Genomic DNA, 268,486 nt, shown 5'->3' on the forward strand with positions numbered 1-268,486 from the left:
GAGCCACTGTGCCCGGCCAAAAAAATAATTTTTAATTAGCCAAGTGTGGTAGTGCATGCCTGTAGTTCCAGCTACTCAAGAGGCTGAGGTGGGAGAATCCCTTGAGCCCAGGAGTTTGAGAACAGCCTGGGCAATATTGTGAGACCCCATCGCTAAAAAAAAAGAAAGAAAAAAGAAAAAGAAAATTTGATTAGCCAAGTGTGGTGGCGCGTGCCTGTAGTAATTCCAGCTACTCAAGAGGCTGAGGTGGGAGGATTGCTTGAACCCAGGAGGTCGAGGCAGCAGTGAGCCATGATCGCATCTCTGCACTCCGGCCTGGGCAAAAGAGCAAGATTCAGTCTCAAAAAAAAAGAATATGAACAACTCTGTACACGGTACCTTGAGTCTAGCAAGTGCTCTGTACTCAGTAATTGTAATCATTGTTCCTCTGGGCTTTGAATGGTCCACAGATCTGAAAATGGGGCCTTCTGTGCCCCTACTTAGGTGGCTCCTGTCACCAGCATGTCTTCCACCTGAGCCTTCTATCCTTCCTCCTCCTTCCCCTGAGAGGATCCCCAGCCCCATCCCGTGTCTCACTTTTCTTATTCACCAATTCCCCCTCTCTGCTGACGCCAAAGGGCAAAGACCTCTGTTTTTCCAGAATATCCTTTGTATCTCTTCACTGTTTCTCTCCTTCCACTTACTGACTGTGTAAACTTGGTCATGTTTCTTAATGTGTGCAAGCCCCCACGTGCTTCTCTATAAAATGGGGCAATAACAGTCCCTTTCACCTAACTGGGTGGTTGGGAGGAGTCAATGATGTCATGCAGGTAATGCGCCTGGCAGGCAGCCTGGCATGTCTCAACTGCACAATAAGTACAAGTTATTGTTATTCTTTTGGCGCCCCACCCCCTTGACTGAGGATGCTACCTCCTGGGCCCAGACCATTCTCTCCCAGTGTGTCTGTCCCCACCAGTGGCCTGCAGTGGTTTTCCCTGCACGAGTCCTCCTGCCAGTAGCCAGCACAAACTTTGCAACCCAGCAAAGCGTAGTTTGTCCCCATTACCTGCCCTCTTACAGCTGATCAGCCTGAAATCTCCAGCTCAACCCACCCTGTGCATCAGACACTCCGACTTCTTCAGCAAAGTAACAAGAAAAGACAAGCCCCTCCCGCCTCCCTGTCCATCCCTCCTTAGGGAGCCCAGGGGACCACAATGAGACAGCGTAGTGTATCGAGTTTATTCACAAATCCCAGTACAACCCCCTTCGGGGACTCCAGAAACCTGTCCCCCACCCCCAACCCCTCTAGGTCATGTCAGCTGATGTGACAATGGCGACATTAGTCTCCCAGCAAGGCCGGGTGCCAGTTTAGGGCATAATGTTGGCGACACTCTGGAAGAGAGAAGGAGAGCAGGGGTGAATGCAGGGTCCACAGTCATGACAGGACCCAAGACCTCAGCCCCACCCCTCAGGAGAAGCACAAGGGGCACTGGCGGCTCTGGCCCCGGAGTTATGTTCTGGGGAAGTTTCAGGAAGGTAGCATCTAAACTTAAGAACACGAGGAAGCCAGTCCCCGCAGGCAGAGGGACTGGGGCCTCTGCAGGAACCAAAAAGCCTCGTGTGTTTAGCCTCAGAGGATGCTCGGCGGCCCCCATAGCCCGGGATACACAAGGGTGGGCCTTCCTCCTCCGTGACACACCCTCACCCTGGCCTGCACCAGGTCTCAGGCAGCAGATATAATAAGTGCAAAAAGAGGCTGGGTGCAGTGGCTTACACCTGTAATCCCAGCACTTTGGGAGGCCGAGGAAGGGGGATCACTTGAGATCAGGAGTTCGAGACCAGCCTGGCCAATATGGTGAAACCCCTGTCTCTACTAAAAATACAAAAATTAGCTGGGCATGTTGGCGCACACCTGTAATCCCAGCTACTCGGGAGGCTGAGATAGGAGAATCACTTGAACCCAGAAGACAGAGGTTGCAGCAAGCTGAGATCGCCACTGCACTCCAGCCTGGGAGATACAGTGAGACTCCGTCTCAATAAATTAAAATAAAGAAAGAGAGTCAGAAGGTTACTTTGAGTCCCAACTGGGAACCAGGATTCCACAGGAGCCTCTGCACTGGGGTGACCTTGCACCAGGGAGAAGACAAAGACACAGGCTCCCCCTCCCAGCATGAAGCAAAGGCATTTGCAGCAGGGTGGGGACAGGAGGGAAGCCAGTCAGCAAATGGGAATCGAGGAATGAGGACAAGGAGAGAGAGGGAATGAGAACAGTCAGCAGCCCCTCCTCCCTCCCTGGCTCCCAGGGGCACCAGGGCCCGGGAGGTCTTTTCTGCCAGCTTGTGTTTGCCTTGGTGGAAATGAAAGGCACCCAAAAGATGAGGGCAGAGGGCAAAGGGGAGGGAGCGGGTGGAGAGAGGGAAGCCCAGGACTAGATATCAGGTTGGAGGGTCTCTGCAGAGGCTGCAGGTCTGCCCGCCTGGGGAGCTGTCCAAACAGACACCGGGAAGGGGTCGGGGTGAGCGTATCTATCGGGACGCAGAGCAGAAAAGAGACGCCTGTGGGGCACTCACCCTCCACAGGGCGGGAAGGTTGATGAAAGGCGTGTTGACCGAGGCCTGCAATTCAAGGACAAGAAGGTCAGTCTCCAGTGTCCGACCCACAGCCATGCTAGGGAACTCCCAGGGGCCTCCTCTCCCCTACCCCGGAGTCCGCACGTACCCCAGAGGCTAACGGCGTGGTTGTGGCCCCTCCTTGATGGCCGGAAGATCCGCCTTGATGGTTGCCCTGTGGACAAAGCCCAGACTCTTGTTACAACCCCTCACCGCGGGGGGTCTCCCAGTTCCTTTTCCCCAGGGACCTGGTCCCCTCCAGGGTGACTGGGGCTGGGGTGGGAGGCACAGCTTAACCCACTGCCTCCTCACTGTCCAGAAGAAAACCCAAAGCCTGCGCTCGCGTGGGCATTCTGCCTTCTGCTGCCTTTTCCTCCCCAAAACCCCTTTTAATTTCCTTAATGAAGTGCCCTCAGTCACGGAGGAGGGGCTGGTGGAAAGGGAAGGTAGAGGACCCATGACAATATCAGGACCTAGTTTAACCTCAGCCCTGACCTCAAATCTACCCTTCTATGCCCTGTCTAGCCACATCCCTAACTCCGCTGATCCTTGTCCTTAACCCAGCCCCAGACACTCAGCCATGCACCCCAGCAGTGCCCCCAACCCCGGAAGCTGTTGCCAGCCCCAAATCCCACAGTGCACCATCCTCTGCTCACGGTACCCTGCAGCCTGCCGCGCCCACTCCTCTGCTGCACCATTCCTCCCCACCCACCCATCCCTGGCTCTGTCTGGCGGCAGATGTGGCTCTGGGCTTCGACGTCTGAGCCAGTCACGTCTTGCAGATCCCAAGACCCCTCATGGAGCCTGGAGAGTGAGGGCGCACAGGACTCCACCCTCTCCTGCTCCCCACGCTCCCTCCTTGGTGCCTGTTCTGTTGTGAGTGGTGCTATTTGCCTGCCTCCAGTCTCTGTTTCCTCTACATATTTTATTTTATTTTATTTTTTTGAGACAGTCTCACTCTGTTGCCCAGGCTGGAGTGCAATGGTGCAATCTCGGCTCACTGCAACCTCCGCTTCCCAGGTTCAAGGGATTCTCCTGCCTCAGGCTTCTGAGTAGCTGGGATTAGAGGTGCCCGCCACCACATCCGGCTAATTTTTGTATTTTTAGTAGACATGGGGTTTCACCATGTTGGTCAGGTGACCAACAAACCAAAGAACTGGCCAACTAACCAAAGAACCCTTGAGCTCAAGTGATCTGCCTGCCTCGGCCTCCCAAAGTGCTGAGGTTAATAGGCATGAGCCACTGAACCCGGCCTCTGTTCCCTCTACATAAATGGGTGAGAGAAACCTACGAGAAAACCTCTCCTTGCTGGGCAGTGTAGGGGAAGAGAACCCTGGCCTGCCCTCCGCCAAAGCTGGGCACTAGCCACAGGACCTTGGCATGTCCCCTAACCTCTCTGAGCCTTTGTTTCCTTATCTGAGAATCAGGGCGTCAGCAGCCTCATCTTGACCACATCAGAGGGCAGTTACAAAGATTACACAGGCTAAGGCTCACCTCCAAAAGCTATTTCTCATGCTCACTCTCCTAACCAGGTTTTCTCAACACTCAATCCCTTTGCACTATACTAGATCTTGATCTCAGGAACTGTTTCCCGTTCCCCAGGAGGGGCTTCATGGTCCCCACTCGCCCCCTTAACCAGGAGGGCAGCTCCCTGAAGGTGGGAGAGGGTGCCCGCCACCCTGTCTGATACGTGCTTTGCAGACAAGGTGGCTCACCCCATCTGACCAGCTGCCACCGGCTCCTTTGTAAGGGAGATGGGGAAGGGGGAGGAGCACAGTGATATAGCTGCCCAAGCTTCTTTCACCATACGAAGGCTATATGGACCTCCCCAAATGTTCCAGGGGTTTAACCTTTCCCTCCCCCAACCCCCCATCCCCCATTTCCCCATCCCTGTTCACCTACATTCAGCAGCTGGTTGGCCTCCTTGCTGGCTTGGTTGACCCCATTATGAGCATTCTGCGGCTCCTTCCCGGCCTGGCCAGCAGCATGGTGGGCACCTTGGCCAAGCTTCTCCACTTCCTTTCCAGCCTGGTCAGCAGCATGGTTGACCCCTTGGCCAAGTTTCTCTGCTTCCTTCCCAGCCTGGTGGACCCCAGTGTGGAACCCTTGGACCGCTTTGTCTGCTTCCTTTCCGGCCTGTACAAGGGTATGGTGAACTCCCTGGCCAAACTGCCCTGCCTCCTTCCCAGCCTCGTGGACCCCAGGTTGGACACCATGAACTGCCATGTCTCTCTCTTTCCCAGCCTGCCCTGCTGTGTAGTGAATGTCATGGCCAAACTGCCCCGCCTCCCTTTCAGCCTGACTAACGCCATGATGGAGGCCTTGGACCACTCTGTCTCCCTCCTTCCCCACCTGCGAGGCAGCATGGTGGACTCCCTGGCCAAATTTCTCTGCTTCCTTCCAGGCCTCATTAACCCCATGGTGGACCCCATGGCCGAGCTTCTCTGTTTCCTTCCCAAACTGACCGGCAGCATGGTGGACCCCCTGGCCAAACTTCTCTGCCTCCTTCCCAGCCTGACCGGCAGCATGGTGGATACCCTGGCCAAATCTCCCTGCCTCATTTCCGGCCTGCCCCGCAGCATGGTGGATACCCTGGCCAAATCTCCCTGCCTCATTTCCGGCCTGCCCCGCAGCATGGTGGATACCCTGGCCAAATCTCCCTGCCTCATTTCCGGCCTGCCCCGCAGCGTGGTGGGCCCCCTGGCCAAACTTCTCTGTCTCCTTCCCAACCTGACCGGCAGCATGGTGGATCCCCTGGCCAAACTTCTCTGTCTCCTTCCAGCCCTCACTGAGACCATGGTGGGCCCCCTGGCCAAACCTCCCAGCCTCATTTCCGGCCTGCCCTGCAGCATGGTGGACTCCCTGGCCAAACCTCCCTGCCTCACTTCCCGCCTGGTTGGCCCCGTGATGGATCAGTTTGTCTGCCTCCTTCCCAACCTGTCCAGCAGCGTTGTTGACCCCATGGCCAAACTTCTCTGCTTCCTTTCCTGCTTGTCCAATACCATGGTTGATTTCATGGGCTACCTTGTCCATGCCGTGGTTGAGCCCCTGGGCGCCTTTGTCCAACTCCTTGCCGGTGTGGCTCCCCATATTGCTAAGTCCGTTGAAAACCTTCTCCACTTCCCTTCCGGCGTGCGTGATTCCACTGTTGATGCCATCCAGGGCCTTGCCCACCTCTCTCTCTGCATTGCTCAGCCCTCTGTTGATCCCTTCAATGACCTTCTCAATGGGGTCATCGTTGGCTGTCCATCCAGGCAGGGCCCCCAATAGCAGAAGGAGGGAGCAGGAGCTGACCAGACGTAAAAGATGCATATTGCTGGGAAGGTTGGGGAGGATGCAGAGAGGAGCCAGGGAAGCCACGCTGCTATTTATCCTCTCTCCCTCTCACCCTCTTCTCCACCCCTCATGACTCAATTACCCCTGTGAGGCACTGACTTGGTCCTCAGTCAAGGAGGTGCTTCCCAGGGAGATTTGGAGTTGAGCAATGGAGAGGAGGAGGAAGAGAGGGTGAGTCATGGATGGAGAAGAACTCTGGCATCTTTGCTCCTTGCCCTCCACCCCAGAGATGGGTGTCTGCCCTTCCAACCACCTCCTCTTTTCATTCCTCACCCACTGTCCAGGCCCCCTCTCTCTCAAACCCACCTTCCACCACTCTCCATCCCTGGGATGCAGGCAATTCTTCAACACCTCACTCCTCTCAGGCATCTAAGCCTCCAGCTCCCCAGGCAGTGAGGGGCTAGAATGATCGGAGGCACCGTCTGGAGAGGGGAGAACACTAGGCGGGTTGAAGGAGTCATCAGACCTCGTTCTTGTGGGCTGGCCCCTGCCCTCACTCATTCCATTCCAGCCACACAGGCCTTCTCCCTGTTCCACAAACACACCAAGCTCATTCCTGCTGCAGGGCCTTTGCACATGCTCCTCTCTCTGCCTGGAATGCAGAACCCAGATCTTCACATGGCTGGCTCCTTCTCATCCGTACTTGACTTAAATGCCAACTTCGCAAGAAAACCTCTCCTGACCATAACATGGCATTAATTATACTCTGTAGTATCACCCTTTTGTTTTCACAGAAAAAAAATCTGAAATTACCTTTATTTTTTATTGCCTGTCTCACCTACTAGGAATGTAAATTGGTCGTGCTGGTCACTGCTGTATTCCTAGCTTCTTGAACACTGCCTGAGGTTCAGTAAATATTTATTGACTGGACAAATGGATGGATTCGAAGAGGCCGAGGGAAGAGACTCCGAGCCCGAGTCTGGGTCTCACAGGGTGCTGGAGGGAAGGGCACCTGGGTCGCCCGGGCAGCATAGGGTCCCTTGGGGAGTGTCGCAGATTTTGGAGGCAGGATCCCATTCCTGTCGCAGAACCCAGACCTCCTGCCTCCCAGCCCTTGGGCAAGGGCAGGGGGCTGATTGCCATGAGCTGGAACAGGACGCAGTGTCTCCTGAAAAGCCGGTTGAGGCAGCCACGGGGAGGAGCCAAAGACCCAGGGCAGCAGGAGCCTGTGAGCCAGAACCTGGGCTGGGGCCAGGCACTCATCCTTCCTGCCCTCCCCACATGGGGCCTCGTAAGCCCCAACCTGAAGCCCCAAGTGTTGACATATTGGCTCGGGTTGGAGGGGAAACAGCTGAGAGTCTGGCCTCAGGCATGAAAAGGGCATCAGAAGGAAGGGCAGGTGGTGGTGGGCAGGCTTGGGGCAGCAGATGGATCTAGAAGCCAGTTTGGAGGGAGGCTAAGACCAGAACAAGAGCCAGTGGGTGGGTACAGTGGGTGCAGGGATGAAAGATATTTGGGTTTTGGTGCCAAGGGGAGAGACTGAGAGAGGGGTGGAGGTGGGATTGCTGGTGGGAAGGCCAGGCAGGAAGGAATGTGCAGGGTGTGAGCAGCTGGAGGTGGCAGAGCTATGTGTGTGGGTGCCCAGGTGTGGCGAGAATCTGCACGTGTTTTCAGGCTTTGCTCAAACAAGGGCGCCAAGGCCCACTCCCCTCAGAGGACCCGGGGTTCCTCTCCAGCTCCTGGACACTTGACTCCACCCAAAGACAGGCATCCCAGGACAGATATCCAGAAGCTCCTGCCTTCTCTGGGCTCTGCCTATAGAGGGTGACTAAGTGTGCCACCTCTCCAAGCTTGAGCTCATCAAATCTGTTTCCCGGTTTCACACTCCAGGGACAAAGCCAAATTCCTGGGCAAACTCAGGTGTGGTTTTTCTGCCCTGGTCCAGGGCCGAAATGATGGAGTTTCCCATACCAGGAGGTGGCTGGGCAGAGAAGAGTGGGTGATGAGTGTCAAATCCTAACCCACCCAGAGGTCAAGAGGTGGGGTTTCTCCCACTTTGAACTGTGTTCCATCTTCTTTTTGCTTTTTTGGAGGGAGAGTCTCGCTCTGTCCCCTAGGCTGGCATGCTGTGGTGTGATCTCGGCTCACTGCAACCTCCGCCTCCTGGGTTCAAGTGACTCTCCTGCCTCAGCCTCCTGAGTAGCTGGGATTAGCCGGGCACCTGCCATGATGCCCGGCTAATTTTTGTACTTTCAGTAGAGACGGGGTTTCACCATGTTGGCCAGGCTGGTCTCGAACTCCTGACCTCAGGTGATCCGCCTGCCTCGGCCTCCCCAAGTGCAGGGATTACAGGTGTGAGCCATTGTTCCTGGCCTGAACTGTGTTCCATCTTCTCTATCCTTCTCCACCCCATCCTTTCATTTTCTGCCAGCCTCAGTCCCTCTTCTCTGTCTGTCTATTCCTTTGTGGCATGATTCGATTCAGGACTTCAGCATCTGTCTCCATAACTGAGAATGGCCTGGAGTTGTCCTTTTTTTTTTTTTTTTTTTTTATGAATTCTCACTCTGATGCCCAGGCTGGAGTGCAGTGGCAATCTCGGCTCACTGCAGCCTCCGCCTCCCAGGTTCAAGTGATTCTCCTGCCTCAGCCTCCTGAGTAGCTAGGATTACAGATGCACACCACCACAGCCAGCTAATTTTTGTATTTTTAGTGGAGATGGAGTTTCACCATGTTGGCCAGGCTGGTCTCAAACTCCTGACCTCAGGTGTTCTACCTGCCTCGGCCTCCCAAAGTGCTGGGATTACAAGTGTGAGCCACTGCACACAGCCAAAATCAGCCCCTTTTTAATCCTGGTTTTGTTGATGTTATATTTTTCACCTCCTTGATTGTACACCAAAATGTAGCTCCCTTTATTTAATTAATCATCTGTGTTTTGGTCTCGGTTCATTAAAACCTCCTCACCTGTACACCCAGTTTACTTTCTTCTCCCAGGCCATCAAAGCAGGAGAGACTCACCCTGCCCTGGTCCCATGGCAGGTGCTTGGCAAATGAATTTCTCATGGATGTTGGCGGAAGGAAGAGGTTATGTCATTCTGCCTCTTCTTGCATCCATCCCTCTCTGGGATGGTGACTACTTCCTGGTGCAAACCCCCACTCCCCCTGAACCTTGGTCACAGCTGCGTGTCAACCTGCTCTGCAGGTGAGGGTGCCTGCCTGTGAGTCACTGAGATGCAAGCAAACCCCTACCCTGGGACTGCAGGGGAGGGAGATGTTTGTCCACTTGTTCTTTGTCAGACATTTATTGAAAACCTGCTTTGTGGCCAGGCGCGGTGGCTCACGCTTGTAATCCCAGCACTTTGGGAGGCCGAGGCGGGCGGATCACGAGGTCAGGAGATCGAGACAACGGTGAAACCCTGTCTCTACTAAAAATACAAAAAATTAGCCGGGCGTGGTGGCGGGCGCCTGTAGTCCCAGCTACTCGGAGAGGCTGAGGCAGGAGAATGGCGTGAACCCGAGGGGCGGAGCTTGCGGTGAGCCGCAAGTGAGGCTGCACTCCAGCCTGGGCGATAGAGCGAGACTCCATCTCAAAAAAAAAAAAAAAAAGAAAAGAAAACCTGCTTTGTATTGTTCTAAGTGCTGGAGGCACAGTCATGAACAAACAAACAAGAACACAAGCCCTGTGAGGGGCTTAGAGCCCAAGGGGGAGACATCGAACAAATAAACCAATCAAGAGATCATGACAAACTACATGAAAAGCTACAAGGAAAAGAATGGGTGCTGTGAGAAGATATAACGTTCAATAAGATTGGCGATCAGGGCCGGGTGAGGTGGCTCACGCCTGTAATCCCAGCACTTTGGGAGGCTGAGGCAGACGGATCGCCTGAGGTCAGGAGTTTGAGATCAGCCTGGCCAACATGGTGAAACCCTGTCTCTACTAAAAATACAAAAAAAAAATTAGCCAGGTATAGTGGCACACGCCTATAGCCCCAGCTACTCAGGAGGCTGAGGTGGGAGAATCGCTTGAACCCAGGAGGCAGAGGTTGCAGTGAGCTGAGATGGTACCACTGCACTCCAGCCTAGGCAACAAGAGCGAAACTCTGTCTCAGAAATAAAAAGAAAGAAAAGATTAGCGATCAGATGAAACCTGAGGAATTGACATTTATTCATTCAGGTATAGTTTATTGGGCTAACGCCTTTTTCTGTTTTTCAGACAGGGTCTTGCTCTGTCGCCCGGCTGGAGTGCAGTGACACAATCATAGCTCACTGCAGCCTTGACCTACTAGGCTCAAGTGATCCTCCCACCTCAGCCTCCCTAATAACTGGGACAACAGGCGTGCACCACCACACCTGGCTACTTTTTTTATTTTTTGTAGATACGGGGTTTTGCCACGTTGCCCATGTTGGTCTCAAACTCCTGGGCTCAAGTGATCCTCCCGCCTTAGCCTCCCAAAGTGTTGGGATTACAGGCATGAGCCACTGCGTCTGGCCCACAAACACCTTTTAAGTGCCAAACACTTTTCCTGTCAATGGGATATAGAAGTGATATAGATGACATCCCTGTCCTCTCAGAGCTTACAGTCTGGTGGGCAGAGACAGTTGACAAGAAAACAATCTTTAGAGAGACATGTGCTCTAAGGAAAATAAAAACATAGACAGTGTAGCCCTAGAGAAATTTTGCACATTGGAACATAACCCAGAAGGGAGAAGTCAGACAAGGCTTCCTGGAAGATGGGCAGAAATTGGGGGGAAGGGGGTGACGGCTGACAGTGACAGAGAAAGGGGGGAACTTAGACGCGGAGTGTAAAACCCTCTCTTAAAGGGTGGGAAACCAAGAGGCAGCAAGGTGGACTCTTGCTGCCTCCCTATGCCTGGGTGGGCTTTCCAGGCATAGGGAGGCAGCAAGAGTCACTCCGCGGGAGAAGCCAAGGAACAGCATGGAGCCTGTGTGCTTCAAGAGACAGAGAGGAGGAAAGGGCTGTCAGGAACAGTGTAAAAGGTGGGATTCCAGGCCAGGTGTGGTGGCTCGCTCCTGTAATCCCAGCATTTTGGAAGGCGGAGGTGGGAGGATCGCTTGAGCCCAAGGGTTCTAGACCAGCCTGAGCAAAAGAGTGAGACCCTCTCTCTACAAAAAAATAAAAAATAAAAATAGTCTGCTGTGGTGACTGCACATGTAGTCCCAGCTACTCAGGAGGCCAAGGCGGGAGGATTGCTTGAGCCCAGGAGTTCGAGGCTGCAGTGAGCCATGATTGCACCACTGCACTCCAGCCTAGGAGAAAGAGTGACACCCTGTCTCAAAATAAATCAACAAATGACAATTTTAAAAAGTGGGATTCCATTCCAGAGGGCAGTGCGTGGCCATAGAACGGTGGTGCATAGCGCGCTGATGTCCCATGCCTCTATGGGGATGGGATGCGGTGGTCTCAGGCCTCTGGCTTGGGCGCCACCCCTCGGTGACGTCACTGGGTACTGTGACGTCACTTGGTACTGTGACGTCACGGCAATTAGCCACTGACCCACCAGCCCTGGCGCTCCGCACGCACCTCAGTAACATCACGGCAGGTCCCGGCGCAGCCAGGCCAATGATAACTTTATAAGAGGCCATGTCGAAGCGCGACATCGTCCTCACCAATGTCACCGTTGTCCAGTTGCTGCGACAGCCGTGCCCGGGTGAGGGAGGCAGCGGAGGGCGCCGGGGAAGGGTGGAAAGGGTAGTGGGGAGCGTCTGCACCCTCACACCTGTGCCGCATCCCGACCGCCCTTCCTGGCGTGTGCACCATCTAGGGACCAGGGGATCGTCCGCTCTCCCTCCCTCCACACCCGCCAGTGTGCTGGCAGAGTGGGGTTTACCGCGAGGCTGGGAGACCGGGCCTCCGCCCCCAGGGCTGGGTGGGCTTCACGCTGCTATCACGCGGTAGAAAGAGCAGCAACGAGGGCGCATCGGAGGCTGCAGCCTGAAAGTGGCGGGAAGTGGGCGGGCTTAGGAGGGGCTTATGGAGAACCCAGGGGTGCTGGGCTTCCATGTAAAAGTGATGTTCATGGCGCTTCGCGTGAGGTGGGCTTTGCCCTCCCTGTGATGCACAAAACAAGAACACTTGCAACCTTGCCGGGGACGTGCTGACCACTTCACAGGCGAGAGCTCAGGGAAGCCTCACCACCACCTGAGAAGGCCATTGTGTGCCCGCAGTTTACAGAACGGCCAACAGAGGTTAAGAGAGGGCAAACTACTTCCTGAGTCTCTCAACAAGGGTGGCGCGCGCGCGCACACACACACATTCACTCACTCTAGCCAGAGGAACCAGGTCTTCCGGTGGGCTGCCCCCATTCCCATGCTGTTCCCTCACTTCCCACGGGCGGGGGCCGCAGGGGTAGATGGGGCCCCCGCTTGGGTCCAGGAGACCCTGGAAGACACAGCAGCAGACAGGCTTATCAGCCTCATGAGACTTGAACCCCTGCCCTGCGCATCACTGCTCCGTGGCCTCGGGCTTCATTTTCCCCTCTGTAAAGTGGGTTTATAGCGCATGCCTCTCGGGATTCAGTGGGAGGACGCAGTGAGGAGCTCGGCGCAGCACCCAGCTAGCCCCCAGGCTTTTCTCCAACCCAGGGACCCCACCCCGACAGTGGAGGCGAAGAGAGTGCAAGGCGGGGGGCGCTGGGAGAGGAGGACCATCTGAGTTTTCTTCGGAAAGGTCACCCATTGGGCTCAGATTCCCACCCTGAACCAGGTGGACAAATCCCCTTTCTCCGATAGCAGAAACAACCCCCAGGGATGCAAACATCCTCAAGTTCACCAATAAACACTAACACCTTCATGAACTTGGACAGCCACTGGAAACACCTATAGTCCAGCCTCAGCCCACAAGGTCTGTGGCAGCAGGGAGAGGTCAGGGAGACAGACAGGCCAGCTGGCCCCCAGCTCCCAGCCCCACCACCTCCCAGGTGCCTTTGATTTGGTGCCAAAAACTTGGGACTCCCACTATCCCCTTCCAGCACTTCTCCACTCCCTGCTGTCTCCGTTTCCTCAGGAATCTGCGTAGGAGCAGACTTCCCTTCTCTATTAAAATCAGCTCCTATGTGTGGGCCTCGAGATCTCATTGAGCCCTCACAGCAGCCCCTAGGTGGGGGATCAGCCCCGAGAGGTTCATTACCTTGCTCAAGTCCACAGAGCAGCAGCTCTGTGTGGACTGAGCCAGGCTTGACTTTCCAGCTTGAAACTCTCTGCCACCAGGTCCCCTGAGTCTCCACTTCTCCCGTCTTCTCAAGCCCTCCTCTGTAGCTCAGGCGCAGGTGTCTTTAAGTGCAGTCTGGGAGCTGGAGTGTGTGTGGAGAGGTGGGAGCCAATGTGAACTTCCATGGGTTTCACAGAGTATGACACATGGTACTCTCTAAGCTTCCCTGAGGATAAGAAATACCTGGAGTGCTTATTTTATTTTTTAATTTTTTTTTGTGAGATGGAGTTTCGCTCTTGTTGCCCAGGCTGGAGTGCAATGGTGCAAATCTCGGCTCACCGCAACCTCCGCCTCCTGGGTTCAAGCGATTCTCCTGCTTCAGCCTCCCAAGTAGCTGGGATTACAGGCACGCGCCACCACACCTGGCTAATTTTTTTGTATTTTTAGTAGAGACAGGGTTTCTGCATGTTGGTCAGGCTGGTCTCAAACTCCCGACCTCAGGTGATCCGCCTGCCTCGGCCTCCCAAAGTGCTGGGATTACAGGCGTGAGCCACCGCTCCCGGCCTGGAGTGCTTATTAAAAACAGGATTTCTGGGCCTCCATACAGACCTACTGAGTTCGATTTCTCTAGGAAGAGCCCCCCTCAGGTGATTTTTTTTTTTTTTTTTTTTTTTTGAGACAGAGTCTCGCTCTGTCGCCCAGGCTGGAGTGCAGTGGTGCAATCTCGGCTCACTGCAACCTCCGCCTCCCAAGTGCAAGAGATTCTCTTGCCTCAGCCCCCCGAGGAGCTGGGATTACACTATTTTTAGTAGAGAACAGGTTTCTCCATGTCGGCCAGGCTGGTCTTGAACTCCTGACCTCAAGTGATCCACCCACCTTGGCCTCCCAAAGTGCCAGGATTACAGGCGTGAGCCACCACGCCTGGCCACTCCGATGATTCCTATCATGGAACAGTTTGGGGACCATTGGGCTAAATCAATTATCGGACAAATTCGGGGAACAATCTACAAAATACTAATGCATGTCAAACGTTTCCTCGGCTTGGTCATAAGCACTCCATGTATTACCTGATTTAATCCTCACAACAACCCTCCAAGAAAAGTACTATTATCTCCCCTTACAGAGGAGGAAATTGAGGCACAGAGAATGTCACCCCAAGCGATCTATGTTGAAAGTACATACCCCGGCCAGGTGCAGTGGCTCACGCCTGTAATCCCAGCACTTTGGGAGGCCGAGGCGGGTGGATCACCTAAGGTCAGGAGTTCGAGACCAGCCTGGCCAACATGGTGAAACCCCATCTCTACTAAAAATACAAAAATTAGCCAGGCGCCGTGGCGGGTGCCTATAATCCCAGCTACTCGGGAGGCTGAGGCAGGAAAATCACTTGAACCCAGGAGGCAGAGGCTGCAGTGAGCCAAGATCAGGCCACTGCACTCCAGCCTGGGTGACAGAGCAATACTCTGTCTCGGGAAAAAAAAAAAAAAAGTACATACCCCGTGAATTAGAATCTCCAGGAAAGAGCCCTTGGGATTGATATTTTAAACAAGTTCATTCTGTAGAGAAAGTGGATTTGGGAAACACTGGGCTAAATGGTTGGTCACTAGGGGCCAGGAGCCGGCAACAGATTCTAGGCAGCAAAGACAGTTTGTTCTCTTTCACTTTGGTGGCATGCAACCCATTCCCTCCCTTCCCCCACACAGTGACCAGAGCACCGCCCCCACCTGAGCCTAAGGCTGAAGTAGAGCCCCAGCCACAACCACAGCCCACACCAGTCAGGGAGGAAATAAAGCCACCACCGCCGCCACCGCCACCTCCTCGCCCTGCTACTCCTCCTCCTAAGATGGTGTCTGTGGCCCGGGAGCTGACTGTGGGCATCAATGGGTGAGTCTACTCCAGCCCCTAATCAGTCTGAAGCCTTAGAGCTCAGCCCCTCCTCTGGCTGCTAACCGGGGGCACCTCCACATTTCCCCCCATCAATGCTTTCATTCCAACAACCCTGGAGAAATAGCCCAGAGTAAGGCAGACAGGGCCCCATGCTCAGCAGCATTCTGGTGGGGAAGACAGTAATCCAATAAAGATACAAGATTGTTCAGTAGAGTGTGCTGGGAACAGTGTAGAACCCAGTGGAAAAGTCAGGCTGGAGAGGGCAGCCTTTGCCAGTGATCAGGGAAGGCTTTGGGGAGAAGGTGTCATTGGAGTGGGACCAGAGTGATGAGACGCAGCCAGCTCCCAGGGCACCTTGCTGGGGAAGGAGTCTTCCAGGCAGCAGGACAAGCAATGATTCTGGGGCAGAGGCGAGCTCAGTGTGTTCAGGGACAGCCAGGAAGTCAGAGTGGCTGGTGTCCACCAAGCAAAGGGAAAAGGAGAGAGGCCGATGTGAAGCCCAGAGGGGGCTGCTACACCACGGTAAGAAGTGTGGATCTTGTTTTACTGATGGACAGTCGTGGATGTTTTCATGCCAAGAGACGTAATCTGTCTTGAAGTTTTAAAAGATCCATCCAGGCTCACACCTGTAAACCCAGCACTTTGGGAGGCCGAGGCAGGAGAATCCTTTGAGACCAGGAGTTTGAGACCAGCGTGGGCAACATAGCGAGACTCTGTCTCTACAAAAAAAAATTTTTTTAATTGTTTAACAAAAAAATAAAAGATCCATCCAGATACAAAGTTAAGAATCGGGGTTAGGAGCCAGGCACGGTGGCTCACGCCTGTGATCCCAGCACTTTGGGAGACCAAAGAGGGTCTATCAACTTGAGGTTAGGAGTTCAAGACCAGCCTGGACAACATGGTGAAACCCCATCTCTATTAAAAATACAAAAATTAGCCAGGTGTGGTGGTACGCACCTGTAGTCCCAGCTACTCGGGAGGCTGAGGCAGGAGAATCACTTGAACCCAGGAGGCAGAGGTTGCAATGAGCCCAGATAGCGCCACTGTACTCCAGCCTGGGCAAAAGAGCTAGACTCCATCTAAAAAAAAAAAAAATTATATATATATATATATATATATGGGTTAGGGAACGGATTGGGAGAGGGAGCTAAAAAAGCAGTTAAAGGGTCATCTTGGCAAGAGATGATCATGGCTGGCACAGAGGTTGTTGCCTTCTTCCCCTGGATTAAGGATTCCCAACCAGGCTCCTTGAGGGAGCCTCCTCTCCATTACCCCCTTCTCTCCCATTCCTTCCTGTCTGTCCCTGGCCAGATTTGGACGCATCGGTCGCCTGGTCCTGCGCGCCTGCATGGAGAAGGGTGTTAAGGTGGTGGCTGTGAATGATCCATTCATTGACCCGGAATACATGGTCAGTAGCTGGCAGAGGGCAGGAACAGCAGGGTGCGACTGGGGTGGGAAACAGACTCAGGGAAGCTGTATGGAAGGCTGTCAGCTGTAATGTGAGACCTTCACCAAAGAGGGGACTCTCTAGGGATCCTCGCCCTGCCACCCCAAGACTAGAAGCCATTCCATCCCCCACAGGTGTACATGTTTAAGTATGACTCCACCCACGGCCGATACAAGGGAAGTGTGGAATTCAGGAATGGACAGCTGGTCGTGGACAACCATGAGATCTCTGTCTACCAGTGGTAAGGAGAGCATCTGTCTGATGCACGGCTGTGACATATTGAGGCAGGGGATGTGGAGGTGGCTAAAACATGGGGTTCTGAAACCACCCCCAAAATTGCGTGTGCATGCCTCTAGGTACTAATTTGAAGAGGGGAGTCTCAGGTCCTTCACCCCTAAAATGATTAAGAAGCACTAATCCAAAAAGATGCCTCACTGTACTCAAGAATGCTTTTTATTTTTTTTTAGGGACCGGGTATCACTCTCTTGCCCAGTCTGGAGTGCAGTGGTGTAATCATAGCTCACCGCAGCCTGGACCTCCTGGGCTCAAGTGATCCTCCCACCTTGGCCTCCTGAGTAGTTGACACAAGCTACCACACCTGGCAAATTTTTTGTAGAGACGAGGTCTTGCCATTTGGCCCAGGCTGGTCTCAAACTCCTGGCCCCAAGTAATCCTCCCACCTTGGCCTCCCAGAGTGCTGGGATTACAGGCAGGAGCCATCGCATTTTGCTTTAACGCACATTTGTATGTTTTCTCGTGGGCATAGCAACATGTCCAGAACTCAACTCTTGATTCCCCTTCAGCCCCACACCTATTCAGCTCCCATTGACCACTGCTGGTCAACTGTGCCTGAATTCCAAAGGGAGGAAGGTATAATGAGGCTTGTGCGAACATCCGAACATCCGTTCCCATCATGGCCTGAACCAGTGTTTCAGGTTTACTTTAGAATGCCGTGGGCCGAGAGAAGGGCTACGTTCAGTTAGGTGGGGGAGCTTAGAATTTTATTTTTGGCTGACATTCACCTTTCTAATGTAAACTATTAGCCACTCCTGGCTCTGTGGCTGCCTGGGGCTTTTACACACACACACACACACACACACACACAGGCCCACACACATGCACATACACACAGGCACACTAGTGAACCCTCTCCGAGCCCAGGCAGGGTCTGCAGCCTCCCCAGCGCCCCTCCCCAGAGATCTAATCTCAGCCCTTCTCCTTGTACTTACTGGGGGTAGGGTGAGTGATAAAGGGGCAGGGATGGGTGCAGGAAGTTTGTGGGCAGGGGGCAGAGACTGGAGAGTCAGTGAAAATGGAAGAAAGCTGCTTAACCCAAGTTTGAAATCATGACACCAGAAACAACTCCAGCACCATAGTTGTCACGCAGACTTCAACGTGGCCACCACCATTCCTGCCACTTGGAGTCATCCCTCTTCCCCACCTGGCTGCCTCCTCTGTCCACGGCCCCGACTCAGGTGTTGCCTTCTCTGGTCACTTGTGCAATGCGGTTCCCCGCCCCTCCAGTCCCCTCTCCATCCCCTCACTGTTGGGCTGCACAAGCCAGGCTGTGTGCCTGCACTCTGCCCTGCACCACCGCTAGCTAGCTGGGTGACCTTGGGCAAGGAACCAAACTTGCCTGAGCCTCAGTTCCCTGTTGTATCTGATGGGAATGATGAGCAAACCCACCACAGCAGTAGCTGGGTGCACGAATGGAGTGAACACGTGTTTGCAGACACTTAAACGGGCACTTCCCACAAGGCCATGGCCTTGCAGGGAGGGCTCTGTCAACTGGTACCACCACTGTTGTTCTGGCATTAACAGGTACAGGCCCTGGTAGACATTCAGAACTTCCTTTGAATGAATGAATGGAATCCTCAAAACAGCCCGGTGGGCAGGAGGCTGGGGCCCATGACAGCCTCGGGGAGGGCCTGGGGTCTTCTGGGGCACGGTCTTTGCCTCAGGCCAACTCAGCAATTGCTGCAGAGGAATTGCAAGTGTCCCTAATTTGGAAGGCAGGAAGTGGGGGGTATCTGAGAAGAGCTAGTTGGGCCAGATGATGGAAAGTGGACTGACAGAGCAGGAGACAGGAAGAGGATAACCATGTGCTATGGCCTTGCGGGGCAGCCCATTCATTCACTCACTCAGGCAGTGGAAACAGGAGTGCAGACCCAAGGTGGGGCCAGCCACCTGCACTCCAGCAGGCTCTCCCTCTCACGCCCCTCCCCTCTGCCCTGACAGCAGTAAAAAAATGCAAAAAATGACAGCGGTAGCACTTCTTCATTGGGTTGTGAAGGTTACATGAGTTTAATACAGGTAAGGCACTTAGAATATGGGCACAGGACAGGTGCTCAGTAAACATGTATAAAGTGGCTAACTAAAAACAAAAAAAAACAAAAACACGAGGCCAGGCACGGTGGCTCACACCTGTAATCCCAGCACTGTGGGAGGCCAAGGATCACTTGAGCCCAGGGGTTCTAAAGCACCCTGGGCAACAAAAGTGAGACCCCATCTCTACAAAAAATTTTAAAAATTAGCTGGGCATGGTGATGTGCGCCTGTAGTCCCAGCTACTCGGGAGGCCAAGGCAGGAGGATGGCTGGAGCCAGGAAGATCAAGGCTGCAGTGAGCTCTGATTGCACCACTGCACTCCAGCCTGGGTGACAGAGGAAGACCCTGTCTCAAAACAAACAAACCCTACAAACATTGATTGAACCCCCCATTGAGGAGAGCAGGCTCAATGGCCAAGGAAATAGACCGACACTGGCCAAGAATTGCAGAAGCAAAGCACCCGGTTACTCATGATAAACCTGGGAAGGAAGAAAGTGGAATACAGTTTATTCACTTAATGCTTGTTTGCTAAAGCCAAGTAGAAAATGGCAATACTAGGTGTTTAACGTGTTTCAAATACAAATGTTTGTCAAAATACCAAGTAAAAACATAAATTTATAAAACAGGAAACCAGAAACCTCCCTTACCTTTCCAGTGTAAACCATGAGCCACTGCTGCCCCAAGGCTGCCTCAGGCTTCAGGAGTCCTCCAGGAGCTTTTTCTTTAATGCAGTGTCTGTTTTCAGGGACTCTCCTGGCCCTTGGCAGTCAGCTTCCTGTTGCAGGAGCTGAGGGTCTAGGAAGGTTCGTGGCAAGGTTTTCAGGGCTGGGAAGCAGAAAGCAGCCAGGCAGGCCTCACAGTCACAGAGTCCACGTCCCAGGCAGCATATGGAGAAAGGGTCTGGGCTGGCTGACAGCAGTCAGCGTTGGTGCCTCCGAGGAGGTTGAGGGCTGAGTTGGGGAGGTCACCACCTGTACCCAGGCATAGCAGGGGTGGTGCAATCAGCAAAGAGAAAGTGGTCTGAAGTGGGGCAGTGGTGAAAAGCTAGGCCAGCGGGGTGGAGCCCATCTGGAGCAAGTAGGTGTGTGGGGTAGGGGACGCAGGTGGTTGCAGGTGGGCCGGCACCTGCTCAGCTTGTCAAATGGTGAAAGCCATGGACTATGAAGGTGGGGCTCAAGCAGGGGAGACTGACTCAGCCCTGCCACTTCCCCACAGCAAGGAGCCCAAACAGATCCCCTGGAGAGCTGTCGGGAGCCCCTACGTGGTGGAGTCCACAGGCGTGTACCTCTCCATAGAGGCAGCTTCGGTAAGCCGGGAAGAGGTGTCCAGGGCTAGCTGGGGGGGATGATGGCGCCAGAAGCCCCTGACACCTGCGCTTCCTCCCCAGGACCACATCTCAGCAGGTGCTCAACGTGTGGTCATCTCTGCGCCCTCACCGGACGCACCAACGTTCGTCATGGGTGTGAATGAAAATGACTATAACCCTGGCTCCATGAACATTGTGAGGTAATGTGGGCAGTGACATCCTGCAATGTGTGGAAGGCAGGGTAGACTCATCCTCCCTACCCTCAGCCCCACTGGATTCCTGGGCGCTTGGCTTCTGCTTCTCCTTCCCGAAACTATCTGCTAAAAACGCATGACTTCCGAAGGACAAGCTTGGAGAGCCTTCCCAGCTGCACCTCAGTGCCTCCTTCCGTCTGACAGTGTCCCCACAGATCCCTCTCACTCTCATCCTGACGTTTCATAAAACCAAGTCTGCGTGCATACCCCAAGAGGGGTAAGGGTGGAGGGGTGGCTCTGCGACTCACCTCACAGTGCCCGTGCACACCTTGGCTGTTTCAGCAACGCGTCCTGCACCACCAACTGTTTGGCTCCCCTCGCCAAAGTCATCCACGAGCGATTTGGGATCGTGGAAGGGTTGATGGTGAGTTGAGGATGAGGGGCTGGGGCAGGAAGGGTGGCAGGGAAACCCAACCTCTTCTTCCCGGGCCTTGCTTACTGTATGGAGTTAAGAGGGAGAGACTGGTTTCGGGAGGAGGGGCCCACCAGTGCAGAAGTCTTTTAAAACACTGTACAACCCTCAGGCAAGGCTGGACCCTGGCCTGCACACGTCCCCTCCTGTGGTCTGTGGTGGTGGCCCCACCAGCCTCCACACCTAGGCCACCACCTTAGTCCTGGAAAAAAGAGGCATGGGAGCTTAGGAGCATGAAGGCCTCATCTTGGTCCTTCTCTTCTCCAAGACCACAGTCCATTCCTACACGGCCACCCAGAAGACGGTGGACGGGCCATCAAGGAAGTCCTGGCGAGATGGGCGGGGTGCCCACCAGAACATCATCCCAGCCTCCACTGGGGCTGCGAAAGCCGTGACCAAAGTCATCCCAGAGCTCAAAGGGTATGAGGACAAGAAGCTGCAACCAGGGTTGGGGGTATACCCCGGGAGGACTGGCCCGGCCCTCAGTCCTTAAGAGGAAAGCAGGGGCCTGGCCCAGCCACAGGGCAAGGGGGAATGGAGGGCAACGTCCCTAAGTTCTGACTCCTGTTTCTCATGGGGGATTCTCCAGGAAGCTGACAGGGATGGCGTTCCGGGTACCAACCCCGGATGTGTCTGTCGTGGACCTGACCTGCCGCCTCGCCCAGCCTGCCCCCTACTCAGCCATCAAGGAGGCTGTAAAAGCAGCAGCCAAGGGGCCCATGGCTGGCATCCTTGCCTACACCGAGGATGAGGTAGGGGCTGAGGAGAGGAGACCCTGGAAGGAGCCCTCTGGGAAGGGACATGATTTCCACTTGCCAGGGAGCTGCTCTCAATGTGCCAAGACAGAAACTGCAGGGCGGGAAGGGAGATCTCCCTGCCTCAGGGCCTTTGCACTTGCTGTTCCTTTGGTCTGGAATGCTTCCCTTGCCAGGTGACCATACAGTCTGTCCTTACTTCCTCCAAGTCTCTACTTCAACCTCCCTCTTCAGCAAGGCACCCCCTCAAAAGATGTTCTTTTTGTGGCCCTATTCCTCACCTGAAATTTCATTTCATAGTCACTGATGGCCCCAGTGGTGTGTGCATTCCAGGAAAACAAGGATTTAGGGGCTGCGTTTTCACTTTTGTGGCTCCAACCTGGCATACAGCAGGTGACTAATATGTGCTTAGTGAACAAAAGACAACAGCTTCCATTTTTTTCAATACTCGCTGAGGGCCAGGCCATGGCCAGGTGCCTTCTCTGTGAGGAGTGGATGCCATGGTCATGGTGGACCCCTGTACGTCCACCTTGGTGCTGTCTCCCTGCATTAACTCCTGCAGGTCCACTTTCCCACAGTCACTGGGATCTTTTGTTTTAATGGAATCACATTGCATCACCCGTTTTCAGGATTGAAAACACTCCTGTGGCCTTTCATGACACTAGGGCTAAAACCCTCAGGTCCTCCGTTCCTGCAGCTCCTTTCACCTCAGACACTATGCTGAGGGCCCCAGCCGGTCAGATCTTTCTAGTCATCTAGACCCAGGCTCATGGCCACCCCTCAGAGAGGCCCTCCATGCTGGCCCACTCCAAATGCTTGCATTATTCCTAGGAAAGGGATGTACTGGTACAGCATGAGGGTGTTTGTGACCTGTGCTCTTTGACCAGACCCCGCCACAGTGCCTTGGTCACACCCTGCACTTGGTCATACCCTCCAGTCCAGAGACTGCACACAGTAGGGCTACATCAAATATTATAGATGAATGCATGGATGGGCGATAGAGCTCCTGGAGGTCCTTGCTCTGCCCGACACACTTATCTTTGAAATTCTGACTTCCAGGTCGTCTCTACGGACTTCCTCGGTGATACCCACTCGTCCATCTTCGATGCTAAGGCCGGCATTGCGCTCAATGACAATTTCGTGAAGCTCATTTCATGGTAAGGGGGAAGGAGCTGGAGACTTAGAGGGAGGAGAACTAAGGGGTGGTCGGAAGGAAACCCCTTGAACCTCCCGACCCCTCCTCCACAGGTACGACAACGAATATGGCTACAGTCACCGGGTGGTCGACCTCCTCCGCTACATGTTCAGCCGAGACAAGTGAAACGGGAAGGTCCTTTCTTTCCTTGCCAGGGGCCAGGGCCGGAACATGTGCCTCCCGTTCCAGCATCTGGCTGCCCGGGGGAGGAAGGGCACCCGGGGCGGGCGCCCCACGCCGACGGGTCCACGGTGAAATAAAAAACAGTGCTCACGGCTGCGTCCCGTATCTCTGCGCCGGTCAGGGCGGGTTCTGATCCGGGTTTGAGGCCCGCCCCACCCTTACTCGATCGCCTGCGCCCACGGGCGAGGGGTCGCGCGCGACTCCAAGCCGGGTTCCACTTCAGGAGACAGGGACCGCGATGACAGCGGGAGAGGCCCCGCATGGCCAGAAGTCACTGCCCACAGCGCTGGGCGGGCAGCGGTGGGAACCAGGACCGGCCACAGGCGCTCTGACGTCACTGGGCGCGACGCCCCGCGCCGGGACTACTGCTCCCAGAAGGTCGCGCGCCGGCCCCCGCCAGTCAGGTGGGCGCCAGGCCCTGGCCGTGGCGAAAGTGCCGGCGGAGCCGGAGACCCGCTGCCAGAGACGCCGCCTCGCGATCACCGCGCGGGCGGGACCGGGCGGTCGGCGTCATGACCCTGTTTCACTTCGGGAACTGCTTCGCTCTTGCCTACTTCCCCTACTTCATCACCTACAAGTGCAGCGGCCTGTGAGTGCGGGAAGGGCGCGGGGCGGAGAGGGTGCCGGGCCCGGGCCGACCCTCACCTCCTGCTTCTCCAGGTCCGAGTACAACGCCTTCTGGAAATGCGTCCAGGCTGGAGTCACCTACCTCTTTGTCCAACTCTGCAAGGTGAGGGCCACCGGGACCCCACGTGTTCTGGCCCCCAGGCTCTGCAGACCCAGGGACCCGCCCCCGTTGCCTATCCCCCACCCCCAGCCCCACGGTGGGACCGCCCTCGGGACTCCGTATTGGGAGGCGTCAGGATACCTAGAGAGGATGGACTTTAAAGAGGGCACGACCTGAGAAGAGACCTAGAAGCAACTTTTGCGTGGCACTTAGTAAAACTGAGAAAACCTCAGTAGTGTGGTTGGCTAAGAGGTTTTTTTTGGTGCGGTTAAGAGTGATCACCGATTCCCTACGTGCTGCTAACACTGCCCAAGGAGCAGCACCTTCAGACCTGACTCAGGTGCCCTGTGATCACCCAGAACTCAAACTTCCAGCCCCGTCGGGGACCCGGGGACCTATCCTCTATCTCCCCGATTCCTGTAATTTTGTCACGATCTGGTGGTTCCTCTTCCAGATGGGCCCCCAGAACCTGTCCTGCCCTCCTCATACCCACGAACTTCCCACAAATCCCACGTGGTTTATTTTGATCCCCTCACCTTGAAGTGACCTCTTTCTGCTTTCTGTTCTCAGATGCTGTTCTTGGCCACTTTCTTTCCCACCTGGGAAGGCGGCATCTATGACTTCATTGGGGTGAGAGGGGCCAGGGAAGGGCAGGGAGTTCAGGAGTGGGGCTCCCTGTCCCCCTGTGCTTACTTAAGCCTCAACCTGACCCGCAGGAGTTCATGAAGGCCAGCGTGGATGTGGCAGACCTGATAGGTCTAAACCTTGTCATGTCCCGGAATGCCGGCAAGGGGGAGTACAAGATCATGGTTGCTGCCCTGGGCTGGGCCACCGCCGAGCTTATTATGTCCCGGTGCGTGCAACAGCCTGGAGCCCAGACCCCTGCGAAGGGACACCTGGGTTCCACGGGGGTGCTGGAGGGCAGGGGCTCAAAGCCTGGTGCTGAAGGTGTCTAGGTACTGGAGAATCCCATCCTTTGCCTTCCTCAGCTGCATTCCCCTGTGGGTCGGAGCCCGGGGCATTGAGTTTGACTGGAAGTACATCCAGATGAGCATAGACTCCAACATCAGTCTGGTAGGCAGTCCTGCTCTCCCACATACACATTTCTGCTGGCAGCCATACTCCTCCCTGAGTCCTGGCCCCAACTTTCTGCCTCCCTCCAGGTCCATTACATCGTCGCGTCTGCTCAGGTCTGGATGATAACACGCTATGATCTGTACCACACCTTCCGGCCAGCTGTCCTCCTGCTGATGTTCCTCAGTGTCTACAAGGCCTTCGTTATGGAGTGAGTTGGGTGGGGTTTAGGGCTGGGTCCAAAGTGGGGTGGGTTATCTAGTCTCCCTCCCTTATTGTGACATTTTCCTGCAGGACCTTCGTCCACCTCTGCTCGCTGGGCAGCTGGACAGCCCTACTGGCCCGAGCAGTGGTAACGGGGCTGCTGGCCCTCAGCACTTTGGCCCTGTATGTCGCCGTTGTCAATGTGCACTGCTAGGCTTGGTGTCTCAGATGTTGATGTACCTTTTCCCTGCCTCGCTCCAGGTTTTAGTGAAGTAAACAGTATTTGGAAAGTTGCTGCTGCCTCCATTTCTCTCTCGGGAACTGTCTCCCAATACCGTGTCCACCTGGGTCCTAGAGGCCCTGGTTCTGTCCCAGGAGCCAGGTAGACAAGCTGGAAGCTAGCCAGTCACTGACTTGTCCCATGTCCTGTTCCTCAGGCTCCTTGTTTGCCAGGAGTAGACAGAAGGTTTGGATGATCTTTGAGCAGTGGCAGAGGCCAGGACCCTCAGGGAACAGGTGATAGAGGGGAGCTAGAATCCAAGAGAATGCCCTTGGGGGGCTCTTCCTCTCCTCACAGCCCCAACCTGGGCCTCCTCACATGGGCCCTTCCCGGGCTGGTTGCCTCCGAGGCTCCTGGCCCCAGCGTCCCCCTCCAATCCGTCCTCTGTATGGCAGCCAGGGGATCTATCTGAAACCCATCTAACCAGGTCATCCTCCCACTTGGAGCCGCTTGCGGCCCCTTGTTACACAGTGGACAGTCCAATTGCTTGGCCTTTGGTTTTACCCAACCAGCAAAACCAGCTTTTCTGAAACTGCTCCCTAGAATAATTTGTCGAGCCAGATTCTTAACATCGTTCAAGCCATGGGGTCAGCATGGGGCTGAGGGGAGAGTTGTGACTGTGAGCTCCTCAGTTCTGTGGCCCTCAGATCAGATCCCAGCCTGAGCCTTCTCAGGGTGGAGAGACAGCTGCAGCCAAGGAGCAGAGCAGTGGGGCCCCCAGCTTGGACATTGTCCTGGATGCCCCCCTCCACCCTCAGCCTTCCTTGGTCCACTGAAGCCAGCTCCCCGCCTCTCTCTGAGGGGGATGTGTCAGAAGTTTTGAATGTCATGTTTAAGCTCCACTTTGATGCACACCCTCCCCACTCAGGAAGATGCTCCCCATCCTTGGTGTTCCCAGTGGGGTACCCCAGGGAGTAGGATAGCGCCGTTGCCCCTCCTCCTCCACCAGGCTGTTGAGGTTCCACATGATTTTTTTTAAGCTTAGGCCTAGGAAAGCTCACTATGACCGTCTTGGTGTTTCCAGAGGGAGCATTTGCCCTCAGACAGCAGCTGCCATCTAGGCCACTCTTCCTCATTGTTTGGAGTAAAGACAGGGTCCATGGGTCTCTTGGGAGCTGGAAATGATTGATCGCCTTGACTTTGATGTGGAAAGGAAGTAGATGGGGCAGTCTATCTGGGTGGACTTGTGACAAGGTCACTTTCTCCCACACTTCCATGCCCCACATGGCTCTTCACACATATTGAGACAAGTGTAGGTTGCAAAATTATCAACTGGAATAATCCCAGCTTACATGGTGTTCAGGGAGAGAGACTGGAGTGGCTGGGGCTGAGCTGGCAGAGGATGGTGAAGCCTGAGCAGTTGGACTGTGGGGAGCCAGGCTTCAGGTGATCGGGGTTATGATGGGAAAACCCCGGGTTATGGGGACCCAGAGGAGCCGCCTGGCCTGCCGTGGAAGCAGTGTGGGCTCCCCTGAGCAGAGGACATGTGAGCTGAGACCTAAAGAATGAGTGATTGGGGCAAGGCAGAGGTAATGGTCTTGAGGTCAGAGAGGGGCCTGTTTTTCCCAAGGGGATATAACTGGTTGGAATGAGTTCAAGGGGACTTGTAAGACTACAGAAGCTGGCAGGGGTCAGATCACAGAAGGCTTTAGGAACCATGGAGAGCTCTAGGCAAAGGAAGGACAGGGTCAAATTTGGCTTTAGGAAGCTCTGCATGGCTGTTGTCTGAAATAGTAAAGCTAAGGCCACGAGGCCAGGGCTGGACCAGGGCAGGGCTTGGTGGGGTTAGGGGAGTGACTAAGAAGCTAAGCCCAGGTGTTGGTGATCAGTGGGCTGTGTGTATTTATTTACCGGCAGGGGGCGCTAACAGGTAAGGGAGGAGCAAAGAGTTCCAAGATAACTGGAGTTTGGGGCTTGTAAGCCCGAGGGCTCACCACGTTTCCAAGGGAGAAGGGACTACACTGATGGGACAGTGGGACTATCAGATTGGGTCACTGCATGGGTACAGGTATGGGGGATGATGAAGAGGCCAGTGTAGGTCACCTCCAACACTGGGGGAAGCTGGGGACACATGTGGGTCTCACTGCAGAAATAACTGAAGCCATGGGGGACTGGAGGGCCGTGGTCACAAGGAAGGAGAAGCCCAGGCCCTAGCCAGAGAAAGCCACATAAGAAAGAGGAAGAGAGGTGAACAGAGGGGCTGAGAAAGGAGCGGCAGAGAAGGGAGGTAGGGGGATGGGGTTAACCTTTCAGGTGAGGGGTGTGAGGAGGGGACCTCCAGGAGTTGTTCAGGAACTGGCCATTGCCGGGACAGAGGAGTAAGCAGGTAGGCTCAGAAAGGAGACACCGGTGGGGGGTGGGGGATGCTTGATGTGGAAATGACTTGGGCCCCCTTGTGTCTAGGAGCCTCCAGGAGGGAGAAGGGTGCTGAGAACAGAGAAAGCCCAGAGGTGGTAGGGGGTGCCTATGGTCACGGCCCAGCTTGCCTTTAGATGCCATGACCCTGGGCAAAGGAATAGGAATCATTTCCCCAAGGCAGGTTTATTGAGCACCTACTATGTGCCAGGCTGTGTCCTAGGCACTGGAGGTGCAGCCCTGAATAAACAGCCCCCATGTGTAGGACTGTGGGAGATCACAAGCACTAATGAGAGACACTGAGGACAGTGCCTGACACCGGATACAGCACAGTCAGCATGAGCTGGTTTTATTACCATCGCCCAGGACACAAGCGTGTCTTTAACGAAGGGCCCTCAGGCAGCCCTCCTGCCTGGACTGGAGTCCTAAGGACAGAAACACCCTCCAGAAGCGGCCGGCTGTACTCCCTGTCAGAGCCCCACCGCCACCGCAGGTGGGGGCTTTCCCGAGGCCAGCTCAGAGGACTGCCCAGGTGCTGCTGCTCCAGGAGGTGCGAACCTTGGGAATGGGGGAGGGGAGTGGGCAGGTCCCTCCAAGTTTGGGGTGCCCTGGGCTGCAGAAGCAGATACTGGTGGGGCTGGGACTCTTGGTTGCTCAGATATCTTGGTGGCTGTCCAGAGGGTCCCACGAGCCCTGCTCCCACCTGCTGTGGCAGTTGCAGGGATGCTTGAAGGCAGTCGTCCCTCTAATAGTAGAGTTCCTGGTCCCACCAGCCTGGGAGAGAGAGGGAGAAAGGAGACTCAGTGCTGGGGGTGCCACTTAGGCAGAGCCAGGGGCTCAGAGGTCAGTGCTGGTTGCTATGGAGGGTCAAGGGCTTAGAGGCCAAGTGTTGAGGATCAAAGGTGGGTGCAGCTGCTCAAACGTTTCAGTCCCCTGCCCCCAGGCCCCCAGTCTCCACACTCACTCCCTGGGCAACAGCGAACTCCAAGCTTCCGGATCTCATCATAGACGAAGATGAGGATGCCGTAGGGCAGGGGGACCAGCCACCACTGGAACCTGAAGGCACATGGCAAGGTGAAGGCCATCCCAGGCCTGTGCCCTACAGCCCCCTCCCTGTCCTTGCCCCTCACAGCCTCTCACCGAATGGGCATGAAGTTGAAGATGTTGGGCATGCCAGGGCAGTAGCACAGGAAGCAGCCGATGCAGACCTGGAACACGATGGCGATCACCAGGATCTTATTCCTGGGGGTGGGCAGGATGGGACAGGCCATTAGGAATTGGGGACGTGATGGAAATCAGGATACTGTGGGTCAAAGTAGGTCAGATGTCAGCAGCAGCAGGGAGGTGTTCTACACACTGAACACTGGAGTGGCCCGGGCCTCTCAGCACCACCCCTTTAGTGAAATGTGGAGGGGGCCATGGGGGGAGCTATTGGTCAGTTAGAAAAGTTTTTTGGCATGTCAGCATCTGGCACCGGCACCCGCTGGCATTTGCCGGCTGTTCTAAACCACAGTCAGGATCTGATGGGAGTTGGGACCAGGGGTTGGAGGGCAGGAACAGGGCCAGCCAGGGACACCTGAAGAAGCCTTGCTGGAAGGCAGAGAGGCGGCGCGTCTTGCGGATGAGGACGTCGGCGATCTGGCACACCTCGATGCTGATGAAGAACACAGTGTAGCAGGTGTACTGCTGGTACAGGCGCTGCCCAAATGTCTGCAGGCCAGGGGCAAACGGAAACAGCCTGAGTCCAGCCTGAGTCCCGGCGGAGAGCCTCTGCAGCCCACAGGGCATAGGGTCCCAGGGCCGTGAACCCCTAAATGCTCTCTCTGCCTTGCGTCAGAGCATGGGGGTTGGGGGAAGGAGAGAGGCAGGGTCTGCCAGGTGTGCAGGACCCCAGACCTTGGGGCCCAGAAACCTCAGCCTAGCAGAGCTTGGATGACAGTGGCCGGGAAAACTGTAGGCTGGGCCGACTGCTTTCATAGTGAAGCGGGGAGGCACCCAAAAGAAAGGGCCTGGGAAAGGGGGATTGAAATCCTCAGATGAGATTTGCAAAGTCCAGTGACTCCAGGGGCCAGGCGGATGGCAAAAATAGGTGAGGCAGGTACCGCGGGCCTTTGGGAACAGAGGGCACATGCCCCATTTAAGGGGGGCAGCCACTATGCAGCCCATTTCTTCAACACAGCTACTTCTTTTTTTTTTTTTTTGAGATGGAATCTCGCTCTGTCACCCAGGCTGGAGTGCAGTGGTGCGATCTCAGCTCACTGCAACTTCCAAATCCCGGGTTCAGGAGATTCTCCTGCCTTAGCCTCCCAAGTAGCTGGAATTACAAGCATGTGCCACCATGCCTGGCAACACAACTCCTAAAACCAGCTAACTGTGGGGATTGCTGACTGCTCCAGGTGCCGAGTGTTGCACGGGCATTAGCTCATTTAATCCTCTGGGTGACCCTAGGAGGTAGATCAGTGGTGCTGGAACTTGAACATGCATGAGAATCCCAGCAAGGGCTCCCAGAGGGCTGGGATAGAGCCTGAGAATTTGCATTTCAAACATGTTCCCAGGAGATGCTGATGCTGCTGGTCTGGGAGCAAACTGAAAACCACTGAGGTAGACATTGATATTCTCTCCACTTTGCAGGTGAGAAAACAGGCACAGAGAGCAACCTGCCCAGGGTTACACAGAAAACAGGCATAGAAAGCAACCTGCCCAGGGTTACACAGCTTGTGAGAAGCAGTACCAGACCATAAGTCCAGGCAGTCTAGCTTCAATGTCTACCTTAACCATGACAGTAAATGTTTAAGGGAAATATTCTTGTCTGTATGTAACTCTACAGGTGAACTAAACACATCTGCTGGCCAGATCTAGCCTCACTGTGCTCCAAACCTTCATTAAAATAGGCCACATGTGCAAATACTCTGTGGGAGTGATGCTGTAGGGAAAATAGCAGAATAGGGGCCTGGTTCCACATCTGAGATAATGCATTAGTGTCAGGGCAGAGACACCCATCTGCAGTTGCGATCATCAGAAGCAGGAGTTTGGAGCTGGAGATGGTGGGAAAGGCCCTTGCCCCCAGAACTGGCAGGGAGTCTGGGTGTCCGGGATGCTCTGGCTGAACTCAGTCACATGTGGAGGAACAAGTGGGCCACACACAAGGCAAGTGGCCCGGGGAAGGAGGGAGCCCAGGGATGGGATGGGGCGGGGCAGGGCTCACCCACTCCTGGCCGTAGCTGTCCTGCAGATCTTGTAGGTGGTGGTCCTCCCACTGTGCCCGCAGCCCCACGCATAGCAGTGGGAACCAGCCCTCCTGGGCCATGGCCGTGAAGTAGTCAGTGAAGCCAGCAAAGGACTGAATGGCACCTGGAGAGAGGCAAGGGGACACAGGGAGACAGAGATGGACACAGAGACAGGGACATGGGAAGAGAGGGACATGAAGAGACAGGGACACAGATACACAAAGGTCAAGGACACACAGAGACAGGGAAGGGACACAGATACACAAAGGTCAAGGACACACAGAGACAGGGACACGGGAAGAGAGGGACATGGAGAGACAGGGACACAGATACACAAAGAAGGTCAAGGACACACAGAGCCAGGGATGCAGAAACAGTGACAGAGACACAGAGGCAGAGAGAGAAGCAGGGACAGAGAGACAGAGACAAGGACAGAGGGAAAAAGACATATCCAGGACCCAAAAAGACAGAAATAGGCAATGACTCAGAGACAGGGTCATGGAGAGCAAGGTCAGAGAGAGAGCAGGGACACAGCGGAACCAGAGAGACTGTCACAAACAGAGAGGGACATGGAGGACAACGGAGACCCAGGACCAAATGCAGACACTGAGGTCCAGAACCAGCCAGAGCCCAAGGCAGGGCCTGAGGCAGGCGAGCAGCCCGGAGCAGAGCCCCCCACCTCCAGGCTCCTCGGCCCATGGGCACCCACCAATCTGGAAGTACGAGTAGGCAGCCAGGGGCTCGTTGACCAATCTGTCGCGCTTTGGGTTGCGTGGACGCAGGTGCATGATGTCGCTCTCAGCCTTTTCATAGGCCAGGGACACAGATGGGAACTGGCCAGGAGTGGAAGGAACTGGGACTGAGGGTTTGGCTGGGCCCCTGTCCCCTCCACTCCGGGTCCCCCTTCCCCCACTTATGAGCAGGAACAGGACTGAGGTTACCCGGCAGGACCTGCAGGGATGGCACAGCCACACCAGCCTGGACAGCCTGGGCCCCATTGGCCCCTGGGTGTTGGCATCCTGGTGCCCATCTTCATAAGAACATCTGCTTTTATCTTCTCCTTGTCTCCCCCTCTTTCTCTGTTCCTCACTCTGTTTCTCTGTCCCTGTCTCCGGTGTAATTCTCTGTGACTGTATCTGCTTTTGTGCATTTCTGCATCACTCCCTATCTGTGTGTATCTTCAGTCTCTTGGTGTCACCGTACCCCTTCATCTGCTTGTGCCTAGAGTGGCAGCAAAGCATACTGACCACAACCACAGGCTCTGCGACCTGTGACTGCCCGAGCTCAAGTCACAGCCAGGCCACTTATTTGCCCAGTGACCTGGGACAAGCCACTCTACCTGTCTATGCCTCGATGAGCTCATCAGTAAAGTAGGGGTGATAGTAACAAAACTCATCTCATAGCGTGGTTATGAGTACAAAATTAAGGAAATGACCATGTGTTTTCCCAGAGAAAGCACTATATAAATGTTACCGAATAAATACCTGTCAACACAGCCACGCCTCTGGCTGCATTCGTGACTGTATCTGTGGTTCTTTTCCGTCTGTCTGCCATGGGGTCTATCTGAGGGCATTTATTTGTCCGTGTCTGTTTAGGGGCACGTGTCTGTGATTCAAGTTTGGCCAGATACCTGTTCTGTTTCCATCTCTGTCTGAGTATCTGTATCTGAGTCCCTGTGTGTGCATGGGTTGGCCCGGGCCTACCTGAGTGTCCGCCTGTGTGTGCATGGCTGTAAGTCTGTCCATTTAGGTCTGTCCACCTGCTTGCCACCGGTGTGTCCTGCACTGGCTGTCACTGCACACACAGGTCTTGTCTGTTACTCTGTGCCCAAGAGTGTCTGTGGTGGTCTCTGTCCCTCCTGTCCATCTGCGGACAAGTGTCTCTGAGCACCCTGTGGATGGGTACCCTGGGCTGTGGACTTACAATGTCAGTGCAGAGTTCGATGAAGAGGATGGTGATGCACCCGAGGGGCAGGGGCACGCTGACGGTGATGTAGATGAGGTAGGGTGTCAGCTCCGGGATGTTCTTGGTCAACGTGTAGGCAATAGACTTCTTCAGGTTGTCGAAGATCAGTCGACCTGTGGGGTAGGGCGGGCACTTCAGCCTCCTCACAGCCCTCTCCCTCCTGTGCCCACACTGCCTGCCCTCTCCCGGGCCTGGCTCGGACCCTGCTCCACGCCTGTCACAATGGAGGCAAAGTTGTCATCCAGCAGGATCATGTCAGCTGCATTTTTGGCAGCATCCGAGCCAGCGATGCCCATGGCTACTCCGATGTCTGCCTTCTTCAGAGCTGGGGAGTCATTCACACCATCCCCCGTGACGGCCACAATCGCACCCTGCAGGCAGTGGGTGCAGGTGGGTGGGTGGGTGGCCAGTGAGAGGCGGGTCCAAGACCAGCCCCACCTGTCTGCTTGCCTGCCCACCCTCATCAGCAGGGCTCACCAGCCGCTGGCAGCTCTCCACGATCACCAGCTTCTGCTGGGGGCTGGTGCGTGCAAACACCATCTCGGGGTGGGTGCGCAGGGCCTCGACCAGCTCCGATGGGTCCATGTCCTTCAACTGCATGCCATTGATCACACAGGCACGGGCATCCCTGGGGAGGAGAGGGGAGGACCTCGCTGGGACCTTGGTCTGTGCCAGATGTGGGGAGAACCCCGGGGAGGTCTGGGGGGGGGCTTACTTGCGATTAACCTGGTCTACGGGCACACGGAGGCGGGCAGCGATGTCCTCCACTGTCTCGCTGCCTTCCGAGATGATGCCCACACTGGCTGCGATGGCCTTGGCAGTGATGGGGTGGTCACCCGTTACCATGATCACCTGTGGGGGAACCAGTGGATCAGTGACCCCTTCAGATCAGCCCAATCTCCCTGTCCTCCCTGGGAGACATCTGCTGATACACGTGTTCATTTACTTGACCAAGCATGACCACCTGCTACATGCCTGGGATATAGCAGAGACAAAAGAGACAAAAATCCCTGTCCTTGAGGAGCTGACATTCTAGTGAGGGTGACAGAAAATAAACAAATTATATAGTATGTTAGAAGGTGGAAAAAAACATATTAAGCTTGGTGGAGGAAATGGTGACTCGATTTTAAGTGTACCCAGGGAAGGGCTTCTTGAGAAGGTGATATCTGAGCAGAGACCTGTAAGAGGTGACAGAGTCAGCCACATGGAAAGCTGGGGAAAGAGTGCTCCTGGCAGAGGGAACAGCAGGTGCAAAGGCGCTGAGGTGAGGGCAGGCCTGAACTGTCGGAGGAACAGCAGGGAGGACAGCATAACCGCAGAGGAGTGAACAAGGAAAGAGGGCTAAGGAACAAGCTTAGAAAGGTAACAAGGCCCTGATCTAACAGGGCCGTAGAGACACGGGAAGGGCTTGGGCATTGCCTGCCTGGCTTTGGCTTTCCCCCCCTTGTTTTGTGTTTGGGGAACCACTCCTCTCCCCTAGACCATCAGTTGCAGTGAGGTCCCTGGCTAAGATTGGGTAAGTAAGCCCAGACCTGGCCAATCAAGGTCTTCCATCCCCCAGCCACAGTGACTGGCTCAGGGATGAATGAGTGACCCAATCTGGTGCTACTGCAAAAGAGGCACTCTTTTTTTGTGGGGTGGCTAAGCAGGTGGGAGTTAAGTTTGAACTGCTGGAGCAGGGGTGTGTGTGTCCCCAAGTGAAGGGAGTGCCTGCAAATAAAGCCAGCAGAGAGAAGAGCAGAGCTGAGACATGGAGAAAGGAAAATTCCTCATGACACTGAGCTCCTGGATCTGGCTAGACCTGAAGCTTAATTCCCCAGAATTTTTCAGTATCACAAACCAATGCATTTTGGTTCAAGCCAGTTTCAGGTGGGTTTGTCGTGGGGTTCTTCAATCCAAATCCTACTGCCATCCTGTCCCCACCCCACTTGTTCCTCCCTGCAGTGGCATACCCGGATGCCTGCAGTGCGACACTTGAGCACAGCATCAGGGACGGTGGCCCGGGGTGGGTCAATCATGGATACAAGTCCCGCAAAGCAGAGGCCGCTAGATGGAAAGTTCATGGCCTCTACGTCGAAGGCATAGCCAGGCAGGTAGTCCTTCTCATTCAGGTAGAGCTGGCAGAAGCCTGACCGGAAAAGGAGAAGTCAGGGAGGAGCCCTGGGCAGACCCTTTCTTAGCAGGGCAGGAAATGGGTAAAATTACCAGGCCCCTTGCACCAAACACTTATGGATGCCTGACCCTGTGCTGACCCCTTCACTCACATTATATGAATCTACCCTCACAACCACCCTGTGAGGCCCATTCTCGTCTTACAGATGAGGAAACTGAGGCTCAGAGAGGGGACATTTCTTGCCAGAGGTCACACAGCAAGTAAAAGGCCCAGAATTGGACCACAGATCTGCTTTTTAGGGTAGAGGCAGCGAAGTTTAAGGCGTCAGGACAAAAATTGGGAGAGGTCAGAGGTCAGGATACGGATGAAAAGTCCAGGTGAGGACTGGGATCAAGGTAGAAAGTGAGGACAGACAGGGGTCAGGACTGGTACAGGGGAAGTCAAGGGTGAGGATGTGGACTGGGACAGATCAGCCAGCAGCCAGGGATGAGCACGGGACAGGGCTGGGCTGGGAGGGGTGGGCAGGTTCTGTGCTAGCTCCTCCTCGCACCTGGAGTCTCCTCCCCTGCCCAGGGGTCTCACCGAGCACGCGTTCGCCCAGGCCTCCCAGGCTGAGGTAGGCGGTCTGGAAGGCCTCGCGCCACTGCTCGTCCAGCGGCAGCTCCTGGCCCTTGATAAGGATGGAGCTGCAGCGCTCCAACACGCGCTCGGGGGCGCCCTTCATCACCAGCAGGTGTCGCGGGTCCCGCGGGTCCTCCAGCGTGTGGATGGACAGCTGTGGGCGGGGAGGGGCGGGGCTGTGGACGAGGGAACGGGGCAGGGCTGAGGAGAGGGGCGGGGCCGAGAGCTCGGTGAGGGGTCTGAGAGCTGCGGGGAAGGGTGAAGATGGAAGATGGAGGCCTTGTGTGGAGGGGTCCTTAGTAGAAGGTGAGCGTTAAGGCGGGGCTAGGTGCAGATCTGGGGTCCCGGACGCAGGGAATGAACAGAATTAGGGTGCAGAGTTGGGCTGGGGGCGGGATTTGGAGAGCGAGGTGCTCCCCATGGACAGTCCCGCCAAGGAGAAGCTGTGGGCGGGGCTGGATGGTGGGCGGGACCTTGCCTCTGGTGGACGGGGCCATAGGCGGAGCGGGAGATGGGGTGGGGTTTGGCTTCGGAGAGAAGGGGCAGGGAGCGAAGCCCCTCGTGGCCAGCTGATGTGGGTGTGGCCTGGGGGCGGGGCCCGAGGTGGGCGGGCCCAGGTCGTGGGCGGGGCCGGCTGCGCACCTGGAACTTGTTGGTGGAGTTGAAGGGGATCTCGCAGACTTTTGGGAAGCGGTCGCGGTAGCCCATGGCGTTGCCCAGCGTCAGCTCCGAGAACTTGAGCAGCGCCGTCTCCGACGCGTCTCCAATCACGATGCGCTGGGAGCGGGGACCGTTGTCAGGGGAGAAGCCGGCTACACCAGGCTCCCGGGATTCCCTGGAGGCCCCCTGGCTCTCACCTTGGGCACAGGCACTGCATCCTGGCCGGACTTGAAGGCGGCGCGGTTGCACAGGGTGAGCACCCGGCACAGCGCCCGCCACGTCTCCGAGGACTGGTCAAACGTCTGCCCTGCAGACCAGGCGTCCAGGCTGGATCCCGCACGGCTGCTCTCCCGGACCAGAACAGAGCCCCCTCCTCCTAGGCTCATATCGCGGGCTCCCTCCCCAGACCTGGGTGGGATTGGGTTCCACCCAACCCTGATGGACCCAAACCCCGGATGACCCTTCCCTCTAGACCCAGTAGCGAGTCTCCTTTGAGACCTGGAGCCGAGCCGCCCCTCTTCGTACAAAGCCCTCCCTACCTCCCTAGCCCCCTTCAGGTCTCCACCATCCACCAGATCCTGCCCTGGCACCTGTGCCCTCCCTCCCCCACACCTGACTGGTCTTCCGTGGTGTCAGCTGTGTGGATGTGGTTGTCAAACCACAGATGGGACACAGTCATGCGGTTCTGAGTGAGAGTCCCTGTCTTGTCTGAGCAGATCACTGAGGTGGAGCCCAGTGTCTCCACCGCCTCCAGGTTCTTGACCACGCAGTTCTTACTGGCCAGGCGCTTGGCTGTCAGGGACAGGCAGACCTGGGGAAGGGGTGAGCACCGCAGGCTGGGGACCCACCCTTGCTTCCAGTCCTCTTCCCCGCCTCACAGAACCGGGAAGGCTTTACCCTAGCCGCAGGGCTGCGTGTGCAACGTGCTTCTGCAAAAACCAGGTGTTTTCTTGGCCCCAGCTTTTGTTCAGCCAGTGCTTTGTTTGGGACTCCTTCCCCAGTCTGCCCAGATACAGTAGCGAGGCCTCTCTCTGAGCTGTCCCAGCCGGGGTTCTGAAAATTCTCTTCACACAGTCAAAATGAGAAGAGGAACCGTCCCTGCGCCTCCCTGGGGACTGGTCTGGAGCTGGGTGCTGACTGTGGAAGGCCTGGTGACATGCTGGCTGCCTGCACAGGACCTCAGCCTCTTCCGGTCAAGGACCAGGCCTCGTCATCTCTGCACCCTCAATGTGTGGCACAGGACTTGGCCCAGGGTTGCCTCGGGAAGGACTTGCTGAATGAGTGGATGATGGGAAGGTGGGAGAATGGATGGGAGCCGAGTGGACAGTTAGACAGGCAGGGAGGTGATGGGGGAAGTGTGGAGGAAAGAACAGATGGTTGAGCAGGCCCCTCAGCTCCCTGCATCCCCGCCTGCCCCCACTCACTGTGACAGTGGCCAGCAGCCCCTCAGGCACATAGGCCACCACGATGGCCATGAAGAAGACCATGGCCCGCAGGAAGGTGTAGCCAATGCACATGGCCACGATAAAAAATGTGGCACCGAAGAGAATGGCCAGGCCCGCAATGATGTCCACAAAATGCTCGATCTCGATAGCGATGGGTGTCTTCTCGTTTTCCACCCCCGACGCCAGCGATGCGATGCGCCCAATGATGGTGCGGTCGCCCGTGTTCACCACCAGGCCCTGCGCGGTGCCTACAGGGGGACCAAGGCGTGACTCAGGGATAGGGGGCGGCAGTGGGGTGTGCACTGCCATGTGAGCTGAAGGATAGCCAGTCACCGCCAGTGGAGGATGTGACCTGGGAGAAGGTAGTGACAGTGGGAGACAGAGAAGCAGTGTGCCCCGGGGAGTTGGCAGTCATGCAGGGGAGAGACAGGGAGGCAGAATCCCCCTGTCCTAGAATGTAGCAGGAGAGAGGCCAGTGGAGGCAGCGGTTACTGGGCAGGCAGGCGAGGGCTTCACAGACCCTCAAGGCACATGGTGGAGAAGAAGGCGATGTTGCGGGTCTCCAGAGGGCTCTCGTGGGTGCACTCGGGTGAGCGGGTCTGCGGCTCGGACTCCCCCGTCAGCGAGGAGTTGTCCACCTTGCAGCCCTGGGCCGCCAGGATGCGGATGTCGGCGGGCACCCTGTCCCCGCCTTTCATCTCCACCAGGTCGCCCACCACCAGCTGGTCGGCGTTGATCTGGAATTTGTCTCCATCGCGGATGACAGTGGCTTGCTGCAGGGCAGGGGCACCAAAGTTGAGGTGGACGGGGGTAGGGGTAGGAGCTGCTGCATGTGGGGAGGTAAAGGATGAGGAGAACTGGGACCCATGGGGAGAGATGGAGGCCACGGATGAGGGACAGGTTGGGCCTGATGGAAGGAGGCTACGGGAGCAGTTTGGAGTCTCTGGGATCTGGAGTGGCTGGGTGCTGGGGAACCCACCTGTGGCACAAGGTTCTTAAAGCTGGCAATGATGTTGGTGCTCTTGAATTCCTGGTAGTAGCCAAAGCAGCCGGTGACGACAACCACAGCAATGAGAGCGATTGCCAGGTACAGCTGAGGACAGGGACGGGGCTGGGGTTATTCAGAGGGGCTGGAAGCTGCCTGCCTGAGGCCACCTGCCTGCTTCCTGGTGCCCTGGTGTTCTTGGTTTTCCCCATGCTTTTCCCCACCTACTAGGAAGCTCCATGCACCATTCCCTGTAGCCTTTAGCCCCCTCCCATGTCCCTCATATCCCACACTTGCCTGCCCTGTCTTCTCAGTGTTTTGTGTTTCTGTGTATATTTCATATCCTCTGGCCCTGAATCCTCAATCTTCCATGTCCCCATATCTATGTCTTGTGCCCCAAATCACTGTGTGCCTTGGTCTGATGCGTTCCCTTCTCCTGTGTCCCAAGCCTTGCATTCCCCATGTCCACTGTCCCATGTCTCCTCCTGTCCCCATGGCCTGTATTCCCTGTGTCTCCAGTTTCACATCCTGGGTTTTCCATAATCTGCTGCCACCCTCTGTGTCCCCTGGGCCCCCTTGTCCCTGCATCCTCACATCCCCATCCCTGCATGTGCTGTGGACCTTGTGCGTCATGGTCTGTGTCCTCCGTGGCCACAGCCCCCATGTTGCAGCTCCCCAGTCACTGTGTCTCATGTCTCCCATGTCTGCGTATCTCCGAGTTCCCATCCTGTGTCCCGTGGCCATGACTTTTTGAGCCTCTGTCCGATGTCACATGTCCTTGAGTCCCCATGTCCCTTGCCCTCATCTCTGCCATGTGTCCAATGTCCCTTGCCCTGTACCTCCATTTCCTCTCTGTCTCTGTGCTTCTATGTCTCGTGTTTTGTGTCTATGTGCTGTGTCCTGAGGCTTGTGTCCCTGCCCTGGTGTCCCATGTCTGAGTCCCAAGGTCTCCTGTTCCCCGTGCCCCAGTCTGTCCTGTGTCTGCACTGCATGTCCTCTGCTTCCAAGTCCCATCTCTTTTTTTTTTTTTTTAGATGCAGTCTCGCTCTGTCGCCCAGGCTGGAGTGCAGTGGCACGGTCTTGGCTCACTGCAACCTCCACCTCCTGGGTTCAAATGATTCTCCTGCCTCAGCCTCCCGAGTAACTGGGATTACAGGTGCCCGCCACCACGCCTAGCTACTTTTTGTAATTTTAGTAGAGATGGGGTTTTGCCATGTTGGCCAGGCTGGTCTTGAACTCCTGACCTCAGGTGATCTGCCCGCCTCGGCCTCCCAAAGTGCTGGGATTACAGGCATGGGATTACGCACCCAGCCTCCAAGTCCCATCTCTTGCGTATCGCATTGCCATTCTCTTTATGCCCCCACCTATGTCCCCATACCCGAGACTCACCCCAGTGTCCCTGTGTCCTGTGTCCTTGGGTCTGCCCCATCCATATCCCAATGTCCTCCACCCCCTATGACCCCTGTCTTGAGACTGCCTTTCGTATTCCTCTATCCCCATCCTCCTCTGCCCCTCTTGTCCCAAGTCCCATGCTCAGTTTCTTCCATCCCCAGGTCCCCGTGTCCCAAGCCTGTCCCCACAACATGGCTCACATTGTCGTCAGTGGTGAGGTCCCCCTCACTGGCCTGGATGGCAAAGGCAATGAGGCAGATGGCAGCGGCAACCCACATGAGGCACTGCAGGCCCCCGGCCAGCTGCCTTGCAAACTTGACGTACTCTGGGGTGCCCCGTGGTGGCCGCAGTGCATTGGGCCCGTCCCGCAACAGCAGCTCGGCAGCCAGGCTCGCAGACAGGCCCTGGGACAGAGGGGCAGGGCGAGGCAGTGCTGGGGGCTTTCCTCCACATGCACACCCCGCAGGAAGCCCCCTGCCTCAGTTTCCCTTCCCCAGCTCCGTCCGTCCTGCTCCTTCTCATCTCTTTGTCTCTTGGTTCCTGCCCCTACCCTGTCTCTCCCTCCCTCCTTCATCTCTCCCTTTGTCTCTCTCCCCTCGCTCACCTTTCTGTGTGTCTCTCCTGCTGCTCCCTCGGTATTTGTCTCTGCCTTCTCTGTCTTGCTGTCTCTTTTCATCTACTCCTCTCTCCATCTCTGTGTCTAGCCCTTTCTAATGCTTTCTCCCTTCTCTCCCTCTCCTTCTCCCTCTCTCTCCCTCTCTCCATCTCCCTCCCTGTCTCTTTGCCTCTCTCCCTCTCTCTCTCCCTCTTTCCTCACTCCCTCTCTTCCTTTCTTCCCTCTCCATCTCCCTCCCTCTCTCCTTCCCTCCCTCCCTCTTTCCCTCTCCCTCCCTCCCTCTCTCCATCTCTCCATATCTTCCTCTCTTCATCTCTCCCTTTCCCTCTCTCTCTCCTCTCTCCATCTCCCTCCTTCCATCTGCCTGTCCCTCTCTCTCTCCCTCTCTCCATCTCCTTCTCTCTCCCTCTCTCTCTCCTCTCTCCTCTCTCCATCTCCCTCCTTCCATCTCCCTGTCTTTCTCTCTCCCTCTCCCCATCTCCCTCTCTCTCCCTCCCTCTCTCTCTCTCCATCTCCCTGTCCCTCTCTCTCTCCCTCTCTCCATCTCCCTCTCTCTCCCTCCCTCTCTCTCTCTCCATCTCCCTCCTTCCATCTCCCTCTCCCTCTCTCTCTCCCTCTCCCTCTCTCTCCGTCCCTCTCTCTCCATCTCTCCCTTTCTCTCTCCCTGTCTCCATCTCCCTCCTTCCATCTCCTTCTCCCTCTCTCTTTCCCTCTCTCCATCTCCCTCCTTCCATCTCCCTCTCCCTCCCTCTCTCCCCCTCCCCTCTCTGTACCCTCCCAGTCTCCAGCTCACCTTGGTAGCACTGGTCTGGTATTTCTGTTCCAGCTCCGCCACTGACAGCTGGTGGTCGTTCTGTGTGGTGGGGTGGGGGCAGGGTGCTTGCTCTGGGCTCTCCTGGCCCCCTCACCGCCCACTGCCTGGTTCCCAGCCCACCCTCCAGCTCCTGCCCCTCCCCAGCCGGAGCTCACAATCTCCATCTCCTTCTTCATGTTCTCCAGCTTCTCCTTCCTCTTGCCACCCCCGCCACCCGCCTTCTTCTTCTTGCTCATCTTGGCAGCCATGTCCCCGCCAGGGCCAGGACCCAGCTCCACCGAGTAGAGCTCGTAGTTCTCCTGAGGATGCATGGGATGGAGGGAGGGAGAACTCAGATTCCACTGCAACCCCCGTCCCCACCGCACCCCGGACCCCTGGGCCCCACTCACGGCCTTCCCCATGGTGCCCGGTGCCTGTGCTCCCACCCGACAGAGCCTGGGTCTAGACCAGTCCTGATATACCCGGGGAGGGCAGGGGGTGGAGCAGAACCGCCCGACCACAGCTGATTACAGGGCTCCTTGGGGTGACCTCTAGGCCTGGGTGCCTCAGGCATTCCCTCCTGGGCTGGCCCCCCCTGCCCAGATCCCCCCATGTCAACCTGCCCTGAGATCAGGGAGCCCCTGGGAACCGCCCCAGCAACAAGAAGAACAAACATAAGGTGCTCATTATGTGCTAGGCATTGTGCTGACGGCTTCCATGTGCTAACTTATTTAACCTTCCAATAACCCTTTGAGGGGACAAGACCCCTTACAGATGGGGAAACTGAGGCATGGAGGGGTTGAGTCATTCTCCTATGGCTCCATCACAGGCTAGGACGTAACAGAGTGAGAACCAGATCGGCTGGCTGCAGAGTGTCCTCTTTCAGTCTAAATAGCACGTGCCTGATCAACTGAAGAGGAGGGTACTCCCACACTCTTTTTTTTTTTTTGAGATGGAGTCTCACTCTGTCACCCAGGCTGGCGTGCAGTGGTGCAATCTCAGCTCACTGCAACCTCTGCCTCCTGGGTTCAAGCAATTCTCCTGCCTCAGCCTCCTGAGTAGCTGAGACTACAGGCACATACCACCACACCCAGCTAATTTTTGTACTTTTAGTAGAGACGGGGTTTCACCATGTTGGCCAGGCTGGTCTCGAACTCCTGACCTCAGGTGATCCACCCGCCTTGGCCTCCCAAAGTGCTGGGATTACAGGCGTGAGCCACCACACCCTGCCATGCTTACAACACTCTCTATGGTGGCTGAATGTTTACTGAACTCTGACTATTCACTATGGGCTGGGTGTGCTCTGTGTGTCACTCGAATGGTTTCCTTAGCATCTAACAGCAGCCCTGTAAAGTGATATTCTCTTCTTAGCCCCTATCAGGGACTTTGCAGAAGATTTCAACGTCTAAGAATTAGGGACAGGGTTCCAGCCCGGGCTTGACACCAGAGCCTGGCTCTTCTATGGCACCACCAATGGAAAAACCCAAACTTCACCGCAGCAGCACCCCACACGTGCCAGGCTCTGCACGTGTGACCTCACGGGTCTTTGCAAAAAACCCTGTGCAGGCAGCACTATCATTCCTGTTGTGCAGAGGGGGAAACTGAGGCTCACAGGGACTCACATATCCAGCTAGAGACTTTACAGCTCTCAACCATTCCCCATCCCTACCCTAGATGGGGAAACCAAGGTGTAACATGGGGAAAGGATGGGTCCAAGGGTCTTGGCTTGATCTTGGTGTTTGGTGACGGATGCCAGGAGGCCTGGGGACTCCCTCCTCATCCCTCAGGTAGGGACCTCCATGGGCAGCAGCAGCGAGGGGCTGGGCCAGTGGAATGGTGGGGACCTTGGTATGTTATGGGGTGAGCGTGTCTCCAGGAGCAGGTGAGCGTGCGCCTGATAAGATAACTGCCCTGGCAATGTCCTTCTCTGCTGGGGCAGGTCACCTGGGAAACTCAAAGCTGTTGGGCAGCTGGAGCTCCTCCCCACACCCACATGGCTGATCATCTCCAGCCTGCTAGAAGAAACCTCCAAAGAAGAGGCAGCGTGGGGCCGCACACTGTCCTTGCAGTGAATTTACCCACTCACTGGGTGCCTGTCAGCTCTGAGCCATGTGTGTCAAACAGCTTGTGTCACCCCTCTGCTTACAACCCTCCAAAGCCTTCCCTTCCCACTCAGAATAAACTCTGCACTCCTTCCTGCAACATCTGGCCCTGGTCACCTATCCTGCCTCTGTCGCCACTAGGTTTCCAGGGGCACTGGCCTCTCTGCTGCACTTTGCACAGACCAAGGTCGTTCCTGCTTCAGGACCTCGGCACTTACAGCTCCTTCTGCCTGGGCCCCCTTCCTTAGATGTCTGCACTGGCTTTCTCATCTCCTTCAGGTCTCAGCTCAAATGTCACCTCTTCAGACAGTCCACTCTGTAATACTGCACACTGTGTTCTGTTCCTTTACCCCACTGTATTTACACCTCTTACTGCAACCTGACACTGTGTTTTCTTTTTATTTGTTTGGTGTTCATTAGAAAGAGGACTGGGCTGGGCACTGTGACTCACATCTGTAATCCTAGCACTCTGGAAGGCTGAGGTGGATGGATCATGAGGTCAAGAGTTCGAGACCAGCCTGGCCAACACGGTGAAACCCTGTCTCTACTAAAAATACAAAAATTAGCTGGATGTGGTGGTGTGTGCCTGTAATCCCAGCTACCCGGGAGGCCGAGGCGGGAGAATCACTTGAACCTGGGAGGTGGAAGTTGCAGTGAGCCGAGATCATGCCACTGCACTCCAGCCTGGGTGACAGAGTGAGACTCTGTCTCAAAAAAAAGAGAGAAAAATAGATAGATAATAGATGTTAGACAGGTAGATGGATATATAAATGATAGATGATTGATAGATTTTATTTTTTTGAGACGGAGTCTTTCTCTATCGCCCAGGCTGTAGTGAAGTGGCATAATCTCGGCTCATTGCAACCTCTGTCTTCTGGATTCAAGCGATTCTTGTGCCTCAGCCTCCCAAGCAGCTGGGGTTACAGGCACCCACCACTGTGCCCAGCTAATTTCTGTATTCTCAGTAGAGACAGGGTTTCACCATGTTGGCCAGGATGGTCTCGAACTCCTGGTCTCAAGTGATCCACCCACCTCGGCCTCCCAAAGTGCTGGGATTACAGGCATGAGCCACCACACCTGGCCAGAATTTTTTAAATTTTTGGCAGAATCATTTGAGAGCAAGTTGGAGACAGGATCCCCTTTATCCATACTTAGGCATGTGTCTTCTATGAATAAGGACATTTTCTTACCTAATCACAGTCTAATGATCAAATTCAGGAAATTAACATTAATAAAACACTAGTAAATAATCTAGAGCAAGCTTGTCCAACCCATGGCCTGCAGGCCACACGTGGCCCAGGACTGCTTTGAATGCTGCCCAATACAATTCGTAAACTTTCTTAAAACATTATGAGATTTGTTTGTAATTTTTTTTTTTTTTTAGCTCATCAGCTATTGATAGTGTTAATGTATTTTATGTGTGACCCACGACAATTCTTCTTCCAATGTGGCCCAGGGAGGCCAAAAGATTGGACACCCATGATTTAGAGGATTTATTTGAATTTCCCCAGTTTTCCCACTAATGTCCTTTTCCTAGTCCAGGATCCAGTCCGGGACCACACCTCACATTTTGTTGCCGTGTCTCCTTGGCTTCCTCCATTGCATGACAATTCCTCCGTCTTTCCTTGTCTTTCACGACCTTGGCGTTTTGGAAGAGTATGCGTCAGTGATTTTGTAGACTTCGCTCAGTGTGGGTTTGCTGCTGGTTCTTCATGATTAGGTTCGGGTTGTGTGCTTTTGGCAGGAACACAGAAGGGATGTGTGTCCCCCTGTCCCCCGCCCCAGAGCATCATCGTGTCAGGCCATGCCCCATTTTTGAGTCTGTAACTTGTCTAGAGCAGGGTGGACATGGTGGGGAGTGGTCTCAAGAACCTTAGGGAGTGATCAGGAAACCATTCTATGCCCTCTTTACTTTTTACTCAAAACAGTGCCACAGCCAGGGCTGGCACCCAGCTGCCCTAGTGGTTAAAGTAATTGAAATACAGCCACTGCCTGAGCCCCCAGCACTTCCCCTAAGATTCCAGACCTCCCACACCCAACCCCTTAAAGTGGATGCCTGTGCCAGCCCCAAGGCCTTGTCCTTTTTTTTTTTTTTTTTTGAGATGGAGTCTGGCTCTGTTACCCAGGCTGAAGTGCAGTGGCATGATCTTGGCTCACTGCAACCTCCACCTCCTGGGTTCAAGCGATTCTCCTGCCTCAGCCTCCCAAGTAGCTGGGACTACAGGCGCGTACCACCATGCCCAGCTAATTTTTGTATTTTTAGTAGAGACGGGGTTTGCCATGTTGGCCAGGCTGGTCTCAAACTCCTTACCTCAAGTAATCCACCCACTTCAGCCTCCCAAAATGCTGGGATAACAGTTGTGAGCCACTACGCCCAGCCACCCTTGTCCATTCTGACCGTCCCCTGCTCAGCTAGGTTCATGGGTAAATACTTTTACCTACTCCCCTGATTTTGCAGTCTTCAGATGGTACGCAAGTTGTGTGTTTTTGTGGGGAAGATCTTTGCTTGGGCCATTTATTATTTCACCGTGTGTCTAAGCAATACTAACCCCTGTCTCTGGGAGGTGAACACAGAGGCCTTAGTCCACAGGCAGGATCTGGATAAGTTGGGAAGTGTTCCAAGTCTTTGGCACCCTGGAATGCAGCCTGGGTGGACTGCACAATGCCATTTCAGGCGGACGGACAACACCTAGCACAACTCAGGGGCAAAGAAACTTCTCACAAGAATGTTGCAAGCATGACATGGTCCACAGTAGTGCAAGTTTGTCTGAGCCTGGGGTGCACAGAACATTGGAAACTTTTTTGAGAATAATTAGTGGTCAGAATTGAAAAAAATTTTCTTTTCTTGAGAAAGAGGGGGCAGAGGACAGACTATTAAATGGATGGTGGTCCAGGAGCGGTGGCTCATGCCTGTAATCCCAGCACTGGGAGGCCAAGGCGGGCATATCACTGGAGGTCAGGAGTTCGAGACCAGCCTGGCCAGCATGGTGAAACCCTGTCTCTACTAAAAATACAAAACTCTGGCCGGGCGCAGTGGCTCACGCCTGTAATCCCAGCACTTTGGGAGGCCAAGGCGGGTGGATCACAAGGTCAGGAGTTTAAGACCAGCCTGACCAACAGGGTGAAACCCTGTCTTTACTAAAAATACAAAAATCAGCTGGGCATGGTGGCGCATGCCTGTAATCCCAGCTACTCAGGAGGCTGAGGCAGGAGAATCGCTTGAACCTGGGAGGTGGAGGTTGCAGTGAGCCAAGACTGCACCATTGTACTCCAGCCTGGGTGACAGAGCAAGACTGCGTCTCAAAAAAAAACAAAAAAAAAAATTTGCCGAGTGCAGTGGCGGGTGCCTGTAGTCCCAGCAACTCGGGAGGCTGAGGCAGGAGAATCTCTTGAATCTGGGTGGCGCAGGTTGCAGTGAGCCGAGATTGCACCACTGCACACTGCACTCCAGCCTGGGCAACAGAACAAAACTCCGTCTCAAAAAAAAAAAAAAAAAAGGTGGATGATGAACATTACTTGGGTTTGAAGGGGAATTTGAACAATAATGTCCTAGAATTGTGGCCATACACCCTGTTAGGAACCCAGCGCCCTGTACACTTTGATGGGATCAGACCCCTGGCTATTCCTCCTCCTTCCCATGTTCTACTTTTCCCTTTCATGCTTTGGGATCCTGCCCACCCAGGCCTTCTGCTTTTCCAAATGATCATTTCAAAACCTCAGCACATGCAATTTCCTCTGTCTGAAGTGTGCACCCCACCTCCTCCCCATATTTAACCACTCCTCACCTTTCCTGTTAAGCACAGACGATCCTTCCTCCAGGAAGCCTCGGGCTACCCACCAGGCTGGGTCAGGCACCTCCCTGGGCTTCCACAGACCCCTGGGCTCCCCATCACAGCCCCCACCTCTCTGCCTGTGCTTCCCCCATCCCAGTCCTGACGACTCTGACCCTGTAATTCCTCCATCACAGCCCTGACCACTCTGGGCTGTCATGCTTTGGTGACATTTCATCTCCCCCTCCAGATCCATGAGGGCAGGACCTAGGATGTCTCAGTCACCACTGTGTGCCCTGCATTGCCTGGCCCAGGCTGGCCTTGGGGAGTGTTTGCCGAGTGACAGGAGTCATTGTGACTGTGACTTTGGGTGCAGTGTTTGCGTCTCCCTGATAAGATAATGGGCCCAGCAATGCCCTTCACCTCCTGAGCAGGTCACCCCGCCCCCTCGACCCTGGGAGGATGAAAGCAAGGGGCTGGGCATGCAGGGACCTTGCTTCTCCCTCCTCTCCAGGCCAGGTGCAGGGGCAGGTAGTCAGAACTGAAAGAATTGTCAAGGAGTCAAGGAGTTGGCCCCTAGCACAGCTAAGCTGGCAGCCAGGCCCCTGCATTCTGTTCCTCTCCCATCTTGGTGCAGATTGGAAAGGTTAGCCATCTTGGGCTGGGTGCAGAGCCCTTCACTTCTTCAGGAAATTTCCAGGCTGTCCTTGCTTTGGGATCTTAAAAAATCATATTCAGGGCCGGGCGCGGTGGCTCACACCTGTAATCCCAGCACTTTGGGAGGCCAAGGTGGGCGGATCACCTGAGGTCAGGAGTTCGAGACTAGTCTGGCCAACACGGTGAAACCTCGTCTCTACTAAAAATATAAAAATTAGTTGAGCATGGTGGTGGGTGCCTGTAATCCCAGCTACTCAGGAGGCTGAGGCAGAAGAATCGCTTGAACCCAGGAGGTGGAGGTTGCAGTGAGCCGAGATCGCGCCATGGCACTCCAGCCTGGACAACAAGGGTGAGACTCTGTCTCAAAAAAAAAAAAAAAAATCATATCCAGAATCCAACCATCTCTCCCTTCTCCTCTGCCCCCACCCTGGTCCAGCCTTCGTGCATTCCTGCCTGGGTTCTCCCAGCTCCTGCTTGCCCCCTGTCCCTGCCCCCACACTCAGCCACAGGAGCCAATGAACACCTGAGTCAGGGCAGGGCCCTCCCTCAGCTCCACCTTCCTCCAGATAAAGCAGAGTCCTTACTTTGGCCCAAATGATCAGGGCCCTGCTGCCCACCTGAGCTCCCCTCCTCCCCTGGTCCATTTCACTCCAGGCACACCGACCTCCCTGCTGCTTCTCAGATGCCTCAAGCCCTTTGCGTTTCTTGTTTCCTCTTCCTGGAATGTTCTTCCTCCAGATACCTGCATGGCCTCCAGTGTCCCGTCATCAGCTCTTTACTCATGTTGCCTTCCCCATGAGCCTCCTTGACTAGCCTAATTAAAATCTTAACCCGCAGTCACCCTCCAGCCCTCTGCATCTCCATGACCTTCTCCATTTCCCCCCATAGCACCTGTCACCTTCGAACAGGCTTTCTTATTTGCTGAGTTTTCTCATTGATTTTCTTGTGTGTTTCCTGAAGACCCCTGATAGAATGTGAGCTCCACGAGGGCACGGACGTGCCTGTTTTACCTGGGGTTTTTTTGTTTATTTGTTTTGTTTTTTTAAAACTGATATATCCCTAGTGCCTAGAGCAGCATACAGTAGGTGCTCAGTAAACTTGTATGTATGTATGTATGTATTTGTTTATTAAAGATAAGGTCTCACCCTGTCACCCAGGCTGGAGTTCACTGGTACAGTCATGGTTCACTGCAGCCTCAAATTCCTGGGCTCAAGCAGTCCTCCCACTTCAGTCTCCCGAGTAGCTGGGACCACTACACCCTTCTAATTTTTTTTTTTTTAAGAGACAGAGTCTTGCTATGTTGCCCAGGCTGGTCTCAGCTGGTCTCAAACTCCTGGCCTCAAGAAATCCTCCCACCTCGGGCTCCCAAAGCGCTGGGATTGCAGGTGTGAGCCACTGTGCCCAGCCTTCAAGAAACATTTGTTGAATGAATAAATCTCAGTGTCCCTGGGACATTCACTCAACAGCAGTAGCTGTCATAGCCACAAATACGGACACAGACACATGGTCCTGCCTTGGGATGACATTCATTGCCCACTAAAAAGGTAGAACCCCAACATAAAACACAGGGATAGGCTGGGTGCAGTGGCTCATGCCTGTAATCCCAGCACTTTGGGAGGCCGAGGCGGGTGGACCACCTAAGGTCAGGAGTTCGAGACCAGCCTGGCCAACATGGTGAAACCCCGTCTCTACTAAAAATACAAAGATGAGCTGGGTGTGGTGGTGGGCACCTGTAATTCTAGCTACTCAGGAGGCTGAGGCAGGAGAATCACTTGAACCTGGGAGGCAGAGGTTGCAGTGAGCTGAGATTGCACCACTGCACTCTAGCCTGGGCGATAGAGTGAGACTCCATCTCAAAAAAAAAAAAAAAGCCACAGAGGGACAGAGACAGACACACACAGAAACCCATGATAACAGGTGACACTCCCTGAGAGCTTGCTGTGCTCATCTCTGTCTCGAGGATTTCTGTGTGTGAGACCACACATCCTCACAGTAACTTTATGAGGAAGGTACTGTCTTCATTCCTATTTTACTATGAGGAAAGTGAGGCACAAAGGGGTGAAATGACTTGCCTGGCTATCACACAGTGAGTATATGGCAGAACCAGGATTTGACCCTAGGCAGCCTGGGTGGAGAGTTCCTCATGGATCTGTGGCTACCCAGAACCATGGCAGACACCACGTGACCAAGAGGATGCCCATGAAAACCATCCTCCATTTAATCAGTTACCAGATATTTATTGAGCATCTACTATTGCCAAGCTTCTTGTTGAGTGCTGAGATCTGAAGTGAATCACGGTCCCCACCCACGGTGCTTGCACTCTAGGAGGAGAGGCAGGTGGTGCTAAGACAAACAAATATTTGACTGCAAATTATGAGAAGTACAGGAAGGAAAAGTATGGGGGGACTTTAGGAGAGAGGAAGAGAGGAGGAACTAGAATTAGATTGGGGTATCGGAGAAGGCTGTCTGAGGAAATGACATTTGAGACGAGGCTTAAAAGATGAGGAGGCAGCCAGGAATGACATAGGTGGAAGAACAGCAGGAGGAAAGGCCCTGAAGTGAGAATGGGGGAGGCGTGCCTGAAGCTGGGCAGGGAGGCTGGCCTTGAAGCTGAAATGAGGTTCGTGAGGGTGGCAGAAGCTGAGCGCAGGGGTCCATCCACATGGGGTCTTGTAGGCCAGGGTGAGCAGTGAGCATTTCGTTAAAAAAAAATTTTTTTTTTTTTTTTGAGACAGAGTTTTACTCTGTCGCCCAGGCTGTAGTGCAGTAGCGCGATCTTGGCTCACTGCAAACTCCGCCTACCAGGTTCAAGCGATTCTCCTTCTTCAGCCTCCTAAGTAGCTCAGATTATAGGCGCCTACCACCTCACCCAGCTAATTTTTGTATTTTTAGTAGAGAGAGGGTTTCCCCATGTTGAATAACCACCGCACCTGGCTAAAAAATAAAAAAAAAAATTGAGACAGGGTCTCACTCTGTTGCCCAGGCTAGATTGCAATGGCACAGTCACAGCTCACTGAAGCCTCCCTAAGCTCAGGCAATCCTCCCGCCTCAGCCTCCTGAGTAGCTAGGACTACAGGCACGCACCACCACACCAGGCTAATTTTTCTATTTTTTGTAGAGATGGGGTTTCACTATGTCACCCAGGCTGGTCTCAAACTACCGGACTCAAGCAATCCTCCATCTCTCAGCTTCCCAAAGTGCTGGGATTTCAGGTGTGAGCCACCACACCTGGCCTCTCACAGGTAATTCTATGGCTCTGTATTTCTCTGCTTTAAAGCCACAGCCCAGATGTCACCTTCTAAGAGAGGCTTTTCCTGAACACATTATTATATGCATCTCCTCCCACCTCCCAACCTCTCCATTTCATTTTCTTTGTGCCATTTATGATGGTCTGAAGTAACCTTGTTAATGTACATTTTCTTTGCTTTTTTTCCTGCTCTGTCACCCAGGCTGGAGTGCGGTGGTGCGATCTCAGCTCACTGCAACCTCCACCTCTCGGGTTCAAGCCATTCTCCTGCCTCAGCCTCCCAAGTAGCTGGGACTACAGGCATACACCACCACGCCCAGCTAATTTTTGTATTTTTAGTAGAGATGGAGTTTCACCATGTTGGCCAAGCTGGTCTCGAACTCCTGACCTCAAGTGATCTGCCCACCTTGGCCTCCCAAAGTGCTGGGATTACAGGTGTGAGCCACCGTGCCTGGCCAATGTACATTTTCTTATTTATGTTCTGGCTCCTCTCATAATAACATAATATTCTGTGAGTCAGTGGCTTTATCGGCCCTGTTCAGACTGAATCCTTAGGCCCTGACCAATGCCCAGCACATAGAAAGTGTAAAGTAATGGCTGTGGAATGAACGAATGCATGAAGCCTCCAGGATATTTATCAAGCAGCACGCAGGGAATGTAAGTGCACAGCCCACTGCTATGGCTTCAATGTATGTGTTTCTTCAAAATTCATATGGTGGGACTATCGCCCCAAGGTGATGATATTAAGAGGTGAGGCTCTGGGGAGGTGATTAGGTCATGAGGGTTCTGCCTTCACGGATGGGATTAGTGCCCTTATAAAGGGCTTGAGGGGGCTGGGCGCGGTGGCTCATGCCTGTACAAATCCCAGCACTATGGGAGGCCAAGGCGGGCAGATCATGAGGTCAGGAGTTCAAGACCAGCCTGGCCAACATGGTGAAACCCCGTCTCTACTAAAAATACAAAAAAATTAGCTGGGCATGGTGGTGCATGCCTGTAATCCCAGCTACTCGGGAGACTGAGGCAGGAGAATTGCTTGAACCGGGACCCGGGAGGCGGAGGTTTCAGTGAGCCAAGATCACGCCATTGCACTCCAACCTGGGTAACAAGAGCAAAACTCCGTCTCAAAAAAAAAATATATATATATATAGATAGATAGATAGATAGATATACATATATATAGATATATATATGTATATCTATCTATCTATATATAGATATAGATATAGATATAAAATAAAGGGCTTGAGGGGGTGAGCTCATCCCTCTTTTTGTCTTTCCATCTCATCCCTCCACCATATGAGGCACAGCATTCGTCCCTTCCCCCTTCCTCCATGTAAGGACACAGTCACAGTACACCATCTTTGTGAAGATGAGAACGAGCCTTCACCAGCTATTGAATCTGTTGGTGCCTTGATCTTGGACTTCCCAGTTTCCAGAACCATGAGAAATAAATTTTGTTGTTTATCAATTACCTAGTCTCAGGGATTTTATCATAGCAGCCCAAATGAAGACATCCACCCACACAAACACAAATACACAATCATGCAGAAGGCATTGTGTGTGTTGCTCTCACAAATGCTGGTAGGACAGCCTGGCAACATAACGAGACCCCCGTCTCTACAAAAAGACCACAAAAACTAGCTGGGTATGGTGGCTGGTGCCTGTAATCCTAGCTACTTGGGAGGCTGAGACAGAAGGACTGGTTAAGCCAGGAGGTGGAGACTACAGTGAGCTATGATGGCACCATGGTACTGCAGCCTAGGTAACAGGGCAAGACCCTGTCAAAAAAAAAAAAAAAAAAAAAAAAAAAATTCCTTGTGGGCCAGGCGCGGTGGCTCATGCCTGTAATCCCAGCACTTTGTGAGGCCGAGGTGGGCAGATCACCTGATGTCAGGAGTTTGAGACCAGCCTGGCCAATATGGTGAAACCCCGTCTCTACTAAAAATACAAAAATTAGCCAGGCACAGTGGCAGGCGCCTGTAATCCCAGCTACTGGGAGGCTGAGGCAGGAGAATCACTGGAACCTGGGAGGCAGAGGTGGCAGTGAGCCGAGATTGTGCCACTACACTCCACCCTGGGCGACAGAGTGAGACTCCAGCTCAAAAAAAAAAAAAAAGTACTGGTGGAGAGAATTCCTCCATGGGATGGGGCAAGGGCAGGGCGCTGATGTCCAAATCCAAGCTCAAAAGTTCCCAGGGGAGCAAGGAGGCCTTGTGGTGCCTAGAACTGTGAAGGGTACAGGGCGATTGCAAGAGGGCTTCTGGCTCATGGGTCTCCTGCTTCTGGGCTGTCTGCTGTCACAAGAACGTGCAGGATCATTAACAAGCTCAGAACGATGGTCCTGATGCTGAAGCCCAAAGCTAGCCTGGAATTTCTCTTTGTGCTGACCTCGTTTTCCAAACGGCTTACTATCCATGCCTATGGAGATGAAGACAGGCTGATGGGGGTGTTTTTCTAAGAAGGAGTGAAATTGCAGAAGGGCCACCTGGAGTGAAACTGAAGGCCATGATCAGGGTTGCGGGAGGGAGGATTCGGCAGAGGAGAGAAGGAGGCAATGCAGGAAGACAGTGCGGGGGTCCTGGGCACGCCCAGGTAAGAGGGCATGCTGAGAGATCTTGGGAAGAAGTGGGGTTGGCAGGACTTCGAACAAAGTAGAGACAAATCCCAGGGCAGCAGGAAGGGTGGGATGGAGAAGGGGTTGGGGCTGCTAACTAGAGAAGAGGGGAAGCTTCCAAGGCACCCATGGAAAGGGGTATAAGGTGGGGCAGGGGATGTTTCACCATGGGGGACGGAGGGTCAGTCCCCACCCACCAAGCAGAATGGCACAATGGCAAGTATTCCTAGCAGGAAGAAACAAAAGACGAAAAAGATGCAGAGAGGCAGGCAGTCATTCACAGGAACACTTAAGGGCATTTTGTAGATGGTCATCTCCATGACCTTGACCTCTGGGCTCCGGAGGTCAGTCACACAGGCATGAACCCCGGTGGAGGGAGGGGCAGGGTCTGCAGAAGGACTGAGAAGGATCAGCAGACGCCAAGGAATGGGGACCAACAGAATCAACCCCATCAACAGGAATGTGCTGGGAACACTCAACCCACAGTGAACTTGGCCTTTGTTGTGGGAAAAGAACCCTGCAATGCCGCCTCTGACCCCTATAATACCCTTGCTGGCCCTATAACACCCTGAAAGTATCCTGTTGGCTGCTTTTTTTTTTTTTTTTTTGAGATGGAGTCTCGCTCTGTCACCCAGGCTGGAGTGCAGTGGTGTGATCTCAGCTCACAGCAACCTCCACCTCCCAAGTTGGGATCCTCCCACCTCAGCCTCTTGAGTAGCTGGGATTACAAGCATGCACCACCATGCCCAGCTAATTTTTGTATTATTTATTTATTTATTTATTTATTTATTTATTTATTTATTTGAGACCGAGTCTCACTCTGTCGCCTAGGCTGAAGTGCAGTGGTGCGATCTCGGCTCACTGCAAGCTCCACCTCCCAGGTTCACGCCATTCTCCTGCCTCAGCCTCCTGAGTAGCTGGGACTACAGGCGCCCACTACCATACCCAGCTAATTTTTTGTATTTTCAGTGGAGATGGGGTTTCACCATTTTAGCCAGGGTGGTCTCGATCTCCTGACCTTGTGATCCACCTGCCTCGGCCTCCCGGAGTACTGGGATTACAGGTGTGAGCCACCACGCCCGGCCTAATTTTTGTATTTTTAAAAGAGACAGGGTTTCACCATGTTGGCTAGGCTGGTCTTAAACTCCTGACCTCAAGTAAATCACCCACCTTGGTCTCCCAAAGTGCTGGGATTACAGGCATGAGCCACCACGCCCAACCCCTCTTGTCTTCTTCTGTCTCCCTAAACCCATCCCTGTTCTCCAGTAAGCACTACCTCTTGGTTTGCCAGTGCTTCCAGTTAGGTCTGGTCCTAACAAGTTATTCTGAACTCCCCTTTCAGTCTAAAAAATGCTCAGTTTGGATTTTAAATCCAGTCACTCATTGCTTTAATCCAGCCACTCAATGGGGATAAGTTCTGAGAAATCCAGTCACTCAGTGGGGATAAGTTCTGAGAAATGCATTGTTAGGTGATGTCGTCATTGTTTGAACATCATAGCATGTACTTACACAAACCTAAATGGAGAGCCTACTGCACAACTAGGTTATATGGGATAGCCTGTTGCTCCTAGGCTACAAACCTGCACAGCACCTTACTGTACTGAATACTGTAGGCAATTGGTAACACAATGGTAAGTATTTGTATGTCTAAACATATCTGAACATAGAAAAGGTACAGTAAAAGTACAGTATAAAAGATAAAAGTGGTATACATCTGATATGGTTTGGCTGTGTCCCCACCCAAATCTCATCTTGAATTGTACCTCATCTGCCTGAATCAGTGCTGAACCACTAAGGCTTAAAACAGTGCCTGGCACTGTTACCCAATAAATGTTCACTGAATATATGAGAGTCCTATGGTGCCTGGCAATGTGGGCACACATACATGCATGCAACAGATGAATCAGAAAGTGGAAACCTCCTCATAAACTTTACTGCTCTTGAAAATGCTGGTGGAGGGGGGACTTCCTCCAGCACAGGCAGTTACTGATGTCCTAGTTCAAACGCTCCAGGGGGAACAGTCCATTACTCACTGGGGGAGGCAGAATTTCATATTTTCTGTTTCAAGCTTTTGATTACAATAGAGCAAATGATCACAATGCAGCCCACCAGGATGCTGGCGATGCTGAAACCCAAAAGTAGTCTGGAATTGATCCATGCTTTTCTCTGATTCCCAAGGAAGTTGGCTTCCTGGGTCTGTGGGGGTAAAGGCAAGCTGGTATGAATGTTTCCAAGACAGGGAGGGGGAGGAAAATCCCTGGGGAGAGGTGAAGAGGGCAAGATCAGGATGGTGGCATGACAGAGGTCAGGGCAGGGCTGTCTCCAAGGGGAAAAAGGAAGAAACCAGGGAGCCAGGATGAGGGAGTAGATCTGCGCAGAATACAGAGGGAGGAGCAGAGAGGTGGCCCTGGAGAGGTGCAAGGGCAAGCAGATGGTGAAGAGGGAGGAGGCAAATCCCCGAGAAACACGAAGAGGTCCCTGGGGAGAAGCAGGGCATTGGCAGGAAAGAGAAAGAAGATCTGGGGACAGAGAGTTTGTGGTAGCTGGGTGGTGCCCACCCTGAGGCAGAACACCAGAGGGGGGATTGCCAGCAGGACACAGAAAAAGGGTACGACGGCGAGCAGCAAATAATCACTTTCTGGAGGATGCAAGGGCATCAGGGTGACTGGTTGCATTGGGGCGAGCAGCTGCACCAGGATGAAGGGCTGCATGGGGATGAGCGGCTGCATCAGGGTGACCAGGGACTTCAAGTCCCTGGGGCTCATCACAGTAGCCATGGGCCTTGGCCTGAGAAGGAGATGCTGGGTGAGTGGAATCTGCAGACAGGGGTCATGGGGTCCGGGAAGGGGACATCTGAGTCCCCAAGTAATTGAGACCACCCAAACCAACCCCTCTGGCTGGAAAGGTACTGAAAGTTGACACTGCCCCAAGCCAGGGGACAGCGCCCCAAGCCAAAACCCACCACAGCCCCATGCTCCTGTAGAGTAGCCTTGCTGGCTCCGGAACACCCATGCCGCCCTCCTCTAGCATCTCACAACCCCTGCTCCCCTCTGGCTGTTGCACTTTCCTCCTCTAAACTCTCCCTACCCCTCCTTGTCCCCCAAACTCACACACCGCCACTGTTTTCTGATAACCCATCATAAACCTAATCAATGTCCCTAGGGCTTCCCTTCACTGAGGCAGCTTTGGTGATTTCGGTCACAGAGCGTGGCCTCTATGGGCCACCCCTTCATTATTATTTGCTACTCCTTTATAGGCGTGTCTCCAATGCTTCAATCTGGCTTCTGATTGGTTCCATGTGTGTAAAGGGGCGTGGCCCAGTCACTTCCCTTTCTCCCTGCCCTTGGTATTGATTCAATGAATAAAGGGACTGGGTTGTAGTGACTTGTCCTTTTTAAATTTTTTTCTCGCTTTTCTGTTTTTTTCTTTTTTCCCTTAGAGACAGGGTCTCACTCTGTCATCCAGGTTGGAATGCAGTGGTGCAATCATAGCTCACTGCAGCCTCAACCTCCTGGGCTCAAATGATCCTCCTGCCTCAGTAACTAGGACCACAGGCATGTGCCACCACACCTGGATAATTATTATTATTTTTTTTTTTTTTGTAGAGGTCTCACTATGTTGCCCAGTCTGGTCTTGAACTCCTAGCCTCAAGCAATCCTCCTGCCTTGGCCTCCCAAAATGTTGGGACTACAGGCTTGAATCACTGTGTCCGGCCACTCCTCTATTTGTTGTTGTTGCCAGTTTGAATGCCTGATGGGTTCAATATATAGTGTGTGGGTCTCACATCCAGATTGAATATAAGTGTAATGGGCAGATTTATCATTATTAGGAGGCTACTGTACATTAGATCCAGGCTGGCCCCTGAGGGCCACATGGTAACTAAGGCAGACAAGACCACAGCTATCCTGGAATTCTAGGGAGAGAAAGAAGAAAAACATCTAAATAATGGAAATAATTATTATATGATATGATTATAATTATATTTTATTACTTATATTATATTATATTATAATAATTATTATTGAGATAGGGTCTTGCTCTGTCACCCAGGCTGGAGTGCAGCAGCATGATCTTGGCCCACTGCAGCCTCCACCTCCTGGGCTCAAGTGATCCTGCCTCAGCCTCCCAAGTAGCTGGGATCACAGGTGCACACCACCACACCCAGCTAGTTTTCATATTTTTTGTAGAGACAGGGTTATAAAAGAAATTATTTCAGAACCAAGAGCTATGGAGGAAATAACTAAAATGAGGAGGGAGAAGGACTCTGGAAGATCACAAGGAACCGGGGGATGAGGCTGAATAAACAGGAAAGGCCCCTCTGAAAAGAGAACATCTGAGCTGATACTTGAAGTAAAAAGGGAGCCAGCCACCAGGGGATCCTGGGGGAAAAGAGTTCCAGGCAGGGAGAACAGCAAATGCAAAGGCCCTGAGGTGGGAAGGAAGTTGTTGAGAACAGGAACAGAAGCAAGGGCAGTGCAGCTGGACTCAATAATTGTTCAAGATGCATGGGCAGCACACACCACTGCATGTATTCAAACACACATGCAATCTGCAAGCCAGCAAGTGCCCCCCTTAGAATTATTTCATTTGGAATGTTTTTAACATTTTCTTTATTTTGTATTAACAGCCCCATGTGTGGTGCTGGAGAAGACCCTGAGCAACTGAGTGGAGTATCTGTGCTCCTCCCCTTGAAGAATTAGGTTGAATGCTGAAGGGTCTATCTGCTGGTGGTTCCTTGGCTAGGGGTTTCTTCAGTCAAGTGTTTCCCTTGGCTTTGCCAGGCCATCAGAAAAAGGTGAAAGTCTGTCAAATGAGGAGGAAAGCACTCAAGATTTTGGAAATACTCACCCAAGTGGTCCGTACTGGAAACTTCTCAGCTGTAACCACTTTGTTTGTTTGTTTGTTTGTTATCTTTTCCCAGTATTTGGACATGGAAAGGAGATGTGCCTTTATGATGTCGGCTCTGGGAGGCCACTGGTGATGGGAATACTGGGGCCAAGATTAGCTGTGTGTGGTGGTGCGTGCCTGTGGTCCCAGGTATTTGGGAGGCTGAGGTGGGAGGATCGCTTGAGCCTGGGAGGTCAAGGCTGCAGCGAGCCAGGATCGCACCACTGCACCCCTGCCTAGGTGATAGAGCAAGAGTTTGTCTCAAAAAAAAAAAAAAAAATTGAACAACTGGAGCTAAAAGTTAAAATTTTCCCGCTCCAGCGCATGAAGTTTGAGGCTGCAGGCATTAGGTAAGGCACTGGACAGGACAGTGCGAAGGCTTGGGGACTGACCAGCCTTGATGGAGAAAGCCAGGAGTTGGGGAAGAATCAAACCCAATCATGGTTTTCAAAGTGTTTTCCAGAGACTGGCAGTGTCAAAATCACCTGGGAATCTATTAGAAATACAAATTCTTGAGCCCCACCCCAGATCTACTGAATATGAAATTATAGTGGTGACGCCCAGCGATCTGTGTTTTAACAAACCCTCCACAGAATTCTGATGCAAGTTAAAGAACAACTGTAATTTGGGCTAGGGGAATGAATGAGAAAGAGCAAAGTGGCAAGTTCCCTCTAAGAGCCTCACTCTAACCTTTGGGCTTTGTCTTTAGGAGGTGTCCTGCATTATGAAGGTACAGAGGCTCAGCTTGGTCCCGCACGGAGCTTGATGTCCACTTTCTTCCCAGAAACCAAGATGGCAAAGTTCTAAGCTGCGATGTTCTGAGCCCAAATAAGAGAACCCCTAAATCTCCACATTTTCACCTGGCAACAGGAAACTTTCTGTGGCCTGGGCAGTTACCATGGTGAAGCAAAGCCTCTCCTGCTCATCTTCCAACTGGCCCTAAGCTCTAAGATCCAAAGCCCTTGAAAGTCCCCCCCTCCATTCAGCAAATCCTAATCCTATTCTTTCCTTGAGTTTGTTTTTTTTTGTTTAATTTTTTTCTTTCCATAGGTTTTTGGGAACAGGTGGTGTTTGGTTACATAAGTAAGTTCTTTGGTGGTGATTTGTGAAATTTTGGTGCACCCATTACCTGAGCAGTATACACTGCATCCAATTTGCTTCCCACCCTTCCCCGAGTCCCCAAAATCCACTGTGTCATTCTTATGCCTTTGCATCCTCATAACTTAGCCCCTACTTAAAAGTGAGAACATACAATGTTTGGTTTTCCATTCCTGAGTTACTATTATAACTCAGATAGAATAATAGTCTCCAATCCCATCCAGGTTGCTGTGAATGCCATTAATTCATTCCTTTTTATGGCTGAGCAGTATTCCATCATATATATATATATATCACAGTTTCTTTATCCACTCATTGATTGATGGGCATTTGGGTTGGCTCCACATTTTTGCAATTGCAAATTGTGCTGCTATAAACATGTGTGTACATTTGTGCTGCTATAAACATGTGTGTACAAGTAGCTTTTTCATATAATGACTTCTTTTCCTTTGAGTAGATCCCAGTAGTGGGATTGCTGGATCAAATGGTAGTTCTACTTTTAGTTCTTTAAGGAATCTCCACACTGTTTTCCATAGTTGTTGTACTAGTTTACCTTCCCACCAGCAATCAGGGAAATGCAAATCAAAACCACAATGCGATACCACCTTATTCCTGCAAGAATGGCCATAATCAAAAAAATAAAAAATAAATAGATATTGGCATGGATGGAGTGAAAAGGGAACACTTTCCTTGGGTTTTAACTCCAGACTGGCTCCTTAGCTGTTTTTCTGGCGGGGCTCTTACCACATTTCCCACGGCCATTGGCTGTGTGCTCCTGCATACTTGGATGCTCCTCTCCTGCCTGGGCCCCACCAGGACCCCTGAGATCCAGGAGCTGTGGCTTTTGGGGGCTGATAGAGAAGAAACAGGGAGCTATGAGAAGGCCAATGGCAGAAACCAAGAGAGTTTCAAGAAAGCAAGAAAGAGAAACCAGCTCTGAAAGCAGCAAAAGGAACAATGGGAAAAAATAAAATAGTTTCACGTAACCTAAAAACACATGTTGAGTCTTCTAATCAAATTGAAAGCACTTGCTAGTGTCAGAGGCATGTGAACCAGAGCAACTCCATCTTGAATGGGGCTGAGTAAAATGAGGCTGACATCTACTGGGCTGCATTCCCAGACAGTTAAGGCATTCTAAGTCACACGATGAGATAGGAGGTTGGCACAAAGTACAGATCATAAAGACCTTGCTGATAAAACAGGTTACAGTAAAGAAGCCAGCTAAAACCCATCAAAAACAAAATGGTGATGAGAGTAACCTCTGGTCATCCCCACTGCTCATTATACACTAATTAGAATGTATTAGCATGCTAAGAGACACTCCCACCAGCGCCATGACAGCTTACAAATGCCATAGCAACATCAGGAAGTTACCCCATATGGTCTAAAAAGAGAAGACATGAATAAGCCACCCCTTGTTTAGCATACCATCAAGAAATAACCATAAAAATGAGCAACCAGCAGCCCTCGGGACTGCTCTGTCTATGGAGTAGCCATTCGTTTGTTCCTTTAGTTTCCTAATAAACTTGCTTTTGCTTCACACTGTGGAGTCATCCTAAATTCTTTCTTGCATGAGATCCAAGAACCCTCTCTTGGGGTCTAGATCGAAACCCCTTTCCTGTAACACTAGGAATTTATAGGTATGCACAATAAATCTATACATATTGTTGTCAAAATTGTTAATTCCAAAGATAAGGACAAAGTTTCATAAGCTTGTGAACTGAACAAACAAGTTTATTTATATGGAGAGAGAATTAAACAATCTATAGACTATTAAGAGAAATGCAAGGAATTTAATAACACAGTAGACATTTTAAATGATTAAAGAAGGGGAAAAATGAATACAGCCTGAGCAGGAATGTCTATAGTACTATCAGGAAAATTAGACTCTAAGACAAAAACTGTTACTTGAGATAATCAGAATATTTTATAATGCTAAACAGTCAATTCATTGGGAAGATATAACAACTAGAAACAAATATGCACCTGGCCCCAAAATACAAGAAGCAAAAACTGACAGAATTAAAGACAGAACCAGCCAAACAACAATAATAGTTGGAGACTTCCATATTCCTTTCTCAATAATGGATAAAACAACTAGACAAAATCTACAAAGTCTGGGTTTTTAACTCCAGACTGGCTCCTTAGCTGTTTTTCTGGCGGGGCTCTTGCCACATTTCCCACGGCCATTGGCTGTGTGCTCCTGCATACTTGGATGCTCCTCTCCTGCCTGGGCCCTACCAGGACCCCTGAGATCCAGGAGCTGTGGCTTTTGGGGGCTGGTAGAGAAGAAACAGGGAGCTATGAGAAGGCCAATGGCAGAAACCAAGAGAGTTTCAAGAAAGCAAGAAAGAGAAGCCAGCTCTGAAAACTTAACACTATAAACCAATTAAAGCTAATTGACATCTTTAGAATGCCCCACCCAATAGCAATACAATACACATTGTTCATGAGCACACATGGAACATTCTCCAAGATAGACAGTGTGCCTGGCCATAAAACTAGTATCAGGCCAGGCACGGTGGCTCACTCCTGTAATCCCAGCACTTTGAGAGGCCGAGGCGGGCAGATCACCTGAGGTCGGGAGTTCAAGACCAGCCTGACCAACATGGTGAAACCCTGTCTTTACTAAAAATACAAAATTAGCTGGGCATGGTGGCACATGCCTGTCATCCCAGCTACTCAGGAGGCTGAGGCAGGAGTATCTCTTGAACCCAGGAGGCAGAGGTTGCAGTGAGCTAAGATTGCCTCATTGCACTCCAGCCTAGGCCACAAGAGTGAAACTCCGTCTCAAAAAAAAAAAAAAAGTATCAATAAATTTTAAAAGATTGAAAGTATACAGTTATAATTTCCAAGCACAATGGAATAGAATTTGGAACAACAATAGAAATAAATTGTTGCCTCATCTCTAGAAAAAAATTTTAGAAATTAGCTGAGCGTGGTGGCACGCACCTCTAGTCCCAGCTACTTGGGAGGCTGAGGTGGGAGCAGGACCTCTTGAGCCTGGGAGGTCAAGGCTGCGGTGAGCCAGGATCCTGTCACTGCACTCCAACCTGAGCAACAGAGCAAGACCTTGCCTAAAAAAAAAAAGAAAAGAAAAAAAAGAAAAAGAAAAGAAATTTGGGAAATGTGCAAATAAAAAGTCACAATGAAGATTAGAAAATGTTTAGAGATGAATGAAAATGAAATCACATTATACAAACATGTATGAGACGCAGCTGAAACTGTGTTTAAATCAAAATTTATAGCTGTGAGCACCTATAGTAAAAAATAGAGCAACCTCAAATCAACAACCTAACTTTCCACCTGGAAAATATCAAAAAAGAAGATCAAACTAAACCCAAAACAAGCAGAAGGAATTAATAATGATTAGATGGGAAGTAAATGAAACAGAAAGCACACAGAAGGGAAACCCAGTGAAAACAAAAGTTGGTTCTTTGAAAAGGTCCACCAAATTGACAAACCTTAGCTAGACTTACCAAGAAAAAATACATAAAATTTCAAAATCAAGAATGGAAAACAGGACATCACTACACACTTTACAAAAACTAAAAAGATTAAAGAGAAATATGGCCGGGCGTAGTGGCTCATGCCTGTAATCCCAGCACTTTGGAAGACAGAGGCAGGCAGATAGGTCACCTGAGGTCAGGAGTTCCAGACCAGCCTGGGCAACATGGTGAAACCCTGTCTCTACTAAAAATACGAAAAATTAACTGGGCATGGTGGCACGCACCTGTAATCCCAGCTACTCGGAAGGCTGAGGCAGAAGAATCTCTTAAACCTGGAAGGCGGAGGTTGCAGTGAGCCAAGATTGTGCCACTGCACTCCAGCCTAGGCAACAGAGCGAGACTCCATCTCGAAAATTTAAAAATAAATAAATAAAGGGGAATATCACGAACAACGTATGGCAATAAATTAGACAGCTTAGATGACAGGTAAAAATTCTTAGAAAGACAAATTACCAAAACCAACTCAAGAAGAAATAGAAAATCTGAATAGATGTATAACAAATAAAAAGAGATTTGTAATTTAAAACACTCCCGCAAAGAAAAGCTCAGGCCTAGATGGTTTCATTGGTGAATTTCACAAAACATTAAAGCATAAATAATATTAATTCTTCACAATCTGTTCCAAAATATGGAGAAAGGGAGCACTTCCAAGCTTATTATATGAGGTCAGTATTACCCTAATATCAAAGCCAGACAGTGGCAACTCAAGACAACTAGAGACCAATCTCTTTCATAAATATAGATATAAAAGTCATTAGTAAAATATCAGTAAGCCCAATACAGCAATATATAAAAAGGATTATACACCATGATCAAGTGGGATTTACCCCAGAAATGCAAGATTGGTTTAACTTCTGAAAATCAATTAATGTAACACACCATAGTAAAAGAATAAATTTTATTCATTTATTTTAAAGATGGGGTCTCACTCTATCACCCAGGTGAGATCGTAGCTCACTGCAGCCTCAAACTCCTGGGCTCAAGCAATCCTCCTGCCTTGGCTTCCCAGAGTGTTGGGATTACAGATGTGAGCTGTTGCACCTGCCCCTGTAAAAGAAGACACTTTTTTTTTTTTTTTTGAGATGGAGTCTCACTCTGTCGCCCAGGCTGGAGTGAAAGACTAATTTCCGGCCGGGCGCGGTGGCTCACGCCTGTAATCCCAGCACTTTGGGAGGCCGAGGCAGGCGGATCACGAGGTCAGGAGATCGAGACCATCCTGGATAACACGGTGAAACCCTGTCTCTACTAAAAAATACAAAAAAATCAGCCGGGCGTGGTGGCGGGCACCTGTAGTCCCAGCTACTCGGGAGGCTGGGGCAGGAGAATGGCGTGAACCTGGGAGGTGGAGCTTGCAGTGAGCCGAGATCATGCCACTGCACTCCAGCCTGGGTGACAGAGCAAGACTCTGTCTCAAAAAAAAAAAAAGAAAAAGAAAAAGAAAAGAAATACTAAATTCTTCCTGGCTAAGATAGGGAACCAAACAAGAATGTTCATTCTCACCACTTCTATTCAACGGTATAGTGGAGGTCCTAGCCAGTACAATTAGTCAATGAAAAGAAATAAAAGGCATCCAGGTTGGAAAGGAAGAAGAAAAAAAACTGCTTTGATCCACAGCTGACTTAAATTGCATGTAGAAAATTCTAATGAATCCACAAATAACTACTAGAAGAAATGAGTCCAGCAATGTTTCACAAGAAAATATCAATATCCAAAAATCAATTGTATGTCAATAAGCTAGCAATGAACAATCAAAAAATGAAATTAATAAAATGAATTCATTCCCAATAGGATCAAAAAGAATAATAAATTCGGGCTGGGTGCGGTGACTTATGTCTGTAATCCCAGCACTTTGTTAGGCCGAGGCGGGCGGATCATCTGAAGTCAGGACTTCAAGACGAGTTTGGGCAACATGGTGAAACCCTGTCTCTACTAAAAAAATACAAAAATCAGCTGGGCATGGTGGCGGGTGCCTGAAATCACAGCTACTTGGGAGACTGAGGCAGGAGAATTGCTAGAACCTGGGAAGTGAAGGTTGCAGTGAGCCACAATCGTGCCACCGCAGCTTGGGTAACAGAGAGAGACTCCATCTCAAAAAAAAAAAAAAAAGAAGAAGAAATTGAATTTAAAAAAAGTAATAAATTTAACAAAAATACAAGAGTTGTACAATAAAAACTATAAATCTTGGCTAGGCACGGTGGCTCACGCCTGTAATCCTAGCACTTTGAGAGGCTGAGGTGGGCGGACCATGAGGTCAGGAGATCGAGACCATCCTGGCTAACACGGTGAAACCCCGTCTCTACTAAAAATACAAAAAATTAGCCGGGCGTGGTGGCAGGCACCTGTAGTCCCAGCTACTCGGGAGGCTGATGCAGGAGAATGGCGTGAACCTAGGAGGCGGAGCTTGCAGTGAACCGAGGTCGAGCCACTGCACTCCAGCCTGGGTGTCAGAGCAAGACTCCGCCTCAAAAAGACAAACAAACAAACTAGAAATCATTCCTTTAAAAATTTAAAGATCTAAATAAATGGAGTGGCATCCCATGTTCATGGTTTGGAAAACTCAATATTAGCAAAATGGCAGTACTCCCCTAATTGACCTAAAGAGGCAATGCAATCTTTATCGAAACCTCAACTGGCTTGTTTTTTTGCAGAATTTGACAAGTTGATCCTAAAAGTCATGTGGAAATGCAAAGGATGCAGAATAACCTAGCAATGTTGAAAAAGTAAAATAAAGTTGGAGGACTTCCAATTACCAATTTCAAAATTTATTCCTGATTACAAAGCTATAGGAATAAAGACAGGGTGATACTGGCATAAGGATGGACATATAGCTCAATGAAGCAAAATTGAGAGTCCAGAAATAACTTTCATATTTATGGTCAAATGATTTTTGACAAAAGTGGCAAACCATTCAATGTGAAAAGGAGATCCAACAAATGGTGCTAGGACAATTATTGGATCTCTCCTTTTTTTGGACAGCACCTCGCTCTGTCACCCAGGCTGGAGTGCAGTGGCATGATCTCAGCTCACTGCAACCTCTGCCTCCCGGGCTCAAGCGATTCTCCTGCCTCAGCTTCCCAAGTAGCTTAGGGCTACAGGTACCCACCACCGCGCCCAGCTAATTTTTGTATTTTTAGTAGAGACAGGTTTCACCATGTTGGCCAGGCCAATCTTGAACTCCTGGCCATTATTTTCAAATGATTCTCACATGCTCTGAACCCCACTCATTCATCATTATTATCTTTTTTTTTTTCTTGAGACAGGGTCTCCCTCTGTTGCCCAGGCTGGAGTGGAGGAGTGCGACCATGGCCCACCATGGTCTCAAATTCCTGAGCAAAAGCAATCCTCCTATCACACCCTCCCATGCAGCTGAGAATACAGAAGCCTGCCCTCAGAGCCAGATATATATATATATATATACACATACATATATATACATATATATATGTGTATATATATGTGTGTGTATATATATATATGTGTGTGTATATATATATTTTTTTGTTTGTTTGTTTGTTTGTTTTTCTAGGGATGTGGTCCCACTGTATTGATCGGGCTAGGTTTCAAACTCCTGGTCTCATGCGATCCTCTCCCCTCAGCCATCATCACCTTATAGAGTGCACATTTTGTGCCACGCACTGTTCAAAACCACTTACATACATTAATTTAATCCTCACAATGAAATGAGAGAGAAATAATTATTATTCCCATTTTAAAGATGAGAAAACTGGTACACAGAGAGGTTTTGATTGCACAAGGTGATATTGCTAGTTAGTGGCATGGCGGGGATCCAAACCTAGGTAGTATAGTTCCAAGGTGTGTTTATTCAGCCCATGTTTACTGAGCACCTATTACTATGTGTTGGGCTCTGCTCTAGGTGTTAGAGCTATAGACAGTACAAATGAACTACCTCACCCCCATTAAGACATCTCTCCTGGCTGGGCATGGTGGCTCATTCCCGTAATTCTAGCACTTTGGGAGGCCAAGGTGGGTGGATCACTTGAGGTCAGGAGTTCGACACCAGCCTGGCCAACATGGTGAAACCCCATCTCTACTAAAAATACACAAATAAGCCAGGCATGGTGGTGGGCACCTGTAATCCCAGCTACTCGGGAGGCTCAGGCAGGAAAATCACTTAGAACCCGGGAGGTGGAGGTTTCAGTGAGCCAAGATTGCACCATTGCACTCCACCCTGGGCAATAAGAGCAAAACTCCATCTCAAAAAAAAAAAAAAAAAAAAAGACATCTCTCCCATATCTCTCTCTTATTGAGACATGGTCTCTCTCACCTTTCCCACCAAATTTTTTCTTTAAAGAAACAAAATCCTTTGATCACTCAGCCCCCTCAAGTTGTGAATCTGGTTTTCGGTTTTTAATTCCAGAGACAACAAAGGGGGCAGAACATAGACCCATGCTACCATCTTGACAGAGTCTCCATTTCAGTTCCATATGCTCAAGTCTCTCCTATCTTTAAAACAAACAAGCAAAATCATCATTCTCACCCTTTTGCATCTACCCTAGTCCTGCCTTTCTTGGCTCTTCATAGGCAAACTTTTTTTTTTTTTTAATGAAGTCTCACTCTGCCACCCCAGCCTGGAGTGCACTGGCACGATCTTGGCTCACTCCAAACTCCACCTCCCGGGTTCAAGCAATTTTCTGCCTCAGCTTCCCGAGTAGCTGGGATTACAGGCACCCGCCACCACACCTGGCTCCTTGTCTGGCTAAATTTTGTATTTTTAGTAAAGACGGGGTTTCACCATCTTGGCCAGGCTTATCTTGAACTCCTGACCTGGTGATCCACCCAACTCAGCCTCCCAAAGTGCTGAGATTACAGGCATGAGCCACCGCACCCAGCCATAGGCAAAATTCTTGAAGCAAATGTGTACACTGTCTCCAATTCCACACCTCACACTCAATCCATGGCTCTCTGAAACCAGGTGTTGGCTTACAACATTCCAGAAACTGGAACCCGTGTTCTTCTCAGCTGTGGCACTGCTCTCCTTACTCTTTTGCCTCCAAGCTCTTGGAAGAAATGTCTACATTGTCTATACTACCCCTTTCTTGATCACTGCCTGGATCCCTGCACTACGGCCACTGCTTCTGCTGATCCTCTGATACTGCCCTTACCAAAGGAGCTAATTCATTCCCGCCTTCAGAGCTGGAGTACATGTCTCAGGGCTTGACACACTTGTCCATGTGCTCGTTTCTAAGCCTGTCGTAGTTTGTTTGTTCCACCATCCAAGGGACTTGCCAGCAACCAATACACATGCTTCATCTCACCCAACATTCACTTCTGTCTTCCCCCACCTCGGCGCCCCATGTTCTGTTGTCCTGAAATATCCACTTGGCCCTTTGAAAGGCTCTGAATCCATTTCCTCCGTGAAGAATATCCTGACTTCTGGATTGCATGTGTTGTCACTGTTCTTCTAACTACTTCTAGGTCCAGGACTGGTCTTACATACACAGGTTGTGTCTTGGACAAGCCATACTGAGGTCTACATTTGTGGACTGCACAGTGTCACCTCCCACCCCCTCCCAACTTCCTGAAAAGTGGCTCCTCAAACCCTCTACTCCACTAGAACCACCAGCTAAAGGAAGCATCAGCTAAAACCCCACAGTATTAGCATTCATTAAAAGCTCCTACCTGAATCAGCAATTACTATGGTATTTGAAAATGTTTTCTAATGGTGCATAAGAAATTCCCACACAGGTATTAACTCACAGTTCTGTAGGTCAGAATGGCTGCTTCTCTGCTCAGAATCTACCAAAGCTAAAATTAAGGTGTCAGCTGGGCTGGGTTCTCATGTGGAGTTCAGGATCCTCTTCCAAATGAATGTGATTACGGCAGGATTCACATCCTTGCTGTTGCAGTACTAAGGACTCCGTTTCCTTGCTGGCTGTCAGCTGGGAGCCATTCTCAGCCAGAGGCTGCCTGGATTCCTCCCTGCGTGGCCCCGGTGACATCTTCATGCCAGCAATGGAGACCTTTGCTTGCCTCCAATCTCTCACACCTGAAACCTCTGTTGCCAGGAAGACTCAGTCCCTTTCAAGAACTCACCTCATTAGGTGAGGCCCACAGAGGATATTCTCCCTAACTTAAAGTTAACTGATTTCAGACCCTACCTACGTCTGCAAGACGCCTTCCCAGCAGCATACAGGCTAGTACTTGACTGAGTGACTGGAGAAGGAGTGTGTACACCAGGGAGCAGGAATCTTGGGGTCATCTCAGAGTTCTGCCTACCACATTGGGGATTTCCTGTTCCATCGTTCCATTAGGTTGTGTTCTACTTTAAGAAAGATCTTCCCCCTTTTCCCCTTCTTTCTCTATTCTTTCCTTTTTTCTTTCTGTCAGCATAAACCAAGGAATTTTTTTTTTTTTTTTGTCTTTTTTCTTGAGATGGAGTCTCACTCTGTCACCCAGGCTGGAGTGTGCAGTGTGATCTCGGCTCACTGCAACCTCCGCTTCCCAGGTTCAAATGATTCTCCTGCCTCAGCCTCCCTAGTAGCTGGGATTACTGGCGCCCGCCACCACACCCGGTTAATTTTTGTATTTTTAGTAGAGACGGGGTTTCACCACGTTGGTCAGGCTAGTCTCGAACTCCTGACTGCAGGTAATCCACCCGCCTCGGCCTCCCAAAGTGTTGGGATTACAGGCATAAGCCACCGGGCCCAGCCGGAATTCATTTTTAATTCAAGACTTTACAATCCACTTCTGACACTACTCATTTTCCTCCCCTCAGTAAATCTCTTATTCTTACTGGGCGTGTCTAGTTTCTCTCTTCCGCAACTCCTGGGAGACCCTCCTGACATCGCCCATCCGCGCAGCCTGCAGAGAGAGATCAGTGGGAGGAGGAGGAGCCGAGAGCCACCACTTAGGCTTCCAACCGATCCCTACCAGGGTGGGCGCAGCCCACTTCCTGATTGGCTGCACTCTCTGCGTCTTGGGGTGGGAGAGAACGGCGGGGCCACGCCCCCTAACTAGGCAGCCAATCAGGACGTGGGGTGCTGGTTTCTCCATTGTGAAGCTTCAGCCTTTGATGGTTTGAGTCCTGGGAGTCTGGTTAGTACAAGGCGAAGCCTACTGGGTCTGGCGCTCCGTTTTCAAGACACTCAGAGTCCGTCTTTGTCTGAGGGGAAAGGTCATGGCCCTGAAACCACCTCCTGCCACCCAGCCTGCTCCCAACGCGCCAGCTACCCCAGGCGCCCCCACTACCACAGGTGATCCAGGTGCTTCAGCTGCCCTAGGTGCTCCCCTTACCACAGGTGGTCCAGGTGCCCCAGCTGAGGTGCCCAAAGAGCCGCAAGAGCCTACACAGACACCAGAGGAACTAGCATTTTACGCCCCAAACTACCTATGTTTGACCATCTTTGCTATACTTTTATTCCCTCCATTTGGATTGGCAGCTTTGTACTTCTCTTACCAGGTAAAATAATGCCCACGTCATAGCCCCTTTCCTTTTTTTTTTTTTTTCTTTTTGAGACCCAGTCTCACTCTGTCTCCCAGGCTGGAGTGCAGTGGTGCAATCTCGGCTCACTGCAATCTCTGCCTTCCTGGTTCCAGCGATTCTCCTGCCTCAGCCTCCTGAGTAGCTGGGATTACAGACACGGGCCACAGCGCCCGGCTCATTTTTGTATTTTTAGTAGAGACGGGTTTTGCCATGTTGGCCAGGCTGGTCTCGAACTTCTGACCTCAGGTGATCCACCCACCTCGGCCTCCCAAAGTCCTGAGATTACAGGCATGAGCCAAGCCACTGCGCCCAGCCTACCCTGTCCTCCATTTGGCCCCTGCATCTGCTCCTGTCCCGGGACCTGCATAGGGGCTTTCCCTCAGTGACTGCCGGTCTCCAACCGTTCTCCCTGGGGTTCCTGGACACAGAAACCCACATCTATGCTTCCACCCCTACAGACTATGAAGGCCAACCAGAACAGCGAATGGGAAGAGGCTTACATCAACTCAGGCCGAACTGGTTGGTTCGGTGCATTCGCGGTAATGATCGGCTTAGGTATCATTTATGGCTTGGTCCTATATTAATGAAGGCTAGGCATAGCAACCCAGGGGTCCGCTCCCCAACCGAGCCACTCACCAAAACACTAACCAGCCAAGTCAGCCATCAGGCAAGAAACTCAACTGCTGAGACATCTAGCCAAGAAATCCTCCAACCAAAGAACTCAACATTCAAGAAACCCACCAACCCAGGAACACCCAGACCACCTGCCTGTGCTACTTCAACTCACTCAGCTCCAGGGCTGTCTTCATCTACCCTAGGGGTCCACACTTCATGCCCCAGATCCCTTTAGCTCCTTGACACTGGGCTGTTCTTTCAGAGGAATCTTTAAACCAAAAAACTGGAATGGAATGTTCTGGTTTCCTGTGGTGTGTGTGTACGTGTGTGTGTCAACATGCCCATGATTGTTTTCTGGGTCAGTGGTCAGTATCTGTGTTTCCCTGGAGCTGTTTCCTAGACTGTGAAAATCAGAATGTCCCAGTGGGGGAGCCCACAGACATAGAATTCAGGCAGATGTCAGTTAAAAACTTACCTCTGACACTGAAAAACTGTATAGCCCTGAACAGATAACTTTTTCTTGAGCATAGTTCCTTTGCCTGTAAAGCAGGCATAATTGCCAAGGTGGGGATGATATTTAGAAATCTGAATTGATGTTTATTCTCTAGGAGTCTTCTAATTTGAGCTGGGATTGGAGATGTCTAGTGTCTCAGAGCAGCAATAAGAAAACAGAAACCTCTTCCAGCTTCTGACATCCAAATGTCAAGCTCTTAGGGGAAGAATGGAAAGTCCTCAAGAAATGCAAATAGCTTTGGCAGAATAGCTGATGAAGACCACCTCTCCCCCCTCCAGAAAAGCATTGGTTCCCCATTCATGGAAAAGGGAATGTGGAGAGAGATTAGATAATAGTACATCCATGAGGTTCCTGGAACCCGCATCTGAGGAAGAGCGGTGTCAGAGACCCCAGCTGTTATCTGTATTCCCTCCTCACAGATAAGGTCTAGAAAGGCTCCAAGTTCTCAAAGAAGATATGCTACATGGTGTAGACATTTACAAAGAAATGACCTCAGACAGCCAAGGAGGATACCCCATGGCCCAGCCTAGTGAGAAGAAGGTGGGTTCCATAGGAATCTCAAATGCCAGGTGGAGAGAGAACTATAGAGGAAAACTAGGGATAAACAGGGAGCCATCCTGCATGAATCAAAACAGAGATCTAGACTGACACTATGGGCCACAGACACCCAGGGCTGCTTCTGATGCCCAAGCTTCATGGACAACCCCAAGTTCAGAACCAGATTAATATTTAGCACAATATTTAGCAGAACTAAGTTCCCACCACCATGGAGAATGGAGATTCTCAGTAGAAATTCAATGGAGCTGCTGGGGAAGAGACTGCTCACTGTCCCCCGGAGTCCATCACCTCTTTGTCCTGGGAACATTGCCTGGCCACATCTCAGAGGTTCCCCTCTGCAGCCATGAAATGTGCTTTGGTCCTGTGGAATGTGAGCAGAACTGACATGTACCACAAACAAACCTGGCTTTTCAATGTCTCCTGGGACACTCCTCTAAACTCCTCCTCCCCTGGCCAACGGGGCAAGTGGTACCCATGTGATGATTTAGAAGGCCACATGTTGTAGACGTGGCAAAGCCCCCATTAGCCTGGGTCCCTGAATCATTCTAGGAACAGTTTCCCTTCCCCCAAATGCCTCATGTGGTCAGGCAGAAAATAGACTACCATGCTGACAAATGACATGCTTGGCCTGTTTCCATAGCCCAATCCACCCGAACCAGTGCAGATGCAGGAGAATAGAGTTCTATTTCTTGCACATCTGGGATTACAGCTTCAAGTTCATACCCAACAGAGACATCCATCTTGTTGGGTGGTTTATAGGAAATAATAATAGAAGGAAACAACGAAGGCCCTAGTCCACCTTAACTGTAACTGTTGTGATGCTGTTTGTCTCCTCTGTGGGCTTGGGTATCTGGGCAGATCCCATGTGTTTGTGGGACAATGCTCTGGGTTATGGGGATGCCTGGAGATGGGATGATGCCTAATTGTCATGTTAATGGATCTAGAGGGTTAGCCATCCCTGTCCCTCTCCAGATCCAGCCCAGGCTGGGCCTGTCACATTCAGCTGCAAAGCCATGTCAGGTTATGATGGCCCATGTCAACATCAGCAGGCAGACCCAAGTGTCATCTTCTGCTACAGGCCTTGGAAAGCCAGCCAGCCTCCTCTACTTCAGCTCCCAGACATCATCCAACTTGAATTTCACTCTCGGGCATCCAACCGGTATTTAGCACCAGGCAAACAGAAAACGAGGCCAGGCACAGTGGCTCGTGCCTGTAATTTCAATGCTTTAGGAGGCTGAGAGAGGAGGATGGCTTGAGCCCAGGACTTTGAGACCAGCCTGGGCAGCAAGTTGATAACTCTTTTCTACAAAATTTTTCAAAATTAGCCAGGCATGGTGGCACATGCCTGTAGTCTCAGTTACTCAGGAGGGTGAGGTGGGAGGATCACTTGGGCCCAGGATTTTGAGGCTGCAGTGAGTCATGATGATGCTACTGCACTTCAGCCTGGGGGACACAGCTAGACTTTGTCTCTAAAATAAATAAATGTAAAAAATAAGGCCGGGTGCAGTGGCTCACACTTGTAATCCTAGCACTTTGGGAGACCGAGGCGGGAGGATCACCTGAGGCCAGGAGTTTGAGACCAGCCTGGCCAACATGGTGAAACCCTGTCTCTATAAAAATACAAAAATTAGCTGCTGTGGTGGTGCATGCCTGTAATCCCAGCTACTCGGGAGGCTGAGACAGGATAATCTCTTGAACCCGGGGGTGGAGGTTGCAGTGAGCAGAGATTGCACCACTTCACTCCAGCCTGGGTGAATGAGTGAGACTCCACCTCAAAAAAAAACTCTTATCTGACTTTGATTGCATTACAATCAATTTAGTTATCAGTTTTGGGAGATTTAACATCTTTATGATAAGCCTTCCTATTCATAAATATGACATATCAAATAGGACTTGTACATCTTTAGCTTTATTTTATGTATTATAAGCAATCCTTTTTTCCATTACATAATCTAAAGTATTATTGGGGTAGAAGAAAGGTATTGAGTTTCCCAATGTTGATATCTTGTGTGGCGAACTTACTGAACTTTCTTGGTGTAATAATTCATCATTTCACACACTTAGATTGTCTATGCTAAATCTGAATTATTTCTTAACAATTTTAATACCTCATTATATACATATTTTTTTTAGTCCCTAGGCTAAACCTTTCAGCAAAATATGAATTAGCATCATAATCTTGTTTCCATCCTTGTATGGGTTAGTTCTATTGTTTTACTATTAAGTCAGGCAGTTGATGTAGATTTCTGATAAAAACTTCATCTTTTTTTTTTTTCTGAAGCAAACTCTGGCTCTGTCACCCAGGCTGGAGTGCAGCGGCACAATCTCAGCTCACTGCAATCTCTGCCTCCCAGGTTCAAGCGATTCTAGTGCCTCAGCCTCTATAGTAGCTGGGACTGCAGGCACGCACAACCACTCGGGGCTAATTTTTTGTATTTTTAGTAGAGATGGGATTTCTCTATGTTGGCCAGGATGGTCTTCAACTCCTGGCCTTAAATTATCTGCCTGCCTCGGCCTCCCAAAGTGGTGAAATTATATGCATGAGCCACCGTGACCAGCCAAAATTTCATCAATTTTGTTATGTTTTCTTCTATTCCTGGCTTGCCAAGATTTTTTAAATTAGAATTTTATATTGAGGCTAGGCACAGTGGCTCATGCCTGTATTTCCAGTACTTTGGGAGGCCAAGGCAGGAGAATCATTTGAGGCCAGGAATTTGAGACCAGCCTGGGCAACATAGCTAGATCTCGTCTCTACTGAAAAAAGAAAAAAAAATTAGCCAGTCATGGTACCTGTATTCTCAGCTACTCAGGAGGCTGAGATGGGAGGATCACTTGAACCCAGGAGTTAGAGGCAGCAGTGAGCCATAATCACACCCTTGCACTCCAGCCTGGGCAACACAGCGAGACCCTGTCTCAAAAAAAATTTGTGTTGAATCATACTAAATACTTTTCAGCATCTATTAACATGATCATATGACATTTTAATTCAATCCTTTAACAAAGTTATTCACAATGAACCATTCTTATACTCTTGGGAAAACCTTACTGGGTCACAATCTATTATCCTTTTTTTTTTTTTTTTTTTTAGAGACAGAGTCTTGCTCTGTCGCCCAGGCTGGAGTGCAGTGGCACGATCTTGGCTCACTGCAAGCTCCGCCTCCCGGGTTCACGCCATTCTGCTGCCTTAGCTTCCCGAGTAGCTGGGACTACAGGTGCCCATCACCACACTCAGCTAATTTTTTGCATTTTTAGTAGAGACGGGGTTTCATCGTGTTAGCCAGATGGTCTCGATCTCCTGACCTCGTGATCCGCCTGCCTCAGCCTCCCAAAGTACTGGGATTATAGGCGTGAGCCACCAAGCCCGGCCTCTATTATTCTTTTAATATGTGATGGACAGGGTTTGCTTATGCCTTATTTGGGTCCTATATAGTTTTCATTTGGCGGCTGTTCTCAGTCCTTTGCATTGGGGCAGTGCTGGCAATGCAGAATGGGTTGAGAAGCATTCCATGTGTTTCTGTGTTCTGGAAACATTTCTATGTCATGGGAATAAGCTGCTTCTTAAAAATTGGAGTGGGCCGGGCATGGTGCCTCATGCCTGTAATCCTAGTACTTTGGGAGGCTGAGGCGGGTGGATCACCTGAGGTCAGGAGTTCGAGACCAGCCTGGTCAATATGGTGAAACCCCATCTCTACTAATAATACAAAATTAGCCGGGCATGGTGGCACACAACTGTAATCCCAGCTGCTCGGGAGGCTGAGGCAGGAGAATCACTTGAACCCGGGAAGTGGAGGTTGCAGTAAGCCAAGATCACGCCATTGCACTGCAGCCTGGATAACAAGAGTGAAACTCCATCCCCAAAAAAAAAAAAAGTTGGAATGAACATGCCTGCAAAATCTCCGGGCCTGTAATCTTTTTCGTGTAGCAGATTTTGAGTACTTTGTCTTCACTATGATGGTGAAAGCAGGAACTCTTCGGAGTCAAGTGCAAGCCACTGTTATGAGTACATTCAGAGTACTGATTCTTTGGTCTCCACACTAACCCTATAGCCTGCATCCTTACAGACTGAGGATAAAGCACAGGGAGCTGGAAAGACACAGTGCAGGTCTCACAGCGAATTCACTGAGGGGCGAGGATTGGGAACCAGGAAATCTGTCACCAAAAGCCGTGTTCTTAAGCACTGGGTGGACAACACTGCCTCCCATTGACCATTAGTAGCAATTCAATCTTTTTACCTGCTGGAGTCACTTGTTAATCATTTACCTTTCTCTTAACAAATCATTTTCATTTTCGACATAGAAGCTAACTCGAAGGAGCGCCCACTGGCCCAGAGTGGTACAACTTGAGCATCAAAAATATTAATAATGGCCAGGCGCAGTGGCTCACTCCTGTAATCCCAGGACTTTGGGAGGCTGAGGCGGGTAAATCAGTTGAGGTCAGGAGTTTGAGACCAGCCCGGCCAACATGGTGAAACCTCGTCTCTACTAAAAATATAAAAATTAGCCAGGCATCGTGACAGGCACCTGTAATCCCAGCTACTCGGGAGGCTGATGCAGGAGAATCGCTTAGAACCCGGGAGTCGTAGGTTGTAGTGAGCCGAGATGGCGCCATTGCACTCCAGCCTGGGCAACAAGAGCAAAACTCCGTCTCAAATAATAATAATAATAGTAACAACAATAATAGATTTAAACACACCAAATATATATCATATTTAATGATGAAGGATGGAATACTTTCCCTATAAGATCAACAACAAGGAAAGGATGTCTGCCCTTGACACTCCTATTTGACATAGTGCTGGAAGTTCTAGTCACTGCAAGAAAAAAAGGCAAACAGGGCCCGGCGCAGTGGCTCATGCCTGTAATCCTAACACTTTGGGAGGCAGGAGGATCACTTGAGACTAGGAGGTCAAGACCAGCCTGGGCAACACAGCATGACCCCATCTCTACAAAAAAATATTAAAAAATTAGCCAAGCTTGGTGGCACATGCTTGTAGTCCTACCTACTCAGGGGGCTGAGGCAGGGAGGACACTTGAGCCCAGGACTTTGAGACTGCAGTGAGCTATGATCACACCAACACTGCACTCCAGCCTGAGGAATAGAGTGAGACTCTGTCTCAAAAAAGAAAAAAGGCATGTAGATTGGAAAGGAAGAAATAAAACTATATCTTCAGGTGACATGAGATATGGGTGTGTGTGTGTGTGTGTGTGTGTGTGTATGTGTAGTTGATGCAAAAATAATTGCGGTTTTTGCCATTAAAAGGAATGACTGCTGGGCATGGTGGCTCACGCCTGTAATCCCAGCACTTTGGGAGGGATTTTTTTTTTTTTTTTTTTTTGAGATGGAGTCTCACTCTGTCACCCAGGCTGGAGTGCAGTGGCGTGGTCTCGGCTCACTGCCAGCTCCGCCTCCCGGGTTCATGCCATTCTCCTGTCTCAGCCTCCCGAGTAGCTGGGACTACAGGCACCCACCACCATGCCCAGCTAATTTTCTGTATTTTTAGTAGAGACGGGGTTTCACCTTGTTAGCCAGGATGGTCTCTATCTGACCTCGTGATCCACCCTCCTCAACCTCCCAAAGTGCTGGGATTACAAGCATGAGCCACCGCACCTGGCCTTTTTCTTCTCTTTTCTTTTCTTTTGAGGGGGGGTGGGGGATAGAGTCTCACTCTGTCACCCAGGCTGGAGTGCAGTGGTGTGATCTTGGCTCACTGCAACTTCCGCCTCCTGGGTTCAAGCAATTCTCCTGCCTCAGTCTCCCTAGTAGCTGGGATTACAGGCACCCACCACCATGCCCAGCTAATTTTTGTATTTTTAGTAGAGACTGGGTTTCACCATGTTGGCCAGGCTGGTCTTGAACTCCTGACCTTAGGTGATCCACCTACCTTGGCCTCTCAAAGTGCTGGGATTACAGGCGTGAGCCACAGCCCTGGACGGATGTATTTTCAATGCATGTCTTTATAATGCATGTGAAAGCTAACGCATACATGCGAGACAGTGAAGGGACCAATATGGTGGAAGTTTTCCATATTCCACTTGAAGTTGCAAAATATTCAATCTAGGTAGACTACAAAATGTTTAAGTGTGTTTACCATAATCCCTAGAGCAATCACTTAAAACTTGCAAAGATATATAGTGAAAATCACAATAAATAAATTAAAATGGAGTACTTAAATAGTATTCAAATAATCCAAAAGAAAGAAGGAAGAGGGAAAACAAGGAACAAAACACAGAAAAGGGGAAATAAAAAACAAATAATAGTAGACCTAAAGCAAAACACACCAATAATCATATTTAAGGCACATGATCTAAACACACAAGTTATAAACTATTTTTGTAATGCACTTAAAAAAAAATAGCCAGAGCCGGGCGTGGTGGCTCACACCTGTAATCCCAGCACTTTGGGAGGCCAAGGCGGGCAGATCACGAGGTCAGGAGACCATTGCGGCCAACATGGTGAAACCCTGTCTCTACTAAAAATACAAAAATTAGCTGGGCGTGGTGGCACATGCCTGCAATCCCAGCTACTCGGGAGGCTGAGGCAGGAGAATCGCTTGAACCAGGGAGTCAGAGGTTGCAGTGAGCCAAGGTTGCAGTGAGCAAAGATCGCACCACTGCACTCCAGCCTGGTGACAGAGGGAGACTCCATCTCAAAAAAACAAAACAAAAAAAATAGCCAGGTTCAAAGGCTCATGCCTGTAATACCAGGACTTTGGGAAGCTGAGGTGGGCGAATCACTTGAGCCCAGGAGTTTGAGACTAGCCTGGAAAACGTGGTGAAACTCTGTCTCTACTAAAAATACAAAAATTAGCCGGGGTGGTGGTGCACGCCTGTCATCCCAGCTACTCGGGAGGCTGAGGCAGAAGAATTGCTTAAACCTGGGAGGTAGAGGTTGCAGTGAGCCGAGATTGCACCACCGCACTCCAGCCTGGGCAACAGAACAAGGCTCTGTCTAAAAAAAAAAAAAAAAAAAAAATGTAGATAGCCAACAGGTTAAAAACAGTTTCTTAGGAAAACTGATCTTATGTTTCTGCCAAAGCTTACTAACATGCTGGTAATGAACCAAAAAAGTAACAAAAGTATGCCAGTTCATAAAGTGTATGGAAAAGAAGAGCTCATATCCTTTAAAAGTAGAATGCTTACGTAGCCAGTTTCTTTTCTTTGTTTTGCTTTTTTTTTTTTTTTCTTTTCTTCGAGACTGAGTCTCACTCTGTTGCCCAGGCTGGGGTGCAGTGGCGCGATCTTGGCTCACTGCAACCTCTGCCTCCCGGGTTCAAGCGATTCTCATGCCTCAGCCTTCCAAGTAGCTGTGATTACAGGTGCCCGCCACCATACCCAGCTAATTTTTGTATTTTTAATAGAGACAGGGTTTCACCATGTTGGCCGGGCTGGTCTCCAACTCCTGACCTCAAGTAATCCACCTGCCTCGGCCTCCCAAAGTGCTGGGATTACAGGCATGAGCCACTGCGCCGGCCTGCTTTTTTTTGTTTTTTGTTTTTTTTTCCTGCTTTGTTTTTTGAGACAAGGTCTTGCTGTGTCACCCAGGCTGGAGTGCAGTGGCATAATCACAGCTCACTGCAGCCTCAAACTTCTGCGCTCAAGCCATCCTCCCGCCTCAGCCTCCCGAGAACCTGGGACTACAGGCGGACACCACCATGCCTGGCTAATTTCTTTTTCTTGTGTAAAGATGGGGTCTCGCTATATTGCCCAGGCTGGTCTCAAACTCCTGAGCTCAAACAATCCTCCCACCCAGGTCTCCCAAAGTGCTGGAATTATAGGTGTGAGCCACTGTGGCCAGTCAATTATTGTTGTTTTAAGAGTTATTTATGTATTTTGGATATTCCTTTATAAGTGTTTTGCAAGTATTTTCTCCTAGTCTGTGACTCATCTTTTCATTCTCTGTTTTTTTTTTTTAGACAGGGTCTTGCTCTGTTGCCCAGGCTGGAGTGCAGTGGCACATCCTAGCTCACTGTAGCCTCCGAACTCCTTGACTCAAGCGGTCTGCCCGCATCAGCCTCAGCCTCCCAAGTAACTGGGACCACTAGCACATGCCACCACACCCACCTAACTTAAAAAAATATTTTTTTTTTGGAGATGGGGTCTCTCTATGTTGCCCAGGCTGGTTTCAAACTCCTAGGCTCAAGCAATCCTCCTGCCTCAGCCTGCCAAAGTGCTGGGATTATAGGCACAGGCCACTACACTCGACCTCATTCTCTTAATATGTTTTAAAGGTCTCAAAAATGTTCAGAGCCCCCTGAAAAGCTCATAGACCCATGAGAGATGTGGTGTCTAACTGATTTTTTTAATAGCAAAAAAATCTCTACACAGGCAGAAGAATGGGCATATTTGGGGGAAATGGCAGCTGTTGAGAAACCAGACATCCAGAAGTCACAGCTGGCAATCCTTCCTCCAGGAAGCCCACCTGGATCGCATCAGCCCATGGCACTGTCTTCTGCCTCTCAATCCTCGAGAGGTGTCTGAAGCTGGCTTCAGCTTCTCCTGCAAACCTGTCTCAGTGGTGATCATCGTCCCCTAGGTCAGAGACCTGAGCTGCCCCATGGATGTCTCCCTGGCTCCTCACACTCCCGAGACTCCACACGGTCCTCAGCATCTCTCCCAAAACAGCTCTTCCTCACAGGTCCCTGTTTCAAAGTCCACCCCATCCAATCCCCAGGCCAGAGTCCTGAGCGTCACCCTGAATCCCCTCCCTCCCTGCAGTTCCTCAAACTTATGAGCCATTTACTCGGCCTCCTCCTCCCTGCCCCACAGCCCCACTCTGGCCCAGCACTGTCCTCACCCTCCACCCCTCATCCTGCTCCATCCTCCTCCCTGGGTACCCAGCTCTAGTCTCACCCCACCATCTTTCCCCTACTTGCTGACTCAAAAACTGTTTATTTATTTATTTATTTATTTATTTATTTTTGAGACAGAGTCTTGCTCTGTCACCCAGGCTGGAATGCAGTGGCATGACCTCAGCTCACTGCAACCTCTACCTCCTGGGTTCAAGCAATTCTCCTGCCTCAGCCTCCTGAGTAGCTGGGACTATAGGCGCAAGCCACCATGCCCAGCTAATTTTTGTATTTTTAGTAGACACAGGGTTTCACCATGTTGGCCAGGCTGGTCTTGAACCCCTGACCTCAAATGATTCGTCCACCTCAGCCTCCCAAGTGCTGGGATTACAGGCGTAAGCCACCATGCCCGGCTTAATTCAACAACTATTTCGAAAGCCAGGCTCTGAACCAGACACCAAGGACAAAGTGGTGGCCTAGGTAAACACATTGAGTGAAAGGTCCCTAAATGCTGCCATTCCTCAGGGCCTGTCTTCCTCTCCTCTGGGTCTCATACTGACGCCCACAGCGCATCCAGCTCTCTGTCCTGGCCCAGTGGGCTCTCCAGAACTCCAGCCCTACTGCTTTCTGGGGCATCCCGCAAACCTCTCACACCTGCTGTGTCCCAAATTGACCCACCTCTGCTGCTTATTTTTACCACCCCTACCTGGTGGTGTGTCTGTCTCCCCACTCAACTATGAGCTCCGTACAATAGGGACCAGGGCTGTCGTGGTCACCATGGTGTCCCCAGCATCACCCAGCACAGGGTCAGCTCCGTCAGTGTACGGAATGGTAAGCACGAATGAATGGGAAAATGCATGCCTGGGAAATGTTAGGGTCATGCTCTCTGCCCCTATCCTCCACTCAGACATGGGACACCTGTTTCTGAAATCAAAGAGCAGTAAGTCCAGGATCTCATTGCCTGGTTCCAGTCCTCCTAGGACGCAAGTCCCATTTTGTCAAGAAAATAAAGAGGGTGGGCGCGGTGGCTCACGCCTGTAATCCCAACACTTTGGGAGGCCGAGGCGGGAGGATCGCTTGAGCCCAGGAGTTCAAGAGCCCAAAAGCTGAGACTAGCCTGGGCAACATGTGAGATCCCATCTCTATTAAAATAAAAAATGTTTAACTAAAACAAGAAAAAGAAAATAAAGGGAAGCATCAAGGACTGTTTTGCCCCTTTCGGGTTAGCTGGTAGTGAGCGGGAGAACGAGGGAAGGCGGGCGGGACCGCCGTCTCTCCACGCCCTTTTCATTTCCACTCAAGGAGACCCACGTCGGAAGAGTCAGCGCTGCAAGACCCAGCCTGACCGCGCTAAGATTACTATGCAGCGCCCGAGCCCGCTGTCTGCCTGGCAACAGATGACGTCACCGTTGGCGCGCCCGTGACGTCAGAGGCGGGCGCCACACTTGACGTGGCTGAGGCAGGCGGTGGCGCCGCCGCGGCGCTGTCATGGAGCTAGCTCAGGAAGCGCGGGAACTGGGTTGCTGGGCGGTCGAAGAGATGGGGGTGCCCGTAGCGGCCCGGGCCCCGGAATCGGTGCTGCGCAGGTGAGGACCGCTCCTGGAGTGAGGACTCCCCACCCTGGAGATTGAGTCTCCGGGAGTGAGAACTCCACCCCTCATTGAGGACTCAACCCCCCCCCCATTCCCCATCGAGAGTGACCCTAGTTACTGAGGGCTCCCTACCCTGGGAGGCACCCCAGAGTGAGGTCCCTAGCACTGGTGAGGATCCTCCACGAGTTAGCGAAGACCTCTCCTTATGGAAATAGGATCTCCAGGGTGAGGCTGTCCCCGCAGCACCTCCCCTCCCCACCCTTACCCTAACCAAGAAGGACACTCAGGAGTTAGCCGTAGCCACCCCATCGGGGATTGAATCTGTAGGAGTGATGCCCCACATCTGGTCATGAGATGGCACTTACTGGCAGTACATCCCCCACCACCACCTCTGGATGTGACTGGATAACCCTCTCCCAGGAGAAAGGGTGCACCCGCCCCTCCCGCGCTCCCCAACCACTCGCCTTCCCAGGGAATGAGAATAACACCACACTTAGTGCAAACATCCAGTCCCTAGAAAAAAAATGTTTTACCAATTAGCCGGGTGTAGTGGTGCCTGCCTGTAGTCCTAGCTACTCTGGAGGCTGAGGTGGGAGGATCGCATGAGCCCAGGAGGTTGAGGCTGCAGGGAGCTATGATCGTACCACTGCACGCCAGCCTGGGCGACAGAGCAAGACTGTCTCTTAAAAAAAAAAGCAAAACAAAAGTTTGGGCCTTCCCTCCCCAAGAAGTGAGAACTCCCTAGTAAAGACTTCCTACCACCATCACCCTGGGAATGAGGATCCCACACCCTGTGTGCTGCCCCAGGCATTTGCCTACACACTGTCCCCACAGGTTGTGTCTGGGCCAGGGGGCTGACATCTGGGCCTACATCTTGCAGCATGTGCACAGTCAGAGGTAAGCTGGGCTAGATCAGGGGAGGGGGCACAGGTGAGGCCCATAGTAACTCCTCTTTCTGCCTCTGCACTGTAGGACTGTCAAGAAGATCCGGGGAAACCTACTCTGGTAACTGCTTCTTAAAGCTATCCCCTCCTATCTTCCCCACTCCCATCTAGCCCTGTCCCCACCACAGCATCACACCTGTTGCCCTCCCCTCTGGAAGCCCCACTCATCCGCTGACTCTGGCCTCATTTTCCTAGGTATGGCCACCAGGACAGTCCACAGGTGAGAAGCATATGCTACAAGATTCTCTTTCATCTGAAAAATGACTTGTAGATCTTCTGCTCTAAGCCCAACCATGTGCTGGGTGATGCTGGGGACAATGGATCACAAGACAGCCCTGATCCCCATCCTCATAGGACTTAAAGTCCAGTGGAGATATAGCATTAGCTCCGCCAGGCGCAGTGGCTCACACCTGTAATCCCAGCACTTTGGGAGGCTCACCTGAGGGCTCCGGGAAGAGATCAGTACTGGGACAAAGATGTGGTTTGGGAGGCGGATCACCTGAGGTCAGGAGTTGGTCAGCCTGGCCAACATGGTGAAGCCCTGTCTCTAATAAAAATAAAAAATTAGCCAGGCGTGGTGGCACACGCCTGTAATCCTAGCTACTTGGGAGGCTGAGGCAGGAGAATCGCTTGAACCTGGGAGGCAGAGGTTGCAGTGAGCCGAGATCGCACCACTGCACTCCAGCCTGGGCAATAGAGCAAGACTCTGTCTCAAAAAAAGAAAAAAAAATAAAAAGCATTAATTAGCTGGGGGCGGAGAGGTGGGACATGGATATGTGGCATCAAAGCTGGTGAGAAGAGATGAAGGGACAGGTATGGGAGAGATGCTGAGGCCAGTGTGGGACCCATTGAGTGCAAGGGGCTCATATGACACCTAAAGGGAGGCCTTGGGACTTCTAGATGCAGGGCTCCAGGGAAGAGATCAGTACTGGGACGAAGATGTGGTTGTCACCAGCACAAACAGGAAACAGGCTGGAAGTGTGAGTAAGACAATCCTAGGAGGAAGGAGGGAGCCAGTACCCTAATGCTTCTGTGTCAGACACAGAAACTGCTGAGCAAAAACCCTCTGCCACCAGTTGAGGAGCCTGGTACCCCCAAAAGACAGGCCAGCCTGAGCCCCGATCAGACCATGCATCTGACCCTGAATCTGATCCTCCCAGGTCCGTCGGAAGTTAGAGCTGGAAGCTGCTGTGACCCGCCTGCGGGCAGAAATCCAGGAGCTCGACCAGAGCCTGGAGCTGATGGAGCGAGACACTGAGGCTCAAGGTAAGCCATGGGACCAGAAGATGGGCACCAGAATGTGGGGCGGGAAAGGTGCTGATGGCCACCCCTGTTCCTCCCACAGACATGGCCATGGAGCAGGCACTTCAGCACACTCAAGACACCCAGCGTCGAGCTCTCCTCCTCCAGGCCCAAGCTGGGGCCATGCGAAGACAGCAGCATAGGCTCCGAGATCCCATGCAGCGGCTGCAGAATCAACTGAGGCGCCTGCAGGACATGGAGAGGTGGGCCTCAGGGACCCACCCTCACCAGGCTGGGCGGCCAGACATTCTCTTAGAGACCTCAGGGCTCTGCCCTGATCCCTTCTTGGGTTCCAGAATTCTGGAACCATTAGAATGGAAGGTCCATGAGGCCAGGAGGTTTTGTCATCTCAGTCACCTGTATTTTCAGTGCCTAGAATGATACCACCTGTATACCTAGAACACCAGCCCTGGGGAAACAGCCACAAACAGAGAACAAGTCCCTGCCCTCCTGGAGCTTACGCTGTGACACAGAGAAGACAGATAGTAAAGTAGGAACCAAACAGACCCTATCATTTCTGGTAGAGATGAGTGCTGTGAAGAAAAGCCTATCATAGATGGGAGAGGGAGATGCTGCCCTAGCGAGGGTGGTCAGCGAAGGCCTCTGAGGAGGTGACATTGAGTTGGAAGAGGAATTTCTGTGGAGAAGGAATAGCAAGAGCAGAGGCGGTGTGCTCAGCATGCAGGAAGAGCAGCCAGGGGGCCAATGTCAGCTCAAGTTTCTCAGGCAAGACCGAGAACCTGAGGAGGTGAGGTTGGAGGAGTGGACAGAGAACTGTGGATGATGCGTTGCAATTTTACCCTGACACTGGTTCATGTCCTGGCTTGGCCACTTAAAATTGGGTGACCTTAGGCTGGGCATGGTGGCTCACACCTGTAATTCTAGCACTTTGGGAGGCCGAGGCAGGCAGCTCACTTGAGATCAGGAGTTCGAGACCAGCCTGGCCAACATAGTGAAACCCCGTCCCTACTAAAAAATACAAAAATTAGTCGAGTGTGGTGGCACATGCCTGTAGTCCCAGCCACTCGGGAAGTTGAGGCAGGAGAATCACTTGAACCTGGGAAAAGGAGGTTGCAGTGAGTCGAGATTGCACCACTGCACTCCAGCCTGGGTGACAAGAGCAAAACTCTGTTTAAAAAAAAAAAAAAAATTGGGTGACATTGGGCAAGGTATTTAACTTCTTTCTATGTGCCTCAGATTCTAAGATCTATGGAATGGGGATAATATTAATACCAAGCTTATAGGGTAGGCATGATCATTAGGTAGAATAAATCATATAAAGTACTTAGAAAAGTGCCTGTTAACCATTGTTATTATTCTGGGTTTTGTTTTGTTTTGTTTTGTTTTGTTTTGTTTTGTTTTGTTTTGTTTTTTTGAGACAGAGTCTGGCTCTGTTGCCCAGGCTGGAGTGCAGTGGCATGATCTCAGCTCACTGCAACCTCTGCCTCTGGGGTTCAAGTGATTCCCCTGCCTCAGCCTCCCCAATAGCTGGGATTATAGGCGCATGCCACTGTGCTCGACTAATTTTTGTATTTTTGGTAGAGATAGGGTTTCACCGTGTTATCCAGGCTGGCCTTGAACTCCTGACCTCAAGTGATCCACCCACCTCGGCCTCCCAAAGCGTTGGGGTACAGGCTTGAGCCACCACACTGGGCCCATTGTTATTCTGAATGCGCTGGGGAAACATCACATTATTTTGGAGGGATCTGAGCAGGGACATGATCTTCCTCCAGTTTTAACAGAATCACTGACTCCTGGGTGGTTAACAGTCTCGTGGGGCAAGAGCAGTGGGGAGGCTAATGCAATATTCCAGCTGGGAGGTGACAGTGGCCTAATCTGGAGACAGCTCCTGGGATCTAGGCTTAGTGATTCCTCTGACTGGCCTTGCTGGCAGTGAGAGGAGATGGGGCACAGACATTTGTTCTCCCAGGGACCCCAGCCCCAGCTGACTTCTCTCTCCAGGAAAGCCAAAGTAGATGTGACCTTTGGATCTCTGACATCAGCAGCTCTGGGCCTGGAGCCTGTGGTCCTGGTAAGCGTCCCCAGTCATGGGAGAAGGGGCAGGGAGCCTGGAGTCAGGCAGATGCCAGGGTCCCCCTCAGGTCCCTTCCTCTTCTCCCTAGCGTGATGTCCGAACAGCCTGCACCCTCCGGGCCCAGTTCCTGCAGAACCTCCTGCTTCCCCAGGCCAAGAGGGGCAGCCTACCGTGAGTGTCCCTAGCCCCCAGAGACCCTGCAAAGAACCTGGGTTTTAAGCGAGTGTCTCTTATTTATTAATTCCTCAGACACTGAGCTTCTGGGCTACGTTCTGTAGAAGGGGACTTCCAGGCTGGGAATAGAAGGAGACAGACTCATCACAAAGAGTGACAGCCAGGTGGTCAGGGCTGTTGGGGGAGTGAGGAGGCCTGAGAGGCTCTGGGCACCCAGAGGCAGTGCCTTTCCCAGCTAAGAAGGCAGGGAGGGGAGAGGTTCTCTGGTGAGGAGGCTTAGCTGGGGTGAAGGGTCCAGAGAGTGTCCCAGATGAACAACCCATGTAAAGGCCCCAAGGCCAGCAGGTTGGTATAATTAGGGAACTCAAGTCTAACAGGCACAGGGATGATGACAGCCCCTACCTTATAGGGTGGTGGTGATAACTAGAGGACAACTGACATGTCTTGTAACATTCTCTGTCCCCTCACCCAACCCTACAGAACCCCTCATGATGACCACTTTGGCACTTCCTACCAGCAGTGGCTGAGCTCCGTGGAGGTGAGAGGGCAGGGCTCTCAGGAAAGCCATACCCTCCCACCCCATGATCAAAACTTAGGGTGCCAGGACCTAACTCTTGATGACAGCCCTATTCCCCTGGGGTCTCAGCTCACAGCCCTGCCCCGATCCTGCCCTGACTTCACCCTCCCTCCCGCTAGACGCTGCTGACAAACCACCCCCCGGGCCACGTCCTGGCTGCCTTGGAGCACCTGGCTGCAGAACGGGAGGCAGAGATTCGGTCCCTGTGCAGTGGAGATGGGCTTGGTGATACAGAGATATCCAGGTGTGGGGCAGGGTATTCCTACAGTTGGGGAAGGCCGCTGGGACACCCTCAGGACCTGGCCCAGCCACCTGCTGATGGTGTAGAACCGAAACCCACTGCCTGGTGGGGTGGTAGGACTGATACTGGCCACCCTCGAGTACCAAGGCAAGGCCACAGCACGGCTCTCTCAGCAGCTCTTTCCCCACCCCAGACCCCAGGCCCCGGACCAGTCAGACTCCAGCCAGACCCTGCCGTCCATGGTTCATCTCATCCAGGTGACCCCAGGGCTCGCCTCCCCACCACATTCCAACACTTCCTCAATCGCCTCACCCATGGATCATGCCCTGGGTGTACCCTGATCCTGTACCCCCCTTGCAGGAGGGCTGGCGGACTGTGGGTGTGCTGGTCTCCCAGCGGAGCACCCTCCTGAAGGAGCGGCAAGTCTTGACCCAGTGCCTCCAGGGCCTGGTGGAGGAGGTGGAGAGACGCGTCCTGGGATCCAGTGAGAGGTGGGGGGGCTCCCTGAGCAGAGGCCTCTAGGCTGTCTCGCTTCTGAGTGTCTCAGACCATTGGACTTTTTCAGCCCCTGTGGCTCCTATCTCTGCCTCCTCTCCCTGCAGTTTCTCTCCCTGGTTTATGGTCCCTTGTGTGGCTCAGTCGCCCTTCTCTCCTTTGCTCTCCTCCACTTGCCCTGCAGGCAGGTGCTGATACTAGGGCTTCGGCGCTGTGGCCTGTGGGCGGAGCTCAAGGCCCTGCGCGCTCAGAACCAGGAGCTGGAGGATGCAGCTGGGCATCGGCAGCTCCTGCTGAGGGAGCTACAGGCCAAACAGCAGCGGATCCTGCACTGGCGCCAGCTGGTGGTGAGAGGCTAGGCCCAGGGAGAGGTGGCAGGGCCTTGTGGAGGGCCAGAGGGGAGGCTTGAAAACTATGGCTAAAAACTGGGCCTGAGCCCAGCGTGGTAGCACATGCCTGTGGTTCCAGCACTTTGGGAGGCTGAGGTGGGAGGATCTCCTGAGCCCAGGAGTTCAAGGCTGAACTGAGGTATGATCACACCACTGCACTCCAGCCTGGATGACAGAGCAAGATGCTGTCACTTAAAAGAATGCTGTCACTTAAAAATTAAGAACTGGGCCTCCTAGGCAAGAGCCCAGGTGAGACTCCCAGGCAGAAGCAGGACCTAAGCAGAGAGGTGCACTGAGGCTGGGAGCTGGGAGGAGTGAGTCTCAGGGTATCCTGGTTCCTCAGGAGGAGACCCAGGAACAGGTCCGCCTGCTCATCAAGGGAAACTCGGCCAGCAAGACCCGCCTGTGCCGGAGCCCAGGGGAGGTGAGATGGAAGTTGGGGTGAGGTCTGGGTAGGGCTGGATCTGCCAGGATGGGGCTGGGTGGACTTGGGATGCCCCACCCATCCCTCCCCTTCCCCACAGGTGCTAGCTCTGGTCCAGCGAAAGGTGGTCCCTACATCTGAGGCAGTGGCACCGCAGAGCCGGGAGCTGCTGCGCTGTCTGGAGGAGGAAGTCCGGCATTTGCCCCACATTCTGTTGGGCACGCTGCTGAGGCACAGCCCCGGACAGTGAGACTGGGGCCGCCCCACCCCTGCCCTGCATCCCCTGCCATGGGTGACTGTCACTCCCTGAACCTCCTCAAAAAAGATAACCCCAGACCCCCAGTGTTCCCAGGCTGCCAGACCTCACCCTTGGGTCAGCAGCCCCGGTCTTGGCATCCTAGTCCCCAGACCCACCTTGAAGTTCCTGGGCCCCCAGAGCCTCCAGAACCCAAGGCCTCCTCTCAGTCCCCACCCAACCCAGACTTCTCCCCACCCCTAGGTTGAAGCCCCTGCCCACGGTCCTCCCATCCATCCACCAGCTGCACCCCGCATCCCCAAGGGGCTCCAGCTTTATAGCGCTGAGCCACAAGCTGGGACTGCCCCCAGGGAAGGTGAGTGCCCATCTCCTGTGACTTGTCTCCCCAACCCCGCCCCAGGTGACTGTCCTTCCCTCCTCCTCCAGGCGTCGGAGCTGCTCCTGCCGGCAGCTGCCTCTCTTCGCCAGGACCTTCTGTTCCTGCAGGACCAGCAGAGCCTCTGGTGCTGGGATCTACTCCACATGAAGACCAGCCTGCCGCCAGGCCCTCCCACCCAGGGTAGGCCTGCCCTGCCACCCCATCCAGCCTCCCCGCCCATTCCCACTACCAGCAGCCTCCACGAGTCCTTACCAGCAACCCCGTTGCTTATGCAGTATCCACTGTGTGCTAAGGGCTTTAAACATTCTCCCTTGGCCGGGCGCGGTGGATCACGAGGTCAGGAGATCGAGACCACGGTGAAACCCCGTCTCTACTAAAAATACAAAAAAATTAGCCGGGCGTGGTGGCGGGTGCCTGTAGTCCCAGCTACTTGGAGAGGCTGAGGCAGGAGAATGGTGTGAACCCGGGAGGCGGAGCTTGCAGTGAGCAGAGATTGCGCCACTGCACTCCAGACTGGGCGACAGAGCGAGACTCCGTCTCAAAAAAAAAAAAAAAAAAAATTCTCCCTTGTTTCATCTGCACAGCAGTCCCATGAGGTAAGTGCTGCTGTTCTCTCCATTCTACAGAGAAGGGAACTGAGACGCAGAGGTTAGTAGGTTGCCCAAATGGCAAAGCTGGAATTTGAATCCAGGTGGTCTGAAATGGGTCTGTGCTCCCAACCATTAAGCTACACTGCCCATCGACTTTCCACGTGTTCATTCATCACCGTCACATAGTATACCTCAGCAGTTCAAAGCCTGGGAATCCTCTCCGCCCTGTCTTTTCCTAGCTATGTGGCCTCCCCGTGCCTTAGCTTCCTCCTCAGTGGAGTAAGCATAAAGCAATGTCTTACCAAGGTGCTGGGCAGATTCAGGCAGGGGACCCACACAGGGCACTGAACACTGCCTGCTATGCAGTAAGCACCCTGCATCTCCAATGTGATTAGCATCATTGTCTGTGTACACACACAGTCTCTTGGAGTCATGACGATGAGGAAAGGGACTTTTAAGACCCCCAGTTTACAGATGAGGAAACTGAAGGTCAGAGAAGTCATTCATTCCTGGATTCACTCACCAAATACTCACTGGGTGTCTACCAGGTGCTAGCCCAGATGGCTTGATGGGGAGTGAGGAGAAAGGTCCCCACCCCAGGGGTTTCCCCAGATGGAAGTAAAGAGTAAAGAATGAAAGGATAAATACATGGAAGAGGAGAATTGATGAGAAATGAACTGGCAGTGCCAGCAGCACTGGAGGAAGAGACTGTGTTCAAGCCTCTGAGTTTGGGGCTCCCTGCCCTCCACTTCTCCACGAGGGGAGGAAGCAGGGTGCAGGAGCAATGAGAGCAGCCCCAGACCCCGCACGGCCTCTGCCCACCTCAGCCTCTGCCTACCACACCCTCTACCCACCGTGCCCTCTGCCCACTTCATGTGTTTTTTATTTTTGCTTTTGTTTTTTTGAGACAAGGTCTCATTCTGTCACTCAGGCTGGAGTGCAGTGGTGCCATCCCGGCTTACTGCAGCCTCAACCTGCTGGGCTCAAGCCATCCTCCTGCCTCAGCCTCCCGAGTAGCTGGGACCACAGGCATGCACCACCAAGCCCAGCTAATTTTATATTTCTTGTAATCATGGGCATCTTGAACTTTACACATTTATCATGGAACTCCTGGTTCTGTCTACTCCAAAAAATTTTGTTCCTCCTCCTCTTGGTTTCCTCCGTTGTTAAATTATCTCACCCTCCTCATCCAAGTGCTGCACACAGAAACCCAGGAGTCATCCTGAATTTCTCCATCTCCCCAATCCCCCCACCCTCACCAGCTTCAACCTCTCAACAAGCCCTAAGAGTCCCATCCCCAGAGTTCTCCCATTGGCCCCCTGCCCCAGTAAGTCCACCTGACAGCATATGGAGCTGAACAAAGAGCCAGTGTCGTGATCAAGGTCACAGGGCAGGGATGGGATGAGGTCAGGATTCAGGCCCAGCTTGTCTGATCACGCTGCTCATCTGCACTTGCTGAGCTGGGCCTGTCCTGCGCACATGGAGAGGTAGGCCCAGTCCCAGTCCCAGAGGAAAGCACCGCTAGGGTGAAGCTAGAGCAGGCGGAGGAGGAAGCCTTGGGGCGAGGAGTGTTGGAGGGGCCTCCAGGAGGAAAGATGCTCTCTACTGTGGGCCCTGGGAATCTGCCAGGCTTTGCCACATCATGAAACTCAAGTACCTGCTGCAGAGCTTGGACTCTGCCTTGGGGGCACTGGAGAATCTTGGAGGGTTCTAGACAGAAGGGAGAGCATCAAATTTAGGCTTCAGGAAGATCACTGTGGTGTAGTGCAGAGGATGAACCAGAGCAGGAGACCAAGGCCTGGAGCAGAGGAGAGGAAGAAATGCTCAGGAGACTGAGTGGACAGGCCATGGAGATTGATGGGCTCTCAGGGGGAGGGAGGAAGGCATCCAGAAGGAGGCCTGGGCAGGGCCGGCAGGGTGATGGACTGCCCTTGAGATGAGGACCTGGGAGGACGGACAGGTCCTCATCTCAAGGGCAGTCCCTCTGAAGGGGACTTCCAGGCTGGGAAGAGAAGGAGACAGACTCATCATTGGTTTATGGGAGCTGCTGAGGTCAAGACTAGGGGACTGGAGACTTGGGGACCCATTGCTGTAAGGTACCAGCGAGCCAGAGGATTCAAAGCTGCCTCCCGGCTTTCTCACCCTCAGAGCTGCTGCAGATCCAGGCATCCCAGGAAAAACAGCAGAAAGAGAACCTGGGGAAGGCTCTGAAGAGGCTGGAGAAGCTGCTGAAACAGGCGCTGGAGCGAATCCCTGAGCTGCAGGGGATCGTGGGGGACTGGTGAGAGGGGAACGTGCTGCGGGTGGGAAACAGAAAAGTTAGGACTCAAGCCGAGGGCCTGGTGAGAAGGAGCAGGCCATGGTTTTGGGGGGAGGGTCTGGAGGGTCAGTCCTTTCCTCTGACGCCATGCCCTTCCCCAGGTGGGAGCAGCCGGGCCAGGCCGCCCTCTCTGAGGAGCTCTGCCAGGGCCTGTCCCTGCCCCAGTGGCGGCTGCGCTGGGTTCAGGCCCAGGGGGCCCTGCAGAAGCTGTGCAGCTAAAGAGAGGGTTCAAACGGAAGCTGAGAACTTGACACTGTTCACCCCAACACCTCACCTCCCCCAAGACATTTGGAAGAAAGCAGCACCAGGATTCCTCGGCAGTCGTCCCCACCTGCACCTGCAGTCCCCTCACGTGCTGTTCTGCTGCCCCCCCCTCAGCTCCTGGCCCCTGTCCTTTCATCCCGCTAAAGCACCCCCTGAAACCCCTTCATCACTTTCATTCTCAGCAAAAAGTAATTGAGCACCTCCTCTAGCTGCTGGGGAGCCCACACTGAACAAAAGAGAAAACCTGTCTTCCAGCAGTTGAATTCTAGGGCAGGTAGACAGAGTTTACAAGATAAGGAAAATATATGTGTAGTATGCTGCAAGTTAACCGCTGTGTGGGAAATCCAGCAGGGGGTGGGATGTGTGATTTGAATTGAGGGCCACACTGCCCAGGTCGCACTCCATCAAGGGGTGAGCAGGAGCAACGGGGGTGGCTGAGGAAGGGCTTGCAGCTCGAGGCAACAGCACATGCAAAGGCCCTGAGCCAGGATGTGCTGGAATAAGGGCCACTGAGGGGGACAGTATAGGTTGGGGGTGAGGAATGTATTAAAAGATGAGATTGCCTTCTAGTTTGTATAGTTTCTTTTTTTACATGTAAATCAGCCATTTGGAATTTATCCTAGCACATGGATCCAATTTCGTCTTATTTTACATATATCCTAGTAGCACTTACTGAAATTCCCAGTCAGAGTGGCAGTTGCCTCTGAGGGAAGGTGGGTGGCAGGGATCAACTGAGGAGGAGACACAGAAATGTCCTAGCTGATGGGAGTGTGCTGTGTTGAGAGCAGCGGCGGTGACGCAAGTGTAGAGATTTGTCAGAGCTCATCTAGCTGTAGTCTTTAAGGCCTGTGCATTTCACTGCGTGGGTTACTCAATTTATAAAGCAAAGCCTTACACTTTTGAGATGCCACCTTTTTATGCACTAAATTTCCATGTTTAATTGGGTTATATCTGGCTTCTCTCCAGACCTGCTTTGTATTTAACTCTCCATGTGTCATTCCCACAGTAGCTTAATAGAAAGGCTTGTGATACATTGTCATATCTGTTTTTTTCTTTTTTTTTTTTTCTGAGACGGAGTCTCACTCTGTTGCCCAAGTTGGAGTGCAGTGGCATGATCTCAGCTCACTGCAACCTCCACCTCCCAGGTTCAAGCCATTCTCATGCCTCAGCCTCCCCAGTAGCTAGGATTACAGGCACGCACCACCACGCCGTGCTCATTTTTATACTTTTAGTAGGGACGGAGTTTCATCATCTTGGCCAGACTGGTCTAGAACTCCCGACCTCAAGTGATCTGCCTGCCTCGGCCTCCAAAAGTGCTGGGATTACAGGCATGAGCCACCATGCCCAACCACATTGTCATATCTGAAATGGCTGGATGCTCTTAGGTGCTTTTTCTTTTTCTTTCTTTTTTTTTTTTTTGAGACAGAATCTGGCTCTGTTCCCAGGCTGAAGTGCAGTGGCACGAACTCAGCTCACTGCAACCTCTGCCTCCTGGATTCAAACAATTCTCATGTCTCAGCCTCCTGAATAGCTGGGATTACAGGCACCCACCACCATGTCTGGCTAGTATTTGTATTTTTTGTAGAGTCGGAGCTTTACCATGTTGGCCAGGCTGCTCTCCAACTCCTGGCCTCAAGTGATTCTATCGCCTCTGCCTCCCAAATCTTCACCTGCTGGGATTACAGTTTCCCCTGTCTCGGTAATTTTTTTTCCCAAATTAAGTGAACATTAGATTTAATTTGCCTGGCCCCAGAAGAAAAACATGCACAGATGGTAGTTTTACTGGTGTTGCAGTAAGTTTTCAAATTTGGAAGTTTGGCAGCTTTATGATCTTGAACCTTGCTGTCCATCTCTCACACAACTCCTCTCTTGGCCTCCAGAGCCCCTTTACCCTCCCAGCTTTCCTCCTGCCCCTGGCTGCTGTTTCCCAGCCTTTCCACATTGGCTTTCCCATGCAGTCCTTAGTGTACCCGCTCCTCCTGTCTCTCCTCATCACAGTTCCCAGTCCCCACCTTCAACTGAACTCAACAAAATCTTCAACTTCATACAGTAGTCACATTGTTAGTAATAACACTGGCATTTTTATTTTGATAAAATAGACCATTTAAATTTTTGAGAGTCTACCTTATATTTTTTGAATTATATACTAAAGCAAATAAGTAGTGATGTAATGTCATTGGGGACCAAGGTTTTTAGTGTAAATGAAAAAAGATAACATATAGACTCAAAGAAGTAAACACCCTGTAGTCTTTCATATGAATTGGAAATATCAGAATAAAGTCATGATTTTTCTCTTTCTAAAAAATATGTATTTCCCTAGTTAAGTCCCCTGAAAAGGTCTAAATATGACACCCCAGTAACACTGAGCAGCACTAGTGTACAGACTGTGGTCTCTAAGTGCCATTTCTGACTAAGAACCAGGGACTCATGAAAACAGCTGATTCCAGGTCTGGGGCAAGAAATGTGCAAAATGTGTCCAGGATATTTTGTGCCAGGAAGCAAAGAAGTCCTCCAAGACTACTGTGGCCAAGTCAAAGGAACTCAGGAGCCAGTCTGAAGGGCTCTCACTGGCCAAAGGTGGGACATGTTGAGCAGCAAAAAGAACCACAGTGGTTTGAAGCACATCAAATACGCCCGAATGTGTAAGTTCATATTAATACTTATATACCTCATTGAAATCACCTTTGAAGAGTACTAGGAACCCACTATTTTGAAATTTTTTAATATATAAAATAAAAGAATCAAGCATGTTCTCTATTTTTCTTACATGTGAACAAGTAACCAATTTTTTTTTTTTTTTTTTTTTTTTTAAGACGGGGTCTCATGCTGTCGCCCAGGCTGGAGTGCAATGGTGAGATTTTGGCTCACTGCAACCTCCGCCTCCCCGATTCAAGTGATTCTCTTGCTTCAGCCTCCTGAGTAGCTGGGATTACAGGTGCACGCCACCATGCCCGGCTAATTTTTGTATTTTTACTAGAGACGGGGTTTTGCCATGTTGGCCAGCTTGGTCTCGAACTTCTGACTTCAGGTAATCTGCCTGCCTCAGCCTCCCAAAGTGCTGGGATTATAGGTGTGAGCCACTGTGCCCGGCCTAAGTAACCAAATTTCTGATGAAGAGGTTATTTGTGGAAGAATCACAACTAATAACTTCAGAGAAAATACTAGAATTCAAAAACCACTATTTGCCATTAATTAATTAAGTGATGGATACAGGTAATGATGATCAAGGGCTACTAAAACTATTAGGGGAAAGGTTGATTGGGCTTCTTAAAATAGGTAGACCAGGATGACACCACTGATCAATCCTGACACCAAAGGAAGGCAACCAGACATCTTGTGCTTCTGATGGGATCCAATAGGATACAAGGGATATGATACCATACAATATTATCTATGAAGTGTGCTTTTACCAAATTAAACCTAAATCTCATCTAGCCTTAGCTCTCACTACAAGCATATGGGAAAGGGGCAGGAGGCAGTCAGAAACAAGTGAAACAAAAAGGATGTAATTAGTTAAATTCAAAATGTGTGACACCCTATAGGACAAATGATCCAGTTTCTTCAATAAAGAGAAGGCAAAAGGGGGAATGGAGAAAGAAAGAAGAAAGAGAGGGAGGGAAGAAGGGAGGAAGGAAGGAAAGAAAGCAAGCAGGCAGGTATTCATTTGTACTGATTCATACTGCAGCTTCAAGAAACCAAGGCAGCCAATAAAATTAAATTTTTTTCTTTTTCTTTTTTTTTTGACACTGAGTCTCGCACTGTCACCGGGGCTGGGGTGCAGTGGTGCAATCTTGGCTCACTGCAACCTCCACCTCCTGGGTTCAAGCGATTCTCCTGCCTCAGCCTCCCAAGTAGCTCAGATTACAGGCACTCGCCACCTATAATGTTTGTATTTTTAGTAGAGACAGGGTTTCACCATGTTGGCCAGGCTGGTCTTGAACTCCTGACCTCGTGATTCACCCGCCTCGGCCTCCCAAAGTGCTGGGATTACAGGTGTAAGCCACCTCGCCTGGCCTCTAAGTTTTTCTTGTTGGTAAACACCTGAGCAAGCAAAAATTTAAGTCTTGACAGGAAAAAAAAAGACAATGAAATGCAATATTTGGACCTTGTTTTGATCCTGATTCTACTATTGTATAAAGACATTTTTGAGACAAGGAAAACTGAACATGGCCTGGGTGTTAGATGATATTAAGAAATTAATTTAATGATATTCATAATGTTATAGTTAATGGTATTTTTTTTTCTTGACACTGAGTTTCACTCTATCGCCCAGGCTGGAGTGCAGTGACGCGATCTCGGCTCACTGCAACCTCTGTCTCCCGGGTTCAAGCAATTCTCCTGCCTCAGCCTCCCGAGTAGCTGGAACCACAGGCGCACGCCACCACGGCCGGCTAATTTTTGTATTTTTAGTAGAGACAGGGTTTCACCATGTTGGCCAGGCTGGTCTCGAATCCCTGACCTCAGGTGATCCGCCCACCTCGACCTCCCAGAGTGCTGGGATTACAGGTGTGAGCCACTGAGCCCAACGTTAATGGTATTTTTTAAAAATAGTTCTTATCGGCCGGGCGCGGTGGCTCACGCCTGTAATCCCAGCACTTTGGGAGGCCGAGGCGGGCGGATCACAAGGTCAGGAGATGGAGACCATCCTGGCTAACACGGTGAAACCCCGTCTCTACTAAAAATACAAAAAATTAGCCAGGCGTGGTAGCGGGCGCCTGTAGTCCCACCTGCTTGGGAGGCTGAGGCAGGAGAATGGCGTGAATCCAGGAGGTGGAGCTTGCAGTGAGCCGAGATCGCGCCACTGCACTCCAGCCTGGGCCACAGAGCAAGACTCCGTCTCAAAAAAAAAAAAAAAATAGTTCTTATCAGTTAAGGAGACATAATGGCGCATTTATGACTGAGTTGATGTCTGGAATTTGCTTTAACATACTCCAGCAAAAAAATATAAAAATAAGAAAAGTATAAGGCCATGCGCAGTGGCTCATGCCTGTAATCCCAGCACTCTGGGAGGCCGAGGCGAGTGGATCACTTGAGATCAGAAGTTTGCGACCAGCCTGGCCAACATGGTGAAACCCCGCCTCTACTAAAAATACAAAAATTAGCCGGGTGTGATAATACACACCTGTAATCCCAGCTACTAGGGAAGCTGAGGCAGGAGAATCCCTTGAGTCCAGGAGGTGGAGGTTGAAGCGAGCCAAGATCACACTACTGCAATCCAGCCTGGGCGACAGAGCGAGACTCCGTCTCAAAAAAAAAAAAAAAAAAAGAAGGAACTTTGTAACATTCTCCCCGCCCTTGAGAATGTACTTTGTAGGCCTATCCCAAACCTGTAAGAACTAATGATAATCCCACCACCCTTTGCTGACTCCTTTTTCGGACTCAGCCCGCCTGCACCCAGGTGAAATAAACAGCCTTGTTGCTCACACAAAACCTGCTTGGTGGTCTCTTCACACGGACGCGCGTGACAAGTACAGATCAAGTGAAATCCAGAAGTGTTGAATATTGGTAGCGTTTGAGATGTACTTAAGAGTGCGTTATGCTATTCCCCTTAATGTACATGTTTGAAAATATTCAGACTAAAACACTTGTGAAGGCTACGGGAAAAAAAAAAAAAGGGTCAGCTGTGGCCCAAGAAAAGACAGGGACCAAGCCCACGGACGTGCTCCTCTTAGTTGCACTAGTCTCTGGGTCTTGGTTCCCACCCTGAACAGCTCTCCTCATCTTTAAATGTCTTCAGCTGTCCTCCTCCAGGAAGCCGGATCAGGCGCTTCCTCCCAGGCGTCTCCGGTCTTCGTGGGAACTACAAGTCGGGTGTCAACCCACTCCAGGATAGAGGCCCCCAGGCGCCAGCCAGGCATCCCAGCCTTGCCCAACCCTGGGGTTGACAAGGACTTTAGCGTCTTTTTAAACTTCCGGCGCGGGCTCCGCGGTGGCACAGGAGGGCCCTCCGAACTTTCCTGCGATCTCAAAGGTCCAGATTCCACATTGGGGATGGGCCCAACTGACTTTGCTTCGCTCTCATTAGCCCGTGGTCCTCCAGGAAGGCGGGGCCGCCTCTCCGCTGTGCTCTCATAAGCCCAGGTTCTTACGTTCGTTTGTCCTTCTCTCACTCTGATTGGCCTACATTCCCCTGAGGGTGTGGCCAAATCTCATTGGCTCTCGCGCCCGAATATATGACGTCATGCGCCAGCGGCCGTCGCTTTTGCTGGACGTCATACTCGGGAGCCCACCCGGACGAAGGCGGAGAGTAGACAGCAGAACCAGCGGCGGCGGCTAAGCTGAGACAGTAGTAGTTGGCAACAGCGACGACGGCAGCGATGGCTGGGGCGGGGCCGGCCCCGGGACTCCCGGGTGCAGGAGGACCCGTGGTCCCGGGTCCTGGCACTGGCATCCCGGGCAAGAGCGGCGAGGAACGCTTGAAGGAAATGGAGGCGGAGATGGCCCTGTAAGGCCCGCGACAGGGAGTGATAAAAGTCGTCCCAGAGCCAGAGCCAGCGAATCTCGGAGCCTCCAGGCCTCGATAGGCCGGAGATACGGCTCTAACATGGGGAAGTGGGGCCTTCGGGATTGTGGGGGCGAGGATAGGGGAGAGGTTGGCAGGGGTGAGGGTCCTCTCGCGATATACCCAGAGTTCCAAAATTGGTACGAGGTCCTGAGCGCTGATGTCTGTTCTACTCCTCCAGGTTTGAGCAGGAAGTTCTGGGGGCTCCAGTACCTGGAATCCCAACTGCTGTGCCTGCGGTGCCCACGGTCCCCACGGTCCCCACGGTAGAAGCGATGCAGGTCCCAGCGGCTCCTGTGATCCGCCCAATTATCGCGACCAACACATACCAGCAGGTACGGCTGAGCTAAGGCATGTAAGTTAGGGAACACAATGCCTCGAACACAGTAGGTGTTTGTGTACAGAGAGCTGTTGACGTTTTGGCTTGTTGACTAATTAGCATGACAAATATTTTATATGCCAGGCACTGAGAACACAGTAATGACTGAGAGAGACATTTCTGCCCTGTGGGAGGTTATATTCTAGAGTATGTTGTCCAGTAGAGCTTTCTGCAATGATGAGAATGTTCTGATATATTTAAAATTTATATTTAATAGTTCGTTATTCTCATTAGTCACATTTCAAGTGCTCAGTAGCCAACTATATATGACTAGTAGAGAAAGAGAGAGAAATTATTAAGATGAAAATAGGCTGGGCGCCGGGCGCAGTGGCTCACACCTGTAATCCCAGCACTTTGGGAGGCCGAGGCGGGCAGATCACAAGGTCAAGAGATCGAGTCCATCCTGGCCAACATGGTGAAACCCCGTTTCTACTAAAATTACAAAAATTAGCTGGGTGTGGTGGCATGCGCCTGTAGTCCCAGCTACTTGGGAGGCTGAGGCAGGAGAATCGCTTGAACCTGGGAAGCGGAGGTTGCAGTGAGCTGAGATTGCGCCACTGCACTGGAGCCTGGTGACAGAGCGAGACTCTCTCTCTCAAAAAAAAAAAAAAGCCCTGAGGCAGCTGCATACCTGTTGTGTTCAAGGAACAGCAAGGAGACCAGTGACAGTGGAGTGAGCAAAGAGGAAAGTGGGAGGAGATAAGGACAGAGAGGCGAGGCCAAATCTTGTAGAGCCTTACGGCCATTTTAAGAACCCTGGCGGCCAGGCATAGTTGCTCAGGCCTGTTATCCCAGCCCTTTGGGAGGCCAAGGCAGGTAGATCACGAGGTCAGGAGTTCAAGACCAGCCTGGCCAACATGGCGAAACCCCATCTCTACTAAAAATAGAAAAATTAGCCGGGCGTGTTGGCGGGCGCCTGTAATCCCAGCTACTCAGGAGGCTGAGGCAGGAAAATCACTTGAACCTGGGAGGTAGAGGTTGCAGTGAGCCACGCTTGTGCCACTGCACTCCAGCCTGGGCAACAGAGCCAGACTCCATCTCAAAAAAAAAAAAAAAAAAAAGACTGTAAGGGACAAGGGCAGAAGCCAGGAGATGGAGGAAGGGGCTAGTACAGTAATCTAGACAGGAGTTAATGGTGGCTTGGATGGAGGTTGTGCATGGGAGGTGGGGAGGACAGGCTGGACACAGTTTCAGTTGGTGCTAAGTGCTGTGGGGAAGATGAAATAAGGTGGTGAGAGAAGTTGCTGCTCAGAGAGCCCTAGTGTGATCCCAAAAGCCTCCCCGAGAAGTGGCATTTTAGTTAAAAACTGAGATAGCCAGCCACGTACAGAGCACAAAGCATGACGCTCTTGGTCTCTTGGGGTGAGCTGGCCGCAGCACATGGGGAATGCTGTCAGACCCCTCACCCTGACCTCTTCCCCAACAGGTCCAGCAGACTCTGGAGGCCCGAGCAGCTGCTGCAGCCACAGTAGTTCCTCCCATGGTGGGTGGCCCTCCTTTTGTAGGCCCTGGTAAGTAAAGAATGGCAAGGTGAGGGGGTTGGGCAATCAGGCAGGGTGGTAAAAAGGCGTGCCCAGGACTCTCCTCCCACCATCCTTGCCTCTCCCCTCCCAACAGTTGGCTTTGGCCCTGGTGATCGGAGTCACCTGGACAGTCCAGAGGCTCGAGAAGCCATGTTCCTGCGGCGAGCAGGTGAGTCTGGGGCCAGGGACCCCCACATTTAATCAGGCACTCTTGTTTACATGACTTCAGCCTCTTGCCTAAATCCTTGCTCTAAATTACCCTTTGCATTTGATCCCAACTTGATGTTGTCACCCTAAAGCACAAACCTGATCATGTCCTTTCTGATGATGTCAAGTCAATTTTGTTTTAACCTGATCATTGCAAACCAACCCTCCTGCTGTCAGTCCTAATTCCAAATTGCCACAGCACTTAACACCTCATAACAAGCTATATCATTTCTTATTTACTATGGCTATCATCTTTTGCATCCTCTTAAAATATAAGCTCCATGAGGGGCAGAAGTCTCAGTATCTGCCACATAGGAAGCATTATGTACTGTCTGTTGATGGGATGAACACACTGTCAAGACAAGCGCCAGGCTTTTCCCCTGGCAGTCACAACCCTACATGACCTTGCTGCTTGCAGGGAGAGATCCCCAGCAGCCCAAACATTTCTGGGATGTGCCAGCAGTGCTTTTGTTAAGGTCCCTTCTCTCCCTGCTCACTGTCACCCAGCTGTAATCTTCCAGCCATCCTCCCCGCAGGCCATTTTCTACATTCCACTTTTTGTTCTTCAGGTAATCTTTACTCACACTGTCAATTTGTAGGACATTACTTGCTTATATGTATGAGAAGGATGAGTGTTTTTATTTGGATGTAAAATTCTGGTATAATCTCTGTTAAACCAAACATGCTACTTATGTTACCTAAATCCTGTTATACTTGTTAATCTGATGATCTCTGAGAAGTTGTAATGTCTCTTACTTTTTAGTATGGTTTTGATCAAAATGCAAATCTGACCTACTCCCCCTGCCCAGCTTCCAACCCTGCTGTGGCTCCCAGTGCCCTCAGGAGGACACCCATGGCTCAGCCAAGAATGCTGTGCTTTAAAAACAAAAAAGCTCTACTTGGGTGCCTGCTGGCTGCTCAGCCCTTCTCATGACACTCTCTAAGCCCCGCTGCTTCTATTACAGTTACACTAAACTGAAAAGGGAAAAGTTTTGCTTATAAATACTCTCCCTGCCAATAATATTCCCACTCACCCTTTGCCTAACACTTCATTGCCCCTCGGGTCTGAGCTCACAGGTCCCTTTCTCCAGGAAGCCTTCACTAGACCTGGCTGGGTCAGAGGGCTCCCCTCTCTTAGCACTGATCCCGCTGCCTGGGCTTCCCTGCTTCCAGCCCTGGTCCCCATTGGCTCTCCTTCTCTAGTGATGTCTCCATTCCCTCCTCCTCTGGACCAGGAGCTCCCTGAAAACCCTGGGTCTGTTGGTGTGTCCCCAGCATTGCCTGCCACAGGGCTGAGCCAGAGGAGCTTCTCAGTGGTAAATGTTCATGGAATGAACCAGGGGAGAGGCCCCCACATCTCCAGGAGGGCTCCCCAGACTCTTCTCCGGGATTTCTTGGATGCTGAGAGTATACACACACACACACACACACACACACACACACACACACACGCATGCACACCTTGTCCCAAGTGCCCCTGTCCCCCATGACACACACCCCCATCTCTCTCTCCCACAGCCGTGGCCCCCCAGAGGGCCCCTGTCCTGCGTCCAGCCTTCGTCCCCCACGTGCTACAGAGAGCAGGTGAGGGGCCAGGGTCATCATCCCTGCCACATAACTCCCCCCAGGCCCTGGAACTCCCCACTAACACCCTGACAGATTCCACTCTCTCCTCTGCAGCAGCCGGCCCCCGCCCTATGGCCCTACGGCCCCCTCACCAGGCCCTCGTGGGCCCCCCTCTGCCTGGGCCCCCTGGACCACCCATGATGTTGCCACCAATGGCTCGGGCACCAGGGCCCCCGCTGGGCTCGATGGCTGCACTGAGGCCCCCTCTGGTGAGTGTGGACAGGGAACTAATGGTCAGACGTGCGGTGGACGGGGAGACCATCCATCCTGGCCCAATGGGCTATGTCTGAGTTGGCCTCTCCCCTGACTTTCTGTTTCTCTACCTTCTCACTCTGCCTTCGTCTCTGTCTCTTTCTGCATCTTTCTGTGGCAAAATCTGTTCTCTCCTTTTGTGAAGGGAGTACAGAGAGAAACACATGCTATTGGAATATTTCTCTTTTGATTGTTCCTGATGTTCTTGTCTGTGGCTGTTTGTCTCTCTCTGCCTATATTTCTCCTTCTCTGTGTTTGTCTGGCTGGAGACTGTCTGCCTGGGTGTCTCTTGGCTGCTCTCTGGCCCCCAGGCCCTTGCTTTGTTGGATGGAATGGGGATGAGAGTAAGGTCTGAGCCTGTGAGCCGGCCCCCCTCATGCTCTCTTCTTACCCACAGGAAGAGCCAGCAGCACCCCGAGAGCTGGGCCTAGGCCTGGGGTTGGGCCTGAAAGAGAAGGAAGAGGCAGTGGTGGCGGCGGCAGCTGGGCTGGAGGAGGCTAGTGCGGCTGTGGCCGTGGGGGCAGGAGGTGCCCCAGCTGGCCCTGCAGTCATTGGGCCCAGCCTGCCGCTGGCCCTGGCCATGCCATTGCCCGAGCCTGAGCCCCTGCCCCTCCCGCTGGAGGTCGTCCGCGGCCTCCTGCCCCCACTGCGCATTCCTGAACTCCTGTCCCTGCGTCCTCGGCCCCGGCCCCCTCGGCCAGAGCCACCCCCAGGCCTCATGGCTCTTGAGGTAAGCAGGGAGCCTAGCGGTGAGGGGACAGAGGGGACGGGGGGTGCAGACAGGGGCCCAGGAACTTCCACACAGACAGACCGGGCAGCAGGAGGACCCGGGGGAGGGAGGCGGACACATGTGCCCCACATCCAGAAGCACATCCAGCCCTTACTGTGGTGGCAGGAGGGTCGGGGACCAAAGGACAGTGGGAGACCCCAGTACCAAGCCCTTTGCACCCCTCCCCTTTCTTCTGCAGGTCCCAGAGCCCCTGGGTGAAGACAAGAAGAAGGGGAAGCCAGAGAAATTGAAACGGTGCATTCGCACAGCGGCAGGGAGCAGCTGGGAGGACCCCAGCCTGCTGGAGTGGGATGCAGGTAAGCTGCTGAAGCTCGAGGTCAGGCGTGGCTCGGCCAAGGTCAGACCAGGCTGCTGTCCTTGGGCTGCAGACTGGGAGGGTGAACCCTCTCAGTAGGGTGGGCGCTGTTGTTAGCCCACCTTGGGGAGGGGGAGGCTATGGCTCAGGGGCTGGTTCCTCACCTAGCCATGGGCCGGAGCTTGGTGGAGATGACGGGGACATGGGGCTTTGTAGCCCATTTTACTCATGAGGTGCCTGGCTTCAGAGAGCATTCTTTTTTTTCCCAACTCTTAGGAAAAAAAATTTTTTTCTTTTTTTTTTGAGATGGAGTCTCACTCTGTCGCCCAGGCTGGAGTGCAGTGGCACGATCTTGGCTCACTGCAGCCTCCGCCCCCCAGGTTCAAGTGATTCTCCTGCCTCAGCCTCCCAAAGTGCTGGGATTACAGGCATGAGCCACTGCGCCCGGCCGGGAAAAATTTTAAACACAGAATGGCACAGTAAACAGCCGTCTACCCACCACCTAGATTCTGCAATTAACATTTTGCTGTGTTTACTTTTTTCCTCTTTGTGTATGTATGTGGTTTCTTTGTTTTTAGCTCAGTCATTTGAAGCAAGTTATAAGTGAAGTAATCACTTATAAATATCTCGGTATTTATCTCCTAAGAAAAGAGATATTTTGACCAGGCATGGTGGCTTACACCTGTAATCCCAGCACTTTGGGAGGCGGAGGCAGGCGGATCACTTGAGGTCAGGAGTTCAAGACCAGCCTGGCCAACATGGTGAAACCCCGTCTCTACTAAAAATACAAAAAATTTAGCCAGGCGTGGTGGGAGGCACCTATAATCCCAGCTACTCGGTTGGCTGAGACAGGAGTATCGCCTGAACCTGGGAGACAGAGGTTGCAGTGAGCCAAGATCAGGCCACTGCACTCCAGCCTGGCAACAATGAGACTCCATCTCAAAAAAAAAAAAAAAAGAAAAAAAGAGAGAGACTTTTTGCATATCATAATACTATTATCAACTCTAAGAACATTAACTAATTCGGTATCTTCTTCTCAGTTTATATTCGTATTTCCCTAGGTGTCCCAAAACTCTGTTAGAACTATTAATGTTTTTGCCCTGAACCAGCATGCATGCAGTTTTATGTCCCTCAATTATATGTTTTTGTTTGTTTGTTTGTTTTTTGTTTTTTTTTTTTTTGAGATGGAGTTTCGCTCCGTCGCCCAGGCTGGAGTGCAGTGGTGCAATCTCAGCGGCTCACTGCAACCTCCACCTGCCGGGGTCAAGTAGTTCTCCTGCCCCAGCCTCCCAAGTAGCTGGGACTACAGGCGTGCACCACCATGCTTGGCTAATTTTTTGTATTTTTAGTAGAGACGGGGTTTCACCATGCTGGCCAGGCTGGTCTCAAACTCCTGACCTCGTGATCCGCCCGCCTCAGCCTTCCAAAGTGCTGGGGTTACAGGCATGAGCCACCACGCCCAGCCTCGATTATATCTTAATAAGAACGGTCTCTTTCCTACCTCTTTGTTTTGTATATATTTTTTGAAGTGTCCAGGGCAGTTGTCATGTATGCGGTCCCACCTTCTGAGTTTGTCCGGTTGTTTGCTCCTGGCATCGCCTAACTTGTTCTTAGAGTGTCCCATATCACAGACGCCATGGGGCAGCCGTGCAATGGCTGAAGAAGGAGATGGGCCCCTCCTGCCTCAGTGTTTGACTTCCGCCCCCTCTCCTGGGACTGTCTACCTGGCCCAGAGAAGACCCTAGCTCTGTGACCTTGGGCAAGTCACTTAGCCTGGTTTTGTTTTGTTTCTTCTTTTTTTTTTTTTTCCTTTTTTTTGAGACAGAGTCTCGCACTGTCACCCAGGTTGGAGTGCAGTGGTATAATCTTGGCTCACTGCAGCCTCCGCCTTCTGGGTTGAAGCAATTCTCCCACCTCAGCCTTCCGAGTAGCTGGGATTACAGGCACCCACCACCACACCCAGCTAATTTTTGTATTTTTTAGTAGAGATGGAGTTTCACCATGTTGGTCAGGCTGGTCTTGAACTCTTGAGCTCAAGTCATCCACCTGCCTCAGCCTCCCAAAGTGCTGGGATCACAGGCGTGAGCCACCGTGCTTGGCTCACTTAGCTTTTTAAGCCTCATCTTCCTCCTCCCCTCCCTTGTGGGGACAGGGATTCACGGGACAGAGCATGTTCAGTGGAAGCCCAGGCCCAACTCAGAGGCAGCATGAGAATGTCAGCTGGGTGCAGCCATGGCGGAGGAGCAGGCAGCATGTCTAGGTCTCAAGGGGGAGTTAGGGCAGGCTTTGTAGGGAAGCAGGGCTGAGGAAAGATGAAGCCCATGTTCCTGAGGTGCCATGACGGGCAGCCAGTGGGTGACGGGTCCAGGGGACCAAGGGACACCAAGGCTCAGAGGAAAGGCCAAGGCTAGGGCAGAGTTAGTGGTGTTACCACGGGAATGAGCGAGGTGGCCCTGGGGTGAGGAGGGCAGTGCAGTTCAAGGTTAAAAGTAAGGACTCGAGCCAGATGCCTGAGCTCGTCTTAGCTCTGCCACTTCCTGCTTGTGTCACTTTGGGCAGTGACTTCACCTCTCTGTGCCTCAGTGTAAAAGCATGGTTGGGAATGCCAGAAATGGAAACACCCCTCCAGGTGCCCAGCAGAGCTCCTGGCGCAGGGTCAGTAGGTGTTGACCATTATTACTAAGAGGTCCCTAGGCAGAGACTAGATACCTCTGAAAAGGTGGGGTCGTTCAGACAAGGTAGACACCGGGCAAGGCCTTTGCATCCTCTGATGTCATCTCTCCCCCATCCCCAGATGACTTCCGGATCTTCTGTGGAGATCTGGGCAATGAGGTGAACGATGACATCTTGGCACGCGCCTTCAGCCGCTTCCCATCCTTCCTTAAGGCCAAGGTGATCCGTGACAAGCGCACAGGCAAGACCAAGGGCTACGGCTTCGTCAGCTTCAAGGACCCCAGCGACTACGTGCGCGCTATGCGTGAGATGAATGGTGGGTGCAGCCTCCCCTGGGAACTGCAGGCGCGGCAGGTGCTGGCCTAAGCCTGACCTGAGCCTACCTTGAACCCTCTGTCTCCACAGGGAAGTATGTGGGCTCGCGCCCCATCAAGCTTCGCAAGAGCATGTGGAAGGACCGGAATCTGGACGTGGTCCGCAAGAAGCAGAAGGAAAAGAAGAAGCTGGGCCTGAGATAGGGTCTGTGGCCAGGCACCCGCTCCCACCTGGCCGGGCGCTGGCTCCTCCCTCAGTTCTCTTTGGAACACCCCCAGCTGTCCACCCATCCCCTGCCCCAAAACCAGTTTCAATAAATTTACGTTCATTTCCACCCCTGGCTGGGCATGGAAGCACGCTGTGGGGAGCAGGGCTTGGCTTCCCCATACCTGGAAATGGCGGGGAGCCTTGAGAGTTTACCCAGACAAACACCCAGGCGGGGGCGTCTGAGCCCTTCCTGCGCACCCATTCCCTCTTCAAACCTCTTCCACACATGCTGAGTGCTGCTTATTCCAGAGGAGAAAGGGGGGCCAATGGCAAGGGTGAAGCCAAGCTGAGGCCCACCCCCATGTCCTGGCTACTTCCTGTGTTCTCAGCACCAAGGTAGGAGATCTAGGCCTTTCCCTTCTGGAGCTCACAGCCTTCTAGGCCCTCTTCCATCCAGTAGACTCTCACCAAGGGTCTGAACAGTGCTTGGGGACACAATGGTGACTAAAAGTCCTGGGCCCTGCACCCTTAGAGCTCAAGGTCCAGTGGCAGAAAATAGGCCCAGTGCCCTGACAGTAAGAGTGGTCAGGGCAGGATGGGGGCACCCAGGGTGCTGACCTGTGGGTAAGGGGCTCTTCCTGAAGGAACTGTCCACCCCCAAGTCTCCTCTGGGGCTTTCCAGCTTCTCCAGTCTGCCACACCCAGCCAGCTCACCGTGCTGTCTCGGTGGGCACCTCTATCTCTGTCTCTGTGGGTACCCCTCCATTTCTTGTCTCTAAGCTTCTATATCCCTGTTGGTCTCTGTTCTCTCCCTTGGAGGTGGGAAATGAAAACAGGAGAGACCCACAGATGGAGAGAGAGAAGAGACTCGGGGTATGTTCCCCTCTTTTCCCAGCTCCAAGCTGGCCTCTGCATGTCTGAAGAGGTGTCTGTGCAGGGCCTTGAATGCCAGGCTGAGAGCTTAAGCTTTACGCAGAAGGCAGCAGCAAGCCCCAAAAAGCTGAGAAAATTCAAGCAGCAGCAAGGTCCTGGGCAGCACAGATGTGTGCTGTAGAAAGGGCCCTGCGACTGGCTGGGCGCAGTGGCACACGCCTGTAATCCCAGCACTTGGGGAGGCAGGTGGATCACTTGAGGTCACGAGTTCGAGACCAGCCTGGCCAACATAGTAAAAGCCTGTCCCTACTGAAAAATACAAAAATTAGTTGGGCCTGGTGGCGGGCACATGTAGTCCCAGCTACTTGGGAGGGCTGAGGCAGGAGCATCGCTTGAACCTGGTAAAAGGAGGTTGCAGTGAGCTGAGATCGCGCCACTGCACTACAGCCTTAGCGACAGAGTGAGATTCTGTCTCAAAAAAAAAAAAAAACGCCCTGCGACCACCACTGTGGCTGGAAGAAGGCTGGGGTAGGGACCGGGCCAGAGGAGGGAGATGGCAGGGTTTGAGTATGGGGAGGAGTGGAGGGTCTCCCAGGGACACAGCCATCAGAACCCTCCATTAGGAGGGAGCAGGTTGGGCAGGACTTTGTGGGGCATAAGTCGGGGATGGACAATACCAAGGCCTCTCTGGGACCGAGGTACCCCAGGAGAGGTGTCGAATTTCTCCTGTTCCTGTCTTCCCCGCCTTACTGCCCCCTCTCTGACGTCACATTTTCCAGTCTGATCAGAGGGTGAGAGCCTCCCTCCCTGGCAGGAAGTGCCCTTTAGCCCCCTGCCACCTGGGCCAGACCACCCAGCCCCAGGATCCTCAAAGCCCCTTCCCCCCATCACTAGTCTTTTCTACCCCTGACCCCCCTTGTGCTGACAGCAAGCATAGGGGCACGGGAGGAGATGGGAAGAGAGGATGGCTCCAGAAAGGACGCTTCCAAATGCATGTGATTCTCACTTCCAAGTGGGAGCAGAACAGTAGGTACAGGAGGACATGCAGAGTGGGGTAACAGGCACTGCAGACTCCAAAAGGCGGGAGCGTGGGGGAAGCTGAACAGTTACCAGTTGGGTACGTTGCTCACTATTCAGATGCACTAAAGGCCCAGGCCTCACCGTGACATATATCCAGTAAGGAATCTGCAATTGTACCCCGTAAATGTTTTATCTTTTTTTTTTAATGCACACAAGTCTTCCTGAGAACAAGAAGAGACACACACAGAATGTGGCAGGCAGAGGTAGAGATGGCGCTGTGAGCAGGAGGCTCTGAGGCAGAGATGAGAACCATCAGAGACTGCAGTGGGAAGGGAGACAGGGAGAAAACCAAGAGACAGATGGAGACAGACAAGGAGATGAGATAGGAACACTCAAAGACAGATGGGGAGGGCCAGAGATGTCAGAAGAGACTGGATGACAAAGCCTCACTGGAGTCAGGCCCATGGCAACAGAGACCCAGCTTTAGAGATGCCAACCTGAAGAAAGAGGGCAGAGAGACATGGAGAGACAGACAAGAGGCCAGCTTCAAGCACGGGAAGCCAGGACTACCTTCAGGCCCCCGCGCTGGACGGATAGAGGGACCAGTGATGCTCCAGGGCTCTGTGGCTCACCCCACACTGATTCCAATCCCAGTCCCACTCCCACCCCATGGGACCCTGATAAACTCCCTCAAGGAGCCCGGTTTACTTTCTGTAAAATGGAAGGAGGAGCAGTGCCACCCGCTCTCCAGAACGGCAAGTAGTTAATGATCAAGAGGCTGGGTTGGGGATTGGAAGATGCCTATATGCAAAAGTTATTTTTAATGGTAAATATTATATACTTATTAAAATACAGCAGGATGGGCTGGGCGCAGTGGCTCATGCTTCTAATTCCAGCACTAAGGTTAAGGCAGGTGAATAGCTTGAGGCCAGGAGTTTGAGACCAGCCTGGCCAACATGGCAAAACCCCATCTCTACTAAAAGTGCAAAAATTAGCCTAGGCATGGTGGCTCACGCCTGTAATCCCAGCACTTTGGGAGGCTGAGGCAAGTGGATCACTTGAGGTCAGGAGTTCGAGACCAGCCTGGCCAACATAGCAAAACCCCGTCTCTACTAAAAATGCAAAAAATTAGCTGGGCATGGTGGTGCTTGCCTGTAATCCCAGCTACTTGGAAGGCTGAGGCAGGAGAATTGCTTGAACCTGGGAGGCAGAGGTTGCAGTGAGCTGAGATCGCACCACTGCACTCCAGCCTGGGCGACAGAGTGAGACTCCATCTTAAAAAATATTTTATATATTTATAGGCCGGGCGCGGTGGCTCACGCTTGTAATCCCAGCACTTTGGGAGGCCGAGGCGGGCGGATCACGAGGTCAGGAGATCGAGACCACGGTGAAACCCTGTCTCTACTAAAAATACAAAAAAAATTAGCCGGGCGTGGTGGCGGGCGCCTGTAGTCCCAGCTACTCGGAGAGGCTGAGGCAGGAGAATGGCGTGAACCCGGGAGGCGGAGGTTGCAGTGAGCCGAGATCGCGCCACTGCACTCCAGCCTGGGAAAAAAAAAAAAAAAAAAAAAAAAAAAAAATATATATATATATATATATAGGACACCCAGTTACTGAATTTTACATGAACAATTTCATAGTTTAGGTATGTCCTAAATATTTCATGTATGTATATGTTACATGTATAGCTGTTTTTGTTGTTGTTTTTTGCTGAATTATTTGAGCAAGTTACAGACTTTTTTGTTTGTTTGTTTTTTTGAGATGAAGTTTCGCTCTTGTTCCCCAGGCTGGAGTGCAATGGCATGATCTTGGCTCACTGCAACCTCCATCTCCCAGGTTCAAGCAATTCTCCTGCCTCAGCCTCCGGAGTAGCTGGAATTACAAGCACCTGCCACCACGCCCGGCTAATTTTTTGTATTTTTAGTAGAGACTAGGTTTCACCATGTTGGACAGGCTGATCTAGAACTCCTGACCTCACATGATCCACCCGCCTCAGCCTCCCAAATTGCTGGGATTACAGGCATGAGTCACCGCACCCAACCACAAGTTACAGACATTATAACATTTCATCTCTGAGTTCATTTCCTAAATGATATCTTTCATCCTGAATACCATTATCAAATCTAAGAAAAGAATTCTATGATATTTCATATTCAGTTCATACTCCATTTTCCCCAATTGTCCTAAACTGTTACAGCACGGAAGGGCATGGGGTCTGGAGAAGGAGAGCAGTGGGAGGATACCTGCCTTACCTTCCCCCTTCATCAAATGAGAGTATGTATTGTACTTGCCTTACAGAAGGATTCAATGAAGGCGTATGGCACAGTTGGTTTCACACAATGAGCCCTCATTTAATGTTGGCTGTTATTGCTATTATTGTTATTGTTGAAATTGTTGATGTCAATATTGTTATGATTGGCACTCCTGGGAAGCAGCCCCAGGACGCCCTCCCTACTGGGCCTGGTGGGGGATTGGGTCGGCCTTCACTCCTGCTCCACGCCCCCGCAGTTACTCTGCCGATTGTGACGTCAGCTGACGCTGGGGGCGGGTGGGGGAATCTGGCCGGAAATCCCTCTTCCTGTTGCAGATAAGCCCAGCTCAGCCCAGCTGACCCCAGACCCTCTCCCCTGACTCCCCCCATGTCGCAGGATCAAGACCCTGAGGCAGACAGCCTGTTCACCAAGCCCCTCGCCCCGCCCCCATCACCCCGTAAACTTCTCCCAGCCTCCGCCCCGCCCTCACCCAGCCCGCTGTTCCCCAAGCCCCGCTCCAAGCCCACGCCACCCCTGCAGCAGGGCAGCCCCAGAGGCCAGCACCTATCCCCAAGGCTGAGGTCGAGGCTCGGCCCCGCCCCTGCCCCTGCAACTTGAGCCTGGCTGCGACCCCTGCTCTGACGTCTCGGAAAATTCCCCCTTGCCCAGGCCCTTGGGGGAGGGGGTGCATGGTATGAAATGGGGCTGAGACCCCCGGCTGGGGGCAGAGGAACCCGCCAGAGGTGAGCCATGAACTGAGGACTAGATGCCTGGGTGTCTGGGTTAGGAAGGACCTGGGGGACTAGACTCCCAAGAAGCCAGGGGCCTGGACTCCTGGGTCTGAGAGAGGAAGAGAGCTAGGGTCCCTCATTCCTGGGACCAAGATTCTAGGCTCCTGGGGAAGGAGGGAGCGGAGGCCTGGACTCCTGGCTCTGAGGGAAGCTCGGGCTGGGGCCCAGACTCCAGGGCCTCCAAGTGTCACCAGCTCACCCATTGCCATCTGGACTTTTCCCTACCCAGAATATTCAGAAGGCCTTCATCGCATCCATGGACGTGTGGAACTGGGATGAGGCATCCCCACAGGAAGTGCCTCCAGGGAACAAGCTGGCAGGGCTTGGTAGGCTGCCGAGGCTGCCACAACGTGTGTGGGGAGGGTGTCCAAGTGGGGCCTCTGCTGACCCTAACCCCTTATCCCCTGCAGAAGGAGCCGAATTAGGCTTCTATTTCCCTGATCCGGCACTCCAAGGGGACACGCCGATAGCGACAGCAGAGACATGCTGGAAAGGTGGCTGCGGGCTGGGACCCCTGAGTGCTGGAAAAGAACAGGGGAGGCTGGGATCCTAGGGCAAAGGGAGGAGGGGGGCGTGCCTAGGCTCCTGGGACTGCGGGTGGGGGGGCGCGTGCTTGACCCCCTGAGGGTGAAGGAAAAGGGGGCGCGGGGTGCTGAAATAGGGGCTGGGGGGTCATAACTCCCAGTCCCTGACAAGTAAAGACTAGAGAGTGGGTAGTTAAGGGGTCTCTGTCATTGCTCACACTCCTCCCCAAACTCAGGTACAAGCTCATCCCTGGCAAGCTTCCCACAGCTGGACTGGGGCTCCGCGTTACTGCACCCAGAAGTTCCATGGGGGGAGGGTGAGTGTGGGGAGAGGCGGTGGGAGGTGGGGACTGGGGTCCCGAGGCACCGGGGCCGGAGGTGTAGACTCCCTGATCTTTGAGGACTGAGAACACCAGCGCCCTCAAGGTGGCATGACCTGGATACGGGACAGCCGGCCCCCAAGTGCCAGGGCTGACAGCTGAGACCCCTAGAGTTTTTGAGGGGGCACCTGGGCTGCCCTCACTCGGGATCCATTACTCCTCACAGAGCCCGACCCTCAGGCTCTTCCGTGGTCGGGAGACTGGACAGACGTGGCATGCACAGCCTGGGACTCTTGGAGCGGAGCCTCGCAGACCCTGGGCCCCGCCCCTCCCGGCCCGGGCCCCATCCCCGCCGCCGGCTCCGAAGGCGCCGCGGGCCAGAACTGTGTCCCCGCGGCGGGAGGGGCCACCTCATGGTCGCGCGCCCAGACCGCCGGGAGTAACACCAGCTGGGACTGTTCTGTGGGCCGCGACGGCGTCACCTACTGGGGCAGTGGCCTGGGCTGGGAGCCGCGCACGGACTGTACCATTTCGTGGGGCGGGCCCGCGGGCCCGGACTGTACCACCTCCTGGAACCCGGGGCTGCGTGCGGATGGCACCATCCCTCTGAAGGGGTACCAGAGCTCAGCTCTCACCGTTTCCTCCGAACCGAACCCGCAGTCGGACCGTGCCAGTTTGGTTCGATGCCCCAAAACTAACCACCGAGGTGAGAGGGCCGCAAAGACTGCGGGGAGGGCAAAGCTGGAGTCTTGAGCCGGCACCCAGGCACCTAAGGGGGCGGGGCTCGGGAGACTGACAGTGAGGGGGCGGGGTTTAGGGACCAGGGGCTCGAGGAAGGTGGGGCCGGTGGCCCGCACTCCAGGTCCTTGGGGAGGAGAGGGCTAAGGCACTGGTAGTCTTATAGGGACAAAGGGGATGAGGACCCAGGCTCCTGGATTATATAAAACGAAAGCGATGAAGGCCTAGATTCCTGGGTCTCCGAGATGGGTAGGCCAAACTCCTAAATCTCTGAGACTGGGCCCTTGGACGCTTGAGTCTCCAAGGCTGACTGTTGGGTCCCCTATATGGAGGGATCTGAACTCGTGGATCTCAGAGAAGGGGGGGATCCGGACTCCTGGGTCCCGAGTTGGGAGGACCCGGACCTCTAGATCATTGAAGTGGTGTGATCCAGGGCCGGGAAGACTGAGTGTGCCCCTCCCTTCATCCCGCAGGTCCCATTCAGCTGTGGCAGTTCCTCCTGGAGCTGCTCCACGACGGGGCGCGTAGCAGCTGCATCCGTTGGACTGGCAACAGCCGCGAGTTCCAGCTATGCGACCCCAAAGAGGTGGGGCAGCTCCCCTGCCCAGCCAAATCCTGCCCCGTCTCTTCTGGTTCTATTTAGCCCCGCCCAAGGGCTAGGTTCAATCGCCTAGCCCTCGGCCCCGCCCCTCCCCGGCCCACTCGAGGCCCCGCCCAACCCTTCTCAAACCCAGTCTCCCGCCTTAACCAACCCAGTCTCCACCCGGCTCTGCGAGGCCTCGTCCAGGTCTGCACTGCACACCGCCCCCAGGCCCGCCCCGCCCCACTATCGCCAAGCCCCGCCCCTTCCCACTCCGACCGAGCCCGACCTCTGTCCTAGGTGGCTCGGCTGTGGGGCGAGCGCAAGAGAAAGCCGGGCATGAATTACGAGAAGCTGAGCCGAGGCCTGCGCTACTACTATCGCCGCGACATCGTGCGCAAGAGCGGGGGGCGCAAGTACACGTACCGCTTCGGGGGCTGCGTGCCCAGCCTAGCCTATCTGGACTGTGCAGGGGGCGGACGGGGAGCAGAGACACAATAAAAATTCCCGGTCAAACCTCTTCGCGCGTGCTCCTCTGCTGCATTCTTCTCGCTGATACTGACTACACCAGCTAGGGAGCCTAAGTGTGCAGCTCCACATGTTGGAATTTGGCTTCCCCACCTCGGAGACCCAGGCGTCTGGGCCTTCATCTCTTTCCTCTCACATGATCCAGAGGCCTGGATCCTTGCTCCCTAAAAGACTGCAGTGTCTTAGTCCTCTCCTCCCCGAAGACCCTGAAGTGCGGGCCACCAGCCCCAAGTCTCTTAAGCGCCCAGGTCCCTAAGCCCCGCCCCTCGCCGTCAGTTTCCCGGGTCCCGCCCCCTTAGGCCCCGTCTCTCGACCCCGCCTTCATTCCCTCCGCAGTCTTCGCGGACCTCCCGCCTCGGTGGTTAGTTTTGGGATAAGGAACCACTCACCTCCAGTGCTGGGCAATGACCAAAGGAGACCCAGACTCAGGGAGCCTGCCATGTGCCCGCCCTGTGATGAGACAGGCAAAGAAACTAAACCCAAAGCCCATAGGGCCTACTGTGTCCCTGCCCTGTGTCGGGATTTGTAAAGGAATCAGACCCAATCATGAGAGTATATCTGCTGTGTCCCCTTGAAGAGAAGACTCAGACCCTGAAAAGGGCTTACTGTGCTGTGTGTCCTCCCAGTGCAAGGGATCGTCAAAGAATTAAAACCAGTGCTTGCACCCCAACACCACTCACTCTTTCCCCACTCCAAGCTGGAGGACACAGGACTCAGACCTACACTGTAAAGAGAGCCTACGCCATTCTGAGAGCCACTGAGCCCCTAAAGAGAGCCTGCTGTGTGGTCGTCCTGTGAGCGATGCTGGGGATACAGCAGGGACCAAGACAGCCCTGGACCCTCCCCTTAAGGAGCTCACAGTCCAGTGGGAAGACAGACCCATCACCAGAGTGTTTTGAGCTGGGATGAGAAGACTCCAGGGGATTGAGGGAGGGCCAAAAGGAGAGACCTGATCTAGCCCAGGAGGAGAAGGGTCAGGGGAGACTCCCTGGAGGAGACAGCTGATTTGAGAAATCAGGTGGGCAAAGAATGTTTCAGGCAGAAGGAACAAGATCAAAGGCCCAGAGGTGGACGATCTCATACCACTGCTCAAAAGTATCAATGTGGGCCAGGCATAGTGGCTCACACATGTAATCTCAGCACTTTGGGAGGCTGAGGCAGGAGGATGGCTTGAGGCCAGGAGTTCCAGACCAGCCTGAGCAACATAGGAGAGACCCCCATCTCTATTTAAAAAATTAAAAATAAACGTGGCTACAGCAGCAACAGGGACCAATTCATAAGGATCTGTGGGCCGCGGTGAGGAGCCTGGACTGTCTCCAGGGCTCCTGGGGAGCCATCAAGGGTTTTGTTTTTTGAGATGGAGTCTCGCTCTGTCACTCTGGCTGGAGTGCAGTGATGCAATTTCAGCTCACTGCAACCTCCGACTCCCAGGTTCAAGCAATTCTCCTGCCTCAGCCTCCCAAATAGCTGGGATTACAGGTGCGCACCACCACGCACAGCTAATTTTTGTATTTTTAGTAAAGATGGGGTTGCGCCATGTTGGTCAGGCTGGTCTTGAACCCTTGGCCTCAGGTGATCCACCTGTCTTGGCCTCCCAAGGTGCTGAGATTATAGGAGTGAGCCACCGTGCCTGGCCCCCATCAAAGGGTTTTAAGCAGGGAAAGGGATTTCGATTTTAGGAAGATGTCATTGCAGGGGATGAATACATGCATGTAAACAGGTAATTCCACAAATAATCACAATGTTGATGGACACAGAATGTGTAAGAAGAGGTTCCTGACCCAGTTCCGTCTGGACACTGCACCCCAGTTGGTATGTGAGAAGCTTTAAAGGCCAGATAGGAGAGGAAGGAAAGCAGTTCTCTTTCATAGCTCCCTCTCCTAGTCCCCAGATGCCTCCTTCATTTCCACAAGAAATTCTTGCATTCAGCAAATATTTATAGAGCACTTCCTGTGTGCCAGGCACTGCTTTAGATACAATGGTGAATGAATAAGGCAGACAAAAATTCTTCCTTTATGATGATTATTTTCTATTGAGGGAGGCAAAAAGAGGTAAACATAATTTAAAAGAACAGACATAGCCGGGTGCAATGGCTCACGCCTGTAATCCCAGCACTTTGGAAGGCCAAGGCAGGCAGATCACCTGAGGTCAAAAGTTCAAGACCAGCCTGACCAACATAGAGAAACCGCATCTCTACTAAAATTACAAAATTAGCCAGGTGTGATGGCGCATGCCTGTAATCCCAGCTACTCGGGAGGCTGAGGCAGAAGAATCACTCTAGCCCGGGAGGTGGAGGTTGCAGTGAGCCGAGATCGCACCACTGCACTCCAGCCTGGGCAACAAGAGCGAAACTCTGTCTAAAATAAAAAATAAAATAAAATAAAAAAGGCCAAATTGGCCAGGTAGGGCAGCTCACGCCTGTAATCTCAGCATTTTGGGAGGCCGAGGTGGGCAGATCACCTGAGGTCAGGAGTTCAAGACCAACCTGACCAACATAGTGAAATCCCCTCTCTACCAAAAATACAAAAATTAGCCGGGAGTGGTGGCGTGCGCTTGTAATCGCACCTACTCAGGAGGCTGAGGCGCTTGAACCCAGTAGGCGGAGGTTGCAGCGAGCCAAGATCGTGCCACTGCACTCCAGCCTGGGCAACAGAGCAAGACTCAGTTTAAAAAAAAAAAAAAAAGAAAGAAAAGGGCCAAATTGTGTAGATCATTTATAAGGACATTGGCTTTAGACTAAAAGTCAGACCAGTGTTCCTCTGGCTAGGTGGACACATTGCAGAGGGCAGCTGGAAGTCAGGAGACCAGGGAGTGGGCTACTGCAATAGCCCAGTCTGAAGGTGATGATGGCTTAAACCAAATGTGCTAGAGGACGATTATGGATATATTTACAGGCAGAACCAACAGGATTTCTTGATAGGTCAGCTATCGGGTGTGAGAGAAAGATTAGAGACAAGGACAACTCTGTGGCTAGGACAGAGTTAGCCATTTTCCCAAATGGAATCCTGTCTGCCAGACCCTTCACAGATCCAAGCTTTAACTCCTAACCCCACCTGCCTGGGATGCAAGACAGGTTCTTGAGCCTTTGGCCACTCAAATCTTTGTTAATCTGTGCTTTCTGAGGTTTGGGAAAAAATGGTAACGAGCAGGGAGGTAAAATCCGGGCATTCCTCATACCCTGACGAGTGACACCTGGGGAGAGACTGGTTTGTTTTCAATCCCCTAACAACTAGCGCTGTAATTATTTAATATTATAAGGGTAGGGATTTTTGTGTTCTGTGCAGCATGCTTTCTCAACCCGTAAAGTGCCTGATGGTCGGATACGGTGGGTCACGCCGGTAATCCTAACGCTTTGGAAGGCCGAGGCGGGAGGATTGCTTAGAGACCAGGAATTCGAGTCCAGCCTGGGTAACACAGCAAGACCCCATCTCTACAAAATGCATATATATATATATATCTCTCTCCAGGAGTAGCGGTGCGCATCTGTAATGCCAGCTACTCGGGAGGATGAGGCATGAGAATCGCTTGAACCCAGGAGGCGGAGGTTGCAGTGAGCCGAGAACGCGCTACTGCACTCCAGCTTGGGCCATAGAGTAAGACCCTGTCTCAAAAATTTAAAAAGAAAAAAAATTTTTTAAAGAAAAGAAATACCTGATACAGAAAAAGCGTTCAATAAATATTTCTTGCATTAATAAAAGTACTTTCGCTGGGACATTTTTCCCCACACCTACCCTCCAGCCAGCCCCGGGATCTATAACGCTCTCTCCGAGTGAAGATACGAAAGTGATGAGACCGGGTAACCACAGGCGCCCGAGCCCCAGCCGCGCAAGCTCACGATTGGGCCAGAAGTGATGATGAACAAGCATTTAGCCCAGTAGAAAGTCGTAGTTCTCTTGCTGGGCGTGGCTTGAATGACTTCGGTGGACTCCCGGGAGGGAGCTGAAGCCGCTCGGAAGACTCCCCTAGTCCCCACCTCTCTCAGCTTCCGGCTGGTCGTAGTTCCGCTTCCTGTCCGACTGTGGTGTCTGCTGAGGGTCACATTGAGCTGCAGGTTGCATCCGGGGTGCCTTTAGGTGAGTGTGGAGGGTTCTGTAACCTGGGACCCCAGTCTAGCGGGCTGAGGAGCCGGACCCCAGCTTCCCTGAGAACGGGTTGAGGCTTCCGGCTGGCGGCGTCCGGCCTCCCTGGACCCCGGGGCCCTGTTGTTCTGTTCTTCGTAAGAGCTAACAATGATAAGGTTGTTCCTTGATGCCGGGCAACATCCCAAACAACTTCAATTAATTCATTTAACTCTCCCACCAGCCCTATGAGATATGGCCCGGGATTATCCCCTTTTGTCAGTAAACAGGCTCAGATACCAAGCGACCTAGCTGAGCCTACACAGCGACCAGGATTTGGCCCAGGAGTTTGTCCTCCAGGGCTTTTCTTGGCTAATTCACAGGCGTGGCCTCTCGCGTCTTGCCTGGGCCGCAGCCTGGCTCCCAGGTGTCCAGTCCATCTTCCCTTTTGGACGTTGGAGGGGCCGCAGCGTCATCTCCGATGCACCCTCATCCTCAGATACCGGGTCGAGATCTCGCCGGTAACGATCCTTCCTACTGCGTCTGTGTCCCAGCAGCTGGTGTTTTACCCCACCTGCCCACCTAAAGACTGTTTTAATGCTCCAGACCCCCCACCACTACCTTGCGTCGCTGGAATTTGACACTGCTCTGCAAGTCTTTGTATAGCCTCACGACTCCTAGGATTCCCTGGAATATAGACACTTCTCTCTCAGGTTTCCGATGAACACTGTCACTTCTTCAGAGACATTATATTAAAGGTTTTTAACCCTGGGTCCGCAGAGTTGGTAGAATTCAAAGAATGCTAGTACTTGAGTTGGGGTTGGGGGGTGGAATTACATCTGTGTTTTTACTAACCTTTTGAGGCAACAACCTCGGTAGTACTAGCAGCAGCTGTGATTTTGTTAGCAATGAAAATCATAGACATTCTTTTTTTTTTTTTTCTCCTTTTTTAAGACAGGGTCTCTGTGTCACCCAGGCTGGTGTGCAGTGGAGAAATCTTGACTCACTGCAACCTCTGTTTCCCTGCGCAAGCGATCCTGCCTTAGTAGCTGGGACCACAGGCACGCGCCACCACACCTGGCTAATTTTAATTTTTTTTTTTTTTTTGTGAGACAAGATCTTACTCTATCGCCCAGGCTAGAGTACAATGGCACAATCTCGGCTCACTGCAACCTCCGCCTCCTGGGTTCAAGTGATTCTCCTGCCCCAGCCTCCTGAGTAGCTGGGATTACAGGTGCACGCCACCATGCCCAGCTAATTTTTTGTATTTTTAGTAGAGATGGGGTTGCGCCATATTGGCCAAGGTGGTCTCGAACTCCTGACCTCAGGTGATCCATCCACCTGGGCCTCCCAGAGTGCTGGGATTACAGGTGTGAGCCACCGCTTCCGGCCAATTTTAATATTTTTTTTGTAGAGATGAGATGGGGTTTCACCATGTTGCCCAGGCTGGTCTTGAACTCCTGGGCTCAAGTGATCCTCCCACCTCAGCGTCCCAAAGTGCTGGGATTACAGGTGTGAGCCACCGTGCCCCACCCAAAATCACAGATATTCTTATATCACATTATAACTGCAAATGTCACAAAATACTATATTCACTCATGATTACTTCAAAATTGTATTTTTTTTTTTTTTTTTTGAGACAGTGTTTTTGCTCTGTTGTCCAGGTTGGAGTGCACTGGCATAATCTCGGCTCACTGCAACCTCTGCCTCCTGGGTTCACGTGATTCTCTTGCCTCAACATCCAGAGTATGTGGGATTATAGGCACCTGCTACCACGCTCAGCTAATTTTTTATTTTTAGTAGAGCCAAGGTTTCACCATGTTGGCCAGGCTGGTCTTGAACTCCTGACCTCAGGTGATCCACCCCCCCCCCCACCCCCACTAGGATTACAGGTGTGAGCCACCGCACCTGGCAAATATTGTATTCCTTAATGAATCCTCAGCTTGATATAACTGGTTTTCTTTGTGATGCTGTGCAGGTTTTTTTCACTTCATGTACTCATGGAACCTATGCAATTTTTAAATACATTTAAACATATTCAGGCTGGGTTTGGTGCTCCCTCCTGTAATCTCAACGTTTTGGGAGGCCAAGCCGGGCAGATCATCTGAGGTCAGGAGTTGGAGACCAGTCTGACCAACATGGTAAAACCTCGTCTCTACTAAAAATACAAAAAAATTAGCAGGGCGTGGTGGCGGGTGCCTGTAATCTCAACTATTCAGGAGGCTGAGGCAACAGAATTGCTTGAACCTGGGAGGTGGAGGTTGCAGTGAGCCTAGATCGTACCACTGCACTCCAGCCTGGTTGACAGAGCAAGACTCTGTCTCAAAAAAAGAAAAAAAAAAATTCAGCGAGAGGTTTATGGGATTCATCAGACTGCGGAGGAGTTTGTGGCACCAAAAAGATTAAGAATCTTTGCAGTGTAGATTATGCCAACAATGGAGGCAGCCCACCATTTATTTTTATGCCATTTAAGCTTAGGAAGTCACTTAGACACCCTGTGCCTTCCTCGTCTGGGCAATGGTGATAGTAATAATTCCTACCTTTTAGAGTGGCTGTAGGAGTAAAGTGTGTAGAACAGCGCCTGGCATGTAGTAAGCACTCAGTGAGTGTTAACTCATGTTATCTGGGGACCAGGCTTGATTTTGCTGAGGAGTTGTACCCCAACCTTGCTGTGACCTCCACACTCAGATGTGTGGATTCGCCCTGCCCCTCATCTCTGTGTATGTTGAGAGGCAGGAACTTGTTCACACCCAGCCCATTGTTCTGTGCCTGCCCTCTTCCATTGATCCTGGGTAGTCTGGCTTGCTCAGGGCCCCTGGGGCCCCTGCCGACATGCACTCCTTTCGCCTCCAGGATTCAGCACCATGGCGGAAGACATTGAGACCAAAATCAAGAACTACAAGACTGCCCCTTTTGACAGCCGCTTCCCCAACCAGAACCAGACCAGAAACTGCTGGCAGAACTACCTGGGTAAGCAGGACCTTTCCCTGGCCACATACCTCTAGTCACTCACCGCTTGCCTCTTCCTAGGGGACCCATCCACCCCAGCCTCCTCCCTTTTATTCTGAACATCCTTACTCTGGAAGGCGCATGCCTCTCATCACCTGCTGTTCAGGTCCAGGCTAGGGTTACAAACTTTAGTTTCTGCAATGATTTTTTTTTTTAATTTAAATTTTTTTATTATTATTATGGTTTTGTTTTTTTTCTTTTTTTCTTTTTTTTTTTTTGAGACGGAGTCTCGCTCTATCGCCCAGGCTGGAGTGCAGTGGCACAATCTCGGCTCACTGGCTCACTGCAAGCTCCGCCTCCCGGGTTCACGCCATTCTCCTGCCTCAGCCTCTCCGAGTAGCTGGGACTACAGGCGCCCGCCACCACGCCCGGCTAATTTTTTGGTATTTTTAGTAGAGACGGGGTTTCACTGTGGTCTCGATCTCCTGACCTCGTGATCCGCCCGCCTCGGCCTCCCAAAGTGCTGGGATTACAAGCGTGAGCCACCGCGCCCGGCTTGTTTTTTTTCTTTCCAGAGACGGGGTCTCACTCTGTCACCTAGGCTGGAGTGCAGTGGTGCAATCATAGCTCACTGCAGCCTCAACCTCCTGGGCTCAAGAGGTCCCCCTACCTCAGCCTCTCGAGTAGCTGGGACCACAGGCCCACACTACTGCACTTGACTAATTTTTTTGTAGAGAAGAGGTCTCAGTTTGTTGCCCAGGCTGGTCTCAAACTCTTGGCTTCATGCGATCTTCCTGCCTCAGCTTCCCAAAGTGTTGGGATTATAGGTGTGAGCCACTGCGCCTGGCCCCTACAATGATTTTTTTAAGCTGTACGTGTGTGCGTAATGCAACATGCACAGAAAGCACATAACAAACATGTACAGCTAAATGAATAATTCTAAAGTGAACCCCTTGTGCAACCATAACCTGGATAGAAAAGCAGACATTGCCCACATTCTCATCTCCCCGCCTTCTTTTTTTTTGGAGACGGAGTTTCACTCTTGTTGCCCAGGCTGGAGTGCAATGGCACGATCTCAGCTCACTGCAGCCTCTGCCTCCCAGGTTCAAGCGATTCTCCTGCCTCAGCCTCCCTAGTAGCTGGGATTACAGGCATGTGTCACCATGCCCGGCTAATTTTGTATTGTTAGTAGAGAGGGGGTTTCTCCGTGTTGGTCACTCTGGTCTCGAACTCCCGACCTCAGGTGATCCGCCCACCTCGGCCTCCCAAAGTGCTGGAATTACAGGCATGAACCACCGTGCCTGGCCTCCCTGCCTTCTTTATATCCTGTCTGGAACACAACACCCTGCTCTCCCCAGTAGAGCAGTGACCCCACTAACTGGGGGTGATCACATCTTTGTTTTGTTTGTTTTTTGTTTGTTTGTTTTGTTTTTAGACTGAGTTTTTTGCTCTTGTTGCCCAGGCTGGAGTGCAATGTCACGATCTCGGCTCACTGCAACCTCCACCTCCTGGGTTCAAGTGATTCTCCTGTCTCAGCCTCACGAGTAGCTGGGATTACAGGCACCCGCCACCATGCTGAGCTAATTTTTTGTTTGTTTGTTTGTTTTTTTAGTAAAGACGAGGTTTCACCATGTTGATCAGGCTGGTCTTGAACTCCTGACCTCAGGTGATCCACCCGCCTTGGCCTCCCAAAGTGCTGGAATTATAGGCATGAGCCACTGCACCTGGCCTTACAGCTTTGTTTTTTTTGTTTTGTTTTGTTTTTTTGTTTTTTGGTTTTTGGTTTTTTTTTTTTTTTTTTGAGACGGAGTCTTTCTCTGTCCCCCAGGCTGGAGTGCGGTGGCGCGATCTCGGCTCACCGCAACCTCCACCTCCTGGGTTCATGCCATTCTCCTGCCTCAGCCTCCCGAGTAGCTGGGAATACAGGCGCCCACCAACACGCCCGGCTAATTTTTTGTGTTTTTAGTAGAGACGGGGTTTCACCGTGTTAGCCAGGATGGTCTCGATCTCCTGACCTCGTGATCCGCCCGCCTCAGCCTCCCAAAGTGCTGGGATTACAGGCTTGAGCCACCGCGCCCGGCTTTGTTTTTTGTTTTTTGAGACGGAGTCTTTCTCTGTCCCCCAGGCTGGAGTGCAGTGGCTCGATCTCGGCTCACTGCAAGCTCCGCCTCCCGGGTTCACGCCATTCTCCTGCCTCAGCCTCCCGAGTAGCTGGGACTACAGGCGCCCGCCAACACACCCAGCTAATTTTTTTGTATTTTTAGTAGAGACGGGGTTTCACCGTGTTAGCCAGGATGGTCTCGATCTCCTGACCTCATGATCCGCCCCCCTCGGCCTCCCAAAGTGCTGGGATTACAGGCTTGAGCCACCGCACCCGGCACAGCTTTGTTTTTTAACACCGTGTTTATTATTTTATTTTATATATGTTATGTGTGATGTTATATTGTTATGTTATTGATGGAGTTTCTTTCTTGTTGCCCAAGTTGGAGTGCAGTGGCATGATCTCGGCTCTCTGCAACCTCTGCCTCGCAGGTTCAAGTGATTCTCCTGCCTCAACCTCCGGAGTAGCTGGGATTACAGGCGCCCGCCACCACACCCAGCTAATTTTCTTTTTTTTTTTTGAGACAGAGTCTTGCTTTGTTGCCCAAGTTGGAGTGCAGTGGTGCAATGTCGGCTCACTGCAACCTCCACCTCCTAGCTTCAAGCAATTCTCTGCCTCAGCCTCCCTAGTAGCTGGGATTACAGGCACCCGCCACCACGCCCAGCTAATTTTTTTTTTTTTTTTTGTATTTTTAGTAGAGTGGGATTTTACCATCTTGGCCAGGCTGATCTTAAACTCCTGACCTCGTGATCCAGCCACCTCAGCCTCCCAAAGTGCTGAGATTATAGGTGTGAGCCACCGTGCCTGGCCAATTTTTTTTTTTTTTTGAGACAGAGTCTCGCTCTGTCGCCCAGGCTGGAGTTCAGTGGCGCAATCTCGGCTCACTGCAAGCTCTGCCTCCCGGGTTCACGCCATTCTCCTGCCTCAGCCTCCTGAGTAGCTGGGACTACAGGCACGTGCCACCACACCCAGCTAATTTTTTGTGTTTTTAGTAGAGATGGTATTTCACCATGTTGGCCAGGCTGGTCTCCATCTCCTGACCTCGTGATCCGCCTGCTTTGGCCTCCCAGAGTGCTGAGATTATAGGCGTGAGCCACCGTGCCTGGCCAATTTTTTTGTATTTTTAATAGAGACAGGGCTTCACCATGTTGTCCAGGCTGGTCTCGAACTCCTAACCTCAAGTGATCCACCTGCCTCGGCTTCCCAAAGTGCTGGGATTACAGGCGTGAGCCACCATGCCCGGCTACCACCGTGTTTAGATTCACCTCTTTGTGAACTTTATAAATACTGTGTGTATTCTTTTGTGTTTGGATTTTTTCATTCAGTACCTTCTCAGATCCATACATGCTGTGGCATATAGCTTGCTCATTTTCATTGCTGTCCAGTTATGCCTGGACACTTGGGTGATTTCCATTTTGGAGTTCTTACAAATGGTGTGGCTGTGAACATCTTTATAAATGTAATTTTGCTGGGCATGGTGGCTCACGCCTATAATCCTAGCACTTTGGGAGGCTGAGGCGGGCAGATCAAGACCAGCCTGGCCAACATGGCGAAACCCTGTCTCTACTAAAAATACAAAAATTAGCTGGGCGTGGTGTCAGGCGCCTGTAATCCCAGCTACTCGAGAGGCTGAGGCAGGAGAATCACTTGAACCCAGGAGGAGGTAGAGGTTGCAGTGAGCTGAGATTGCACCATTGCACTCCAGCCTGAGTGACAGATCGAGACCCTGCCTCAAAAAAAAAAAAAAAAAAAAAAAAATGTGTTCCAACTCTTGATCTGGGCTGACTTGAACCCCTTTCTTCACAGACTTCCACCGCTGTCAGAAGGCAATGACCGCTAAAGGAGGCGATATCTCTGTGTGTGAATGGTACCAGCGTGTGTACCAGTCCCTCTGCCCCACATCCTGGGTATGTGCCTCCTGCCGGGGCCCTTGGGATGCTGGGGTGGGGTCTTAGCAGAGGGGAGTGTGGTGGCTTGGTGGGAGCTCATCTGTGAGGGGCAGAGGGAGGACAGGGCACCACACTGTCCCAGGACTCAATGCCTTTCCTCCCGCCTAGAATTGCCTCCCTTTCTCCTTCTGCTGATGCCTCTCAACCAGTCAGTGCTCTCAGCTGAGGCGACCAGGGCACTTTGCTAGATGTAGGTCACTCATGCACTCTCCAAATACACACTCAGCACTGGGTTCCCATCCCTGTGTAGCTCACAATTCTGTGCAGTTCTGTCCTTTTTTATTAGGAACATTTTCTTTTCTGTCTTTTTTTTTTTAGACAAGAGTCTTGCTCTGTCGCCAGGCTGGAGTGCAGTGGCAGTGGCGCGATCTTGCCTCACTGCAACCTCCGCCTCCCGGGTTCAAGCGATTCCCCTGCCTCAGCCTCCCAAGTAGCTGGGACTACAGGTGTGCACCACCATGCCCAGCTAGTTTTTTGTATTTTAATAGAAACGGGGTTTCACCATGTTAGCCAGGATGGTCTCAATCTCCTGACCTCGTGATCCACCTGCCTCGGCCTCCTAGAGTTCTGGGATTACAGGCGTGAGCCACCACGCCCAGCCCTATTATGAACATTTTCAAAGTAGAGAGAATAATTCATTGACCTCAAATACATCCATCACCCAAAGTGAATAGTTATCAAGATTTATCCACAGTTTCTTCATCTACCCCTTTTCTTTTTCTTCTTTCCTTTGCTGAAGTATTCTAAAGCAAGTCCCAGACACGTAATTTCACCCCTGCCTACTTCAGTGTGGACTTCTAAATAATGACACAGTAAGACAGTCCTTTCAGCCCTGATCTGACCAAATCTGTCGTCAATATTTAATAGCTCTTTGCTATGCCCCTGCCCTTTGTTTAAAAAAAAAAAAACGTTTTTAAAGACAAGGTCTCATGATGTTGCCCAGGCTGGACACGAACTCCTGGGCTCAAGTGTTCCTCCTGCCTCAGCCTCCTGAGTAGCTCGGACTACAGACATGTGCCACTGTGCCTGTCTCTCTCTCTCTGTCTCTCTCTCTCACTCTCACTCTCTCTCTCTTTCTCTCGCTCGCTCTCTCTCGCTCTTTCTCACTGTTTCTCTCTTTCCTTTGTTTCTTTTCTTTCTTGAGCCTTGCTCTGTTGCCCAGACTGGAGTGCAGCAGCATGATCTCGGCTCACTTTAGCCTCAGCCTCCTGAATAGCTGGGACTACAGGCATGAGCCACCACACCTGGCCCAATTTTTGTATTTTTTTGTAGAAATGGGGTTTCACCATGTTGCCTAGACTGGTCTCGAACTCCTGAGCTCAAAGCAGTCTGCCTGCCTCAGCCTCCCAAAGTGCTGGGATTATAGGCATGAGCTACCGCACCCAGCTGAATCTTTCAAAATAAAAAAAATTACCCTTTAACTTGGCAATTCCACATCTAGGGATGCTACAAAAATCTTCATGTACAAAGATGCCCATTGCAGAGTTGTTTGTAATGGAGAATATTTGGAAATAACCCAAGTTAAAACATTTATCTTGATAGTCTTTATGGAGACTGTGGTGATCTACATGCTGGCACACAGAAAGAATGCTAAGACACAGGAAAAGCAAGTTGCAGAACAATCTGTATAGTAGGAGTCAATCTGCAAGGATGGAGTTTTTATGGTGTGGTGTGTGTATGTAAATAAAGTAGGCACACACCACTGGCATTTATTATGGGCCAGCTATATTGTTAGCCCTTTTTTTTTTTTTTTGAGATGGAGTCTTGCTCTGTCTCCCAGGCTGGAGTGCAGTGGTGCAATCTCAGCTCACTGCAACCTCCGCCTTCTGGGTTCAGGCGATTCCCCTGCCTCAGCCTTCCGAGTATCTGGGATTACAGGCGCCTGCCACCATGCCCAGCTAATCTTTGTATTTTTAGTAGAGACAGAGTTTCACCATGTTGGCCAGGCTGGTCTCAAACTCCTGACCTCAGATGATGCACCTGCTTCGGCCTCCCAAAGTGCTGGGATTACAGGCGTGAGCCACCACGCCTGGCCATGTTAGCACTTTACATCACATAAGGTCAACATGCTAAAACAACCGTATGAGGTAGGTACTATTATTAGTATCCTCATTTTACAAAATTGGAAACTGAGGCCCAGAAAGGTTGAGTAACTTGCCCAAAGTCACACAGCTAGGAAGTGATGGAGCAGGGATTCAGATTCAGCCTCTCTGTTGTCCATGCTTTCATCCACTGTTCGTTCTTGCACCAGTGGTCCTCACCCTTTTTGGCACCAGGGATGAGTTTCATGGAAGACAGTTTTTCCACAGGCAGGGTTGGGGATGGTGTAAGGATGAGTCCAGCATATTACATTTATTATCCACTTTATTTCTGTTATTATTACATTATATAATAAAATAATTATACAACTCACCATACTATAGAATCAGTGGGAGCCCTGAGCTTGTTTTCCTGCAACTAGATGGTCCCATCTGGGGGTGATGGGAGATAGTGACAGATCATCAGGCATTAGATTCTCATAAGGATCGTGCAGCCTAGATCCCTCGCATGCGCAGTTCACAATAGGGTTCGCACTCGTATGAGAATCTGATGCTGCTGCTGATCTGACAGGAGGTGGAACTCAGGCAGTAATGCGAGCATTAGGGAGTGCTTGTAAATATAGTTGAAGCTTCTCTCGCTCACCTGCCACTCACTTCCAGCTGTGGGGCCCAGTTCCTAACAGGCCATAGACCAGTACCTGGTAGGTATAGGTTGGGGCTCGGGGACCCCTGCCTTACAGCATAAAATGTGAGCGTGTATGTATGTAAAAACGTTTATGCTTGTAACTGCCTGTGAGGTCCACAAAGAGTAGAGTGTTACTTTCAGGGAGTGTTAACTTGACATAGGCCTTACATGGGCCTTTTCATATTTTTTTATTTATTTTTTATTTTTTTTAGGGACAGTCTTACTCTGTCACTCAGGCTGGAGTGCGGTGTGCAGTGGTAGTATCATAGCTCACTGGAGCCTCGAACTCCTGGGTTCAAGCAGTCCTCCTACCTCAGCCTCCCTAGTAGCTGTGACTACAGGTGCATGCCACCATGCCCCTAGCTAAGTTTTGTATTTTTTGTAGAGACAGGGTTTTGCCACGTTCGCCAGACTGGTCTCAAACTCCTGGGCTCAAGCGATCCTCCCACCTTTGCCTACCAAAGTGCTGGAATTATAGGCATGAGCCACCATGCCCGGCTTATTTTTTATTTTTTGTAGAGATGGGGGTCTTGCTGTGTTGTCCAGGTTGGTCTCAAACTCCTGAGCTCAAGCAGTCCTCCCACATTGGCCCCGCAAAGTGCTGGGATGACAGGCATGAGTCACCACACCCAGCCTCCATCATTGTTTATACTAAACATCGCCTGTGGTCAGTGGTGGGATTGCACTGTGTATTTTGTTTGGCACCTTTTTTGCACTTGACTATGTATCTTGAAGATCCATCCATTCATGCCAGAAGATAAATCAGCCTCGTTTTTTTTTTTTCACAGCTGCCTGCTATTCCATCTCCCCTATTTGGACAAACAGCATAGTGTTGACTTGAGGTTTTCAAAGTAGGGCCCACCCTTGGAGCTCTGTACAGTGACAGATCTCCCCATCGACAGCTCTGCAGTGGGCCTGGGGTTTTCCTGCCCATTACTCTCCTCCCAGCATGTCAGCTTGTTCAGAACAGCGATTTCTGTCTTTTGGGGTCACTGCTGATTCCCCAGCCCCTGGAATAGAGGTTGGCACACAGCAGGTACCTATGGATATTGGTTGAACAAACAGGTGGGCAAAGTGAGGAAGATAAGAAGTCCATCCATTCCGTTTCCCCACTGCGGAGGGAATAACACTGTCTTTCCACAGGTCACAGACTGGGATGAGCAACGGGCTGAAGGCACGTTTCCCGGGAAGATCTGAACTGGCTGCATCTCCCTTTCCCTGTCCTCCGTCCTTCTTCCAGGATGGTGAAGGGGGACCTAGTACCCAGTGATCCCCACCCCGGGATCCTAAATCATGACTTACCTGCTAATAAAAACTCAGTGGAAAAGTGAGACTGTGTGTGTGAACGGGCTAGGCAGTGGCAAGAAGCTGGGCTAGAATCAGTGCCCTGACCAGGGAGAGGCTTGAGTATTTTTTCTGTTTTGTTTTTAGTTTTTGTTTTAATTTAATTTAATTTTTTGTTTGTTTGTTTATCATGGAGTCTTGTTCTGTCACGCAGGCTGGAGTGCAGTGGCACGATCTCTGCTCACTGCAACCTCCACCTCCGGTGTTCAAGCAATTCTCCTGCCTCAGCCTCCCAACTAGCTGGGACTACAGGCACACCCCACCACACCCGGCTAATTTTTGTATTTTTAGTAGAGATGGGGTTTTACCATGTCGGCCAGGCTGGTCTCGAACTCCTGACCTCAGGTGATCCACCTGCCTCGAACTCCCAAAGTGCTGGGATTACAGGCATGAGCCACCATGCTTAGCATTTTTTAACTTAATTTTATTGAACCTTGACCACCCTCTCTTTGCCAGTCAATGAGTCAAATAGTTGATTATACAGAATAACCTAAGTTTCTATGTGTGCACCCACCCTACATAATTTTAAAGCAAATTATATAGATTATAATATAAAATATATAAAGATTATATTTTATCCAGAAATAAGGAACTATATGTATCTCTTAGAGATACAAATTTTATTTTATTTTGTTTTATTTATTTTATTTTTTTTTTTTGAGACAGGGTCTCAATCTGTTGCCCAGGCCGTAGTGCAGTGTTGTCATCTCAGCTCTCTGCAACCTCTGCCTTCTGGGTTCAAACTGTTCTGCCTAGAGATACCTATTTTTTTTAACATAATTATTTACACCTAAGAAATTAGTTCTTAATGGCCCGGTGCAGTGGCTCACACCTGTAATCCCAGCACTCTGGGAGGCTGAGGTGGGCGGATCACATGAGGTCAGGAGTTCGAGATCAGCCTGGGCAACATGGCGAAACCCCGTCCCTACTAAAAATACAAAATCAGCCGGGCTTGGTGGCACATGCCTGTAATCCCAGCTACTCCAGAGTCTGAGGCAGGAGAATCGCTTGAACCTGGGAGGCAGAGGATGTGGTGAGCCGAGATCATGCCACCATTGCACTCGAGCCTGGGCAACAGGAGTAAATCTCCGTCTCACCAAAAAAAAAAAAAAAGTTCTTAATATCGAATAAGCAATCTCCTGCACAATGTGTAACTTCTCCCTGTGTTGGGACCTGCTCTTTCATGCTGATCATGATGGTAGTTGGAAGTCATTTAAGTAGGCCAAGTTGAGAGCTGTTCTTCATGGTGCCCCCAAAAGAACTGCCACACAATAACAGCCCAGAATATCCCCAACAGACTCGTCAACAGGGACCTAGCCAGCATGACCAGCTGGAACACTCTCGTGGCTGAACTGGTGTGTCCTGAAAGCCTTTCAAATGGCCGGGGCGTGGTGGCTCACGCCTGTAACCCTAGCACTTTGGGAGGCCCAGGCTAGTGGGTCACGAGGTCAGGGATTCAAGACCAGCCTGGCCAAGCTGGTGAAACCTCATCTCTTTTAAAAATACAAAAAAATAATAAAAATAAAAATACAAAAATTAGGTGCGGGAGTACGTGCCTGTAATCCCAGCTACTGGGGAGGCTGAGGCAGGAGAATCATTTGAACCTGGGAGGTGGAGGTTGCAGTGAGGTGACATCACACCACTGTACTCCAGCCTGGGCGACAGAGCGAGACTCCATCCCAAAAAAACAAAAACAAAAAACTTCAAATGGTGACAAACTTGTCTGATGCGTTCACATGAGCAGAGATGATTCTTGTATGGAGAAAAATGGCCCCAGAGATAGATCTTGTGAAATAGCTGCTCATGAAGAAAAGTGGCTGAAGGGGCCGGGTGCAGTGGCTCACGCCTGTAATGCCAAGACTTTGGGAGACCGAGGCGGGTGGATAACCTGAGGTCGAGAGTTCAAGAAGCCTGACCAACATGGAGAAACCCTGTCTCTACTAAAAATACAAAATTAGGCGTGGTGGTGCATGCCTGTAATCCCAGCTATTCTGGATGCTGAGGCAGGAGAATCGCTTGAACTCAGGAGGCGGAGGTTGCTGTGACCCGAGATTGTGCCATTGTACTCTAGCCTAGGCAACAAGAGCCAAACTCCGTCTGAAAAAAAAAAAAAGAAATGGCTGTAAACAGGATCTTAGTGCACACACAGGGACCTTGAGGGATCGTGGGAGGTTATGGCGTGGGTTGGAAGTAGCAAAGAAAAATTGAAATGAAAAAAAATTTTTTTTTTGAGACGGAGTCGTTCTGTTGTCCAGACTGGAGTGCAGTGATGTGATCTCTGCTCACTGCAACCTCCACCTCCTGGTTCAAGCAATTCTCCCTCCTGCCTGAGCCTCCCAAGAAGCTGGGATTATAGGCGCCTGCCATCACACCCAGATAATTTTTTGTATTTTTAGTAGAGATTTAGAGAGTAGTTTCACCATGTTGGCCAGGCTGGTCTTGAACTCCTGACCTCAGGTTAACCATCCACCTCGGCCTCCCAAAGTGCTGGGATTACAGGCATGCGCCACCGCACCCAGCCAACACCATGAAAATTTCAAATGAAACAGGACAGCCAGTGAAAAGTCAAGGTGCTGGACTCCTTGAGTCCAGCTGCCCAATTCCGCCCAGGGTTTGCCACCAGTGCCAGTGTTTCCTGTACATTCCTTTAGAGATAGCTCATGCATCTGGAAGTATTTGTAAATATATTGATCTGATTGGATATGGTGCCCGTTTCCTCCCTGATCTACTTCCGTTTGCTCACACAGCCCCTGCCCCACTGGCCTCTTCAGTGCGCAGGAACTGTGAGCAAATGAGGTATTTCAACACACCAGGCTGGCTCCAACCCTGAATCCTTTACACTTGCTGTTTGCTCGACCTGGAATGTTTGGCCACCGGCTGTCCACAAGCTCACCCCTCACTGCCTTCAGGTCTTCATTTAGCGAGGCCTTCTCTGACCACTCAGCCTTCATCTTCAACTCCTCCCTGTTTGTGCCCCTTCACTCCTTTTTTTTCTCTCTTTTCAATTTTTATTTATTTATTTTTTAATTTTTGGAGACGGAGTCTCTCTGTCACCAGGCTGGAGTGCAGTGGTGCAATCTTGGCTCCCTGCAACCTCAGACTCCCTGGTTCAAGCGATTCTTCTGCCTCAGCCTCCCAAGTAGCTGGGATTACAGGCACGTGCCACCATGCCCAGCTAATTTTTGTATTTTTAGTAGAGACGGGGTTTCACCATGTTGGCCAGGATGGTCTCCATCTCCTGACCTTGTGATCCACACAGCTCGGCTTACCAAAGTGCTGGGATTACAGGCGTGAGCCACCACGCCTGGCCTTGTTTCTTAAGCACTTACCGCTAACATGCCAAATATTATCCTTCATCATTGCACCACTGGAATGTAATTTCCATGCAGGCAGATTTGGAAATATATATTTAATTCCCCTTTTCAGCTTTTTTTTTTTTTTTTTTTTTTTTTGAGATAAGTTCTTACTCTGTCACCCAGGCTGGCATGTAGTGGCGTAATCTCGGCTTACTGCAGCCTTCGCCGCCCAGACTCAAGCCTACCTCAGCCTCCCAAGTAGCTAGGACCACAGGCATGGACCACCATACTCGGCTAGTTTTTTGTTTGTTTGTTTTTGATAGAGATGGGGTTTCACCATGTTGCCCAGGCTGGTCTCAAACTCCTGAGCTCGGGTGATCTGCCCGCCTTAGCCTCCCAAAGTGCTGGGATTACAGGCCTGAGCCACCGCACGCCAGCCTGCTTTTTTTCCAAATGTTCTAATCTTTCTCGTTTTATTATTATTTAAAAAAAATTTTTTTTTGACACAAGACCTCACTCTGTCACCCAGCCTGGAGTGCAGTGGCCTGATCACATGTGGCTCCCTGCAGCCTTGAACTCCCAGTCTCAAGAGATCGTCCCACCCCAGCCTCTCGAGTAGGTGGAACTACAGGCATATGCCACCACACCCAGCTAATTTTTGTATTCTTTTGTAGAGATGGAGTTTGCCCATATTGCCCAGGCTGGTGTCCAACTCCTAGGCTCAAGTGATCCTCCCACTTCAGCCTCCCAAGATGCTGGGATTACAAGCATGAGGCACCGCACCCAGCCCAGCTGTTAATCTGGAATTTCAGGTCTATAAATCATGGGGGTGGCAGGGAGCCCATCAAAGCTGTTCACCCAGGCTGGTCTGCCAGCTCGGCCTCTTGTCCACCCCCCTGCCGTGCCCCAAAACACACACACACACACCCTCTCTCCTTCCTGAGAGACCGGTCCAAGGAGGGGCCTGGGCATATATAGGGAGCCACAGTGGGTGGGGCTGGCCGGAGAGGCTGCAGACAGAGGTTAGGAGGGGGCCCTGGGAGTCTGGGTGCAGCATGGGAGGTCTGAGGCTCAGGGAGGGGCAGTGCCAAGTTCAGGCCAGTGACTGCCCCACCGGAGCCTGGGTGTCCTCTTCTGCAAAATGCCTCCCCGCCAGGGCTGTGGGCACATCGGTACCAGCCTGGGCCCCGAAGAGAGCTGAAGCAACCCCTCGAAGCTGGGGTGTGGCTCAGAGATGGGGGGGGTCCAGCTGGCCCTTTATACTCGTGGCCTCATCCCTGCTCATGTGTCCCAGGATGATGGCGTCTGCGGCAGCAGCGGAGGCCGAGAAGGGATCTCCAATTGTGGTGGGCCTGCTAGTTGTGGGCAACATCATTATTCTGGTGAGACTCGCCCCGGTGCTGGGAGCAGAGTGGTTGTGTGGTGGGGAGGGGGCAGTCCTGAGTTTGGGGTCAGGGATAAGGGTCCAGAACTGTCTCTTGGACAGACTCAGTGGTCAGCACAGCCTGGGTTTAAATCCCAGCTCTGCCTCTCCCCAGCTCTGTGACCTTAGCAAGCAACTGTCCCTCTCTGTGCCTTCTTTCCTCATCTATAGATTGTGTCCTCATTTTATGGGCTGTTGTCATGTGGGTTAATCTATGCATGGCCTCCAGCTCAGAGAAAGTGCCCGACCAATGCTGGCTATCACCATCAGCATCACTATGGATATAAAGTGACCGCCTGGTGCACAGGAGGCCACAAGAAGGAAAAACAACAGTGTCTTTCAATTAATGTTGGGTTTTGGTTTTGTGTTTTTTGTTTTGTTTTGTTTTTGTTTTTGTTTTGAGACGAAGTCTCACTCTGTCGCCCAGACTGGAGTGCAGTGGCTGATCTCAGCTAACTGCAAACTCTGACTCCCAGGCTCAAGTGATTCTCCTGCCTCAGCCTCCAGAATAGCTGGGATTACAGGCACACACCACCACACCCGGCTAATGTTTTTTTTTTTTTTTTTTTTTCAGACGGAGTCTCGCTCTGTCACCCAGGCTGAAGTGCAGTGGCGAGATCTTGGCTCACTGCATCCTCCGCCTCCCGGGCTCAAGCAATTCTCCTGCCTCAGCCTCCCAAGCAGCTGGGATTACAGGCACGTGCACCACACCCGGCTACTTTTTGTATTTTTAGTAGAGATAGGGTTTCACCATGTTGGCTAGGCTGGTCTTGAACTCCTGACCTGAAGTGATCTGCCCACCTCAGCCTCCCAAAGTGTTGGGATTACAGGTGTGAGCCACCACAACTGGCCTTGTGTTTGTTTTAGAGACAAGGTCTCGCTTTGTTGACCAGGCTGCAGTGCAGTGGTGTGATCCCAGCTCACTGCAGCCTCCAACTCCTGGGCTCAACTGATCCTCCTGCCTTAGCCTCCTGAGTAGCTGGGACTACAGGTGCACATCACCACATCTGGCTAATTTTTTTATTTTTTGTAGAGACGGGGTCTCACTATTGCCCAGGCTAGTCTCAAACTCCTGGGCTCAGGCAATCCTCCCGCCTCGGCCTCCCACAGTGCTGGGACTGCAGGTGTGAGCCACCTTGCCTGGCCCATTTGTAATTTTTATGGCCATGGCCATGTTCCCCTCCTCGGGGAATAACAGCACCGTCAAGGGAGGGCAGGTGGACCAACCATCTCCTCTGTGCCAGTCCACTGCTCCAGCCTTTCCGTGTGGCATCCCCTTTCATCCCTGAAGCAACCGGCAGCTGGGGCGTGGGGGTCGGTCGTCTGGCTGGGCCGTCTCTTCTCTCCTGGCCTCTGCTCACCCTCATCGCTGCTCATGGAGGGCGAGGTCTTTGCCCACTTTACTGAGAGGACAGTGGAGGCTCCGAATGGGGAAGGAACTTGCTCGTGGAGATGCCTGGTGCCAGGGCTGCTGGCCCTGAGCGGACCTTCCTAACCCACCACTCTGTCCAGCTGTCAGGCCTGGCCCTGTTTGCTGAGACCATATGGGTGACAGCCGACCAGTACCGCGTATACCCACTGATGGGAGTCTCAGGCAAGGATGACGTCTTCGCTGGTGCCTGGATTGCCATCTTCTGCGGCTTCTCCTTCTTCGTGGTAGCCAGTTTTGGTGTGGGCGCCGCACTCTGCCACCGCCGGTCCATGGTCCTCACGGTGAGGCCCCGAGGGTAGGGGGATGGGGACACTGAAAATGGAGTTCAGCATCACTGAGTCATAGTAGCAGGTGCCACCCCAGCCACTAGTGTGAGTTCCCCACAGTGTCACACTCAGGGATCCCAGGCATCATCTCATTCAGTCTTCCCACAGCCCAACAACCCAGGCTTGAGTAGCAGGGCTGGGATTTTTTTTTTTTTTTTGGTAAAGATGGGGGTCTCACTATGTTGCCCAGGCTGGTCTCGAACTCCTGGCTCAAATGATTCTCCTGCCTCGGCCTCCCAAAGTGCTGGGATTACAGGCTTGAGCCCCTCCACCTGCACCCAGTGCAGGGCTAGAATTTGAACCCCTGCTAGCTGCTTTCCAGAGTCCATGCTCATGAACTCTGCCAATAATAACACAGCTACCATTTAATAATGGTTTACTACATGCCATGAGCTGTTCTAAATGGTTTACTGGATTAGTTCATTTATTCCTCATAGTCCACCAAGAGATACCATCATCATGACCCTATTTGATGGAGATTGAAACTGAGGCTCAGAGAAGTGAAGTCACTTATCCAGGGTCACACATTGAGACAGTGGCAGAGCCAGTTTCAACCTGAGCAGATCGGCTCTTAATCTGTGCCCACAACAATAACCCACACTTCCCAAGTATCTCTCATGCACCTGACACTAGGGTAAGCAGTTTAGAAAATGAGCTTTGTGGCCAGGCACAGTGGCTCATGCCTGTAATCCCAGCACTTTGGGAGGCTGAGGTGGACAGATCACTTGAGGTCGGGAGTCCAAGACCAGACTGGCCAACATGGCGAAATACCATCTCTAAAAAAAAAAAAAAAAAAAAAAAAATTAGCCACGCGTGGTGACAGGCACCTGTAGTCTCCGCTACTCAGGAGGCTGGGGCAGAAGAATCACTAGAACCCGGGAGGCAGAGGTTGCAGTGAGCCAAGATCACACCACTGCATTCCAGCCTGGATGACAGAGCGAGACTCCATCTCAAAAAAAAGGAAAGAAAATTAGCTTCCTCAATCTTCCCAGAAGCCTTTCACAGCTAGTGCTTTTCAACCCATTTACCAGATGAGGAAACTGAGGCTCAAAGAGGCTAACAGCCTCTCCCAGGTGACCAGGAGAGCAGGGAGTCCAATTCAGGCCCCAGTGACACAGAGACAGCACTGTGCTTCCTTGACAGCCAAGGGTTTTTCAGATTCCCAGGAGCAGCCACTCATTTGATGAACAAATGCTTATGAGCAGGAGCTACGTGCTGAGCCCTATGCTGGGCACTGGGGCTCTGTGCTGAGTGAAACATAAAAGCCCTTGACCCAGGGAAGCGACGCTCAGAGGAGGAAGACAGCGAACAGGAGGGGAGGTCAGGAGCCGAGGAGGGCGAGGGAAGACCTCACTGTCAGGGAAAGCAAAGACCTAGAGGCACTGGGAGTGAGGCAGGTGTGTAACTGGAGGAAGAGCCTTCCAGGTGGAGGTGGCAGCAAGGGCAAAGGCTCTGAGGCCAGAGCAGGCCAGGTGTCCAAAGCAGCTGGAGCTGAGTGAGTAGGAGGTTGGGGGGTGAGAGGACATGAGGCAGACAGGTGGGGAGGAGAACAGTGAGGAGTGGGGATGGGAAAGAAGCAGGAGGGAAGGCGGGTGTTGTGGACTTTGGCTTTATCCTGAGTAAGATGGAGCCAGGGACCCCCCCGCTCCCCTCCCCTCCCTTCCCCTCCCCTCCCCTCTCCTTCCTTCCTTCCTTCGTTTTTCTAGACAGGCAGGTATTGTGGACTTTGGCTTTATCCTGGGTACGATGGAGCCATGGACTCCTTCCCTTCCTTCTTTCCCTCCCTCCCTCCCTCCCTTCCTTCCTTCCTTCCTTCGTTTTTCTAGATAGGGTCTCGCTCTGTTGCCCAGGTTGGAGTGCAGTGGCACAATCATAGTTCATTGCCACCTCGAACTCTTTGGCTCAAATGATCCTCCCACCTCAGCCTCCCAATGAGCTGGGACTACAAGTGTGCACCACCATGTGCAGCTCATTTTTGTATTTTTTGTAGAGATGGAGTCTCACTGTGTTGCCCAGGCTGGTCTCCAACTCCTGGCCTCAAGTGAGCCTCCCACCTCAGCCTCCCAAAGTGCTGGTAATACAGGCATGAGCCACCACACCTGCCCTCTTATTTTCTTATCCTGTATTTAAATATCTGGCATAAATATTTAACCAAAGCCCTAAAAATTCACCCAACTAGTTTTAAAAATTCTGTCTGGACCAGGCACAGTGGCTCACGCCTGTAATCCCAGCACTTTGGGAGGCCAAGGCAGGTGGATCACGAGGTCAGGAGATCGAGACCATCCTGGCTAACATGGTGAAACCCTGTCTTTACTAAAAAACAAAAAATTAACCGGGCGTGGTGGCGGGCACCTGTAGTCCCAGCTACTCGGGAGGCTGAGGCAGGAGAATGGCATGAACCCGGGAGGCGGAGCTTGCGGTGAGCCGAGATCACGCCACTGCACTCCAGCCTGGGTGACAGAGCAAGACTCCGTCTCAAAAAAAAAAAAAAAAAAAAAAAAAATTGTGTCTGTGTCTGTTTCCCCTATTAGTTTGTCATTAACTAAGGCATTTTTTCCCCAAATTTCTTTTTTTTTTTTTGAGACGGAGTCTTGCTCTGTCGCCCAGGCTGGAGTGCAGTGGTGCCATCTCGGCTCACCGCAAGCTCCGCCTCCCAGGTTCACACCATTCTCCTGCCTCAGCCTCCCGAGTAGCTGGGACTACAGGCGCCCGCCACCACGCCCGGTTAATTTTTTTTTTTTGTATTTTTAGTAGAGATGGGGTTTCACCATGTTAGCCAGGATGGTCTCGATCTCCTGACCTCGTGATCTACCCGCTTCGGCCTCCCAAAGTGCTGGGATTACAGGCGTGAGCCACCACACCCGGGCCCCAAATGTCTTACAGGAAATTTCTAACGTAGACTAAAGTAGAGTCCGTGGTATTTGAGCCCTGCATACCTCTCACCTGATTTCAACAACATCAGCTGCAGACTGCCCGACATTGTCTCCTCTATTCCCCTTCTCTCACACTTTTTCTTCTGGGTATTTTGAAGCACGTTTTAGATGCCAAGTCACTTACCTGTAAATACTGGAGCACACATTTCTCTGAGTGATAAGCACATTGTTTTAAAGCAGTCAGGCGGTTGTGCAATGTCATCTGTCTCCCAGCAGCAGAGTTCACACACACACGCAACCTCCTGTTGCTTTATAGGTGAAGGTGCCAGGTGAAGACAAGAAAAGAATTTGCATTCAACATCAACTATCAAGCTTTTTTTTTTTTCTCCTGCCCTCCGTGCCGTTGGCACAACCCAGCAAATTCACCCAAGTTATTTTATATCTTCCAGTACCCAGTCTGTGTCAAATGTCTCTGGTTATTTGAGAACGTCGTTTTATGTTTGTTTGTTTGTTTGTTTTATTTTAAGAGACAGGGTCTCACTCTGTTGCCTGGGCTGGAGTGCAATGGTACAGTCTGGGCTCATTGCAACCTCCGCCTCCTGGGTTCAAGCTATTCTCCTATCTTAGCCTCCCGAGTAGCTGGGATTACAGGCACCCATCACCATGCCCAGCTAATTTTTGTATTTTTGCATTTTTAGTAGATGGGGTTTCACCATATTGGTCAGGCTGGTCTTGAACTCCTGACCTCAGGTGATCCACCCGTCTCAACCTCCCAAAGTGTTGGGATTACAGCCATGAGCCACTGCACCCACCTTTGTTTGTTTTGTTTTAAGAGACAGGGTTTTGCTCTGTCGCCCAGGCAGGAATGCAGTGGTGCAATCATAGCTCGCTGAGGCCTCCAACTACTGGGCTCAAACGATCCTCCAACCTCAGCCTCCCAAGTAGCTAGGACTAACACTACCACTAGTAGTAACCACGCTTAACTAATTTTTTTATTTTTATTTTTTGTAGCAACGGAGTCTCACTGTGTTGCCCAGGCTGATCTTGAACTCCAGGGTTCGAGCAATCCTCCCACTTCGGCCTCCCAAAGTGCTGGGATTACAGGCATGAGCCACTGCATCTGGCAGAGAATGTCTTTATTTATTTATTTATATTATTATTTTTTGAGACAGAGTTTTCGCTCTTGTTGCCTGGGCTGGAGTGCAATGCTGTGATCTCGGCTCACTGCAACCTCCGCTCCACAGGTTCAAGCAATTCTCATGCTTCAGCCTCTCGAATAGCTGGGATTACGGGCATGCGCCACCCCGCCCGGCTAATTTTGTATTTTTAGTAGAGACGGGGTTTCTCCATGTTGGTCAGGCTGGTCTTGAACTCCCGACCTCGGGTGATCCGCCTGCCTTGGCCTCCCAAAGTGCGGGATTACAAGGGTGAGCCACTGTGCCCAGCCCCGAATGTCTTTGTTTTTTAATTTTCTTTTCTTTAGCTTTTTTTTTTTTTTTTTTTGCTGTCATCTGTTTATCCCAGATATTTTTCTCTTTTTATAGTAGACATTTATTTACTGATTCTAAGTCAATATGTAACTTTGGCAAATATGTTACTTTTTAAATTTCATTTTCCCTTGACATTTTATTATAAAATACTCCTGGCTGGGCGCAGTGGCTCACTCCTGTAATCCCAGCACTTTGGGAGTCTGAGGAAGGAGGATCATTTGAGCTCAGGACTTTGAGACCAGCCTGGGCAACACAGCAAGACCCTCTCTCTACAAAAAATTTAAAAATTAGCCAGACATGGTGGCATGTTTCTGTAGTCCCAGATACTCAGAAGGCTGAGGCAAGAGGATTGCCTGAATCTGGGAGGCAGAGGCTGCAATGAGCTATGATCCTGCCACTGCACACCAGCCTGGGCGACAGAGTGAGATCCTATCTCAAAAATAATAATTTTTTTTTTGAGATGGTGTCTCGCTCTGTCGCCCAGGCTGGTGTGCAGTGGCATGATCTCAGCTCACTGCAACCTCCACCTCCCAGGTTCAAGCGATTCTCCTTCCTTAGCCTCCGGAGTAGCTGGGATTACAAGTGTTGCCAGGCTACAGTGCAGTGGCACAATCTCAGCTCCCTGCAACCTCCACCTCCCCGGTTCAGGCGATTCTCCTGTCTCAGTCTCCCAAGTAGCTGGGACTACAGGCCCGTGCCACCATGCCTGGCTAATTTTTGTATTTTTAGTACAGACGGGGTTTTGCCATGCTGGCCCAGCTGGTCTCAAACTCTTGACCTCAAGTGATCCACCCACCTCAGCCTCCCAAAGTGCTGGGATTACAGGCGTGAGCCACCAATGCCCAGCCTTAATTTTTGTATTTTTAGTACAGAAGGGGTTTCACCATGTTGGCCAGGCTGGTCTCGAACTCCTGACCTCAGGTGATCACCCCCTCAGCCTCCCAAAGTGCTGGGATTATAGGCATGAGCCATCACGCCTCGCCTGTCTCAAAAATAAATTAATTAAATATTTCAAAACACAGAAAAGTTGGAAGACTTAATACAGCGAACACCTGAACACCCACCACATATTACAGATGCTGCTAGTCACACTGCCCCAAACTTTTTAAAAACTTGCATTTCCACAATGATGCGTCCCTGATGGGGTGTGGCTTCACGGGCTCTGCCCGACGGGCTGTCCTCCCTCTGTCTCCCCAGTACCTGGTGCTCATGCTCATCGTCTACATCTTCGAGTGTGCCTCCTGCATCACGTCCTACACCCACCGTGACTACGTGAGCCCGGCGAGGCCTGGGGAGGGGCCTGACCTGCATGGGAGGGGCGAGGGTCCCAGCGCGGCGGGACGGAGGTGGTCCTCTCTCCCCACCCAGCCTTGCCGGCCCTTGTTCTTCCCTGTTATCCGCAGATGGTGTCCAACCCATCCCTGATCACCAAGCAGATGCTGACCTTCTACAGCGCGGACACCGACCAGGGCCGGGAGCTGACCCGCCTCTGGGACCGCGTCATGATTGAGGTGGGCGGGGTGGACCGGATGCTGGGAGGGCCCAGGGCTCCGTCCACAGAGGCCGATAGAGCTCCCGATGTGCCAGCTTGTAGAGGAGTGAGTGCCTTAGATCTCTAGGAGAGCAAGGCTGCGGTCACCACCGTTCTGCAGATGAGTAAACAGGCCCAGAAAGGGAAAGTCCCTTGCCCAAGGCCACGCAGTCGGTAAGTGGTGGGAGCTGGGATTGGAACCCCGCAGCCTAGCTCCTGACCTCCTTGCTCTTAGCCTACACATACTACCTCAACAGAAATGTTGCTAATAACAATGATAGTAACAGCAACATTCACTGAGCTGGGTTTCACACTGTTCAAAGGACTTGTATTTTTATATTTTGATATGGGGTCTTGCTCTGTTGCCCAGGCTGGACTGATCATAGCTCACTGCAGCCTCCAACTCCTGGGCTCAAGTGATCCTCCCACCTCAGTCTCCCCAGTAGCTGGGAATACAGGTGCGCCCCACCACACCCGGCTAAGTTTTTTAAATTATTTTTTGTGGAGACGGGGGTCTTGCTCTATTGCCCAGGCCGGTCTCAAACTCCTGGGCTCAGGATTGGAGCGATTCTCCCACCTCCGCCTCTCCAAGTGCTGAGATTACAGGCATGAGCCACGAGTGCCTGGCCTCAAAGCACTTTTTTTTTCTTTTTCTTTTCTTTTTTTTTTTTTTTGAGACAGAGTCTTGCTCTGTCGCCCAGGCTGGAGTGCAGTGGCGCAATCTCGGCTCACTGCAAGCTCCGCCTCCCAGGTTCACGCCATTCTCCTGCCTCGGCCTCCCGAATAGCTGGGACTACAGGCACCTGCCACCGCGCCCGGCTAATTTTTTGTATTTTTAGTAGAGACAGGGTTTCACCATGTTAGCCAGGATGGTCTCCATCTCCTGACCTCATGATCCGCCCGAATCGGCCTTCCAAAGTGCTGGGATTACAGGCTTCAGCCACCGCGCCCAGCCTTTCAAAGCACTTTTAAACCTTTTTTAATCCTCACGACCACCCCATAAGGGAGATTAGCCTTTTAGTGATGAGGAGACCAAAGCAAGAGGTTGAATATCTTGCATGAGGTCACACACCTGGTAGGTCACAGAACTGGAAGGATTCAAACTCAGACTTCCAGGTTTGAAGAGATACAGTCTTCATCAAATCCAACATGATATTGCACTGGAAGAGGAAGAAAATGGCTGGGCGCAGTGGCTCACACCTATAATCCCAACACTTTGGGAGGCAAAGGCGGGCAGATCACTTGAGTTCAGGGGTTCAAGACCATCCTGGTCAACATGATGAAACCCCGTCTCTACAAAAAATACAAAAATTAGTCAGGTGTAGTGGTGTGCGCCTGTGATTCCAGCTACTTGGGAGGCTGAGGCAGGAGAATCGCTTGAACCCAAGACGGGGAGGTTGCAGTGAGCCAAGATGGCGCCACTGCACTCCAGCCTGGACGACAGAGGGAGACTCTGTCTCAGAAAAAAAAAAGGGAGGGGAAGAAATTGAGGACTCAAGGAAAACTGAGGCGTCAATGTGGCCCAAGTCCTCTAGCTAGCCAGGATTTGAACCCATGTTTGAAGGGTGCCCAAGCCTATGTTTTCCTCATTCAGGAGCCACAAATTAAACACCTGGACTCCTTACCAAGGCCAGGAAAAGCCAGAAATCTGCCCTTTTTGTGTTATTTTATCAGCATAGTTGTTGATAAAAATATTTTATTTTATTTTGTTTTTTGAGACGGAGTTTCATTCTTGATTTCCAGGCTGGAGTGCAGTGGCACGATCTTGGTTCACTGCAATCGCCACCTTCCGGATTCAAGCAATTCTCCTGCCCCAGCCTCTCAAGTAGCTGGGATTACAGGCGCCCACCACCACACCCAGCAAATTTTGTATTTTTAGTAGAGACGGGGTTTCATCATGTTGGTCAGGCTGGTCTCGAACTCATGACCTCAGGTGATCCATCCACCTCGGCCTCCCAAAGAGCTGGGATTACAGGCGTGAGACACCGTGCCCGGCAAAAATATTTTAAAATAAGTCAGAGGTGCAGGTTTAATCCAAACCCCCCATCAGCCTCCTGGTCCTGGGACAAATATCGTCTGCTCTGTGCTCACACACACAGACACCCACCAGACACACTCGCTTGGAGGCCCAGGACATGGGGAAGTTGGGCCCAGCTATGTCAAAGGGCAATCCTGCCCCTCCTTGCTGTGTGACCTCAGGCAAGCGACTGTCCTCTCTGAGCCCGAGCCTGCCTGACCCCCTGCTTTTCTCTCCAGCAAGAATGCTGTGGCACATCTGGTCCCATGGACTGGGTGAACTTCACGTCAGCCTTCCGGGCGGCCACTCCAGAGGTGGTGTTCCCCTGGCCCCCACTGTGCTGTCGCCGGACGGGAAACTTCATCCCCCTCAACGAGGAGGGCTGCCGCCTGGGGTACATGGACTACCTGTTCACCAAGGTGTGGCTCTCTGCCCTACTGCATCTCTCTGTCCATCTGTCTGTCTTCCTCTGGTCTCTGCTCCCTCTCTGATTCTATCTCTTTCTCCCTCCCTGTGTCTGTCCATCTAGCTTTTTCCCTCTCCTCTTCCCCTTTCTGATTTTCTTGTTTTCTTTTTCTTTCTTTTTTTTTTTTTTCAAGACCGAGTCCCGCTCTGTCACCCAGGCTGGAGTACAGTGGCACAATCTCAGCTCACTGTAGCGTCTGCCTCCCGGGTTCAAGGGATTCTCCCACGTCAGCTTCCAGAGCAGCTGGGATTACAGGCGCGCACCACCCTCTTGGCTAGTTTTTGTATTTTTAGTAGAGACGGGGTTTGACCATGTTGGCCAGGCTGGTCTCGAACTCGAGCTCAAGTGATCCACCTGCCTCGGCCTCCCAAAGTGCTTGGATTACAGGCGTGAGCCACCGCGCTGGGCCCCCTCTCTGATTTTCTAGTGCTCTCCCAACTCTCTCTCAAGTCAGCAGGATGCACCCAGAGTCTGTCTGATCCAGACCTGGCACTTGCAACTTTACTTAGATTGTCTGAGAATAAGAGCAATAATGGGGCCGGGCGAGATGGCTCACGCCTGTAATCTCAGCACTTTGGGAGGCCAACGAGGGCGGATCACTTGAGGTCAGGGGTTCAAGACCAGCCTTACCAACATGGCGAAACTCCATCTCTACTAAAAATGCAAAAATTAGCCCAGAGCAGTGGCACGTGCCTGTAATCCCAGCAACTCGGGAGGCTGAGGTAGAAGAATCACTTGAACCCTGGAGGTGAAGGTTGCAGTGAGCTGAGATTGTGCCACTGCACCCCAGCCTGGGCGACAGAGCGAAACTCCATCTCAAACAAAACAAAACAAAACATCAAACAAAACAATAGAGCTAGGCATGGTGGCTCACATCTGTAATCCCAGTACTTTGGGAGGCCAAGGCAGGAGGATCACTTGAAGTCAGGAGCTCAAGACCAGCCTGAGCAACATATCAAGACCCCATCTCTACAAAAAAGTACAGAAAATTAGCCAGGCGTGGTGTTGCACGCCTGTAATCCCAGCTACTGGGGAGGCTAAGGCAGGAGCATTGTTTGAGTCTAGGAGGTCAAGGCTGCAGTGAGCTGTGATGGTGCCACTGCACTCTAGCCTAGGCAAGAGACTTTAAAAAAGGCAAGAGACTTAAAAAAAAAAAAGGCTGGGCGTGCGTGGTGGCTCATGCCTGTAATCCCAGCACTTTGGGAGACCGAGATGGGCGGATCACAAGATCAGGAGTTTGAGGCCAGCCTGACCAACATGGTGAAACCCCGTCTTTACTAAAAATACAAAAATTAGCCAGGCGTAGTGGTGCATGCCTGTAATCCCAGCTACTCAGGAGGCTGAGGCAGGAGAATTGCTTGAACGCGAGAGGCAAAGGTTGCAATGAGCCAAGTACCACTGCACTGTAGCCTGGGCAACAGAGGGAGACTGCGAGACTCTGTCTCCAAAAAAAAAAAAAAAGCCAGCTGTAAGAGCAAAATCACCCTCAGATTGTCATAGCCATCAGCAGGGCGGCACCTACTTGTGCAGGGCCTGGGTTCAACATCAGCTCCCTGGGGCCCCGAAACCACCCGAGGAGGTGGACAGTGCCATGGTCCCCATTGCACAGGTGAGAAAACCAAGGCTCAGGGAAGGTGGTGACTTTCCCAAGGGCGCACAGTGAGTCTCGCCTTCAGCGGCCACCCTCATGGGTGTCTTCTCAAACCTCCCCCATCCCCCTGCCCAGGGCTGCTTCGAGCACATCGGCCACGCCATCGACAGCTACACGTGGGGTATCTCGTGGTTTGGGTTTGCCATCCTGATGTGGACGGTGAGAAGCGGGGAGCCCACAGGCCGGGTGGGCTGGGGGTGGGGAGTGGAATGCCCTCATCTCGCTGCCTCCTTGCCAGCTCCCGGTCATGCTGATAGCCATGTATTTCTACACCACGCTCTGAGGGACAAGAGGGGAAGGCAACATACACACCCCGGACTCCTCTGCATCCTCCTCCTGCTTCCTCCGCTGGGGCCTGGATGGCTGCCTCACCTCTCACCTCCCAACCTCCCTAGCCATTACCTCCTTCCACTTCCAAGATCTTTTTCCGGGTTCCTGAGCCCTACTGTGCCTCAGGTGTGCCCTGAAACCCCAGGGCTTGTGTGCACGTATCCTGAGCCCTTGACCTCACTCCACTTGGCTGGTTCCTGCCCATCTTTCAAGGGACCTCTCCATGATCCCACCTCCCATTCACAGACACCTTTCTTGTAGTTCTCTGACCTCCTCCTTCATGGCAGGCGTCACCATTCTTGCTGAACAGTTTGTGATTACCATTTGAGCTCTGGAAGCCTCTATTGCCATGAGAGTTCTGTCACGGTCACTTTACTGTCCCCATCATCAGCCAGCACGGGGCTAAGCACATACTAGATAGTCAATAAATAAATAAATAATGAATGAATGAATGAATGAGTTTTTTTTTTTTTCTGGGTCAAGGGAGAGTGAACAAGAACTGTTCTAGGCCAGGCGCAGTGGCGCACGCCTGTAATCCCAGCACTTTGGGAGGCCGAGGTGGGCAGATCACCTGAGGTCAGGAGTTCAAGACCAGCTTGGCCAAAATGGTGAGACCCCCCCCATCTCTACAAAAATGCAAAAATCAGCTGGGCGTGGTGGCGCACATCTGTAATCCCAGCCACTCCAGAGACTGAGGCAGAAGAATCACTTGAACCCGGGAGGTGGAGGTTGCAGTGAGCCGAGATTGCACCATTGCACTCCAGCCTCGGCAACAAAACAAGGTCCTGTCTCCAAAAAAAAAAAGAAAAGAACTATTCTGATGGAAGTGGCGGAAACCCAACTATCACTGACTGAAGTGTAAAATGGAATTTATCAGCTCACGTAACTGAGTCAACGGTGCTGGCTTCAGGCATGTCTGGATCCAGGTGTTCAATCTAAGTTTCCAGGAAACCCGCTTCATTCCCTGACAGGATTTCTCTGGCAACTCCAGACTTAACGTCTTTATAACTAAGCAACGCAACAGAGGGAAAGAGCCTCTCTCCCAAGGGCTGTAGCCAAGGTCCAGAGTTGAATCTCACTGTCTTGGCTTAGGTTCTAGGCCCATCATTAGGTTGGGAGAAGGAGGGCACCTGGCTTGGTAATCCTGCTAAGGATGCATGCAGTGGCAGTGTTGGAAGGGGAGTTGTTTATCAAAGGAAAATCCAGATACAGGGCTGTTGAGACTTATAGGTGATAAAAATCCTTCTCCTAGGGATATAGCTTCCAGCAAGTTCTCTAAGGGGTCCATGACAGCAAACCATTAAGAATTGAATTATGGCTGGGCACAGTGGCTCACACCTGTAATCCCAGCACTGATTGCTTGAGGCCAGAAACTTGAGACCAGCCTGGCCAAAATGGCGAAACCCCATCTCTATTAAAAATACAAAAAGGTACGTAGGCGTGGTGGTGTGCACCTGTAGACCCAGCTACTCAGGAGGCCGAGGCACAAGAATCGCTTGAACCCAGGAGGTGGAGGTTGCAGTGAGCTGAGATTTCACCACTGCACTCCAGCCTGGGAGACAGAACAAGACTCATCTCTTAAAAAAAAAAAAAAAAAAAGAACGGAATTATCACTGTTTGTTCTCCCTGAAGCAACGACTAGGCCTTCCCAAGAGGGCCTGGGGGCTTCCTTCCCCATCAAATAGTTTCTTGGGGTTCCCATTTACTCCAGTGGTCTGCAGGTAGTCAGATTTCACTTTTTAAAAATATGTAATGGATAAAGAGGTCATTATTTATTAGAGTGAAAAATCGGCAACTACCCAACAACCATCACCAAAGGGATGGGTTGTGTAAATCATGTTATGTCCTTGGACTGAAATGCTCTGTGGCTGTTGTGTGCCCATGGTCCCAGCTACTGGGAAGGCTTAGGCAGGAGGATCGCTTGAGCCCTTGAGTTCCAGGTTGCAGTAAGCTATGTTCACACCTATGAGTAGCCACTGCACTCCAGCCTGGGCGACACAGCAAAATTCCATCTCTAAATAATAATAATAATAGGCTGAGCCCGGTGGCTCATGTCTGTAATCCCAGCACTTTGGGATGTCCAGGTGGGAGGATCGCTTGAGCCCCAGAGTTTAAGATCAGCCTGGGCAACATAGCAAGACCTTGTCTCTATAAAAAATTTTAAAAGCAGGACGCAGTGGCTCAGGCCTGTAATCCCAGCGCTTTGGGAGGCTGAGGTGGCAGGACTGCTTGAGCTCTCGAGACCAGCCTGGGCAACATGGCAAAACCCTGTCTCTACAAAAAATACGAAAATTAGCCAGGTGTGGTGATGCATGCCTGTATTCCCAGATACTGGGGAGGCTGAGGTGGAAGGACGTCTTGGGCCCAGGAGGCAGAGGTTGCAGTGAGCCGAGATCACACCACTGCACTTCAGCCTGGGTGATAGAGCTAGACTCTGTCTCAAAAAAAAAAAAAAAAAAAAGAAAATTAAAAAAATTATCTGGGTGTAGTTGTGTGTGCCTGTGGTCCCAGCTTCTTAGGAGGCTGAGATGGAAGGATTGTCTGAGCACAGGAGGTCGAGGCTGCAGTGAGCCGTGATCATGCCACCACACTCCAGCCTGGGAAACAGAGCAAGAACATGCTTCAAAAAAAAAAAAAAATATATATATATATATATATATATAAAATAAATAATTATAATAATACTTTTTAAAGGAGATAGCTGTATGTGAGTTGATTATAAAAAGATCTCATGATAACTGGGAAGCCCATATGAGGATGTTCATTAGTAAAATAAATGACCATCAGCAAGGCACTGGGTAAATTAGCTATGCTATGTCCATCCTCTGCAATACCACATAGCGGTAAAAAAAAAAAAAAAAAAAAGAACTCTGTTTTAACATGGAAAACGCGCTAAGAAATACAGAATAGGAAAAATGGAAAACTATATACAGTACTTTTTTTTTTTTTTTTGAGATGGAGTTTCGCTCTTTTGCCCAGGCTAGAGTGAAGTGGTGCGATCTTGGCTCACTGCAACCTCCGCCCCCTGGGTTCAAGGGATTCTCTTGCCTCAGGCTCCAAGTAGCTAAGATTATAGGCACCCGCCACCATGCCCAGCTAATTTTTGTATTTTTACTAGAGACAGGGCTTAGCCATGTTGGCCAGGCTGGTCTAGAACTCCCGACCTCAGGTGATCCACTCACCTCAGTCTCCCAAAATGCTAGGATTACAGGTGTGAGCCACCACACCTGGCCCATATAGTACTCTTATTCCTGCAGGGCTGATCAAATGGAGCTTTAGTCTTTTTCTTCCTTAAAAAAATGAGTGAATGTTTTTATAATAATGTTTAGAAGAATGGAGGAAAAACTTTGTTGTTTTGCAGAACACTTTTTTTTTTTTTTTGACAGAGTCTCGCTCTGTTGACCAGGCTGGAGTGCAGTGGTACAATCCTGGCTCACTGCAACCTCCGCCTCCCGGGCTCAAGCAATCCTCCCCTCTCAGCCTCCTGAGTAGCCGGGACTACAGGCACGCACCACCACGCCCTGCTAATTTTTTTTTTTTGGAGACGGATTGTCGTTCTGTCGCCCAGGCTGGAGTGCAGTGGCACGATCTTGGCTCACTGCAAGCTCCGCCTCCCATGTTCACGCCATTCTCCTGCCTCAGCCTCCCGTGTAGCTGGGACTACAGGCGCCCGCCACCACACACGGGTAATTTTTTGTATTTTTAGTAGAGACGGGGTTTCACCATGTTAGCCAGGATGGTCTCGATTTCCTGACCTCGTGATCCGCCCGTCTCGGCCTCCCAAAGTGCTGGGATTACAGGTGGGAGCCACCTCGCCCGGCTTGTATTTTTTATAAAAATACAAAAACCGTTCTCTACCCGGTAGAATACTTCTTTATTATAGCAATATATAAAACAAATATAACTTTAAGCCCGGTGTGGTGGCTCACACCTGTAATCTCAACACTTTGGAAGGCCAAAACAGGTGGATCACCTGAGGTCAGGAGTTTAAGACCAGCCTGGGCAACATGGTAAAACCCCGTCTCTACTAAAAATACAAAAAATTAGCCAGGCACGGTGGCGGGTGCCTGAAATCCCAGCTACTCAGGAGACTGAGGCACGAGAATCTCTGGAACCTGGGAGGGGAGGTCGCAGTGAGCTGAGATCATGCCACTGTACTCCAACTTGGGCGACAAAGTGAGACTCCATCTCAAAAACAAATATATATATATATATATAGATATATATATATAAATTTATATTATATATAAACTTTAAATATTCATAATGACACTATACACTATGATTGATGATGTTATTCCACTCTCTCAAATTTGAGAGAATAGCTTGTAGAATTCTTGAAATTCACCAACCTTCTTCATAAAGACATGGGATTGAAATGCATGTGCATGCTTTTGTTAAAAGCATACCAATTTCATTCTCCTCAGTTTTGCTCATAATCTTGGTATTTTCATACACCCTCAGTGAGTTAACCAAACTCAAGGCCTTTTATTAGGGAAAGGGCTAGCACAGTTGTGGTGATGCCCTTAAAAGTTAATATCCTTAAAAGTTAATAACTAATAAGTCAACAACAGATTTTTGACCTAGTTCCCTTTTCCTTTAGAGCAAAAAGAACTTTCACCTGAGCATCTAGCCCAACCCCTAAAGACTGAAAATACCCTTCAAACTCCTTTAAAAACACCCTACACAGTGGCTCACGCTTGTAATCCCAGCACTTTGGGAGGCTGAGACGGGTGGATCACGAGGTCAGGAGATCGAGATTCATCCCGGCTAACACGGTGAAACCCCGTCTCTACTAAAAATACAAAAAATTAGGTGGGCATAGTGGCATGTGGTGTAGTCCCAGCTACTCGGGAGGCTGAGGCAGGAGAATCGCTTGAACCCGGGAGGTGGAGTTGAGTTGAACCCAGTGAGCTGAGATCACGCCACTGCACTCCAGCCTGGGTGACAGAGAGAGACTCCATCTGAAAAACAATAAAAAAAAAAAAAAAAGCACACCCTACATAGTCATTTTCATTGTAATAGAGGCAGATTGTACTCTTCCACCTGAAAGTCTTCTGCTTGAAATCATCACTTGTCTCAACTTTCTGAAGGATTTTGAGCTTTGGGAAAGGTCTTTGTTCTCTCTGAAGCTGAATTTTCAGTTTTGCAATGTGACTCAGGTAAATATAGGCATCTCCCAAACTATGTGCAAAGTCACCGGGCTTTAGGTCCATGATGTGCATGATCACATAAGTGAGCAGGGTGTAGCTGGCGATGTTGAAGGTGTACCCTGGCCCCTGTCTCCTGACCTCTGGTGCAGCTGGCAGGACAGCTCACCATTCACCACGAAGAACTGGTGGGGGGAGGCCATGCACGGTGGCTCATGCCTGTAATCCCAGCACTTTGGGAGGCTGAGGTGGGCAGATCATCTGAGGTCAGGAGTTCGAGACAAGCCTGGCCAACATGGTGAAACCCCATCTCTACTAAAAATACAAACATTAGCTGGGCATGGTGGTGGGCACCTGTAATCCCAGCTACTTGGGAGACTGAGGCAGGAGAATTGCTTGAACCTGGGAGGAGGTGGCAGTGAGCCAAGATTGAGCCATTACATTCCAGCCTGGGCGACAAGAGTGAAACTCCATCTCAAAAAAAAAAAAAAAAAAAAAAAACAGAACTGGCAGAGGGGCGTGGAGGCAGTGTCATCAGTGGAAGATTTTTGGATTCCAAGCACAGATGATGATTTGTTTGTGGTCAGTACTGGTTTGTTCTTTTCCTTTCTTTCTTTCCTTTTTTTTTTTTTTTTTTTTAAGACAGAGTCTCGCTGTCACCCAGGCTGGAGTGCAGTGGCGTGATTTTGTTTTGGCTCACTGCAACCTCCACCTCCCAGGTTCAAGTGATTCTCCTGCCTCAGCCTCCCAAATAGCTGGGATTTACAGGTGCCCCCCAACATGTCTGGCTTTTTTTTTTTTTTTTTTTCTGAGGCGGAGTTTCACTCTTGTTGCCCAGGCTGGAGTGCAATGGCGAGATCTTGGCTCACCGCAACCTCTGTCTGCCAAGTTCAAGTGATTCTCCTGCCTCAGCCTCCCGAGTAGCTGGGATTACAAGCATGCGCCACCATACCCGGCTAATTTTGTATTTTTAGTATAGACAGGGTTTCTCCATGTTGGTCAGGCTGGTCTTGAACTCCTGACCTCAGGGGATCCACCCTCCTCGGCCTCCCAAAGTGCTGGGATTACAGGCATGAGCCACCATACCCAGCCCCTGGCTAATTTTTGTATTTTTAGTAGAGATAAGGTTTCGCCGTGTTGGCCAGGCTGGTCTCAAACTCCTGACCTCAAGTGATCCACCCGCGTCGGCCTCCCAGAGTGCTGGGATTATGCCTTCTGTTGATGATGTCAGTCACTTTTTGCGATTGGTCGACTCCTTGATCTGAATAATCTGAATCCATATCTTCGTATTCTGCCCAAAATGCCTCCACTGGAAGCCATAAACTGGGCCCAAGTCCCCTTCTTCTCAATGGAGAATCCCAAGTTGTCCAAAAAGGGCTCCACTGCCTCATCTCACATTTTCACTCCCTTGGAAGACAGTTCTTTAGTATGTGCGGATCCCTTGATAAATGACAGCAACTCCTCCAAAACACTGTGGTTGTCAGCAGAGGAAATTCACTTCTCAGGCTGCAGTGGGACTGCCTGCCTGCCTGCCTGCCGAAAACGAAAACAGCGGCAGCAGGGAGTGGGTGCCCTGGGGGCATCCTTCCTGCAGCTGCAGCAGAAGATGTGCTCCACCTGCCTCAGGTACTGCAGGTCCCCGTGGGGCGGACGGGGCTCAGCATCCTGCTCCTGCGCAGCAGGACAGAGGCAGTGAGGAGACAGGGTTAGAGACTGGGTTTCACCATGTTGGCCAGGCTGGTCTTGAACTCCTGACCTCGTGATCTGCCCGCCTCAGCCTACCAAAGTGCTGAGATTACAGCCACCATGCCGTGAGCCACCACGCCCGGCCCCAAATTTGTAAACTTTCTTAAAACACTATGAGATTTTTTGCAATTTGTTTTAGCTCATCCACTATAGTTAGTGTATTTTATGTGTGGCTGAAGACAATTCTTCTTCTTCTAATGTGGCTCAGGGAAGCCAAAAGATTGGACATCCCCTTTGGGAGGCCGAGGCGGGTGGATCACGAGGTCAGGAGTTCGAGACCATCCTGGCTAACATGGTGAAATCCTGTCTCTACTAAAAATACAAAAAAAATTAGCCAGGCATGTTGGCGGGCGCCTGTAGTCCCAGCTACTCAGGAGGCTGAGGCAGGAGAATGGTGTGAGCTTGGGAGGCAGAACTTGCAGTGAGCTGAGATGGCACCACTGCACTCCAGCCTTGGTGACAGAGCAAGACTCCATCTCAACAACAACAAAAAAGATTGGACATCCCTGCTTTACAACTTGGCTTCTTCACCTAATCATAGATTGTGGTTATCTTTCCAACTCAGTGAATATGAATCGACTAAATTACTTTTTTATTTTTTTGAGATGGAGCTTCGCTCTTGTCACCCAGGCTGGAGTGCAATGGCACAATCTTGGTTCACTGCAACCTCTGCCTCCCAGGTTCAAGCGATTCTCCTTCCTCAGCCTCCTGAGTAGCTGGGATTACAGGTGCCCACCACCACGCCCAGCTAATTTTTGTATTTTTAGTAGAGACGGAGTTTCACCATGTTGGCCAGACTGGTCTTGAACTCCTGACCTCAGGTGATCCACCCGCTTTGGCTTCCCAAAGTGCTGGGATTACAGGCGTGAGCCACCGCTCCTGGTCCAGTTTTCTGTTTTGTTTTGTTTTTAACTATTGCAATATATTCCAGAGTATAAATGTGTTACAGATCATCGTGATCTCTTTGTTTTGTTGTTGTTGTTGTTTTGTTTTGTTTTTTCCTGCTAGTGTACCAGTTCTATCCCAACCTCTCTCATTAGGTATTTTCATTTTTAGTGTCTACAAGTTTAGCATTTGAAATAGATAACTTTTTTTTTTTTTTTTTTTTTTTTTGAGACAGAGTCTGGCTCTGTTGCCCAGGCTGGAGTGCAGTGGCGCCATCTCAGCTCACTGCAAGCTCCGCCTCCTGGGTTCATGCCATTCTCCTGCCTCAGCCTCCAGAGTAGCTGGGACTACAGGCACCCACTGCCACCATGCCAGGCTAATTTTTTGTATTTTTAGTAGAGACGGGGTTTCACCGTGTTAGCCAGGATGGTCTCAATCTCCTGACCTCGTTATCCTCCCGCCTCAGCCTCTCAAAGTGCTGGGATTATAGGCATGAGCCACTGCACCCGGCCTTATGATCTGTTTGTTGTTCAGTTAATAAGGCAAGAAGCAAAACATTGTGCTAAAGTGGTCTCATTTTTATAAAAATTATATCTACATATTTCCCATAAAGAACTCCTTTGTTTTATTTTAGTTTAGTTTAGTTTAGTTTTTTTGAGACAGGATGTCCTGTCACCCAGGCTGGGGTGCACTGCCATGATCTCAGCTCACTGCAGCCTTGACCTCCTGGGCTCAGGCAGACCTCCTGGGCTCAGGCAGTCCTCCTACCTCAGTCTCATGAGGAGCTGGGACCACAGGCATCCGCCACCACATCCAGCTAAATTTTTTTTTAATTTTTTGTACACATGAGGTCTGTGTTGCCCAGGCTGGTCTTAAACTCCTGGGCTCAAGCGATCTTTCCACCTCAGGCTCCCAAGCCTGGCCCCATCTATTACTTTCTTCTCTTTTCTTTTCTCTTCTCTTCTCTTCTCTTCTCTTTCTTTTTTCTTTTTTTGAGACAGGGTCTCACTCTGTGGCCCAGACTGGAGTGCAGTGGTGCGATCTCGGCTCACCACTGCAACCTCCGTCCCACAAGGCTCAAGTGATTCTCCTGCCTCAGTCTCCGGAGTAGCTGGGATTACAGGCGCATACCACTATAGCCTGGCTAATTTTTGTATTTCTAGTAGAGACAGGGTTTCACCATGTTGGCCAGGCTGGTCTTGAACTCCTAACCTCAAATGATCCACCTGCCTTGGCCTCCCAAAGTGCTGGGATTACAGGCGTGAGCCATGACACCCAGCCCTATTACTTTTCAATAACAAAAATTAATAAAGGGATTTCTAAAATACTGAAAAGTATATGGCTTTACTTTTCAAACTAGAATTTTTGTATTTTTAAATTTTAATTTTGTTTGTTTGTTTGTTTGTTTTGAGACGGATCCTCGTTCTGTTGCCCAGGCTGGAGTGCAATGGGGCGATCTCAGCTCACTGCAAACTCCGCCACCCAGGTTCAAGTGATTCTCCCGCCTCAGCCTCCTGAGTAGCTGGGATTACAGGCACCCGCCATCATGCCCGACTAATTTTTGTATTTTTGTAGAGGCGGGGTTTCACCATGTTGGCCAGACTGGTCTTGAACTCCTGACCTCAGGTGGTCTGCCCTCCCTGGACTCCCAAAGTGCTGAGATTTCAGGAGTGAGCCACTGCACCTGGCTTCAAACCAGAATTTTTAAAATGCCACTTACATGGGATATACACACTGGATTTTCCCACACAAGAGCCCCTCCAGGTTGACTTCCCTAACTGGCTTTTCAGCAGGCCCTGGAAAGCTTCTCGCCCCACCCTGGGCACATATTAGAACAGCTTGTAAACATGTCAAGGAAACGGGGGATTCCATCCTCATCTGCTCATAAAGTCAGGTGTCCTCAGCCAGGCGCGGTGGCTCAAGCCTGTAATCTCAGCACTTTGGGAGGTTGAGGTAGGCGGATCACTTGAGGTCAGGAGTTTGAGACCAGCCTGGCCAACATGGTGAAACCCCATCTCTACTAAAAAATACAAAAATCAGCCAGGAGTGGTGGCGGGTGCCTGTAATCCCCGCTACCCGGGAGGCTGACGCAGGAGAATCACTTGAACCCGGGAGGCAGAGGCTGCAGTGAGCCAAGATCGCGCCATTGCACTCTAGCCTGGGCCACAGAACGAGACTCTTTCTCAAAAAAAAAAAAAAAAAAAAAGTCAGATGTCCTCACCAGCAAGTTGATGGTGACTTAGTTGATGGTGATTGGGATTCTCTGAGAGAAGCAGAGACAGCACTGACTTCTCAAATGGCCCACCACACTGAGCCTCAATGTGCCCTCTATAAAATGAGAGTTGTAACAGTCCCTATCTCATAGCATAGGGCCCTGTTCTTTTTTCTTTCTTTCTTTGTTTTTTTGAGACAGTGTCTCACTCCGTTGCCCAGGCTAGAGTGCAGTGGTGCAATCACAGCTTACTGCAGCCTCAACCTCCCAAACTCAAGTGATCCTCCTGCCTTAGCCTCCCAAGTAGCTGAAACCATAGGCATGTGGCAGCACACCTGGCTATTTTTTTATTATTATTATTTGTAGAAGCAACAGGGTCTCACTACCTTGCCCCAGATGGTCTTGAACTCCTGGCCTCAAACGATCTTTCTGCCTCGGCCTCCCAAAGCACTGGGATTGTAGGCATGTACCACCACACCCAGCCTCCTATTCTAAGAGCTCAGGAAACGGTGGACTGGTGGGCTAATTATGAATCAGGGATATTCTTGATCCTGTATAATCAGAACCAAATGCAGAAATAAACTTCCTGCTGAGGCTGCAATCGTCTCTAGTGAGCCTCAATGTCAAGTGTTTGGGGCACTACCCATCCTCAACACTCACCAAAGGGACCCTCATATATGCATTTATAAAAATAAAGGCCAGGCGCGGTGGCTCATGCCTGTAATCCCAGCACTTTGGGAGGCCAAGGTGGGCAGATCACTTGAGGTCAGGAGTTCAAGACCAGTCTGGCCAACATGGTGAAACCCCATCTCTATCAAAAATATTAAAAAATTAGGCCGGGCGCGGTGGCTCATGCCTGTAATCCCAGCACTTTGGGAGGCTGAGGCAGGCGGATCACGAGATCAGGAGACTGAGACCATCTTGGCTAACACAGTGAAACCCCATCTCTACTAAAAATACAAAAAAAAATAAAAACAAAATTAGCTGGGTGTGGTGGCAGGTGCCTGTATGTAGTCCTAGCTACTCAGGAGGCTGAGGTGAGAGAACGGCGTGAACCCGGGAGGTGGAGCTTGCAGTGAGCGGAGATCGCGCCACCGCACTCCAGCCTGGGTGGCAGAGCAAGATTCCGTCTCAAAAAAATAAATAAATAAAATTTAAAAAATTAGCTGGGTGTGGTGGCGGGCACCTGTAGTCCCAGCTACTCGGGAGGCTAAGGCAGGAGAATTGCTCGAACCCAAGAGGTGGAGGTTGCAGTGATCCAAGATCGCACCACTGCACTCCAGCCTGGGTGACAGAGCAAGACTCCATCTCAAAAAAAAAAAAAAAAAGAAAGAAAAAGTCACACTTGAAAATGCTTGGTGTGGCCGGCCATGGTGGCTCATGCCTGTAATTCCAGCACTTTGGGAGGCCGAGGCAGGCAGATCATGAGGTCAGGAGTTCGAGACCAGCCTAACCAACATGGTGAAACCCCGTCTCTACTAAAAATACAAAAATTAGCCAGGCGTGGTGGTGTGCGCCTGTAATCTCAGCTACTTGGGAGGCTGAGGCGGGAGCATTGCTTGAACCCAGGAGGCGGAGGTTGTGGTGAGCTGAGATCGTGCCATTGCACTCCAGCCTGGGCAACAAGAGTGAAACTCTGTCTCAAAAAGAAAAAAAGAAAAGAAAAGAAAATGCTTGGTCCTTTTACTGTGAGATGATGAGCTCATGAACTCAGCATATGTCAGCGTGAATATGATGCTTCTGGCTGAGGATCTTTAAAGAATGTTTGTGGAGGCCGGGTGCAGTGGCTCATGCCTCTAATCCCAGCACTTTGGGCAGCCCAGGCGGGTGGATCACGAGGTCAGGAGTTCAAAACCAGCCTGGCCAATATGGTGAAACCCCATCTCTACTAAAAATACAAAAATTAGCTGGGTGTGGTAGCGTGTGCCTGTAGTCCTAGCTGCGCAGGAGGCTGAGGCAGGAGAATCCCTTGAACCCAGGAGGCGGAGGTTGCAGTGAGCCAAGATCGTGCCACTGCACTCCAGCCTGGGCGACAGAGCAAGACTACTTCTCAAAAACAAAACAAAACAAAACAAAACAAAGAATGTTTGTGGAGTTGATGCCAATTGATATGCATAAAATCAGTTTTTTCCTTTATTACTATTATTTATTTTTTGAGACAGAGCCTTGCACTGTTGCCCAGACTGGAGTGCAGTAGTGCCATCTCAGCTCACTGCAACCTCCACCTCCCGGATTCAAGTGATTCTCCTGCCTCAGCCTCCCAAGTAGCTGGGATTACAGGCACCCGCCACCCCGCCCAGCTAATTTTTTGTATTTTTAGTAGAGATGGGGTTTCACTATGTTGGTCAAGCTGGTCTCAAACTCCTGACCTCATGATCCACCCACCTTGTTCTCTGGGATTAAAGGCATGAGCCACCACACCCAGACTATTATATATATTTTTAAGACAGGGTCCCATTCTGTCACTCAGGCTGGAGTGCAGTGGCAGGATCATGGCTTACTGCAGCCTCAACCTCCCAGACTCAAGCGATCCTCCTGCCTCAGCCTCCCAAGTAGCTGGGACTACAGGTGCATACCACTATAACTGGGTAATTTTTACATTTTTTGTAGAGATGGAATCTTGCTGTATTGCCCAGGCTGATCTCAAACTCTAGGCTTAAGTGATTCTCCTACCTCCACTTCTCAAAGTGCTGGGATTATAGGCATGAGCCATTGTGCCCAGCTAGTTTTTTCCTTTAAAAACTACACTGCTGACCAGGCACAGTGGCTCACGCCTGTAATCCCAGCACTCTGGGAGGCCAAGGCAGGAGGATTACTTGAGGTCAGGAGTTCGACACCAGCCTGGCCAACATGGTGAAACCCCGTCTATACTAAAAGTACAAAAAAATTAGCCAGGTGTAGTGGTGCACACCTGTAATCCCAACTACCTAGGAGCTGAGGCATGAAAATCCCTTGAACCGAGGAGGTGGAGGTTGCAGTGAGCTGAAATCACGCCAGTGCACTCCAGCCTGGCCGACAGAGCGAGACTCTGTCTAAAAAAAAAAAAAAAAAAAAAACACTGCAAAAGAATTTAATGGCATGAAAAAAATACTTGGGAAATTGTGACATGAGAAAAACAGATCACAATATAGCATGCCAAGTATGATTCCTTCTCTGATAAAAATATAAATATGTGCATGTTTGCATTTTTTTAAAGAAAGTCTTCCAAAGGTTATTGAGGAAGAGGTCACATCTGCAGGAGATTTTTATTTCATTCCTTGGGCATTTTGGTATTTTCCAAATACTTCTGATGATTATTGCCTTTGTCCTCTAACAAAAAATCAAGAAATATATCTTAGTTAAAGTGTCACTGCTGGACATAAAACGTACATTGAGAAGAGAATTATCCTACTAAACATTTTCAAACTTTATCTGAGCAATTAATGTGTCCGGAATTGGTGGGTTCTTGGTCTCACTGACTTCAAGAATGAAGCTGTGAACCCTCATGGTGAGTGTTACAGCTCTTAAGGTGGCGCGTCTGGAGTTTGTTCCTTCTGATGTTCGAATGTGTTGGGAGTTTCTTCCTTCTGGTGAGTTCGTGGTCTCGCTGGGTCAGGCAGGAGAGAAGCTGCAGACCTTCGCGGTGAGTGTTACAGCTCATAAAGGCAGTGTGGACCCAAAGAGTGAGCAGCAGCAGGATTTATTGCAAAGAGCGAAAGAACAAAGCCTCCACGGCGCAGAAGGGGACCCGAACGGGTTGCCATTTCTGGCTCCGGCAGCCTGCTTTTATTCTCTTATCTGGCCCCACCCACATCCTGCTGATTGGTCCATTTTACAGAGAGCCGAGTGGTCTGTTTTGACAGGGTGCTGACTGGTGCATTTACAATCCCTGAGCTAGACACAAATGTTCTCCACGTCCCCACTAGATCAGCTAGATACAGAGTGTCCACACAAAGATTCTCCAAGTCCCCACCAGAGTAGCTAGATACAGAGTGTCGATTGGTGCATTCACAAACCCTGAGCTAGACACAGGGTGCTGATTGGTGTGTTTACAAACCTTGAGCTAGATACAGATTGGTGTATTTACAATCCCTGAGCTAGACATAAAGGTTCTCCATGTCCCCACGAGCCCAGCTGGCTTCACCCAGTGGATCCCGCACCAGGGCTGCAGGTGGAGCTGCCTGCCAGTCCCGCGCCTTGCGCCCGCACTCCTCAGCCCTTCGGTGGTCGATGGGACTGGGTGCCGTGGAGTAGGGGGCGGCGCTGGTCGGGGAGGCTCAGGCCGCACAGGAGCCCACGGAGACGGGGGAGAGGCTCAGGCATGGCGGGCTGCAGGTCCCGAGCCCTGCCCCGCGGGAAGGCAGCTAAGGCCCGGCGAGAAATTGAGCACAGCAGCTGCTGGCCCAGGTGCTAAGCCCCTCACTGCCCGGGGCCAGCGGGGCCGGCCGGCTGCTCCGAGCGCGGAGTCCGCCGAGCCCACGCCCGCCCGGAACTCGCGCTGGCCCGCAAGCACCGCGCGCAGCCCTGGTTCCCGCCCGCGCCTCTCCCTCCACACCTCCCCGCAAGCTGAGGGAGCCGGCTCCGGCCTTGGCCAGCCCAGAAAGGGGCTCCCACAGTGCAGCGGGGGGCTGAAGGGCTCCTCAAGTGCTGCCAAAGTGGGAGCCCAGGCAGAGGAGGTGCCGAGAGCGATTGAGGGATGTGAGGACTGCCAGCACGCTGTCACCTCTCATTAAGACAGGTCAGGGCTGGGCACAGTGGCTCACGCCTGTAATCTCAGCATTTTGGGAGCTGAGGCAGGAGGATTGCTTGAGGCCAGGAGTTCCAGACCAGCCTGGCCAACATAGTGAGACCTCATCTCTCCAAAAAATTTAAAAATTAGCTGGGCACAGTGGTGCGCACTTGTAGTACCCGCTACTCGGGAGGCTGAGGTGGGAAGATCGCTTGAACCCAGGAGGTAGGGGCTGTAGTGAGCTGTGATGGTGCCACTGCATTCCAGCCTGGGCAATAGCAAGACCCCGTCTCAATAATAATAATAATAGGCCAGGACTTGCCAGATGGGGGGCCGGGGTTTGACCTGACCTCTGACCTCTGGGCAGTCAGGTAGGCAGGCCGCCATCTCTGACCCACATCTGCCACTTGGCTTTCGGGCTCCATCCGACCATATACCTGCACAGTGTGGCTCAGTCAGACCGGCAGCAGTGTGGCCTCACCCAGGCGAGCCTGCCTGCAGGACAGGTTTGTCCGCCCCAGCCCCCAAATTCAGATGCCGGCTCCTGTGGGTAAGAGGGGAGCAAAGAGGTCAGGGCTAGGTCAGGGCCCGGACCCCTTGAGGGACAGGCAGCCATTTGGTGGCTGTTCCCCCCACACCTCAGGTGACTGCATCCCTCCTTGGCCTCTAACCCTCCACGGCTCTCCAGGGCCCTCCTCACCTTGCGCTGAGGGGCCCTTGTGGCTTGGCCCCTTGCCACCTCTCCAGGTATCTCTCGCTCTCTCTCTTGCTCCACTGAGCCAAGCTCTCTCTGTCACCATCTGAGATCACAGAATGGAAATAAGAAACTGTGTTATATAGCAGTCAAGCCAGGCACATGCCTCTGACTACATCCACTTTTGCTTACACTCCTTCCATGAGGGCAAGTTCATTCTTTTTTTTTTTTGTAACTAAAATGTAAAAACGCACATCCCTGCCCTTTCCTCAGGCGTCCTGCACCCACCGATTCCTCCTCTCTGGTCACCGCGTCCTTGGCTGGCGTTAGAAAAATGGCTACAAGCTTCCTGGGAATCAGATAATAAATCTTACATGAACTCTTCCCAGATTTAAAAGAGCTAAATAAATAAATAAATAAATAAATAAATAAATAAAGCTTACCTTCTAGAGGAGAAAATAGATAAAACCAATAAGAAAAACACGTCAGAGGCTAATAAGTGCTAAGGGGAAAAATAAAATAATGAAAGACAAAACAAAAACCTAGCCAGGGCAGGGTGCGGTGGCTCATGCCTGTAATCCCAGCACTTTAGGAGGCCAAGGTGGGAGGAACTCTTGAGTTCAGGACCAGCCTAGGCTACATAGTGAGACCCTGTCTCTACAAAACAACAAAAAATTTTTTAAAAATCGCTGGCCATGGTGGCAAGCACCTGCATCACAGCTGCTCAGGAAGCTGAGGCAGGAGGATCACTTGAGTGTGGGAGGTCGTCGCTGAAGTGAGCCAAGATCGCACCACTGACTGTCAGCCCAAGTAACAGTCTCAAAAAAAAAAAAAAAAAAAAAAGGTGACTGGGCATGGTGGTTCATACTTGTAATCCCAGCACTTTGGGAGGCTGAGGCAGGCAGATCACCTGAGGTCAGGAGTTCGAGACCAGCCTGGCTAACGTGGCGAAACCCTGTCTCCACTAAAAATACAAAAATTAGCTAGATGTGATGGCATGTGCCTGTAATCCCAGCTACTCAGGAGGCTGAGACAGAAGAATCGCTTGAACCCGGGAGGTGGATTTTGTAGTGAGCCAAGATCGTGACACTGCACTCCAGCCTGGGTGGCAGAGCAAGACTCCATCTCAAAAAACAAAAACAAAACAAAACAAAGCAAAAAACGGTGAGAGGGCCTGGTGCCCCCTCTGGAATGTTTTTCATTGTCTAGGTTTGACACTGTGCTGTGCCATCACCACGTGTAAGGCCGGGGAAAGTGCGGATTCCGGGGCACACGCCTGCCCTTGGAGCAGGGGTGGAGTCAGCTCCATCTATAGGGTCTGGCCTGGGAGCAGGGAGAGGGTGCTTGCCCAGAGCAGGCTCAGACCCTGAGCCTGAGCCTAGGGAAGGGTGAGCCGACCCTGGGGGCAAATGGACCACAATCCCCCCTCCCCATCAACCTTCACCAGCGATTCCGGGATAAATGACACAGACAGCACTGAGAATTCCATGGTAGTCGTTATTATTACTGTTGTTTTTATTAATAGCAGGGGCCCCATCACTTACCTGTGGGTTATCAATTTATTACCTCTCAGTTCCATTTGTCATCTGGTGTCAGGTTAGGCTTTGTCAATAGAGGGCGCTGGAGAGCCACCGAGGAGCCAGAGCCCCTCTGCCTCACTCCAGGGCTTTGTGTTCTTCCTACTGCGCTGTGACCAGCAGGTGGCTGCTATGCTCCACATTATAGGGGGTGACCTCCACTGCCACCCTCTCCTCCTTCTCCCTCCTCCTCCCCCCTTCTCCTCTTCCTCCTTCCTCCTCCTCCCTCTTCCTCTTCCTCCCTCCTTTCTTTCATCCCTCTTCCTTTCTCCTCCTTCCTTCTCCCTCCTCCTCTTCCCTCCTCCTCTTCCCTCCTCCTTTTTTCTCCTCCTCCTCCTCTTTCCTCCTCCTCCTTCTTCCTCCCCCTCCTCCTTCTTCCTCCCCCTTCTCCTCCCCCTTCCCCTTTAAGAGACGGGGTCTCAACCAGGCACAGTGACTCACACCTGTAATCCCTCACTTTGGGAGGCCAAGACAGGAGGATCACTTGAGCCCAGGAGTTCGAGGCTGCAGTGAGCTATGGTAGCACCACTGGACTCCAGCCTGGGCAACAGGGGGAGACCTTGTCTGAGAGAGAGAGAGAGAGAGAGATGGAGAGAGAGATGGGATCGCACCATGTTGCCCAGGCTGGAGTGCAGTGGCACTCCAGTGCCTTCTTGAGTCTAGCTAGGGACTTGTCACTTAACCCAAGAGATCTATTTAAAAACATGAAGTAGAATCATTGTTTCTCACAGAATCAGTTGCCTTCTCAGATCCTCTGCAAACGGAAACAGAATCATGCAAAACAGAGAAGGTAAAGGGACAAGAAAATGGTCTTTTTGAAGAGCTGCTCTAATAGGATCCCTGGTATTAAAGTTCCTCTCATAAAAATCCATTCAGAAAATTGAGGACACTTTGGGAGGCTGAGATGTGAGGATTGTTTGAGGCCAGGAGCCTGGGCAACAGAACAAGGCCCTGTCTCAAAAAAAAAAAGATACATATATATATCTGTACCCAGAGTCAAGATAAGCAATATTTGTTGTCTAAAAACAACTCTGGTTCAGGGTACATCAGTTAACTTTTTTTTTTTTTTTTTGAGACGGAGTCTCGCTCTGTCACCCAGGCTGGAGTGCAGTGGCGCGATCTCGGCTCACTGCAAGCTCCGCCTCCTGGGTTCACGCCATTCTCCTGCCTCAGCCTCCCAAGTAGCTGGGACTACAGTCACCCGCCACCATGGCCGGCTAATTTTTTGTGTTTTTAGTAGAGATGGGGTTTCACCGTGTTAGCCAGGATGGTCTTGATCTCCTAACCTCGTGATCCACCCACCTCGGCCTCCCAAAGTGTTCAGATTACAGGCGTGAGCCACCGCACCCGGCCTTTTTTTTTTTTGAGACTGAGTCTTGCTCTGTTGCCCAGTCTGGAGTGCAGTGCTGCAATCTCAGCTTACTACAACCTCCGCCTCCTGGGTTCAAGTGATTTTTCTCCCTCAGCTTCCCAAGTAGCTGGGATTACAAGCATGCGCCACCACACCTGGCTAATTTTTGTGTTTTTTGTAAAGACAGGGTTTCATCATGATGGACAGGCTGGTTTCGAGCTCCTGGCCTCAAGTGATTCTCCCACCTCAGCCTCCCAAAGTGCTGGGATTATAGGTGTAAGCCACTACGCCCAGCCCAAGACAGATACTTTAAGAAAGTAAACTGAGGCCGGGCGCGGTGGCTCATGCTTGTAATCCCAGCACTTTGGGAGGCCGAGGCGGGCGGATCACGAGGTCAGGAGATCGAGACCACGGTGAAACACCGTCTCTACCAAAAATACAAAAAATTAGCCGGGCGTGGTGGCGGGCGCCTGTAGTCCCAGCTACTCGGAGAGGCTGAGGCAGGAGAATGGCGTGAACCCGGGAGGCGGAGGTTGCAGTGAGCCGAGATCGCGCCACTGCACTCCAGCCTGGGTGACAGAGCAAGACTCCGTCTCAAAAAAAAAAAAAAAAAAAAAAAAAAAAAAAAAAAAAAAAAAAAAAAAAAAAAAAAAAAAAAAAAAAAAAAAAAAAAAAAAAAAGAAAGTAAACTGGCCAGGACAGTGGCTCACACCTGTAATCCCAGCACTTTGGGAGGCCAAAGCAGGCAAATCACTTGAGGTCAGGAGTTCGAGAGCAGCCTGGCCAACATGGTGAAACCCTGCCTCTACTAAAAATACAAAACTTAGATAGGAGTGGTGGCGGTCACCTCTAAATCCAGCTACTTGGAAGGCCAAAACAGCATCATTTGAACCCAGGAGATGGAGGTTGTAGCGAGCCGAGATCCTGCCACTGCACTGCAGCCTGGGTGACAACGCAAGGTTCTGTCTCAAAAATAAAATAAAAAAAAAAAGAAAAGAAAGAAGGGAACTTAGGTTAAGTGAGGTCATAAGGGTGGAGTCCTGATCCAATAGGACTAATGTCCTTATAGAAAGAGACACCAGGAGTGCAAACACACGCAGGGAAGGCCATATGAGGTCACAGTGAAAAGGTGGCCTTCTACAAACCAAGGACAAATGCCTCAGGACAAACGAACCCTGCTGGCACCTTGACCTTGGACTTCCAGTCTCCAGAACTGTGAGAAATAAATGTCTATTGTTTGAGCCACCTAGTCTGTGATACTTTGTTACATAGCCTTAGCAGACCATTACATTCAGTCTATTCTTTGCTTCCCACTGTGCCCTTTCTACCAAGCACCATGCCTAGCACATAGTAAGTACCCCCAAAAAGATGCACAAACATCATCGCCTCCTGTGGGAAGTTGTCCCTCACCCTTCTCCACTCCTTCTCCCCTTAGCTTAAGTGCCTCCTCTCAGCTTCAGTTCCTACACTTTCCACTTGGCTCTTGAAGAATATGTTTTGAGGTCTAATTCCTCTCTAGAAAGTGAAATGTTTGAAGGCAGGGGCTGGGTCTTCCCCAAGGGCTCAGCACCAATGGCATGCACCATCAGAATTTTGTTTGTTTTGTTTTTTTGAGATGGAGTTTCGCTCTCGTCACCCAGGCTGGAGTGCAGTGGCCCAATCTCAGCTCACTACAACCTCCGCCTCCCAGGTTCAAGTGATTCTTGTGCCTCAGCCTCCTGAATAGCTGGGATTACAGGCGCCCGCCACCATGCCCGGCTAATTTTTGTATTTTTAGTAGAGATGGGGTTTTGCCACGCTGGCCAGGCTGGTCTCCAACTCCTGACCTCAAGTGATTAGCCAACCTTGGCCTCCCAAAGTGCTGGGATGACAGGTGTGAGCCACTGCGCCTGGCCAGCAGTTTAATAAATATTTGAGTGAAAGTAAGTTTCTTGACCTTGACACATGGGCCCTAGAGAGCTAGAAGACCTGAATTCTAAGCTTCATTCCTGTGCAACTGTGGACACTGAGCCTCAAATGTAATCATGATCTGGGGTTTTTCCAGAGATCAAAGCTTGGGGAAAGTCCTTTGTTCTCTGAAAGGTACAGGGTTATTTTCACATTTGTTATGAACACTCGTGCTGTTGAGCTGAGCTCCTGAGTCTTAGTCAGCTGCCTGGCTCCAGGTGGACTTCCTGCTGTACCTCAGATATACTAAGCTCACTCCTGCCTTGGGGCTTTTGCGCTTGCTACTGCTTCTGGGAACACACTGCCCCCAGGCTTTCCCATGGTTCCTTAATTTTCAGGGTCTACACCAGAGTCAAGGCAGATGATACTGATTGCAAGGAAACAACTCGGTTACAGGGCATTGGGAACAGAAGAAATGCCACTGTTCGGCTCACGCCTGTAATCCCAGCACTTTAGGAGGCCGAGGTAGGTGGATCACAAGGTCAAGAGATCGAGACCATCCTGGCCAACATGGTGAAACCCCGTCTCTACTAAAAATACAAAAATTAGCTGGGCGTGGTGGCACGCGCCTGTAGTCCCAGCTACTTGGGAGGCTGAGGCAGGAGAATCGCTTGAACCCAGGAGACAGAGGTTGCAGTGAGTCGAGATTGTGCCACTGCACTCCAGCCTAGGGGGCAGACTCTGTCTCAAAAAAAAAAAGAAGAAGAAGAAGGAATATCACTGCTCTATTAGTTCATTTAATCCCCTCAATGACTTTGAGAGGTACATACTTTTTTTCTTTTTTTTGAGACAGAGTCTCACTCTGTCACCCAAGCTGGAGTGCAGTGTTGCAATCACGGCTCACTGTAGCTTCTACCTCCTGGGCTCAGGTGATCCTCTTACCTCAGCCTCCCCAGTAGTTGGGACTACAAGTGCGTGCCACCACACCTGGCTAATTTTTGTATTTTTTGTAGCAATGGGGATTCACCATGTTGCACAACCTGGTCTTGAACTCTTGAGTCCAAGCAATCCTCTCACCTCAGCCTCTCAAAGTGCTGAGATTACAGATGTGAGCTACCATGCCCGGCCGGTATGTACTTTTTTTTTTTGAGACACAGTCTCACTCTGTTGCCCTGGCTGGAGTGCAGTGGCATGATCTCGGCTCACTGCAACCTCTGCCACCCGGGTTCAAGCGATTCTCATGCCTCAGCCTCCCGAGTAGCTGGGATTACAGGCTCGTATTTTTAGTAGAGACAGGGATTCACCATGTCGGCCAAGCTGGTCTCGAACTCCTGACCTCAGGTGATCCGCCCACCTCGGCTTCCCAAAGTGCTGGAATTACAGGTGTGAGCCACCATGCCTGGCCAATATGTACTATTAATATGCCCATTTATTATATGACCATTTAATATGCCCAGATGAAGAAATTAAGGCCCAGAGGGGTTAAGCAATTTGCCCAACGCCTCACAACTAGTAAGTAACAGGGCCAGGATATGATGCAGACAGTTTGGATCCAGCATTCAGCTACCTAAGCTGCAAGGCTCTCTGCTTCTCAGTGTATAGTTAAGCTTAGTTAGCGTAGCATCTGGCATGGGGAGTTGCTCAATAAGCAACTGAAGGCAGGGGCTTTTTATTTATTTTTCTACTTCTCTCAGACATTTAACTCTCCAAATCTCACAATCCAAACCCCCAAGCCAAGCCAACAACCCTTCCTATACCATCTTGCCAGAGCCCAGGATCCCTCACTCCATCTTCTCAAGCCTTCCTGGCCCATAAAAAGGATTCAATAATTTGTAGCAATTAGCTGGGCATGTTGGCATGTGCCTGTAGTCCCAGCTCCTCAGAAGCCTGAGGCAGGAGGATTGCCGAGGCTAGGAGTTTGAGGCCACAGTGTGCTATGATAGCACCTGTGAATAGCCACTGCACTCCAGCCTGGCAACACAGCAAGACCCCATCTCTAAAAAAACAAAACAAAACACAGGAAACTTGTATTGTAGACCAGCTTATTAAAATAGAAAGAAAATAACCAGATGTGGTGGCACACGATCCCAGCTACTTGGGAGGCTGAGACAGGAGAATCGCTTGAACCTGGTAGGCAGGGGTTGCAGTGAGGCAAGATCGTGCCATTGCACTCTAGCCTGGGCAACAGAGTAAAACTCTGTCTCAAAAAAAAAAAAGGAAAAAATATGAATAATAAAAAATTGTAGCAATTATCACTAGGCCTTCTCAGTGAGAATCAGTGAGAAACTCCAAAGGTTCTGAGGCTGTGAAGTATATTCCCAACCACCTTTAGGGTCAAAGTTGGGACAAGATGAACTAACTGTAAATAAGGCTTGTTGAGTGAGAGGACTTCTCAACCAATCCAATCCAGGATCTACCACACAAGCACTTCCTGAAGGTAATGTGGTTCAGGGGTGATCTCCTGGGTCAGACAGATCTGGGTCTGAATTCCAGCTTTGGTTACAACTCAGGGAGTAACCAAAGCTGGATCCACCCGCCTCAGCCTCCCAAAGTGCTGGGATTACAGGCGTGAGCCACTGGGCGCCCAGCCCGTTTTTTTTGTTTGTTTGTTTTTTTTTTTGTGAGACAGAATCTTGCTGTGTCGCCCAGGCTGGAGTGCAGTGGCACGATCTTGGCTCACTGCAACCTCTGCCTCCCAGGTTCAAGCGATTCTCCTACCTCAGCCTCCTGAGTAGCTGTGATTATAGGCATGCACCACCATGCCCAGATAATTTTTGTATTTTTAGTAATGATGGGGTTTCACCAGGTTGGTCAGGCTGGTCTCGAACTCCTGACCTTATGACCCACCTGCCTCGGCCTCCCAAAGTGATTGGATTACAGACGTGAGCCACCGTGCCCGGCCTCATTTCTTCATCTTTCAAATAGGAAAAACGCAGTGTGAGGTGTGATGAAGAACTCAGGCTTGGATTCAGAAGGTCTGGTATCATTCTACTCCTTGCTCAGCCATGGACCAGCTGTGTGAGCTGAGATGAGGAGCTTCACCTCTATGAGCCTTGGCTGTCTATTCCAATGCGTGTTGGTGTCATTCTGCCTCCTATGGTGGCTGGGGATTCCCTGGGACCATGCGTGTCTGCACTGTGATCACTGTAGTTGGCAGGATAGAGGCAGTGTATAAAAATGTTTAGGAGCTTAGACTCTGGAGTCAGACTGCAACAGGCCTAGTTCAAATTCCAGCTCTGACAATTACTCCCGGTGAGATCTTAGGAAAATCAGTTTCTTCTCTGAACCTCAGTTTTTGTTGTTTTGTTTTGTTTTGTTTGAGACGGAGTCTTGCTCTGTTGCCCAGGCTTGAGTGCAGTGGCGTCATCTCGGCTCACTGCAACCTCTGCCAGGTTCAAGCGATTCTCCTGCCCTCAGCCTCCCCAGTAGCTGGGATCACAGGCATGTAACACCATGCCCAGCTAATTTTTTCATATTTTTAGTAGAGACGGGGTTTCACCATGTTGGCCAGGCTGGTCTCGAACTCCTGGCCTCAAAGGATCCACCCGCCTCATCCTCCCAAAGTGCTGGGATTACAGGCATGAGCCACTGCGCCAGACCAAACCTCAGTTTTTATATCTGTCAAATGAGAATAATAACAGTAAATATCCGATAGAGTTTACTATGAAGAGTCAATCTGATGATGTAGGTAAAGCACTTAAAACTGGTCTGGGGCCTCGCACAGTGGCTCATGCCTGTAATCCCAGTACTTTGGGAGTCCAAGGCAGGAGGATCCCTTGAGCCCAGGAGTTTAAGTCCAGCCTGAGCAACATAGTGAGACCATCTCTACAAAATAATAATAATAAATTAATTAATTAATTAATTAGTGAGGAATGGTGTTGTGCACCTGTAGTCCCAGCGACTTGGGAGGCTGATGTGGGAGGATCCTTTGACCCAAGGAGGTCAAGGCTGCAGTAAGCCATGATCCTGCAACTGTGCTCTAACCTGGGCAAGAGAGCAAGACCCTATCTCAAAAAAAAAAAAAAAGCAAAGATATTATGAGACTGATTTTTTAAATACCTTTCTCTAGGCCGGGTGCAGTAGCTCATGCCTGTAATCCCAGCATTATGTGAGGCCGAGACAGGAGGATCACTTGAAGTCAGGAGTTCGAGACCAGCCTGGCCAACATGGTGAAACCCCGTCTCTACCAAAAATACAAAAATTAGCTGGGCGTGGTGGCAGGTGGCTGTAATCCCAGCTACTCGGGAGGCTGAGGCAGAAGGATGGCTTGAACCCCGGGAGGTGGAGGTTGCAGACAGCCGAGATCGCGCAACTGCACTCCAGCCTGGGTGACAGAGCAAGACTCTGTCTCAAAAATGAATGAATGAATGAATGAATAAATAAATAAATAAATAAATAAATACCTTTTTCTACATGTCAGTCCATTTTCCCAAAACCAGGGCCAATGTGACCAGACCCCATCCCCATCTACAAAATCAGTCCTACTTAATCATAGTGTAGCTTGAAGGTTGGGCTCTCACCACAGCAGGGTTCGAGTTCCAGCAATGCCCGTACCTACTGCGGGACCTGAAATAAACGACTTAACCTCTTTGGCCCTCAGAGGTTAACCTGGCATAGTAATCGCCTCCCTCACGGGGTTATTTAGGTTTCAACGAGTTGATGCAGAAGCGTGGCACATGGAAAGGGCTCGATAAACACGAGGTGCTATTACTCCCGCCACAGTGCCAGTCCTCCCTTTTTTACTTTATTTTTTATTTTTATTTTTTGAGATGGAGCCTTGCTCTGTCGCCCAGGCTGGAGCGTAGTGGCACCATCTTGGCTCACTGTAACTTCCGCCTCTCGGGTACAAGCAATTCACCTGCCTGGGCCTCCCGAGTAGCTGGGGTTACAAGCATCCCCCACCACGCCCGGCTAATTTTTGTATTTTTAGTAGAGACGGGGTTTCACCATATTGGTCAGGCTGGTCTCGATCCTGACGTCAGGTGATCTGCCCGCCTCAGCCTCCCAAAGTGCTGGGATTGCAGGCGTGAGCCACCGCGCCCGGCCCCTTCCTCCATTTTAGCGGTTTCGCTCCCTATCGGGGCCAGGGACGCCTCAGGCTGTCTCGGTCAGGACCTACAGCTCCGGTTGTTGTCCCAGGCTCTTCCGCGAGGTGCTCTCCTGTCTCCTGACCACCCCCATTCCTCCCCGCTCCAGCTCCTCAGCGAGCGGCTGCGAAGGACGCGCACGACAACACTGCGCGCAGCTGGAAGGGAAAGGGACCTAACTCGCATCGCAGCCTGAAACTGCTCCGCTAAGCTCCCGCCCCGCTGCCCTCTGATCAATCTAAAGCGAAGACGAGCCTTAGGGCCAATCAGAAGCGAGAGCGGTGCAGTCATGCCCGCCTCCTTGAGGCGCCCTGGCGTCTCATTGGCTGTGCTTGAGAACGAAGCCCAGACTAAGCCACTTAGAAAGGAGCGGAGCCAGCCAATCAGCGGTGCAACCGCCGCGGGGGCCGGGTCAGAAGCCCCGCAGACAAGCACCTCGGGAGATTGGAGAGGGTCGAGCTCGCAGCTAGTCAGCCCCGAAGCCCTGCCCGGGGGAAACCCTGCTGGAGGGAGTCTAACCCCAGGGCTAGTTAATGTTGGGGCAGCGCAATCGGCCGTTCCCTCTGCGGTATGATGGGGGGCGGGAGTGCTGACACGTCCGCGCTCAGTTACTCCTGGCTGAGCATACAGTCGAGGTGGCAGTGGGAATTGGAAGTGCAAGCGTCACGCTGCCAATCACGGGGCAAGGCAGTGCCCCCCCCCCCTTGTGTCTTCCCTGTCCCTGTACACTTCCAGGCTTCCAGGCGAGGCAGAGTGAGTCGTGCCAGCAATCGTGGTGGAGTGGACAAGAGAGAAAAGGGAACTGTCCACAGGCACCGAAGCCTGGCTGGCTCTTTTTTTTTTTTTTTTTTTTTTTGAGACGCAGTGTCTCGTTCTGTCTCCCAGGCTGGAGTGCAGTGGCGCGATTTAGGCTCCCTGCAATCTCCGGCTCCCGGGGTTCAAGCGATTCTCCTGCCTCAGCCTGCCGAGTAGCTGGAATTACAGGCGCCCGCCACCACGCTCAGCTAATTTTTGTATTTTTAGTAGAGATGGGGTTTCACCATGTTGGTCATGCTGGTCTCGAACTCCTGACCCCAGGTGATCCGCCCGCCTCGGCCTCCCAAAGTGCTGGGTTTTCAGGCGTGAGCCACCGCGCCCTGCCTGGCTGGCTCTTTTATTTTATTTTTATTTATTTATTAGAGACAGGGTCTCACTGTGTCGCCCAGGCTGCAGTGCAGTGGTGTGATCATAGCTCACTGCAGCCTCGACCTCCTGGGCTCAAGCGATCCTACTACCACCTGGACCTCTCAAAGCCCTGGAATTATGGGCATGAGCCACCATGCCTGGCCTTGGTTTGCTCTTACGGGTCTCCCAGCCAATCAGGTGTAGCAGCAGCCTACACACCCCCTACACACTTCGCAGATGGTAAAGGGTTGAGAGAAAGGTGACAGGGTTTGCAAATGGGAGCTACTTAGGGTGGCAAAATAGAAGCAAGAAAGGCAGGTCAGGCACGGTGTCTCACGGCTGTAGTGCCAGAATTTTGGGAGGCCCAGGTGGAAAGATTGCTTGAGCCCAGGAGTTCGAGGCTGCAGTGAGCTATGATTGCATCATTGCACTCCAGCACGGGCAACAGAGGAAGACCCTGTTCATAAAATAAAAATGAAATAATAATTTTAAAAAAAGACAGTGGTACTCCTGAGCACTTGCTGAGGGAGCCTCCAGGGCTGTTCAGGTGAAGGAGAATCAGGGTCCAGTCTCTTCATGGAGAGAGTGGGAAAAGGCAGACTCCACAGCAGATCAACGCTGGGGCCCGGCTGGAAATCAATGAAATCTCAGCCTAAGAGGCCTGAAGCCTATGGACCAATGAGACTCAAGGCTCTGCCCCTTCACAGCCAATCAGCTGCGGGTCCGAGGCAGATGCGCGGGAGTGGCGCTGTCCTAGGTGCCTCCCAGGCTGCCCAGCGTGCTCAGCTGGCCTGAGCGGGAAAATGCGGCCCGTGCTGCAGCCAATCAGCGTCCGCCTCAGGAACCGGGGTGACCACGTGCGGGAGCCTTGCGTCCCTGGCCTCGCTCCATTCCCCACTTTTAACGGTCACTCAGCCTTAAGCCGTCCTGAGCGTATGTGAGGCTGAAAGGGAAGGAGGAACAGGGTCTGGGCCGGTGAGTGCCACAGATTTTCTTACTTTACTTTCTTGGGCTTGGGCCCAGCCCAGGCAAATCTGGGGTATGGGGGCTTGACTGGACCTCGTTGATGATTGGGAAGTGCAGGTTGAGGGCTTTCGTCTGCCTTTGAGAGGCTGGAAATGCAGCCTCCTGGCCACCTTTAGGCCTAGGTTTGGCAGAGGCTAAGCCAGCTTGCCCTCTGAGTTGGTCCACGGCCCCCGAGGCCAGCCTGAGTGGGAAGGGTGTTGTGGGGAAGTTGGAGGCCCTTAACTCTGCATGGGGTCATTGGCCATGAGGTATGGCCTCCGGACAATGAGAGGTTATCAGGGGTCTCTGGACTGAGCCTGGATCTGGTGACTGAAAGGAAAGGCCTGTGGATCTCCAAAGGTTATGTAGGGGCTGGGCGCGGTGGCTCACGCCTGTAATCCCAGCACTTTGGGAGGCTGAGGCAGGTGGATCATTTGAGGTCAGGAGTTTGAGACCAGCCTGGCCAACATGGAGAAACCCTGTCTCTAAGGGGTTTCTAAAAAAAATTACCTGGGCATGGTGGCACACATCTGTAATCCCAGCTACTCAGAAAGCTGAGGCAGGAGAATCGCTTGAACCCAGGAGGTGAAGGTTGCAGTGAGCTGAGATCACGCCATTGCACTCCAGCTTGGGCGACAGAATGAGAACCTGTCTCAAGAAAAAAATGAAAAAAAAAAAAAAAGTTATGTAGGAAGTCACTGGCCAAGAGATGAAACTACTGTGCACTTGAAGGTTTTCTAGGGTCTTTGGAGCCAGCCTGGGCTGGGAGTGAATGTTCTGGACTCCAGGTTGAGATGTTCTTGGCAAATTTCCCAGTATGGGGTCCAGGTTGGATGATGTGGCCAAGAGGTTAGGCCAGTAATCCTCTGGAGATTCTAGGGAGAAGGGTTCTGAATCCCAGCCGAGCTGTTTGCGCTGGATGAAGTATTATTGCCGTGTCAGTGGCTCTATACAGAACTGGGATTGGATGGCCGGGCATGGTGGCTCACACCTGTAATCCCAGCACTTTGGGGAGGCTGAGGTGGGTGGATCACCAGGTCAGGAGTTTGAGACCAGCCTGACCAACATGGTGAAACCCTGTCTCTACTAAAAATACAAAAATTAGCTGGGTGTGGTGGCACACATCTGTAATCCCAGCTACTCAGAAAGCTGAGGCAGGAGAATCGCTTGAACCCACAAGGCGGAGGCTGCAGTGAGCGGAGATCACACCATTGCACTCCAGCCTGGGCAACAAAGCAACGCACCATCTCAAAAAAAAAAAAAATTAATTAATTAAAAAAAAAAAAAAAAAAAGCAGGGCCAGGCATGGGGGCTCACATCTATAATGCCAGCACTTTGGGAGGCCGAGGCAGGCGGATTACCTGAGGTCAGGAGTTTGAGACCAGCATGACCAACATGGAGAAACCCCATCTCTACTAAAAATACAAAATTAGCCGGGCGTGGTGGCACATGCCTGTAATCCCAGCTACTGGGAGGCGGAGGTTGCAGTAAGCAGAGATCGTGCCATTGCACTCCAGCCTGGGCAACAAGAGCAAAACTCCGTCTCAATAAAAAAATAAAAATAAATAAAAAAAAAAAAACTGGGATTGGGTCATGTCTGGAGCTTTTCAGTCTCCCTGTCCCACTCTTTCCCATGCCTGTTCTGATCATTCCTAGAAGATGAAGATATCAGGCTGTAGGTGCAAGGCAGGTGCATGGGGAGGATGAACGTCGTAGTGGAGCACAGGAAGAGGTGTGTGAGATATTCTCCTCTTTAGGAAATCACCCAGGTTTTGGCAGGGCGTGGTGGCTCATGCCTGTAATCCTAGCACTTTGGGAGGCCGAGGCAGGTGGATCACCTGAGGTCAGGAGTTCAAGACCAGCCTGGCCAACATAGTGAAACCCCATCTCTACTAAAAATGCAAAAAATTAGCCGGGCATGGTGGATGCCTGTAATCCCAGCTACTTAGGAGCCTAAGGCAGGAGAATCACTTGAACTCAGGAGCCAGAGCAGAGGTTGCAGTAAGCCGAGATCGTGCCACTGCACTCCAGCCTGGGCAACAAGGGCAAAACTCTGTCTCAAAAATAAATAAGTAAATAACATAAAAGGAAATCACCCAGGTTGTCTTTACTGATGATCTTTTTATACTCATGGAGCAGGGTGTTGATACCTAGTTTCATTCAGCTGTTCAGTGGTATTTATGCTTTCGGAGTGCCTTCAGTACACCCAGAGTTCTTTAACCAGGGCTGAGGGTGCAAGGAGTGGTTTATGAGTGGACTTCAAGGAAGTCTAACCCCGAAACCAGTTAATATTGGGGCAGTTCAATTGGCCATTCCCTCTATGGTGTGGTGGGGGCCCGGGGTGCTGGCACGTGAAGTATGCAGTTAATCCCAGCTCAGCAGACAGCCACCAAGCATTATGGCACATGCCTGTAATCCCAGCTACTCAGGAGGCTGAGATGGGGGGATGACTTGAGCCCAGGATGTTGAGACTGAAGTGAGCCATGATTGTGCCACTGCACTCCAGGCTGGGTAACAGAGCAAGACTATCTCTAAAAAAAAAAAAAAAAAGAACAATTAATGGTATGCATGTATATTACGAGGAGGGGAGGGCAAAGAATAAGCAAGAGGATAGTTAACCTGTCCAGCCATGAGGCTCAGAGTAATCTGTCAATCTCTTGTCATGCATTCATATGCCAAGTGGTATAAGTGTCTACCATTTTCTTTTCTTTTTTTTTTTTTTTTTTTTTTTTTTTTTGAGATGGAGTTTTGCTCTGTTACCAGGCTGGAGTGCAGTGGTGTAATCTCGGCTCACTGCAACCTCCGCCTCCCGGGTTTAAGCAATTCTCCTGCCTCAGTCTCCCGAGTAGCTGGGATTACAGGCACGTGCCACCACGCCCAGCTAATTTTTGTATTTTTAGTAGAGACGGCGTTTCACCATGTTGGCCAGGATGGTCTTGATCTCTTCACCTTGTGATCCGCCCACCTCGGCCTCCGAAAGTGCTGGGATTACAGGCGAGAGCCACCGCGCCCGGCCTGTGTCTACCATTTTCTAATGTGAACAGTTGGTCTCAGGCTGGGTGGCTCACACTTGTAATCCCTGCACTCTGGGAGGCCGAGGCAGGTGGATCACTTGAGGTCAGAAGTTTGAGACCAGCCTGGCCAACATGGTAAAACCTCATCTCTACTAAAAATACAAAAATTAGCCGGGCGTCATGGTGCATGCCTGTAGTCCCAGCTACTCAGGAGGCTGAGGCAGGAGAATCGCTTGAACCTGGGAGGCAGAGGTTGCACTGAGCCAAGATCGTGCCACTGCACTCCAGTCTGGGTGACAGGAGACTCTGTCTCAATAAAGAGAAGAGTTGGTCCCCTGGGTGACATTCTGAACCTGATGGTGACTCCCTAAGAGATTTAGAACCATTGGAATAAAGTGGGTTCCTATATTATTTATGGGGCCTGGGAAAGATGACAGAGACTCCCTCGTTTCTTCCCACGCCTGGTGTTGGCCCATACTTCAAGGTGTCTCACATTCTAGCCTGTACATCCAAGCTCAGTCTACAAATCCCTTACACAAAATTAGGGTCTAGCATGTGTGTACATCAGTCAGAGTCCACTCTCATGAATACAGCCCTGGGGTTGAGTCCTGTGTAGGGGGCCTCAGAATCATTTGGTCCAGGAAATCCAGGGTGCTGAGTTCTCAGAGCATGGTCCAGAAGTGAGGTGGGAGCTCACAGTTCCAGGTAGGCACTTTCTAGATGCCTTTTGACTCAGCCTATGTGAAGGGATACAGCCAGAGGAGGTCCAAGTGAGACCCTTTGCCCAGGTTTAAGTCAACACTAGTGTTCTGTACTGGTCTTGAAACAGCCCCTGTGAGGAAATTGAGGGTCTTGGAAGACTTAGCTCCATATGAGTGCTGAAGAGAAGGGCCATTCACTGTGAATGGATGCAGTGAAACCTGTTTTTCTTTTTTTTTTCCGAGACAGAGTCTCCCTCTGTCGCCCAGGCTGGAGTGCAGTGGCGCAATCTCGGCTCACTGCAAGTTCCGCCTCCCGGGTTCACGCCATTCTCCTGCCTCAGCCTCTCTGAGTAGCTGGGACTACAGGCGCCCGCCACCACGCCCGGCTAATTTTTTTGTATTTTTAGTAGAGACGGGGTTTCACCGTGGTCTCGATCTCCTGACCTCGTGATCCGCCCGCCTAGGCCTCCCAAAGTGCTGGGATTACAAGCGTGAGCCACCGCGCCGGGCCTTGAAACCTGTTTTTCGACTTCTAGTCTAATTCTTTTTCCAGTTAATCCACAAAGGGTGTGTTATGAAGGGGTCTCCATGACCCAGATTCAGCTCAGCTGGGTATGACTATAGCTGGTTCTTGGATCATATAGAGCACAAATTTAAGGGAAAAAGGGAACTAATTCACTCCTTGTGGTGTCTCTTTTCTGGAAGTCTTGGATGTACTTAACCAGAAAGATGGAATATCTTTTCTTCTTTTTTCTTTTTTTTTTTTTTTTTTGAGACAGAGTTTTGCTCTTGTTGCTCAGGCTAGAGTGCAATGGCGCGGGTTGAGGCGATTCTCCTGCCTCAGCCTCTCGAGTAGCTGGGATTACAGGCATGCGCCGCCACACCCAGCTAATTTTTTTAATTTTTTGTAGAGACAGGGTTTCTCCATGTTGGTCACGCTGGTCTTGAACTCCCGACCTCAGGTGATCCACTTGCCTCCACCTCCCACAGTGCTGGGATTACAGGTGTGAGCCACTGCGCCTGGCGAAAGAGTGAACATACTTAAAGTTCATGTAAGATTTGGATAATCACTCTTAATCTATATAAAATGCTGTGGGGAATTTAACCACCTTCATTTGTGGAAAGAGAGGGGTTCACAGGAAGAGTGGCGAGTTCACAGAATTTTTCTAAATTGAATCTTGTTCAACTTGGCTTGGGAAGAGGGCTTGATATTTAAAATAAGTGAAATAGGGGGAGAACTTTTTCACAAAACAAATGATCATCCCTCTCATTGGTCTATTCTGATGGTTTAATTATAATATTTAAGGAGAATTGGTATTTGTGTTGCTGTGTTGACATTGTTACATCAAGCTGGGTTGAGCTTCAAGAAGTTCATGATACAAGGATTTCTGGGAAGCTCTGACTTTGCAGCCAGGGTGTGCCCCGAGCCCCTTGCACATTTTCCCCTTAGTGTCCCATTGGTCAAGCCTATCAGTAAGAATAAGAACTACCAGATTTCAGGCCAGGCGTGGTGCCTTACGCCTGTATCATAGCATTTTGGGATGCCAAGGCGGGCGGATCATGAGGTCAGGAGTTTGAGACCAGCCTGGCCAACATGGTGAAACACCATCTCTAATAAAAATACAAAAAATTAGTCAGGCATGGTGGCAGTTGCCTGTAATCCCAGCTACTTGGGAGGCTGAGGCAGAAGAATTGCTTGAACTGGGAGGTGGAGGTTGCAGTGAGCCGAGACCGCGCCATTGTACTCCAGCCTGGGCAACAAGAGTGAAACTCTGTCTCAAAAAAAAAAAAAAAAAAGAAAGTAATGTAAGTATTAAAAAGGACTGAGAGGCTGATATCATATCACCTTCTCTCACATACTCCCCTTCCAATCATGCCCTACCTAATCTCTCTACCCGCTCTACCCTCTGGCAGGACACAGGCTTGTGTCTGCATAACCTGTTGTTTCCTTGCTCTTTCCAGACAGACAACTGCAGATGATTCCTACCGAGTCAGCCTAGGAAGAGGAAGGGGGGCAAGGCTTTTGACTCTAGGGAGGGGGAGTACTTTTAAGAACAGCAACAGACCAGGCATGGTGGCTCACGCCTGTAATCCCAGCAGTGGATCACCTGAGGTTAGGAGTTCGAGACCAGCCTGGCCAACATGGTGAAACCCCATCTCTACTAAAAACACAAAAAATTAGCCGGGTGTGATGGTGCATGCCCGTAACCCCAGCTACTTGGGAGGCTGAGACACAAGAGTCGCTTGAACCCAGAGGCAGAGGTTGCAGTGAGCCGAGATGGCACCACTGCACTCCAGCTTGGGTGATAGAACAAGACTCTGTCTCAAAATAAAAACAAAACAGCACCAGCAGTGTCCCTACTCTTCCAAGTCAAAGTGCTGTCTGCTTCTGCCATCTGTGCTCAGTGCAGGATGGCTTGGGTTGCACTGTCAAGAATGCAGGAAGAGGCTAGAGAAGCGCTCAGGGTGTCATCAGCATAAGGGTTACAGTGTAAAGGGCCCTGGAGATAACTCTAGGAGGCGGTCTCTAAGGGGATATCCTTAGGTGGGGTTCCCCATTCTTGGGGGCTTTTGTTCACTGAAAGGGGAGTTCCCTTGCCCCTCCTCCCTTTTAGGTTCCCCGAAAGCCCACCGATGCTCCCCGTCAACTATATTTGGCTTACACAGAATGCTGCCCTTTGAGCAGTCTCCAACTCTCTCGATCATCAATGAGCAAACCAGTGGGGGAGCTGAGTCACAAGCAGATGATGTGGGGCTGGAAAGCGAGGGGGCCACACTCAGATGGGTGACCACGTAATCGTCCAGACCCCTGTACCCTTCCTCATCGCTGGGTCTAGTCCCTCAGGGCTTTCCACACTCCTTCCTTGTCTTGAGGGACTCTGTATTTCTGTGTTGGAGGAAGGGTGTTTCCCACTGTGTACATACATATCAGAGGGACTGATGCTTTATGTGTCTTTTATATGGGTGTCTAATGCGTCCCTGGGTGTGGTGTGTGTGAGGAATTAGAAAGCTCAGAAATGGAAAATACTTAACGTTCAGAGTAGCAGATGAACACAGCTCTCACATTTGCATTTTCCCTTTCGTTCTGACTCATCTTCCCCTCTCCCCACCCTGTTGCCCCTCCACCAGCCTCACCCATTGACACACCCTGTCTGATCTAGGAAGGGTTAACATGTACCCGCACCCATATGGAGGGAAGGCATGGTGGGCCTGGAAAGAGACAGTGGGAGGCTGGTCTGAACATTTGAGGGTCCTGGAGCCAAAGGGAGAAACAGGAGCTTAGAGACAATATTTGCGTCTAGGAGGGGACCAGGACTCTTAGATCCTTCTCCCTTAAGAGAAGCCTATGGGAGGCCAGGTGCAATCCCAGCACTTTGGGAGGCCGAGGTGAGTGGATCACCTGACATCAGGAATTCGAGACCAGCCTGGCCAACATGGCGAAACCCTGTCACTACTAAAAATACAAAAATTAGCCGGGCGTGGTGGTGGGCGCCTGTAATCCCAGCTACTTGGGAGGCTGAGGCAGGAGAATCGCTTGAACCTGGGAGGCAGAGATTGCAGTGAGCTGAGATTGTGCCACTGCACTCCAGTCTGGGAGACAGTGAGACTCTGTCTCAAAAAAAAAAAAAAAAAAATAGAGAAGCCTATGGGGAAGCTGACTGTGCCTTGTCACCAGAGCAGCTTACCAGTACCTGACTTGTTTATCTTCCAATCATTTACTGTGTATCTAATATACACCAGGCACATATCATAAATGCTTTATCAGCTGGGCGCAGTGGCTTGGCTCACGCCTATAATCCCAGCACTTCAGGAGGCCAAGGCAGGAGGATCATTTGAGCCCAAGAGTTCAACACCAGCCTGGGTAACATAGTGAGACCCCCGTCTCTACCAAAAATTAAAAATTAGCTAGGCATGATGGCTCGAACCTGTAGTCCCAGCTACTCAAGAGGCTGAGGTGGGAGGATCACGTGAGCCCAGGAAGCTAAGGCTGCAGTGAGCTGTGACTGTACCACTGGGCAACAGAGCAAGGCCCCATCTCAAAATAAACATGTCATCAAAATTTGTTGGATAAATGAAAATTTTGCTATAGGATCAGGGATAAGAGAATAATAAGAAAAAGAAAAAGAAAGTTGAGCCTCTCAGACCCCATCCTTTCCCCAGATTAAAGAGTTCTGAAGTGTGAAAAGAGGGGAAACCTCCGGGGACCTTGACCCCTTGGGCAGGAAGTGAAAGAAACCCAAGTCCTGATTTCAGAGAAATGTCATTTGTCATCAGCCCAAGAAAAGGAGATTTTTCTCTTCGAAGACCACCACAGGTCCTTCCTGGGGTTGCCCCTTTCAGAGCTTGATGGGAGGATCTGAGTCACTCATACACCTACCCCCAGGTCATTCCCAGCCAGCAAATGAGGCTTCCCAGTACCAAGTCAGGGAGAGGGAGGAGGCCGGCTTCTGGCTCCTCCACCCTATTCTTGGGATCCAAATGTTTCAGTCCTTTTTACTTCTGCAGCTGTGTGCTCTGCCGTCATCTCTAAGAAACAACCATACCACTGAATGCTACTGTGTACTTACAAACCACACTCATATTCGTCACGTCATTTCATCTTCACCCCCACCTCCAAATGAGGTCAGCAGATATTATCCCTATTTCATGAATGAGGTTACTGAGGCCCAGAGAAGTGACTTGCCCAAGATGACTCAACTAGTAAATGGCAGAGATGAAACTCAAAGGCAGGGCTGATTATTCCAAGGTCCTTGCTGCCACAGATACACTTCTTTGACTCTAGGAGTTCACAAGCAAAGTGAGGAGACAGGAGGCTGGGGCAGAATGTGTGCATTCTGGAGGTAGAGGGGGTGGTCTCTCCTGCAGGCAGAAGGCAGAGGCAGGGTTAGAAAACCACACCCCCTCGGGGGGACTGTGGCAGACTGATACTTGGGACATCCAATGGAGGCCTGTGAGGTCAGGGGCGGGGCTAGCTCCAGGGGGGGCCCTAGGAGCCCCAACAGTAGTTCAGAGCATGCGGTGTCCTGGAAGAAGCTACAAGCGGTGAGTGATGGCCTCTCCCCAGCTGAGGCCTTCTTCCCATCACAACTCTTTCTGTCCCCTCCCTGCCAACCTAGAGCCTTCTCCCTGAGGTGTCCAAGTGTAGCCCTCCCTGCCCCAAGGGCCCTTGCTCACAGGGAAGCTGCACCTAGGACTCTGCCTGCTGGGTGCTAAGACACTGAGGTTCTGGTTCTCTTCATCTCTGGGTTCCCAGCTCTCTTCTTAAAAGCCAATGTGGTGGTTTTGATGTGTGAGAAACTCCTGCCTGGTTGGGTGCCGTCTTTCTATTCTTCACTTTTTGTCTTATGAAAAACAAATTAAACCACCTCCTTACCCGAATCTTGAGAGGAAACAGCTTCCCTGTCTCCAGTCCCCATGTCCTTTCCTCTCATCTCCTCAGGGGTCCATTCTCCAAAACGTCTCTCCATCATTGGGTCAGGAGCCTCGTCTCCCGTGGCTTCTGCACCTGCTCTCCTCATTCTCTGGATGGGAATGTCTGGTTCCTTCCCTGAGGATGTGTTCTAGAAGCTTCAGCTTCACTGTGATGACTGCCGGATGCCTTAGCGCCTGCGCTCCTGCAGCCAGGATCCCTATCATACTGCCCTCTCTGCCTTTCAGGAGCGATGGGCTTTTGGGGGAGGACCCATTAGCTTTCTAAGCTCTCCTGTGAAACTGTGTCATGCTCCATCCCTTAGTGCCAGGGTTGACTGGGTTTTGCGGTGATCCTCGTCTGGAATGAAGAAAGCCTGGCTTGCGCAGAGGTGTTTCCCTGCAGAGGGGCTTGGAGAAGCAGAAGTGGCAGTATCTGCTATCTTTTACGTCAGAGACTGCTAACTGGCAGACTTCCCGCATGCCTGTCTTGAACCCACTACTAGATATTTCTGTTAACTGACTGGCCCTTTGCTCTTTAAGTCCTGAATTTGGTCTGATTTCCATTCTCTCGCCACCATGCTTACCTGCTATGATTCTGGATAAGCTCCGATCCTCTCTTGGGTTACTTTATTTGCTCACTCAGGACAGAGGGCTCTGATCTAGGACCAGCAACTCACACCCTCTCCCCTCACATCCACAGGCTTGAAATGAGATGAGATGTTCCTCCCTCCCCTTTCAACCATGGACCTCACACTGTGGACTTTCTCTTAGAGCCTCTGAGATTGGTACTCAAGCAAGGCACAATGTCCCTGCCCCCCATAAGACTGCCCAGCCCCTATGGCTCTGATCGGCTGGTACAGCTAGCAGCCAGGCTCCGGCCAGCACTATGTGATGCTCTGATCACTGTAGGGAGCCAGGAGTTCCCCGCCCACAGTCTGGTGCTAGCAGGTGTCAGCCAGCAGCTGGGCCGCAGGGGCCAGTGGGCTCTGGGAGAAGGCATCAGCCCTTCTACCTTTGCCCAGCTCCTGAACTTTGTGTATGGGGAGAGTGTAGAACTGCAGCTTGGGGAGCTAAGGCCCCTTCAGGAGGCGGCGAGGGCCTTGGGAGTGCAGTCCCTGGAAGAGGCATGCTGGAGGGCTCGAGGGGACAGGGTTAAAAAGCCAGATCCAGGCCTGAAGAAACATCAGGAGGAGCCAGAGAAACCCTCAAGGAATCCTGAGAGAGAACTGGGGGACCCTGGAGAGAAGCAGAAACCAGAGCAGGTTTCTAGAACTGGTGGGAGAGAACAGGAGATGTTGCACAAGCACTCGCCACCAAGAGGCAGCCCCGAGATGGCAGGAGCAACGCAGGAGGCTCAGCAGGAACAGACCAGGTCAAAGGAGAAACGCCTCCAAGCCCCTGTTGGCCAAAAGGGAGCAGATGGGAAGCACGGAGTGCTCATGCGGTTGAGGGAAAATCCAGGGGGCTCTGAAGAAAGTCTGCGCGAGCTCCCTGGCCCCCTTCCCCCAGCAGGCTCCCAGCAAACCAGCGTCACCCCTAGGCCCTCGTGGGCTGAGGCCCCTTGGTTGGTGGGGGGCCAGCCTGCCCTGTGGAGCATCCTGCTGATGCCGCCCAGATATGGCATTCCCTTCTACCATAGCACCCCCACCACTGGAGCCTGGCAGGAGGTCTGGCGGGACCAGAGGTGAGTGGAGGGGTCTAGTGCTCGGCCTCCAGGCTGGGAGGGCGTGGCCCAGGAGGTGCAGCCCTGCTGGGTGGAAGGGCACCGCGTCTCTACTGCACAGTTCCTGAGCTGGGGATGAGACAAGAAGCTGCTGCCACAGGGCATGCCAAAGCCCAGCCCCCGGGGGAGGACTTGGGATACCCCCTCTTCAGGAAGGGGCCAGGCTCCCAGGTTTAGCCAAGGCTGTAACTCTTCCCCATCCCATCCCAGGATCCCACTGTCCCTAAATGCCCCCAAAGGGCTCTGGAGCCAGAACCAGTTGGCCTCCTCCAGCCCCACCCCAGGTAAGCCCCTCACTGTCCTGCATACACCTGTAACACGGTGTCTTCTCTGGGGAGAGGCTCCAGGAGTCCAGCCTGAGCAGGGCCCCTACCTCCCACTGTTCTCTCCAGGTTCCCTCCCCCAGGGCCCCGGACAGCTCAGCCCTGGGGAGATGGAAGAGTCTGATCAGGGGCACACAGGTGAGTCGGGCGGGGGCACTCGTGCCTCAGCCCCACTGTAGCCCTTGATTTCCTGCCTGAATGGTACAGTGAGTTGGCGCTGGGATTCCTAGCCCTGCCCTCCTTTGCCTTCTCTGTCCCCACAGGCGCACTTGCAACCTGTGCGGGTCATGAGGACAAGGCAGGCTGCCCACCTCGCCCGCACCCTTCCCCGGCCCCTCCTGCTCGGTCTCGGCCCTATGTGTGCTCTGTCTGTGGAAAGAGGTTTTCACTCAAGCATCAGATGGAGACGCACTACCGAGTCCACACAGGTATGGGCGCCCTGCCCTGTGTGAACTGTCGGTTTTCTTCCCAACTCCGCTCCTGAGTCTCCACCTGCGTGCCCGGTTCCCGCGCAATCCCCTAGCCCCGTGGCCCGATCCACCCCTAACTTGGCCAGCTTTCGCCCCCTTCTTCCTAACTTCACCGGCCTCCCCTTCCGACCGCTCTAGGAGAGAAGCCCTTCTCCTGTAGCCTTTGTCCTCAGCGCTCCCGGGACTTCTCGGCCATGACCAAGCACCTGCGGACACACGGGGCCGCTCCGTACCGCTGCCCCCTGTGCGGGGCCGGCTGTCCCAGCCTGGCCTCCATGCAGGCGCACATGCGCGGTCACTCGCCCAGCCAACTCCCGCCCGGATGGACCATCCGCTCCACCTTCCTCTACTCCTCCTCGAGGCCGTCTCGGCCCTCGACCTCTCCCTGTTGTCCTTCTTCCTCTACCACCTGACGGCGTGTCGGTAGCGTCTTAGCCAAGAGTCCAATTAAGAACGAAAAGCGGGCCGGCTCGGCTTCTGACCTGGTACCGCTGCTACGGCGGCCTAGCAAATTCCGCCCCAGAGGCGCCCCAGGAAGGGCGCCGAGTGCCCTCTCCTGGACGATCGCGGGTCGCAGAAGCACAGGCCCGCGAGCCCTACAGGGTGAGGACACTGAAGTGTGCAGAAGCGAAGGTTAACAGTAGGGGGGATTGTCGATCTCATCACCATAATAAAGAGTTTCCTGTGCCCTCCCTTCAGGACTAGAAAGCCGAGTTTAGTCTGTGCACACCCCCGCCCACGCCCCTTGTCCTGTAGCGGCCCCTGGTGGCCCTGCGTCCGCCGTCCAGCAGGGTGGACACTTCCACCCCCGAGGCGCCCCGTCCTCCCCAGGAGGCAGCCGGCCGCGAGGACTCGGTGTCCGGGCACACCTCGCGGCATGCCCGGACCTGGGCTGGTGGGGGCTGTGCGATCGCAAGTCACTCGCCCCTTCCACTGCAATCCACGGCGCGCGGAGTCTGATCTGGGAACACACCGCCCGGGCGACAGAGGAACGCGTGCTCCGACCCTGCTTTCGGCCACCCGCCTCCTCTCCGGGAGCACACGGACCCCGAGACCGCGGCCTCTCCGGCGTCTTCCCTCCACACCGTGCCGAGCCGCCGCCAGGTCGCGCCTGGAACCCAGACTAACTATGCTTTCCACCGCTCCTTCTCCAGCCCACGCCTCCTGCAGCCGCGAACTGCATTTCCCAGGGCCTCGGGGGGGGGGGTCCCGGGGCCCGAGCCCGCGGCACCCTGGGAGTGGTAGTCCACGCGGGCCGCCGGCCTAGCCAAGAACAATGGGAGGAGCCTGGGGCTAGGACCACACCTCCCGGAGACCCGGCAACCCGCTTTCCGGGTCCTGGCCGGGAACCCCGCAGTCTCGGCCCTAGCGCCCTGGCTGCCGGCGGAAGAAGCCAGGCGTTCGGACTACATTTCCCGGAGGCCCCCGCGGCTCGCCCCTCTGCGGCCGCGACGCGGGGTCTGTGCTCCCCAGGCGCGGTCCGAGGGCGCCGGCCGGCCGCGGACTCCCTCTCCCGTGGTGCCCTGCGCGTGGCCGGCCCGGCCCCCGGCCTCCGGCGGCGCCGCGGCGGCGCTGGTTGTTGTCGTGCGCCGCGGCCGCCCCGCCCCGCCCCCGCTCTCTCCCCTCCCCCCGGCCCTGCGCACGGGCCGCCCCTCCCCCCGCCTCCCCGGCCCCTCTCACGGTGCCAAGATGGCGGCGGCGGCGGGCGGCGGCAGTTGCCCCGGGCCTGGCTCCGCGCGGGGCCGCTTCCCGGGCCGGCCGCGGGGCGCCGGCGGGGGCGGGGGCCGCGGCGGACGGGGCAACGGGGCCGAAAGAGTGCGGGTAGCTCTGCGGCGCGGCGGTGGCGCGACGGGGCCGGGCGGAGCCGAGCCCGGGGAGGACACGGCCCTGCTCCGTTTGCTGGGGCTCCGCCGGGGCCTGCGCCGGCTCCGCCGCCTGTGGGCCGGCCCGCGGGTCCAGCGGGGCCGGGGCCGGGGTCGGGGCCGGGGCTGGGGCCCGAGTCGAGGCTGCGTGCCGGAGGAGGAGAGCAGTGACGGGGAATCCGACGAGGAGGTGAGGCGGTCGGAGGCGTCCCCGGCGCCGGGTGGGGCGGAGGCCGGGGCTTCCAGGGGTCTGGGTTGCCCCGGGGGCGGCGTGGGCAGGCCGGGTCCTTAGGGTTCCTTCGGAGAGACGGGGCACGGAGGGAGAGCGGCTGCATGCAGCTTCCGGGGGAAAGGGCCTCTGGAAGTGGGTAGAGAAGCCCCGGCTGCAGCTGGGCACTCGCGCCCGATGTCGGTCCCGCTGAAGTGTCTTGGGCCGATCCTTTTCGGCAGCTGGCAAAGCTAGGGCGGTGGAGGTTTGGGCAAGGAGGCAGTGGGGACTGCATGCCCAGCCAGTCGTGGTTGACAGCGGCAGCGTGGCCTTGGCAGACGGGTTGGAGCTGTCTGGGCTCTTACCTGTGGGCCGCCCCGCCGGGCCTCGCAACCTCCTGGTTTCTCCAGGGCCCCAGTTCCTCTTGGCATCTCAGGTGGAGTGGTGAAGGGCTTTCTCTTGGGGCTCGGGTTGAACAGAAGTGGGATGAAGGCCGGGACTGGGCACTCTAGCAGGTCAGAGCTCAGCTCAGGATTTCTCCCCCAGCCTTTCAGAACAGGCAGGAAGGTGTGGGTTGCGTTACCCTGGACGGTTAATAACAATTTGAGGGCTCGCAGTGGAGCCTGTACGAAAGCCATCTGATGCCCTCCCCGCCCCTCCACTTGCGAGTCCCTGTTCCCAACTTAATTCAGAAATAAATTGTGGCCCGAAAGGGTGTCAGTGGAGGTCCCACTTTGGTCTGAGTTGGACTTTGAAGGAATCTGAGTATGGAGCCTGCTGCCTTTCCTGAGGAGACCCTGTCGTCTTCTCTCCTGGGCCAGTGAACCATGGCTTTGGCTGTGCTGGTGTGGTCCGGCACTGGGGATCGGAGTTCGAAATACCTGGCGCCTCCATCCCTAGGGAGAGACCCTGTCTTCCACTACCCATGACCTTTGAGTCGTTTTCGTTCTTTTTAAATAGGCAGGGGTATGCTAAGTGGGAACTGGGGATATTCCTCGATACCTCAGGTGGAACGAGGGCTTTGGCACTGACTGCTGTTTCTCCCCTCCACCCCTGGTCCCCTAAATCAGGAGTTTCAGGGTTTTCATTCAGATGAAGATGTGGCCCCCAGTTCCCTGCGCTCTGCGCTGCGATCCCAGCGAGGTGAGTGACGGGGGAACTCCACCTCTGTAGTGTCACAGGAATTAATCCTCGCCCTTCGTGTCAGCTCTTCCCTGTTCAACTAGCCTCTGTCAGTTGCCGAATGTGTTCTGTGTTCAGAGTCCAAGCTAGTCTGGGCAGCGGGGGAAACACACAAGCAAGACTTAGTCCCTGCCCTCCTGGAGCGCCTTTCTCTGTCTGCAGGGCTGGCTTGATCCATCTTCCCACAACTATTCTCCTTTTAGGTCGAGCGCCCCGAGGTCGGGGTCGCAAGCATAAGACGACCCCCCTTCCTCCTCCTCGCCTAGCAGATGTGGCTCCTACCCCCCCAAAGACCCCTGCCCGGAAACGGGGTGAGGAAGGCACAGAACGGATGGTGCAGGCACTGACTGAACTTCTCCGGCGGGCCCAGGCACCCCCAGCACCCCGGAACCGGGCATGTGAGCCCTCAACCCCCCGGCGGTCTCGGGGACGGCCCCCAGGACGGCCAGCAGGCCCCTGCAGGAGGAAGCAGCAAGCAGTAGTGGTGGCAGAAGCAGCTGTGACAATCCCCAAACCTGAGCCCCCACCTCCTGTGGTTCCAGTGAAACACCAGACTGGCAGCTGGAAGTGCAAGGAGGGGCCCGGTCCAGGACCTGGAACCCCCAGGCGTGGAGGACAGTCAAGCCGCGGAGGCCGTGGAGGCAGGGGCCGCGGCCGAGGTGGTGGGCTCCCCTTTGTGATCAAGTTTGTTTCAAGGGCCAAAAAAGTAAAGATGGGACAATTGTCCTTGGGACTCGAATCAGGTCAGGGTCAAGGTCAACATGAGGAAAGTTGGCAGGATGCCCCCCAAAGAAGAGTTGGATCTGGACAGGGAGGGAGCCCTTGCTGGAAAAAGCAGGAACAGAAGCTGGATGACGAGGGAGAAGAGAAGAAAGAAGAAGAAAAAGACGAGGAGGAGGGAGAAGAGAAGGAAGAAAGAGCTGTAGCTGAGGAGATGATGCCAGCCGCAGAAAAGGAAGAGGCAAAGCTGCCACCACCACCTCTGACTCCTCCAGCCCCTTCACCTCCTCCACCCCTCCCACCCCCTTCGACATCTCCTCCACCCCCACTCTGCCCTCCACCACCACCCCCAGTGTCCCCACCACCTCTACCATCCCCTCCACTGCCTCCTGCCCAAGAGGAGCAGGAAGAATCCCCGCCTCCTGTGGTCCCAGCTACGTGCTCCAGGAAGAGGGGTCGGCCTCCCCTGACTCCCAGCCAGCGGGCGGAGCGGGAAGCTGCTCGGGCAGGGCCAGAGGGCACCTCTCCTCCCACTCCAACCCCCAGCACCGCCACGGGAGGCCCTCCGGAAGACAGTCCCACCGTGGCCCCCAAAAGCACCACCTTCCTGAAGAATATCCGGCAGTTTATTATGCCTGTGGTGAGTGCCCGCTCCTCCCGTGTCATCAAGACACCCCGGCGATTTATGGATGAAGACCCCCCCAAACCCCCAAAAGTGGAGGTCTCACCTGTCCTGCGACCTCCCATCACCACCTCCCCACCTGTTCCCCAGGAGCCAGCACCAGTCCCCTCTCCACCACGTGCCCCAACTCCTCCATCTACCCCAGTCCCACTCCCTGAGAAGAGACGGTCCATCCTAAGGGAACCCACATTTCGCTGGACCTCACTGACCCGGGAGCTGCCCCCTCCTCCCCCAGCCCCTCCACCTCCCCCGGCCCCCTCCCCACCCCCTGCTCCTGCCACCTCCTCCCGGAGGCCCCTACTCCTTCGGGCCCCTCAGTTTACCCCAAGCGAAGCCCACCTGAAGATCTACGAATCGGTGCTTACTCCTCCTCCTCTTGGGGCTCCTGAAGCCCCTGAGCCAGAGCCTCCTCCTGCCGATGACTCTCCAGCTGAGCCTGAGCCTCGGGCAGTGGGCCGCACCAACCACCTCAGCCTGCCTCGATTCGCCCCTGTGGTCGCCACTCCTGTTAAGGCCGAGGTGTCCCCTCACGGGGCTCCAGCTCTGAGCAACGGGCCACAGACACAGGCTCAGCTACTGCAGCCCCTGCAGGCCTTGCAAACCCAGCTCCTGCCCCAGGCGCTACCGCCACCACAGCCACAGCTGCAGCCACCGCCATCACCACGGCAGATGCCTCCCCTGGAAAAAGCCCGGATTCCGGGCCTGGGTTCCTTGCCGCTGTCTGGGGTGGAGGAGAAGATGTTCAGCCTCCTCAAGAGAGCCAAAGTGCAGCTATTCAAGATCGACCAGCAGCAGCAGCAGAAGGTGGCAGCTTCCATGCCGGTGAGTGTGGTCCCTGGGCCCAGCAGCACACCCAGCCATCCAGCCTCCATTCTTTGCAGCCCCCTAACCTCCCGCCTCCCTGGACACTTTCCAGCATTGCGGGGAACCCTCAGATCTCGCCTTTCGTGATCCCTCACCTTCCTTTGTTCCTCCCCAGCCCTGGCCCTTCTCTGTGCTAGTTTCCTGTCCCTATCTTTCTTTTTTTTTTTTTTTTTTGAGACCGAGTCTCACTTTGTCCAGGCTGGAGTGCAGTGGCGTGATCTCGGCTCACTGCAGCCTTCGCCTCCCGGGTTCAAGAGATTCTCCTGCCTCAGTCTCTCGAGTAGCTGGGACTACAGGTGCCCATCACCACGCCTGGCTAATTTTTGTATTTTTAGTAGAGACAGGGTTTCACCACATTGGCCAGGCTGGTCTTGAACTCCTGACCTCGTGATCTGCCCGTCTCGGCCTCCCAAAGTGCTGAGATTACAGGCATCAGCCACCACACCCAGCTCCCTGTCCCTGTCTTTCTTCACTGTCCAGCCCCTGACCCTGTTTATTCCCTGCCAGCTGAGCCCTGGAGGGCAGATGGAGGAGGTGGCCGGGGCTGTCAAGCAGATCTCCGACAGAGGCCCTGTCCGGTCTGAAGATGAGTCGGTGGAAGCTAAGAGAGAGCGGCCCTCAGTATGCATCGGGAGGAGGGCCCTGAAGAAGACTGGTGGGAGGAGCAGGGCTGCGGGAGCGCAAGCTGCCCACACACACTCCTATTTCTCCCCCAGGGTCCCGAGTCCCCTGTGCAAGGTCCCCGCATCAAACACGTGTGCCGTCATGCTGCTGTGGCCCTGGGTCAGGCCCGGGCCATGGTTCCCGAAGATGTCCCTCGCCTCAGTGCCCTCCCTCTCCGGGATCGGCAGGACCTCGCCACAGAGGGTAGGTGGGGAGACTGGACAGCCATGTCAGGTTTGGGGATGACCCCACACTTGGGTGACATGCACTAAGAGCCTAGGAGAGAGGGAGCCAAGTCAGGTGCTCAGGGGTTAGGTGGCAAGTGGGCTGGAGTGCTAGGTCCTAGAGCAACTTCGTTTGGGGGCACCAGGAACCAGGCGCTGTGAGAAAGCAAGAGCCAGATTGTGGGAAAGCAGGGAAGTGAGGTAGAAGCCTGGTGGCTTTGTGGCTCCATCCCCTCCTCCCTGCCTGCTGCAATAGATACATCATCGGCGTCTGAGACTGAGAGTGTCCCGTCACGGTCCCGGCGGGGAAAGGTGGAGGCAGCAGGCCCTGGGGGAGAATCAGAGCCCACAGGGTCTGGAGGGACCCTGGCCCACACACCCCGGCGCTCACTGCCCTCCCATCACGGCAAGAAGATGCGGATGGCTCGATGTGGACACTGTCGGGGCTGCCTACGTGTGCAGGACTGTGGGTCATGTGTCAACTGCCTAGACAAGCCCAAGTTTGGGGGCCCCAACACCAAGAAGCAGTGCTGTGTGTGAGTAGCTGGGGCGTGGCCTCGTTCCCGTGGTTGTTGGTCCCCTAGGCTTCCTGCCTTGCTCCTCTTCTGCCTGGCCAGAGCAGTGGGGTTGGCATTCTTGTGGAGAGCTTCCTCTCTTCCCCTAGACCACCAGTCCCCTACCCTGGTGACGTGCTGCTCCCCTCCCCAGATACCGGAAGTGTGACAAAATAGAGGCTCGGAAGATGGAACGACTGGCTAAAAAAGGTGACGAGCTTTAAGGAGCATTTCTTCTCAAAACCATGTTAGAGTTTGTGCTGTGGAGGGAGCTGTGTTTCTTTGCTCTCCTCCCTTGCAGCTCACCCTCTCTGTCTTCTCCGTTGTGTGCTTTCATAGCTCCCGCGTTCATTCCCTGCCCTGCTGCTTTCTGGCTTCTCTCCCAGTGTCCAGTGTCCCGTGTCCCTGGCTGAGCTCAAATCCTACTAAGTCCCCTGTTCCCGCAGGCCGGACGATAGTGAAGACGCTGTTGCCCTGGGATTCCGATGAATCTCCTGAGGCCTCCCCTGGTCCTCCAGGCCCACGCCGGGGGGCGGGAGCTGGGGGGCCCCGGGAGGAGGTGGTGGCCCCCCCAGGGCCCGAGGAGCAGGACTCCCTCCTGCAGCGCAAGTCAGCCCGGCGCTGCGTCAAACAGCGACCCTCCTATGATATCTTCGAGGATTCGGATGACTCGGAGCCCGGGGGCCCCCCTGCTCCTCGGCGTCGGACCCCCCGAGAAAATGGTGCGAACTGCTTAATGCTTTCCCTGTTGATCGTGTATTTAGTCTTGTGTCTTTTGTGTAGGAGGGACAAGGCACCCAGACCCAGGGCTCTGTCAGTCTGATAGAGAAGGTGGCTGAGGGCAGAGGAGGAGGCAGTTTTTAGGTGGATGTACAGAACTGGCCTATGAGGTTCTCAGTGAGCCTAGTGAGTGAGACTTAAGGGTCATCCTAGGCCTGGTGCAGTGGCTCACACTTGTAATCCCAGCGCTTTTGGGAGGCCAAGGTGGGAGGATCACTTGAGCCCAGGAGTTCAAGACCAGCCTGGGCAACATAGTGGGACCCCATCCCTATAAAAGCAAAAGTTAGTTGTATGTGGTGGCACACATCTGTGGTCTCAGCTACTCAGGAGACTGAGGCAGGAGGATCGTCTGAGCCTGGGAGTTCAAGGCTGCGGTGGGCTATGGGTCACGCTACTGCATTCCAGTCTGGGCAACAGAGCGAGACCCTGCCTCAAAAAACAAGAAAAAGAATCGTCTTGGCAGGTCTTGGTTAGTTAAAGAAGGCTCTGGGAATCCAGGTAACATTTGGGGTTGTAGAAGAAGAGGGGCATGGAAGGGGAGTGACCTCACTGCTCATTGTGTCTTGCCTAGAGCTGCCACTGCCAGAACCTGAGGAGCAGAGCCGGCCCCGCAAACCCACCCTGCAGCCTGTGTTGCAGCTCAAGGCCCGAAGGCGCCTGGACAAGGTCAGCACGGCCCGCTCCGAGAGCCCCTTCCCTCCAGGAGCTACCTGGCAAGTCAGAGTGACAGACACACCAGAGTGTCGTGGTGTGTCCACACGAGAGGACAGGCCCTGAGGGATGAGGCGGGCCTTGCCTGTCTGGAAAGCAAAGGGGTCTGGATCAGGGTCTGGGTCCAGTAGGCTGGGGGAAGGGCGGTGAGGAGAGGAGTCTGCATCGCAGCCAGACTGGCAGCTCTGAACTCCCCCACCTTCCCTCCCCAGGATGCTTTGGCCCCTGGCCCCTTTGCTTCTTTTCCCAATGGCTGGACTGGAAAGCAGAAGTCTCCCGATGGTGTGCACCGTGTCCGTGTGGATTTTAAGGTATGGCATTGAGTGGGGCGAGTCACAGAGCCTCTGGTTGGAAGAACCTCAATGACTGTGTCATCGAGAAGCCAGGTGGGTCTGCCTTGTATGCCTGGTGGCCCTCTGATCCTTCATCCTCTCTTCCCCCAGGAGGATTGTGATTTAGAGAACGTGTGGCTGATGGGGGGCCTGAGCGTGCTCACCTCTGTGCCAGGGGGCCCCCCGATGGTGTGCTTGCTGTGTGCCAGCAAAGGACTCCACGAGGTTAGATCTCCGCCTTTCTTCACAGACCCCCAGATCTCTGTCAGTCCCCATGGCCTGATTCCTTGGGCCCTCTCAGCTGAGTCTCATCCCTTGGCCCTCTGGCCTCATGCTGTGCCCATCATTCACTCCCCTACCCTGTCCCTAGCTGGTGTTCTGCCAAGTCTGCTGTGACCCATTCCACCCATTCTGCCTGGAGGAGGCCGAGCGGCCCCTGCCCCAGCATCACGACACCTGGTGCTGCCGTCGCTGCAAATTCTGCCATGTCTGTGGACGCAAAGGCCGTGGATCCAAGGTTTGGGCCCAAGGGCCGGCCAGGGTGGGTGGAGGCCTGAAGGTGAGGGCCTCCCTGTGCCAGCAGGTTTCTCCATCTCTGTCTCCACATCCAACAGCACCTCCTGGAGTGCGAGCGCTGCCGCCATGCTTACCACCCGGCCTGTCTGGGGCCCAGCTATCCAACGCGGGCCACACGCAAACGGCGCCACTGGGTGAGAGATGAGGTTTACCCCCTTGCTTTGTCTCTAATGAGTATCACCACCACCCCCAAACTTGCTCTAGGCTGGGGCTCTCAGGAGGAGCAGGGGTTGGGGCTCCTCTTAAGAATTTGATTAGTAATATTTTTTCTTCAAAAATTTCACATAGGTCAGATTTATATTCAGAATTTGTATGGAGTGGTTTTAGGGGCTTATGAATCTCACGTTCCATGGGCTCAGAATCCCCTGCTGTAGCCTGATGTCCTCTCCTGCCCACCTCATGTTCGTCCTCCGTGTCTGTCCTGCGTGTTTTCTCCTCTTACCCATCCCTCCTTGCCTACTTCCTGCATATCCCCAATTCCTCCTCACCCGTCTCCCGCTCATGTTGCTCCAGTCCAGTGCCTGGCTTTCCCCTAACATCGCCCTGCTCCCCCAGATCTGTTCAGCCTGTGTGCGCTGTAAGAGCTGTGGGGCAACTCCAGGCAAGAACTGGGACGTCGAGTGGTCTGGAGATTACAGCCTCTGCCCCAGGTGCACCCAGCTATATGAGAAAGGTGGGGACCGGGCAGGGGAACTGGATGCTGGGGGCCACGGGGGAATGGCCAGGCTCTTTTACAGGCTTCAGCACAGACCCTCTTTTCTCATGGCTTTCCACCTTCTAGTTATGGGACTATTTCTTCAACTCAGGGAACTCTTCCACAGGAGTCCATCCAGTATGTAAAACGGACACATAGCCCCTCTGAGGGTGGTGGGAGTGGAAGGCGTGGGACCCCACTATCTTGGTGTCTGAGGTACTTCCTGGAACCTCACGTCTCCACTGAGCAGTTTGGAAGCCTTATTCAGGCAGCACGTTAGCAAGGCCCCGTGTTCTGCAGAGTCTGAAAAGAGGCCTCATCCTAAGGCCAAGCACAGTGGCTCAAGCCTGTAATCCTAACACTTTGGAAGGCCGAGGCAGGTGGATCACCTGAGGTGAAGAGTTCGAGATCAGCCTGGCCAACATGGTGTGAAACCCCATCTGTACTGCAAATACAAAAATTAGCCAGGCATGATGGCGGACACCTGTAATCTCAGCTACTCGGGAGTCTGAGGCAGGAGAATCACTTGAACCCAGGAGGCAGAGGTTGCAGTGAGCGGAGATCTTGCCACTGCACTCCAGCCTGGGTGACAGAGCAAGACTCTGTCTCAAAAAAAAAAAAAAGCCTCATCCTCAAGGAGCTTTTAGAGACTGGTAGGGGCCCAAAACGGGCATAACGGAGGCAGCTAAGATACTGCTAATCCCTGAACAGAGACGCTTAGGGCTGAGTGGGAGCTCCAGCACCTCTGACTCCTTCTCTTCCCTTCCTCTAGGAAACTACTGCCCGATCTGCACACGCTGCTATGAAGACAACGACTATGAGAGCAAGATGATGCAGTGCGCTCAGTGTGATCACTGGGTGCATGCCAAGTGCGAGGGGCTCTCAGGTGAGTCAGTGGAGCACCCGGGCTGCAGCCTCAACCCTGTGGGGACCCCTACCCCCACCACAGGCCCCAAGAGGACTGGTGGGCTAAGGGTCTTTGCTGGCCTAGGGGCTGCTGGGAGCCCTCACATCCTCTGAAACCACTTTTCCCTTTCCCACTTGGCTATCCTAGATGAAGACTATGAGATCCTTTCAGGACTGCCAGACTCGGTGCTGTACACCTGCGGACCATGTGCTGGGGCAGCGCAGCCTCGCTGGCGAGAGGCTCTCAGCGGGGCCCTCCAGGGGGGCCTGCGCCAGGTGCTCCAGGGCCTGCTGAGCTCCAAGGTGGCGGGCCCACTGCTGCTCTGCACCCAGGTCTGGAGGGCCCTGGAGGCAGGATGGGCCGGGGCCAGGCCCACCCTCAGCCCTGCTAACTTCCCCGCTTTGCAGTGTGGGCTGGATGGGAAGCAACTGCACCCAGGACCCTGCAGCCTGCAAGCTGTGAGTCAGCGCTTCGAGGATGGCCACTACAAGTCTGTGGTGAGTGATACACCAGGAGGAGCAGGTGGGTGGCAGGAGGAGAGGGCTGGGGTTGCACAGAGGGGACTCAGTCTCTGACAAACCCGCTTACAGCACAGCTTCATGGAGGACATGGTGGGCATCCTCATGCGGCACTCGGAGGAGGGAGAGACCCCGGAGCGCCGGGCTGGAGGCCAGATGAAGGGGCTCCTGCTGAAGGTGGGCTCTTCCGGGGACGCTTGTGGGGTGGGGGAGTGGGACCTTCAGACCCTGCCCTTGCCAGCTCTGCTGGGGAAGCCGGCTCTTCTCATCCTGTTAACCCACTCCCCAGCTGCTAGAATCTGCGTTCGGCTGGTTCGACGCCCACGACCCCAAGTATTGGCGACGGAGTACCCGGCTGCCAAAGTGAGCAAGGCTGGGTAGCAGGAGGGAAGCCGGGGAGTGAGGGCAAGGCCAGGGCATGCAGGGGCCACGCTGGGCTGAGAAGAGATGAGCAGAGATAGGGTCTGGAGCAGAGCTGGAGAGGAGGGTGGTAGAACCCGGGTGAGATTCCCTGGTGGTTCTAGACTAGCAAAGCTTTGTTTCTGCTTCGCGCAGGGCAATGCTGGGGACAAAGCAGTGAGCGAGTCAGATTGGGCTCTGCTTAAAGAGCTCATTGTGGAGCCAGGCAGGCACTGAAGACCCAGATGGTCAGGGCAGTGATGGAGAATACCAGGGGGCGGTGGGGGCCCGGAGGGGGTACCTGCTGGAGCCGAGGTGTCAGTGAAGGCTTCCTGAAAGAGATGACATCGGAGCAGAGCTGAGGAGGAAGAGTATTCCAGGCATGAGGAGCAGCATTTCATATGTCCAAGGTGGCACAAGAGGGCCTGGCTTATTTGGTGGACTGAGAGAAATTCCACATAGAGAGGGAGTAGCGGGTGTCATGGCGAGTTCAGGCTGGTTTGTGGATGGGCCCCCGTTCAGCTGCCCTTGCTGGGCACATCAGCTGCTAACCCTGCCTGTCCACAGCGGAGTCCTTCCCAATGCGGTGTTGCCCCCATCCCTGGATCATGTCTATGCGCAGTGGAGACAGCAGGAACCAGAGACCCCAGAATCAGGGCAGCCTCCAGGGGATCCGTCAGCAGGTACTGGGAAGTGGGGGGCCAGAAGCCAGGGCCCTGTGTTGGTGGCCTGGCTCTGGGTGCTGATTCTTAGACCTCCCTTCACATTTCCTCTCCAGCATTCCAGGGCAAGGATCCGGCTGCCTTCTCACACCTGGAGGACCCCCGTCAGTGTGCACTCTGCCTCAAATACGGGGATGCAGACTCCAAGGTGAGGGCTGCTGTGTGACGTGCCAGGTTGTGGGGCCTGTTCCCTGGCCCCCCACGTCATGCCACTCCTCTCCTGCCCCAGGAGGCAGGGCGGCTCTTGTACATCGGGCAGAACGAGTGGACACACGTCAACTGTGCCATCTGGTCGGCGGAAGTCTTCGAGGAAAACGACGGCTCCCTCAAGAATGTGCATGCTGCTGTGGCCCGAGGGAGGCAGATGGTGAGGGCGTGGGCCCAGAGAGGTGGGCAGCCCTCTGGCTCTCGGGGAGGCCTCCTCCGGTGCAGACAGCTCTTACTTCACATTCCCTACCTGGCATCCTTTCACTGCCAGGCCGAGGTCTCTTGGTTGCCCTGGGACGTTGGTGCTGATGGCAGCTTTTTCCTATGTGGGCCCTCTGGCCGTAATCTGGGCCTGAAGTGTGGGAGTCTAAAAGTGAGAAGAGTGCCCGTTGATTGAACCTGGGCTGCATGCTTTCCATGCTGGGTGGCGTTGAGCTCTCACTACATCCCCATGAGGTTAGAATTCCCCCACTCCTCAGAGTGGTGCCTGGGCCAGGTACAGAGAGACCTCAAGCACTCTCGGGCGTTGGGATGGTAGAGATTTCCACTGCGGGAGTATCTGTGAGAATGAAAATAATACAACCTCTGCCTGAAAACTGTGTGACAAAGACGATCACACTAATGCCATCAGCAAGCATTAGTTGTCATTCTCGCTTCAAAGAACGAGAGAGAGTTTGGTGTGCACCTGGGCTTGGATGCAGCTGGGGAGAGGCTGCACCTGGGCCTGGATGCGGCTGGGGAGAGGCTGTGCCTGGGGAGAGCCTTGGCCGTGCCAGGTGCCAGGCTAGACAAGGACCCATGCAGACTCAGTGACAGTGGTGCCTGGCGCCCAGCCCCAGCCCTGGCTTCTCCCCTGAGCCACCCTCCCCTACGCAGCGCTGCGAGCTCTGCCTGAAGCCTGGCGCCACGGTGGGCTGCTGCCTGTCCTCCTGCCTCAGCAACTTCCACTTCATGTGTGCCCGGGCCAGCTACTGCATCTTCCAGGACGACAAGAAAGTCTTCTGCCAGAAACACACTGATCTCCTGGATGGCAAGGTGGGCCAGAACTGTGGGGCACACAGCTCCTTCCCCACCTCTCTTCCTGTTCACTTAGGGACCCCCGTGGCCCCCAGGCCTGGCCCTACTGCCTCTCAGTGTCTCCTCATCTGTTTTCCCAGAGGCCTTTAGGCCAAGCCCCTGACTGCTCAGACTTCGCCTATAGAGTTATCTCTGGCATCCACCTTCCCCACCAATGCAGCCACCTCACTTTGCCACCCCCTCTTCCAGGAAATCGTGAACCCCGATGGTTTTGATGTTCTCCGCCGAGTCTATGTGGACTTCGAGGGCATCAACTTCAAGCGGAAGTTCTTGACGGGGCTTGAACCCGATGCCATTAATGTGCTCATTGGTAAGCTGCCTGCTCTCCACCCTGTCCTCCTGCCCTGTCCTGCCTGCCTCTCCTGACCTCCGCTTTGCACCACAGGCTCCATCCGCATTGACTCCCTGGGTACTCTGTCTGATCTCTCGGACTGCGAGGGACGGCTCTTCCCCATTGGCTACCAGTGAGCGGTCGGGGTGATCCGTGGGGCCAGGGGACTCCATAGCTGGATCCCATTTCCCAAGCATCCTAACCGTCTTGTCCCACACGCCAGGTGCTCCCGTCTGTACTGGAGCACAGTGGATGCTCGGAGGCGCTGCTGGTATCGGTGCCGAATTCTGGAGTATCGGCCATGGGGGCCAAGGGAAGAGCCAGCTCACCTGGAGGCTGCAGAGGAGAACCAGACCATTGTGCACAGCCCCGCCCCTTCCTCAGGTGTGGCTTTGGCTCTGTCTTCTTCCTGAATACCGCTCTCCCTAAACAAAACCTACAGATCTCTGTTCCCCGCTCCCTTTTGGAAAGTCCAGGAGGCTTGCTCTTGCTTCAGTTGCTGTAATGGCAGCTCGCTTACTGGCATGCCTTATGTGCCAGGGGCTGTGCCCGGCTTTTCATGGGAAGTGAGGTGGGGAGAGCGGCACGCTGCCTACTTGAGGGGGGTACCAGCTTTTGGACGACTGCAGGGAGCAGAGCGCTTACAGCTCCCTAACTTGGGGCTCTGTGCTCATGTAGTGCTCTCCAGTGTTGCCATACTACACCTTGACGGGGACAGTGGCTGAACACAGTAACATGGTAGGGAAGCTGGAATTGGAACTGGATCTGCTCAGCTCCCAAACCAGCCCCCTTACAGCCACTCTGGCGGTGGGATGTGGCTGAGAGCTGGATGGCACAGGGCAAAGAATGGGCTTGGAGATGGGAGAGAGGTTGTTGTGGGCAGAGCAGGAGGCGGAAGAGATTTGGATGGTAGGAAGGGCTTTATTCCAGGTTGGAGCATGACAAGAATTGGACAGAGGAGGAGGGTACACCCATCCCGTCGGAAACCAGGGAGTTTTGGGTGGAGGAGGGAGATCAGTTTGCAGAGGTTGGGTGGAGCCAGATAATGGAGAGCTGCCGGGCCGGGGCAGGCGGGAGCATCTGATGTGGCAGGGATGCACCAGGCAGGTAAGAAAGTGGTAGGACAGGCCGTGCTGGAGGGAGGGCATTTCCCCATGGCGTGCAAAGCCTGCAGCAGAGGCAAAGAGGGGATGGCAAGGAATGAGTGGGGAGAGGCCCTGAAGGCCCCGTGGCCCAGGTGTGTGCAAGTTTTGCCGACTCCACGGTGGGCTTGGCCTGGATGGTCACTGGAAACTGGGGCCTGTTGTGACTGGGTCAGGGTCGGGGGCCTGGGAGGCATAGTGGCTCAGGACGAGGGCATGTGGGCAGGCTTTGGCGCAGAGCCCCTACCACCCCAGTGCCGTTTCTCACCTCTTCAGAGCCCCCAGGTGGTGAGGACCCCCCACTGGACACAGATGTTCTTGTCCCTGGAGCTCCTGAGCGCCACTCGCCCATTCAGAACCTGGACCCTCCACTGCGGCCAGATTCAGGCAGCGCCCCTCCAGCCCCCCGTTCTTTCTCGGGGGCTCGAATCAAAGTGCCCAACTACTCGCCATCCCGGAGGCCCTTGGGGGGTGTCTCCTTTGGCCCCCTGCCCTCCCCTGGTGAGCACCGGGCATGTGGGGGTTGGGGGTGGAGCCGGGGAGGTGGGAGCTGCTGGTAACACCGACCCTCCCCCCACAGGAAGTCCATCTTCACTGACCCACCACATCCCCACAGTGGGAGACCCGGACTTCCCAGCTCCCCCCAGACGTTCCCGTCGTCCTAGCCCTTTGGCCCCCAGGCCGCCTGCATCACGGCGGGCCTCCCCTCCTCTAAAAACCTCCCCTCAGCTCAGGGTGCCCCCTCCTACCTCAGTCACAGCCCTCACACCTACCTCAGGGGAGCTGGCTCCCCCTGGCCCGGCCCCATCTCCACCACCCCCTGAAGACCTGGGCCCAGACTTCGAGGACATGGAGGTGGTGTCAGGACTGAGTGCTGCTGACCTGGACTTCGCGGCCAGCCTGCTGGGGACTGAGCCCTTCCAGGAAGAGATTGTAGCCGCTGGGGCCATGGGGAGCAGCCACGGGGGCCCAGGGGACAGCTCCGAGGAGGAGTCCAGCCCCACCTCCCGCTACATCCACTTCCCTGTGACTGTGGTGTCCGCCCCTGGTCTGGCCCCCAGCGCCACCCCTGGAGCCCCCCGCATTGAACAGCTGGACGGCGTGGACGACGGCACTGACAGCGAGGCCGAGGCGGTGCAGCAGCCTCGGGGCCAGGGCACTCCTCCTTCGGGGCCAGGAGTAGTCCGGGCAGGGGTCCTTGGGGCTGCAGGGGACAGGGCCCGGCCTCCTGAGGACCTGCCATCGGAAATTGTGGATTTTGTGTTGAAGAACCTAGGGGGACCTGGGGATGGAGGTGCTGGCCCTAGAGAGGAGTCGCTTCCCCCAGCGCCTCCCCTGGCTAATGGCAGCCAGCCCCCCCAAGGCCTGTCTGTCAGCCCAGCTGACCCCACCCGCACATTTGCCTGGCTCCCAGGGGCCCCGGGGGTCCGGGTGTTAAGCCTTGGCCCTGCCCCTGAGCCCCCCAAACCCGCCACATCCAAAATCATCCTTGTCAACAAGCTGGGGCAAGTATTTGTGAAGATGGCTGGGGAGGGTGAGCCTGTCCCACCCCCAGTGAAGCAGCCACCTTTGCCCCCCACCATTTCCCCCACTGCTCCCACCTCCTGGACTCTGCCCCCAGGCCCCCTCCTCGGCGTGCTGCCTGTGGTCGGGGTGGTCCGCCCTGCCCCACCCCCGCCGCCCCCTCCCCTGACGCTGGTGCTCAGCAGTGGGCCAGCCAGCCCACCCCGCCAGGCCATCCGCGTCAAGAGGGTGTCCACTTTCTCCAGCCGGTCCCCGCCAGCACCTCCCCCATACAAAGCCCCCCGGCTGGATGAAGATGGAGAGGCCTCAGAGGATACCCCCCAGGTTCCGGGGCTTGGCAGTGGCGGGTGAGTGCGGGTGCTGAGGCTGGTAGAGCAGGCAAGGGGGCGGATGGGTGGGAGATGCGGCTCATCCTTCTTGGGCTCGCCCTCCCAGGTTTAGCCGTGTGAGGATGAAAACCCCCACAGTGCGCGGGGTCCTTGACCTGGATCGGCCTGGGGAGCCCGCTGGGGAAGAAAGTCCTGGGTGAGTGGCCAGGCCCCTCTCCCTGGAGGGTCTGGGACCTCTGTCCTTCCCCTTCCTGACAGGTCTCTTCTCGCAGGCCTCTCCAGGAACGGTCCCCTTTGCTGCCACTTCCGGAAGTTGGTCCTCCCCAGGTCCCCGATGGTCCCCCAGATCTGCTGCTTGAGTCCCAGTGGCACCACTATTCAGGTAGGGACCGGCCTTGCCCTCTCCCTCCTTGCCTGTGCTTGGCTCAGCTGGGTGACTCACAGATGCAAAATCAGTCCTCTTTGAAAACCAGTATCTACTCCCGGGGGCCAAGCCTGAGGCTCGGTGCTAGAGTTAGAGATGACCTTGGGGAGCCTCTGGCCTTGTGGGAGAAACAGACATGGAAATGACATTTCGCCTCTTCGTGGGATCCTCTTAAGGGTCTTTGTCCAGCATGCCCAAGAGCCTAGGGGAGGGCCTCAGAGCCTAGCCTGCCAGGAGCTAAGAGTTAGCTTCCTAGAGTAGCCAAAGGTGAAGTTCTAGGATCATCCAGAGAGAATGCAGCCCAGCTAGCACCCAGATGAGGGTCAGGGACAGTGGGAAGATCAGAAGAGTGGCGTCCCAGAGGCCCAGGGAAGGGAGTCGTCACATCTCAGCTGCCACAGAGACTGCCGGGCCTGTGGAGTCTAGGGTTGGTGTCCAGTGAGAGCAGGTGGCACAGGGTGGGGTGTTGTGTCAGAGTCCAGAATTGAGACCATGGTTGAGGAAGGCAAAACAGCCCAGGCACTTGGCCAGAGTTCGGCTAAGGATCAGGAGCAGGAGGTGGGCTAGCAGCGTGGAGATGCTTGGTGTGAGGGCCGAGACAGCGGAGCCATGGATGGCGGGGAAGGGCGGGCTGGGATGGAAAAGGCAGTGGGAAGAGGCCTGGTGGCTGGTTTTGAACTGGTGACCTCTGAGGTAAAGGAGAGGAGGGGAAGCAGGTGTTTATGCAGAAACTGTAATACGCGGGGTGGAGGCCCCTGGAGGAGGCTTGGCTGATGGACTTCTTGAAGCTGGCGGTGGAGTGGTGGAGTTTTCTGTTGGTCCCTGAAGGCAGTGGCTGGGGAAGTGGCTGCGGCCAGGTAAGCTGGTGGTTGAGCAGCCTGAGGCTGGGATTTTGTGATGGCCCAATCCTGTCCAGATGTTTGGATTTTCTCATGACACAGAGCTCAGTTGCTGAGTGGGGAAGCAGAGTGACATGGATTGAGAGTGCTTAACTCAGAGGCTGCTTATGTCTCAGAGATGACATGAGAATATGGCAGTGGCCTTGGGAGGTCCCTGTCCTCAGGGATCAGACCACATTTTGGTGCAGGACACAGACAGGTTAGCAAGGGCAGGTTAGAGTGGGCGCTGAGAAAGCGAGCAGTGAGAGCACCTGCCAGGGTTCCTGTGGTCAGTCCTGCCGTGTTCGGGAAACAGTGGAGGTGAGGGTTGGGGGACACGGGGAAGAAGTTGTCAGAGGTGGACTCTGGGGCACTGAGGCCTGGAGAGGACAGGAATAACACGGCAGGAGTGTTGCTTTAGAGTCTCCCTTGGGGCAGGGGAGGTGGGGCAGGGTGGTCTGGAGAGGTGACATCGGGAGAGTGTGGCCATGTGGGTTTTGCCTCTCCTAAAGCCTGTTCCACTCAAGCTTTTGTGCCCCCAACCCCCAATGGTCAGTCCCCAGCCCACACCTGCTTGAGCAGCAGCAGTGTTTGGTGCAGTGGATCCCTCCTGCCGTGAAGCATTGTCTTCCCGGCTTCCAAGGCTGCTCCTGCTCTCACCTCTGGTCTTGCCTCCTTGCCCACAGCTGTCAGTCTAGATGTGTCCCGGGGCCCTGGCCTTGACTTCTCTGTATGCTCACTCCCAAGGGCTCCCTTCCTGCTTGGTGGCTGTCCTCCCGTCTGTGTTCTGATTGTCTCCACATTGCTCTCTCCAGCCTAGACCCTGTCCCTGAGCTGTGGCCTCCTCCATCCCGTCCTGCTGCCTGCCCACCACCTCCACCAGCAGGTTGCAGGGGGAGGTTTCTCAGAGGCTTCTCAAAGTCAGCGTGTCCCAAACTGGGCCCTCCACCCGCACGCCAAACCCCTTCTTCTTTTGCCTTCGCTGTCTCAGTCCATGGATGTTTTATCCTTCCAGGTGTTCAAGCCCAGCATTGTCCCAACCCCCAGCCCCCTTCTTCACATCCACATCTACGTCAGCACGTCTGTCTGCCCTGTTTAATCTGTTAACCCTCGAGAAATCCCCTAAATAGCTCATAACATACAGTGTACTTGGCTCTGTGCATTTGAGCCTATATAATAATAGATTTGTAGCTGGGCACAGTGGCTCACGCCTGTAATCCCAGCACTTCGGGAGGCTGAGGCAGGCGGATCACCTGAGGTCAGCCTGGCCATCATGGTGAAACCCCATCTGTACTGAAAATACAAAAATTAGCCAGGCATGGTGGTGGGCGCCTTTAATCTCAGCTACTCGGGAGACTGAGGCAGGAGAATTGCTTGAATCTGAGAGGCAGAGGTTGCAGTGAGCCAAAATCGCGCCATTGCATTCCAGCCTGGGCGACAGAACGAGACTCTGTCTCACAAAATGATAATTTTATATTTGTAGCAGTTACAGAAATTGCTGCATCTAAAAAAAATAGATGTGCAAAATACAATTCTCTGGTATTTTAAATTTTGTGTGAGAAACAGAATAATGACAGGTAGATGGGATGTATGGTATACTGGGTTTGAGTGAGCCATAGGTGTGTCCTGCAGAGCCAAAAGGCCCCAAGCCTCTGTGGAATGCTCTTGTACCCGAGAAGTCCTGCAGAAGAGGAGCCGCAGGCTCCTTAGGGGAAGAAATGTCCATTCTGCAGGGCTCACTGGGTAACTGGAGCAGAAGGAGGGCCATTAGACCCTAGTATCTGTGTCTGCGCCTAGGGGTGGAGAGAGTGGTGTCTGCTGGGAGCACAGCGGGGCTCAGGGGCTTTTGAGTCCGGGAAGGGTGATCTTCACTCCAACCTGCTTCTTGGGACCAGGTGAGGCTTCGAGCTCTGAGGAAGAGCCTCCATCCCCAGATGATAAAGAGAACCAGGCCCCGAAACGGACTGGCCCACATCTGCGCTTCGAGATCAGCAGTGAGGATGGGTTCAGCGTGGAGGCAGAGAGCTTGGAGGGTGAGTGGGGGTGGTGCAGTGGCAGGAGGGAGAGTGTCCATAAAACACCATCCTGACTCAGCTCTGGCTCTGCTGTCTCCCCAGGGGCATGGAGAACTCTGATCGAGAAAGTGCAAGAGGCCCGAGGGCATGCCCGACTCAGACATCTCTCCTTTAGTGGTAAGGGGTGGGCCCCACAGGGGGCGGGGAGCTGGATGTCTCCCTGAGGGCACCATGGGCCTTCCACATGACAGGTGTGTCCTCAACATCTCTCCTCAGGAATGAGTGGGGCAAGACTCCTGGGCATCCACCATGATGCTGTCATCTTCCTGGCCGAGCAGCTTCCTGGAGCCCAGCGTTGCCAGCACTATAAGTTCCGTTACCACCAGCAGGGAGAGGGCCAGGAAGAGCCGCCCCTGAATCCCCACGGGGCTGCTCGGGCAGAGGTCTATCTCCGGTGAGAGGTCTAGGGTGTGATGCCTGGGTCAGGGCACCCCTATGAGAGCTCTTGAGGGTGGGAGTTAACTGTAGAGATTGAAAACTGAGGCCTGGGGAGGAGACACTAGGTCACTTCAAGAGTTATTTCTAGAGTTAGCCAGACTCGGTGGCTCACGCCTGTAATCCCGCCACTTTGGGAGGCCGAGGCAGGAAGATCGCATGAGCCCAGGAGTTCGAGACCAGCGTGGGCAACATGGCAAAACCCCCTCTCTAAAATAAAAATTTTAAAAAGCGTTCTTTCTAGAGCTGACATCAGAAGAATGAACCCCACCCATTTCCCTGTTAGCTCTGTCTTCAATAGTATATTCCTCCTTCCCCTGCTGCCACCTGCAGGAAGTGCACCTTTGACATGTTCAACTTCCTGGCCTCCCAGCACCGAGTGCTCCCTGAGGGGGCCACCTGTGACGAGGAGGAGGATGAGGTGCAGCTCAGGTCAACCAGGTATGGAGTGTGAGCTGGGGGGCAGGTGGTGGTCTGGGAGGGTCTTAGTGAGCAGGGGTGAGAGAGGTCATTCTGAGCACCAGCCTGGGTGACACTGCTGTCCCTCACCAGACGTGCCACCAGCCTGGAGCTGCCCATGGCCATGCGCTTTCGTCACCTTAAGAAGACATCCAAAGAAGCTGTGGGTGTCTACAGGTGAGTGGGGTTGGGGGGGAGGATGCCCCTTGGGTGGACGGACAGGTGCACTGGGTAGGGGGTACTGTCTGGTTTCTGTCCCCCTCCCCCCTGAGTTCCCTGTTCGTCCTGCCCTGCAGATCAGCCATCCACGGGCGAGGCCTGTTCTGTAAGCGCAACATTGACGCGGGGGAGATGGTCATCGAGTACTCTGGCATCGTCATCCGCTCGGTGCTCACTGACAAGCGGGAGAAGTTCTACGATGGGAAGGTGGGCTCCCAGTGGCTGTGGGAAGACAGTGGGTGAAGCGAGCCTGTCCACGGGGACAGAGCACCTGATCTCCCCACCTCATCCCTGCAGGGCATCGGGTGCTATATGTTCCGCATGGATGACTTTGATGTAGTGGACGCCACAATGCATGGCAATGCCGCCCGCTTCATCAACCACTCCTGTGAGCCCAACTGCTTCTCTCGGGTCATCCACGTGGAAGGCCAGAAACACATTGTTATCTTCGCCCTGCGCCGCATCCTGCGTGGTGAGGAGCTCACCTACGACTACAAGTTCCCCATCGAGGATGCCAGCAACAAGCTGCCCTGCAACTGTGGCGCCAAGCGCTGCCGTCGGTTCCTTAACTGAGGCCGTGGCCACCCACCACGACCCCTCACACCTCCTGCTGCCGTCGCTGCCATCTTGCCCCTAGCCTGGGGGCTCCCTAGCCCCTCCCAGAGCATCTCACCCCCACCCTCATGTTCAGGGTGGATGTGGGCATGCAGGCATCAAGGGCCCTGCCTCCACCCCTCCAGCCCACCCAGCAATCGCCCCCTTTCTGCCCTGGGGGCCCAGGATGTAGATATTGTACAAAGGTTTCTAAATCCCTTCTTTTCTATGCACTTTTTTATTTAAGAGGTGGGGTCCCAGGTGGGAACCCCCCCACAATAAAGTCTGTCAATGTTTGGAGAGGTGGTATTCCCATTTGTAGGCTATGGGGGCAGGTAGGAACCCCACTTCTACACACCCACCCATCATGACCCAAGGAAGTTCATCAGCCTCATCAGGTAGGTGAGGCCATCATTCAGAATTAGAAGTCAGTCGTGGGGTTTGTTAGGGCTTCAGAACAACACAACACAGCAAATGTCTGTAGCAGGGTTGTTTCCCAGAGGGGATTCTGGTGGCCCAGAGGCACCTGGGGTCAGCCCTCCCACATGTGGCCCTGTGTGTATGTTGGAATAGGCCCTTCTAGGGCGAAGAGCAGTGAGGATATCTGTTGGGTCTTTGCTCAATTAGGATTGTACTTCAAGAAGTACTTCAGTGCTAATTGTATACTGGGCTTAGGAGTCAGCAAAGTTCTTTATTGAGTGTTAAGCCCAGCAAACCCCAGATGAGCCAAGCTTGGACAGCACCCGCAATGCGTCTGCCCGCCCTAGCTGGGCGAGGTGTGTGCCGAGCTGGCCCAGAGAGGCAGAGGGCTCCCTTGCCACCACCATCTCAATCAGAGCCCGCAGCGGCGAGCGACTCGGCCTCAGCGAATAGGCAAAGGTGGACCAGGCAGCAGGCAGCCCATATCTGGCGGCCAGGTGTCGAGTAGTGCCATGCGCCATGCCCCCACCTGGCCCAGGCTCAGGGTCCAGCAGCACAATCAGCTCTTCCAGCACCTCCAGCTCATCCAGGAGGCGAGACAGGGGCTGTGACGCCAGACTGGGCAGTTCTGGAAGAAAGAGGGGAAGGGTAAAGGGGAGGAAGAGTGGGCGTCCAGTCCACCTTCCCTGCCCCGGGGCTCCTCCAGGACTAACCCCTGCTCAGGAGTGGAAGTAGAGAGGCCTCCTTCCATGTGTCGCCTGTCTCCAGGGCGCCTGGGGAGGACAGATGCGAGGAGGAAGGGGTGTGGGTGTTGGGGACTCCGCAGACCAAGCCAGGATAGGGATAGGGGTCGGCTTTCTCCTTGGGCCGGCAGAGGTGCCAGAGCAGAATAAACAGGAGGATCGCTGTCACCGCCAAGGTCAGGAGCAGGACCAGCACCAAGAGCGGAAGGAAATTCGGCAAGGCCTGCTGAGGGACAGGCTCAGGGGTCCTCCAGGCAATGGAACTTGCTGGTGAGCTGCGCTCCTGGAAGCTAGGGGCGCCTGGGTTTCCAGGTGTGAGGGGGCAGTGCCCCTTGGCAGGGACCGGCCTCTGGGGATAACGGGTTGGAGTAAAGCTGGAGGCCACACTCCACTCCTGCCCGCTCCCAAACCTCCCAACTTTATATCCTTTAATGGGGCCACATCCCATCTGATATGGTATCTGATAAGGTAGTTGGGCCCCGCAAGGCCCAACTACCTTTTTTTTTTTTTTTTTTTTTTGAGACGGAGTCTCGCTGTCGCCCAGGCTGGAGTGCAGTGGCGCGATTTCGGCTCACTGCAGGCTCCGCCTCCCGGGTTCACGCCATTCTCCTGCCTCAGCCTCCCGAGTAGCTGGGACTGCAGGCGCCCGCCACCTCGCTCGGCTAATTTTTTGTATTTTTAATAGAGACGGGGTTTCACCGTGTTAGCCAGGATGGTCTCGATTTCCTGACCTCGTGATCCGCCCGCCTCGGCCTCCCAAAGTGCTGGGATTACAGGCGTGAGCCACCGCGCCCAGCCCAACTATCTTAACCTAGGACCTCCCGACCCCTGCAGGCCAGCCACCTCCCGAAACCACGGCCCCACCCCTTACGTGGGGCTACGCCGGCTCCCTACATCTAGGCCCCCCACCTCCGGCACGCCCTTGCCCGGCCGGGAGTCCCATCCGCACCTCTCTGCAGCGCCACGGGGTTCTGCCCCCGCCCGCGGCGGGAGTGGGGGTCACGGCTCCGCCGCCGCAGGGGCTACATAGCTCCGCGCCGTCGGGGTTGCACTGCCCAGAAGAACACTCTCGGAACGGGGGCGTTACGAAATCGCCGTGGTCATTGAGTCCGCAGTTTTCCCGGAACTCATAGTCTAGCGGGAAAGCTGCGCTCCAGTGCGGCCGCCTAGCCCGCCCCTGCGCAGGCAACGCCCTCTCCCTTCGCCCTATCCCAGCGTGCCCCGCCCCTCCAGGACGCTTCCAGCCTATCAGCGTGCGTCCCGCTCTTGTCACTTTTCTCCGGGCTCGCGTTTTCACCCCCCGCCTGCTCTGCACGAAGCTCCGCCCACTCCCGGTTTCTCTACATAAAGCCCACCACTTCCACGCGGTCCCTATCCCGCCTCTCCAGCCATATCCCTTCGCTGTTGCCCTACAGTAGCCTGCACTATCTGCACAGGCTCTGCCTGCCATCCCTGTCTGATCTGCATAAGGCCCACCGCTAAGACCCCTAAGCAAGCCTCCCTGGCCAGTAGCCCACAGACCTCGCCCCTTCCCCGCTCCCTATCACCTGCAAGCTCCGCCAAAGCAAGGCTCGGTCTCGGATTCTCACCCGGGCAGGGGGGCGGCCCGAAGCGCTGCAGGCAGCTGCTGCAGCACTTGTTGTCTGGGTTCCAGTATTCAAGGCGGCCGCAGTACTGGGAGGCTTCCGGCGGTGGCGCCAGGGCCAGAAGCAGCAAGGCCGTCAGGAGGCATCGTCCAGGCCCCATCTGGGGGGCCGTGATAGCGGGACTTCCAAACACAGCGCCTCTGCTACACTTTCCGGGGAAATCGGGCAGAAGAAAGGACGCGGTGATGTGGGGGAACAGAATTCTCACGCCTCTTCGGAAGCCGGGAATCTACCCCCAGCCCTCATCCCCCAACTGAGCCGGTTATCAGAGAAGCCCACAAAGCCACAAGGGGACTAAGAGAGAGGGCTGCGGATCTAGATTGCAAGAATGCATATCCCACCTCTGCCATTTCCTCACCCACCCACCCACCCTCCCTTTTCCATCCCTAAAATGAGACAATAATAGCACCTGTCTCATAGGGTTATTGTGGAGAATTAGAACCGTTATTAGAAGTAAAGCAGGGGCTGGGTGTGGTGGCTCATGCCTCTAATCCCAACACTTTGGGAGGCCAAGACAGGAGGATCACTTGAGCCCAGGAGTTCGAGAGATCAGCCTGGACAACAAAATGAAACCCCGTCTCTACAAAAAAAAACAGCACAGCACTTTGCCAAGTGCAGTGGCTCCCGTCTGTAGTCCCTGCTACTAGGGAGGCCAAAGTGGGAGGATTGCTTGAGCCACGAATTACAGACCAGCCTGGGCAACACAGCAAGACTTCATCTCTAAAAACAAAACCAAAAAAACTGGCCGCCGGGCGCAGTGGCTCACGCCTGTAATCCCAACACTTTGGGAGGCCCAGGTGGGTGGATCAACTGAGGTCAGTAGTTCAAAACCAGCCTGGTCTACATGATGAAACGCTGTCTCTATTAAAAATACAAAATTAGCCGGGCGTGGTAGCACATGCCTGTAAATCCCAGCTACTTGGGAGGCTGAGACAGGAGAATTGCTTGAACCTGGAAAGTGGAGGCTACAGTGAGCTAAGATCGTGCCATTGCACTACAGCCTGGGCAACAAGAATGAAACTCCTTAAAAAATACAAAAACAAAAACAAACTAAAGTGCTGAAAACAGCACCTCGCATATAGTAAACTCAGAGTTTAAGTGTAGGGCATTATTAACTCCCATCTCAATTCGGCAGGCATGGAGGAGCCAGCCCCATACTGGCTGGAGACCACCTCCCAGCACCTCACTTCACCTTTGAATCCTAATCTCCTTGGGGCTAGGACTCCTCCCACCTGCCACAACCGAGTCTCTCCCCCTTGAATAAGCCTCAGATGGAGGTGCTAAGGTTTTCAGCACAAAGGTGTCCCCACCCTACCAGTACCGTTAGGGTCCTGGGTCCCAAGCTGGCCGTGCCAAGTTCCTCAGCTGAAGTTGTGGCCGGGACCCAGTCTTGTTTCCCCTTTTCGTCACATGTGTGGGTGGAGGGAAATGCCAAACCACAGCAAAAACAAGTTGATGCCGAAGCGAAACACGCAGCTTTATTAAGACAGGGGCAGTAGAAGAAGGTCTCCATGCTGAACAGATTACATTACGGAGCCCAGGAGCCTGGGAAGGATGGGGCAGGAGAGTGAAGGGGGCTTTGAGGAGAGGTCCTGCCAGGAACATCTGTCCCTGTCAGGGGTGAAGGGTAAGGGGGCCAGGGCCTCAGAAGCGGCCATGCTGGTGATCAGAGGAACGCCGACGGTTCCTCTCTCGGGGACGGTGGCCAGTATGGAACTTCGGGGGCGACCTGGGAATAGGAGTGTTGAGAGTTAGGTTAGAACCCTGAGGAGTGGTGCAGAGATCCTGCAGGCCTGCCTCTCTGCTCTGGGATGAGGCAGGAGGGTGCTGAAATAACTAGAGTTCTAAGACATGACCTCAGTGGCCAGTATCAGAGGTACTCAGTGGCCAGTATCGGGGTACTCAGTGGCCAATATCAGGGGTGGCAATCCAGGCTGGTCGTGGATTAGGGGTTCAGGCTGGTTTGGGGATTGGGACTTAGGTACTGGTCTCCAGATGGGGCTCAGAACTACTCTCAGGGTATAAGAGTCTTGGGAATGACCGGGCACGGTGGTTCACACCTGTAATCCCACTTTGGGAGGCTGAGATGGGTGGATTACCTGAGGTCCGGAGTTCGAGACCAGCCTGGCCAACATGGTGAAACCCATCTCTACTAAAGATACAAAAATTAGCCAGGCGTGGTGGCAGGTGCCTGTAATCCCAGTTACTTGGAAGGCTGAGAAAGGAGAATTGCTTGAACCTAGGAGGCAGAGGTTGCAGTGAGCCAAGACCGTGCCTTTGCACTCCAGCCTGGGGAAGAAGAGCAAAACTCTGCCTAAAAAAAAAAAAGAGTCAGCCGGGAGTGGTCGCTCACGCCTGTAATCCCAGCACTTTGGGAGGGTGAGGCAGGTGGATCACGAGGTTATGAGTTCAGACCAGCCTGGCCAAGATGGTGAAACCCCATCTCTACTAAAAATACAAAAATTAGCCGGGCATGGCGGCAGGTGCCTGTATTCCCAGCTACTTGGGAGGCTGAGGCAGAGAATTGCTTGACCCCGGGAGGCGGAGGTTGCAGTGAACCAAGATGGTGCCACTGCACTCCAGCCTGGGCAACAGAGTGAGGCTCCATCTCAAAAAAAAAAAAAAAAAAAAGTCTTGGGAACGTTGTTACTAGGGCTTAGGGTCAGGTTCATCTGAGGATATAGGGACCTTAGGACATGAGGAGACATAGCAGGTTGGTCCTGAGGTACCTGCGCCTGGGTCCCCACCCATAGAGCTGCCTCCGGAGGTTCTGGGAAATGGGTCGCAGATGCATGAAGTTGCAGAAGCCACCTCGGGTACATTCCCTGCATAGAGGGTAGAGAGATGGAGGAGGACATTGTCACTGACAGCCCCTACCACGCATTCAAAGTCTGGGATTCCAAGTGCCCATCCCACCTTTGAACTACCATACCCCATCTCATACTGGCGACAGCATGACTCCCGGAAGTCAGTGACAGGAGACAGCTCAGCGTGCACAGCCTGCCCGTTGAACCAGCGGTTATTGAGTTCAGCCACGGCCTGCTCTGCATCCTCCTCCCTCCGGAACTGCAGGAAACGTCAGTCAGGGTCAGCAGGAGAACTCAGAGATCTTCAGGGGACTCATTAGCCGCTCTGGGGCTGGACTGGATTTAGTGATGAACTTCAAGCTGAGAGCCTACAGTGGCCACCATCAGACATTGAAACGCCTCCACTTCTGGGCCCTAAGTAGGGGACAGCAAGCACCTTGACATAGACGTTGCCCACGAGGTGGTCCCCAAGGTTGTCACACACATTCATCTCTTCAATCTCCCCATACTTCTCCTGCAGTTCTGTGAACACCTCCTGTGGAAGACGGGGAGGAACTCAGCTGAGCTCCCACAAGAAACCCAACCTACCCCTGCCAACCCTCGCCTCGAAGAAGCTATCATAGTGCTCCTGCACCTCCACGTCGCTCACATGACCTAGGGGAGGGGGCAGGGTGGAATCAGAGCGTAGCCTACTGGGGGCTGTTCACCTTGCCCCCAGGCCTGGTCCCTTACTCACAGTGTGATCCGTCTGCAGTTTGGGCTGTGTTCTGTGGATTCCGGTACAGGTTGAGCAGCACTATGGTCTGCACAGAATTTAAAAGGGGCGGGGCCTGAGCTCAGAGGGCAGGGCTGCATGCAAAGAGAGTGAGGCATGAAGGTTGGGGGTGGAACCTTGCACCCCAGCCTAAGCATCATGAATGCATCGGCGATCCTTTGCCCCTAAGAAACCAGAAACGGGATGGAGGGGACTGGCAAGGATGAAGAGCGGGATGGAGGGGACTGGCAAAGATGAACAGCCGCCGTGTGTAGGGTGTACGCATCGGGGCGCGACCAAGTTCCCGGAAGAAGGGCAGGAAGACTGGTGGGAGGAGCCTGCAGAAAGGTCCAATCAGAAAAAAAGCCGGGCGGTGGGGAGGGCCTCAGGAACCCGGAATAGGCGGGACATGGTGACGACGGCCCCAAAAGGGGAAGGGCCAGGGAGGCGTTAACTCCCAAGGCTCCGTGCCGGGTCTCACCTGGCTGAATGTCGGCTTGTTGTGAAGCCGGGAGCACCGGTCCCCGTGCCGGCAGGCCCCGATCTTAAAGTAAAAAGAGCAGTTAACCCTGGAAGAGGTGCAAAGACAAAAGTGAACCGAGGGCCGGGGAAGCGGGGCACCCCAGAAACACCGCCCCACCACCCAGGACCCCAGTACCCCGGCCCCGACCCCCCGGGAGTCCACTCCCAGCGCCCGTTCTCACTTGTCCTTCTCAGTCCCGAATATCGAAGCTAAATATTCAGCCATTTTTACCCAAGGCCTCCAGGTCTGGCTGCGCTACGTCACTTCCGTTTCTTAGGAGCGCTGGGAAGTGTAGTTCGTTGCCGTCTCCAGGCGCGCGCCCTCCCGGTAGACTCCCCGGCAGTGTTTTTTTTTTTTTTTAACAGCGCATGCGTGCAGTGTTGCCTCGCCCAAAGAAGACTACAATCTCCAGGGAAACCTGGGGTATCTCGCGCAAACGTCCATAACTGAAAGTGGCTAAGGCATCCCAGCCGGAGGAAGTGAGCTCTCCTGGTGAGTTGGGGATCGTTTCGCCTACCCTAGTAAATATAAAGAGCTCTTTAATCCAGCCAGCTTACTAGTGGGGGCGGGGATGCCCTGCTTTCAGCAAACCCACCTTTACGTTTATCTCTGATTTGTTGTAATAGGGGCGTGGTTGTTCGTGATCCTTGCATCTGTTACTTAGGGTCAAGGCTTGGGTCTTGCCCCGCAGACCCTTGGGACGACCCGGCCCCAGCGCAGCTATGAACCTGGAGCGAGTGTCCAATGAGGAGAAGTTGAACCTGTGCCGGAAGTACTACCTGGGTAAGGCAGATCGCTGGGGTCCCCGGAGAAGAGAGGGGACTGGACTAGAGCACCCGAGGGAAGAGGGCCTCGGGGCCTGGATTCGTAAGTCTAAGAGATGAAGCACCTGCGAACGCCGACTCCTGGATTTGAGCGGGGAGGGCCTGGGTCCTGAGGAATGAGGAAGCTGGGGCCTCAATTTCTGGATCCAAGAGAGGAGGGGGATTGAGGGCCTGGACTCTTGGGTCCTGCGAAAGAGATGGTTGAGGAATCAGATTCCTGGATCCCAAAGAGGAGCCAGATTCCTGAGTCCCTGACAGCAGAAATCTCCATTTGAACTTGGGTGTGGGAGAGTTTCTTCCAAATAGATCTTCTGGGTGGGAGTTGGAGAAGATCTTCATTGCCTTATGAGGTTTTGGGGTTTGTTTTTTTTTTTTCTTTCTCCCTAGGGGGGTTTGCTTTCCTGCCTTTTCTCTGGTTGGTCAACATCTTCTGGTTCTTCCGAGAGGCCTTCCTTGTCCCAGCCTACACAGAACAGAGCCAAATCAAAGGCTGTGAGTCTAGAGCACAGAGGAGGGAGGCCAGTGGCAGGGGAGAGGGGGAAGCGGGGAGTCTTGGTGGGAAGGAACAATGGAGGATCCAAAATGTTGGGACTCTGGGTGAGAAGGGAAGGCTGGTCTAGGGAAGTCCAGAGAGCAGCCGGAGGCCAACCCTTCCAGCTTCTGTTTCCCGTGACAGATGTCTGGCGCTCAGCTGTGGGCTTCCTCTTCTGGGTGATAGTGCTCACCTCCTGGATCACCATCTTCCAGATCTACCGGCCCCGCTGGGGTGCCCTTGGGGACTACCTCTCCTTCACCATACCCCTGGGCACCCCCTGACAACTTCTGCACAGACTGGGGCCCTGCTCATTCTCCCAGGACAGGCTCCTTAGAGCAGAGGAGCCTGTCCTGGGAGCCTCTTCTCAAACTCCTAAGACTTGTTTTCATGTCCCACGTTCTCTGCCGACATCCCCTAATAAAGGACCCTAACTTTCGATGCTGACTTCCTGGGATCTTTTAGAGGTTGAGGCATAAATGATTATTAATATTTAAAAACATCTGTTGAGCGCTTTGTACGAGGCTTAGTATTTAGACATGATGTACATTTTTTACAGTGAATACTACTCATAATCTTTTGAACTAGGAACTTTCCTGCTCAGGAGACTGTTAGATGAGAAACTAAGAAAGGAATAGTGCTTCCATTTCTTTTTTTTTTTTTTTTTTTTTTTTTGAGACAGAGTCTTGCTCTGTCGCCCAGACTGGAGTGCAGTGGTACGACCGGCCTAGTGCTTCCATTTCTAGGGGCTGTTATCCTGTACTGGTAGTCGTGAATTCAAAAACATAACTTTCCTACTGTGGGCTGCAGTATTCTCATCAGAAGTGTAGATCACGATGCTACTTCCTAGGATTTATCTGGACCAAGATGTGTGATAAATGGAAGTTTCCCGTTTTCTGAAGGAAGTGTTGTCTGCAAAAGTAAAAATAGTCAAGAGCTTTCTCAGAGAATCCTTCCTTGACCATCCATCTTATTTAAAATTCAATCACCACCTTGATATTCCTATGTCCCTTTCAGGCTACACTTTTTTTGTGGGTTTTTTTGGGGGGGAAGGGGGTTTGTTGTTGTCTTTGTTTTTCTAGATGGAGTCTTGCTCTGTCACCCAGGCTGGAGTGCAGAGGTGCGATCTCGGCCCACTGCAACCTCCGCTGCCCGGGTTCAAGCGATTCTCCTGCCTCATCCTCTTGAGTAGCTGGGATTACAGGCGCATGCCACCATGCCCGGCTAATTTTTGTATTTTTAGTTGAGACGGGGTTTCACCATGTTGGCCAGGCTGGTCTCGAACTCCTGGTCGCAGGTGATCTGCATGCCTAGGCCTCCCAAAGAGCTAGGATTTACAGGCGTGAGCCACCGTGCCCCGCCCAGACTATATTCTTTCTCCTATTACATTTCACTTAAAATTTACTTGTTTACTGTTTATCTTCCATCGTTTAAAAGATAAGCTCCATTATCGCAGGGATTTTTGTCTGTTCTGCTCCTCGAGGTGTCTCCAATGCCTAGAAGAGTGCCCGACACAGTAATAAATATTTGCAAAATGAATGAAGTTGTACCTGCAAAGAGATTCACAGGTACCTGGCACCTAGCGAGTGCTCACCGAGAGGGAACCCAACGTTATTTTACATTAGTCTTTCTCTTAGGGATGAAGGGACCTCAACGGTTGGTTAAATCCGGTAAAGAGCTAAATTGGTGTTGCTCAACCCTTCTAACACTACAAGTCCCGGCAAGCCTCGCGATGCCCTAATCCTTTGTTTCCCACCGTGCCCCGCGCGGCGCAGGCGCTGTTACTCAGGGTGAGTCTGGGAAGCTGGAACTACATCTCCCAGGAAGCTGGGTGGTCGGTGGTTTGTTTCCGGAAGCAAAGCCCCAGGAGGGTGGGACCTAAAGCTGGGAGACTACGGAGGCAGCTCTCAATTGGTCAGGATGCCAGATTGACGGCTGTATTAACTAATAGAAACAAGCTACTGCCGAAGGGGCCCGCCCACAGAAGGGTGGTGGCCACGGTCCAGGCTGGACACAACCAAAGGCGGAGGACCCGTGGCCCACGAAACTCACCTTTGAACTGTCCCCGCCCGCCTCCCGCCTTGATTTGTGACCCTAGGCCCTTTGGGGCTCCTCTGACCCAGCTAGCGAGATCCCGGACCCAAACCATGTTCCCCGTGAAGGTGAAAGTGGAGAAATCAGGTGAGGACCCTGACGTCGGGGGCCTGTTGGGACCATCGGGTTAACAGGGTGTGGAGTCCCGGTAGAAGGGAGTATCGCGGAAAGGAGACTGCACGACTTTTCCCTGCAGCCCACCTGACAATCGCTGTATCAGGTAGCGACCGTTGCCTGCCACCTTCACACCCTCCCGGTCTGCGCTTGAAGTCGCTTTGAGATTGAATGGTGGTGGCTCAGGCAATGACGTGCGTGGTAAGACATGGGGAATCCTGAGCCGGTAACTCTGAGAAGGGCCCTTTTCTTTCCTCTTTTTTTTTAATTTAAATTTTTAAAATATTTAAATAGAGACGGAGTATTGCTATATTGCCCAGGCTGGTCTCGAACTCCTGGCCTCAAGTGATCCTCCCGCCTTAGCCTCCCAAAGTGCTGAGATTACAGGCGTGAGTCCCCGCGCCCGGCCGAGAAGTTCTGTTTTCTTGGCTCCCCCCCAGTTTCCCCATTTCCAGCAGTGATCAGAGTCACACATCTTGCTGTGCGCCTGAAGTACAGGCACTCTTAATTCTCACAGTCACTATATTCCAGTAATCCTGGAAAATAGGAACTGTGGTCAATGGGGAAACTGAGGCTTAGAAAGAGGAGATAATTTTGGGTTGGGGCAGAGCTGACCAGATCCCAGGCCTGGCATGGTAAGGGCAGTAGGAGGGGTGCAGAATTTAGACAGAAAGATAATAGTAAAACGATGTAGGATGTCCCATGGCAAAAGTGTTATTAAAACAAAGTGGGAGGCTGGGTGCGGTGGCTCACACCTGTAATCCCAACACTTTGGGAGGCCAAGGCTGGCAGATCACTTGAGGTCAGGAGTTTGAGACCAGCCTGGGCAACATGGCGAAATGCTGTCCCTATAAAAAAAAAAGAAAAATTAGCCAGGTGTGGTGGCACAAGCCTCTAGTCCCAGCTACTCAGGAGGCTGAGGCAGGAGGATCGCTGGAGCCCGGGAGGCGGAGGTTGCAGTGAGCTGAGATCACACCACTGCACTCCAACCTGGCTGATAGATTGAGACCCTGTCTCAAAAAAAAAAAAAGAAAGAAAGAAAAGAATAGAGAAGTGGGTCTGACCACAAATGATGATGAGGGAAGGTGTACACCTGTGAGTACCAAGCTGAGGAGTGCAGACTCCACCCCTGGGTGCTGTGGAGTCATGGAAGTTTCCAAGCAGGGGAAGATCAGGGTCAGATTTGTTATTTTTCAGGAAGATTCCCCTGGCTGCCTTGTGGAGGGTGTATCAGAAGGGGACACTGAGGCAGGGAGCCCAGGGGGAGCAAAGGACAGGACCAGGTTGGGTAGAGTAGGGAGGAGGTGGATGGGAGAGACACTCGGGAGGCCTAGTGGACAGGCCATGGGGTCGGTGGGCTGGGTAGGGGAGGGAGAGGGGTATCCATGGTGAGGTACAGGGAGGGACTTAGGGACAGTGAGGCGGCCCTTGAGAGGGAGGCTTCAGGCCCAAGTCGGGGGTTCAGGAGAGAAGCTGGGCCTGAGGAGAGCTGTGGACGTGATCCGTACCCTCTGCATCCGCCCAAGGCTTTGCTGCAATCTCAACTACCCCATTCCCCACTCTCACTCTGTCTCTGCTCTGAGCTGTTTGAATCCCTGTGTCTCCTGGGCTTCTCAGGAAGTCCCTGGACTGGTCAGGCAAGTTCCCAGGTGTCCCCTCCAGGCTCTGAGCACTAGAGCCAGAGCTCCCACCAGTCAGAAAGGCAGAGCAAACACCTCTCAAAGGTAGGAGGACAGCGTAACATCATCACTTTCTCAAGTTCTGTGATGACGGGAGGCAGCCACCGGCTAACTGGGCAGGAAGGTGGGCCTAGATCTCATTTCCTGAGGGGAAAAAAAAAGCCCAAACAGGATGTTTTAGGTGAAATCTCCCAATTTTGGCTGGGCGCGGTGGCTCATGCCTGTAATCCCAGCACTTTGGGAGGCTGAGGCAGGTGGATCATGAGGTCAGGAGTTTGAGATCAGCCTGGTCAATATGGTGAAACCCTGTCTGTACTAAAAATACAAAAATTAGTTGGGCATGGTGGCATGCGCCTGTAGTCCCAGCTCTTTGGGAGGCTGAGGCAGGAGAATCACTTGTACTCAGGAGGCAGAGGTTGCAGTGAGCCGAGATCGCGCCACTGCACTCCAGCCTGGGTGACAGAGCAAGACTCCGTCTCACAAAAAAGAAAATAAAGAAATCTCCCAATTTTTAAATGTCGGCTTATTCAGATTGAATTCAGATTTAAAATTATACCACTGTTGGCCAGGCGCAGTGGCTCACGCCTGTAATCCCAGCACTTTGGGAGCCTGAGGCCAGCGGATCACTGAGGTCAGGAGTTTGAGACCAGCCTGGTCAACGTGGTAAGACCCCATCTCTACTAAAAATACAAAAATTAGCCAGGCGTGGTGGCGGGCATCTGTAATCCCAGATATTTGGGAGGCTGAGGCAGGAGAATCGCTTGAACCTGGGAGGTGGAGGTTGCAGTGAGCCAAGATTATGCCACTGCATTCCAGCCTGGGTGACAGAGCAAGACTCTGTCTCACAGAACAGAAATACATTAATTAATTAAAATAAAATTATACCACTGCCTCAACCAGATTCTGCACTCAGGTTGAGCCTCTGTCTCATAACTTCAGCTTTGGAACCAGACAGCCTGGGTTCAAATCATCAGCTCTGCAATTTCTTTGCTGTGTGCCTTTGAGCACGTGGCCTAACATCTCTGTGGCTCAGTTTCATCATCTTTAAAATAGGAATAAAAATCATATCTATCTGAGCTGGGCTCTATGGCACGTGCTTATAGCCCCAGCAGCTTAGGAGGCTGAGACAGCAGGACCACTTGAGCCCAGGAGTTCAAAACCAGTCTGGACAACATCATGATATCCTTTTTCAAGAAAAAAAGAAATCGCATCTACCTCTAAGGGTTATTGTGATAATTCAGTGGGTTATTATGTGTAATACATAGCATATTTAAACCTTGCCACTGGGACAGGGACAGTGGCCCATACCTGTAATCCCAGCACTTTGGGAAGCCGAGATGGCTCACCTGAATCTAGGAGTTCAAGACCAGCCTGGTTAATATCATTAAGACTCCATCTCTATACAATTTTTTTGTAATAAATTTATGTCATATTAAAACACATTTTTTTTAAAACCCAAAAGGCTCATAAGGTAAGGTGATTGGCCTTACCTCCTGTCACAGAGCGATCATGTGGGACAGCTCTGGAACTCAGAGCTCTTGGCATCACTCCAGCCATCTCTGCCTGTTGCACCCTTTCAGGCTGCCTGAGCCTGGCTCTGAGATTGGCTGGGGCAGAGAACACGCATGCCCTTCCCTGGCCCAGTCAGCTGCCCACCTAGCTGGGGCCTGGGAGCTGACTCCTGCTGGGTCCCCTCTTGCCCCAGAGCTGGAGATGGCCAAAGCCCGGAACCAACTGGATGCTGTCTTGCAGTGTCTGCTGGAGAAGAGTCACATGGACAGGTAGGCCAGCGTGGGGTCACAGGGCCGGGCACCCTGGCAGGTTGGGCCCTCTGATTCTGGGTGGATTGGGTGGGACCCCAGAGGCTGACTTGGGGAGGAAGGTGCTTAATGGGGAGGCTGCTCGATGCCTTCCTTCTCTGGGGCCCTGGAACCCTGAGCTGAGAGATCTCTTCTGCCTTTAGGGAGCGTCTGGATGAGGAAGCTGGGAAAACACCCTCAGACACCCACAATAAGTGAGTTTTTCTGATTGGATTTGGAGCTGAGGGTTCGTGGTTGGTAACTTCTTCCCTTATCCAAGCCCTGACCGCTCAGCCCAGCGCTACCTCCATCGTGGCCCTGACCACTCCACCTGTACAAAGACCCTGTGGCAGGAGAAGCTTAGGTCCCCTCGTAGTTGCCACCTGGACCCCCACGGGTATGGGTGGGACGAAAGGCACAAGAGGCAAGTGGGGTTCATGTGAGCATCTCAGGTTTGATACTAGTATCCCCAGGGTGCCCTTTGCAGGGTTTTGCACAGGCGTTTGTCTGAGGGTCAACTGTCTTTCCCCACAGGGACTGCTCCATCGCAGCCACTGGCAAAAGGTAAGGTGGCAGGGTCCCAGCCAGCTGACTAGAGGCTCCCAGCTCCTACCCCAGTCCTGACACTCCCTCTCCCTACACAGGCCATCTGCCCGCTTCCCCCACCAGCGGAGGAAGAAGAGGAGGGAGATGGATGACGGGCTGGCTGAGGGAGGGCCACAGCGATCCAGTGAGTAGACAGTGGCCCTAGAGGGTCGGCAAGGAGCCAAGGGGCTATGTGAGGATGCTCACACAACTCCCGTCCCCACCTTCCCAGACACATATGTGATCAAGCTGTTCGACCGGAGCGTAGACTTGGCCCAGTTCAGCGAGAACACGCCACTGTACCCAATCTGCCGCGCCTGGATGCGAAACAGCCCCTCTGTGCGCGAGCGCGAATGCTCTCCCAGCTCACCCCTGCCGCCACTGCCTGAGGATGAGGAGGTGGGATGGGTAGTGGGCCCTAGCCCAGCAGCCTGGCGCCAGGGCAGTGGGTGGATAGGCTCAAAGGATCCTGCCCCTAAGCTAGTGGGGTAGACAGACACAGGTCCTTCACATGAATCCTGGATCAGGCGGGGCACACAGATGTGCACCCTTAGGTTGGGGTGTGGATCGAGGTCCCTAGGGAAGACATACATAACCACCTGGCCTGGGAGACAGGGAACAGGGTTACCCTGGGCAGTTAGATGTGGACCTCCAAGATCAGGGTTTCCCAACAGCTGAGGGGCTAGACAAGGTCCTTAGTACAGATAGAAGTGGCCACCAGGCCTTGAGCAGATGGGCTGGGCAGGAACGGATGGGGGTCTATAAGCCATCTGGCCCAGGAGGGTAGACAAGGGTCCCCAGGACAGACATATAGGACCCTTCACACTGTCAGAAATGGACAGAGCTTCCTAGGTGGCACAGATGTGACCCCCTAGACAGGATTCCCTGAGGCAGGCAGACATGACTCCCTGGGCTGACAGGTGTAGATGGAGTCTCTGGGCTGGATAGGAGAAGACAGGGGTCCCTGGGGAAGGCAGACTTGACCCCCTGGCTGGTTGAGGTGTCTGCCCTTCAGACATGCCTCCTGTCTGAGTCCCTTAGCAAGCCCCTCATGCCATTTGTTGCTGGGAAAGGCAGGAGGGATGAATGTGGATTCCCAGCCCCTCTGCTTTGACTCTCTTGGGCCTGGCATGGGGCCCTTGTGTCCAGGGCTCAGAGGTAACCAACAGCAAGAGTCGTGATGTGTACAAGCTGCCTCCACCCACACCCCCGGGGCCACCCGGAGATGCCTGCAGATCCCGCATCCCGTCTCCACTGCAGCCTGAGATGCAGGGCACTCCTGACGATGAGGTGAGTATGCCAGGCTGGCCCAGGGTTATGAGGCACATGCGGTGGGGCTCAGGAATGGCCACTCAGCCTGGCCTGTCTGTCCACGCAGCCCTCTGAGCCCGAGCCCTCACCCTCCACTCTCATCTATCGCAACATGCAGCGCTGGAAACGCATCCGCCAGAGGTGAGCGTCCCCCAGCCTGCTTGCCCCTCCTTGTGCCTTTTGCAACTGCTGAGTCTTCCCTCTGCCTCCCCAGGTGGAAGGAGGCCTCTCATCGGAACCAGCTTCGTTACTCAGAAAGCATGAAGATCCTACGAGAGATGTATGAACGACAGTGATGTTCCCAGGTCCCCCCACACCAGTAAACATCCCCCAACTCCACACTGGTGTCTGCTCCGGTCCCTCCTTCCTGGCCCAGACACAAAGCAGTTGGCAGAGGTGTAGCACATTTATTGGGAGAGTAAGCCTGGGAAAGACTAAGGGAGTGGTAGCAGGGAGAAAGGCTGTGGGGAATCAGAGCGGGTGCTCAGTTGGGTCTTGAAGGAGAAGAGGAGGAGGGTGGGAGGTAGGTTGCCGAGGATATCTGGTTGAAGGCTTGGGGGTCAAGACAAAGGGACTTAGGGGGACGGGGTCTGGTTAGAGTTGGGGAGGGGGCCTAGGACATCCGTGCAGAGTCTGGGGAGGTTGGGGTGGGAGAGTCTGTACAGTTTGGTGTTGGGCGTTCTGGTTGGCCTGGTGTCCAAGAGTTGGGGCGGTCGGAAAAGGGTTCCAGAGTCTGGTGTGGCTGGCTGGGGTTTCACGGCAGAAAATGGGCCAGAGGGGGCAGTTGTAGACGTCTGGTTGCAGGGGAAAGATCGGGTCTTGGGAACCAGGCCTGGATGGTCTGGAGTGGGAGGTCTGTGCAGTCCAGGACGTTTGGGGGGTGGGGGGATTGTGCCTGACTGGCCTGGGGTTGGGGGAGGGCTGTCTACACCATAATTTGGTGTCAAAATAGGGAAGGGATGGAAATGTAGTACCCCGATGTCTTTGTAGAGGACTCAGAAGGAAGTAGAGGAGGGGTCTTAAGTGGGGCTATATGCCAAGAAAGTGGGTCGGTGGGGCTGAGGCTGTCGGCTGAGGGTTAGGGTAGTGCTGGTAGGGTCTGGAAGCCGGGGAGCTGTCGGTGTGGGGTTTGAAAGCTGGAGGGGCTGTGAGAGCGAGGGTGTCAGTGGAAGGGTCTAGGTTATCAAGGCAGTGTCCAGGGTGGAGGTCAGGGCAGAATCCAGGAGTGAGTGAGAGGACAGTCCTTGGCGCACTCGGGACATCTGGCTGGGCGGAGTCAGATCGGCTTTAACAGAGGGAGCCTGAGGAGGTTCCCGGGGTGCGGGCGCGGCCCAGCCCCCTACTTGGCTGCTGCTGGCGATGGGGCCTGGGCGGACGCTGGTGCGGCCTGGATGGACAGGACGCCCTCGGGGGACAGCGCGGACGTCACGGCAGCCGGATCCACGCCAGGCGGCAGGCGGTAGCGGCGGTGGAACTCGCGCGCGACGAATCCGTGCTCATCCTGGAGGGGAGGGAGGCTTGAGCGGCCCCGCCCCTCCGGCCTGGCGGCGCGCGTACCCGCTCCAGCCCAGCCCCCAGCCGCGGCTCACCGGGCGCTCCTCGTGGCGCGCGTGCACCTCCACGTGCTCGCCCACCACCTTGACAGCAATTTCCTCCGGCGAGAAGTGCTTCACGTCTAGCAGCACCGAGAAGTGGCCGGGGTCCGTCGGCACCTGCGCGCAGCGGGCGCGGGCGGGACTGTCATTGGGCCGGGCCAGGCTCGTGGGACCCACGCAGGGAGACCCCACCCCCGTCGGTTCCGTGCCGCGGCTCACTCTGGCCTCCAGAGTTGAGCAGTCAGCTTTCCTACTGGGAGTCACCCAGGACCTCTTCACCCTGAATAACTGGGATACGCCCTCTCCCTGCAATATCTGGGATTGCCCTCTCCCCCCGCAGTGATAAGGCTCCCTTCCCCTGCAAGGTCAGGAACCTCTGCCCTCCCTTGGTGTCAGCGAATCCGAGGTCATCGTGCCCCCCAGGGCACTGATTCCCCAGCTCCCTCTTCAGAGCCCCGGGTCCCTTCTCCCCGAGCCCCGCCAAACTCGCCAAGATGCCCCTTCCCCCGTCTCCAGGGTCCTCAGCTTACTCTCCCATTCGAATCACGGGACCTCGGCAGCTACTGGTAGCCTTCCCCCACTTCAGAGTGGCCAGGAACCCTTCCTCAAGTCGCAGGGCCCTCCCCTCCTCTTCTGGAGGTATCAGGCCACTGCACACCGTCTCTCAACTCTTCCCCGAGACTAAGAACATTCCTTCCCCTCAGGAGTCTGCCCGCCTCCTTTTCCCCAGATTTCGCTGATCACCAGCCTCCTTCAGAGTAAGCAAGACTCACCTTAGAGTGACCCAGGCCTTCCATTCTCTGGAGAGCTGAGAGCCCCCCAATCCGCCCCCCACCTAAGAGCGACGGGGACCTCCCACGCGCTGCAGTGAGCGGGCCTCTGAGATTCCCAGGAACTCCGGAAGCCCTTCGGAGCTGCGGACTCTCCACCCCGCCCAAGGCCAACGAACATTCTCTCACACGTTCCCACCCCACGCTGCCCCAGACCCCTGGCAATGGAAGTGGTCGAGTTCGCCCCTCCCCAGGCCTGGCACCTGGGCGACAGGCAGCGCCACGCTGGGCGCGCGCAGGTAGTAGGGGGCGAGCGTGGTGGGGCAGAGCGCAGCCAGCTCGGCCTCCAGCAGCCCCTCGCCGAAGCGCTGGTCAAAGAGGCGTCCGGGCGCCGAAAGTCCGGGCAACGGGGCCGAGGCGCGGCGCAGCCAAGACGGCTGCACAGGCACCGGGATCTCCATCCTCTCCTCCGCGTTGCAGTGCCCCTGCGTGCGCAGCCGCCCATTTATAGTGCGCACTGTGCCGGCCCCTCGGAGGGCTGCCCAGGGACACTGGGACCGTGGCCAGACCCGGCCATTAGGAGAGCCTTATTTAGAAACCCAAACAATGACTTGGCCATTTATTAAGCGCCTGCTGGATGCCTGGCAAATGCTGTCAAGAAGGTGTCATGAAGATTCCCCAATTTCCAGAAGGGGAAACTAAGGCTGAGGAGGCGGAGCCTTGCGGTTGTGGGGAGCACAGCGCGGTGATTGGGGCCCAGGGCCCAAGAGGCCCACGGAAGAGTTTCCAGTCCCTTTAATCCACTGCCTCCCCCCTGGCAGCTCTGAGGATGACGCAGATGGAGGTCTTAGGAGCAGATTCCTGGAGAATGCGGTAGCCCGGCCAGGATGTCAGGAGGACATAGAACAGGCCCTCCCTACCCTCATCCTCAGCCAGGCCTTGGGCCCAGTCCCCCGGCAGGCCGGGCCTAATTCTGTGCCTCTGACTCAGCCTCTGGTGCGCAGCGGCCAGGGGGCGCGAGCATGAACAGTTCAGGCTGGCCCCACGGGGGCCGCGCGCTGGAGCTCGAAATAGCTCATTTTGATCCCGCTACCTCGGCCAGGAGCCCAGACCTGGCAACTGATGCAACCAGCTGCTCCTGCAGCAAGAAAGAAGTTAGATGACCGTCGGGACAGACTGATTGACCCAACTGATGGAGGAATAGCCGTTAGAGAGAGGGCAGAGCGCGCCCCCCCACCGCCTCACTGCTCCTGCAACAGAAAGAATGGTAGTTAGACCGGGGTCGGGACAGGACTTTTGCAGCAAGAAGGCGCTTAAAAAGCGGGACTTTCAAGTGAGGGTACTTTGGACCACCTCTTAACCGCAAGCCCAGCCTCAGATCCTTCCCATTGGTGCACGGTCTTGCCAATTACTGCTACACGCGGCAGATTCTCCAATCAAACACGTTCTTTCGGACAGGCAGTCGTCCCAGCCAATCCTGAAACACCTCCCTCCGGGTACTTTTGTTTCCTCTCTTTCATTGGTCGCCTTGGAGGCCGCTCTCTTCCTGCGAGCGCGGGCACAGAGAGGGGCGGGGCTGATAGGGCGTTGCTAAGCGACGGAGATGCGCGCAGGGCCTGTTAGGTGAAGGAGCAGAGCGGCCGGAAGCGCGGAGGGAGCCGCAGGATGGACCGCAGGTGAGGCCGATCGCTCTTCCAGGGACTGCAGGAGGCTGGGGAGGACCAAGGGCGAGAGCAGCACAGCCTGGGGACGGGCTGGATAGGGTCTGGAGTCGCTAGGACTCCACAGCACTGGAACTACAACACCCAACGTGCTCCACAGCGTTGGCCGCTCCAGCCGTAGCCTTTAGCATCCTGGGGGTCCCCTAAGAGTCTTATGTTCCTCTCTGAGTGGTCCCCAAGGAATTATTTCCTCTAAAGGTGTCCAAGGAAGGCTTGAGATCTGAATTTCTTAATTTTGAAATGGCACCCAGACACGCCTGGGCGTTGTCTTTGAACTTTCTCGCGGAGGCGGAGCCCAGTGGATCCTGGGGCTTGTAGTCCATCTACCCTTTGCCTTCGTGTCCCCCAGAATTTATGGGAAATGCTCGGTGATATAATCCAGCCGCGATTCTTTTTTTTTTTTTTTTTAGACAGAGTCTCTCGCTCTGTTGGCCCAGACTGGAGTGCAGTGGCACAATCTTGGCTCACTGCAACCTCTGCCCCCTGGGTTAAAGCAATTCTCATGCCTCGGGCTCCCAAGTAGCTGGGACTACAGGCATCTGCCACGCGCCTGGCTAATTTTTTATATTTTTAGTAGAAACGGGGTTTCGCCATCTTGGTAAGGCTGGTCTCGAACTCCTGACCTCAAGTGATCCACCCGCCTCGGCCTCCCAAAGTGCTGGGATTACAGGCGTGAGCCACCATGCCCGGCGAGCCGCGGTTCTTAACCTGAACTCCACTTCGCAATCACCTGGGACGCTGCGGAAAAGACACGGAGGCCCAGCCCCACTAATAGATATTCTGATTCCGTTGGTCTGGAATGGGAGCCGCGTGTCTGTAACGTTGAAAAGCCCCTCTTAGACTGGATCCAGGGTTGAGAACCACCGGCTGCCAGTTCCTGAGTTGCTTCCTGTTAAGACTGCTCCAGGGGTGGGCTCCCAGGACTCACCCTTCCACTGTCGCTATCCTGAATGTGCAGCGGTGCTTCATGGGAATGACAGTCCCTCTCCTCCAGGAATCTATGGGAATTGTCTGGTTCTGCCCTCCTCTAATGTCCCCCTCCCCAGGGCTGCGGCAAAACCATGTGCTGCCTGAACCCCACTTTCCTCTTGCAGCCTGCCAGTTTTCTCCATTCAAGATAGTCCCTTTGGAGATGCGCCCCTGGGTCGAAGCCACTACTGGCCATCCCGGAGCCAGACCTGGTGTCCCAGGGTGAGGACACCCCTCAAAGAGTGCTGAGTGCCAGCCCAGTAGCAAGAGAATGACCTTTAGAGGGTAGGAAGACATGTGATGAGAGATGGGGATGAGAGATTTAAAAGACAGCCCCTTCTCCCCTCCCCACGGCCCTGCCCTTGTCCCCTCTCTACCACCTGGATTCCCCATCTGAGCCCCCATCACACTAGGTTGTTATCATTACAGGATGTGTTTCCTCTCCTCTGGACTGAGACTTTGTCTGTGTCTTGGTTCCCCTGCAGGGATGACCCATCAGACCTCACATTTTTCTTCTTGTGCTCTTCCCTGATCTTAGACCCTGAGCCCATCCAGATCTCAGAGATCCAGGATCCCACAAGCTCCCAAGGCTCTAGCCACAGGTCCCAACTCCCCTCAGCTGTTTGAGGAGTCCTGGCCATCCAGTTCAGGGACCCCTTCCCCACCCAGCACCACTGAGGGACAGATGGGGGCCTCCCCAGCACCCACCCTGATTGACAGCGGGGACTCCGTGGTGGCCAAGTAAGTACCAGCATCCCTGGAGGAAAAGGAGGCTTTGGGTTAGAGGGAGGGAGAAGGCATGCAGTAATAATCATCATGGCCAGAGCTGTTTCTGCAGCACTCTTTTAGGACCAGGCAGTTTATGTGTGTTAAGAACTCTGGTGCTAGACTGCCTGAGTTCAAATCCCAACTCTGTCATTTAACTCTCTGTATGATCTTGGCCTCTGTTTCTTTATCTCTTTTTATTTATTTATTTATTTGTTTAGAGACAGGGTCTCACTCTGTTGCTCAGGCTGGAGGTCAGTGGTACAATCACAGCTCACTATAACCTCAAACTCCTGGGCTCAAGCCATCCTCCACCTCAGCCTCCTGAGTTGCTGGGATTCCGATGCATGCCACCATGCCCAGCAAACCTCCCACCTTGGCCTCCAAAAAGTGCTGTGATTACAGGCTGGACATACCATGCCCAGCCTCAGTTTATTTTTCTCTAAATTGGGTGTTTTGTTTTGTGTTTTTGTTTTGATGGAGTTTCACTCTTGTTGCCCAAGTTGGAGTGCAGTGGCATGATCTCGGCTCACTGCAACCTCTCCCTCCTGGGCTCAAGCGATTCTCCTGCCTCAGCCTCCCAAGTAGCTGGGATTACAGGTGCCCACCACCACACCTGGTTAATTTTGTGTATTTTTAGTAGAGATGGGGTTTCACCATGTTGGCCAGGCTGGTCTCAAACTCCTGACCTCAGGTGATCCACCTGCCTCAGCCTCCCAAAGTGCTGGGATTACAGGTGTGAGCCACTGCCAGGCCTAAACTGGGTGTATTACTAGTACACATCCCCTAGGGCTGTTTTGAGCTTTCAGTGAGTTACTATATCTAATGATCTCTAGCAATGCTTCTCACATAGTGACCACTTAGATTTGTAAAATACAGGTTCAGCTGCTGTAACAAAGAGTCCCAAATTAATTATGGCTGAAACAAGATAGAATTTATTCCTCCCTCACCTGCAGTCAAGGCAGAAGCCACCAGGGATGACGTGGCAGCCCATAGTTGAGGTGTCAGGGACACAGGTTACTTCTGTCTTGTTGCTGTCCCAACTCTAGGCTGTTGCCCTTTCCTTCATGGTGCAAAATGGCTTCCAACCACATCAGCTTTCCAAAATCACATTTCATACCCTGTTTGTCAAGAACTTAGTCACGTGGCTACAAGGGTACCTGGTAAATATAGTCCATAGGAGAGCGGCTGTGTGCCCAGCTAAAAGTTACATTCCTGGCCGGGCACAGTGACTCATTCCTGTAATCCCAGCACTTTGGGAAGCCAAAGTGGGAGGATGCCTTAAGCCCAGGAGTTCCTGACCAGCCTGGGCAACATGGCAAGGCACCGTTTCTACTGAAAATACAAAAATTGGCAGAGCTGCAGTAGCTCAGGCCTGTAATCCCAGCACTTTGGGAAGCCAAAGTGGGTGGATCACCTGAGATCAGGAGTTTGAGACCAGCCTGACCAACATGGTGAAACTCCGTCTCTATTAAATTAGCCAGGCGTGGTGGTGCACACCTGTAATCCCAGCAACTTGGGAGGCTGAGGCAGAAGAATCACTTGAACCAGGAGGGCGGAGGTTGCAGTGAGCCAAGATCATGCCATTGCACTCTAGCCTGGGCAACAACAGCAAAACTCCGTCTCAAAAAATAAACTAATTAATTACAAATAAATAAATAAAAATACAAAAATTAGCCGAGTGTGGTGGCATGCACCTGTGTCCCAGCTACTCAGGAGGCTGAGGAGAGAGGATTTCTTGAGCTCAGGAGTTGGGGGCTGCAGTGAGCTATGATTGCACCACTGCCCTCCAGCCTGGGTGACAGAGCAAGACCCTGTCTCAAAAACAGTTATGTGACTATATAAGAAAGAAAAGCAGATATTGAGGGATAGCTACCAGGCTCTGCCATGGTGTTTGGTAAACGTTGGCTGCTATGATTATTCTTATTATTATTTGGCTCTCCTCACTCCTATCCCCTGATGTTCACAGGTATATAAAGAGGTTCCGCCAGGCTCAGCCCACCAGTCGAGAGGAGCGCCAGCCTGCAGCCCCAACCCCAGCTGACTTTTGGTGGCTGCAGTCTGACTCTCCAGACCCCAGCAGTCAAAGTGTAGCAGGTACCTCTTTCAGTGCCATCCACCACTCCCACCCCTAAACCTTTGCTGATCAATGCCCCCAGCAGCCACTCCTCCTGGCCCTCAACTGGGGCTTCTCAGCAGGAGCCAACAAACCAGAAGGAAGGCCCCATAAAGCTGTCCCTACTGTGGCCAAGGTGACCAGTGCATCCCACGCTGTGGCTCCCCTTCAAGAAATAAAGCAGGTGATATCCCCATTCACTCCCTCCCTTGTGTGCCTGAACTGACAACACCAGCCCTGGGATAGAATTAGAAGATCAGGAGCAGTGGCTCACACCTGTAATCTCAGCACTTTGGGAGGCCAAGGTGAGAGGATTGCTTGAGGCCAGGAGTTCAAGACCAGCTTGGGTGACATGGTGAGATTCTGCCTCTACTAAAAAAAAAAAAAGAGAGAGCCAGATGTGGTGGTATGTACCTGTAATCCCAGCTACTTGAGAGCCTGAGGCTGGAGGATGGCTTGAACCTAGGAGTTCAAGGCTGCTGTGAGCTATGATCGTGCCACTGCACTCCAGCCTGGGCAATAGAGCAAGACCCTGTCTCTATTTAAAAAAAAAAAAAAAAAGGCTGGGCACCATGGCTCACGCCTATAATCCCAGTACTTTGGGAGGCCGAGGCAGGCAGATCATGAGGTCAGGAGTTTAGGACCAGCCTGACCAACATGGTGAAACCCCGTCTCTTCTAAAAATACAAAAATTAGCCGGGCGTGGTGGTGCACACCTGTAATCCCAGCTACTCAGAAGCCTGAAGCAGGAGAATCGCTTGAACCCGGGAGGTGGAGGTTGCAGTGAGCCGACATAGTGCCAGTGCACTCCAGCCTGGGGACAGAGCAAGACTCCATCTCAAAAAAAAAGAATTAGAGCTGATCCCCATTTCAAGGAAGCTAAAACAGAAAAGGAGGATTTGCTGGCTAAGGTAATTGAGAAATCCAAAAGTAGATGTTTCCAGATATGCCTGGATCCAGGTGTTTGAATAATGTTGAGAGAGACCCAACTCTCTCTGGGCTCCATGCTCTTTTTTTTTAGATACAGAGTCTCGCTCTGTCACCCAGGCTGGGGTACAGTGGCGCCATCTCAGCTCACTGCAACCTCCGCCTCTCGGGTTCAAGCAATTCTTCTGCATCAGCCTCCCGAGTAGCTGGGACTACACGTTCATGCCACCACACCCAGCTAATTTTTTTGTATTTTTTTAGTAGAGATGGGATTTCACCATGTTGCCCAGGCTTGTCTCAAACTCCTGAGCTCAGGCAATCTGCCCACCTCAGCCTCCCAAAGTGCTAGGAGAGACGGGGTTTCACCTGTTTTGCCAGGATGGTCTCCATCTCCTGACTTTGTGATCCACCGCCTCCGAATCCAGGAGTAGTTACAGGTTTTTTTTTTTTAAATTAGATGGGGTCTTACTCTTAGGCTGGAGTGCAGTGGCACAGTCATGGCTCACTGCAGCCTTGAACGCTTTGCAACCTTCACCTCCTGAGTACCTGGAACTACAGGCATGCGCCACCATGCCCAGCTAATTGTTTGGTTTTTTTGTAGAGATGGGATCTTACTTTGTTGTCCAGGCTGGTCTCGAAGTCCTGGGCTCAAGCAATCCTCCTGCCTCGGCCTCCCAAACTGCTGGGATTGCAGGCGTGAGCCATCATGCCCGCCTCTGTGCTCCTCTTTTTTGGGCTCAGTCCGCTTTCCCCTCACAATAGCCAGGATGGTCCTCGGCATCTCTAGACTCCCATGGTCCTGGCAAGTGACTCCAGTGGAAAGTGGGGGCTTTTCTAATTGCTCCATCAGAAGCCCCAGGGCTCACTGTGATTCAACCACTGTGAACCAGAGGATAGAATGCTCTTATGAGTCAGGTCTGATCTGGGAGGTGGGATCCATCCTACTCCAGCCATGATTTGTCCGTGAAAGGTGCTGATCCGCCGGGCGCAGTGGCTCATGCCTGTAATCTCAGCACTTTGGGAGACTGAGGTGGGTGGATCACCTGAGGTCGATAGTTCGAGACCAGCCTGACCAACATGGAGAAGCCTCGTCTCTACTAAAAATATAAAATTAGCTGAGCGTGGTGGCGCATGCCTGTAATCCCAGGTACTTGGGAGGCTGAGGCAGGAGAATTGCTTGAATCCAGGAGACGGAGGTTGCTGTGAGCCGAGATCATGCCATTGCACTCCAGCCTGGGCAACAAGCGAAACTCCATCTCAAAAAAAAAAAAAGAAAAAAAAAGGTGCTAATCCAAAGGGGAAAACTGGGTCTCTCCTCCCTGAGGAGGAGGAGCAGATCCTAAGCTGGCATGTGAGGTTACCAAGGGCGGTACAACCTGCATTCCAGGCCCTCTGTTTAGAACCCCTTTCCCAGCAGCCTTTGGGTTGGGGCTGGCATCTGACCCTGTCACCCTGCAGAACCTCAACACATGGAACTCATCCCTGCTGGACCTGGAGACACTGAGCCTACAGAGCAGAGCTGCCAGGCTGCTCAAACGCAGGTGACTGTACCCCCGCCCCCATCACCCTTCCTACTGCAGCTCCATGTGGCTCAGGTCTCGAGACCTCCATTGCCTCACTCCTGCCTTCTCCCTGCAGCAAAGCCTCCATCTCCTCCTCCTCCTCCCTCAGCCCCAGTGATGCCAGCACTTCCTCATTCCCCACCAGCTCCGATGTCCTCTCTCCCTTCTCGGAGACCTTCATCCCTGACTCCAGCAAGGGCCCTGGCCCCAGGGCACCCGGTAAGGGCTGAGAGGCAAGGACTGAGGGAAGCCTGGGTGCAAATCCCAGCTCTGCCACTGACCAGCTATGGGACTTTGGGCCTCTCTGGGCCTTGTTTCTCCAGCTGTAAAACAGGGATAAGGCCAGGCGCGGTGGGTCAGGCATGGAGGTCAAGGCGGGCAGATTGCCTGAGCTCAGGAGTTTGAGACCAGCCTTGCCAACTTGGTGAAACCCGGTCTCTACTAAAAATACAAAAATTAGCCATGCGTGGTACATAGTGGTGCATAGTGGTACATGCCTGTAGTGTCAGCTACTCAGGAGGCTGAGGCAGGAGAATCGCTTGAACCTGGGAGGCAGAGGTTGCAGTGAGCCGAGATTGTGCCATTGCAGTCCAGCCTGGGTGACAGAGAGAGACTCCATCTCAAAAATAAATAAATAAATAAATGGTGCCATCATAGTCCAATTGCTGGGCTCAAGCAGTCCTACAACCTCAGCCTCCTGAGTAGCTGGGACTACAGGCCTGCACCACTATGCCCAGCTAATTGTTTTTATTTTTTTATTTGTTGAGGTGGGGGTCTCACTATGTTGCTCAGGCTGATCTCGAACTCCTGGGCTCAAGTGATCCCCCCACCCCCTTGGCTTCCCAAAGCACTAGGGTTACAAGAATGAGCCATTCATTATGCCCAGCTGGTTGTTGCAGTTTTCAATAGGGAAACCCGGGAAGGTGACCAAGATCTGATGGACAGGAGAGAATGCACCGTGCAATACATGAAGGAAGAGCATTCCAGACAGAGGGAACCACAGGTGTAAAAGGCAAAGCCTTCGCCTTTTACCAGGAGAGAGGTGCAGCCAAGGGAGGGTTCTTAAGTACAAGAGGCCTGATCTGACTCAGGTATTCACAGGCTCCCTCTGGCTGAGAGTAGGGAACAGATTTGGAGGAGAGGAGAGAGACCAGGGAGGCTACTTGAGAGTCCAGGTTGGGTGAGTGGGGCTGGAGCTGAAGAGGGCTGTAGGGGGTGGGGACTGGGTGGATTCCGGGGAATATGTCTTCTGGTCACTGCTGTAACTCCAGTGTCCAGAACAGCTCAATAAATATTTGTTGAATGAAACCAGGCACTGTGACTCACGCCTATAATCCCAGCACTTTGGGAGGCCCAGGTGGGACGATGATGGCTTGAGCCCAGGAGTTGAGACCAGCTTGGGCAACAAAGCAAGACCCCATCTCTACAAAAAAATAAAAATTACCCCCGTGTGGTGGCGCATGCCTTTTGTCCCAGCTACTCAGGAGGTTAAGGCAGGAGGATTGCCTGAACCCAGGAGGTCGAGGCTGCAGTGATCGCATCACTGCCCTCCAGCCTGGGTGACAGAACAAGACTATATGTATATATATAAAATGAACAAAGACTTGAATGATGACAGATGGAGAAGCCCAGGGGTGCTCGCTCCCCTGACTTTGACCCCTTCCCCTCTTCCCACCCCAGAGAGAAGCTGGGACAGTATCTGGAGAGCCTGTCTGATTAGCCCGCTGCACAGTTTGAGGGCATGTGTGCAGGCTGTCATGGGGTTGCTGATCTCCCTGGCCCCTGCCTCCACCCTCTCCTCTCTACCTCTCCCTACAGCATCCCTAGCACCAGCCCAGGCCCAGACCCCCACCCCTGCTCCAGCCCCAGCCTCCTCCTCCCAAGCACCCCTTCGGCCAGAGGATGACATTCTGTACCAGTGGCGGCAGCGGCGGAAGCTTGAACAGGCTCAGGGAAGCAAGGGTGACAGAGCTTGGGTGCTGCCTCTGACCCCTGCCCTCTGCACTCTGGTGAGTCGAGGGAGGGAGGAGCCTGGGGGGAGCTGGAGGAGGGGCTGGGTCTGAGGGGGACTGAGGACCCTCCACCCTCTCTCTATCTCAGATCTCTCTTATCTGTCCACAGACCTCTCCTGCTCCAGTGGAGACCCTCAGTTCTCTGGGGACCCAGCCTAACCATGTCCCACTGTGGAGCGGTGTGGCCCAGCCTGGTCCACCAGAGGCCTTCTATGTGGAGAGGCCTCCTTTTCCCTCAGTGTCCTCTCCACACATCTTTTGGGCCCCCAGCTCTCACGGGTTCTTCTGGGCCCCACAATCTGGGCCTTGGGTATCCCTCGGGGCTGTTCCTCCCACGCAGCAGGCCTCCACCCTAGCACATCTGGGCTCCACCCTCGCGCCCCCAGCTTCCCTGGCCTTTACCCTCGAACCCCCGGCCTCCACCCTTGCACCCCTGGCCTCCACCCCAGCTCCCCTGGCCTCCACCCTTGTACCCCCGGCCTCCACCCAAGCTCTCCTGGCCTCTACCCCTGCACCTCCAGCCTCCACCCTGGCATCCGCAGCTGTCCCCCAGGGCCTGCCCATCCCTGAGCCAAGCAGCTGTGCCCAGCCTAAGAGCCTGGGGCCCAAGTCTCGGAGGAGCAGAGCCCCTCGCCCAGAGGCTGCTGAGCAAGTCCCTGCAGCTGGCCAGGGACCTGGCCCTCAGCTCAGGGGTGTCCTGGGCCAGGTAGTGGCAGCTCGGCTGTTCCCTGACAGCCTGGAGGACACACCTCCTCACTTGGAGGGCCCGCCTCCACCCAAGGCTGGATCTCCGAAAGTCAAGGCCACACAACCCCAAACCAAGGTCACTCCCCCTCCATCCGAATCCCAGTGTGGGGCCAAGGCCGAGTCTCTGAAAGCCAAGGCCTTGCCGCCCGCAGCAGGGTTAGTGATATGGAAGAGCGAAGCCACTCCCTCCCCTGGAGCCTGCCTGCAGCTCGAGGTCCCACTCTCTCCAGCTGAGCAGGCATCCGCAGTCAAGGCCTTGCCGCCTTCCTTCCAAGTGGGGTCTCCGGAGGCCCTGGCCCCGCCACTGCCTGCTGCTGACCACGCCCCCTCGGAAGCCCTGCTCGCCCAGGCCGCCCGGCTGCTGCAGGCTGCAGAAGGTGATGCCCGCGCCCTCCTGGATGTTGGAGGCGGGCCAGCCCCCTAGGAGCCCGGCCCCTTGGAGCTCATTCTTTCCTCCCCCGCCCAGACTCCGACGGCAGCGAGTTCCAGGACGATCCCGTGCTGCAGGTGCTAAGAGCCCATAGGGCAGAGCTGAGTCGGCAGAAAAGGTGACTGACCCTCCATCCCCAGAGTGTGACACTGGGCCCCCGAGACCTCTGAGACCCGGTTAGGCACCCAGCCCTCCTCATCCCCTGTCCCAGCAGTCCGTCCACAGCCCCAGATCCTAAGCCTGAGCACATACCCCAGCCTCTTCTCTCCCGGCCTTTCTCCAGGGAAGCAGACGCCCGATTATCGTTCCTGTTGGACCAGGCCGAAGACCCGGGATCTTGGTCCCCTCCAGCCGGGTCGCCCCCTAGGTCCCCAAGGAGGCTGCTACGAAGGGAAGGAGCTTCCCTGGAGGCCAGACGACTTTGAATTGTACAGATTCTATTTTACCCACTAAGGCTTTTTTTTTTTTTTTTTTTTTTTTTTACAGTTACTGGTTATCTGTGAGAAAGGGGTTGTTTGGAAAGGCCAAGGGGTCGTGCCAGTTTACGGAAATGCCCCCCATCCTCCACTGCCCCGTGGCTCTGCCCTGCCCCCCACCCCTTCCTGACCACGGAAACAAGATCTCCTTTCTGGTTATATCTTCCTTGGGGCAGAGGGAGTTTCAGACAAGACTTCTGGCAAGACTGGGACCCCCCCCTTATCTGACTTCACTCAGGAGCCCTGGCTCAAATGGACCAAAGGACTGTCCTCCGGGGAAGAAGCTACTAGGGTCATCAGAGTGTTGGATGATGGTCAGGCTGTAGCCCACACTGGCTTGAGCAGCAGCAGCATCTGGTGCAGCTGACCCCTTCCTCCTTGAAGCACTTTCTCTCCCTGTTTCCAGCACTTCTCTCTGCACCTCTCTGGTCAGGCCTCGTCACTAGCCCAGCATGTCAACTTTGGCATGACCCAGGGCCATGGCGTTGACATCTCTATCTACACCCATCCATAGGTGCTTTTGTCTAGCTTAATGACTCTAAACCCTGTCTCTATTCTGATAATCCTCAAATTTCTGTCTCTAACCTAGACCTGGCCACAAAACCTTGGGCTCCTACGTCATCACCATTTCTACCCAAGGGTTTAAAAGACATCTCGAATTCCATAGGTCCTAAACAGAGTTTCCAGTCTTTCCCCCTAAGCGTGCCTCTCCCCAGCTTTCTTTCTTTTTTGGACAGAGTCTAGCTCTGTCGCCCAGGCTGGAGTGCCGTAGTGTGATCTTGGCTCACTTCAAGCTTCGTCTCCCAGGTTCATGCCATTCTCCTGCCTCAGCCTCCCGAGTAGCTGGGACTACAGGTGCCCGTCACCATGCCTGGCTAATTTTTTTGTATTTCTAGTAGAGACGGGGTTTCACTGTGTTAGCCAGGATGGTCTTGGTCTCCTGACCTCGTGATCCACCTGCCTCGGCCTCCCAAAGTGCTGGGATTGCAGGCATGAGCCACCGTGCTGGGCCTCACCTCCCCAACTTTCTTCAGCTCTGTCCTTTGCTGCTCAGACCAAAAACCTTAGAGTTGTCTTTGACTTCTGTCTTTCCCTTCCACCCACAGTTAACCAGCAAATCCTGCCATCTCTGCCTTTATTTTATTTTATTTTATTTTATGTTTTGAGATGGAGTGTCACTCTTGTTGCCCAGGCTGTAGTGCAATGGCGTGATCTCGGCTCACTGCAACCTCCACCTCCCGGGTTCAAGCGATTCTCCTGCCTCAGCCTTCTGAGTAGCTGGGATTACAGGCACCTGCCACCACGCCCAGCTAATTTTGTTTGTTTGTTTGTTTGAGACAGAGTCTCTCTGTGTCCCCCAGGCTGGAGGGCAGTGGCACGATCTCGGCTCACTGCAACCTCTGCCTTGCAGGTTCAAGCTATTCTTCTGCCTCAGTCTCCCTAGTAGCTGGGACTACAGGCGCGTGACACCATGCCTGGCTAATTTTTGTATTTTTAGTAGAGACACAGTTTCACCATATTGGCCAGGCTGGTCTCAAACTCAGGACCTCATGATCCTCCTGCCTCAGCCTCCCAAAGCACTGGGATTACGGGCATGAGCCATGATGCCTGGCAATTTTTTGTATTTTTAGTAGAGACGGGGTTTCACCATGTTGGCCAGGCTGGTCTCGAACTCCTAACCTCAGGTGTCCCACCCACCTCGGCCTCCCAAAGTGCTAGGATTACAGGTGTGAGCCACCGCACCCGGCCTCCACCTTTAAAATCTATCCAGAATTCAACTGCTTCTCCCCTTCTACTGCTTGCACCTCAGTCTAGGCTGTCATCACCTCCTATCTGAACTGTTGGAAAACTTACGGTTTTTATAAACCTGATATTCTTTGATACACTTGCCATCAAGAGGTAGAGTCTATGTCCCTTCATCTTGAAACTGGGCCCTTCAACAAATAAAATGCAGAGGAAGTGATGCAGCTTAACTTCTAAAGTTCAGTTAGAAAAGATGATTTCTCAGCTGGGCATGGTGGCTCACGCCTGTAATCTCAGCACTTTGGGAGGCTCAGGTGGGCAGATTACTTGAGGTCAGGGGTTCAAGACCAGCCTGGCCAACATGGTGAAATGTCTCTACTAAAAATACAAAAATTAGCCGGGCATTGGTGGTGGGTGCCTGTAATCCCAGCTACTCGGGAGGCTGAGGCAGGAGAATTGCTTGAACTCAGGAGGCAGAGGTTGCAGTGAAAAAAAAAAAAAAGATAATTTCTCTCTCTCTCTTTCTCTCTCTCTCTGACACTTGCTTTAGAGGCTACATTAAAAAAAACTACTTGCCATGCTGGGGAGGGGTTTGGGTTACACAGGTGTATGCACTTATCAAACTTAGTGAAGTGTGTGAATTTCATTGTATGTAAAGTTTACCTCTAAAGAAAATATTGAACGCCAGTTAAAGATACGCCTGTAATCTCACTTCTTTGGGAGGCCAAGGCGGGAGGATCACTTGAGGCCAGGAGTTTGAGACTACCCTGGGCAACACAGCAAGACCTGTCTCTACAAAAATAAATAGCCAGATGTGGTGGCACACGATTTGTAGTCCCATTACTAGGGGTGGGGAAGGGCGCTGAGGCGGGAGGTTTACTTGAGCCCAGGAGTTCAAGGCTATATTGTAGTGAACTAAGCTCATGCCACTGCACTCAGCCTGGGCTACAGAACTAGACCCTGTCTTCAAAAGAAAAGAAAAGAAAAGTATGTACACTGAAATATTTAGGGAACAATAAACCAATGTTGACAATTTATTTTGAAACGCATCCAGAGATGAGTTGGGTTGATGGATAAATAGGGTAATAGGTAGATGTGAGATAAAGCAATACAGCAAAATGTTCATGGTAAGATCTAAATGGTGGATATGCGGGTGTCCACTGTAAAATTTTTCAACTTTGCTGTAATTTACAAACTTTTCATGGCCGGGCGGGGTAGCTCATGCCCGTAATCCCAGCACTTTGGGAGGACAAGGCGAGTGGATCACGAGGTCAGGAGATCGAGACCATCCTGGCTAACACGGTGAAACCCCGTCTCTACTAAAAATACAAAAAATTAGCTGGGCGTGGTGGCGGGCGCCTGTAGTCCCAGCTACTCAGAAGGCTGAGGCAGGAGAATGGCATGAATCTGGGAGGCGGAGCTTGCAGTGAGCCGAGATTGCGCCACTGCACTCCAGCCTGGGTGACAGAGCAAGACTCCGTCTCAAAAAAGAAAAGAAACTTTTCATAATAAAATGATGGAGAATATATGATTGGGGTTGTTTTGATATCTGCATTTACAAAACGGAGGGATAAGATGGATTTCTAGTAACTTCTGTATGTCACATGGTAAATATTTGTTTCCAACCTTTCTTTCTTTCTTTCTTTCTTTCTTTTTTTTGAGATGGAGTCTTGCTCTGTCACCCCGGCTGGAGTGTAGTGGTGCAACCTCGGCTCACTGTAACCTCCGCCTCCCGGGTTCAAGTGATTCTCCTTCCTCAACTTCCCGTAGCTGAGATTACAGGTGCACGCCACCTCACCTGGCTAATGTGTGTGTGTGTGTGTGTGTGTGTGTGTGTGTGTGTGTGTGTGTAGTAGAGACAGGGTTTCACCATGTTGTTCTGGCTGGTCTCGAACTCCTGACCTTATGATCCACCTGCCTCGGCCTCCCAAATGAGCCACCGCACCTGGCCTGTTTCTAACCTTTCTAAGCAAACCATACATTTAAATGAAATCGGAATGGGCACACTGGCACAGGCCTGTAATCCCAGCACTTTGAGAGGCCAAGGCGAGCAGATCACTTGAGGTCACGAGTTAGAGACCAGCCTGGGCAATATAGTGAAACTCTGTCTCTACTAAAAATTAGCCGGGCCTGGTGGTGGGTGCCTGTAGTCCCAGGTGCTCGGGAGGCTGAGGCAGGAGAATTGCTTGAACCCGGGAGGCGGAGGCTGCAGTGAGCTGAGATGGTGCTACTGCACTCCAGCCTAGGCAACAGAGTGAGACTCCATCTCCAAAACAAACATACTAACAAAAAAATAAATGTAATTGACAAGAAAAATAGCTGTTTAGATATAAGGAGAAATAAAAGACGCTATAGTAGCAGAACCTGATCTAGCTGGGTCACGGGTGGGGTCTAGAAGCATTCCTGAGGAAGTTACACTTAAGCTGAGACAGGTAGAAATTATCTAGTTAACAAAGGGCTGTCCTAATTACTCTAGTTGGATAACCGCTCCCAAAACTTAGTGGCATAAAACAATTATTTTATTATGCTCATGGATTCTGAGAGTCAGAGGTTTGGACAGGGCTCAGTTGGGGACAATTTCTGTCTCCTCCATGATGTCTGGGGATTTACTTGGAAAGATTCAAAGGTGACTTGATAGACTTGATGGCTGTGGAGTGGAATCCTCCAGAACATCTTCCGTGGTCTTCTCCCAGTCTGACTGGGACTATTGACTGTAATGCCTATACATAGCTCCATTGGCTTGGGCTTCCTCAAAGCATGTCTGCTTCAGCATAGTCACACTTCGCATATGATGCACCATGGTTCTACAGCTCATTCCAGTGGACAAGAACATTGGTCAAGAAGCTGCATTGCCTTTCATCGCATAGCCTTAGAAATCACCGTGTCACTTTCACCTTTTTCTATTGGTTGAAGCAATCCTAGTCCCACCCAGATTCACAGAAAGCAACCATAGACTCCGTGTCTTGATAAGAAGAGTGTCAGAGAATTTGCAGCTGTTTTAAAATCACTGCAGGACCCCATTCTCCATGATGTGATTATTACACATTGCATGACTGTATCAAAACATCTCATGTGCCCCCTCAATATATATACCTAAATATACCTATTATGTACCCAGAAAAATTAAAAAATAAAAAAAGTCACTGCAGGGGTTGATGGGGAAACACTAGACAGAAGGAATATCATGTGGGAAATCCCTGTGGTGAGAGTGAGGTCAGCAAATTTAGTACATAAGTAACTGCACATTCACCCCTCCCTCAGCACTCCCTTTCACCAGCCCTTGCTTAGTTATTCTCCATAGAATGAATCACCTTCTAATATTCTTTTTTTTTTTTTTCAGACAGAGTCTTTCTCTGTCTCCCAGGCTGGAGTGCAGTGGCAAAATCTCGGCTCACTGCAACCTCCGCCTCTTGGGTTCAAGCAATTCTCCTGTCTCAGGCTCCTGAGTAGCTAGGATTACAGGCACACGCCACTACGCCTGGCTAATTTTAATTTTTGTATTTTTAGTAGAGACGGGGTTTCACTATATTGGCCAGGCTGGTCTCGAACTCCTGAACTTGTGATCCTCCCGCCTCGGCCTCCCAAAGTGCTGGGGTTACAGGCGTGAGCCACTGCCCCCAGCATTTTTTTTTTTTTTTTTTTGAGACAGGGTCTCACTTCAACACCCAAGCTGGAGTGCAGTGGCGCCATCTCAGCCCACAGCAAACTCTGCCACCTGGGTTCAACCCATTCTCTTGCCTCAGCCTCCCAGGTAGCTGGGATTACAGGCACGCCCACTGCCACACCTGGCTAATTTTTGTATTTTTAGTAGTGACGGGGTTTCTCCATGCTGGCCAGGCTGGTGTCGAACTCCTGACCTCAAGTGATCTGCCCGCCTCAGCCTCCCAAAGTGCTGGGATTACAGGCGTGAGCCACCATGCCTGGCCTAATATTCTATATTTTGTTTAATGTTAATTTTGTTCATTGTCTTCTCCCAGTAGCTTTTGAGCTCCAATGTGGGCAGGGTATGTTTTCTCCTGGTTTGGTTATTGATGTATCTACAAATTGATCAGAGTTTGAGTGAATGAATGAATGAATGAACAGACCAAGACCCTCTGAGGTGAGAATTTGTCGAGGGCATGACCAAGGAGAGACCCTCTTGTGAAGGGCGTTATTACAGTGTTATCTGGGCATGCTCAGTAGTAGCAGGCTCCATTGGGATTGGCTTTATGGGGGGCATAAGCATGCTCTGGCATTTCCCCCTAAACTTTCCTAGAAAAAAAAAATCAAGGCTGGAGATTGGCCCGTAATAAGCAGTAGAAGGGGAAACAAGAAAGTGTCCAGTGGGCAGGGGAAGGCCAAATCGCAGAAAGCCTCGGGTTATGTCCTAGGCAAGGTGTATGAGGCAATGAGAAAAGTCCATGGGCGGAGCGTCCTCGGCATTATGTGAGCGGGGTCGGGATCAGGACTGAAAAGGTGAGACTTGGGACTGGGACTTTGAAAAGCTGCTTAAGGAACTGGGCACTGCTCTGAGGCCATGGGAGAATCCAATTAAGACTATCAGGGGCTGGCGTCATCCCAGCTCTTTGAAAGGAGGCTGAGGCGGGAGTATCTCTTGAGCCCCAGAGATCAAGACCATCCTGGGTAACATAGTGAGACCCCCATGTCTAAAAAAATTAGCCAGGCGTGGTGGCGCACGCCTGTAGTCCCAGCTACTTGGGAGGTATCGCTTGAGCCCAGGAGGCTGAGGCTGCAGTAAGCCATGATTGCAGGACTGCGCTCCAGCCTGGGCGACAGAGTGAGACTCTGTCTCTTAAAAAAATAAAAATAAAAAAGTCGGAAGAATGGACACTGGGAGTGGACGAAGGGGAGGGTCCATTGCTTGGTGTTGGAAGTGTCGGAAGCAACGCATAAAGAACCTGGGGGCGTGTCTCAGGAGGGCGATGACAGCCAATGAAAAGCAGTCATGGGCGTGGCGCTGTCAAACTTCGGGGGGCGGGACCGAGGACACAGAGCCGGGTCGGAGCCCAAGGTGAAGCCAATGAGAAGCCTCCGGGTGGGCGGGGCATCGGCCTAAGCCAAGGGCGGAGCCAATGAGAAGCAGCTCCGCGTTCCCGCTGCCCCCCGCCCCCGTGGGGCGCGCGCCGGAGCCACGGGCAGCCGTTAGGGGCGGGGTCTGCAGCCGCCCGCGCGCGGCTCGCGCCCTCCCCTTTGTGTCGCCATGGCGGCGGCAGCGGCGACGAGAACGGCGAGCGAGGGGTCGAGCGCGGCCGGGGCCTGAGGAGGCTACGCGACCATGGTGGTGAGGGTCCCACGCGGCCGTCAGCCTGTCCGTCCGGGTGTCAGTCTGTCCGTGCGCAGCCCCGCCCCGCGCGCCCCGCCCCCGGCCCCGCCCGATCTCGCGGCCTGTGCTTCAGCCGTGGTCCCTCCCGTCCTGCGGCCCCATCCCGGGTCCCAGCCCGTACCTCGACCCCGCCCCCTCAGCGCGCATCCCCGTCTTCCACGCCCTGTATGGGGTGACAGGGACGTAGGGCCCGGGCTGGGAGGAGGCGGGGCTGGTCCAGGAAGGGACCCGCGCCACCCAAGTGGCCCCTGCAGGGGCCTCCTGAGGCTCCTGGGTCTTTCCCCAGCCCCCATCCCAGCACCTTCCTCGGCATCCTTCTGCCAGCCCTCAGCCCTCCCCGGCGGAGCCCCCTCCTCCTCCCCACAGCCCCTTTCTCATTCCTGAGCCGCACCCCCCACCTGCTCCATCCCCAGCCTGACCCTTTTCTTCTCCTTCTCCCTCATTTTCACCCCATCCCGGTTCTTCTCAATCCCCCTCGCCCCGCATCAGTCTGAGCCTTTGCCTCGTCTCTCCAGCCACTCCCTCCTTACTCCACCCCAACAGGCCAGCACTGTACCTCCCTTGATCCTCGGGTCTGCTCCATCTCCTTGTCCTCATCCCCCTCCCCCACCATTTCCCTCTCCCACCATGCTGCTCCCGCTCATTCATCCATTCATTCCCTCACTTAGCAGACATTCACTGAGACCGCCTCTGTGCAGGCCCCATGCTCCAGGCACAGAGAGAGTCAGCTCCCATCCTGCCTTGGGGAACCTCATGGGCCGGAGGGGTACAGACCCTGAGGGTGAGACCCTGAGGGTGACTCGGGGTTGCAGGGACATGGAGGAGGGAGACGCTACAGCCCAGTCTGGTGAATCTGTCTGGCAGCTGGTTAATTTATTCATCAGATTTTACCCAGCCCCTGCTGCGCCACTGGGCTGGCACTGGGGACCCAGAAAAGAATCAGGAACAATCCTGCCTGAACACCAACTCCATGCCCAGCTCTATGCTGGGGAGCTCAGTCTGGGGCCCTCCTTCTGGGAGGCCGGTCACAGTCCAATGAGAGAGATGAACTTGTCACCACCAGTGCCATCTCAGAGTGATCAGAGCTGTGAAGGGAGAAGCTCAGGTCGAGGCATGGAACCTGGGATGGGGGAACCTCAGGGGATGGAGAGAGTCCAGAGGAGATGCCAGGCGCAGCCTGAAAGGTCAGGGATAACTTCCTGGAGGAGGGCACATGTGAGTTGGGACCTGAGGGGTGGGAGTGAGGATGAATGTACCCAGGGAAAGGTGGGGCCTGTGTTCCAGGCTAAGGGAACAGCCTTTGCAAAGGCCTAGAAGGAAATGAGAAGAGGGTGCTTTTTCTGGACTCTTAGAAGTTCAAGAGCTCTGAGAGTGGGGGCAATGGGAAGAGATGGGACTGGAGAGGTAAACAGAAATCAGCTCAGGGAAGTCTCGATTATCAGACCAGAGAATTCAGACTTCATCTTGAAGACAACAGGGAGTCATTGAAGGCCCAGGATCTATGGAGAAACAGAGCCAGATTTGTGTTTTCTGAAAACGATCCAGGCTATTGCGGAAAAGCTGGCAGGAGGGGAGAGGCTGGAAGCAGGAAGGCTGATGAGATGGGAGCTGTGATTGTCCAGACAGTGGTAGGAGATCACTGTACTCTGCAGGGGCTACGGAAGGGTTTTCAGCAGGGAGAGACAGGATAAGCATGCTCTCCATCCTGTTGCCCTGCCTCACGTCTGGCCCCTACTTCTCCAGTCCCCCACCCCAGACCACACACGAAGAAGCAGTCTTGTCCTCAGCCCAGCCCTCACCTCCCCCGACCTGCCCTCTTGCTTCATGCTCAGGGCGGTGTGTGGAGCACCCGGGGCTCTGGGCCCGCGCTGCCAGATAACAATGCTCTCGTTGTCTCTTTGCTCCCATCTCTGGGGCCCTCTGATTCTTCTCTCTGCTCTACAGGCACGCAGCACTGACAGCCTGGATGGCCCAGGGGAGGGCTCGGTGCAGCCCCTACCCACCGCTGGGGGGCCCAGTGTGAAGGGGAAGCCTGGGAAGAGGTAAGGGTGAGGGAGGAAAGGGCTCAGCTAGGAGCTGGGGAGACTCAAGGAGCTGCTGGTGACGCATCCCCTGTCTCCCAGGCTCTCAGCTCCTCGAGGCCCCTTCCCGCGGCTGGCTGACTGCGCCCATTTCCACTACGAGAACGTCGACTTTGGCCACATTCAGGTATGGGGGCTTTGCATTTGCACCCAGGAGGGAAGACAATATCCTACCCAACCTTGCAACTATATCAGGTGCTTTGCTTCTGAAACCTATCCCTGTGGCTGGCTGCTGCACGCATCTGAGCAGTCAGTAGCAAAAGTTGCAGGAGCCATAGCAGATGGGGAGAGCTGCTCATTCATTCATCCATTTATTCTTTTATTCATTCAACGACAACTTTTGTTAGGTATCTGCTCTGTGTCAGGGATCAGCACATCACCAGGCCCTGTCCTCGGGGAGGTCCAGAAGGGAGACACAAACCCGTCCCTAGATAGTGCCATCCCCAGGAGGTCAGGACTGGGACAAAAGTCCACCTGGGCCTTGCTTTCCCTCTGCAGCTCCTGCTGTCTCCAGATCGTGAAGGGCCCAGCCTCTCTGGAGAGAATGAGCTGGTGTTCGGGGTGCAGGTGACCTGTCAGGTGAGGCCAGCCCGCCTGTCATCTAGCCTGAGAAAATGGCCACTGTAGTCCTCAGCTCAGTGTCATGGGGCCCCTGCTCCCTTCTGTCCCTCTGCTCCCACAGGGCCGTTCCTGGCCGGTTCTCCGGAGTTACGATGATTTTCGTTCCCTGGATGCCCACCTCCACCGGTGCATATTTGACCGGAGGTTCTCCTGCCTTCCGGAGCTTCCCCCACCCCCCGAGGGTGCCAGGGCTGCCCAGGTAACCTGCTTGTTGTCTCAGCCCCTGCCTCATGAGTGTGTCCTCATCCACAGTGTGTGAAATCATCAAGGCAGCAGGATAGAGAAATATTTAAATACTGGTATGGCCCAAGTCCCAACCAATCTGAATGAATGGAGAAGCCTTAGAAACATAGTAGGCTTCTGCTACATTTAGCTTCACTAAGTTTTAAGATCATGGGGAGTTCCCATGGGAGGGTCACCGTGGTCATACCAACCAGGGCACTCAAGAGCTTGGCCCAGCCTATTTATTCATTCATATGCCCATATCTCAGTACCTAACAGCTGAGCAGCACCCATATGCATTCAGGATGAACTTCAGCCCAGAGACGAGCTAGGGCAGTGTGGGAGGGCAGTGGGCTCTCTCATGTCCACTCACAGAGGTCCACCCTGACAACCTGCCCCCAGATGCTGGTGCCACTGCTGCTGCAGTACCTGGAGACCCTGTCAGGACTGGTGGACAGTAACCTCAACTGCGGGCCTGTGCTCACCTGGATGGAGGTGGGCCTGGGCAGGGGGCTTGGAGTTCAGAGTGGGTGAGGGGGTGTCTGAGGGGCGAGAATCAGCCTCGGAGTGTGTGTGGGCATAGAAAAGAAAGCCAGAGTGGAGGAGGCGTTGATATTTTAGTGTCTGCGTGGGCGCATGCCTGTGAGAGAATGTGTGTGAGTGTGTGTGTGCACGTGTGTGTGTTAGCAGGTGTTCAGCTGTGAAGATACAAGGATTTAAATGTATATCAGTTAGAAATGGGTTCAGCTATAACTCACAGAACACCTGGCTATGAGTGGCTTAAACCAGAGGGTTTTTTTCTTTTTTTTGAGACGGAGTTTCACTCTTGTTGCCCAGGCTGGAGTGCAGTGGCACAATCTCACTCACTGCAACCTCTGCCTCCCAGGTTCAAGTGATTCTCCTGCCTCAGCCTCCTGATTAGCTGGGATTACTGGCATGTGTCACCACGCCTGGCTAATTTTGTGTTTTTAGTAGAGATGGGGTTTCTCCATGTTGGTCAGACTGGTCTCGAACTCCTGACCTCAGGTGATCTGCCCACCTTAGCCTCCTAAAGTGTTGGAATTATAGGCATGAGCCACTGCGCCTGGCCTCTGGCTAATTAAAAAAAAAAAAGTTTTGTAGAGACAGAGTCTTGCTGTGTTGACCAGGCTGGTCTTAAATTCCTGGGCTCAAGCGATTCTCCAGCCTCACCCTCCCAAAGTGCTGGGATTACAGGCGTGTGCCACCATGCCCAACACAGAGGGTTTTTAGATGGCAACTACGTGGTATCTGCTGTGGAGGATGAAGGTGCAGAGGTTGATGGGGAAGCCTTCAGGTGGGGAAGCCTTTGGGTAGGAGAGTCCTGGGACATGTGAGGGGAAATAAAGGGGTTTGCCTTAGAGGTTTCCCCACCCCCAGAGGATGCCAGGGCTGTATCCCTACAAACAGGAATCTAGGAGTTTGACCAATAGCTCTGAGTGACAGGGGCTCTTGAGGGGAGACAGGCAGTGGCCTCACGGGGCGCAGAGGAGCTTGGTATGCCTGTACTAACACCATCTTCTGACCTGCCCTTGCCGCATCCCACCTCCACTTCAGCTGGACAACCACGGACGGCGACTGCTCCTCAGTGAGGAGGCGTCGCTCAATATCCCTGCAGTGGCGGCCGCCCACGTGATCAAACGGTACACAGCCCAGGCGCCAGATGAGCTGTCCTTTGAGGTGAGGCTGTGGGGAAGCAGATTCCAGCTGGGCTCCCCACACCTCCTGCTCCTTCTGACCCTTCTCCTTCCACCCACGCCCAGGTGGGAGACATTGTCTCGGTGATTGACATGCCGCCCACGGAGGATCGGAGCTGGTGGCGGGGCAAGCGAGGCTTCCAGGTGAGTCCAGCTGGGTGCGGACAGGTGGGGCTGGGGTACCTGCCAACTGGGGTGGCCCAGTCACTGACCCTGACCTTCCTCAGGTCGGGTTCTTCCCCAGTGAGTGTGTGGAACTCTTCACGGAGCGGCCAGGTCCGGGCCTGAAGGCGGGTAAGTGCCATGGATGGATGGGAGGGGTGGGGAGGGGTGGGGCCTCCTGCGTCTTTTGCCTCCCACTCATCCCTTCCACCCCATTTTTCGCCTAGCAGATGCCGATGGCCCCCCATGTGGCATCCCGGCTCCCCAGGGTATCTCGTCTCTGACCTCAGGTAATAGAAACAGGCGGTCAGGTCCCTACCCCTGCCCCTGCCCCGCCAAGCCCCTGGCCATGCTCCTGGCCATGCTGACCCCACAAGACCTGCCTTTGCCCTTTGCCCCTTGCCCCCACAGCTGTGCCACGGCCTCGTGGGAAGCTGGCCGGCCTGCTCCGCACCTTTATGCGCTCCCGCCCTTCTCGGCAGCGGCTGCGGCAGCGGGGAATCCTGCGACAGAGGGTGTTTGGCTGCGATCTTGGCGAGCACCTCAGCAACTCAGGCCAGGATGGTGAGGCCCGGGCCCACCCACCCCACCCATCACACAAGGGCTGCGACCCACCCAGCCCTGACCTTGCTTTCTCCCAGTGCCCCAGGTGCTGCGCTGCTGCTCTGAGTTCATTGAGGCCCACGGGGTGGTGGATGGGATCTACCGGCTCTCAGGCGTGTCTTCCAACATCCAGAGGCTTCGGTGAGGGCCCTCAGCCAACCCCGTCCTTCCACAGGCACTCACCCAGCACCTCCACTCCACCCCGTGCTGCGTGCTGGGGACACAGTTACCAGGAGTCAGGAGTTGCAGGATCAAGGCTGGGGTCAGGGACAGCTCTCTTGAGAGTAGAGTTAGCAGTCTAAGCGAGGACTCTGTCTTCACCGAGCACCTGCCACGTGCCAGGCACTGTTCTAGGCACTGGGGACGCAGCAGTGAGTGAGACAGCCAGAAACGCCTGCCCTCACAGGACCCACGGGCTAGAGGAAGAGACAAACAGGGGAGGGATAGAGTTCACCAGAAGATGACAGGTACTATGAAGGAAAACAGATTGGGGTAAGGAGGATGGCAATGAGGAGCCAGGAGGGAGGCCTGCGGTTTTGGATGGCAAGGGCAGAGCCACCTCATGCGAGGGCCTGGAGGAGGGGAGGGGCAGGCCATGCAGAGGGAGCAGCAGGGCAAAGAGAACAGCAACAGGAGGCCATGGCCAAGGAGTCCCCATGCCAGCGCAGGCAAAGCCTTCACGTTAGGGTTTTGGCTTTTACTATAAGTGAAGGGGGAACCGCAGGAGGGCTCTGAGCCAGGGTGGGGTCTAGAGGTGAGGAGGAGCCAGGCGAGATCTCGGCCTGCAGGAGGCTGAGAGGGGAGTGCTTGAAGCCTGCGGTGGGGAGCCAAGAGGGAGGCAGGAGGTGGCAATGGGTGGGAGATTTTACCACAGGCAGTGGGGCCCCACCAGAGAACTGGAAGTAGCAGGGTGCTGGGATTTTGTCCACATTTTCCAGTGCCCTCTTACAGCCAGGAGAATGGCAGCTGCATGGTAGGAGCTGCTCATGCTCTGGAGTCAGACAGTCTTGGGTAGCTGCAGGCAGAGGCAACTCTGTCTGAGCCTCAGCATCCTCCTCTGTAAATGCGGCACTCTTCTCTTTGCCACACAGGCTTGCTGGGGAGTTCAGTAAGGTTCTGCCTCTGAAGAGCCCAGTGTAGGACCTGGGGAAGAAGGTTCCATCCACCTGTGGGCACTTGGGGGTAGGGGCAGGGGAAGCACGGCCAGGTGAGCGAGCCCCTCTGACCTGGATCTTCCTCCTCCTTGACACGGTGGTCTCAGGCACGAGTTTGACAGTGAGAGGATCCCAGAGCTGTCTGGCCCTGCCTTCCTGCAGGACATCCACAGCGTGTCCTCCCTCTGCAAGCTCTACTTCCGAGAGCTTCCGAACCCTCTGCTCACCTACCAGCTCTATGGGAAGTTCAGTGTGAGTAAGGGAGCAGGTGGGATGGAGGGGGCCGGGATGCCTCTGCCCCAGACCTCATCACACCCGCCCACCATCTCAGGAGGCCATGTCAGTGCCTAGGGAGGAGGAGCGTCTGGTGCGGGTGCACGATGTCATCCAGCAGCTGCCCCCGCCACATTACAGGTAAACCAGGAGGGGCAGGGCGGGACTTGGTGGGATTCCAAGGGGGTTGAGGCTCAGGTGTCCCCCTCTGCTCCCACCCCCAGGACCCTGGAGTACCTGCTGAGGCACCTGGCCCGCATGGCGAGACACAGTGCCAACACCAGCATGCATGCCCGCAACCTGGCCATTGTCTGGGCACCCAACCTGCTACGGTGAGCTGCTTGCTCACCTGCTCGCCCCTCAGGTCTTTCCCCAAAACCACCCCAGGAACCCGCCCAGCTTTTCTTTTGTTTATTCATTGAATACATGTCTATCAAATACCTCCCATGGACCCGGCCCCTTCCCCAGCACTGAGCATGGCCCTGTCCTCCTGGGACTCATGTTCTCATGGAGGAGATGGACCATGAACATCAACAGGAAAAATACAGAGTAAAGTCTGATGGTGATGAGTGCTGAGGAGGAGAGAGGAGGAGGGAAGGGCGGTGTGCAGGGTCAGGGCAGTGTGAAGTTTTTAGCGAGAGTGGCAAGCGAGGCTTTGGCAGGTCTTCTGTGGCCAGCAGCAGAATAAGCCTGGAGGATTTGACGGTGAACGAGACAGGCATGATCTCTCCCCTGCAGGAGTTCACATTCTCCTGGGGGCACAGATACATAAACAAGTAAAACAGGTGGTATGTCAGAGGATGGACGTAAGATGTGTGGAGAAAAATAAACGAGAAAGGCCAGGGGTACAGAGAAGGGAGTGTACAGTTTTGAATAAAGTAGGTGAGGAAGACTGCACTAAGAAGGCAACATTTGAGTCAAGACCTGCAGAGGATGAGGGAGGGCCCCAGGTGCACATGTGGGGAGTGACAGGCTGAGGGAATGCCAGGTGCAGACATCTGGGCCTGGGCTGGTGCCTGGTGCGTTGGAGGAGCCCCAGGGAGGCTGGTGTGGCTGGAGCTGAGTGAGTGAGGGGTTGAGGGAGAGGAGACGATGAGGTCAGAGAGGTGACAGGGACCAGACAGAGGGGTGACTCACAGGTCATGGGTCATAGTGAGGACTTTGCTCTTGCCTGGAGCGAGGTGCAGCCACGGCAGGGCTCTGAGCCAGGCGGGCCCTGATGGAACTCACGTGGTCCCAGGCTCCCTCTGGCTGCAGGTGGGAGCATACTTCGGGGTGGGGACCGGAAGGAGGCTCTGGATGTCCAGGCTGGGGGAGATGGAGGCTGGGCCAGATGGGGGGCAGTGGAGGGGGTGACAGATTGTGGGAGTTAAAGAGGGGGGCCCAGGGCAACCCCAAGGTGTTTGGCCTGAGCCACAAGAAGAACCACACTGAGATGGGGAAGGCAGGAGGGGCAGGTATGGGGGAAGGTTGAGAGCCCAGCGAGGCGTGATCAGTTTGAGGAGGTCAGAGGTGTTGAATAGACAGTCACTGCCTCCCCTGGCTCCCCTCATTGCCCTGCCAGAACTTGCTGGCTGGGCTCAAGGCACCCGGCCTCCCTCCCGCTCCTCCCACCCAGGTCCATGGAGCTGGAGTCAGTGGGAATGGGTGGCGCGGCGGCGTTCCGGGAAGTTCGGGTGCAGTCGGTGGTGGTGGAGTTTCTGCTCACCCATGTGGACGTCCTGTTCAGCGACACCTTCACCTCCGCCGGCCTCGACCCTGCAGGTATGCCCTCCCACCCCCTGAGGTCCTGGCTACTGCCCACCATGGTCAGGGCTGCAGGGGGAGGGCAGGTGGGCTCCCAGTCCCATCCCCACCCCACTGAAGCTGGGCCTCCCTCCCGGCTCCTTGAGGACCCCGCCCCGGCCTCTCCCTCCCCGCGCCCCCCTCCTTCTCATTTCAGCTCCTCCGCTCAGGATTCCCACCTCTTGGCCCGGACGCCGCTCTTCCTTCACCCCTTGTAGCTCCTGGGGGCGCTTGGGGCCATGGGTCCACCTGGGAGGAGGTGGGAGGTCCCCAGACTTGACCCCGCCCCAGCCCCGCCCAGACTCCCCGCCCTGCCCCGGACCCCAGCCCAGTCAGGACTCAGCACGTCGGAGGGCCCTCTGGCCCGAGGTAACTGAAGCCAGAGCTGCTGCCCTCGCTGGCTGCCGGGAGCTGCCTCCTCATCAGCTCGTCCCGCCCCGCCCTCCTCCCACCTGCCTGCTGCCCGCCTGCTCCCGCCTGATCCGCCCCGGCCCCCTGCCTTGCCAGCCCGGGTGGGCATGCTGCGGGGCCGGGGCTTGGGCTGTGGCGCTTGGCTTTGCCTGTGGCCTTGGGCGGCCCCAGAGCTGACAGCTGCCCCCTTTCCACACTCCCCAGGCCGCTGCCTGCTCCCCAGGCCCAAGTCCCTTGCGGGCAGCTGCCCCTCCACCCGCCTGCTGACGCTGGAGGAAGCCCAGGCACGCACTCAGGGCCGGCTGGGGACGCCCATGGAGCCCACAACTCCCAAGGCCCCGGCCTCACCTGCGGAAAGGTGAGTGGGATGCTGGGGGCGGCAAGGGGCAGGTGGAGGCCTGATTCCTCAGACGGCCTCCCGTTTCTCCCCCAAACCGCAGGAGGAAAGGGGAGCGAGGGGAGAAACAGCGGAAGCCAGGGGGCAGCAGCTGGAAGACGTTCTTTGCACTGGGCCGGGGCCCCAGTGTCCCTCGAAAGAAGCCCCTGCCCTGGCTGGGGGGCACCCGTGCCCCACCGCAGCCTTCAGGTGAGAGGCTGGGTCATGGGCTGGTGGGCAGCAATGGTGGCTGGAGTGCCCTCCTACCTCTCCCTCTCCTGCAGGCAGCAGACCCGACACCGTCACACTGAGATCTGCCAAGAGCGAGGAGTCTCTGTCATCGCAGGCCAGCGGGGCTGGTGAGCAAGGGGGGCAAGTGGGGGGCACTGCCTCTACCCAAGTGGAGCCGGGAGGAATTGGGGCCTTGGTTTGGCCTCCAAATTTTGTACTTCACATTTGAGGGCCCTGGGGCTTTTGAAAAATTTAACCTGGCCTTTATGTACAATGAGTTGGGTACAGTATCACCTTTGATTCATCACACACTGAACTTAACTTACTTATTGGTCCATGACGGACCCTTTAAAAGTCTTTATTATTCCTGTTGAACATTTTAAAATAATATTATGGACACCCATGAACCCACCAGCCAGAACTAGAGCAGCCCCGTTCCTTCTCCCCTTCGAGTTCCTCCCCACTGGAGGCATCCTTTCAATTTGCAGACTACCCTGCCCTTGCTTTCCGGGTTTGCTCATACACAGGTGTGCTCAGTTCTAGCCATTTTGGAAACTTGATTTAAAGAGCGTCATAAGAAAGGGATGCCGTGCTGTATGGGGAGCTTGGCTTTTTCCCCATCGCTACCTCACAGCCCGCCACGCTGCTGGGTGCTGCTCTCCGGCCTCTGCAGGGGGCTGCTTATCCACCCCACCCAGCCATGCCTCTGGGGGCTCTTCTGAGCCACCGCACCATCCTCACACTCCTGGGGTACTGCCCTCCCGCATACCCAGGAGCCCAGGCGCTGTCCTGCTTGCTGGCTCAGCAGCTGTATGTGAATCTGTTGGTCTCATGCTCACAGCCTGTGGGGCGGCCACAGGGCCTTCGTGCTTTGGGCCGGAAGTGTCCTCTTCATGGTCTCCACCGTCAATCTGAACAGCTCTTCCTGGCTTCACAGCTACTGTGGCCCTCTCCGGGAGGTGCCTCTTCATGTCCTTTCCCCAGCTTTCTGTGGGGCTGTGTGCCCTGTTCTCAGGGATGGTCTCACTGACCCCACCCCTCCAGGCCTCCAGAGGCTACACAGGCTGCGGCGACCCCACTCCAGCAGCGACGCTTTCCCTGTGGGCCCAGCACCTGCTGGCTCCTGCGAGAGCCTGTCCTCGTCCTCCTCCTCCGAGTCCTCCTCCTCCGGGTCCTCCTCTTCATCCTCTGAGTCCTCAGCAGCTGGGCTGGGGGCACTCTCTGGGTCTCCCTCACACCGTACCTCAGCCTGGCTAGATGATGGTGATGAGCTGGACTTCAGCCCACCCCGCTGCCTGGAGGGACTCCGAGGGCTGGACTTTGATCCCTTAACCTTCCGCTGCAGCAGCCCCACCCCAGGGGATCCCGCACCTCCCGCCAGCCCAGCACCCCCCGCCCCTGCCTCTGCCTTCCCACCCAGGGTGACCCCCCAGGCCATCTCGCCCAGAGGGCCCACCAGCCCCGCCTCACCTGCTGCCCTAGACATCTCAGAGCCCCTGGCTGTATCAGTGCCACCTGCTGTCCTAGAACTGCTGGGGGCTGGGGGAGCACCTGCCTCAGCCACCCCAACACCAGCTCTCAGCCCCGGCCGGAGCCTGCGCCCCCATCTCATACCCCTGCTGCTACGTGGAGCCGAGGCCCCGCTGACTGACGCCTGCCAGCAGGAGATGTGCAGCAAGCTCCGGGGAGCCCAGGGCCCACTCGGTGAGTCCTCGGCCTACCCAACCTCTGTCCCCGCCTGCTGTCACTGACTCTGAGGGCCTGGCCCCAGCTGAACCCCTCTCCATTCATTTATATAGGTCCTGATATGGAGTCACCATTGCCACCCCCTCCCCTGTCTCTCCTGTGCCCTGGGGGTGCCCCACCCCCGCCCCCTAAGAACCCAGCACGCCTCATGGCCCTGGCCCTGGCTGAGCGGGCTCAGCAGGTGGCCGAGCAACAGAGCCAGCAGGAGTGTGGGGGCACCCCACCTGCTCCCCAATCCCCCTTCCGCCGCTCGCTGTCTCTGGAGGTGGGCGGGGAGCCCCTGGGGACCTCAGGGAGTGGGCCACCTCCCAACTCCCTAGCCCACCCGGGTGCCTGGGTCCCGGGACCCCCACCCTACTTACCAAGGCAACAAAGTGATGGGAGTCTGCTGAGGAGCCAGCGGCCCATGGGGACCTCAAGGAGGGGACTCCGAGGCCCTGCCCAGGTCAGTGCCCAGCTCAGGGCAGGTGGTGGGGGCAGGGATGCGCCAGAGGCAGCAGCCCAGTCCCCATGTTCTGTCCCCTCACAGGTTCCTACCCCCGGCTTCTTCTCCCCAGCCCCCAGGGAGTGCCTGCCACCCTTCCTCGGGGTCCCCAAGCCAGGCTTGTACCCCCTGGGCCCCCCATCCTTCCAGCCCAGTTCCCCAGCCCCGGTCTGGAGGAGCTCCCTGGGCCCCCCTGCACCACTCGACAGGGGAGAGAACCTGTACTATGAGATCGGGGCAAGTGAGGGGTCCCCCTATTCCGGCCCCACCCGCTCCTGGAGTCCCTTTCGCTCCATGCCCCCTGACAGGCTCAATGCCTCCTACGGCATGCTTGGCCAATCGCCCCCACTCCACAGGTCCCCCGACTTCCTGCTCAGCTACCCGCCAGCCCCCTCCTGCTTTCCCCCTGACCACCTTGGCTACTCAGCCCCCCAGCACCCTGCTCGGCGCCCCACACCGCCTGAGCCCCTCTATGTCAACCTAGCCCTAGGGCCCAGGGGTCCCTCACCTGCCTCTTCCTCCTCCTCTTCCCCTCCTGCCCACCCCCGAAGCCGTTCAGATCCCGGTCCCCCAGTCCCCCGCCTTCCCCAGAAACAACGGGCACCCTGGGGCCCCCGTACCCCTCATAGGGTGCCGGGTCCCTGGGGCCCCCCTGAGCCTCTCCTGCTCTATAGGGCAGCCCCGCCAGCCTACGGAAGGGGGGGCGAGCTCCACCGAGGGTCCTTGTACAGAAATGGAGGGCAAAGAGGGGAGGGGGCTGGTCCCCCACCCCCTTACCCCACTCCCAGCTGGTCCCTCCACTCTGAGGGCCAGACCCGAAGCTACTGCTGAGCACCAGCTGGGAGGGGCCGTCCTTCCTTCCCTTCACCCTCACTGGATCTTGGCCCAACCAAATCCCTTGTTTTGTATTTTCTGGAACCCCGACCACTACCCCAGGTTTCTAACTTTGTAACTTGCTTCTGATATGGGTCCCTAACCTGTAATCTCAGCTTCCCTACCCTGAACTGAAGGGTCCGCCCATCCCCCCCCACCCTCAATCCTGGGGGCCCTCGCACAAATCTGGGGTGGGGGGGGCTAGGCTGACCCCATCCTCCTCTCCCTCCAGGAGCCCCCAGCATGTCCTGACCTGTGCACGGGGATGGGGGGACAACTCCTACCCTTCTTTCCCCACATGCCTCACTAAACCACCTGACAACATTAATGAATAAACTGGTGAAAATGTGGCTGCTGAAGTGCTGGGGCCAAACTCAGTGAGTGAAGACAGACAGAGAGGGCAGTTTATCATTCTGTTTCCTTTTGGGGAGGCACCAAGGCAGGAGTTACTGCTGGGAGCCTCTAAGAGGTGGTATCTGCGAGAGGGAACCATGGGCACCCTGGGAGTCTAGGTCAGGAGTGGGGCTCAGGCTGGGCTTTGCTCCAAGCTGACATCCTTTTTATAGCTCTGCTATGATCTCCTCCAGCAGGTCCATCCTGGGGAGCCGTGAGGCACAGGTAGACCTAGGGCTACCTCAGGGATAAAGACCTAGAGTTACCTGGGGTCCTCCCATCCAAGGCCTCAGGTCTCACTTCTGCAGGCTGGAAAAGAGACCTCCTCTAGTCAGCTCAGTACCGGGTGCCTGCATGAGAGAAGACTGGAGCTGCCACCAGGTAGCCATGGCGCTCCAGCAGACCTGGGAGGGCGGATGGGGCACAGGCTGGGCTCAGGGTCCTCTGCTTAGCCTGCCCTCGTGGCCTTCCCTGCCAGCAGCCTCCCAGTGTGTGGGAAGCCTCCCTGTGGGTCAGCAGGCTGGGGATGGGCTCACAGGGCTGGGGCTCCAGCAGAGTAACCCTGTGTGTGTGCCGCAGCAGCCCCTGCAGGGCTGGAATCTCGGCTGAGAGCTTCCTCAAACTGCTCCACAGAGCTCTGGGTCCCCAGCAGGGAGGCTGAGTCCTAGAGGCTGGAGTTGGAGTGCAGGGAAGGGCCCTGGGGGAAGCAGAGTTGGTTAAGGGTCATAGGTGAATGAGGGGACAGTTGGGCGACCTTAAAGTTCCCTGGTCAAAGGAGAGGCAGCCAGGGAACTTGGGGTTGGTGACTCCTGGAGGGCGGGCGGAGGGGGTCACAGGTTAGCAATGGGACAGTCGTGCAGGGCTCTGGGGGTATCTGTACTGTTGAGCTGGGCTCCAGGCAGCGGTGCAGGCTGACCCTGGCTGTGGGGCTGTGGCCTGGGCTGGGCCCAGAGCTGATGCCTAGAGTCAAGCTGCTACCCAAGCTCCAGGCTGCACCCCTTGGGATCCTGCTGTGGCCTGTGACCTCAGGAGTCTCAGGCCTGCAGAGAGGGATGGCAGAGAGCTGGCACGGGTTGCTGAGGTGTCCCACAGCTCCCTTGGTCCCCCACAGCCCCGTCCTGGCTCCTACCTGGGATGGGATGGGGCCTGGGGACATTACAGGGGGCACACGCCTGGGTGTGGTCTTGGCTCTGTGAGCCACTTCACAGTACAGTTTCTCTGTGGGGACAGACCAGTTGTTCAGATGGGGGACACAGCTAAGCTGTGCCCAGCACCCGCCAGCATCCCTTCCTTGCCCTCTAACTTGGTGGGGAACCCTGGGGTGCAGGGGACAGCATGGTCCACTCCATCGGGGAGCTCACCTCAGGAGCCATGTCCTGTGAACTGGAGGCTGGGTGTGGGGACATGGGCCTGCCTGAGGTCCCATGGCCACCACCTACCCCCTGCTGACCTGCCCTGTACCTGGGCTGTGGCCTCCCGCAGTAGGTATCGGGTACTCTGCAGGCCGCCCCAGCAGTCAGTAGGTGCTAGGCCTAGCCCAGCTCAAATCAGGGCCTGGTAGGGTGCTGGCAGCTGGGGGTCCAGGGCCGGGCTCTCCCCTGCCTCCAGCTTGGCCTTCACCTCAGGTCCCCCTCTCCCAGCCCAGGGCAGCTGTCCTGCCAGGAAGCACAGTTAGGGACCCAAGCGGGAGGGTGCCTTCATGGGGTAGGGTGCAGCCACTCACTCACTCACCAGGAAAGACCTCCTGGGCCAGGATGCAGAAGCTGTAGAGGTCTGAGGTGGTGGTGGGCATGTCACCACAGATAGCTCAAGTGGCAGCCATGGGTACAGTTCAGGGGGCGGGGGAAGCCCTGGGCCTGGGCCTCCCCAGGGGTAGCCCTTCTGCCGCCTGTGGAGCCCAAGGGACCTGGTGAGTCGACGGCTGCTGGACAGGGACCTGCACCCACCACCAGACAGAGGAAAACTGAGACTCCAGGTCACACAGCCCAGCAGTGGTAGGGCCAGCACCCAGCTCCTATGCCACTCACAGTGCCCCTCTCCACCCCCACCTCCTCCCTGGGGCCTACAGGACACCACTGCCCATGGCCACGGAGGCTGGAGAATGGGGAGGAGGGGAGCGTGTAGGCCCGAGTCAAGGGGCAGCAGGCGGGGCAGACACTCACCTGGGCCGCAGCCAGCGCTGACACAGGAGGTGCCCGTGCTCCAGGTGGCCCACTTTAGCCAGGCCTGGCTGCACCAGCTACACAGCGTGGGAGGTGAAGCCGCTGTGAGCTCGCCAGTGGGCCTGCAGGAACAGCAGGGCCTTTAGCACCTGCAGCAGCAGGGGGCCGAGCGTCAGGCCTGGCACAGTCCTGGGTGCCTCCTCACTTGGTCTCCACAGGTGCAGCACCCCCTGCAGGGAGCCCAGCCACACAGGCTCAAAGAGAAGGCACAGCCCCGACAGCTCTGCAGAGGGACTCAGTGCCATCAGCAGCAACAGGCCAGGGTGGTGCAGCATGCTGGGCAGGAGGACAGCAGGCCACTCACCAGCAGGCCCCAGCCACACAGGAGATGCTCCTGGGCCCAGACTGCCCACCACGTGCCAGGGCAGGCGATCTGCACCTGCCATCGGACAGAGGAAAGACTGACCCCAGGTCACGCAGCCCAGCAGTGGGAGGGCCAGCACCCACCGCCTACCTCATCCTGGTGCCCTCCCCACTCCCACCTCCTCTCAGGCCTACAGGGCACTGCACACAGTACTGGTACCCACCCACTTTCCAGTGGGGGGATCGCCCCAGCAGGAGGGCTCCATGCCGGGTGCTGGCCCAGAAGTGAAGACTCTGGCCATGACTATGGCCACACACCCTTGTCTTCCGTGGGAGGGCCAACAGGAGGCTGGGCTGGGGGCTGGCACAGGTACCTGCGGTGCTGAAGGTCAGCCAGCAGCACATCTGTCTGGGTTCCAGGGGCCTTCGGCTGCTGCACGATCACGGTGTGACCCATCCACAGGAGGCTGGAGAATGGGGGCGGGGCAGTACAGGCCTGAGACGAGGGGGCTTTCCCTGGGAGGGGAGCAGGAGAGCTGACAAGGAAACAGCGGGGCTCTCACTTGGCCATGAGGGTGGGGAGCTGCTCTCATAGGTGCAGTCAGGCTCTCCCTGGGCTGCCAGCAGCTCCTTGGGGTCCACGAGGGGGATGTCCATTACCAGCCCTGGTGGCCACAGGCTACTCAGCTGGGGACAGGCAGGATCATGAGGCACGAAGAAGACAGGGGTGGTTCCCACTCCCACAACCGCTCCTGCTTACCTGACCAAACCCCAAGGCCGGGACTTGGGAGGCTCTGCTGATCTGCACTAGCCTCAGCGTCCTGGGGTGGGGACAGGCCGAGGGTAAGTCTGGGGTGGCTGGGAATGGCGGGTGGGTAGGCTTCAGGATGTGGACGGTTACCTGTCTGCCTGCATCAGCTTCAGGGAGGACAGGGAGCCAGGCGGGCTGTTCCCAAATCTGGCTTGCAACCGGTCCAGAGATGCCATGGGTGGCAACTGACCGTCATGCACTGACGCTGACATGTGGGCCCGACAGAGCTGCAACAGCTCCAGCAACTGGAGGAGGGCACGTGGGGTGAGGCCCGATGGGTGCCGGCCCTGATCCCTCACTCCCACCAGGGCCACTGCTCACCTCCTAGTTCTGCTTGGCCCCACCCTGCTCAGCCCAGTCTTGTGGTGTGCGACCCCACTGGTCATGCAGTCGCAAGTCACCCCCTGCCTGCAGCAGGGGCACCATCAACAGAGAAGGCGCCTGTGTGCACGGGGGTGCTGCCATGCAGGCAGCGGCTAGAGCAGAACAACGCAGGTGGGAGTCGATTAGGGAAGGGACTGAACAGGGACAAAAAGGGGCAGGATGGGGGCCCTGGGGGATGGGAGGAGTCACCATGTCATGGGAGGTGAATATGAGGATGGGAGGGGTCACGTGAGGACAGGATGGGGTCTTTGGGGAACAAGGATCACTGCGAGCATGGAGGCACTGGGAGAATGGGAACAGTCACTGGGGAATGAGAAGGGGTTAACTGAGAGAACAAAGAGGGTAACTGGGGGGACAGGAGGGTCACCAGGGAATGGAAGAGGCGTCACGAGGGAGAGATGCCTCGGGGAAGAGAGCCCTATCCTGGGATGGGGGGGCATCACTGGCTGGCCAGCCACTGGTTGGGCTTGGCACCAAAGGCCAGCAGGAACTGCATGGCAGAGCCGTGGCCCAGCAGCACTGAGAGGAATAGCGCTGTCTCCCCCGCGGAGTTCTCCCTGCCCACCTGGACACCTAAGGGGTGGGCAGGCTTAGGACGCCCCTGGCCCATACTCCTGGGTTAGAGGCCTGAGGGCCGCTAGGCAAACACCCTTGCCAATTCCCATCCTCCACAGCCCCTTCATGACTGGATGACTATGGACCCCAGGTTCCATCCCTGTGTCCTGGAACCCCTGCCCTCCAGCTGCTGAGGACCATGCCTCAAAATCCACCTCAACATAGTGCTCCCAAAATCATTAAGTCCACAGAGTTGAAACAAGGGGTGACATCTGCCTGCTGTGCAAACATCTATCCCCCAACCCAGGGGGATCAAAACCACACAAAGGTCCCAGGGGCCAGGAGGAAGTGGACTTCATGGGACTTTGACTTCCAGGAGCCTTGCGCACTGGCTGGGACAGGCAGACTCCACCCAGCTGTGACTCAGTGTGGTACACACAGGTCCCATGAGGCCAGCACTCAACTCTTCAAGTAAAGCAAACTCTAGATTTTGTCAGGAGATCTCTCAAATTTTATTTATTTTAATTTTTAATTTTTTGTAGAGATGGGGTCTCACTATATTGCCCAGGCTGGTCTTGGACTCCTGGGCTCAAGCATTTCTCCCACCTTGGCTTCCCAAAGTACTGAGATTACACACCTCAGTTTCCCAAAGTACTGCGATTACAGGCATGAGCCACCATGCGTGGTCTCAATTTTATTTTTGAAGCCTGCGTTTAAGGGCTCAATCCAGGTGGCAACCTCTTCCATGCCCATACCTCCAGGCCTCTGCCAATCCCCTCCTCATCCATCTTCCTGCTCAGCTCCCCCTCCCAACCACTCACCCCAGCCCCAAGCCCTGGGTCTCCAAACCCATCATTCCCCAGTTCCTCTTCCTCCAGCCCCTACCCCAGGTAGGGCAAATGCATGGTATCCTTGTCCTTGCACTCCTGTGTCCTTGGCCGACATGGCTAATTATTCATGCACTGGGCCCAACCCAGCGTGGTCTCTGCCACAAAACCCCTCCAAATGTGGACCTTCAGGAATCTCTGAGCACCAGATTTGTGGCCTTGCATTTGACTCATTAGCCCACTATCTTTTACAACAGCATCTTAACTGCCTTTCTGCACTCATCCTGCCCCACAGAGGCTTTTTTTTTTTTTTTTTTTTTGAGACAGAGTCTCAACCTGTTGCCCAGGCTGGAGTGCAATGGCGCAATCCTGGCTCGTTGCAACCTCTGCCTCCCAGGTTCCAGTGATTCTCCTGCCTCAGACTCCCAAGTAGCTGGGATTACAGGCATGTGCCACTATGCCAGGCTAATTTTTTTTTTAATCAAGATCTGCCATATTTTTTTTATTTTAGTAGAGCAGGGGTTTTGCCATGTTGGCCAGGCTGGTCTTGAACTCCTGACCTCCAGTGATCTGCCCGCCTTGGCTTCCCAAAGTGTTGGGATTACAGGCATGAGCCACTGTGCCTGGCCTTTTTTTTTTTTTAAAGACAGAGTCTTGCCAGGCATGGTGGCTCACATCTGTAATCCCAGCACTTTGGGAGGCCGAGGTGGGCAGATCACCTGAGGTCGGGAGTTCAAGACCAGCCTGACCAACATGGAGAAACCTCGTCTCTACTAAAACTACAAAAATTAGGCAGGTCTGGTGGCACATGCCTGTAATCCCAGCTACTTGGGAGGCTGAAGCAGGAGAACCACTTGAATGCAGGAGGCCGAGGTTGCGGTAAATGGAGATCGTGCCATTGCACTCCAGCGTGGGCAACAAAAGTGAAATTCCGTCTCAAAAATAAATAAATAAAATAAAATAAAGACCAGGTCTCACTGTGTCACCCAGGCTGGAGTACAGTGGTGTGATCGCAGCTCACTGCAGCCTCGACCTCCTGGGCTGAAGTGATCCTCCCACCTCAGCCTCCTGAGCAGCTAGGATTACAGCACACTCCACAGCACCCGGCCCAAGGTCTCTTCTTAAAACACAAATCACTTTTAAGGACAAGATAATCTTATATGAGTTGTTCCAAAGAAAAGAAAAATAGAAAAAGAAGGCAAGGCTCATTTTATGAGGCTAGCAGGACTTTAATTCCAAAACCAGATGAATTTCCAGAAACAGAAAGTAAGATTATATATCAATTGCATATATATGCAAAAACTTTAAATAAAATAAAATAGATTTATCCGCATAAAGTAAGGATGATTCAACATAAGAAAATCTATTGGCTGGGCGTGGTGGCTCATGCCTGTATTCCCAACACTTTGGGAGGCTGAGGCAGGTGGATCACCTGAGGTCAAGAGTTTGAAACCCCTTCTCTACTGAAAATTCAAAAAACTAGCCAGATGTAGTGGTATGCGCCTGTAATCCCAGCTACTCAGGAGGCTGGGACAGGCGAATCACTTGAATCTGGGAGGCAGAGGTTGCAGTGAGCAGAGATTGCACCATTGCACTCCAGCCTGGGTAATAAGAGTGAAACTCTGTCTCAAAACAAAAAAACAAACAATTAAAACTAGTAAGCAAGTTCAGAAAGTGGCCTGAAACACAATCAACTTTTCAAAAATCAAAACAGAAATTGTACATTGTTAATTTAATGGGTATTTGTTTTGAGACAGGGTCTCACTCTGTTGCCCAGGCTGGAGTGCAGTGGCCTGATCAAGGCTCAGTGCAGCCTCCACCTCTTGGGCTCAAGCAATCCTCCCTGCTCAGCCTCCCAAGTAGCTGGGACTACAGGCATATGATGCCACCACTCCCAGGTAATTTTTTTTAAATAGAGATAGGATCTTGCTATGTTGCCCAGGCAGGTCTCAAACTCCAGGACTCAAGCAATCCTCCTGTCTCGGCCTCCCAAAGTGCTGGGATTATAGGTGTGAGCCATGTGGAACAGGTTGCCCAGCCTAATTTAATGTTAATTATAATGTTAATTTCCTGCTTACCATGCCAATAGTTTCCTATCACATACACAAAATCCAACAAAACTCACACTCCTTTAGAGGCCCTTAACTGTGTGGACTTGTGGCCTCTTCAGCCTCAGGTCTCTCCAAGTCCTGCTGCTACTCATACATGGGCAGTTCTTTTGACTTCAGAGCATTTTCACAGCCTCTTCCATCACTCCCCACTTCTTTTTTTTTTTTTTTCTTTTGAGATGGAGTCTCGCTCTGTTGCCTAGGCTGGAGTGCAGTGGCACAATCTCAGCTCACTGCAACCTCTGCCTTCTGGGTTCAAATGATTCTCCTGCCTCAGCCTCCCAAGTAGTTGGGATTACAGGCACACACCACCATGCCTGGCTGATTTTTGTATTTTTAGTAGAGACGAGGTTTCACCATGATGGCTAGGCTGGTCTCAAACTCCTGACCTCAAGTGATCCGCCCACCTCGGCCTCCCAAAGTGCTGGGATTACAGGCATGAGCCATTGCACCCCACCATCTCTCCCCACTTCTTTTCACCTTTTTTGCTTGGCTGACTCTTACACTGTAAGACTCAAGCATCCTCCACCTGAAAGGCCATACTGTCTAGTGTCTCATCTTCATCCCACTGCATTTCATTCCCAATGGTCCAAGGGTCATGTTCACCCTTAAAGCCCCATCAGGGACCACAGAGCTCGGGACACGGTGTTCGGTACCACTGCTGACTGGCCAACTGAAGCCACACCCTCCATACAGCTCCTTGATCCTGTCCCCACAGATGTACCCGCAGCCAGGCCCTCACCTCTCCGCAGGAGCCTGGCTGGGCCCCATCCTGGGGCCCCCGCCACAGCCAGGTGGTGCAGACGGCCCACTTGGGTGTCTAGATCCCTCTTGGAGCCCAGCTCCACTGGGAAGCGAAAGGGCGGCGAGGGCATCTGTGGGCTGCGGCTCAGTCGGCTCCTGGGCAGGGATCCGATAGGGGGTCTCATCAGGGAAGGGGGATGTGAAGGACTGGAACTTTGGGGACAACAAAACAATGAAGACAGAGCTGGCTGGGGGTCCTGGGGGCGCAGTCTAGACTGGAAGGGGATTTAGGAGGGGTCTGATGGGAAGGGAGGTAGCTGAATGAGAAAAGGGGGTGGCTTTGGGAGGGAGACACACCAGAAGGTCTGGGGTCGCAGGGAGGCTGAGAGCTGAGGGGGATCTAAGGCAATCGGGAGGCTGGGAGGGGGCTTAGGGCTGGGGTCGGGCGTGCCAGGGTGGCAGAAGGGCTGCGAGGATAGGATCCGAGCTTGGGAAAGGAGTCGGAGGGCTCAGGAGGAGGCTCTGAAGGCTGCGGTGGGAGGAAGAGGCGCCTGTGGTTTAGGATCTGAGAGGAGGTGAGACGGGTCTTGGGGAGGCTCTGGGGACAGCGTCTGTGGGGTCCGTGGGGTGGATGGGGTCTGAGGGCAGCAGGCGCGCTCTGAAGGAGGAGAGGGCGCTGATGGCAGGATCTGCCGACTGTGCGAGGGTCTGCGGGTGGGACGTGTGGACTAAGGACTAGGGAAGTGTCTGTGTGTTGGGGGTGGGGGCTACAGGCTGGGAAATGGGGCTCTGAGGACAGTGTCTCGGGCTGCGGAAGGGGTCAGTGGAATGGGGACAGGGTTTGCTAAAGGGGCGGGCAGGGGTGTGGTCTGAGAGCCGCGGAAGAGAAGGACAGGGTGGGAGGGGCCTGAGGGCTGGGGGAAGGGTCTGAGGGTGATCTGAGGGCCCAGAAAGCTCTGGGAAAGTTCTGGGCCCACACCCCAGTCCAGGTGGCTTTGCACTCACCGTTGGGCTAGATAGTGGCCGCCACCTGACTGCCACATGATCCCGCCGGCTGTATGAGCGGGAATCCGAGGTGCTTGAGCACCAGTGGCCTCCCGCAGCGCCTGCGCAATAGCACCCCCTTCCCCAACACAGCCCCAGCCACTCAGCCTGGGCCCCACAGCCCTGACCAGTCGGGGCTGTCACTGTCTGAGGATGGGGCTGTCTACCCACACCGGACTAAGCCCTGTAAGGCAGGGCCTTGGGTCGTTCTTGTCACTGTTGTGTTCACAGCGTTGTTCACCCCAGAACCTAGCTCAAAAGAGGCCTCATTCAGTGCTTTTATTCTCGCTGTGTCGCCCACAGCGTTGTTCACCCCAGAACCTAGCTCAAAAGAGGCCTCATTCAGTGCTTTTATTCTCGCTGTGTCGCCCAGGCTGGGGCGCAGTGGCGCGATCTCGGCTCACTGCAACCTCCATCTCCCAGGTTCAAGTAATTCTCCTTCCTCAGCTTTCCAAGTAGCTGGGATTACAGGTGCACGCCACCACGCCCGGCTCATTTTTGTATTTTTAGTAGACACAGGGTTTCACCATGTTGGCCAGGCTGGTCTCCAACTCGGGACTTCTGCCCACCTTGGCCTCCCAAA

At 53.3% G+C, this 268,486-nt stretch overlaps 19 protein-coding genes, 2 long non-coding RNA genes and 1 pseudogene across 67 annotated transcripts; 14 read left to right on the plus strand and 8 right to left on the minus strand.

The window, feature by feature from the left end:
- Positions 1-1,204: 1,204 nt before the first annotated feature.
- On the minus strand, positions 1,205-5,930 carry SBSN (suprabasin). Of its 3 annotated transcripts, XM_032170532.2 has the most exons (5): positions 5,526-5,930; positions 4,491-4,724; positions 2,698-2,763; positions 2,550-2,594; positions 1,205-1,371 (listed from the first exon to the last, which is right to left on the minus strand). In XM_032170532.2, the coding sequence occupies exons 1-5, from the start codon at positions 5,898-5,900 to the stop codon at positions 1,348-1,350; spliced, it is 744 nt and encodes a 247-aa protein (XP_032026423.1). In that variant the 5' UTR covers positions 5,901-5,930; the 3' UTR covers positions 1,205-1,347. The 3 variants fall into 3 exon arrangements, with proteins under 3 accessions (XP_032026423.1, XP_032026424.1, XP_032026422.1); XM_032170533.2 differs by lacking the exon at positions 4,491-4,724; XM_032170531.1 differs by having other exon boundaries at positions 1,274-1,371; positions 4,491-5,900.
- Positions 5,931-11,363: 5,433 nt separating this feature from the next.
- On the plus strand, positions 11,364-22,883 carry GAPDHS (glyceraldehyde-3-phosphate dehydrogenase, spermatogenic). Its single transcript, XM_032170534.1, has 11 exons — positions 11,364-11,531; positions 14,731-14,911; positions 16,226-16,322; positions 16,496-16,602; positions 19,904-19,994; positions 20,076-20,194; positions 20,531-20,612; positions 20,929-21,080; positions 21,250-21,412; positions 22,475-22,572; positions 22,664-22,883. The coding sequence occupies exons 1-11, from the start codon at positions 11,465-11,467 to the stop codon at positions 22,734-22,736; spliced, it is 1,230 nt and encodes a 409-aa protein (XP_032026425.1). The 5' UTR covers positions 11,364-11,464; the 3' UTR covers positions 22,737-22,883.
- A 295-nt stretch (positions 22,884-23,178) lies between these two features.
- Positions 23,179-25,091, plus strand: TMEM147 (transmembrane protein 147). The gene is made up of 7 exons (XM_032170535.2): positions 23,179-23,382; positions 23,454-23,523; positions 24,091-24,150; positions 24,237-24,373; positions 24,510-24,594; positions 24,684-24,805; positions 24,889-25,091. Exons 1-7 carry the CDS (start codon positions 23,306-23,308, stop codon positions 25,010-25,012), a joined length of 675 nt encoding a protein of 224 aa, XP_032026426.1. The 5' UTR covers positions 23,179-23,305; the 3' UTR covers positions 25,013-25,091.
- Positions 25,092-27,756: 2,665 nt separating this feature from the next.
- On the minus strand, positions 27,757-47,221 carry ATP4A (ATPase H+/K+ transporting subunit alpha). Of its 3 annotated transcripts, XM_032170537.2 has the most exons (22): positions 47,138-47,221; positions 41,427-41,570; positions 41,251-41,310; positions 40,042-40,245; positions 38,444-38,557; positions 37,985-38,237; positions 37,444-37,712; positions 36,632-36,830; positions 36,217-36,326; positions 36,002-36,136; positions 35,321-35,513; positions 34,578-34,753; positions 33,341-33,477; positions 33,103-33,253; positions 32,828-32,996; positions 32,584-32,738; positions 31,370-31,493; positions 30,639-30,784; positions 29,010-29,143; positions 28,574-28,675; positions 28,398-28,489; positions 27,757-28,207 (listed from the first exon to the last, which is right to left on the minus strand). In XM_032170537.2, exons 2-22 carry the CDS (start codon positions 41,517-41,519, stop codon positions 28,179-28,181), a joined length of 3,045 nt encoding a protein of 1,014 aa, XP_032026428.2. In that variant the 5' UTR covers positions 41,520-41,570; positions 47,138-47,221; the 3' UTR covers positions 27,757-28,178. The 3 variants fall into 3 exon arrangements, 2 of the variants coding, with proteins under 2 accessions (XP_032026428.2, XP_032026427.1); XM_032170536.2 differs by lacking the exons at positions 41,251-41,310; positions 41,427-41,570; positions 47,138-47,221 and adding an exon at positions 40,446-40,620; XR_009208991.1 differs by lacking the exons at positions 27,757-28,207; positions 31,370-31,493; positions 47,138-47,221 and having other exon boundaries at positions 28,456-28,489; positions 41,427-41,474.
- An 11,097-nt stretch (positions 47,222-58,318) lies between these two features.
- Positions 58,319-69,970, minus strand: LOC131380792 (uncharacterized). Its single transcript, XR_009208992.1, has 3 exons — positions 69,889-69,970; positions 60,370-60,476; positions 58,319-58,443 (listed from the first exon to the last, which is right to left on the minus strand). It is a non-coding gene; the product is annotated as an uncharacterized LOC131380792 (long non-coding RNA).
- A 199-nt stretch (positions 69,971-70,169) lies between these two features.
- Positions 70,170-71,487, plus strand: PMIS2 (PMIS2 transmembrane protein). 2 transcript variants are annotated; one of them, XM_058425383.1, is made up of 2 exons: positions 70,170-70,554; positions 71,037-71,487. In XM_058425383.1, the coding sequence occupies exons 1-2, from the start codon at positions 70,273-70,275 to the stop codon at positions 71,160-71,162; spliced, it is 408 nt and encodes a 135-aa protein (XP_058281366.1). In that variant the 5' UTR covers positions 70,170-70,272; the 3' UTR covers positions 71,163-71,487. The 2 variants fall into 2 exon arrangements, with proteins under 2 accessions (XP_058281366.1, XP_058281365.1); XM_058425382.1 differs by having other exon boundaries at positions 70,175-70,554; positions 71,007-71,487.
- Positions 71,488-82,478: 10,991 nt separating this feature from the next.
- Positions 82,479-96,086, plus strand: HAUS5 (HAUS augmin like complex subunit 5). Of its 2 annotated transcripts, XM_032170540.2 has the most exons (19): positions 82,479-82,636; positions 83,477-83,539; positions 83,615-83,647; positions 83,782-83,806; positions 84,747-84,852; positions 84,932-85,091; positions 86,851-86,920; positions 87,012-87,094; positions 87,578-87,635; positions 87,794-87,918; positions 88,109-88,172; positions 88,276-88,406; positions 88,595-88,757; positions 89,143-89,223; positions 89,324-89,469; positions 89,723-89,834; positions 89,906-90,038; positions 92,597-92,729; positions 92,870-96,086. In XM_032170540.2, the coding sequence occupies exons 1-19, from the start codon at positions 82,539-82,541 to the stop codon at positions 92,985-92,987; spliced, it is 1,902 nt and encodes a 633-aa protein (XP_032026431.1). In that variant the 5' UTR covers positions 82,479-82,538; the 3' UTR covers positions 92,988-96,086. The 2 variants fall into 2 exon arrangements, with proteins under 2 accessions (XP_032026431.1, XP_058281352.1); XM_058425369.1 differs by lacking the exons at positions 82,479-82,636; positions 83,477-83,539; positions 83,615-83,647; positions 83,782-83,806; positions 84,747-84,852 and adding an exon at positions 85,258-85,378 and having other exon boundaries at positions 84,946-85,091; positions 92,870-93,258.
- A 3,141-nt stretch (positions 96,087-99,227) lies between these two features.
- RBM42 (RNA binding motif protein 42) lies at positions 99,228-107,932 on the plus strand. 3 transcript variants are annotated; one of them, XM_032170542.2, is made up of 10 exons: positions 99,228-99,477; positions 99,716-99,869; positions 101,340-101,424; positions 101,531-101,605; positions 103,162-103,227; positions 103,324-103,478; positions 103,919-104,251; positions 104,490-104,607; positions 107,401-107,595; positions 107,685-107,932. In XM_032170542.2, exons 1-10 carry the CDS (start codon positions 99,350-99,352, stop codon positions 107,795-107,797), a joined length of 1,422 nt encoding a protein of 473 aa, XP_032026433.1. In that variant the 5' UTR covers positions 99,228-99,349; the 3' UTR covers positions 107,798-107,932. The 3 variants fall into 3 exon arrangements, with proteins under 3 accessions (XP_032026433.1, XP_032026432.1, XP_032026434.1); XM_032170541.2 differs by having other exon boundaries at positions 99,229-99,477; positions 103,303-103,478; XM_032170543.2 differs by lacking the exon at positions 103,162-103,227 and having other exon boundaries at positions 99,229-99,477.
- Positions 107,933-112,264: 4,332 nt separating this feature from the next.
- On the plus strand, positions 112,265-115,419 carry ETV2 (ETS variant transcription factor 2). Of its 3 annotated transcripts, XM_032170545.2 has the most exons (7): positions 112,265-112,689; positions 112,967-113,063; positions 113,148-113,231; positions 113,498-113,578; positions 113,808-114,287; positions 114,793-114,905; positions 115,200-115,419. In XM_032170545.2, the coding sequence occupies exons 2-7, from the start codon at positions 112,994-112,996 to the stop codon at positions 115,398-115,400; spliced, it is 1,029 nt and encodes a 342-aa protein (XP_032026436.1). In that variant the 5' UTR covers positions 112,265-112,689; positions 112,967-112,993; the 3' UTR covers positions 115,401-115,419. The 3 variants fall into 3 exon arrangements, with proteins under 3 accessions (XP_032026436.1, XP_058281356.1, XP_058281357.1); XM_058425373.1 differs by having other exon boundaries at positions 112,967-113,231; XM_058425374.1 differs by lacking the exon at positions 113,498-113,578.
- Positions 115,420-119,349: 3,930 nt separating this feature from the next.
- Positions 119,350-130,539, plus strand: LOC116478914 (cytochrome c oxidase subunit 6B1). The gene is made up of 4 exons (XM_032170548.2): positions 119,350-119,500; positions 122,339-122,455; positions 126,342-126,442; positions 130,352-130,539. The coding sequence occupies exons 2-4, from the start codon at positions 122,350-122,352 to the stop codon at positions 130,403-130,405; spliced, it is 261 nt and encodes an 86-aa protein (XP_032026439.1). The 5' UTR covers positions 119,350-119,500; positions 122,339-122,349; the 3' UTR covers positions 130,406-130,539.
- A 70-nt stretch (positions 130,540-130,609) lies between these two features.
- UPK1A (uroplakin 1A) lies at positions 130,610-147,839 on the plus strand. Of its 2 annotated transcripts, XM_032170549.2 has the most exons (8): positions 130,610-134,660; positions 135,143-135,230; positions 136,784-136,984; positions 142,590-142,664; positions 142,796-142,903; positions 145,180-145,359; positions 147,133-147,216; positions 147,296-147,839. In XM_032170549.2, the coding sequence occupies exons 2-8, from the start codon at positions 135,144-135,146 to the stop codon at positions 147,338-147,340; spliced, it is 780 nt and encodes a 259-aa protein (XP_032026440.1). In that variant the 5' UTR covers positions 130,610-134,660; position 135,143; the 3' UTR covers positions 147,341-147,839. The 2 variants fall into 2 exon arrangements, with proteins under 2 accessions (XP_032026440.1, XP_032026441.1); XM_032170550.2 differs by lacking the exon at positions 147,133-147,216.
- Positions 147,840-151,970: 4,131 nt separating this feature from the next.
- On the minus strand, positions 151,971-158,752 carry LOC116479560 (thymidylate synthase-like; annotated as a pseudogene).
- Positions 158,753-174,728: 15,976 nt separating this feature from the next.
- On the plus strand, positions 174,729-187,676 carry ZBTB32 (zinc finger and BTB domain containing 32). 3 transcript variants are annotated; one of them, XM_058425370.1, is made up of 6 exons: positions 174,729-174,823; positions 184,681-185,664; positions 185,914-185,987; positions 186,096-186,164; positions 186,290-186,454; positions 186,635-187,676. In XM_058425370.1, exons 2-6 carry the CDS (start codon positions 184,784-184,786, stop codon positions 186,907-186,909), a joined length of 1,464 nt encoding a protein of 487 aa, XP_058281353.1. In that variant the 5' UTR covers positions 174,729-174,823; positions 184,681-184,783; the 3' UTR covers positions 186,910-187,676. The 3 variants fall into 3 exon arrangements, with proteins under 3 accessions (XP_058281353.1, XP_058281354.1, XP_058281355.1); XM_058425371.1 differs by lacking the exon at positions 174,729-174,823 and adding an exon at positions 183,579-183,611; XM_058425372.1 differs by lacking the exons at positions 174,729-174,823; positions 185,914-185,987 and having other exon boundaries at positions 185,445-185,664; positions 186,635-187,673.
- Positions 187,677-188,168: 492 nt separating this feature from the next.
- On the plus strand, positions 188,169-209,089 carry KMT2B (lysine methyltransferase 2B). Of its 3 annotated transcripts, none has more exons than XM_032170552.2 (37): positions 188,169-188,548; positions 189,637-189,709; positions 189,952-191,972; positions 192,522-192,635; positions 192,731-192,881; positions 193,158-193,437; positions 193,610-193,665; positions 193,902-194,177; positions 194,807-194,901; positions 195,159-195,257; positions 195,390-195,503; positions 195,649-195,795; positions 195,893-195,988; positions 196,410-196,527; positions 197,321-197,434; positions 197,603-197,787; positions 197,863-197,952; positions 198,046-198,150; positions 198,263-198,336; positions 198,940-199,055; positions 199,151-199,242; positions 199,324-199,461; positions 200,178-200,336; positions 200,568-200,688; positions 200,764-200,842; positions 200,933-201,093; positions 202,128-202,352; positions 202,432-203,722; positions 203,811-203,900; positions 203,977-204,086; positions 206,902-207,039; positions 207,124-207,198; positions 207,298-207,475; positions 207,850-207,957; positions 208,069-208,152; positions 208,272-208,401; positions 208,492-209,089. In XM_032170552.2, the coding sequence occupies exons 1-37, from the start codon at positions 188,186-188,188 to the stop codon at positions 208,765-208,767; spliced, it is 8,142 nt and encodes a 2,713-aa protein (XP_032026443.1). In that variant the 5' UTR covers positions 188,169-188,185; the 3' UTR covers positions 208,768-209,089. The 3 variants fall into 3 exon arrangements, with proteins under 3 accessions (XP_032026443.1, XP_058281334.1, XP_058281333.1); XM_058425351.1 differs by having other exon boundaries at positions 192,495-192,635; positions 208,492-209,030; XM_058425350.1 differs by having other exon boundaries at positions 193,842-194,177; positions 208,492-209,030.
- IGFLR1 (IGF like family receptor 1) lies at positions 209,011-212,975 on the minus strand. Of its 6 annotated transcripts, none has more exons than XM_032170554.2 (5): positions 212,919-212,975; positions 211,541-211,740; positions 210,901-211,085; positions 209,922-210,300; positions 209,011-209,836 (listed from the first exon to the last, which is right to left on the minus strand). In XM_032170554.2, exons 2-5 carry the CDS (start codon positions 211,695-211,697, stop codon positions 209,490-209,492), a joined length of 1,068 nt encoding a protein of 355 aa, XP_032026445.1. In that variant the 5' UTR covers positions 211,698-211,740; positions 212,919-212,975; the 3' UTR covers positions 209,011-209,489. The 6 variants fall into 6 exon arrangements, with proteins under 6 accessions (XP_032026445.1, XP_032026450.1, XP_032026451.1 ...); XM_032170555.2 differs by having other exon boundaries at positions 209,118-209,836; positions 211,541-211,745; positions 212,919-212,955; XM_032170561.2 differs by having other exon boundaries at positions 209,755-209,836; positions 209,922-209,981; positions 211,541-211,745; positions 212,919-212,955.
- A 74-nt stretch (positions 212,976-213,049) lies between these two features.
- Positions 213,050-215,990, minus strand: U2AF1L4 (U2 small nuclear RNA auxiliary factor 1 like 4). 8 transcript variants are annotated; one of them, XM_058425375.1, is made up of 7 exons: positions 215,863-215,990; positions 215,640-215,727; positions 214,841-214,939; positions 214,530-214,663; positions 214,327-214,422; positions 213,697-213,911; positions 213,057-213,326 (listed from the first exon to the last, which is right to left on the minus strand). In XM_058425375.1, the coding sequence occupies exons 1-7, from the start codon at positions 215,904-215,906 to the stop codon at positions 213,121-213,123; spliced, it is 882 nt and encodes a 293-aa protein (XP_058281358.1). In that variant the 5' UTR covers positions 215,907-215,990; the 3' UTR covers positions 213,057-213,120. The 8 variants fall into 8 exon arrangements, with proteins under 8 accessions (XP_032026453.1, XP_058281358.1, XP_058281359.1 ...); XM_058425376.1 differs by having other exon boundaries at positions 213,697-213,836; positions 215,863-215,989; XM_058425377.1 differs by having other exon boundaries at positions 215,640-215,702; positions 215,863-215,952.
- On the plus strand, positions 215,621-218,015 carry PSENEN (presenilin enhancer, gamma-secretase subunit). 2 transcript variants are annotated; one of them, XM_032170567.2, is made up of 5 exons: positions 215,621-215,750; positions 216,047-216,173; positions 216,346-216,464; positions 216,893-216,997; positions 217,182-218,015. In XM_032170567.2, exons 3-5 carry the CDS (start codon positions 216,404-216,406, stop codon positions 217,319-217,321), a joined length of 306 nt encoding a protein of 101 aa, XP_032026458.1. In that variant the 5' UTR covers positions 215,621-215,750; positions 216,047-216,173; positions 216,346-216,403; the 3' UTR covers positions 217,322-218,015. The 2 variants fall into 2 exon arrangements, with proteins under 2 accessions (XP_032026458.1, XP_032026455.1); XM_032170564.2 differs by having other exon boundaries at positions 216,308-216,464; positions 217,182-218,010.
- A 631-nt stretch (positions 218,016-218,646) lies between these two features.
- LIN37 (lin-37 DREAM MuvB core complex component) lies at positions 218,647-224,958 on the plus strand. Of its 3 annotated transcripts, XM_032170569.2 has the most exons (10): positions 218,864-219,218; positions 219,328-219,446; positions 222,630-222,705; positions 222,888-222,938; positions 223,258-223,287; positions 223,368-223,453; positions 223,541-223,707; positions 224,458-224,598; positions 224,687-224,760; positions 224,834-224,958. In XM_032170569.2, the coding sequence occupies exons 3-10, from the start codon at positions 222,638-222,640 to the stop codon at positions 224,913-224,915; spliced, it is 699 nt and encodes a 232-aa protein (XP_032026460.1). In that variant the 5' UTR covers positions 218,864-219,218; positions 219,328-219,446; positions 222,630-222,637; the 3' UTR covers positions 224,916-224,958. The 3 variants fall into 3 exon arrangements, with proteins under 3 accessions (XP_058281364.1, XP_032026460.1, XP_032026459.1); XM_058425381.1 differs by lacking the exons at positions 218,864-219,218; positions 219,328-219,446 and adding an exon at positions 218,647-218,827; XM_032170568.2 differs by lacking the exon at positions 219,328-219,446 and having other exon boundaries at positions 218,866-219,218.
- An 855-nt stretch (positions 224,959-225,813) lies between these two features.
- HSPB6 (heat shock protein family B (small) member 6) lies at positions 225,814-228,464 on the minus strand. Its single transcript, XM_032170570.2, has 4 exons — positions 228,338-228,464; positions 227,248-228,234; positions 226,209-226,331; positions 225,814-226,120 (listed from the first exon to the last, which is right to left on the minus strand). Exons 2-4 carry the CDS (start codon positions 227,443-227,445, stop codon positions 225,959-225,961), a joined length of 483 nt encoding a protein of 160 aa, XP_032026461.1. The 5' UTR covers positions 227,446-228,234; positions 228,338-228,464; the 3' UTR covers positions 225,814-225,958.
- Positions 228,465-228,591: 127 nt separating this feature from the next.
- PROSER3 (proline and serine rich 3) lies at positions 228,592-241,654 on the plus strand. Of its 7 annotated transcripts, none has more exons than XM_032170571.2 (11): positions 228,592-228,660; positions 229,800-229,896; positions 230,213-230,415; positions 232,409-232,536; positions 232,636-232,739; positions 234,941-235,023; positions 235,121-235,263; positions 236,863-237,053; positions 237,166-238,180; positions 238,270-238,351; positions 238,517-241,654. In XM_032170571.2, the coding sequence occupies exons 1-11, from the start codon at positions 228,650-228,652 to the stop codon at positions 238,656-238,658; spliced, it is 2,199 nt and encodes a 732-aa protein (XP_032026462.1). In that variant the 5' UTR covers positions 228,592-228,649; the 3' UTR covers positions 238,659-241,654. The 7 variants fall into 7 exon arrangements, with proteins under 7 accessions (XP_032026462.1, XP_058281346.1, XP_058281345.1 ...); XM_058425363.1 differs by having other exon boundaries at positions 235,154-235,263; XM_058425362.1 differs by having other exon boundaries at positions 232,639-232,739.
- A 3,940-nt stretch (positions 241,655-245,594) lies between these two features.
- On the plus strand, positions 245,595-258,871 carry ARHGAP33 (Rho GTPase activating protein 33). Of its 11 annotated transcripts, none has more exons than XM_058425361.1 (22): positions 245,881-246,556; positions 247,720-247,817; positions 247,899-247,983; positions 248,355-248,435; positions 248,539-248,676; positions 249,102-249,194; positions 250,275-250,397; positions 250,481-250,558; positions 250,642-250,708; positions 250,804-250,866; positions 250,988-251,140; positions 251,218-251,320; positions 252,441-252,585; positions 252,665-252,747; positions 252,831-252,938; positions 254,225-254,370; positions 255,007-255,160; positions 255,243-255,388; positions 255,463-255,537; positions 256,454-257,113; positions 257,209-257,600; positions 258,745-258,871. In XM_058425361.1, exons 1-22 carry the CDS (start codon positions 246,479-246,481, stop codon positions 258,820-258,822), a joined length of 3,147 nt encoding a protein of 1,048 aa, XP_058281344.1. In that variant the 5' UTR covers positions 245,881-246,478; the 3' UTR covers positions 258,823-258,871. The 11 variants fall into 11 exon arrangements, with proteins under 11 accessions (XP_032026463.1, XP_032026464.1, XP_058281343.1 ...); XM_058425355.1 differs by having other exon boundaries at positions 245,984-246,556; positions 257,685-258,871; XM_058425356.1 differs by having other exon boundaries at positions 245,984-246,556; positions 250,807-250,866; positions 257,685-258,871.
- Positions 258,872-258,912: 41 nt separating this feature from the next.
- LOC116479634 (uncharacterized) lies at positions 258,913-267,972 on the minus strand. Its single transcript, XR_004251021.1, has 8 exons — positions 267,865-267,972; positions 262,332-262,486; positions 261,068-261,897; positions 260,637-260,868; positions 260,035-260,123; positions 259,442-259,945; positions 259,206-259,255; positions 258,913-259,109 (listed from the first exon to the last, which is right to left on the minus strand). It is a non-coding gene; the product is annotated as an uncharacterized LOC116479634 (long non-coding RNA).
- Between the last annotated feature and the right edge of the window lie 514 nt (positions 267,973-268,486).

This window comes from Hylobates moloch, unplaced genomic scaffold (genome assembly GCF_009828535.3).
Source record: "Hylobates moloch isolate HMO894 unplaced genomic scaffold, HMol_V3 SCAFFOLD_12, whole genome shotgun sequence".
In the NCBI taxonomy this organism is placed as follows: domain Eukaryota; kingdom Metazoa; phylum Chordata; class Mammalia; order Primates; family Hylobatidae; genus Hylobates; species Hylobates moloch.

Coding starts and splice junctions, on each gene's coding strand:
- SBSN (XM_032170531.1), bottom strand. CDS start 5,900: ATGCATCTTTTACGTCTGGTCAGCTCCTGCTCCCTCCTTCTGCTATTG. Junction 2,764..4,490: donor AGGCCAACCAGCTGCTGAAT/GTAGGTGAACAG, acceptor CTTTGTCCACAG/GGCAACCATCAAGGCGGATC. Junction 1,372..2,549: donor ACCTTCCCGCCCTGTGGAGG/GTGAGTGCCCCA, acceptor TCTCTCTTCCAG/AGTGTCGCCAACATTATGCC.
- GAPDHS (XM_032170534.1), top strand. CDS start 11,465: ATGTCGAAGCGCGACATCGTCCTCACCAATGTCACCGTTGTCCAGTTG. Junction 19,995..20,075: donor TCTCCATAGAGGCAGCTTCG/GTAAGCCGGGAA, acceptor CTTCCTCCCCAG/GACCACATCTCAGCAGGTGC. Junction 22,573..22,663: donor TTCGTGAAGCTCATTTCATG/GTAAGGGGGAAG, acceptor CCTCCTCCACAG/GTACGACAACGAATATGGCT.
- TMEM147 (XM_032170535.2), top strand. CDS start 23,306: ATGACCCTGTTTCACTTCGGGAACTGCTTCGCTCTTGCCTACTTCCCC. Junction 23,524..24,090: donor TCTTTGTCCAACTCTGCAAG/GTGAGGGCCACC, acceptor TTCTGTTCTCAG/ATGCTGTTCTTGGCCACTTT. Junction 24,806..24,888: donor TACAAGGCCTTCGTTATGGA/GTGAGTTGGGTG, acceptor ATTTTCCTGCAG/GACCTTCGTCCACCTCTGCT.
- ATP4A (XM_032170537.2), bottom strand. CDS start 41,519: ATGGCTGCCAAGATGAGCAAGAAGAAGAAGGCGGGTGGCGGGGGTGGC. Junction 34,754..35,320: donor CCTGGGCGAACGCGTGCTCG/GTGAGACCCCTG, acceptor TTTTCCGGTCAG/GCTTCTGCCAGCTCTACCTG. Junction 31,494..32,583: donor TCGAACTCTGCACTGACATT/GTAAGTCCACAG, acceptor ACTCCTGGCCAG/TTCCCATCTGTGTCCCTGGC.
- PMIS2 (XM_058425382.1), top strand. CDS start 70,273: ATGGCCCTGAAACCACCTCCTGCCACCCAGCCTGCTCCCAACGCGCCA. Junction 70,555..71,006: donor CTTTGTACTTCTCTTACCAG/GTAAAATAATGC, acceptor TCCTGGACACAG/AAACCCACATCTATGCTTCC.
- HAUS5 (XM_032170540.2), top strand. CDS start 82,539: ATGGAGCTAGCTCAGGAAGCGCGGGAACTGGGTTGCTGGGCGGTCGAA. Junction 83,540..83,614: donor CAGCATGTGCACAGTCAGAG/GTAAGCTGGGCT, acceptor TCTGCACTGTAG/GACTGTCAAGAAGATCCGGG. Junction 86,921..87,011: donor GCCTGGAGCCTGTGGTCCTG/GTAAGCGTCCCC, acceptor TCTTCTCCCTAG/CGTGATGTCCGAACAGCCTG.
- RBM42 (XM_032170541.2), top strand. CDS start 99,350: ATGGCTGGGGCGGGGCCGGCCCCGGGACTCCCGGGTGCAGGAGGACCC. Junction 99,478..99,715: donor ATGGAGGCGGAGATGGCCCT/GTAAGGCCCGCG, acceptor CTACTCCTCCAG/GTTTGAGCAGGAAGTTCTGG. Junction 101,425..101,530: donor CCCTCCTTTTGTAGGCCCTG/GTAAGTAAAGAA, acceptor CCCTCCCAACAG/TTGGCTTTGGCCCTGGTGAT.
- ETV2 (XM_058425373.1), top strand. CDS start 112,994: ATGGACGTGTGGAACTGGGATGAGGCATCCCCACAGGAAGTGCCTCCA. Junction 113,579..113,807: donor AGAAGTTCCATGGGGGGAGG/GTGAGTGTGGGG, acceptor TACTCCTCACAG/AGCCCGACCCTCAGGCTCTT. Junction 114,288..114,792: donor CCCCAAAACTAACCACCGAG/GTGAGAGGGCCG, acceptor TTCATCCCGCAG/GTCCCATTCAGCTGTGGCAG.
- LOC116478914 (XM_032170548.2), top strand. CDS start 122,350: ATGGCGGAAGACATTGAGACCAAAATCAAGAACTACAAGACTGCCCCT. Junction 122,456..126,341: donor CTGCTGGCAGAACTACCTGG/GTAAGCAGGACC, acceptor CTTTCTTCACAG/ACTTCCACCGCTGTCAGAAG. Junction 126,443..130,351: donor CCCTCTGCCCCACATCCTGG/GTATGTGCCTCC, acceptor GTCTTTCCACAG/GTCACAGACTGGGATGAGCA.
- UPK1A (XM_032170549.2), top strand. CDS start 135,144: ATGATGGCGTCTGCGGCAGCAGCGGAGGCCGAGAAGGGATCTCCAATT. Junction 135,231..136,783: donor TGGGCAACATCATTATTCTG/GTGAGACTCGCC, acceptor CACTCTGTCCAG/CTGTCAGGCCTGGCCCTGTT. Junction 147,217..147,295: donor TTGCCATCCTGATGTGGACG/GTGAGAAGCGGG, acceptor CCTCCTTGCCAG/CTCCCGGTCATGCTGATAGC.
- ZBTB32 (XM_058425370.1), top strand. CDS start 184,784: ATGTCCCTGCCCCCCATAAGACTGCCCAGCCCCTATGGCTCTGATCGG. Junction 185,988..186,095: donor CTCCTCCAGCCCCACCCCAG/GTAAGCCCCTCA, acceptor TGTTCTCTCCAG/GTTCCCTCCCCCAGGGCCCC. Junction 186,165..186,289: donor GTCTGATCAGGGGCACACAG/GTGAGTCGGGCG, acceptor CTGTCCCCACAG/GCGCACTTGCAACCTGTGCG.
- KMT2B (XM_058425350.1), top strand. CDS start 188,186: ATGGCGGCGGCGGCGGGCGGCGGCAGTTGCCCCGGGCCTGGCTCCGCG. Junction 195,258..195,389: donor GTGTCCGTGTGGATTTTAAG/GTATGGCATTGA, acceptor CTCTTCCCCCAG/GAGGATTGTGATTTAGAGAA. Junction 200,689..200,763: donor TGCCATTAATGTGCTCATTG/GTAAGCTGCCTG, acceptor TTTGCACCACAG/GCTCCATCCGCATTGACTCC.
- IGFLR1 (XM_032170554.2), bottom strand. CDS start 211,697: ATGGGGCCTGGACGATGCCTCCTGACGGCCTTGCTGCTTCTGGCCCTG. Junction 210,301..210,900: donor CCCCGTGGCGCTGCAGAGAG/GTGCGGATGGGA, acceptor CGTTATCCCCAG/AGGCCGGTCCCTGCCAAGGG. Junction 209,837..209,921: donor ACTTCCACTCCTGAGCAGGG/GTTAGTCCTGGA, acceptor TCTTTCTTCCAG/AACTGCCCAGTCTGGCGTCA.
- U2AF1L4 (XM_058425375.1), bottom strand. CDS start 215,906: ATGGCTGAATATTTAGCTTCGATATTCGGGACTGAGAAGGACAA. Junction 213,912..214,326: donor GGGTGGGGACCCAGGCGCAG/GTACCTCAGGAC, acceptor TTTTTTTTTTAG/GCAGAGTTTTGCTCTTCTTC. Junction 213,327..213,696: donor TCTCGAACTCCGGACCTCAG/GTAATCCACCCA, acceptor TCCTATTCCCAG/GTCGCCCCCGAAGTTCCATA.
- PSENEN (XM_032170567.2), top strand. CDS start 216,404: ATGAACCTGGAGCGAGTGTCCAATGAGGAGAAGTTGAACCTGTGCCGG. Junction 216,465..216,892: donor GTGCCGGAAGTACTACCTGG/GTAAGGCAGATC, acceptor CTTTCTCCCTAG/GGGGGTTTGCTTTCCTGCCT. Junction 216,998..217,181: donor ACAGAGCCAAATCAAAGGCT/GTGAGTCTAGAG, acceptor TTCCCGTGACAG/ATGTCTGGCGCTCAGCTGTG.
- LIN37 (XM_032170568.2), top strand. CDS start 219,185: ATGTTCCCCGTGAAGGTGAAAGTGGAGAAATCAG. Junction 223,454..223,540: donor GGGAGGGCCACAGCGATCCA/GTGAGTAGACAG, acceptor CCACCTTCCCAG/ACACATATGTGATCAAGCTG. Junction 224,599..224,686: donor AGGGCACTCCTGACGATGAG/GTGAGTATGCCA, acceptor CTGTCCACGCAG/CCCTCTGAGCCCGAGCCCTC.
- HSPB6 (XM_032170570.2), bottom strand. CDS start 227,445: ATGGAGATCCCGGTGCCTGTGCAGCCGTCTTGGCTGCGCCGCGCCTCG. Junction 226,332..227,247: donor TGGCGCTGCCTGTCGCCCAG/GTGCCAGGCCTG, acceptor CGCTGCGCGCAG/GTGCCGACGGACCCCGGCCA. Junction 226,121..226,208: donor CGCGCCACGAGGAGCGCCCG/GTGAGCCGCGGC, acceptor CCTCCCCTCCAG/GATGAGCACGGATTCGTCGC.
- PROSER3 (XM_032170571.2), top strand. Junction 232,537..232,635: donor CAGCAGTCAAAGTGTAGCAG/GTACCTCTTTCA, acceptor GGGGCTTCTCAG/CAGGAGCCAACAAACCAGAA. Junction 232,740..234,940: donor CCCTTCAAGAAATAAAGCAG/GTGATATCCCCA, acceptor GTCACCCTGCAG/AACCTCAACACATGGAACTC.
- ARHGAP33 (XM_058425352.1), top strand. CDS start 246,479: ATGCTCCAGGCACAGAGAGAGTCAGCTCCCATCCTGCCTTGGGGAACC. Junction 247,984..248,354: donor TCGACTTTGGCCACATTCAG/GTATGGGGGCTT, acceptor TTCCCTCTGCAG/CTCCTGCTGTCTCCAGATCG. Junction 250,559..250,641: donor GGGGCAAGCGAGGCTTCCAG/GTGAGTCCAGCT, acceptor GACCTTCCTCAG/GTCGGGTTCTTCCCCAGTGA.